The sequence below is a fragment of the Microcaecilia unicolor genome, chromosome 8, assembly GCF_901765095.1.
Source record: "Microcaecilia unicolor chromosome 8, aMicUni1.1, whole genome shotgun sequence".
Classification (NCBI taxonomy): domain Eukaryota; kingdom Metazoa; phylum Chordata; class Amphibia; order Gymnophiona; family Siphonopidae; genus Microcaecilia; species Microcaecilia unicolor.
The window spans coordinates 222,526,966-222,815,323 of record NC_044038.1 but is presented as its reverse complement, the minus strand read 5'-3'; the positions used below and the strand labels follow the sequence as shown (position 1 = coordinate 222,815,323).

General features: G+C 44.4%; 3 protein-coding genes across 4 annotated transcripts; 1 reads left to right on the top strand and 2 right to left on the bottom strand.

The window, feature by feature from the left end:
* Nucleotides 1-27,397: 27,397 nt before the first annotated feature.
* CCN5 (cellular communication network factor 5) lies at nucleotides 27,398-52,195 on the bottom strand. Its single transcript, XM_030212397.1, has 5 exons — nucleotides 51,822-52,195; nucleotides 44,198-44,405; nucleotides 33,344-33,592; nucleotides 31,505-31,704; nucleotides 27,398-27,735 (listed from the first exon to the last, which is right to left on the bottom strand). Exons 1-5 carry the CDS (start codon nucleotides 51,879-51,881, stop codon nucleotides 27,511-27,513), a joined length of 942 nt encoding a protein of 313 aa, XP_030068257.1. The 5' UTR covers nucleotides 51,882-52,195; the 3' UTR covers nucleotides 27,398-27,510.
* A 55,463-nt stretch (nucleotides 52,196-107,658) lies between these two features.
* LOC115475866 (adenosine deaminase-like) lies at nucleotides 107,659-219,940 on the top strand. The gene is made up of 11 exons (XM_030211922.1): nucleotides 107,659-107,767; nucleotides 156,005-156,066; nucleotides 165,176-165,298; nucleotides 168,007-168,150; nucleotides 170,895-171,010; nucleotides 183,141-183,265; nucleotides 187,332-187,403; nucleotides 196,285-196,386; nucleotides 211,585-211,652; nucleotides 214,062-214,191; nucleotides 216,736-219,940. The coding sequence occupies exons 1-11, from the start codon at nucleotides 107,732-107,734 to the stop codon at nucleotides 216,838-216,840; spliced, it is 1,083 nt and encodes a 360-aa protein (XP_030067782.1). The 5' UTR covers nucleotides 107,659-107,731; the 3' UTR covers nucleotides 216,841-219,940.
* A 4,360-nt stretch (nucleotides 219,941-224,300) lies between these two features.
* On the bottom strand, nucleotides 224,301-273,259 carry LOC115475821 (cAMP-dependent protein kinase inhibitor gamma-like). Of its 2 annotated transcripts, none has more exons than XM_030211830.1 (3): nucleotides 273,109-273,259; nucleotides 230,920-231,101; nucleotides 224,301-225,223 (listed from the first exon to the last, which is right to left on the bottom strand). In XM_030211830.1, exons 2-3 carry the CDS (start codon nucleotides 231,065-231,067, stop codon nucleotides 225,144-225,146), a joined length of 228 nt encoding a protein of 75 aa, XP_030067690.1. In that variant the 5' UTR covers nucleotides 231,068-231,101; nucleotides 273,109-273,259; the 3' UTR covers nucleotides 224,301-225,143. The 2 variants fall into 2 exon arrangements, with proteins under 2 accessions (XP_030067690.1, XP_030067691.1); XM_030211831.1 differs by lacking the exon at nucleotides 273,109-273,259 and adding an exon at nucleotides 250,521-250,568.
* Between the last annotated feature and the right edge of the window lie 15,099 nt (nucleotides 273,260-288,358).

Sequence of the window (288,358 nt, the reverse complement as noted above, 5' to 3'; positions counted from 1 at the left end):
GCCCAGAAGCTTGCTGCACACAACAGCCCTGCCCAGTCCTACCTTTAAAGGCATGCCACTCTGCGGAGGGGGGGGGGGGCATGTTCTTACCCATTGGCTGCTGCCCTGCCCAGCACCACCGTATTTTAAAAATGGCGGCCGAGACTCCCTGTGGAAGCCTTGCGAGACTGTTGAGACCCGTGAGACCACTGTGGAAAGTCTCAACCTCCATTTTGAAAACACGGTGGCGATGGCAGGCAGGGGAATACCGGCAGCACAACAGGCTGGAAAGAACATGCTCACTCCCCCACCCTCCACCCCCCGCAGAGACCACTAGACCACCAGGTCCCTTCAGGTAGGACCGGGGCAGCGGAAGCATTGGCTGCTGTGGTAAGGGGGCAGCAGTGTGGCAGTAGAGGGGTTCAGACAGTGGCCGAGCGGGGGCTCCAGACCACCCTCAGTGCCCAGGGGCCCAGACCACTCTCAGTCCACCCCTGGGGCTAACTGATTATTTTCAGCAGCACTAATCCGTGAAGCGTCACAGGAAACTGGTGGTTAGCCCTGAACTGGTGATTCAACTGGCCAGGAGACATTTCTGGCCAGTTAGATCCCTTTGAATATTGACCCCCTAAATGGTGGAAACACTATCACAGTCATAAATACCTGGGCTGTTCCAGTGGTCAGATACACAGCCGGAACTGTAGAATGGAACCAATTAGAATTATATCACCTAGACTGGAAAACTCAAAAGCTGATGACGATGCACAAACTGAAACCGATCGGCTACATTTAGCATGAAAAATTGGTGGTTGGGGTCTGTTCCAAGATAGACAGACTGCAGAGGAGGAAAAACAAGCACTGACTGATTACATCAAAACCAGCAATGAAAAAAGGTTAAGCAAAGTTTGCAGGGAGAACATCATCAAGGTGAAAGAGAAGAAAAACAAGTACAGAATTGAACAACTGGAAACCCGTACGGCTAAATAAGAAAACTGCATTACATGGACTATATCTTATTTATTTATTTATTTGTTACTTTTGTATCCCACATTTTCCCACCTATTTGCAGGCTCAATGTGGCTTACATAGTACCGTAAAGGCGTTCGCCATGTCCGGTAGAGAAGCAAATACATGGTGATGTTGTGGTCGATTAAGGTTGAGGCACAATGGGGATCAAAGAGAGCAGAGGTTATGTAGTGTCCATTACGAGCTTTGGTTATGCTGTGTTGCAGAGTGTGGGCTTTTATGTTGGGTCGGTAGGGTATACCTTTTTGAACAGGTTGGATTTTAGTAATTTCCTGAAGTTTAGATGGTCGTAGGTTGTTTTCACAGCTTTTGGCAGCGAGTTCCATAGTTGTGTGCTTATATAGGAGAAGCTGGATACGTAGGTTGCTTTGTATTTGAGTCCTTTGCAGTTTGGGTAGTGGAGGTTTAGGTATGTTCGTGATGATCTGGTTGTGTTTCTGGTTGGTAGATCTATGAGGTCTGTCATGTAGAAATTGTGAATAATATGGACAGCACCTGGAATTGTCGATGGCTGTGGCTGGGTACGCTCGTGAAGGAGATGGAAGGAGTAAATTTTACAGGTCAGGAACAAGCTTTACAAACTGAGGGCCCTGTTTACTAAGCTGTGCTGTAGGTGCGATAGAGTTTTTAACACATGCCAAATGTTAGCGTGCACTAGCTCACGCTAATGCTAGAAACGCTCATATATTCCTATGGGTATCTCTAGCATTGGCGCATGCTAAAAACGCTAGCGTGCCTTAGTAAACAGGGCCCTAACTGCATGAAAGCGAATGTTCAACATATTTTGACTAATAGCAGATGTAAATTATCCAATGGAAAAGATGAAACCATTGGCCATTTGCTTAGTGGATGCAGAGAAATTACCCAAACGGACTACAAACAATGTCACAACAGGGTAGCCATAATGATCCACTTGAGCTTGTGCAAGAAGGTACAACTTTAGAATTGACAAATGCTGGTATAACCACCAAGTAGGCAAAAAAATCAGATTTTATGGGACTTTCAAATTCAAACAGACCAACATTTGGAACATAACACACCTGATGTCACAGAAACAATACTGTAATTTTCATTGACATTATGGTACCAAGAGACACAAGAATTAAAGACAAAGAATTGGGAACTTTTTCAAAATATCAAGACCTGACTGTAGTAACGGCAAGACTCCGGAATAAGCCATATCAGGTCATCCCTGTTGTTGTAAGTACCTTAAGCACCATTTCACCAAGGACGGACACATTTCTACAAAACCTTGACATTTCAGATTTCACAACAGTGGACTTACAAAAAAACAGCTTCTTGGCTCAAGCTGCCTTTTGTGACGATACCTGGATAATTCCTAAGCTTCTGGATGAAGCGCAAATTCTCCAGAGAAACCAGACAAAGCTTTGTGTTATGTATCACGTATAATGATAGTCATCATCATCGTGAACTGCCCATTTCCTGCACCAATTTCTCCGAAGACTCTTGGAAAGGTCTAGACCAGGCTTGTGGGCCAAAACTCAGCCTGCCAAGACCTTTTACCTGGCCCTCAGAAGCTCAGCGCGGTTCAAGCTTGTAGACAGCTAAGTCACGTGGAGAAGCAGGAATCCCACTGAGCCTCTGCTACTGGAGCCAGGTGAGTGGAAAGAGACTGGGAGAAAATGGAGGGAGTGGGGGGAGGAGAGGCAAGAGAGAGAGAGAGAAAAAAAACTGGGTGAAGACTGGACTAAATTGATTTCTTCATTAGCACAGCTTAGCTTCTCTGACTCCATTTACTTTCATTTTTTAATAGTTTTTAAAAAATTTTTTACCACTGTCAGAGAGAAAAGCAATAGAACAGAAGCTGAGCAAAACTACATGCTGGGGAGGGGGGGAGCGCACAATAGAGGGAGACTGGGTAAAGGCTGGGGGAGGGGAAAGTACATGAGAGAGACTAGGGGTTCTCAGAGAGTACGTGAGTATGTGATTCTCAAAAAAAAGAGTGCGAGTGTGCATGTATTTTCACCCTCTGAATCTTACAAAATATCAAATTTATTTATTTTATTTATTTGTTACACTTATACCCCGCGTTTTCCTACTCATAGCAGGTTCAGTGCGGCTTACATAGTGGTAGGTTACAAACCAGCTTATAATCGAAAGAGAAAAATGCCTATATTTTGACCCAAATCGGGAGATGGGCGTTTTTCTCGCAAAGGCGCCCAAATCGGTATAATCGAAAGCCAATTTTGGGCGTTTCCAACTGCACTCCATCGCGGAAACGAATAAAGTTGACGGGGGCGTGTCGGAGGCGGGACTGGGGCGTGGTTATCAGTCGAGGAGAGATGGGCGTCTGTAGCTGATAATCAAAAAAAAAAGGCGTTTTGACCGCGATTTTGGGTCACTTTTTTTGGACCCTTTTTTTTCACGAACAAGTCCCAAAAAAGTGCCCCAACTGCCCAGATGACCACTGGAGGGAATCAGGGATGACCTCCCCGGCTCCCCCAGTGGTCACTAACCCCCTCCCACCAAAAAAACCCCCACTTTAAAAACTTTTTTCCCACCCTGTATGCCAGCCTCAAATGCCGTACCCACCTCCATGACAGCAGAATGTGTTCGATCCTGTCACAGCCTTTCCCTGGGTCAGATGTGGCTCTTGGGTGCAGTACAGGGTCACATCAGCATTGCATTGTGGTGGGTGTAGGGTATTGGGCTCCGTGATTTCATTAGCTTGTATTACAGTCTCACGATGTTGGTAGTTGGTAGGCTCTTCTCCCATGGTGCTTTTCCCCCTGCCTACTGGGTCAGAGTGTGCCCTGTTGTGTTTCCTGTTGTAGTCCATGCAGTAGTGGCCATTTTTGTAAGACAGTTTTAGTTCCCTTTCCTGTGTTAGCCACGTTAGACAACTTAGTTCTTCCCTTGAATGTGGCTGAAAGAGGGCATTGTACAGCATTCTGCCAGCTCTGACCTACTGCTAATCTCAGTACCAGGGAGACTCGTTGCCAGTGGGGCACAACCTCTGCAGTTAACTGTGAGTAAGTGTGCTTATTCCAATAAAGGACATTTTCAGAGAGATTAGTCTTCAGGTGTCAACTGGTGTGCCAATGTTATATAGCAGCAACAAGTTCTAGAGGCCTGCGTGTATGCAGGTCCCTGGAGCACTTTTAGTGGGTACCGCAGTGCACTTCAGCCAGGTGGACCCAGGCCAATCCCCCCCCCCCCCCACCTGTAACACTTGTGCTGGTAAATGGGAGGCCTCCAAAACCCACTGTACCCACATGTAGGTGCCCCCTTCACCCCTAAGAGCTATGGTAGTGTTGTACATTTGTGGGTAGTGAGTTTTGGGGGAGGGGGTTTGGGAGCTCAGCACCCGTGGTAAGGGAGCTATGCATGTGGGAGCTTTTTCTGAAGTCCACTGCACTGACCTAGGGTGCCCAGTTGGTGTCCTGGCATATCAGGGGGGCCAGTGTAGTGCCAAGTCTGGCCCCTCCCACGACCAAATGGCTCAGATTAGGACGTTTTTGAGCTGGGCGTTTTTAGTTTCCATTATCGCTAAAAAAAACCAAACGCCCAGCTCAAAAATGTCCATTTTTTCGAAAATACAGTTCGGCCTGCCCCTTCACGGACCCGTTCTCGGAGATAAACGCCCATGGAGATAGACATTTGCGTTCGATTATGCCCCTCCACGTGTAGTAGAGAGAACGAATATTATAGTGAATGTGAAATGAACAGGGGAAGGGGTAGTATTGGCAGGAGAGAGGCGGGGGATAGGGTGGAATTAACAGGGGATGGGGTATGAGGTAGATGTGGGATAGGTAGGGCGAGGATAAGGGCATTAATAGAGGATGAGGTCTAAGATAATATGGATTGTTGTCTGATCTGTTGTTGTTGTTTGTGGGAGGGCCCCTAGGCTAAGTTGGGTCATTTGGGTAAGCTTGTTTGAAAAGGTGGGTTTTTGGTAGTTTCCGGAAGGAAATGTGGCCCCCGATAGAAAACGGCTGGACAAGCCTGGTCTAGACTGTCCACAACAGTGAAACATGCACCACATCTGATAGTAAACCCAGCGTTTACTGCCTGACCTTGAGCAAACTGTTAAGATTCTTTGATCACAATTAGACTGTGAGACGTTTTACAGATCTGTATTCCTGATTACAATACGATATCGCATCAGCGGTCTACTTACAGTGTTTATAACCCAGGGGTTTTTTATTTTTCAGATTGTTTCTCTCAAAACATGAACTGTAATCAGGGCCGTGCCAACACGGTAAGCGAGGTAAGCGTGGCAGGGGGGCGCCATCCTCTGGGGGGCACCCCGTCGCGCCATGGTTGCCTCGCCCTCCCGCTCCCATGTCCCAACTGCCCGCCCTCTTCTCCCCCAACAAAATCTCTTTTAAATTTACCTCCGTCCTGCTGGCAGGGCAGCGAACGGCGCAGCGTCAGTGAAGGAGGCGGCGCTCCCGACGTCTCTACTAGTCTTCCCTTCGCTCAATGTCCCGCCTTCTTCTGACGTCAAAGAAATGACGTCAGAAGAAGGCGGGACATTGAGCAAAGGGAAAACTAGTAGAGACGTCGGGAGCGCCACCTCCTTCACTGACGCTGCGCCTTCGCTGCCCTGCCAGCTGCACGGAGGTAAATTTAAAAGAGATTTTGTTGGGGGGAGAAGAGGGCGGGCAGTTGGGACATGGGAGTGGGAGGGCAGGGGAGAGAGGACAGCAATCATCTTCACGGGGGGGGGGGGCGGCACCCGATCCCCTGCGGGGGGGGGGCGGGCGCCACCTGATCCCTTGCAGGGGGCGCCACAGACCCTTGGCACGGCCCTGACTGCAATACACATAAGTCTGTTCAAAAGGGAAAATCCCCAGTTGCCAAACCCTCTCAGGGGTCCAGAGGGGCCCAGACCACGTCATTTTTGAGGTTCCTAACCATAATACAAATAAAAAGTGAAGATATATGAAAATAAAATAAGGCACTGAAAAAGAGTGAGATATAATTTGAATATATTTTTTTAAATTTAACAAATGGTTTTCTGGTCTTTTATATGCAAATGTACTGAAATTTGAGGCTTTTTTTGAGCTTCATGCTTACGACAAGCCCCCCCCCCCCCCCCCCCCCCCACAAACACTCTGATTGGCCCAGAGGGGGGACATCAGATATGATCCAGGATGTGAATTTTCTGATTCTCCTCTAATCGTGTTCTTATTCTCACATGCCAATAACTTTTCTGGGAATCAAAAGTACTCCAGGGACCTTTGCAAAAAATGTGGTTCCTGCTGTGAGGACATGAAATGGGTCAGATTTCAAGCTTGTCATGGGTATAGTCTATAGGGATTTCATTTACTTTGAAGAACTAAGAAGCCACTGACAAAAACTGTATTTATTTTGTTTAAAAAAAAGACAGTAGAAGCCAGCCCTGGGACTTCCCTCCACCACTGCACTGTTAAATAGGTAAAAACAATCTCCCCACCCTTCCAACCACCATCTTCCCATCTTCACAGGGTAGGAGCCATCCTTAATCAATCCTTCCCCACCAACATTCAGGGCTGTCACAGGAGGTGGGCAAGTGGAGTCACAGTCCTGGACTGCCAGCCTGGGAGAGTGCCACCCTGCCCTTTTAAGTTAATAATATATGAGTCTGCAAACATGCAAGACTGAAAGAGAAGGGGTAGGCGCCAGCGGCAACCTGAATCCTGGGTACCATTTTTTTTGCATCAACTGCCTTGCCAGTGTTATGTTTCAAAATAGTGCTGGCTCACCGAAAAGCAGCAGTATATTGTTGTAGAACTGTCAGTTAATGCCCTCCGTGGTTGAACCTTCAGCTTCTGTAGATGAAACATTAAGACCAGGATCCTTAAATCTTTCAAGACAAGGGTCATATAGGATATTCATGTCATTCAGGGGGCCAGTTGAGGAGAGGTGCCCCCATCAGAATTTGCCGAGAAGAGGGGGGAGGGGGTCTTGCTGAGTTGTCAACATGGCATACTACCATCACCTTCTCAGCAGGCAGATTCTGGGAGCTCTGCCAGCTTTAATGTCTCTGCTGTTGGCAGCTATGAAAAAAAAATATATTACATTTCTCCATGGGTCAAATTCAGCTCTGAGCAGGAAAAGTATGACAGGTTAGGAATTTGAGTTCTGATGGTCATATCCAGTCCCCAGGTCATAGTTTAGGGACCCTTGCATTAAGGGGACCGTTTTCAAAGTGAATGTACCTGTGTATCTTTGTTTAAAAATTGCCTGAGGAAAACGTACCCAGAAACACCTTAACCTGTGTTTTTTTGTAGGTACTTTTTCCCAACCAAAAAAAAAGTACTTTTGAAAATTCTAAAGTACTCGTGTTGTTGCACCTTTATCCCCAGGAATGTCTTCGCTAAATCTGGGCAGAAGTATGGATATTAGGCATTTTTTACCTATATATACAATAGGCAATTTTCAAAGAAGAACCTCGAAAAAGGAGCAGGCAAAAGTAAATATGAGTCAAAAAGCAACACAAATAAGCTTTTGCATAAAATAAATGCATAAATAGGGGAAAAGGGACCTTGGAATATAGCTCCTGCTGTGTAGCTCTCACTATCAGGGATTTACTCAGTCAGCAGTTCCAGAAAATCCCAAATTTCAAAAATCAAGTGGTTTTTAGTGTTAAAAAAAATAAATAAATAAATGTAGGGGTCATTTTACTAAGGTACGCTGAAAAATAGCCTGCGGTAGTGTAGGTGATCCATTTTTCAGCATGCCTGCAAAAATTGCCTCCTTTATATTTTTGCCAAAAATGGACGTGCGGCAAAATAAAAATTGTATCGCGTCCATTTTGGGTCTGAGACCTTACCGTCAGCTATTGACCTAGGGGTAAGGTCTCATGCATTAACCGGGTGGTAATGACCTACATGCATTAAATGCCACTTGGCAGGCGTAGCGGATGCGTGCCAGAAAATAAAAATTATTTTTTCAGACGCACATATCGGACGTGCAGCAAAAATGAAATTACCGCAAGAGCCACACGGTAGCCGGGTGGTAACTCCAAATTGGCGTGTGTTGGGCACGTGTAGACGCTTACGTGACTTAGTAAAAGGGCCCCTTATTTGTGAAAAAAGTGGCAATCCACAATCTTCTCCAAGTCACCCAGTCCTTGTTACCCCAGCCCAGCAGAAGCCATGTTTTGCTCCTGATGCAGCAGTGTTCTAGTGTGAAATGAAAGCCTCCATTGGGCGGAAGAAAAAAGACATGTGATATGGACAATACAGTTTTCCAACTAAGTAATCAAACAAAATAAAACATGGAAAAGAAAATAAGATACCTTTTTTATTGGACATAACTTAATACATTTCTTGATTAGCTTTTGAAGGTTGCCCTTCTTCGTCAGATCGGAAATAAACAAATGTGGTAGCAGATAGTATATATAAGAGAAACATCAAAGCATTACTTTGACAGTCTGACAGAGTGGGAGGGTGGAGGTATGCATGGGGACATCAAAGCATTTCATTGATATTCTAACAGGATGGGTGTGGTTAGGTGAGAGGAGGGTGATAAACAGAGAAATGCAACTTTATGGTTTTTAATGGGCTAGAAAACCCAGATCCTTGTTAAGTCCTGTCTGTTGGGTGTCAAAATATTCAATCATTCTGACTTCAAAGGTCTTACGTTCCTGTATTGTTTTAAAGTTACTTTTCAGGATTGTAACTATGAAATCACTGGTGCATTGTCCTGGTCTTGTAAAATGCTGGCCCACCGGGGTGGGAACCTGACTGGCACCGGCTATCTTCATGTGATGTCTGTGCAGATTGAATCTTGTCTTAAGCATCTGGCCCATTTCTCCAATATAGCATCCTTCGTTACATTTTTTACACTAAATGATATATACCACATTGGAAGATGAGCATGTGAAAGATTCCTTTATGTTGAATATTTTTCCTTTGTGAATGACTGTGGGGTCCTGTGAAATGTTTTGGCATAGCTTGCAGCTGGATATATTACAGGGAAATGTGCCCTTCTTTCTCTTTTCAGTCTGTGTTGGGAGTTTACTTCTGATTAGCTTGTGTTTTAAGTTGGGTGGCTGTTGGAAGGGTTTTCTAGCCCATTATAAACCATAAAATTGTACTTCTCTGTTTATCACCCTCCTCTCACCTAACCACACCCATCCTGTTAGACTATCAATGAAATGCTTTGATGTCCCCAGAGACTGCCAGAGATGGAGCTTGATGTACCGGCTCAGGAAGTCTATTCCAGGCATATGGTGCAGCAAGATAAAAGGAACGGAGTCTGGAGTTAGCGGTGGAGGAGAAGGGTGCAGATAAGAGAGATTTACCCAGTGAACGGAGTTCTCAGGGAGGAATGTAGGGAGAGATGAGAGTGGAGAGGTACTGAGGAGCTGCAGAGTGAATGCACTTATAGGTCAATAAGAGGAGTTTGAACTGTATGTGGAAACGGATAGGAAGCCAGTGAAGTGACTTGAGGAGAGGGCTAATATGAGCATAACGACACTGGCGTAATATTAGTCGTGCAGCAGAATTTTGAACAGATTGAAGAGGAGAGAGATGGCTAAGTGGGAGACCTGTGAGAAGCAAGTTGCAATAGTCTAAGCGAGAGGTGATGAGAGCGTGGATGAGGGTTCTGGTAGTGTGCTCAGAAAGGAAAGGGCGAATTTTGCTGATATTATATGGTAACCATGGTAACATGGTAACCGTGTGTCTTGGTAATAAGACACATGGTTACCATTTAGCATTCAGCCCTCAAAAAGTGGATATGGAATTCAAGCAGGGTTGGTGGCACCATTATGCAAGACTAGGCAATTGCCTATGGGCGGCTGCTTCAAAAGAACCATCAGCACATACATTAACCTGCATCAAGGGGGCAGCAAAGAGCAGGCTGCAGTCAAGGCAAAACAATAGTCCTGACACCCAGGCAAAACTCACATAACAATCAGCACGTCCTTTCAGCTGCATTTTCATAAGATGCTTGTTGATGATCGTGATTGTTGAGTCTAATTATCAAAATCTTGGGGAGAGCTGAAGGTTAAGGTCCTAAAAGTTAATGGTGGGGGGAGGCTGGAGGTTTCCCTAGGGCTCCAATGACCCTTATAACAGCTGGAAGTGTTACAATTTCAATCAGAGCATTGTACGATCAGGTTAAACCTAATAACTTAGAGGCCCCGTTTACTAAAGTGTGCTAAGGAGTTAGGAGGGAATTTAGTAAATCCTGTTTAGAAGGAATGGATCCAAAGAAGGTTAGTGGTGATTAGATGACAACACCAGTAATTGGGAAGTAAAGCCAGTAGCGTGGTAACATAGTAACTTAGTAAATGTCCTCTTTTTGAGGACATGTCCAGGTGTCCGGACGGGTTTTGCCAGTCCGCCCGTTTATCCGGCGGGCGGGCGGCGGGCCTATACTAGCCTCCCCTTCCCTTACTTACTATCTACTGCTCTGGTGGTCTTGTGACCTCTTTGAGGCAGGGAAGAGCCCCCTCTTTCCTGCCCGGAGCGCTGCCTTGCCCTGCATTCTGTTGCTGTGACGGTCTCGGGATTCAAAATGGCCACCGAGAGTTGAAGCGGCCTCGCGAGACTTCAACTCTCGGCGGCCATTTTGAATCCCGAGACCGTCACAGCAACAGGATACAGGGCAAGGACAGAGGGGGCTCTTTCCTGGCCCGAAAAGGTCACTAGACCACCAGGGCAGTAGATAGTAAGTAAGGGGAGGGGAGGTGACCCGGAAGAGGGGAGGTGATGGGGGGCAGGGAAGGGGAATATGTGACCCAGGGGGAGGGGAATATGTGACAAGGGGTGGGGTGAAGATGTGAAAGGGGCAGGGCAAGGGGTGTGGGCGGGGCAGGGGCGGGATATGTGTCCTCTTTTTCAGAGGACAAAATATGGTAACCCTAGTCATCCCAATTTATGCAGGTGGTTACTTGAGTCCTGGTCTGAATGCCACCAGTACTTTGACTACTTCTGGCAGCTAGGCAAGACCTGGATATCCAGTGTTGATCCCCAGATTTGGCCTGGCATTAAATATCCAAGTCAAATACAGCTGGTGGCTTTCAGCACCTTAAAACCTGCTGAGCACCACCAGCTAAACGTCGGGCCTGTTTTATCTAGGTCATTTTCAAATGACAGTATGTCTCTATGACATTGCTGTCCATTGACAAGCTGTCCCTACTGAATATACATATATAATGGTAGAGTGTGGTTGCTTACCTAAATTTGGCGTGTGAACTGTGGAAGACGGCTGGGACAGAATACAGTTCTCCTGGCACTGGGATCTGCTGACTTCCTTATTCCTTCAATGTTTGAGTACACTGATTATTCTGTACACGCCTATACATACCCGTAGATGATTAAATGACCATTGTTTGTTTCTCACTGGACCTGGAGAATCCACCAGACATAGCACATTTCTTTTCACTGCTCCTGCCCTCTGCAACAGCTTACCATTAGTTATCTGTAGTGAATTATCGTTAAAATGTTTAAAGTCTACAAGACTACACTCCCTAGCTTTTGGTATTACAGTTGGTTGTGCTGTGCAACATTTCGTGTTAACTGTATTATGTTTTCCGTAATTGAAAGTGAATCCTCCCTTATCTAGTGTCTGTAGTTCCTGTCACCATATATGTTAGCCTGTACATCATTTTGCCCTGCTAGTCAGTTAACCCAGTATAGTAAGTCTCAAATAAATAAATAATTTGGCCACTCACTCCCTTCTAACCTCTAGGAACTTTTCAGTCATCTTGTGATTTGTGCCTTAGGGGGCCAACAGATCCCATGAGTTCAGTGGAACCTGCTTTTGTTCCAATGCAAAGCTGCTGTAGTGGATTCAGTGCTTTGATGGGAGTCAGCAGCTCCCCCACCCCACAACCCCCCCCCCCCCCACCCCAATTTAGAGGAAACATTATATTCTTATAAACAGCAAATCATGACAGGAAGGAGTGTATCAAGATACCGTTGAACTCATCTTCATGAGGGCTATAAATTTCATGCATGTATAATGAACAGAGTGATGTGGGCACTGGAAATTTCATCTGTTTTCACATTTTGGTTTTGCAATAGGCAAAGAGGGTTTGCTTGGTTGTTTGCAGACAATTTCAGAAGAAAGATAACCACACAGGAAAGGTGTAGAGTGTAACATAACTTAGCAAATGCAGTCCAACATGCCATGCAGGAAGTCACAGTTCAGAGGCAGCATAGTTTCACTAAACTCAGAGAGATGGATCGAGGGAGAGCATTTATTTATTTTTTTATTTATTTATTGCATTTGTATCCCACATTATCCCACCTATTTGCAGGCTCAATGTGACTTACATAGTTGTGTTATGACATTGTCATTCCAGAATATCAGATACAGTTAGTAGTGTGCAGAGACTGAGTAAGGGAGGAAAAAGGAAGTAATTAGGCAGGTGATTGTAGGAGTGGATTTTCATAGCTGGTTGGGTTGGTATAGTGGGTCATTGAAGCTGTTGGTTCTCTTTGTGGGCTTTGTTGAAGAAGTGTGGCTTCAGAGATTTGCGAAAGTTATTTCTATCGACGATTGATTTCAGATCTGTGAGTGTCCTGAGTATGTTCCCTAAAGTGACCGGGTTAGGAACTGGTTGAGTGGAAAGTGACAGAAGGTAGTAGTAAGTGATGCTCATTCTAAGAAAAAGGATGTTACCGAAAAGGGATGATACCAGTGGTGAGCCGCAAGGTTTGGCTCTTGGTCCGGTTCTTTTTAACATTTTTGTAAGCGATATTGCTGAAGGACTGTCTGGTAAGGTTTGCTTCTTTGTGGATGATACCAAAATCTGCAGTTGGGTAGATACCCCTGAAGGTGTGGATAACATGAGGAGGGACCTAGCAAAGCTTGAAAAATGGTCCAGAATTTGGCAGATACAACTTAATGATAAAAAATGTAGGACTGCGGAAACCCAAGGGAGTGGTACAGTTTAGGGGGTGAAGTACTTCTGTGCACAAAAGAGGAGCGAGACTTGGGGGTGATCATATGTGATGATCTTAAGGTGGTCAAACAGGTAGAAAAGGCGATGGCAAAAGCCAGAAGGATACTTGGGTAGATAAGGAAAGGTGACAGTGCCTTTGTATAAATGTCTGATGAGACCTCAGAGTACTGTGTACAATTCTTGAAACCACATCAAACAGGATAGAGTTGGTCAGAGGCCAGCTACTAAAATGGTTAGTGGTCTTCATCTTAAAGTGTATGGTGAAAGACTTAAAGATCTTAATATATATATACTTTGGAAGAAAGGTGGGAGAAGGAAGATATGATAGAGATGTTTAAATACCTCCATGGCATAAATGCAAAGGATGTGAATCTCAATTGAAAGGAAGCTCTGGAATGAGGGGACATAAGATGAAGGTGAAAGGGGAGAGACTCAGGAGTAACCTAAGGAAATACTTCTTCATTGAAAGAGTGGTGAATTCGTTGAATGGCCTCCTAGTGGAGGAGGTGGAGTTGAAAACTGTATCTGAATTCAAGAAAGCTTGGAACAAGTACATAGGACCTCTAGGGGAGAAGAAGGGATAGTAGAAGGCTTGGATGTGCAGACTGGATAGGCTATATGGTCTTTATCTACCTTCATTGTTCTATGTTGCTATGTTTCTATGAAACGAAAGTACCCCCAGATCAGGTCTGAACTGACCTTAAATAGTGTAATCATTTGCCAAAAATAAGAACATGTGGAGGGGCATAATCGAACGGGGCGCCCACGTTTTCCTGGGGCCGTCCTCGCAGGACAGCTCCATACAGGGAAACCCGTATTATCGAAACAAGGTGGGCATCCATCTTTCGTTTCAATAATACGGTCGGGGACGCCCAAATCTCAACATTTAGGTTGACCTTAGAGATGGTCGTCCTTAGATTGTCCTTAGAGATGGTCGTCCCTGGTTTTCGGCGATAATGGAAACCGAGGATGACCATCTCAGAAACGACCAAATCCAAGCCCTTTGGTCGTGGGAGGAGCCAGCATTCATAGTGCACTGGACCCCCTGACATGCCAGGACACCAACCAGGCACCCTAGGGGGCACTGCAGTGGACTTCAGAAATTGCTCCCAGGTGCATACCTCCCTTACCTTGGGTGCTGAGCCCCCCCAAACCCACTCCCCACAACTGTACAACACTACCAAAGCCCTAAGGGATGAAGGGGACACCTACATGTAAGTACAGTGGGCGTCTGGTGGGTTTTGGAGGGCTCGCTGTTTCCTCCACAAACGTAACAGGTGGGGGGGTATGGGCCTGGGTCGCCTGTCTGAAGTGCACTGCACTGCAGTACCCACTAAAACTGCTCCGGGGACCTGCATACTGCTGTCAGGAAGCTGGATATGACATTTGAGGCTGGCATAGAGGCTGGGAGGGGGTTGGTGACCACTTGGGGAGTAAGGGGAGATCATCCCTGATTCCCTCCGTTGGTCATTTGGTCAGTTTGGACACCTTTTTGAGGCTTGGTCGCAAGAAAAAATGGACCAAGTAAAGTCACCCAAGTGCTCATCAGGGACACCCTTCTTTTTTCCATTATCAGCCAAGGACACCCATCTCTTAAGCACTCCCAAGTCCCGCCTTCGCTACACTGCTGACACGTCCCCATGAACTTTGGTCATCCCCGCAACAGAAAGCAGTTGAGGATGCCCAAAATCGGCTTTCGATTATGCCAATTTGGGCAACCCTGAGAGAAGGACGCCCATCTCCCGATTTGTGTCGGAAGATGGGCACCCTTCTCTTTCGAAAATAATGAAAGTGTGCTATACTGGATCAGATCGAAGGTTCATTGAGCCAGGCATCTTGTTGCTGACAGTAGCCAAGTTAAGTCACATGTAGTGGCAGGATTGTAAAGAGGATATCCATGCCTGGTTGCTCATTTCCAGGGAAAAGCAGTAGCTTTCACAAGTCTACATGGTTAACAATTGTTTATGGACTTTTCCTCCAGGAGTTTGTCTAAACCAGTGGAATAGCCATTGGTGGGACCAGGCGGGCAGGATCTACCTACTTTGGGCTCAGGCTTACCCAGCAGCAGAGCCCCCTTGCTACAGCCAGAGGAGATCCCCAAGACCTACCAGCTGAAGACCTCCTTGAAGGTGCTCAGAACTTCCTCAGCACAGTTCGGCAGTTGTTGGCAGCTTTCTGTGGGATGGGGAATGGTGGGGAGGGCAGGCTGTGGAGAGGACATTGTGCCTTAGACCCAAAATTGGAGATCTGGCTATGCCATTGGTCTAAACCATTTTTTAAACATCCACCAGCAGCAAATTCCACAGCTGTTGTGTATTCAGTAGGAAAATTCTTTCTCTAATTTGTTTTAAATTAGATTCATGGCGTGTCTCCTAATGGACTTGGGAAAAATCCACAATTCCGGGAATAACATGTATAGAATGTTTGTACGTTTGGGAAACTTGCCAGGTGCCCTTGGCCTGGATTGGCCGCTGTCGTGGACAGGATGCTGGGCTCGATGGACCCTTGGTCTTTTCTCAGTGTGGCATTACTTATGTACTTATGTAATCCATGCCTCTTTGTCCCATCCCACATGATTTTATAAACTTTTATTTATACCCTGAGACTCTCAGTCATCTGTTCTCCAGGCTAAAGAGCCCTAACCTGTTTAGCTGTTCTTCGTAGACTAGCTGTCACTTTGGTTACCCCTCCCTGTACCTTTTGTGGTTTTGTTAATCATGTTTGAAGCATTATGATATTCTCCATTTTTATTCCCCTTTCCTTTTCGAATCATTCCTATCAACTTTATTTATCTTTTTTGACCATCACCACACAATGAACCAAGGATTTCAACATATTGTCCATAATGACTCCAAGACCTTATTCCTGAGTGGTGACTGCTAATGTGGAACCTAGCATTGAGTGGCCATAATTTGGGTTGTTCTTACAGATATACATCACTTTGCACTTGTCCACGATAAATTTCATCTGCTGTTTAAATGTCCAGTTCCTCACTGGAAAGGTTTTCATGGCAACTCTTCACATTTAGTCATGAAGAGCATCAGAACATAAGATTTGCCATACTGGGTCAGGCCAAAAGTCCATCGGGCCCAGTATCCTGTTTCTAACAATCCTCGATTCAGGTTATATGAAACTGGCAGGATCCCAAAAGGTAGATAGATTCCTTGCTGCTTAAGCCAGGGATAAGCAGCAGATTTCCCCAGTCCACCTTAATAATGGTTTATCAGCTTTTCCTCCAGGAACATACCCAAACCTTTATTGAACCCAACCATACAAACAGCTTTGACCACATCTTCCAGCAATAAATTCCAGAGGCTGAATTATGGGGCCCTTTTACTAAAAGGTGTTAAGCCCTTAACGTGTGGTTAACACGCAGAAACAGGTTAACGTGCAACCGCGTTAAGGGATTTCACAGTAGTTTGCCTGATTCCACATGTGAAATTGCACAGTATTGTATTTTTCAGAATTTTTCTCTCAGGGGCACTTCATGGGAAGAGAGTGGGCATGAAGGCATTAGCCAGCTAGTATATTATACTTACCCACTCACTAACTGGATAATGCAGAGTTAACGTGGGGCCAATTTCTGCCTCCTAAGTAGGAGGTAGTAAGTGGTCTCACATTAACTCTCAGTAGGTATCGCGTGTTAATGGGAACGTTAACTCATAAGCTGTAAGCGAAATAGTGGAAATGTACACAAAAGGTGCCACATAAATTATGCGGCTACTGTTTGGTACAATCTTATGTCGGTGGTTCCCAAACCTTGTCCTTGAAGCACCCCAGCCATCAGGTTTATCAGGATATCCACAATGAATATTCATGAGAGAGATTTGCATGCATTGCCTTCATTGTATGCAAATCTCTCTCATGAATATTCATTGTGGATATCCTGAAAACCTGGCTGGCTGGGGGGGTGCCTCTAGGACCAGGTTTGGGAACCACTGTCTTGCCTTATGCCTTGATAATTGCAAATTTTAGTGCACTTGTTTTAGTAACAGCGTCTCCATGTGTTGAGAGAAAAAAACTATTTTTTCTGAATTATTTGAAATGTTCTTCTTGTAACTTCATTGAATGTGCCGTAGCTTTTGTACTTTTTGAAAGAGCAGACAACTGCTTCGTGCTTATCTGTTCCACTTCGCTCATTTATTTTATAGACCTGTATTATAATTCCCCTCAGCTCTCTCTTCTGCAAGCTGAAAAGCTCTAATTTAAAACACAGCACAAGTTTCAAGTTTTATTGAAGGCTTTCTATCTCACCCAACAGAACAAGCCATCTAGGCGGCCTACGTTCTAATAAAATAAAGTGGGAAATAAAAGAATAGGAGAGATGTATAATAGGGAGTGGAGGAGTGACCTAGTGGTTAGAGCACCAGTCTTACAATCCAGAGGTGGCTGGTTCAGATCCCACTGCTGCTCCTTGTGATCTTGGGCAAGTCACTTAACCCTTCATTGTCTCAAGTACAAACTTAGATTGTGAGCCCTCCTGGGACAGAGAAATATCCAGAGTACCTGAATGTAACTCACCTTGAGCCAGTGGCGTACCAAGGGTGGGGCAGTGGGGGCGGTCCACCCCAGGTGCACACCGCTGGGGGGGGGGGGTGCCGCGGCACGCACCTGCTCCTCCGAGTTTGCTAAACTTTGTTTGTTCACTGCAGCTCCCTCTGCCTTGGAACAGGTTACTTCCTGTTCCAGGGCAGAGGGAGCTGCAGCGAACGAACAAAGTTTAGCGAACTCGGAGGAGCAAGCACGCGCCGCAGCACCCTCCCCCCCCCCAGCGGCATGCACCCAGGTGGGGGGTCATTTCGCCGGAGGGGGGAAGTGTCCTCTAGGGGGGGGGGGGGTGCATCGCCCCGGGTGCCATTCAGCCCAGGAACGCCACTGCCTTGAGCTACTACTGAAAAAGGTGTGAGCAAAATCTAAAGTAAATAAATAGGAAAGGGGGAAACTCCAATTCAAATATGAAAGGGGGGGGGGGAAGGTCAGAGCATTAGGGTAGGATGGCTGTTCAATAGGTATCTTGCAGCTGCTGGGAGATAAGTAGACACATCTTGGAAAGCAAAGGTCTTTAATTCTACTTTGAAGCGAGAGAGGATAGCAGAACAAGAAGAACTGGAATCCCTCCTGCCCCGAATTAAGTCCAACTGATGCCCTAAACACAGCTCAACAGTGGTGTCCCTCTGCCCTTCCATTGCTTAACTGAAAAGACATTAAGACTCAGGAAGTGCTGAGAGATGTCATTATTGCAGACCTTCCAAGACTTCCGCTTTTGTGGGTCATCTGCTGCACACCCGCTGAGTGGCCTGAGCAGCAGGAGATGATGGGGAGGCCACTTCTTTTGCTGCTGGCCACGAATCAGCTGCATTGCGGTGGGGCTATGGGTGGGACTGGATGGAGCAGTGTGCAGAGCTAGGCAGACTTGTGTGGGTGGGGCGGACCTGTGGACTGCCCCTACATCTCCTGCTCAGTGGGTCGGCCCCTTGGTAGCTCTATTATTGTATGACACAAAACATCATATATATTTACAATGATTAGAAAAACACTGACATTCATGTTGGATAATGGATGTGGAAGACAACAGTGAAAGAGTTGAGGGCATGATAGCTAGGAGGAGAAACACTGTGGTGCCCCCTCCTTCCCTTGGTGCCCAAGTACATTCTTATTTTGCTTACTGCTTAATCCAGGGCTGCTTTCAATCCCACAGATGGGGTAAGAAGTATAGGTGGATATGTGAAGGACAGTGCAGGCTTTTTGTATCTGGTGACACAGATGGACGGCAGAACTGGCGGCTTTTTGAAACAAAAATAAGCAAAAAAAAATCAATGAAATCCAGTTAATTTTTCTTTTGTTTCACTTTCAAAACAAGGGCATATCCTTAGTGGCTTTCACAGGCTATTTAATAATCAGACAGATAATGCACTGAGGTGCTATATTATTACACATCAATATACTTGTTAATACTGCATACGTATCACTAAATCTACTTTAGTGCATGTGTAAGGCTGATTATTTCTGACCTGTGAGCTATAGGTAATGGCAGGATTGAAAGCCTGAAGTACTCTGTACTGTGGATTTTAATTTTGTTATGGAGAATGGAACCAGAAGGTGAGCAGAAGAACTTAAAAGCCTAGTGGTGGAGGAGGGGTGGAGAGTAATATTCAGCCAGATGTGGTCAGCGTATGCTGCTCGGCTGGCGACTGGCTAAATTAAATCTGGATGTTCAGCATCGGCCCCTGTCTGGTTGCAAATGTTTTTAAAATTAAAATAAATAATGAAAATGTAAACAAAAGTCATGTCTGAATATGGTTTGAGTAATTTAATATAAATAAATTAAGCTCGTTAGTCATAGGTTTGAGATCCTAACCAGAAGCTTCTTGTGTACCAGTCAACATTTTTTTGGCACATTTTTGCTAATCCTGATAAATTTTACAAAGCAGAAATTGGCAAATTACCAGAGGTCTTTTCCATATGAAATGACTTACACAGCGTTAGTTTCATTACAATACACTAGTCATGTCACCAGAAGGTTTGTATCACCAAGATTGAACAGATGGTAGATATTTCAACTCCTACATATCTTTTATACAATGGTAATCTCTTGAAATCTGCCATATTCAAGAACATTCCTGTTTAATAAATATAAATACTGATCTTCAAAGGTTTTCTCCTATTTTGGGCACAATTGTACGAAGCATTTTCCATGGAAAAGGACTCATAAAATTGAGCCAGGCTATGTCCAAGTGCTAAGTCAGCATACCAAAGGTAGCGTATGATTTTAGGCAGGCTGCGTGTAGGTATTGCCAGGGGTGTCATTTAGCCTGAGCTGCATTAGAGTTGCAACATATTCACATACTTTATAAAGGGGTCCTTTTACTAACTCGCGCCTAAAAGCGGTCTGCGCTGGTGTAGGCATGTGTTTTAGATGCGTGCAGGTCCATTTGCTCAGCACACGCCTGGAAAAAGGGCATTTTTTATTGTGCCGGAAAATGGACGCGCGGCAAAATTAAAACCAGCACGTGTCCATTTTTGGGCTGAGACCTTACTGCCGCCCACTGACTTATCGGTAAGGTCTCATGCGCTAACTGGGCGGTAAGCGGCCAGTGCATGTAAACTGCTGATTACTGCTGGGTAAATATTTTCTACCGCATGTTTTGGGTGCGCATCAAAATTCTAATTACCGCCTGGGGCATGCCAATTTGACATGTATTGGACATGCGTAGGTGACTATCAGGGGCATTTTCGAAAGAGAAGGGCGCCCATCTTCCGACACAATCGGGAGATGGGCGTCCGTCTCTCAGCGTCGCCCAAATCGGCATTATCGAAAGCCGACTTTGGGCGTCCTCAACTGCAGTCCGTCGCGGGGATGACCAAAGTTCACGGGGGGGTGTCGGCGGCGTAGCGAAGGCGGGACTGGGGCGTGCTTAAGAGATGGGTGTCCTCGGTCAATAATAGAAAAAAGAAGGGCGTCCCTGAGGAGCATTTGGTCGACTTTACTTGGTCCATTTTTTTTCATGACCAAGCCTCAAAAAGGTGCCCAAACTGACCAGATGACCACAGGAGGGAATCGGGGATGACCTCCTCTTACTCCCCCAGTGGTCAGCAACCCCCTCCCGCCCTAAAAAAATTTTTTTAAAATTTTTTGCCAGCCTCTATGCCAGCCTCATATGTCATACCCAGCTCCATCACAGCAGTATGCAGGTCCCTGGAGCAGTTTTAGTGGGTACTGCAGTGCACTACAGGCAGGCGGACCCAGGCCCATCCCCCCTACCTGTTACACTTGTGCTGGTAAATGTGAGCCCTTAAAAACCCACCAGAAACCCACTGTACCCACATGTAGGTGCCCCCTTCACACCTTAGGGCTATGGTAGTGGTGTACAGTTGTTGGGAGTGGGTTTTGGGGGCTTTGGGGGGCTCAGCACCGACGGTAAGGGAGCTATGCACCTGGGAGCAATTTCTGAAGTCCACTGCAGTGCCCCCTAGGGTGCCCAGCTGGTGTCCTGGCATGTCAGGGGGACCAGTGTGTAATGGAGCAAGTCTAACAAGTGCACTAAGAATGCTGGCTCCTCCCATAACCAAATGATTTGGTCGTTTCTGAGATGGGTGTCCTCGGTTTCCATTATCACCAAAAACCAGGGACGACCATCTCTAAGGTCAACCATCTCAACATTTAGGTCGACCATCTCTAAGGTCGACCTAAATGTTAAGATTTGGGCGTCCCCGACCGTATTATCGAAACGAAAGATGGACACCCATCTTGTTTCGATAATACGGGTTTCCCCGCCCCTTCGCTGGGACGTCCTTAGAGATGGGCACCCCGTTCGATTATGCCCCTCCACGTGCCTTTGTAAAAGGGCCCCTAAATACACAGGTACATATGTAGTGTTACATGCACACATTTATCCCTTTTTTTTGTGTAAGAATTTGCATGCTACTATGGATATGTTCTATGTAGAACACAGAAGAAAAGAAGGAAGAAAATCCTCCATGGATGGATCAAACCACAAATGGAACAAGGAGTAGAGTCAACAATCACATGTGAGAACCAGATGACTTTTTATTGCATCAATTGTGTAACCCGACTCAGCTGTGTTTCGGCATAAACATAATCTTGTTCTCAGAATCCAGTAAAATCAATCAATTGCTAGTTCTGAATTCTTATTACACCCCTTAAAAGAGCAATACCAAGGTAGCACTACAAGTGAAGGCATTTAATCTACCACTCAAACAAAACGCTTCGCTCACAGGTAGCTGAAAATTTCACCAGTTTCCACATTTTATTTTTGCACTAGGTACCTGTAAGTGAGGCATTCTGTTTGAGCAGTAGATTAAGTGCCTTCACTTGTAGTGCTACCTTGATATCGCTCTTTTAAGGAGTGTAATAAGAATTCAGAACCAGCAATTGATTGAATTTACTGGAATCCCTGACAATAAGATTCTATTTTGACCCCTGATGCAGGTATATGTTTATGCTGAAACACAGCTGTGTCGGGTTATGCAATTGATGCTGGCAATAAAGAATCATCCGGTTCCCAATGTGATTGTTGACTCCACTCCTTGTCTGGGCATCAGCATTGAACATCCGAGGCCATGCTGGCATGTGCTGGCTGCCAGATCATATACGGGTCCTGGCTGATATTCAGTCAGTACCGCGAGACTGCCACTAGAGGCTGAAGCAGCCATTTTGAGGCCTGAGCCGTGAAGGCAGGAATGAATGGGCATCAATCCTGCCCTTAGGAGCCCCAAGACCACCAGGGCTAGCAAAGGTAGACCTGGAGGCCTGCGGGGGGGGGGGGGGGGGGCTGGAAGCCTGAACAGGGGCTTTTCATTTTCAGGGGCGGAGGGAGGGGGCAGCAGGAATCCTCAGAAGTTAACTGAGCACTGGCCGAAATTCAGACCGGTTCCTGGTTAGCTTGGTGATTAAAGTTAAGGACAGACTTTTTGCCATTTTGGTTAAGTGCCACTGAAAATCAGCATAGATGTAGACACAAGTGATTTAACCAGCCAGGAGGCTCTCCTGCTTGGTTAAATTACTTTGAATATAGGGCCTAATAATAATAATAATCACCACCATTTATCTGTATACCATCTTAACAATCAGCTCTAGGTGGTTTATAAAAAATAATAAGACACAACAAAAGTAATCTATAGTATCATACAAATATTTATATACAATGTTAAAATATCTAAAAACAAGGGGGGGGGGGGGTCCTTTTACTAAGGTGTGCTGAAAAATGACCTGCACTGGTGTAGACGCATGTATTGGATATGCGCAGGTCCATTTTTCAGTGCACCTACAAAAAAGGCCTCTCTTTTTTGGCTTAAAATGGACGTGCGGCAAAAGAAAAATTGGCACGTGTCCATTTTGGGCCTGAGACCTTACCACCACCCATCGACCTAATGGTAAGGTCTCACGCATTAACCAGGCGGTAATGGTCTACACGCGTACAATGCCGATTACCGCCCGGTTAGCGCTGCATGGCAGAAACTTTTCGGCACACATAGTAGATGTGCACAAAAAATGAAATCACCGCCCGGGCTATGTGGTAGCCGGGTGGTAGTTCCAAATTGGTGTACATCAGACGCATGTAGGCGCTTATGCAGCTTAGTAAAAGGGCCCCAAAATGTAATAAATAGCCCATGTCTTTAATTCTTCTTTAAACTCCAGATAATCACTTTCCAAATGCATTTCAGTTGGTAATGAATTCCATTTTCTTGGAGCCACTTCAGAAAACAATCGTTTACTAATTCTTTTTTTTTTTTTTGGTTAAACACATAAAGAAGAATGGAGTAAGGTCTTGTCTAAAATATCAAAAATGTTTGAAGACAGTAACGACTAAGGCCATAACAAGATCTCACAAGAAAAACAAGTTCATTTGAACTCAGATACTGGTAACTAATTCAACGTTTTAATAAAGGTGTAACTGTCTAATTGTTTCATTTTTTTTGAAGGTTACTCTTAGCTGCCACATTTTGAAGCAAGTGCAGCCTAGACATTAAGGGCCTGATATTCAAAAGGGTTTAACGAAGCAGCAGAGGCTCCAGCCTGGTTAAACCTCGCTGAGCAACCCAGAACCTGCTGGTCATCAGCTGTTAACTGGTTAGTGCCACTCAATATCACTGCTAACCAACCATCTCTTAACTGCTTAGGTTAGGAGTGGGCTAGGTACGGAGCATGGGTGGAGCCTTCTACTTAGCTGGTTTGCGGTGATTTTCAATCTGTTAACAGGCTAAGGGGTCCTTTTACTAAGGTGCGCTTCAAAAAGGTGGTCTTCTAGCTTTGATTTGAAGACAACCAGAGATGGAGCTTGACGTGCCAGCTCAAGAAGTCTATTCCAGGCATGAGGTGCAGCAAGATAAAAGGAACGGAGTCTAGAGTTAGCAGTGGAGGAGAAGGGTGCAGATAAGAGAGATTTACCCGACGAATGTAGTTTCCGGGGAGGAGTGTGGGGAGAGATAAGAGTGGAGCACGTGAGTAATGCCAAGTAAATAGGTGGTAGCAAGGACTCAGGCAGAAAATAGCCACATGTTACTTTTAATATTAGCGCACGGCCACTTACTGCCCCATTTTTAAAAAGCCTTTTTACCCACTGTGGTAAAAAATTGCCCAGCGCACGCCAGTTTCATGTGCCCACACCAGCGCAGTCCACTTTTTACCACAGCGTAGTAAAAGGTCCCCTATATGTGCTAAAGTTAACCGGGCACTGGTCTGAATATGGGCTGGTTCCTGGTTTACTTCTGGGTGACCGCTGATATCTGGAAAATCAATGGCGGAAGCCGCACATGCCCCGACATTGAATATCCATGGTCAGGTGAGTCTGCGGCTCTGAGTGGCTCCGACACCGCATACCGCGTGCTGAATATTGGGAGGTTACAATAATGAATACAAGACAAGATCAGAGCTTGAACTACTTGTTGAAGATTATCTAAAGAAAAGTAGTCACTTCTGGTAGAGTATTCGTAGGTTACAGAAGTGGATTTCCTTATCCGAGTAACCTTGAAGAGTCAATAATAATATCTAAACTCTGTACAGAAGATCTGAGTGGCAGTTTAATGCCTTCCGTCTCCGGGCTTTTCTCCAGTATTAGATGACATTCGTCACCAATCCTTTACTGTCTCATCAACATTAGATTGGCTCGTCTGTTACTTTTACAAAATAGGTACCTTCTTGAAGGCTTCACGTAGGCACTCTATTATGAAACCACTCCCAGAGGGGCTCATTTCATAAAGTCATATTCACACATGTATGGTCATAAAATACTGACTGACATAAAAGTACATGCATTGATATTATGGTGCATACTTTGCTGGTAGGCGTGTACAGGGATGGAGTTTGGGTAAAGCATGGGCAGAGTTCGCAAGTATGTTTTTAGTTTATAAAAAAAATGTTAATTTATGCACATACTTCAATAATCTAGAACTGGACAATTTACAATGTCTCTCAAGCTGGTATAAATGTCGATGCCTGTCCGGTAGACACAGTTTCTGCCATGTACATTATTTCAACTTGTGATCCTGGGCAAGTCATTTATAAAGAGTTACACGGGGACAGAAATTTCACCTGTCCCCGACCACCACCAATGGAATCTCCTCCATCCCCGACCACCCGCTGTGGTAAAATAACCCAACTTGTAGTAAAATAACCCAACTTAACAGTAGCCCATGTTGATAACGTCCCCTCTCAGTGCTTATGGGGATTTCAATGTTATCAACCATATCCATTAATATTTTTAGTGCTATTATAATTGCCATGGCACAAGGAAAGGGATAGGTAGGCTGGCCTGGCACTACACTTCTGTGGGATCCTCTCAGGATCTGCATCCATCCCCACAGACCTGGAGGGGATCCCTGCTAAAGTCACATGGACCTGGAGAAGATCCCCACTAACCCCATTCCCCTACAGCTGTCTAGTCATTTAACCCTCCATTGCTCCGGGTATAAAAGCTAAGATTGTGAGCCCACTAGGGACAGAGAAAATACCCGTAGATAATATGTAACTGCTCTGGATTGGCCACTGTTGGAAACATGATGCTGGGCTTGATGGACCTTTGGTCTGTCCCAGTATGGCAACACTTATGTACTTGGGATTCTGAATGGAATCTTGCTACTCTTTGGGGTTCTACATGGAATGTTGCTACACTTTGAAATTCTGCATGGAATCTTGTTAGAATTCCAGAGTTTTGCTACTCTCTGGGATTCTGAATGGAATCTTGCTACTCTTTGGGGTTCTACATGGAATGTTGCTACTATTTGGGTTTCTGCCAGGTACTTGTGACCTGGATTGGCCACTGTTGGAAACAGGATGCTAGGCTTGATGGATATTTAGTCTGTCCCAGTATGGCAACACTTATGTACTTGGGATTCTGAATGGATGTGGAGGAGTGGAGAAGTGGCCTAGTGCTTAAGGTGGTGGACTCTGGTCCTGGGTAACTGAGGAACTGAATTCAATTCCCACTTCAAGCACAGCTCCTTGTGACTCTGGGCAAGTCACTTAACCCTCCATTGCCCCAGGTACAAGTAAGAACCTGTATATGTAAGCCGCATTGAGCCTGCCATGAGTGGGAAAGCACGGGGTACAAATGTAACAAAAATAAAAAATGTTGCTATACTTTGAAATTCTGCATGGAATCTTGTTATTCTTTAGAATTCTAGAACCTTGCTACTCTTTGGGGTTCTACATAGAATGTTGCTACTATTTGGGTTTCTGCCAGGTACTTGTGACCTGGATTGGCCACTGTTGGAAACAGGATGCTGGGCTTGATGGACCTTTGGTCTTTCTCAGTATAGCAATACTTATGTACTTATAGTATATTAAGGGGCCCTTTTACAAAGCGGGCTTACCATGTGCCAATTTGGAGATACCACTGGCCCAACACGGCGCCAGCAGTAGTTCCCAGCATGCACCTGTGTAACTTTGTAAGTCCATGTGGTTTGAAAATGAGCCTCCTAATATTTTTTCACTCAACATATAGTTAAGTGGTGGAACTTGTTGGCAGATGGAATGGGGAAAAATAGTGCTCAATTTGCTCTGCGTGGCGGTTACCCAGCGATAAGCGGGCAGCGCCGTGTGCTACCCAGTTACCACCAGGTTAGCACAGGAGCGCTTACCGCCACCTGAATGGGTGGTGGTAAGGGCACCCTGTCGTAAGACCACGTGGTAAAAGTTCTCTTACCACATGGCCATTGTGTGCCTAGTAGGGTCTTTTTTTCTTGCTGCGGTAAAAAGGGCCCTGGTGTAAGGGAAAAACGTCACCAGTGCAGAGCCTTTTCCTGCATCTTGGTAAAAGGGACCCTAAGTTCATAGGGCCTCTTGGGTGTCAGGAAAACTTACAGATGCTTTTGCATTCAAGAAGTTAAGCTGAGGCCATTTTGAGAAAGAAAGAAAGAAAGAAAGAAAGAAAGAAAGAAAGAAAGAAAGAAAGAAAGAAAGAAAGAAAGAAAGAAAGAAAGAAAGAAAGAAAGAAAGACACAAATGCAGAGAGTTATTACTGTTAGATTCCCAGTTTTCCAGGTAAATCACAACCCTATCTTGGAGCTCTCCATCTCTCATTCTAATTTCATATTTTACTGGATCATATACTGTGGGCCCTGCTTACCAAGCTGCACTGTAGACGTGCTAGCATTTTTAGCACCAGTGGCGTAGCCACAGGTGGGCTTGGGTGGGCCAGGGCCCACCCATTTATGGCTCAGGCCCACCCAACAGTAGCACATGTTTAGTGGTAACTGGTGGGGATCCCAAGCTCTGCCAGCTGAAGATTTCCCCTTGATGGTAACGAACATGCTACTCTCCACAACACCGGCACCTGCGCATGCTCAGTTTTCACTGCATGCCTGCTGCCAAGGTGGAAAGAACTGTTTTCCCACCAGCTGAGATAAATTTTTTTTTGGGGGGGGGGGAGGAGAACACTGGTGCCCACCCAATTCTTGCCTAGGCCCACCCAAAATCTGTTGTCTGGCTACGCCCCTGTTTAGCACTATGGGTGTCTCAAGCATTAGCGTGCACTAAAAATGCTAGTGCACGTTAGTAAACCGGGCCCTGCATTTTTAAAAAATCATTTTATTATATATAAAAGAAGTATTTGGATTTTCTTTTCATTTTGCTCCAGAATTGTCTGTCAAAGATGTTGCAGCCGTTGAGAAGATCAAGGGCAAACACAGGACACAATGAACGCCATCTTTATCTTAAGTGACCTTCCTCTGCTGCACCTAAAGGCAACCAGTTCATCTCTGGTTTGGTAGGGGAAGCACGGCCGAGGCCCACAGAACCCACAGAATGTGGGTACATAGGTCCTGGTACTGACACAGTCTTGATGGTCAAATCGGATGAATCTTGAGGGGGTGACCGTTGGATGACAACGTGCTCCTCTCTGGAAAAAAAGAAAAAGCCCACCCTATTGCATTATGTAATCTGCAATTTTTCAATCATGTCAAGTAAATAAAGAAAAGAACATTTGCATTTTTAATGTGCAGAGTTAGATGACTTACAGTGTTGAGTTTGGAACTGAACGCTGCGTCACCAACTTAGTGTAAATAATTTTTTTGACTAGACTCAAACTTACCAATACCTATTAACTTTGGGGTCAATTTCCAGCCACTGTCATCAGTGTTTTTCTTAAACATCAGCTATGGTAGTCAAAAGCCATCCAGGGATCCTGATCCTCTATCTGGACAGCTGCAGGTGCTGAATATCTGGATAAGATGGTCAACAGCAGAACTAATCCGGATTGTTGGCAATTTTCAGTAGGGCTGTGCAGCGAGAACATTCCCAACTTGTTTCCTGTGTTCTTTCTGCGCTAGCGGCTTCCAAACTCTAATGTCGACACTTTGAATGGGCTGTGTCTGCATTGCTGCGTGGCTTAGTAAACGGGGAGGGGGGGGGGGGCTCTATCTTGATAAGTGTGCATATTAGATGCCAAGCAATTCGTTCTTCCTCTTCCATCCCCAAAATTAAACCACCAGATCCTCCGCATTTTAATTTCTGGCCCCCAAACTGGGGAATGATTTGCGCCCCCCCCCCTTAGACCAGAACATTCCCTCCTCAGATTTAAATCCCTTTTGAAAAGTCACTTCTTTTCTTTGGCTTTCAATGTCCCTTTCCAGGGGCATAGCCAGACTTCGACGGGAGGCGGGTCCAAAGCCCGAGGTGAGGGGGCACATTTTAGCCCCCTCCCCGTCTGCCGCCACCAACTTTCACCCCCCCCCCCCACGCTGCCACCGCCGCCACAGCCCTCTCGACCCCCTTTCCTGCCGCCAACTCTCTCCCGCCACGTACCTTTGCTGGTGGGGGACCCCAACCCCCGCCATCCGAGGTCCTCTTCTCATCTGCGTGGCGTTGCTGATCCCCCACACCGCCGCAACCCTCTCGACCCCCTCTTCCCACCGCCAACCCTCTCCCGCCACGTGCCTTTGCTAGCGGGGGACCCTAACCCCCGCCAGCCGAAGTCCTCTTCTCGGCTGCGCAGTGTTGCCAAATGGATCTGATCAAGTTTGAATCTGTTTCTGTGCTTGTGTCTGACGTCCTGCACATACAACGTGCAGGACGTCAAACGCACGCACAGAAACTTGATCAGATCATTCAGCAAGTAACGTCGCGCGGCCGAGGAGAGAACTTTGGCTGGCGGGGTTGGGGTCCCCCGCCAGCAAAGGTACGCGATGGTGGCGGGGGAGGGTTGGCGGTGGGAAGGGGGGGTCGAGAGGATCACGGCTGGGGGGCCAAGGCCCCATAGTAGCTACGCCCCTGCTTTAGACAGCCCCCCAGTGAATGGTTGACCTAGCAGAGACCTTAAGCTCAATCAGCTCTGGACTACTCTAGTTATTCCGCTACCTGGCCGAGTGAATGTTGTACTGTGCTATTTTTATTTGGAGTTCTTTTCTCAGTTTTCCTGATGTCAATTGCTATGTACACTGCTTTGACCTATTTAATGTAAAGGCAGTATATCAAACTGTCAATACACATAAAAACTATGGACTAGATTCTATATATTGCCCCTAAAAAATCGTTTGCTGAAAAAAATACTCCTAGGCGTACCTTATAAAACACACCTAAATTTCCATGTGGTTTATAGAATACACCAAGCGCCTGTCTGCGTGACTAAATTTAGTTGTGGGCAGTTATGCCAAATAAATACTGGGTATATTCTATAACAACATTCGTAGGTTTTAGAAAACCGCCCATTCCATGCCCATGGCCACACTCCCTTTTCAACTCATGCGACTTAGAATTTACACACATCACATTACAGAATACACTTAAGACAGTTGTCACGTAAATTCTAATTAATGCCAATTAGTGTCAATAATTGTCTGTTCATTGGCAATTATCGGCACTGATTGGCTTGTTAACTAATTGCGTGCTTAAATCCAGAATATGGCTGGATTTGCGCATGCAACTTAAGTTGCACTATATAGAATCCGGGAGTATTTACACATACATCATGGTTTGTGCATGCACTATTGGGAAAGATTGTGCACTCTTCTGAAAGAGGGTGCATGCTTTAAAATAGTGCACCCCCTTTTAATGCTTTTTCAGAATACTGCGCACTATTGGAAACACATGAAAAAATATGAAATTTCATGTTTTTCCTGCTTATGTTTGTTTGCAAAACATATGAAAGGACAAAAAAAACGTTGTTGACCTTTTTCTACGGGTATGTCATTTCAAACAAATGCACATCCGTAATATTCTGTCTGCTATACAGATAAGTCCTTTTGAATATTGACCCCTTTGGGTTCTTACAATGTCAATAAAGTATTATAACTTGATATCGCATAGCTGGATGATTAGTTTAAAACAGCAAAAGGGTAGTTTCCAAAGAAGGAATAAGATAACCAACATATTTTTGCCAGCTTGCTAAAATTTTCAACTGAGCTTACTTAATCAGCTATATTTTCAGCTGAAAATTCACTGAGATCTCACTGGGCAAATTCTACCAATTAGATTTAACCCTACCTGTTCTGTGACTGGGTTTTGCCAGGCTAAACATGAAAGCCCATTTTAAAGACTCCTGAGGCAAACATGTTATAGGCTGAAACACAGTGCCACGTCGAGTCTTGAGCACTGATATTACGTTCATTGTGTACTGTTTTATACACATTGAATTTTGAGCACTGATTTTATGTTATTTCTGTAGTAATTTTATACACACCATAGCAATACACTTTTAACTTCATTGATCCTGAGGTTTGTCTAGCCTTCCTCTGTTCCCACTTCCTGGTGTATTACTACCCTGGCTCCACCCATGCTCTGCCCTGCCATTATCCAGATAGAGCCCAGGCAGTCTGTACCCAGATAGTGCCCCTGAAAATCCTGGTTAACAGCACTTATAACAGATGCTATTATCTGGATCAAAGCTTTTGAATATTAACCCCTTCAGCTGCTAGTGCTATCTCCGTTTAGAGTTTAAAGTTGGTCCAATGACTTTCCATTTCCAGGATGCATTCAATCCATAATTCTCTCTCTTGTTCAATCACTGTTTTTCGCTGCCTTCCGGGGATCGTTCTCAGCGATAAAGTGGCCAGACTGGTCCTATGCGACTTCTATCTCCTTCTGTCTATTGGACTGCAACTTCCTTTCTTTTTCTACAATTCTGATTCATGTGACAATGATGTAAGAAAGGCTACTAATGGGTGGTACCAGGGGCGCAGCAAGATCTCGGCGGGAGGGGGGTCCAGAGCCCAAGGTGGGGGGCACATTTTAGCCCACCTCCCCCCGCAACCGCCCCTCCCCTGCCACTTCTGATGCCCCCCCTCTCCGCTGCCACCGCCGCCACCGCAAGGTACCTTTGCTGGCGGGGGTCTACAACCCCCGCCAGCTGAAGCCTTCTTCAGCGCCGGTCTCCGGTGCTCCGCGTTCGCTATTTTGTGCTGCTCTCTTGAGTCCTGACGTCCTGAGCATGCTCAGTTTCACCTAAAGGAACGTGCAGGACATCAGGACTCAAGACAGCAGCACAGAGACCAGTGCTGAAGAAGGCTTGGGCTGGTGGGGGTTGGGGGCCCCCACCAGCAAAGGTACCAGGGGCCCGAACTAAATCTGTGGGGGCCCACGCCCCCGTGGCCCCACCTAGCTACGCCCCTGGGTGGTACTTTCAAGTCTTCATAAACTTGAAAGCTTTTTAACGTTTTCCCCAAATTACTTACAACCATTGCGGTTCTCATGAGATTGCACGGCCGAATCATGCACAGACGGCTCTGGTTCTCCAGCTGGCAGTTTTGGTTCTGGTTAGAGACCCGTACCGATACCCCCATTCCACAGCTCGTGGAACAGACACTCCATTCTGTACTCCAGTCTTCACAGATATCAGCTGAGCTGTGGGATGCAGCCTCATGTAACCTAGATGCTTCAGCACAGAAATAAGAAATGTATTCCTGAGGGAACGTGGAAACATCTGGTGTCACAGAAAGAACACACACATTTCCCTTAGGAGGTAGAAGTGAAAACTATTTTTAAAGTATACAGAGGCTTAATAAAGAACACACGGGTATGTGCTCTGCAAATGTGAAATATAGGTACAGAGATAGGAATTCGAAGGCTCATTAGAGGATTCTGGAACAAATTTCATTAGAGGATTGTGGAACAAAATGTTAAGGATCTTCAGCTTAGAAAAGAAACAGCTGAGGGGTGATATGACCAAGATCTTTAAGGGCCAAATGCACTAAGGTCCTCGGAAGAGCCCTTCCCTTACCGATTCCATAGCGAATCGGTAGGGCACGGCCATGCATCAAGTAAACGGAATGCAAATGAGCTGCTCGTTGTAGCTCACTTGCATTCTCTATTCCCTCGGAAGCCAGTCAGCTGGTCGAGCATGCGCAGAGCAGCCAAGCGTTACGGTAGCATAGGCATGGGTTTTGGGCGCACGCCAATCCATTTTTAGCGCACCTGTAAAAAAGGCCTTTTTTGCTGAAAATGGACGTGCGGCAAAATCAAAATTGCTGCGCGTCCATTTTGGGTCTGAGATCTTACCGCCAGCCATTGACCTAGCGGTAAAGAATCCAGGCGGTAATGACCTACGTGTGCCAAATGCCTCTTGGCGTGCATCCATTATGCGCGTCCAAAAATAAAAAATATTTTTCAGATGCGCGTATCGGATGCATACCAAAAATGAAATTACCGCAAGAGCAATGCGGCAGTCAGGCGGCAACTCCATTTTGGCGTGCGTTGGGTGCACGTAGACACGCGGCTTAGTAAAAGGACCCCATAGTTTCTTGTGTAACTTTGTAAGTCCATGTGCTTTGAAAATGAACCTCCAAATATTTTTTCTCTCAGCATATAGTTAAATGGTGGAACTTGTTGGCAGATGGAATGGTAAAATCAGTTAGCATAGCTGGGTTTTAAAAAGGCCTTGGACAATTTCTTGGAGGCAAAGTCCACATTTCAAAATGATTTACGTATGCAGGTGTTTATTTTGTACCTGGAGCAATGAAGGTTTAAGTGACTTGTCCAGAGTCACAAGGAGCAGCAATAGGAATCAAACCTGGGTCCCCAGGTTCTCAGGCCACTGTAATTAGGCTACAGCAATCCTTTCTTGTGAAAAAGAAATCAAACATCCACACACACTATCCCCTCACTGGTGACCGTTAATTGGACCATCAGAAGATAGCTATATAGGGATTACATATAGATTCAAGATTTTCACCTTATTTCCTCAAAAGTCCATTTTTGAAATTTTTATATTTTTTATATTATTTTCAAAATACTATTCTAAAAAATTTCAAATGTCAAACTTAAGATTAATTAAAAAATATATAAAATTATGCACTTATCTTTAAAAACAATTCTTATAGCAAGTTACTGAATCTAAATGTAATCCACTTATACCCACCTTCTGGTTTGACTAATGGTAACCAGTAAGGGGGTAACTATAGATATTGTATTACCAGGCTGAACAGCCTGAAGAATCAGCTCACACATATGCATGCACACCCACAGAAAACTCATCCGGGTGCATGCAAGGAATTTACAAGTAAATACGTCATTACCTATCATTGACTCATTAGAGATCTGGTTCTCTTGTCCTTCGCATATCCAGTCCTGACAGCAGCTGCCTGGGATTTGCACTCGCTTGGGATAAGGGCAGTCCGCAGTTGGTAGCCGGACATCCTCGCTGCAGAGAGGCACACAAGTCAGACCTCCATCTGAACATTGACATTGGAACTTACAGCTGGGCTGGAAAACTTCACCTTCCTTGTAGATTTTCCCATTGAATTCGCATCCTCCATCATCCTCAACTAAGAGAAATATTAGAACGAAATAGCCTATTTACACTGTTAGGGTGACTCGTTGGATTTAGACAACAGAGAGACAAACCCTCATTGAGTAATTCTGTTCCAAAAGACTTCTGCATAAAGTTATTCTGTGAAAGAGAATAATTGAGTAACAACTGAGACAAATGACGCTATAAAGTGCAGGGTCATGCAATTGGGTTGCAAAAACCCGAGGGAACGTACAGTTTAGGGGGTGAAGAACTTTTGTGAATGAAAGAGAAGTGGGACTTGAGTGTGATCGTATGTGATCATCTTAAGGTAGCCAAACAGGTAGAAAAGGTAACAGTGATTAGCTAGAAGGATGCTTGGGTGCACAGGGAGAGGAATGGTCAGTAGGAAAAAGGAGGTGACGATGCCCCTGTTTAAGATTCTGGTGAGACCTCATTTAGAATATTGTGTACAATTCTGGAGCAGGGGCGTAGCCAGACAACAGATTTTGGGTGGGCCTAGGCAAGAAGTGGGTGGGCACCAAGTGTTCTCCCCCACCCCCCACCCCAAAAATATCTCAGCTGGTGGAAAAATGCTTCTTTCCACCTTGGCAGTCTGCAGCAGCATGCGCAGGTGCCAGTATCGTGGAGAGTAGGGTTTTCATTACCATGAGAAAGTCTTCAGCTGGCCAAGCTTGGGATCCCACCAGCTACCATTAAACGTGTGCTGCTGTTGGGTGGGCCTGAGTCCTGAATGGCTACGCCACTGTTCTGGAGACCACAACTTCAACAAATATATAAATAGGATGGAGTCCATCCAGGAGGTGGCAACTAAAATGGTCAGTGGTCTTCATCATAAAGCATATGGGGGACAGACTTAAAGATCTCAATACGTATACTTTGGAAGAAAGGCGGGAAAGGGGAGATATGATAGAGACATTTTAAATACCTATGCGGCATAAACGCACAGAAGGCGAGTCTCTTTCAAATAAAAGAAAGCTCTGGAATGAGGGGGCATAGGATAAAGGTGAAAGGGGATAGACTTAGAAGTAACCTGAGGAAATACTTCTTCTCAGAAAGGGGGGCAAATTCATGGAACTGGTGGAAGTGGTGGAGATGAAAACTATCTGAATTCAAGAGAGCTTAGGACAAGTACATAGAGAGGGACATAATCGAACGTGAACGCCCATCTCCATGGGTGCCTATGTCCGAGAACGGGTATGTGAAGGGGCGGGACAGACTGTATTTTCGAAAAAAAATGGGCGCCCATCTTTTTTTTCAATAATACGGTTTGTGCCGGGCAAATGCATCGGATTTGTGCAGATTTGAGCTGGGCGGTTTCATTTTTCAGCGATAATGGAAACCAAAGGCGCCCAGCTCAAAAACGAACAAATCCAAGGCATTTGGTAGTGGGAGGGGCCAGGATTCATAGTGCACTGGTCCCCCTCACATGCCAGGACACCAACGGGGCACCCTAGGGGGCACTTGTAACAAAAAAAAAAAAGTAAAATACCTCCCAAGTCCATAGCTCCCTTCCTTTGGGTGCTGAGCCCCTCAAATCCCCCCCCCCCAAAACCCACTGCCCACAACTCTACACCATTACCATAGCCCTTATGGCTGAAGGGGGGCATCTAGATGTGGGTACAGTGGATTTTGGGGGCAGTTTGGATGGCTCCCATTTACCACCACAAGTGTAACAGGTAGGGGGGATGGGCCTGGGCTGATGTCCACTGCACCCACTAACTGCTCCAGGGACCTGCATACTGCTGTGATGGAGCTGGGTATGACATTTGATGCTGGCATACAGGCTGGAAAAAAAGTTGTTAAAGTTGTTTTTTTTTTTGGTGGGAGGGGGTTAGTGACCACTGGGGGAGTCAGGGGTGGTCATCCCCAATTCCCTCCGGTGGTCATCTGGTCATTTAGGGCACTTTTTTGGGGACTTGTTCGTGAAAAAAAGGGTCCAAAAAAAGTGACCCAAATTCGCGCTAAACACGCCTTTCTTTTTTCGATTATCGGTCGAGGGTGCCCATCTCTCCTTGGCCGATAAACACGCCCCAGTCCTGCCTTCACCACGCCTCCGACACGCCCCCGTCAACTTTGCCCGTTTCCGCGACAGATTGCAGTTGAAGACGCCCAAAATCGGCTTTCGATTATACCGATTTGGGCGCCCACGGGAGAAAGGCGCCCATCTCCCGATTTGGGTCAAAATATGGGCGTCTTTCTCTTTCGAACATAAGGCTCTTTGGGAGTAAAAGGGAGAGTAGACGGCATGGATGGGCAGACTGGATAGGCCCATATGGTCTTTATCTGCCAACATTTTTCTCTGTTTCTTTATGAAAAAGAATCTGCTTATTAAATCAAAAGAAGGTGTGAAATAAGCATCTGTTCTGTTGATACAAGTGTCTTCTCTTGTGATTAAATGGCAGACATGGAGCACTTAAAATCGTGGACACGAGTTTCATATGGATGCTACTTTGTACCCACCATCACAATGAGTGATAATGAGGACAGGGACTACGGAGGTACAAAAAAAACAGCAGCAAAAGCAAAAAAACGTTTGTCCACCCTGGTATAAAAATCTAGTAAAATTGATCCTGGATGTGACATTTTAAAAAAGTCTTTGCTTCTAGTCACATAAACCACCTGAATAGTGCGAAAATGGCAGTTTCCCCCAGAAATTCTCCCACATCAGCCAATGGAGAACACTTATGTATTTATTTGGATTATAGCTCATGACTTTTTCAGTTCTAGGTCAAGGTGAGTTACATTCAGGTACCGTAGCAACATGTGGATTTATGGAACATTCAATGAAGCTGTTGAAATAACCAGATTGTCCCCTTTCATGCATCATTTGCACGGAGTCATGTAAGTTCTGACACCCATCAGTTCTATGGGTGCAGGTCTTTTGCTGTTTGGGAACATACTAAAATGGAAGAAACCTTAAAAAAACAAAATGCAAAAGGGAGGGAGTACCTGCAAAATACTCAGTGCAATTTTTCTAGCCAAAAAAGGTGCCGGTACTCAAATGCCAGGCCACCCTTCAAGGGTGGGGTGATCACTGAGGGACTCGCTCCACAATAGCCAGGCCCCCTGCAACCAGTCACAGAACCTATGACAAGGCAGAATTGGTGTGTAGAGCCCGAGCTCTTTCATTAAAACTTGTGGTTCATGGGTCAATTTTAGCAGACACTGAAAAAGGTGCCGGTACTCAGTACCCCCTCAAAAAAAGCCCTGCTAAAGAGTGACAAGATTCCATGCAGAATTTCAGAGTAGCAACATTCCATATAGAACCCCCCCCCCCCCCCCCCCCCAAAATAGCAAGATTCCATGAAGAATCTCAAAGAGTAGCAACATTCCATATAGAACCCCAAAGAATAGCAAGATTCTGGAATGTTAAAGAAAAGTATGTTTTTTTCTAGCGAAAAAGTTGCCGGTACTCAAATGCCAGGCCACCCTTCAGGGGTGGGGTGATCACTGAGGGACCCACCCTACAATAGCCAGGCCCCCTGCAACCAGTCACAGAATGTATGACAAAGGCAGAATTGTTGTGTTGAGCCTGAGCTCTTTCATTAAAACTTGTGGTCCATGGGTCAATTTTAGCAGACACTGGAAAAGGTGCCGGTACTCAGTACCCCCTCAAAAAAAGCCCTGCTAAAGAGTGACAAGATTCCATGCAGAATTTCAGAGTAGCAACATTCCATATAGAACACCAAAGAATAGCAAGATTCCATGAAGAATCTGAAAGAGTATCAACATTCCATATAGAACCCCAAAGAATAGCAAGATTCTGGAATGTTAAAGAAAAGTATGTTTTTTCTAGCGAAAAAGGTGCCGGTACTCAAATGCCAGGCCACCCTTCAGGGGTGGGGTGATCACTGAGGGACCCACCCTACAATAGCCAGGCCCCCTGCAACCAGTCACAGAATGTATGACAAAGGCAGAATTGTTGTGTTGAGCCTGAGCTCTTTCATTAAAACTTGTGGTCCATGGGTCAATTTTAGCAGACACTGGAAAAGGTGCCGGTACTCAGTACCCCCTCAAAAAAAGCCCTGAAAATACTTAATACTGATACTGAAATTGCCAACCAGATAACAGAACTCATTAGTCTTCCTCAACATTTATTTTTGGTTATTTGACTAATCTGGTTTTCACACACACACACACACACAGGGTGCCAGGAAGTTTACTGAGGCCATACTCAGGACACGTTACTTCGAAGAACTGCAACGGCACAGGAAGTGACCCTGGGCACCTTTGCTTCTGTAGGATGTTACAGCTCACCACATTCTACAAGGACCATATCTGCAATTACCAGCTAAATGATTCAGAACAATGAGTGCTGTGCATTCGTACAGATATTACCTTCAAGACACTTGAAAGAGAACTGAATACAGGGCTGGCCCTACCACTAGGAGAACTTGAGGTCCACCTATGGCTGCAGGCTTTGAGGGGCGGCAGTGCAAAGCTGGCACAGCTGGCAACGATCGCATCAGGGAAGCCCTTTAAATGCCACTGTCACCAGCAGGCCTTTTAGATTCCCAGCACACGCATGCGTGCTCGAGACCTGCCACATCCTGCTCCCTCCAGCAGCGTGTAGGAAGGGGTGAAACTTGGCAGACTTTGATTGTGCATATGTGTTGGAATGCTGAAAGGCCCATTACTCTAAAAGGTTTCCCTACTGCTGTTTTGGCTGGCTGTGCTAGTGCAGTGCTACCACCCCCACCCCTTTAAAATCTGCATTTTCTTCCAGCTCCCACAGTGGTAGGGTGATGGGAATAACAGCAGTGGTGCCAGAGGAAGGGAAGAAGGGACGATACTGGATATCTTAAGGAGGAAAGGGAAGGCAGTGGAGATGCTAGACATCTTGAGGGAGGAGATGCAGGCTACAAGGGTTGGGGAGGGGAGTAGGTAAAGGGAGATGCTAGAGACCTGAGAGGGGTGAGGAAGGGAAGGAGAGTTGCTGAACTATGGACTGGGTGTGGGGGATGGACTGGGCAGAGGAAAGGGACAGGGCTGATGGTTCACCTAAGAGGCAGGGAAGGAGAATTGCTGAACTATGGACTGGGTGTGGTGGGATGGACTGGGCAGAAGAAGGGGACAGGGCTGATGGTTCACCTGATACCACTGGGCCAGCCCTGACTAAATACTAGAATGTGTGCTTACATCCCCTGTGCATAGAAAACAGATGATGAATCGGGTAAAATGCTGTTGGTTCCTGGCTGTGAGTTACTAACATGATCTGAGAAAGATGCAGTCCTACTCATTTACTTGTTAGGTCTGGCTTCACAGACACCGAACAAAATGTTTGCAGTTCAAGCCTTTGCCTGATTTCTTCTTTGGCAGCATGTGCAAGAGGCTAGTGGAGGTTAAGCCTCCCCAAGAGGAAAATGGAGCCTGCAGAGATGCAGAATCCCCATAGCATTATATCCTTATCCATGCCTCCGCCTCTCCCCACCCCCAACTCCTAACCCCCCAGTATAAACGGGTGCCCTCTACCACTGTTGGAAGGAAGAAGCAGTAGCAGCTGCCAATGTGGAATTCCATTCTGCCAGCCGCCATGTGTTGAAGCCACTCGGAACCTACTGCACTACGGAAGTATTCTTCAAATAGTGCTGCTGAAATCTCACTTTTCTCTCTCATCTTTCCTTGCCTCCCCTTTTATGTATCCTGGAAGTAGCACAAGGTCATGAGCTCTGCAAACGTAGTCCCTCCCCCAAGGCTGGTGCAGAGGTATTAGGCATCCTAGCTGAACCCTCCATTAACTGTTGTGTCTCCCTACCTTAAGATTTTGGTAATTGCAGTGCGTTTTTTCTAGCGAAAAAGGTGCCGGTACTCAAATGCCTGGCCACCCTTCAGGGGTGGGGTGATCACTGAGGGACCCGCCCCACAATAGCCAGGCCCCCTGCAACCAGTCACAGAATCTATGACAAGCCAGAATTGGTGTGTAGAGCCTGAGCGCTTTCACTAAAACTTGGAGTCCTTGGGTCAATTTTAGCAGAAATTGAAAAGGTGCCGGTACTCAGTACCCCCAAGCACCCCCTCAAGAAAAGCCCTGGGTAATTGGTAGTGACGGGCAACTAGAATATTGTTGATTTGGGTCATTTTCCATGTTGTTTCCAGGAACATTCATTTTGATAGTTTTCGTTGGACATTTATCTTTTGTCTCAGAAGGAGCAAAGTAATTGAGTTTGGACTTTATTGAATGAGGGTGCATCATTTGGATCAAAGGGCACTGTCTTTGTGAAACAGTACAATTCCTTTCCTGATAGCATGTGCCTTCACAGTGTTCACGCATGTGCAAGGGTGGGCTATCAGGAAAAGAGTATGCATTATTATCAGCAAATGAAAAACACAATTTTTTTGTGGGGGGTTTTCTGCTCATTTTCAGGTTTTAACAGCATGGAACAACATGGGATGGGATACATCATTGATATTTCCTCCCTCATTAAAAACAACAGCCCATCCTTACTAATTAGGTGCCACATCTCAACACTACCCTTCCCAAAAGAATCCTGTCACAATTGGGCAACGCACATTTAAATATTAAACCTTGTTTCATACATATACACACACAGAGAGAACAACCAAAAGTTTAGGCTCCTAAGTTTGCGAATTAGGCTCTTAAATTGACCTCCATGAAAATTTACCAGAAAGAGGTGTCCCGTTCAGTGTGATATATGTTCAGAGGAAGATGCCCCTACCCCACCCCACCCCACTCCCTACATTCTCAGACAGGAACCTTCCTCTGCTTCTGCACCTACAGATGGTAAAAAGGTAAATCATTCCTACTTCACCCCTGACTTTGGCCTTTTCCATTTTATTTTGTTGTGGGTCAGAAAAAGGAGCTACCCAGTGGAGGAGTAGCCTAGTGGCTAGTGCAGTGGACTTTGATCCTGGGGAACTGAGTTCAATTCCCATTTAACCCTCCATTGCCCCTGGTACAAAAATAAGTACCTGAATATATGCAAAACTGCTTTGAATGTAGTTGCAGAAACCTCAGAAAGGCAGTATATCAAGTCCCATTTCCCTGTCCCTTTCCCATATAGAGGCGTGTGTGCGTGTCTCTGTGTGTGTGTGTGTGTGTGTCTCTGTGTATTTGTGTGTGTTTGTGTTTCTGTGTCTATCAGGCTTATTTTCGAAAGAGAAGGGCACCCATCTTCCGACACAAATCGGGAGATGGGTGTCCTTCTCTCAGGGTCGCCCAAATCGGCATAATCGAAAGCCGATTTTGGGTGTCCTCAACTGCTTTCCATTGCGGGTACGACCAAAGTTCCTGGGGGCATGTTGGAGGCGTAGCAAAAGCAGGACCCGGGCGTGCTTAACAGATAGGCGTCCTCGGCCGATAATGGAAAAAAGAAGGGTGTCCCTGATGAGCACTTGGCCGACTTTACTTGGTCCATTTGTTTTTACGACCAAGCCTCAAAAAGGTGCCTGAACTGACCAGATGACCACTGGAGGGAATCGAGGATGATCTCCGCTTACTCCCCCAGTGGTCACCAACCCCCTCCCACCCTAAAAAAAAAAACGTAAAAAAAAAATTTTTGCCGGCCTCTATGCCAGCCTCAAATGTCATACCAAGCTGCCTGACAGCAGTATGCAGGTCCATGGAGCATTCTTAGTGGGTGCAGTGCACGTCAGGCAGGTGGACCCAGGCCCATCCCCCCCTACCTGTTACACTTGTGGTGGTAAATGTGAGCCCTTCAAAACCCACCTGAAACCCACTGTACCCACATGTTGGTGCCCCCCTTCACCCCTTAGGGCTATGGTAGTGGTGTACACTTGTGGGGAGTGGGTTCTGGGGGGGTTGGGGGGGCTCAGCACACAAGGTATGGGAGCTATGCATCTGGGAGCAATTTCTGAAGTCCACTGCAGTGCCCCCTAGGGTGCCCAGTTGGTGTCCTGTCATGTCAGGGGGACCAGTGCACTACGAATGCTGGCTCCTCCCATGACCAAATGGCTTGGATTTGGTTGTTCCTGAGATGGGCGTCCTCGGTTTCCATTATCGCCGAAAACCGGGGACGACCATCTGTAAGGACGACCATCTCTAAGGTCGACCTAAATGTTGGGATTTGGGCGTCCCCGACCGTATTATCAAAATGAAAGATGGATGCCCATCTTGTTTCGATAATACGGGTTTCCCCACCCCTTCCTGAGGACGTTCTTAGAGATGGTCATCCCCATTCGATTAAGGCCCTCCACGTGTGCTTGTGTGAGTGGTTAGAGCAGCAGGCTGTGAACCAGAGAGAGACCAGGGTTTAAATCTCACTGCTGCTCCTTGATCAAGACACTTAGGGGTCCTTTTACTAAGCCATGGTCAAAAGTGGGCTGCGGTAGTGTGTGTGCATGTTTTTGGTGTGCGCCGGGCCAGTTTTTACTGCATCTGGGAAAAAGGGCTTTTTTTCAATGGGCCATGAAAAGGGCCTGTGGTAAAATTTATGGACTGAGCCCTTAATGCCACCCATTGATCTAGCGGTAAGGGCTCATGTGCTACACATGCAATGACCGGTCGGCACGTGCCAACTGCCTATTAACACTGGAAACACCACACACAGTAGGAAATAAAAAAGTAATTTGTCCCGACGGTATAGGCACACACCAAATCTGAAATTACTGCCGGGGGGGGGGGGGGGGGGGGTACGCTAGCCTGGCGGTAGTCTCATTTTGGCACACGCCATACACACACGTACAGCCTACCACACCTTTGTAAAAGGGTCCCTTAACCCTCCACTTCCAAAGGTACAAATTTAGACTGTAAACCCTCCAGGGTCAGGGAAATACCTTTTCTATCTGAATGTCATTTGCCTTAAACTACCAGTGAAAAAGTGAGAGGATGAGCTAAATGAAACTGGAACATGATGCAATGTTTCAATGTAACCAGATATTTATTGTTGATGTCTGTCATATGGTTCATTGTTTGCAAAGCAAATCTACCTTCTGACCATCATGAAGTTGATAATGCACACCCTATCTTCCACAAGGAATTGGCAAGGAATAAATCCCCCATGTCACCAAGAGAACTCTATCTTCATTTCCCTTACATTACGGTACTTCACCCTGTCAGGCTGGCACTTCTCATGATAGCAGCTTTTAAAAATTGCCCTTTTAAAAATCCCATAAAGATTGTGGCCAATAAATGAAGTGATAAATGGGGGTAATACACAAACAGACCGCAGGAGTGGAGATGACCCAGGAGTTCCACAAATAGCACCAGTTTTCTTGAAGCATTCAAATCAATAAACAGTTCCGATGACTTGACATGGCCATACATTGCCTGCATCAGGGGTCCAAGATTGTCTGAAAGGGATACAGCAACAGAGGAAGTCCACAAACATAAATACGAATCTTGATGAAGACTTGGCAGGTTCAGCCATGGATGACTGTCACACAAGAAGAAAACGAATATGTCGGGTCATTGGAACTGTTTTTTGATTTGATACTTCCATAAAACTGGAGCCATTTGTTGAATTCCCATCTCTTAAGCGTCATCCTCTGGATCATCTCCGCTCCTGGGGTCTGTCAAGGGCAAGAGTGGTTAAGTAAGGTCTGAAATAGCACAGCAGATAGAGAGTAATCAGGTAGACTGGATGAACCATGAAGTCCTTGGTACATAAGTATTGCCACACTGGGACAGACCAAAGTCTTTATGTACCAAAAGTAGTATTTGACACGTGCTATGGTGTGGACATTATAACGTATTAACTTGTCTTAAGCTCAGGAACATAGGGGTCATTTTACAAAGGCGCGCTGAAAAATGGCTTGCGGTACTATAGGCACGGGTTTTGGGCGTGCGCAGATCCATTTTTCAGGGCGTCTGCAAAAAAATGCCTCCTTTTTTTGCTGAAAATGGACATGTGCCAGAATCAAAATTGCCACGCGTGCATTTTGAGTCTGAGACCTTACTGCCAGCCATAGACCTAGTGGTAAAGGATTTGGGTGGTAATGACCTATAAGCCACTTGGTGCGCATCCGCTACGTGCGCCAGAAAATAAAAAATATTTTTCAGACAAGCGTAGTGGATGCGCGCCAAAATTGAAATTACCGCAAGGGTCATGCGGTAACCAGGCGGTAACTCCAATTTGGTACACGTTGGGCATGTGTAGGCATCTACGCAGCTTTGTAAAAGGGGCCCTAAGTATTTATATTAACACTGTATCTGTTGGCATTTTATGTTCTGATGTTTTAATGCCTTAGTTCTAATAAAAATATTGACAAAAAAAAAAAGAAAAGAAAAAGTGTGAGGGCTACACGGGAAACCAGTGACTTCCAAGATCTTCCAAAATAGTTTCACTACACAGTACAGAAGCATGCTTGTTTTAATACCAGCTTGCTATTGTGAAATGAAGACTTTTAAATTAATTAGTCTAGGCAGAAGTGATGAGGAAGCCTGACTATTTGTCTGCCATCTGAGTCATTGTAAATGCAGGAAATTAAGTCATTTGCATTGTTGAGTATATATTTCCTCATAAAAATGAGTTATCGGTCTTAGTACTAAGATGCAAAATATTCTCCAGCTCAGTTTCTCTTCTTATCTTAATAAACTAAAAAAAAAATGCCAGCAAGTTCTTTTCCAGATTCCCCACATCAATTAAACTTAACGCTCAAGTGTTTTCTTGGAAATTGGTTAAAGAAATAATGTGCTCACAGTTACAAACCCCCGAGTTTCCAGCTGAGTAATCACAGACAAGTCCCTGATCAGGGTCACACACGTACACTTGATTGCAAGGGTCTCCGAGGCGCCGCGCGCATATCCGGCAACAACCGCAGCCATCCATGACTAGCGGGACTCCGGGAGGGCATCGCAGAGGGACCCATGGGCAGTAACAGGGCGTTCGGCAGAGCTGAGCGCACAGCTAGAAATAAACAAAACCGGTTTTACTTTACTTACTGTACACCGCCTTGAGTGAATTCCTTCAAAAAGGCGGTAAATAAATCCTAATAAATAAATAAATAAATATTAATGGTCAGCAACAACAAACGAGCTTCAAGTACAGCTGTGGCATGAGCGAGCCTCCTGTGTTTCCAAAATTACATTCGGAAATGAAGCAGAAACCAAAAAAAGAGGCTGGTGGCCTTTGCTGATCCAGAGCGAGTGCTGCAGTAGATTTAAAATGAATTTCCATAGCAAAGGATAACAGCTATTTTGGGAAATAGACATTAATTTGTCACCGAAGATCATTATTTGGAAATCCTTAATTCTTTCAGCTCCCATTCCACAGTCTGCCAAGTGTCTTTTTGATTTTTTAATTACAGTGGCACTAAAAGTTACTGTAAATCATTGGAAGGATAATAGTGATGTGCTTGTTGTTCCATGGTGGCAGTGGCTCTGTTTCATTAGAAAACATGAGAAGCTGTTAGAGGAAATGGACCTACTGGTACCTAAACAAAAAATCAAGTGGGAGTTGTTGGGTCATCATATGTTGATTGAAGCTTGAGAGGTTTTATAGTTTTTTTTTATTGTGAATTGTTATTGATGTTGTGTTGTAAATTTTATTTGGTTTTGTAATTAAGGTTTTGCATTAAATAATAAAAATATTTTAAAAAAATTTAATTTCTGTGTAGAAATTCTACCAAAGGCTATTTATCAGTAACAGAGTGATGTTAAACATTCAGGGCCAGATTCAGTAAACGGTGACCAAAGTTAGGCACTGTTAAGATCTGCGCTAAATGCCAATTCTATAAAGGTCGCTTAGTGTTAAGTGACCTCCCTAGAATAGCGTTTAGAGCACATTCCTGCGCCCAGCTTTGGACAAGAGGAACTACACCTGCTGAAATCTGGTGTAAATCCTTGCGCCCAACTGATGGCAGTTGGAGGAGCAAATCCAAATGTTCTATAACATTGCACCTAATTTCTGGAAATGCCCCTAACCCGCCCATGCTCTTCCCTTGGCCACATCCTCTTTGGAGCTGCACACCATGAAATTTAAGCACGGATGCTACAGAATAGAGACTAGGGCAGTTGAATGCAGGGCCGCCGAGAGACTGGGCCGGGCCCGGGGCAAAGCCGCCCCCGGAACCCTGCCCCTGCCGCCCTGCCCCCACAAGGTTGCCACCGCTCCCCCTTCCACCCCCCCCAGGTTGCCACCGCTCCCCCCCTCCGTCCACCACCGGGCCGGGCCCCCTGCATTGAAATCGGTCTCACCTCTGTGAAAGCAGCGCTGCAGGCAGCAGAACGCCTCCCTTCGGCCCTCCTTCCCTCCTTGTGTCCCGCCCTCATCTGACGTAACTTCCGCGAGGGCAGGACACAAGGAGGGAAGGAGGGCCGAAGGGAGGTGTTCTGCTGCCTGCAGCGCTGCTTTCACGGAGGTGAGACTGCGATTTATCGTTTATCGTTTATTTATTTACTACACCGTTTCTAATTGCATTCACAAAACAGAACGGTTTACATCTTAACATAAAAATATTTTTTAAAACATATAAGAAATCCATTGATTTGATAGAAAAGCACAGCAAAAACTAAACCAAAACTAAAAACTAAAAGATACTAACACCAGTAGACAATGGACAACCATTCATAACATAGTGTATAAGCAAACATATTATTTTTACTGCGTATTCATTCTGCCTATTTGTCCCCTTTTTTTTTATCCCAGATTATTATCGAAAATATTTTGAAACAGATATGCTTTCAAAAGTTTACAAAACTGGACATAGGACTCTTCCAATCTAAAAATTTTAGGAAGACAATTCCAATGAGAGGGAGCTAGAAAGATTTCAATGCAGGGGGCAGACGGTCGACGACAGAGGGCGGGTGGGACTGCAGCGCCAGGCCCCCCTTGGAGGCCTGGGCCCGGGGAATTTTGTCCCCCCTGCCCCCCCTCTCAGTGGCTATGGTTGAATGTGCAAATCCAAATTGGTGCCAATTATCTCCAATTAACCCCAATAATTGTTAGCACCTAATTGACTAGTTTGTATGCACATCTGGGATCCTCGCCCAAATTTGTGCACCTAACTTTGGGTGACCTATCTAGAATCCGAATCAGGGTCCCAGGGCAGGAACTGATTAGCGGGGCCTCTAACCCACCACAAGGGTATACCCCCTTCAGCTTTAGACAGCCTGTGGCCTGGGGGCCCAGGACAATTTACTACAACCGAATGCCAGACCTGATCACTAATGTACCATTTCCAGATGGACGTGTTGAACAGTTATCAGCTTGGATCTTTAAAACGCAAACAAGAATTGTCAAAATGCCCCTGACACACCCATCGCTCTCCCACATTAACACCCCCTTTGCATTAGCAAGCGAGAGAAGTTAGGCGCACTGTATATAGAATAGACAGGGGACCCTACCATTAGGGCACCTAAGGTGGGGGCCCAGAAGCGTAGCTAGGTTGAAGGTTCTGGGGGAGCAGAGAGCGGACTTCCGACGGCGTCAGCGCATGTTTTAAATGTGACGGATGAAATAAAAATAGGCGCCGGTGGAAGCCTCTTCGGGGGAGCGGCTGCTCCCCTTGCATGCCCCCTAGCTATGCCATTGCAGGGGTCTCAAGCAGCAACTCTTCTGAGGTGGCATCACCTCCTGCTCTTACTTCCTCAACCTCTTTCGACCATTTTACCTTTTTTTTGCTCGTTTTTCCGATGCCCAGAGTCTGCCCTGCCGCCAGTCCCAGCCCCTTCTGTCCACTGTGGCTCGCCTCTGAGGAAACAGGAAGTTACATTAGAGAGGTGGGCCACAGTAGAGAGAAGGGGCCGAGATCGACAGCAGGGCAGCCTCTGGGAAGTGCTGCCGCTGCATTTGGAGAAGCGAGAAAGAAAAGATAAATTGGTGGAAGGGGGCTGGGGAAGGAAGGGGAAGATGGTAGACCATGGGGGGGGGGGGGCTGCAGCAACAGCAGTACCTCATCCCTCACCTCGGGAGGGGGCCATGGCGTGGCAATAGAAGCAGCTCATTCTTCACCTCAGGGGAGGTGGTGGCAGCAACTTGCTCATTCCTCTCCTCAGGTGGCAGATTGTCTTGGGCCACCCTTGAGCATAGAGGCAAAAGTCTGTTACACACACAACTGCAAATTAGCACCACTTAGTGGTTAGTACCAATTGGTTAAGTACGTTGTGTGGAGGAGTGGCCTAGTGGTTAGAGCACCGGTCTTGTAATCTGGAGGTGGCCGGTTCAAATCCTGCTGCTGCTCCTTGTGATCTTGGGCAAGTCACTTAACCCTCCATTGTCTCAGGTACAAACTTAGATTGGGAGCCCTCCTGGGACAGAGAAATATCCAGTGTGCCTGAATGTAACTCACCTTGAGCTACTCCTGAAAAAAAGGTGTGAGCAAAATTCACCTAAATTATTTGAGATTCTGTTCCTACTATCTGAGATTTTACATGGAATGTTGCTACTATTTGCGATTCTATATGGAATGTTGATATTATCTGAGATTCTACATGGAATGTTGGTCTACATGGAATGTTGCTACTATTTGAGATTCTGCATGGAATGTTGCTATAGTGGAGGAGTGACCTAGTGGTTAGAGCACCGGTCTTGTAATCCAGAGGTGGCCGCTTCAAATCCCACTGCTGCTCCTTGTGATCTTGGGCAAGTCACTTAACCCTCCATTGCCTCAGGTACAAACTTAGATTGTGAGTCCTCCTGGGACAGAGAAATATCCAGTGTACCTGAATGTAACTCACCTTGTGCTACTACTGAAAAAGGTGTGAGCAAAATCTAAATAAATAAATATATGGAATGTTGAAGATTCTACATGGAATGTTGAGGAGTGGCCTAGTGGTTAGAGCACTGGTCTTGCAATCCAGAGGTGGCCGGTTCAAATCCTGCTGCTGTGTGAGAAAAATTTAAATAAATATCTGGCCGTATCCCATAACAGCATGTCCTACCGCACACGTAGGGTTTGGCAGCCCTTATAGAATTTAAGGGTTAGTGTCTCCTGCTCAGGAGGCAGTAAATGGCACCACGCTGATTGCACATTAGCCAGTTAGGGCCAGATTCTATATATGGCGCCTGAAAATATTTCCACCTAAGCGTCATCTGTGAGCAGCACCTAGTTTTAGGTGCAGTTCATAGAATACGTCTAGCTGATATCACAGCGCTGAAAATTACCCGCTTCCATTTACACCAAGGTAAATGTGGGGTAAATGCCGGCACGTAGATTTAGGTGCACTGGGGCATATTCCGTAATAGCGCACGTAAATTTTGGAACGCCCACGAAACGCCCATTTCCCCAGCCATAGCCATGCCCCTTTTTGAACTGCATGCTTTAGAATTTAGGCGCAGTGCATTATAGAATACGTTTAGCAAGTTGCGCATGTAAATTCTAATTATTGCCAATTAGTGCTCATTATTGCTCGTTAAGACCTGTTCTCAACACTGATTAGCTTGTTAAGCCAATGCACTTGGATTTCAGCGCAGAACGCTAGGCGCGATATATAGAATGCGAGGGTTAGTGCACAATTAGATACCGTAAAAAATCTATGCTATGCACTATTCTAGGCTGAGCACCCGTTATTCAATAGCGCTTAGCATGGATTCCCGTGCCCAGCTTTGGGTGCAAGGACTCAAGTCCGTTGAAACCTGGTGTAAATCCTGATGGATAAGTTGGGCATGCATCTCCGGTATTCAGTAACACTGCACCAAAATATTTGGAATGCCCCTGACCCGCCCATGCTCTTTCCATGACTACACCCCCATTTGGGTTGCATGCAAGACAATTTTAGCACGCAGTGTTATAGAATAACGTGTAGGCAGATCTGCACATAAATCCAAATTATTGCCAATTAACATTAATAATTAATTGTTGACTCCTTGTTAACTCATTCATTTGCACGGGTATATACCCTGCATTCCCAAAGGTGGGCACCCTCTATAGAATCCAGGAATAAGCACAGTGCAACAGGGCCGCCGAGAGGGAGGGCAGGGGGGCAAAATTCCCCGGGCCCGGGCTTCCAAGGGGGGCCCGGCGCTGGGGTCAGGCCACTGGCGCTGCAGTCCCCGGTCTCACCTGCCTGCCTCCACGGCTCTGGGCCCCCTGCAGTTACAGATCACCTCCCTTCAGGCCTTCCCTCCCTGTGTTCCGCCCTCGCGGAAACCAGAAGTTACATCAGACGAGGGCAGGACACAGGGAGGGAAGGCCAGAAGAGAGGCGATCTGCGACTGCCGCTTTGAATACAGGGGGCCCGGAGCCGTGGAGGCAGGCAGGTGAGACCGGGGACTGCAGCGGCAGGGGGATCAACGGGGGATGGCAGAGGTGGGGGAGCGACAGGGGGCGGCTGGGGGAGCGATGGGGGGCAGTAGCTGCGGGGGTCGGAGGCGGGGCAGCCTTGCCCCGGGCCCGGCCTAGTCTCTCGGCGGCCCTGCAGTGCAATGGCGCAGTAACAGGGGGCCATGGGGGCCTAGGCCCCCAAATTGGTGGCCCCCCCAGTTTGGCTGGCAGAGGTCCCCAACCCCTGGCAGCTGAAGCATTCATCCGACTCTGGTGTCGCTGCATTGCCTACCTTGCTCTTCTCAGTCGCGCCATGCACACTTGTTTTAGTGAAACTGAGAATGCACGAGACTTCACGCATGCTCAGTTTCATTAAATCGAGCGTGCACGGTGTGACTGAGACTGCGAGACCAGCGTGGGACAAATGCTTCAACTGGTGGGGGTTGGGAACCCCCACCAGCCAAGGTACTTTCATGCAGTGGCGGGGAGGGGGCAGAAGCGGCGGCAGTGGAGAACAGTAGGGAGGCTGGCCAAAATGTGCCCCCCACTTTGGGCTGTGGCCCTCCCCACCCCCGTTGAGGTCTGGCTACACCCCTGGCGCAGTGTATTAATTGCTGCTGTACACTGACCATGCCCGTTCTCTGTCCATGCCTCACCTAGTTGCACCCCAATACAAAATACCCTTACTGCGCAGTTTAGCTCAAAGTAAGCTTAAAAATACAGCAAAAGCGGTTAATGCGTTTGTGGTATTAGCTGTTCCTCTTCACTAAGCCACATATTAACCCCTTAATTCTCTAAAAATCACTAAAAATTGTACGCACAAATTTGGATGTTTGCCCAATTTGCGTGAGCGATTTAATTAAAGAGTGAGCTAATTAGCACCAATAACTTGCTTTTTAACAAGCAATTATTGGCACTAATTAGATTTAATTGGAATTTATGTGCTTAAATTAGGTGAGGGATCCGCGCCTACATTTTACACACAAGTATAAAAAGGGGGCACAGAAATGGGAGGGTCATAGGTGGAACGGGGGCATTCCTAGCATTTATACGCATTGTTATAGAATCGGGGGGGGGGGGGGATATTTGCCTTATTTCGGCATGTACATTTGCACCATGTTTCAGTTGGTGCAAATGGTCACCCCTAAAGTTAGGCACGATTCCCGGGCGTAAGTTCTATTCTATAAACCACGCCTTACTTTAAGCGTGACTTATAGAATACTGCTTTTTTCAGGGCCATATATAGAATTTGCCCTTAGCATCCTAAGGCATTGCAGTAAAAAGCCCCCTCCATTCTTAAACTGTCCCTTCTACTGCAATCCATGAGCGCATATATAATTTTGCCCGTGCTTACTCTCCCCACTCTACTGCATGGCTATCTAGTCACCTATGATTTTTAGTTGTGCAAGGTCTCGATTCTCCAGCAGGTAATCTAGCCTGTGCTTGGGCAGTAATGCTATTACGCCCACCAGTAGGTAGTAGCTGACAAATCAAAACTTGTGATGGCTGAAATTCCTTTGATAACTTCCAATTCACATGCTGTGCACTGAGCATTAACATGAAATGTGGAACTCGGATTGTTTGCTTTTTCTTCTCTTGTCTTCCTGCTTTTGAAGCTGCAGGATGCCATATAAACCGCAGAGAAAAAGAAAGTTAGATAAACAAATCCTCTATTTGTTTTACTTGAGAATTGTCCTGAAATTAATACAGGACAATTTGCAGCACACTTAAGCAATCAAAAGCTTCGATTTTATGTCTGTATACACGTAGGAGCCGTCTCTGTGGGTGCTTGGGCACCCCCAATATTGAGAAAATTCCTTGTATCTATCCAGAGAGGGGTTATTTCCACTGGGCTTAGCACCCCCAATAATTTGGAAAGTTGGCTTCTATGTGTATATAGCACATCTGGTAGGAGACTGGATCCTGAAGATGAATCATAGTCTGTGTATTAGCTAACTGAATAACTCTTACATTTAAATGCATGCACATTGCACATTTTAAGTAATCTGAATCCTGAACTTTATGCCTTTCGAATCTTTTAGTAGAGTTTAAAACATGCATCCAGTGGATTTGTAAAAGAAAAAGGGCAAACTGCCTTACAAAAGATCCTAAATCCTTACCTCTGTTGGGAGGCAGAGAAGAAAGATGAAGTGCAGTTTCTTTTCCAGCTGAAATTTCATGCCTTCCTCCTCTGAATTGTTTCACTGGGTCATTCCTCTGCCAGGGTTAAGGTGGCTATGTGTTTGCTTTCTGCAGATGCTCGGGCGTAAGAGGCTGCTGGTGTTTATAGACGCAGTGCTAAGATGTCCCTCACAGACTGCAGTACAAACATGAGTAGAGCTGGACTCAGATCAAGAATTTTTCCAGGCCCACGTTCCAGCTGGCTTTTGCTCTCATCTCAAGGTGAGAAGGCAGAACCCATTGAGAAAACAAAGAGAACAGACATTCTTGGCCGCAGGAAAGGAATTATCCAAATTAAAGCCTGACGGGAGCCCAAGAAGGGAAAAAATAACAAAAATGTCCACAAATTCCATCTCTGTACCAAAGTGAAGTGTCTACTGGGATTTCCTGTCAGATAGATTTATAGTATGCAACTTCATCTGTTTGGTTATTTTATATAAATGGCTTTCTTTCTTATTATCTACCAACGATGCATCCATCGTACTGAGCCAAACAGAACCAATTGGCCAGTTAAATCATTTAACTAGAGTTGCTCAATGAGGGTAATATTCAGAGAAGCTGCATGCCAGAATTTAAGGACCTGTGTTAGGCGTCTATTTTCACTCGTACTCAAGCACCTAACTTTAAGGGCCTACATTCCAAGGCCCTAAATTCAGGTCTACTGTTCACTCTCCTAAATGTAGGGGCCCATGTTCAGGGCCTAACTACGAGCCTTTCATTGAAAATCAGTGTTGACTTAAGTACATAAGTAATGCCACACTGGGAAAAGACCAAGGGTCCATCGAGCCCAGCATCCCTACATAAAGGAATCCTACTCAGAAGGAATGGATCCTAAGGAGCTTAGACGAGATTGGGTGGCAAAGCCGGTGGCGGGAAACGGAGATGGTGCTGGGCACACTTATACGGTCTGTGCCAGAACCGGTGGTGGGAGGCGGGGCTGGTGGTTGGGAGGCGGGGATAGTGCTGGGCAGACTTATACGGTCTGTGCCCGGAAAAGGACAGGTGCAAATCAAGGAAGGGTATACACAAAAAGTAGCACATGTGAGTTTATCTTGTTGGGCAGACTGGATGGACCGTGCAGGTCTTTTTCTGCCGTCATCTACTATGTTACTATATGTTACTATCCCGTCCACGACAGCGGCCAATCAGGCCAAGGGCCAAGATCCCTGTTTGTTTTTCACAAGATCTGCCTCATTGTTTTACTGTTTTATGAAGGCAACATACCCCCCCCCCCCCAAAGAAAAAAGCTCCTGCCCAGTAACACCTACTTGAAGGCAGTATCTCTTTGTGAATGTACCTGTTGGTAAGAACTGTGCATTTGTGCAAATCCCACGCCTGGGAATGCCTACCGGCATGTCACCGAAAAGTTGCTTCCAGGTTTTCTCAGTGCCTACTTTAGTGCTCGCCCACAACCTAGTAATTTTATAAATCTTTGGAGCAAGTAAAACACTGTTCAGATCTTCAAGTTACTCATAAAGTGACCCTCAGAGGTTAATCTAGCTGCCATAACACTGCACTAAAACAGACATGAACAGAACCTGTCTGACCTCCAGTTAAACTAACGTTCTGCTCTCTCCGGCTGTCACTTAGGTTTGTCGAGGTAATATTATAAGAGTTGAGGAAAAAAAATAATGTTGGACATGGGTTTTCCACAATCTTTGAAAATGATACTAAAAAGCCAAACCAAATCAAGAAGGCAGTTGGGTTGCAGCAGAGGCGTAGCCAGACAACAGATTTTGGGTGGGCCTAGGCAAGAATTGGGTGGGCACCAAGTGTTCTCCCTCCCTCCAAAAAAAAAAAAAAATCCCAGCCGGTGAGAAAACGCTTCTTTCCACCTTGGCAGCAAGAATGCACTGAAAACTGAGCATGCGCAGGTGCCGATGTCGTGGAGAGTAGCATTTTTGTTACCATCAGGGGGAAATCTTCAGCTGGTGGAGCTTGGGAATCCCACCAGTTACCACTAAGCATGTGCTACTGTTGGGTGGGCCTGAGCCGTAAATGGGTGGGCCCTGGCCCACCCAAGCCCACCTGTGGCTACGCCACTGGGTTGCAGAAACTGATCTGAAACACTTTTTATTCACTGATGAGGCAAAAGTGACTATCACTGGGTCCCTTAGGGGAAAGAAATGTGTCAGGAATATTTTTTTCCCTGCCTCCCTTTCTCTCTATGTATTTCATGTGAACTTTGGCAGAACGAAATCTGACAAGCAGGTTCTTCATATTTTATTATGTTCCTGTCCGGCAGAATCTCTGTCAGGCAAAAACCTAACTTCATTCCCCTCCCTTGGCCCCTTCCATGGCCATACCTACTTTCTAGGCACCTAAATTTAAACGCCTAGATAGAAAATTTCTCCTATTTACTAGATCTAGCCTCTTCACTCCTTAACTGAAGTACCTAGGTCTTTTAGGTATTGGCTTGACGGTGATTATCGTGTTAGTCCAGATAACACAAAGGATATCAACATAGCCCCACACTAGATCCTTGGTCTTCTTTCCCAGTCCTCAAAGATTGCTAATGGGTCAGCTTTTCAGGATTCCCCTAATTAATATACATGAGAGAGATTTGCATACCAACCACCTCCACTGTATGCAAATCTTTGTCATGAATAATCATTAGGAATATCCTGAAAGCCTGGCCCATTGGTGGACCTTGAGGATGGGAATGAAGATCAAGAGCTTAGGATAGTGATTCCCAAACTTTCCTGGAGGCAACCCAGCCTGTCAGGTTTTCAGGATATGCACACTGAGTTTCCACGAGAGAGATAAGCATGCACTGCCTCCAATGTATGCAAATCTCTCTCATGAATATTCATTGTGGATATCCTGAAAACCTGACTGACTGGAGTGCCTCCAGGACCAGGTTTCAGAACCACTGGCTTAGAAAATTGTTCGATGGGCCAATAGTAAATCTGATTCTAACTACGTTCTTAGGGCAGGCTTATCCAAGTTCAGTCCTTGGGGACTACAAACAGGCCAGGTTTTCAGGATATCTCTAATGAATATGCACGAGGAAGATTTTCATGTCCCCTCCCTAGCATCTGCCATGGGCCCCATCATGTGTAGCACTGGCCCTGGCTATGGCTTGTATTCAGGACTTCTTCATTCATAGACCAGTGAATCTCACACATAGTAAAATCACAGCATTTTTTTCTCTGCTGCAGATCAGAGTATTTAATTTGAATGGTACCGCCCTTTCATGTACTGTACTATGTGGAGGGGCATAATCGAACGGAGCACCCAAGTTTTCTTGGGGCCATCCTCGCAGGACGGCTCCGTGAAGGGGCGGGGAAACCCGTATTATAAGTCACTTCACTGGCTTCCGATCAGGTACCGCATACAGTTTAAGCTTCTCCTTTTAACCTACAAATGCACTCGATCTACAGCCCCTCCCTACCCTCATCTCCCCTTACATTCCTACCCGTCACCTCCGTTCTCAAGACAAATCCCTCCTGTCAGTACCCTTCTCCACCACCGCCAACTCCAGGCTCCGCCCTTTCTGCCTCGCCTCACCCCATGCCTGGAATAAACTCCCTGAGCCCATACGCCAGGCCCCCTCCCTGCCCATCTTCAAAGCCTTGCTCAAAGCCCACCTCTTCAATGTCGCCTTCGGCACCTAACCATCATACCTCTATTCAGGAAACCTGGACCGCCCCTACTTAACATTTCGCCTTTTAGATTGTAAGCTCCTTGGAGCAGGGACTGTCCTTTATGTTCAATTTATGTTAATCTGTACAGCGCTGCGTAACCCTAGTAGCGCTGTAGAAATGTTAAGTAGTAGTAGTAGTAGTAGTAATTATCGAAACAAGATGGGCATCCATCTTTCATTTTGATAATACGGTCGGGGACGCCCAAATCTCAACATTTAGGTCGACCTTAGAGATGGTCGTCCTTAGGTCATCCTTAGAGATGGTTGTCCTTAGGTCATCCTTAGAGATGGTCGTCCCCGGTTTTCGGCGATAATGGAAACCAAGGACATCCATCTCAGAAACGACCAAATCCAAGCCATGTGGTCATGGGAGGAGCCAGCATTCGTAGTGCACAGGGCCCCCTCACATGCCAGGACACCAACCGAGCACCCTAGGAGGCACTGAAATGGACTTCATGAATTGCTCCCAGGTGCATAGCCCCCTTACCTTGGGTGCTGAGCCCCCCAGACCCCCGAAAAACCCATTCCCCACAACTGTACACCACTACCATAGCCCTAAGGGGTGAAGGGGGGCACCTACATGTGGGTACAGTGGGTTTCTGGTGGGTTTTGAAGGGCTCACATTTACCACCACAAGTGTAACAGGTAGGGGGGGAATGGGCCTGGGTCCGCCTGGCTGAAGTGCACTGCACCCACTAAAACTGCTCCAGGGACCTGCATACTGCTGTCATGGAGCTGGGTATGACATTTGAGGCTGGCATAGAGGCTGGCAAAAAACATTTTTACAGGTTTTTTTTTAGGGTGGGAGGGTTTGGTGACCACTAGGGGAGAAAGGGGAGGTTATCCCCAATTCCCTCTGGTGGTCATCTGGTCAGTTTGGGCACCTTTTGAGGCTTGGTCGCAAGAAAAAATGGACCAAGTAAAGTCGGCCAAGTGCTCGTCAGGGACGCCCTTCTTTTTTCCATAATCGGCCGAGGACACCCATCTCTTGCACACTCCCCAGTCCCGCCTTCGCCACGCTGCCAACATGCCCCCGTGAACTTTGGTCGTCCCTGCGACGGAAACAGTTGAGGGTGCCCAAAATCAACTTTCGATTATGCCGATTTGGGCGAACCTGAGAGAAGGACGCCCATCTCCCGATTTGTGTCGGAAGATGGGCGCCCTTCTCTTTCAAAAATAAGCCTGATAGTGTGTCAACTCCGTTGAATAAAAGCCGAAATATGAAAACAAACCTCTGGGTCTGTCTTCTCTGCTTTTAGGAGGTCTTTTACAAAGGCACGGTAGTGTTCCTAGTGCACGCTAAATGATAGGAATATATGGATGTCTCTAGTGTTTTAGCATGCATTAAAAACGCTAGTGCGCCTTTGTAAAAGGACCCCTTAGTACATTGTAAATGTACAGTCCTGTTAATGTCAACTCTGCTTAATGTCACATGATTTGAACAGTCCCTTGAACGTGATATGAAGCAGGTTTGACTGCATATTGAATGTCACATCTTCTGCTCTAGAATTTATGGTGCTCACAGGCCAATGAGTAATCTGTATGCATGGGCTGTCAAGCTAATTTTAAAGGGGAACTCCCCAAGGGCTGGTGGGGGGAAAGAAGGTACTTTTGTATCTGTATCCTTTGCACCTGCTTTGAAGATTCTCGGAAATTACATCTGTTTCAAAGAAACTTGGCACAGTTCACTGTTCAGTATTACCGGTATAATTTTAACATAGTAACAACTGGATATAATGTAAGCAAATATACCCAGTGTGTTTTAGTTTTTCATATGAAACAACCAAATGAAACCCATGTTTCTTGATCAGTTAGAGGTAATTCTCTAAAGAGTTTCAGTGGAAGGAATGTGGGTAAAAGGTGCAATTCTAGTCATTCTTGCAATAAATGGCCATTTGCACATGTAAATGGCTTCTTACAGAATATCAACTAATGGAAAAGTAGACCCCAGGTTTTGATGGTAGATACTTTGTCAATGAGTTTGCGCATTGGTGGAGTTTGGGAATAGCATGCCAAAATATGCGCATAAAGGATAGTATTCTATGATTTACAAGCCTTCTGGGTTTTTTTTTTTTTTGTTACATTTGTACCCCACACTTTCCCACTCATGGCAGGCTCAATGTGGCTTACATGGTGCAATGGAGGGTTAAGTGACTTGCCCAGAGTCCCAAGGAGCTGCCTGTGCCTGAAGTGGGAATTGAACTCAGTTCCTCAGGACCAAAGTCCACCACCCTAACCACTAGGCCACTCCTCCACTGTTGCTACTGTTTGAGATTCTACATGGAATGTTGCTATTCCAACATTCCATGTAGAAGTCGGCCCTTGCAGATCCCACTAGCAACATTCCATGTAGAAGTCAGCCCTTGCAGATCACCAATGTGGCCGCGTCAGTTTGACATAAAGGAGCGTCAGCGTGCACAGGAAGAGCAGGGCAGCGGGGCTGGAGACCGGCGCTGAAGAATGCTTCAGCTGGCGGGGGTTGGGGACCCCCACCAGCCAAACCAGGGGCCCAGATGAAATTTGCAGCGGCCCAGGCCCCCGTGGCCCCCCCCCGTAGCTATGCCCCTGTTTACACATGTATGTGGCCATTTATGTACACGAATGCCACCTTTTACACACATTCCTACCACTGAAACTTTTAAGTGGGCTCCGCCATATTCAAAGTAGCACTGGAAGAGGAGGGAGTGTACTACCTTCTCCAACAAAGGTATGAGGGGGCAGGGAGGAGGGCCGCTAGACCACCAGGTTGGGGATGCTTGATTTGTGCCGCACTGGGCCACCAGGACTTTTTGAGGGGGGATGCAAGGGGGGCTTAGGGGCTGGAGATCCAGTGGATCTCCAGCCCCCCCCCCCCCCCGTGAACTTGTGTCAGGGGGGTCAGAGGAACTGGAAGTCTGCTGGACCTCCACCCCCATGTTGCTGGCTTGGGGTGGGTGTTTGGGGGGGCACTAGGCCACTAAGCCCTCTTGCAAAAAAAAGGACATATTACAATTTTAGATATCCATATCCTGACTTTATAAAATTGGGACTTGGACATTTGTGCAATATGGATGTCTTAATGCCGGTTTTCAGAGAGCCAAGTCACAAATAGAGCTTCTAAATTACTTGTGAGATCCATGAGGCTTGATACATTAATCAAAGATCAAGAAAGCTCAGGACCTTCCAAATAACCCACATCAATCAAACCATAATATTTTTCTTGTTTTTTGTTTGTTTGATTGCATTTGTAGTTATAGTGATCTGTAATGTTTATAACAGCTGTAGAAAGAGGAATTTTGTTTATGAGACCATGCCATGCCTGAGCACAGAGAGGACGTCTGTTGATTCTCACAGAGAATAGGGGTGTGTGAGGGAGGCTGTACTAAAAAAACAAACAAAAAAAGGAGTCCCCTTCAACTTATAAAGGACTGAGTATTAAGCTTACTGGATTTTTGGAGTTTTCCTTTCCAGGTCAGAGTAAAACTCAACACAAAGGCAGTGCTGCATACCTGTGGATTCAAGTAGAGTCAGTAGGCCAGCAAGAACAAACCCTGGAGTTCATTCCTTTGACCTATGTCAATGAAACCTATAGGGAGTTGCATGAATGATTTAGCCCCTCCCCCGGCAGTGCACTCCCATAGGCTGTTTTTGAACCCTGGAGACTTCTGATGTAATAGGCAAGCGTTTCAGTTGGCTGCTGAGAGGGAACCAAGGAGAATACTCAAAAGGAGTGGGGTTGCAGAGGCACACAGGATTCAATCTCTGAGCCCAGGGGTTCCAGCAGTCAGAGCTGAGCTACCACCAGTGGCGTAGCCAAGGGTGGGCTTGGATGGGCCCAGGCCCACCCACTTTGTGTTCAGGCCCACCCAGTAGCAGCATACCTATGATGTGGCTGGCAGGGATCCCCAAGCCCCACCAACCGAAAACTCCCAACAAGTGTCCCTCCTGCATACCTTGTAAGTAGCAGAGCTTTGCCTGCAGTGAGCAGTGACATACATACTGCTCGCACCGGCTCCACAGCCTTCCCTCTGGTATTTCTGCCTAGGCGGAAACAGGAAGTTGCATCAGAGGGAAGGGTGTGGGGCCAACATGAGCAGTGTGTATTAGTTGCTGCTTGCTGCTGGTGAAAATCTGCTATTTAAAAGGTATACGGGAGAGGGGGGATGTTTGAGAGACCATATAGCATGTAGGCGAAAGAAGGAGAGACCAAATCACCTGTGGGACGGGGCAAGGTTCTTCTGCCCACCCATCTTGGGCCCATGCCCACCCAAAATTGGGTGTCTGGCTACGCCCCTGGCTACCACAGAGCTCCAACCAAAGAAAAAGATATTTGCCTGCAATTGCAAAAAGGTCCCTCTGAAATCAGATTGAAGCCCATTTCCCAGCCTGAAGCCAGAAGAAAATCGCAGAGGAACCTCATCAGTAACAAAAGGTAAACAGTGTAAATCTCCCCAGAGCTGAAAAGAACTGCATTTGGAGACATTCAACCCAGGAAGGGACCACTGTCCAATGCAGTGCTCTGAAAAGGCTGTTTCAGCGTATGCGACACAACGACTACAAATACAATGGCCAAAAAGGTCTCATCTCAAGTAAACCATTTATTAATCTTAGAGTCCTCAAGGAACTGCCTAGAAAAAACTAACATCTCCACCAAATTATATCTGGCCCCATCTGAACTGTGTGTTTTACTCTTGTTTAAGCATTGTTTCATTTAGCCCCTTTATGGTTCCCAGCTCTTTGCAGTTCGGTCTACTGTTGCAAGATAAGTATAACGTTGTAATATCCTTTCCCCTTGTGACTACTTAGGCCCCAGTGCAGCATAAGGTATAAGGAGTTTGGGTTTTAGGAATGAGCTCTCCTGTACCTGGAATCAGGATTCTGTGACCAGTTAATATGTATATAATTGGTATCAAAAGAGACACCAGCTTCCTGAGTTCTGTGAATTATTCCTTTCTACCCCAGAATTTATGAGAGAACAGACTGTATTCAACAACAAACACTCCTGCCCATGCTGGCTCCATCATTAATGGTAGCACTGGTCTCTAGCAGTGGTCTCTCAGTCGTGACCCCTAGCGGTAATACCATGAGACTACCACTAGAGGTCTCAGCTGCCATTTTAAGGCCAGATACAGCATACAACAGAGACAGGACAGATTGGGGTTTGCTGCTGCCCCAATGACCACCCCCAAGACCATTAGGGAGCTTCAAGTAGGCATTGGAGGGCGGGCTACAGGTGAGTGGGTGGGTGAGGGAGGATTTCAGGAGGAGGGGCTTCTCTTGGGGAGGTCCAGGAGATGTCTGTTCTGGGAGGAGAAGTGTTGGAGTGGAGGTTTAGCTCTTGGGGTGTTGGGGAGGAGGAGAAGCTCTGACCCTAGCCCCATATTCAGCCCATTGTACAGTTAACAGTTGAATATCATGCCTGCCTGAAGACAATCAGGCCACAGATAAAGGCTGGTGCAGAGTCTGCATTGTTGCCAGCACTTAATACTGAGGCCTAATTCACCTCACAGTGGTCAGCGTTTAAAAAAGAGCTGACTACTACTACTTAACATTTCTAAAGCGCTACTAGGGTTACGCAGCGCTGTACAAATTAACAAAGAAGGACGGTCCCTGCTCAAAGGAGCTTACAATCTAAAGAACGAAATGTCAAGTTGGGGCAGTCTGGATTTCCCGAGTAGAGGTGTAGTGGTTAGGTGCCGAAGGCGACATTGAAGAGGTGGGCTTTAAGCAGTGATTTGAAGATGGGCAGGGAGGGGGCCTGGCGTATGGGCTCGGGGAGTTTGTTCCATGCATGGGGTGAGGCGAGGCAGAAAGGGCGGAGCCTGGAGTTGGCGGTGGTGGAGAAGGGTACTGAAAGGAGGGATTTGTCTTGAGAGCGGAGGTTACGGGGAGATGAGGGTAGAGAAGTAAGGAGGGGCTGCAGATCGAGTGCATTTGTAGGTTAGTAGCAGAAGCTTGAACTGAATGTGGTACCTGATCGGAAGCCAATGAAGTGACTTGAGGAGAGGGGTGATATGAGTGTATCGGTTCAGGCGGAAGATAAGACATGCAGCAGAGTTCTGAACGGACTGAAGGGGGGATAGGTGGCTAAGTGGGAGGCCGGTGAAGAGTAGGTTGCAGTAGTCAAGGCGAGAGGTAATGAGAGAGTGGATGAGAATTCGGGTGGTGTGCTTGGAGAGGAAGGGGCGAATTTTGCTGATGTTATAGAGGAAGAAGCGACAGGTCTTGGCTATCTGCTGGATATGCGCAGAGAAGGAGAGGGAGGAGTCGAAGATGACACCGAGGTTGCGGGCAGATGAGACAGGGACAATGAGGGTGTTATCAACCGAGATAGAGAGTGGAGGTAGAGGAGAAGTGGGTTTGGGTGGGAAGACAAGAAGTTCGGTCTTGGTCATGTTCAGTTTCAGGTGGCGGTTGGACATCCAGGCAGCAATGTCGGATAAGCAGGCCGCCTGGGTTTCCGCAGTGATGTCTGGTGTGGAGAGATAAAGCTGGGTGTCGTCAGCATAAAGATGATAGTGGAAGCCATGAGACGAGATCAGGGAGCCCAGGGACCAGTAAGTTTCAGCTGAAACGTCACCTAAGTTAAAGATCTTAAAAGCTGTGCTACCTAATTTAGGCCGACCATTCATTTTCTTAGATTTAAGAGGCTCATTTAGGTGCCCAGTGCTGAAAATCAGTTCTAAGTTCCTAACTGTAATTCCTACCCCTGTTGGATCCTAAATTTAGGAGTTTAATCAAATTTTGAGCAAAATTTAAGGCATTCAACCCTAGTAAATTTTCAAAGCGGCAGGTTGAAGAGTCTGCCTCTCAAAGTTATGAACCTAAATCCTTTGAAAATTGAATCCTAAGTGATTATATTTGAAAGGGGGGGGGGGGGAATGGGACTTATATACTGCCTTTCTGTGGTTTTTCCAACTACATTCAAAGTGGTTTACATTGTATATAACAGGGGCGTAGCTACATGGGGCCTGGGCCCCCATAGATTTGGCCCTGGACCCCCCTGCTGATGACCCTCTTGACCCCCCCTCCCGCCACCAACCCACCGTCAACCCGCCATCTACCTTTGCTGGCGGAGGACCCCAACCCCCGCCAGCCGAGGTCCTCTTCTTCCCGCGAAACGGCTTCGTCAGACTCACAGAAACAGTTCTGTTTCTGTGAGTCTGACGTCCTGCATGTACACTGCATGTACAACGTGCAGGACATCACTCAGAAACTGAACGAAGCCGTTTCGCGGGAAGAAGAGGACCTCGGGGGTTGGGGTCCCCTGCCAGCAAAGGTAGGTGACGGCGGCAGGTTGGTCGAGAGGGACAGGGGCAGGGGAGGTCAGCAATGGTGGTGGTGGGGCTAAAATGTGCCCCCTTACTTCAGGCCCTGGACCCCCCTCCCACTAAAGTCTGGCTACACCCCTGGTATATACAGGTACTTATTTGTACCTGGGGCAATGGAGGGTTAAGTGACTTGCCCAGAGTCACAAGGAGCTGCAGTGGGAATTTAACCCAGTTCCCTAGGATCACAGTCCACTGCACTAACCACTAGGCTACTCCTCCACTCCATGATGTGTAGCATGATTTCAGTGATCGTGGCTTGAGTTTTTTCCCTCCAAAGACAACATGTTGAATTACCTCAAAGAACTATAGATTTAGCAGGTGTGAGTCCTTCTATATCCTCAGAAATAAAAATATTAATCCCCCTGTTTACAAAGATGTGCTAGCGGCTGCCGGTGCGCTAATGCTGACACAGCCCATTCACTAGCGCAGCTTTGTAAACAGGGGGGTTAGGAAGAAAAATTGATGTTAAACAATCCAGAGAATCTCAAGTTAATATGATGTTACAGAAGGTATTTTATCATTTTAAGTTAATCAATTTTTAGAGCCTAAATATTTGAAATTGATTAAGCAGGCTTTAATTCTATGTCATTTGGATTATGTAAATATTGTACTGATGGGTTTACCTGATAGGCAGATCCATACGTTGCAAATTTTGTAAAATGTGGCAGTGAAATTGATATGGAGCGAGCGTTACTCTGTATCTAATTAAAACCCATTGGTTACCTGCAAAAGCTACAACAGAATATAAAGTTTTAATATTTGTTTTTAAATTTTTATATGGAATAGCACCAGGATTTATGTATCACTTTGTAAGTGTTTATGTTCCAGGGTGAAGGTCGAGATCAGAGTCTGAAATTTGGCAAGATTTGCCAAGACTTTTCACAATCCATTTACAAACTACAAGATGTAAAAACCAATTTAAGGTAATTAACCTATTTTGTGGAATTCTTTACCGAATCAGCTTAGGATGATTTCTTTTTATTGGGTGTCTAGAAAACAACTGAAAGCTTGTTTTATTTTTTTAAAGATTTTTTAGCTGTGTGATTTAATTTTATATTGTGTAAATGAAGTGAAATGTTTTTATGCCTATTATTGTAATCAGCCTTGAGCTGAAAGGTAAAGCAGAATATAAATGCTCATGTTAAATTAAATTAAATGTGTGCCCATATGAACACAGAAACACTGAAGCACACGCATGCTTTCAACTCACTTGGCAAATGGCATTGCCATTTTATGCTGGGTGTGGAAGCAGGGGCGTAGCCAGACAATAGATTTTGGGTGGGCCTAGGCAAGAAGTGGGTGGGCACCAAGTGATCTCCCCCCCACCCCCAACCACCACCCAAAAATATCTCAGCTGATGGAAAAATGCTTCTTTCCACCTTGGCAGTCTGCAACAGCATGCGCAGGTGCCAGTATCGAGGAGAGTAGCGTTTTCATTACCATGAGAAAGTCTTCAGCTGGCCGAGCTTGGGATCCCACCAGCTACCATTAAGGGTGTGCTACTGTTGGGTGGGCCTGAGCCCTGAATGGGTGGGCCCCGGCCCACCCAGGCCCACCTGTGGCTACGCCACTGTGTGGAAGGAGACTAAAACCCATGCTATATCAAAAGGGAATTTAGGGGGTCTTTTACAAAGGTGCACTAGCGTTTTTAGGTAACACTAAGTTGCCCATGGGTGTCTCAGCATTTAGCACCAGCTGATTTTTAGCACAAGCTTTCCTGTTATGACTCCTGTTATTTTCATTTCTGGTTCAACGTATATGTTTTATTATTTTAACAGTACTAACCTCCTTTCTACACACTGTGATATTTCCAGTACAATTGTTTCACATTAAAGGAAATTGATTATTTCCAATTTTCCAATTATAAAAATACATTTGTTCCTAATTTTCTATGTGAGAACCATATTTATTCTTCCTCACTTAGGGGGCATTTTAATTCAGGACTTTGCCGTGCGCTAAGCCCAGATCGTTCGTTTGGTTTACAAGGGGCTACGGCTTGGAACAACGTTCCTGTTGAAATACGAACAGTTACACCTAATCTTTCTTTCCATAAAGTACTTAACACACCTTCTCAAGCTAATAACAGTGGCGTTCCTAGGAGGGCTGACACCTGGGGCGGATCGCTGATGCACCCCGCCCCCCCCCCCCCCGGATGCAGCGCCCCCCCCCCCCCCCCCACGAAAGAAACCCCCCCAGATGCACGCCGCTTGTTATTTCCTGTTCCGGGGCAGAGGGAGCATGGAACAAACGAAGCACAGGCGCGCGGCACCCCCCCAGCGGACCGCACCCACCGCCCCCCCCCCCCCCCCCCAGGAACGCCACTGGCTAATAATCAAGGAAGTTACATGGAAATACTTTTAAAACCAACAGGTCAATGAATAGTTAAGCTCTGGAACTCTTTGACAGATGATGTGGTAACAGTGGTTAGCGCATCTGGGTTTAAAAAAGGTTTGGACAAGCTCCTGGAGGAAAAGTCCATAGTCTGCTTTTGATATAGACATGGGGAAGCAACTGCTTGCCTTGGGATTTGTTGCATGGAGTGTTGCCATGATTTGGGTTTCTGCCAGGTACTTGTGACCTGGCTTGGCCAGTGTTGGAAACAGGATACTGGGCTAGATGGACCATTGGTCTGACCCAGTACGGCTACTCTTAAGGTCTTATGCTCTTGAACTAATATAAGACATAAAGATCTGATATAGGGGTCCTTTTACTAAGCTGCAGTAAGAAGTGGCCTGCAGTAATGCGGGCGCTTGGATTTGCTGTGCACCCAGGCCACTTTTTACTATGGCCATAAAAATTCCTTTTTTAAATGGAGGTAGTAAATGGCCATATGCTAATAAAAAAAAGTCTGTGTGTGGCCATATACTGCCTGGGCTCTTGTTTTTATTTATTTAATTTAGAATTTGGTCACACCTTTTATCAGTAGTAGCTCAAGGTGAATTACATTCAGGTACACTGGATATTTTTCTGTCCCAGGAGGACTCACAATCTAAGTTTGTACCTGAGGCAATGGAGGGTTAAGTGACTTGCCCAAGATCACAAGGAGCAGCAGTGGAATTTGAACTGAGACCAGTGCTCTAACCACTAGGCCACTCCTCCAGTGGCATTCCTGGGGGGGGGGGGTGGTAGGTGCGGTCCACCCCCGGTGCACGCCGCTGGGGGGGGTGCCGCGCGCGCCTGTCCTCCGTTGTTCCATGCTTCTTCTCTGCCCCGGAACAGGTTACTTCCTGTTCCGGGGCAGAGAAGAAGAATGGAACAATGGAGAACAGGCACGTGCGGCACCCCCCCCCCAGCGGCGTGCACCCGGGGGGGTCCTTAACGGGGGGTGTCCTTTCCCCGGGGGGTTCACGCTGCACCCGGGGGGCGGGGCACCTCGGCGATCCGCCCCGGGTGTCAGCCCCCCTAGGATCACCACTGCACTCCTCCACTCCTTACCACCAGGTTACCACATGAGCCCTTACCATCTCCTGCTTAGCAGACGGTAAGGGCTCATGTGCTAACCTGGTGGTAATCGGGCAGCCTGCGCCACTGCTTGACTACTGCTGGGCGCATCTACACTGTGGACCTGTGCTAGAAAATACAAAAATATTTTCTGGCATGAGAAATGTTGCGCGGCAAAATGAGAACTACCACCGGGTGCCTGGGCATGCCCAGCAGTAATTCTGATTTCCCGTGTGGTAAAAGGGTCCCTTAATGTAATTTATTTGTTTCAAAAAGAAGAAAACTATATTGTTAGGTAACATTTCAGTAGTGTGATATGTTTTAATGGGATTGAATACTGAATTGATCATTATACAACAGCAGCACCTACTGGCTACATTTAGGAAGTACAGTTACCATGCTTTAAAAAAGGACTCGTTACTAGTTACTTCAGCGATGACTCGTTTCACTCTAGCATTCTGCCCATGACTCGCCTTGCTCCTCAATTTTAAACTTTATTCTTATGTTCATAATACTTATATATACTTTGTGCAACTCTGCAAGTACTTAATGCTAGTATAAAAATGACTTCAACTTAGTAGCATAGTAGTAACACAGTAAATGACATCAGATAAAGATCTGTACAGTCCATCCAGTCTACCCAACAAGATAAACTCATTTTACATGGTATGTGATACTTCATATGTATACCCTAGTTTGATTTATCCTTGCCATTCTCAGGGCACAGACCGTAGAAGTCTGCCCAGCACTGTTCTTGTACTAAGTTCTGAAGCTAACATCGAAGCCCCTTAAATTTCCACTGCAGCCCATCCCCATCCCTATCTATTCAGTCACAATCAGGGCGTAGACCGTAGAAGTCTGCCCAGCTCCCATTTTGTTTCCAATTACCGGTGTCGACACCCAATCTCCGCTAAGATTCCGCGGAACCATTCCTTCTAAACAGGATTCCCTTGTGTTTATCACACACATGATTGAATTCCATTACCATTTTCATGTCCACCGTCCATTATTCAAATCTACTGCCTACATGGGCCAAGCAGTAAGCCCCAGCTGCTTCAGGGTATGGCCCTAAAATATTTTTTTAAACCCTACAAATTAAAACTGACAGCATACTTACTATCCTACTACCCCCCCCCCCCCCCCACACACACACACACAATTACAAATATACCTGACCACCAACTGCACTCCTCTCATGTTTCTTAAAAGTGGCAGCCCCTACCCAGCCACTGATAGGCTGGCCAAAGGACCAATGATAGAACTGCTTCAAATTAAGGAAGTCCAATCTAATTCAACATTTAAACCCTTGGGGCTGATCATATCTAAGAAACTTATCCACCTTTGTTCCTTATAATTAAGCAAAGACACAGGTGGGCTCATTTTCAAAAGAGAAGGACGCCCATCTTTTGACAAGATGGATGTCCTTCTCCCAGGGTCATCCAAATCGGTATAATCGACAGCCGATTTTAGACATCCCCAACTGCTTTCCGTCGAAGAGACGGCCAAAGTTCAAGGGGGCGTATCAGAGGCATAGTGAAGGCGGGACTTGGGCGTGCCTAACACATGGACATCCTTGACCCATAATCAAAAGAAACAAGGACAGCCCTGACGAACACTTGGACAACTTTACCTGGTCATGTTTTTCTTATGACCAAGGCACAAAATGTTGCCCGAAATGACCAGAAGACCACCGGAGAGAATTGGGGATGACCTCCCCTTACTCCCCCAGTGGTTACTAACCCCCTCCCACCCTCAAAAAACATCTGTGAAAATATTGATTGCCAGCCTCAGATGTCATACTCAGGTCCACCATAGCAGTATGCAGGTCCCTGGAGCAGTTTTAGTGGGTGCAGTGCACTTCAGGCAGGCGGACCCAGGCCCATCCCCCCTACCTGTTACGTTTGTGGAGGAAACAGCGAGACCTCCAAAACCCACTGTACCCACATCTAGGTGCCCCCCTTCACTCGTAAGGGCTGTGGTGGTGGTGTACAGTTGTAGGTAGTGGGTTTTAGGGGGTTTGGGGGACTCAGCACACAAGGTAAGGGAGCTATGTACCTGGGAGCAATTTATGAATTCCACTGCAGTGCCCCCTAGGGTGCCCGGTTGGTGTCCTGGCATGTCAGGGGGACCAGTGCAGTACAAATGCTGGCTCCTCCCATGACCTTGGTTTCCATTATCTCTGAAAATCAGAAACGTCCAAGTCTAGGGACGATCATCTCTAAGGACAACCAAATTTCAGGATTTGGGCATCCCTGACCATATTATCGAAATGAAAGATGGACGTCCATCTTGTTCAGAAAAAGGAGGCATGGAAATGGGAGGGGCCTGGGTGGAATGGGGCATTCCTAGCATTTACGTACACGGTTATAGAATAAGGGGTGGATACGCCCATAATTTAGGTGCATACATTTGCACCATATTTCAGTTGATGCAAATAGCCATGCCTAAAGTTAGGCGCGACTCCCTGGCGTAAGCACTATTCTATAAACCGTGCCTAACTTTAAGCGTAGCTTATGGATTATCGCTTTTTTTCAGCACCAATGATTTTGGTGCCATATATAGAATCTAATCTTTAGTGCACATCATTAAGTGTTGCCATACTGGGACAGACCGAAGATCCATCAAGCCCAGTATCCTGTTTCCAACAGTAGCCAATCCAGGTCACAAGTACCTGGCAAGATCCCAAAACAGTCCAATACATTTTATGCTAGAAATAAGCAGTGGACTTTCCCCAAGTCCATTTTAATAATGGCTTATGGACTTTTCTTTTAGGAAGCTATCCAACCCTTTTTTAAACCCCGCTAAGCTAAGTCCTTTTACCACATTCTCTGGCAATGAATTCCAGAGTTTAATTACATACACGCTGAGTGAAGATTTATTCAGGAGCACTTTTAGCTCATCAGCACAGCTGAGGAATGAATATCCCTGCAAAGAAAACCTGATAAGTTTAGCAGTGAATCTGTATGACCAGAGGGAGTTTGTATGACATTGCAGAACATTTTGTATATTTCCTATGTAGACTTATGTAAGATATTTGTATGTTTATTAAACTATTTATGCCTGACTATATTGTTTTGCATTTATTTGGAGGTATTTGAAAAAGAAAACAGCAGTGAGAGATAATTGTTTCTCCTTATCGAGTTGTGATTCTGTTTCTTTTAAATGCTCATTAGCACTCAGACCGATCTAGAGTTTTATTCCCAGCTCATTTGGAACCTGCGATTAAAAATAGGGAATTCTATGCTTAATCAGTTCAATCTGACAATATGATGTACGTGCATGTACCCAGATAGAACACTTTCAAAAAAATATTCAACACATTGTCTGCAAGTAAGAATTTCCATGAGTATGGCCAAGACTCACAGAGCTGGTAGGGAAGCATTTGGCATGTCCTGTCCTCAACATTCCTTGTATAAAAACATCCAGTACCCCAGTGTCCTGTTTTCTCATGCAACGCCAGACTGACATGTTTTCAAAAAGACTGGATCTTATTTTAAGAAAACAAATTGCATTCATTACTAACAGACTATCACTGTTCAGATCAAAACATCCAACAGCGAGTACTCTGGCCGCTAGGCAGCCCCCACTAGATCCCAAAAGCTAGCCCATTGCTCGCACATCATTCCCAGCAATGAGCGGTAACTTTCCCACATCCACTTGGCTAATAATTGTTTATGAACTTTTTCCTCTAGGAACTGGCCCAAAGCCCTTTTAGTCCAGCAGTGCCAAAAGGCTTGACCACATCCTCTGGCAACACATTCTTTGATGTTATTTAATTATGACATCCACGATTTTCGCAATTTGCCCTCCCCCCCACCTTTTTTATCGGCCAGAAGAAAAATTCCTTCTACACCTTGTAATGTCGATTTATGGTATCCATGTTGGTCCTGGAGAAACCTGAAATCAAATCTGAGGTTAAAAAAAAATTCTTATGTATAAAATACAATTCTTCAGTCAATTAACCAAAGAGAAGAACAGCCAAGTGGTTGAAGAAGCAAAAAGAACCATAGAATCAGAGTACAAATCCCATTCTCCCCACAAGAGACCTCGGGAAAGTCACTTCATCTTCCATCGCCTCAGCAGGTATAAACTTAAAAGCAGAGAATGACATGGGGAAAACGTTTGTCCCCCATCACCACAGATTCTGTCTCCATCCCCGCAGGTTCTGTCCCCATCCCTGCCCCCTCCCCGTGGGCTCTGTCCTCATCTGCAGAAGCCTCAAACACTTATGATTTTATATTTAAATATTTTTATTAAAGTATAAAAAGGGACAATATGCTGTGCGACTGTTTATAAATCACAAAACGAAAACAATAATAACAATGAGCAACTATAATGATCCCCCCACACACACACACCACCCTCTACCCTTCCAACCCCAACAATACCTGACTTCTACTACCCCAAGGAATCCTAATCCACCCTGTTAAAATGTCCAGGGGTACAAAATACAACCTGTTCTGTATGCCCAAGCGGGGAAGGAATATGCCCTTTGAAGTACTTCTCAGTATACATTCATGAGCCATGTCCAGAGATACAATTAAAGTTGAGGGAGTAGCTTGATTTTCTATACATGTCTCCTAAAATGTTGTCAAGCCCACATTAACATCTACCATTGGATCCAAGGTTTCTACTGAGACTCCAGAAGCTGCTGCTTTAGGTTTAAGAGGTAGATAATAGGCTTTAACCACAAATGGCAAAGCAGTCTCTGAAATCTTCAAAACGTCTACCAAATATTTCTCTTCACGATATATTTGGTACTTTAGGAAAATTTGTCAGCTGAAGATTTTTATATCATAAAAGATTTTCCATGCTTTCCATTTTATTATGAAGAATCAAGTTATCTTTCATTAAGGCAAATTTCTGTTGAAAACCAGAAACTTTCTACCTTTTGGCCAAGGTTAGGTATAGAGTTTAACTCTTGCTGTTTCACCTTAAGTTTTTCAAGGAAATCCTGATTATCAGGCTTATTTTCGAAAGAGAAGGGCGCCCATCTTCCGACACAAATCGGGAGATGGGCGTCCTTCTCTCAGTATCGCCCAAATCGGCATAATCGAAAGCCGATTTTGGGCGCCCTCAACTGCTTTCCATTGCGGGGATGACCAAAGTTCACAGGGGCGTGTCGGCAGCGTAGCGAAGGTGGGGCTGGGGCGTGCTTAACAGATGGGCATCCTCGGCCGATAATGGAAAAAAGAAGGGCGTCCCTGACGAGCGTTTGGCCGACTTTACTTGGTCTATTTTTTCTTGCAACCAAGCCTCAAAAAGGTGCCCGAACTGACCAGATGACTACTGGAGGGAATCGGGGATGACCTCCCCTTACTCCCCCAGTGGTCACCAACCCCCTCCCACCCTAAAAAAAAAAAAACTTTAAACATTTTTTTGCCAGCCTCAAATGTCATACCCAGCTCCATGACAGCAGTATGCAGGTCCCTGGAGCAGTTTTAGTGGGTGCAGTGCACTTCAGGCAGGCGGACCCAGGCCCATCCGCCCCCTACCTGTTACACTTGTGATGGTAAATGTGAGCCCTTCAAAACCCATCAGAAACCCACTGTTCCCACATGTAGGTGCCCCCCTTCACCCCTTAGGGCTATGGTAGTGGTGTACAGTTGTGGAGAGTGGGGTTTTTTGGGGGGGAGGTTGGGGGGCTCAGCACACAAGGTAAGGGAGCTGTGTTCCTGGGAGCAATTTATGAAGTCCACTGCAGTGCCTCCTAGGGTGCTCGGTTGGTGTCCTAGCATGTGAGGGGGCCCTGTGCACTACAAATGCCCCTCTATGTATACCTTGAGTTGAAAATTGGGCTCATAAGTGTTTTTCCAAGCTCTCTAATAACCATCTAAATTGAAGCTAGGGACATTTCGGAAGGATGCTATAGTTGAAAGGTAACCACAGGATAATGTCCCTCCAGTCTTCCTCCTGCAGTCAATGCCTCAGGTACACCCTGCAGTCCTTCCAAGAAAGTTGTTCTCCCCAACTCTGGGTTCTCTGCTGCTTCGTTGCTGGAAGCTGCATCTTTAGCAAATGCTGAGGAAACCTGTCCACCAGAGCTCTTTCATCAGGAATATTCGGGGGTGGCTCTCAAGAGCCAAAGGAGACGCCATTGCAGGCTCCATTGATGCTCTCAGCGACAAAGTACTGGGCTGATTAGCTGAATCAAGGTGCAGAAGGTGCCAATTCATTAGTCCAGAAAGAGGTGTAGTTGGGAGAACCTCTTTGGGCACTTGGCAACTACCCTTTCCTTTCTTCTCCATGACAATGAAAATAGATAAGAAAGAAAATGTCCTCAGAAAGTGCTGTTGGCCATCTTGCTCCCCCTCCCCCTATAGCAAACTTTCATGTGAAAATCAGTTATGGGCAACTGGCAAAAACATAATTACCCCTCCAAATGATAAAGAGAATGGAAGGAGTCCCGTGAGGAAAGACTAAAGAAGTTAGAGCTCCTCAGCGTCGGAAAGAGACAGCTGATAGAGATTATTATTATTATTATTATTTGTTACATTTATATCCCACATTTTCCTACCTTTTTGCAGGCTCAATGTGGCTTACATATAACCGTTAACGGCGTTAGCCGATTCCAGTCTGAACAAGTACATAGTATGAATGAATACAAAGTGATATTGTGGTAGAATGAGGTACCTGTAAGGTAGGTACTTAGATATTTTTAATTGACTTTGCAGTGTATCAAATAAAATTGAAATAATATGATCTATGAAATAATATAAGACATGGAGAAATCTTGAGTGGAGTGGAATAAGTAAATGTGAATTGGTTGTTTACTCTTTCAAAAAGTACAAAGATTAGAGAATACTTCAAGGAGTTACATAGCTGCACATTTAAAACTAATTAGAGAAAATAGTTTTTTCAATCAACACATAGCTATGCTCTGGAAGTTGTTCCTGGAAAATGTGGTAAAAGCATTCATCATAGCTGGGTTTAAAAAGGGTTTAACAAGCTTCTGGAGGAAAAGTCCATTAACTGGTATTAATGTAGACCTGGGGAAAGACACTGCTTATCCCTGGCAATAAGTAATGTGGAATCTTGCTATTTTGGGGGATCCTGAACAGTACCTGATTTAGCTACTTTTGGAAAAAGGATACTGGGCTTGATGGACCTTTGGTCTGACCCAGTATGGCAATTCTTATGATCAACTACTCAGCTATCACTTGTTTTTTTTTTTGCAGAAACCATGAAATTATTCACCATTCCAGGTAAGTCAATGACTCTTCATGACCTGTTTAAGGTTTTACTGCAGAATTTCATCTGACCAGAAGGAATAACGAATATCGTCCTCATAGAGGGGCATAATTGAACGAAAACGTCTATCTCCATGGGCGTTTATCTCCGAGAACAGGTCCGTGAAGGGGCGGACCGAACCGTATTTTCGAAAAAATTAGACGTCCATGTTTTATTCAACAATTTGTGAGCTGGGCGTTTTTGTTTTTCAGCGATAATGGAAAATGAAAGCGCCCAGCTCAAAAATGAATAAATCCAAGGCATTTGTTCGTGGGAGGGGCCAGGATTCGTAGTGCACTGTCCCCCCTCACATGCCAGGACACCAACCGGGCACCCTAGGGGGCACTTTTACAAAAACAAAAAAAAAGGTAAAAGAGCTCCCAGGTGCATAGCACCCTTCCCTTGTGTGTTGAACCCCCCAAATCCCCCTCAAAACCCACTGCTCACAAGTCTACACCATTACTATAGCCCTAAGTGGTGAAGGGGGGCACCTACATGTGGGTACAGTGGGTTTGGGGGGTTGGACGACTAATAAGCATTAAGCAGCACAATTGTAACAGGTAGGGGAGGGATGGGCCTGGGTCCACCTGCCTGAAGTCCACTGCACCCCCTAATAACTGCTCCAGTGACCTGCATACTGCTGCCAGGGAGGTGGGTATGACATTTGAGGGTGAAAATAAACAGTTGTGAAACGGCATATTTTGTGGTGGGAGGGGGTTTGTGACCACTGGGGGAGTCAGGGGAGGTCATCCCCGATTCCCTCTAGTGGTCATCTGGTCATTTAGGGCACTTTTTGGGGCCTTATTCGTGGAAAAACAGGGTCCAGGAAAAGTGCCCTAAATTCTCACTAAAAACGCATATTTTTTTTCCATTATCGGCGAAAGGCGCCCATCTCTGATCGGCCGATAACCACGCCCCAGTTCCGCCTTCACCACGCCTTTGACACGCCCCCATCAACTTTGTCCTCATCCGCGACGGAGTGCAGTTGAAAACGTCCAAATTCGGCTTTCGATTATACAGCTTTATTCGCTTTTGTGAGATAAACGTCTATCTCCCGATTTGGGTCACAATATAGGCGTTTTTCTATTTTGATTATAAGCAGGATAGTCATCTCCAAATTTTGAAGGCAATTTTCCTGGGTAAATCAGAAACCATTGACCCATCTCTTGTCTTCTGAAAACTATGGGGTCCTTTTACTAAGCTGTGGGGGAAAAGGGCCTCATAATGACCTATGTGTTATACAAGGAGTCTTAAATTTGCTCCTGTAAGGCACAGGAAACCAATGATATTTTAGGTACAATGCAGTCACATGATCAGCGGATAGCCCTGCAGAGGTGATGTAACTGACCAGGAGTCTCTCCTGCCCAGTTAAATCACTTGGAATATTATCCCTAGTATGTACTATCATTCATACTCACCTGTTGAAGTGCTGGTGCTCAATGTTAATGAATGTACCCTGAAATGAAAATTAAAATAAACTAAAAACTGAAGAAAAGAGAAAAAAGAAATACATTTTAGGCTCAAAGCTGCTTGCAGGGACCAACTTCTCTAGCTACAGATTAATAAGCAAATGCTATGCCAAGAACTTCAAAAGAAACAGAGGATAGCTATAATTTCAGCAAATCATGGGTGATTTATTAATATAACCAAAGACTGGAACACTTGATTAACATTCTTAATTTAACAGCAGGAATTTAGGAAATACAGTTAATAGAGTTCATGTTTTGCAGCTGTTGGTCTTAAATTTGCAAAACCTCTGAAACTTGTCTAAGCCTAGACCGATGAGTACATAGAGAGCAAATCTTTTGCTCATGCTTGTTCAGTAAACACCGAGGGGCCCTTTTTCTAAGCAGCGGTAAGCCCATGGCAATCTGGACCTACCGCCGGTGCTAGTCCCACCCCCAGCACGCATCATTTCCACCGCTGGCTGGTTACCACCAAGTTAGCGCGGGAGCCCTTAACACCACCTCAATGGAAGGGGATAAGTTCTCCCCCTGCATGGCCCTACAGTAAGTGCAACCTTACCGCATGGCCGTTTCTGCCTTTTTAACCGCTAGCGCAGGGACCCTTTTACCGCTGTTTAGTAAAAGGGCCCCCCTGAGGTTTTGAAGTGCAGGTGTTCCATCCGTGCTCTGAGCCATCAGTCACCCTGTTAGTGGTTGTTCATTTTGGGCTGAGGATCTCATGACTTTGCTGAGTCAACCTCCCTTCAGGGTCCCAGTACTCACCACATTCTTTAGCTCTTCCTGTCTCGTGACTCTTTCTTGGCCAATAAATTTGAAACATAGAAACATGACTGCAGATAAGGGCCAAATGGCCCATCCAGTCTGCCCTTCCTCAGTAACCACTAACTCTTCCTTTTCCGAAGAGATCTCACGTGCCTGTCCCACGCTTTCTTAAATTCTGACACAGTCTTTGTCTCCACGACCTCCACCAGGAGGCCATTCCATGCATCCACCACCCTTTCCATGAAAGAGTATTTTCTTAGATTCCTCCGAAGCCTATTTCCTCTTAACTTCATCCTATGCCCTCTCATTCCAGAAATTTCCAAGATTTTGGTAATTGCAGTGCGTGTTTTCTAGCAAAAAAGGTGCCGGTACTCAAATGCTAGGTCACCCTTCAGGGGTGGGGTGATCACTGAAGGGCCCACTCCACAATAGCCAGGCCTTCTACAACCAGTTACAGAATCTATGGCAAGGCAGAACTGGCGTGTAGGGCCCTGAGCTCTTTCATTAAAACTTGGGGTCCATGGCAGACAATGGAAAAGGTGCCGGTACTCAGTACCCCCGAGTACCCCCTCAAAAAAAGCCCTAGTAATAATGCTCTGGCATTGTAATACTTTTACCATTATGTTATGCAAACAATGGAACAGACCTGTACGAGCTGCCATTTGGAGTAAGCCCACCCTTGAAGCCAGGTTCATAATGGAAGCATCAAAGGCTGAGAAAGTCAAATGAAAGCCATAGAAAGGCAAATTGCCAGACTAACATTTGTTTTGATGTTTCCTTTTATGCAAGAAGTCTTCCAGTGTAAAAGAAAATGTTTGACCTGCTATTTTGAGATTCATTGAATAAATCTTTACAGGTTGTTGCAATAAAGTAACAGCTGTGGGGGGGGGGGGGGGGGGGGGGGAGGGGGAATGTGTGTCTGTGTGTGTGTGTATGTATTGTGTGTTCAGAGCTATAAATAAAATTAAGGAAGTCATTCCTTCCCTGAGTATTTTCTTTTGCTTTGGAGAGTAGCTTCAATCTGCAATGTCAACAAAGTCGAAGGAAATAAATCTGAAAGGGAACAAGATGATTTCTCCAAAAGAAACAAGCAAGCCTTTAGCTCAGTATGTGAGCATTCGAAGTGGAGGAACAGGGTAGAGAAAAAACAAATCTGCTTTGAGGCTGTTCTCTTCTGAAGCAAAGTTTATAGTCATAAGAACATAACAACTGCCACACTGGGTCCATCTACCCCAGCATCCTATTTCCAACAGCGACCAATACAGGTCACAAACCCATGTACCCACCAAGAACCCAAAAAGTAACAAGATTCCATTGGATAAGCTGTGTTTCCCCAGCTCTACCTTTAATAATGGGACTGTTCTGGGATCTTGTCAGGTACTTGTAACCTGGATTGGCCACTGTTGGAAACAGGATGCTGGGCTGGATGGAGTTTCGGTCTGTCCCAGTATGGCAACAGTTATGTACTTATGTGCTTGGGATTCTGAATGGAATCTTGCTACTCTTTGGGGTTCTAAATGGAATGTTGCTACACTTTGAAATTCTGCATGTAATCTTTTTATTCTTTAGAATTCTAGAATCTTGTTACTCTTTGGGGTTCTACATGGAATGTTGGTACTCTTTGGGTTTCTGCCAGGTACTTGTGACCTGGATTGGCCACTGTTGGAAACTGGATGCTGGACTTGATGAACCTATGCTAGTCACTGCCAGTGACCTCTATATCTGCTGTGGTAAAACTCGGGAGCTGATGCTCAAAGCTTCCGTGAGCGTAAATGTGTGGTTAATGCTGATTGTGCATGCATGTTATTGTGCTCTGAGGGGTCCTTTTATGAAGCTACAGCAAAAGGGGACCTGTGCTGGTGTCGGCACGTGTTTTTGACACACGCCAAGGCCCCCTTTTACCGCAGCGGGTAAAGGACAGGTTTCCCTTTTTCACTTGCCGCATGGCCATTTCATGGGGGAGCATTTACCGCCACCCACTGAGGTGGCAGTATGGGCTCCCATACTAACCTGGTGGTAACTGGGCAGCTTGCAGCACTGCCCGATTACCGCCGGGTACACACCAGCGCTACAAAAATTGAAATATTTTTGCAGCACCAGAAATGGCAAGTGCTGAGGGAAGAAACTACCAGTAGCCCGGCGGTACTTCCCTTTTAGCAAGTGGTAAGCCCGCATTGGGCTTACCGCCACTTCGTAAAAGAGCCCCTGAATGCTGAAAGAGCTTGTGTGAGTATTAATATGCCTGGTACTGATGACCGCAAATTATATTGAAATGCATTAAAATGGATGTTAATGAAGCCAGTATGTATTCTTTCACAACATGTTATGATTGGGGTCTGAACCCCTCTCAAACTTACCTCTTTCCTGGGGGTCAGCTTCTTAGCTGGCTTCTGTTTCTTTTCTCTGTGCTGGCAGCTTCCAGCAGCATGGCTCTAATTGTTTCACTACACTGCACCTGTGGGTATGTTGCCTGAGTTGCTCTACCTCTCTTTGGGTGTACTGGCTTCAAGTGTTTCACGGTTTTGCATTGGTGTGGGTTGGGCCTCTCTGGGTCAGTGTGCTTTTGCCTAGGTCTAGGGAGTGTGACATCATCAGGGAGGGCCTTGATAAGGAAGTGGGTTCTTTCCTTCAGGGCCTTTGCAACAGTGGTGTTTGCTGTAGGTAGGGTGGTGCAGTGTGCACTTCTGACATTGTGTCTAGTTTCCCTGCTTGCTTTTGCTAAGGGCCAGGTTAGTGTTAGTGCAGTGTGCACTGGTGTCTGTGTGTTTAGCTTTCCTGCTTTTCCCTTTTGGTTCCCTTCTGGTTTTGGTAGCATTACTGTGTGTAGGGCTTTGGAAGCTCTGTTGTTGATAGAAGTACTTCAGGGTTTGGTGTTGTTAGGAACACTGCAGAGTTTGCTGTTAGAAGTACTTCTGGTGTTTGTGCTATTAGGAGCATTGCAGTCTTTGCTGTTGGTGTTTGGTGCTTTAGAAGCACTTTTGGCTTATGTGTTAGCTTCCCTCCTTGTGGCTCCCCTGTCTTCCCTTTTAGTGCTAGGAGCTCTTCTGGTTGCTTGCCAGAGTAGTGCTTAGGAAGCACCTTGTTAGTTGTATCTAGCTTGCTAGAGCAGTGCTTAGGTAGCTGGTTTAGTTTGGTGTTTAGCTTATTAGTGTAAAGCTCTGCTTGTAGCTTGGTGCTTAGTAGCACCTGTGTTAGCTTTGTATTTAGTACCCTGCTCTGTTAGTTTAGGGCTTAGGAAGTCCCTTTCTTGAGCAGGGCTTAGGAGCTCCTGTTTAGTATAGGGCTTAGGAAGTCCTTTTGTCAGTTTCTGTTAGGAACACTCCTGCTGGTTTAGGGCTTGGGAGCAAGTAGATCAGTTTAGGTTTAGGAGCACTTCTGTTTCCAGTCCTGGTCCCTATGTCATCCGGTATCCAGTAAGTCCTGTCGGCTACTCGAACCCAGGAGCTCAACTTCTGGGGGGCTTAGTAGCTAAGTGCAGGTGAAGCTGTGTGGACCAGTCCAGTGTGCTCCAGTCCCATGTTCCAGTCCTGTGTCCTCCAGTCCGGGGGACCAGTCCAGTGTGTTCCGGTCCGGTGTGTTCCAGTCTGGTGTGCTCCAGTCCCGTGTTCCAGTCCTGTGTCCTCCAGTCCGGGGGACCAGTCCAGGGTGTTCCAGTCTAGTGTGCTCCAGTCCAGTGTGTTCCGGTCCGGTGTGTGTTCCAGTCCTGTGTCCTCCAGTCCGGGGGATTCCAGTCCATGTGTTCTGGTTCACTGGGCAGTGCCTGCAGTCCCTGCCGGTGTGCTTACCCAGTGTTGGTTGGTCGGTTTTGCCTGCTGCTGTCGCTCCTCGTCAGCAGCCCAAGGGCTCACGTTTGCACCAGAGCCCGGCCCCGCGGGCTCTGAACCTGAGAACCTGACACAACAGGGGCGTAGCCAGAATTTGGCGGGAGGGGGGGTCCAGAGTCCGAGGTGAGGGGGCACATTTTAGCCTGAAATGACGAGATGACCACTGGAGGGAATCAGGGATGACCTCCCGTTACTCTCTCAGTGGTCACTAGCCCCCTCATACCCTCAAAAAATATGATTAAAAATATTATTTGCCAGCCTCAGATGTCATACTCAGGTCCATGACAGCACATGCAGGTCCCTGGAGTAGTTTAGTAGTAGGTGCAGTGCACTTCAGACCGGTGGACCCAGGCCCACCTCCCCCCCCCCCCCCCCCCACACCTGTTACATTTCTGGAGGAAACAGCAAGCCCTCCAAAACCCACCAGAAACCCTCTGTACCCACATATAGGTGCCCCCTTCACCCGTAAGGGCTATGGCAGTGGTGTACAGTTGAGGGTAGTGGGTTTTGGGAGGCTCAACAGACAAGGTAAGGGAGCTGTGTACCTGGGAGCATTTTATGAAGTCCACTGCAGTGCCCTCTAGGGTGCCCGGTTGGTGTCCTGGCATATCAGGTGGACCAGTGTACTAAGAATGCTGGCTCCTCCTACATCCAAATGGCTTGAATGTGGACGTTTTAGACGTGGACGTCTTTGGTTTCAAAAATGGCTGAAAATCAAAGATTTCCAAATCCAATCACGTCCAAGGTATTTGGACGTCCATCTTTTTTCGAAAATGACCTTTTCCCCACCTCTGAATTTGGACATTCTACAAAGACGTCCAAATTCCAACTTAGATGTTTCTTTCAAAAATGCCCCTCCACGTCTACTCTGTGGGACCTTTGTGTTTTTTCCACTGTTTGGGGGGGGGGGTTAACATACAACTTTAGCCAGACGGAGCAGGTTTGTTCCTGGAAGCAGAGTTGGAGTGAGGCTTACATTTATACAAAAACCTTTGAAAATATGCAGAAATTTTCTGCATGATAACGGGCAGGTAATGGTGCAAATGTAAGTGTATGAATTTCCTGACATTATTGCAAAACATAAGGAACTGCTATAGCCTCTACAGGGAAAGGTGTAATGTCTGTTGTTTTGCGTGTACACAGTTTTAAAAATGGCCTCTTTAGAGGGCAATTTCTAGCCTTCTCTCTAAAGTAGGATGCACACTCATGTTGATCAAAAGCAAAATGCACCTGGGAATTATTTGCCCTTCCTTTATCATTAGGGAGATAAAGAGTTAGAACTGCTAGGTTTGAGCCAGTCTGACCTGTCTCCTGGTTGTCGCTTGGATTCCCTTGTGATCTAGAAGGTTGTGCTGGAAGGCTTGTATGGAATTTGCACATTTTTTTAAAAATATATATATATTTATTTATTTATTGGAATTCACTCAAGGTGATGTACAGCAAGAATAAGTCAAACATAAGCAATAGACAATTGCAGCAGTAAAAATACATTAGTACATAAGTAATGCCACACTGGGAAAAGACCAAGGGTCCATCGAGCCCAGCATCCTGTCCACAACAGCGGCCAATCAAGGCCAAGGGCACCTGGTGAGCTTCCCAAACATGCAAACATGCTATACATGTTATTCCTGGAATGGTGGATTTTTCCCAAGTCCATTTAGTAGTGGTTTATGGACTTGTCCTTTAGGAAACCGTCTAGCCCCTTTTTAAACTCTGCTAAGCTAACCGCCTTCACCACGTTCTCCGGTGTTACGTCTGTGCTTTCCTCGCCCTCTGGTGGCCAGAATGGGTGGCTGCTATGGACCATCACCCGTTCCAGATTTTAGCTTAGTCCGGTCCGGATCTTCCAGGCTGCCAGGGTTGCTTGTGTTGTTTGAGCCTGCACAGCACCCGTAGCTGCCTGGTGATTGCAGCAGCTGTCTCAACTGCTTCTGGGCTTATTAGCCATCTTGAAACATTTCTGCTTGCCTTTGCATCATCTAAGGCCCTGGTATGTTGGGGAGCTGGTGCACTTCTGCTGAGTCCAGTTCTAGTTTGGTTTCCAGCCTTGATTCTTGTCTGTTCTTGCTAGTCTGTGGATAGTTAGATTAGATTGCTATTTGTTTGCTTGTCTTGTCTCTGGGTTATAGTTTTGTGTGTAGTCCTTGTCTGTTTGTATCGTAGTGGCTGCTCTGCAGCTTTTAGTTTTGTGTCTTGTTAGTCAGTGTTTTGCTCCCTGTTTTAGTGGCTGTTTACAGCTTTCAGTCTGTCTTTTATTTTACCCTTTCCTTGCCCTGCTGTCCCTGTATGTTCCTTTCCCCTCTGACCCTCAGTCCCTGTTCAGTCTAGTTGGGATCCTGTTCCTGCCCTGTCCTACAAGTCCTGCCGGCCACCTGAAGTCAAGGGCTCAACCCTTGGTGAAAAGTGGCCAGGTGCAGGTGAAGCCTAACTGTTCATTAAGCTCTGCCTTGTCTCCGGTGTGGGGGTGGTTTTGCCTGCTAATGCCGATCCTCGGCAGTGGCCCAAGGGCTCACAAACCAGTTTCCAGCTTTGAAAACGTGACATCCGGCAACGAATTCCAGAGTTTAATTATGCGTTGGGTGAAGAAAATTTTTCTCCGATTTGTTTTAAATTTACTACACTGTAGTTTCATCGCATGCCCCCTAGTCCTAGTATTTTTGGAAAGCGTGAACAGATGCTTCACATCCACCTGTTCCACTCCACTCAATATTTTATATACCTCTATCATGTCTCCCCTCAGCCGTCTCTTCTCCAAGCTGAAAAGCCCTAGCCTCCTTAGTCTTTCTTAGTAGGGAAGTAGTCCCAACCCCGCTATCATTTTTGTCACCCTTCGCTGCACCTTTTCCAATTCTACTATATCTTTCTTGAGATGCAGCGACCAGAATTGAACACAGTACTCAAGGTGCGGTCGCACCATGGAGCGATACAACGACATTATAACATCCTCACACCTGTTTTCCATACCTTTCCTAATGATACCCAACATTCTATTCGCTTTCCTAGCCGCAGCAGCACACTGAGCAGAAGGTTTCAGTGTATTATCGACGACGACACCCAGATCCCTTTCTTGGTCCGTAACTCCTAACGTGGAACGTTGCATGACATAGCTATAATTCGGGTTCTTTTTTCCCACGTGCATTACCTTGCACTTGCTCACATTAAACGTCATCTGCCATTTAGCCACCCAGTCTCTCAGTCTCGTAAGATCCTTCTGTAATTTTTCACAATCCTGTCGCGAGTTAACGACTTTGAATAACTTTGTGTCATCAGCAAAGCATACTACTTATAATGTCAACTCAATATGTAATAGAACATTTTAATAGACAGAGTAGGGTATAAGCAAAGATGGAACATATAGATAGATAAGAAAGAGTAACAGGAGTAAGAAAATATGGGGACTAATTTAAGGAAAGTTGTACATGAGGTTAGATAGGTGCTTGAATATTATTTTCGCTAGGGTAGTAGTGGATAAACATGTTAGTATGTTGACTAGCAAGTTAGTTACTTCTTCCATTAAAGTCCTGGTTGAAATGTCAAGCTTTCACCTGCATCCTGAAATAGAGATGTTAAGCAAAGCCTTTCAGGGGTGCATTCCAGAGTGTGGGAGCTACTCCGGAGAAGGCTCGCTTGCAGGTATCACATCATGCAATGTCCTTTGGAGAGGGTATGGCAGTGGTGTACCAAGGGCGGGGCGGTACGCCCCAGGTGCATGCTACTGGAGGGTGCAGAGAGCAGCCGCGTGCCTGTCGGCTCCGCTGGTTCCCTGCTCCCTCTGCCCCGGAACAGGTTACTTCATGTTCTGGGGCAGAGGGAGCAGGGAGCCAGTGGAGCCGACAGGCGCGCGGCTGCTCTCTGCACCCTCCAGCAGCCAAGAATGCACTGGGGGGGGGCTTGATGTGCCAGGGAGGAGGGTGTCATTGCGCCCATGGGGGGGCTTAATGCGCCAGGGAGCGGGTGTCATTGTGCTGGGGGGGGGGTGCCGTGCTGCACCCTGGGGGGACGGACGCAGCGGCGATCCGCCCCAGGTGGCAACTAACCTAGGATCACCACTGGGGTATGGTTAGAGATACTCCTTGGGAGGACCTTAGTGACCTTGCAGGAGTATCGAGGGAGATCCTGTTCTTCAAGTACTCTGGGCCATTTCCTTTAATGGCCTTGAAGATCAAACATAAAGTTTTAAATGTGGCCCTGTGTTGTACTGGTAGCCAGTGAAGTTTGTGCAAAAATGGTGTGGTGTGGTTGTGTCATTTACAACCTTCTATTAGTCTTGCTGCAGCATTCTGAATCAATTGGAACTGATGCAGATCCTTTGTAGACAGACCAATGTAGAGTGTATGACAGTAATCTAGTCTTGATGTTATCATGACATCCACAACTGAGATGATGTCATTTACTGTGTTACTATGTTGCTCTGGGGTTCTACATGGAATGTTGCTACTAATTGGGATTCCAGAATCTTGTAACTCTTTAGGATTCCAGAATCTTCAGAACTTTTAGTACAAGAACAGTGCTGGGCAGACTTCTACGGTCTGTGCCCTGATAATGACAAGGAAAAATCAAACTCGGGTATACATATAAAGTATCACATACCATGTAAAATGAGTTTATTTTGTTGGGCAGACTAGATGGACTGTACAGGTCTTTATCTGCCATCATTTACTATGTTACTATATTACTATGTAAGAGTGTGCACTATGTACATATAGGGCTTGATTCTATATATAGTGCCAAAAGAATCTCTCCCTTATGGTATAGAGCATGTTAAACTAGAACATCCTGCTATTCAATTACCTGTTCCCACAGTCCTGCACACCACCACCTCGTTGAAGCTACTATATTGAAGAAATGGGTGCCTGAATCTACTGAAACTCAGGGCACTCAAATTTTCAGACAGACCTAGTATATGCAAATTTGTCTAATGCATATTCATTCTGGGTATGCTGAAAACCCTACTGGCACTGAGATCACTAGAATGGGTTTAGGAAGCCCTGACCTTGATTAGATTCAAACACCCATTGCTTCAGCTCTGATGGTGCTGCTGTAGGTGCTAAATCTAGTACACACTTGATCTTTTTGAAGCAAGGGCGCCATCATGTGGCTGTCATCAGGTAACACATTTGCAGTGCTCTTTCATGTATAAATTGTTCTAATGTATCTTTTTTTTCCTGTCGCTTAATTTAATTGAAGACTATTTCTACCTTGGTGTAATTGCTCCTAGATTCTCTTGCAGGGGAGGGGGCTGAACTGTGGTAAAATGAAAATAAGAGTGTGGAGAATTTCTTTGTACTAAGTAAAACAGTCTGATGCTGGGCTGTTCAAAGGCTGTTCGACACAGTAGTCAACTGGAAAGTTCAGGAATAGCTGTGAGCACTATTGGAAGCATCCTTGTGGGTGTATTGTAGGTTAGCAGCAGGGCAGGAATGACCCTTTGGCAGGCTCTAGGCAAAGAAGCACATTGGAACCTCCTTTGAAATGTCCCACCTTCCCCCTGTGATGCTGACTAGGGAGGAAAACCAGGAAAGGAGGAAGCAGTAGGGAAGAAGCACTGCTTGCAAACGCCTCCTGCCAACTGGAGGATAATGAACAGTGGTAAATGAGAATATGTAGACTGTGAAAGCAGTGGTTGATCTTGTCTCTCCCCACCCCCACCCCCACCCCTTTCTGCCATCAGCCAACTTACCAAGGCAAAAATGTTCCTTCAACTTTGGGCCCTAGGCACATGCCTAGCTTGCCTATGTCTTAATCCTGCCCTGGTCAGAAGAGAAGAGCAGTGTGTGTACATGAGATTTCCAAGAGATATGTGTGCTGTTTTGCTCCCTCTTGGCCACCCACCCAAAAAAGAGATTGGCGATATACATGGCCTTTTAACATGTTCTGTGCATGTGCTTATTTTCAAAGAGAAACAGTGCAGGTCATTTCTTTTAGAGAACAATTACAGTATAATCCAGGAAACAATTAGATATGTGCTTTTGAAATTTAGCAACGAAAGGGTCAATATTCAGCTGGCGTTAGTGAGAGTGTTGCTGACCGCCATCGGCGTTATTGAGATATTCAGTGCCAGGCCATGTCCAGGCTTCGGCATTGAATTTTGGATTTATGCAGCGCTGGCTAACACAAGGATGGTTAAGTCATGGGTTGCCGCATAAAGGTAGGACTGTGTTTTATGTGGTTACCTTGGCCACTTAAGTGCTAAAAATTAGCACTTAGGAGGCAAGTTGATGACTCCACTCCTGGAATGCCCCCAAAATAGCCAGTTTTCATCTAGGCATTAATTGCAAATTTTCAGCAGATATAGTCAGTTAAGTGCTGAAAATGAGCAGATAATCCCAGACAAGCAATTTAACCAGTCAGGGGCTGTTTCTGGTGGTTACATCATTTTGAATATCAACCATGGGCCCTGTTCGCTAAGGTGCAGGGGCATAGCTACGTGGGGACACGGGGGCTGCACAGATTACACCCTGGTCCCCTCTACATTTGACCCCCCCACCCGCCGTCACTGCCCGCCCCCCGCCCCGCCGCTGCCACATCAGGTACCTTGTTTGCTGGTGAGGGTCCCCAAACCCCACCAGCTGAAGACTTTTCTTCAGCGCCGGTCGATTCTGGCGCCTTCGTTGTGGGATCATCTGTTTCTGACGCCTTATGTCCTGCACCATGCATGTAGCCCCATGTGGGACGCAAGGTGTCAGAAAAAGATGATCCCACAATGAAGGTGCCGGAGTCGACCGGCGCTGAAGAAGACTCTTCAGCTGGCGGGGATTGGGGACCCCCGCCAGCAAACAAGGTACCTGATACGGTGATGGGGCAGGGGGCGGGCGGGGGTTTTGCAGTTGCAGTGGCGGTCCAAAGTGGCGGCTGGGGGGGTTGGGTTTGCGGTTGTGGGGGGGTCCAAAGTGGCGGGGGGGGGTCAGTGGCGGAGGGAGGCAGCTAAACAGTGCCCTCCCACCTCGGGCTCTGAGTCTGGCCCCCCATCCCACCGAGGTCTGGCTACGCCCCTGCTAAGGTGTGGTAGTGTTTTTAGTGCATGCGAAAAATTAGCATGCAGTAACTGTGTAGACACCCATAGGAGTATTATGAGCATCTTCACGGTTAGCATGCGCTAAAAACGCTAGCGCAGCTTAGTGAACTGGGCCCCGAGTAATTTACAAAATTGAACTAAATCTCTTTTTTTTTTTTGCTTCAGTTTGTTTCCAGACTCCCCACCCATCCACCAATGAAACATGCTGTCCAATTTTGAAAAAGCCTTTGGCATGCTCCTACCCCCAGGGGAATCTGGGGGAGAATCTTTTAAACTTTGCACAGGGCACAAGTTTTTGGCTCTATTGTGTGCTGTTGGTAAATGCCAAGCACTAACACCAGATCAAATCTAAATGACCTAGAGATGGGAATAACTAGTGAGGTAATTAAATTCGCCGATGACACAAAATTATTCAGGGTCGTCAAGTCGCAGGAGGAATGTGAACGATTACAGGAGGACCTTGCGAGACTGGGAGAATGGGCGTGCAAGTGGCAGATGAAGTTCAATGTTGACAAGTGCAAAGTGATGCATGTGGGTAAGAGGAACCCGAATTATAGCTACGTCTTGCAAGGTTCCGCGTTAGGAGTTACGGATCAAGAAAGGGATCTGGGTGTCGTCGTCGATGATACGCTGAAACCTTCTGCTCAGTGTGCTGCTGCGGCTAGGAAAGCGAATAGAATGTTGGGTGTTATTAAGAAGGGTATGGAGTCCAGGTGTGCGGATGTTATAATGCCGTTGTATCGCTCCATGGTGCGACCGCACCTGGAGTATTGTGTTCAGTACTGGTCTCCGTATCTCAAAAAAGATATAGTAGAATTGGAAAAGGTACAGCGAAGGGCGACGAAAATGATAGTGGGGATGGGACGACTTTCCTATGAAGAGAGGCTGAGAAGGCTAGGGCTTTTCAGCTTGGAGAAGAGACGGCTGAGGGGAGATATGATAGAAGTGTATAAAATAATGAGTGGAATGGATCGGGTGGATGTGAAGCGACTGTTCACGCTATCCAAAAATACTAGGACTAGAGGGCATGAGTTGAAGCTACAGTGTGGTAAATTTAAAACGAATCGGAGAAAATTTTTCTTCACCCAACGTGTAATTAGACTCTGGAATTCATTGCCGGAGAACGTGGTACGGGCGGTTAGCTTGACGGAGTTTAAAAAGGGGTTAGATAGATTCCTAAAGGACAAGTCCATAGACCGCTATTAAATGGACTGGAAAAATTCCTCATTTTTAGGTATAACTTGTCTGGAATGTTTTTACGTTTGGGGAGCGTGCCAGGTGCCCTTGACCTGGATTGGCCACTGTCGGTGACAGGATGCTGGGCTAGATGGACCTTTGGTCTTTCCCAGTATGGCACTACTTATGTACTTATGTACTTATGAGATGGTAACCCCACCCCGTGAAAGAAAATGGAACCAAACCAACCCCAAATCTAGAAACCTCAACACTCCTGAAATGAGAATAGCTCATGTACGTGGGCTAGAGATATGCCACTGCATACTCACACTCCTAATTTTGATTTGCATTTCTAGCTTTAGCCAATAAAATAAAATATATATATAGTTTGTATTCTATTATTCTTTATAGCTGGAATTTCAACAGCCAGCATAAAACACAGTTATATCTTAGGCGCACTGCCTTGTAAAATAACATGCAGCCAGAAGTATTTGCATATCCTACCTGGCACCAATTAACATCAATAATTGATTGTTAGCAGCAAATTATTGATATCACTGAGGGGTCCTTTTATTAAGGTGTGCTGAAAAATGGCCTGCAGTAGCGTAGGCACGTATTTTGGGCACGTGCAAAATCATTCTTCAGCGCACCTGCAAGAAATGCCTCTTTTAATATTTTTGCCGAAAGTGGACGTGCAGCAAAATGAAAACTGCCAGGCGTCCAATTTTGGGTCTGAGACCTTACCACCAACCATTGACCTAGTGGTAAAAGTCTCACGTGGTAACTAGGCGGTAATGACCTATGAGCATCAAATGTCACTTGGCACCTGTCCGAAAATAAAAATTATTTTTCAGATGTGCATATTGGACATGTGCCAAAAATGAAATTACCGCAACAGCCACGTGGTAGCCGGGCAAGAATTCCATTTTCACACGCGTTGGGCGCGCATAGACACCTACGAGGCTTAGTAAAAGGGCCCCCAGTTCTTTAAGCAACTACTTTGCACAAGCATCTCTGGATCACGTCCAAATTTGGATGTGAAAAAAATGTGGTGACCTCTACTAAATCCAGGGGTATAAGTGTGCACTTTTCAGCTTGTTGTTTTTTTTTAATTTCTAGAGTGCAACTGTGCAGTGTAGGAGTAGCCTAGTGGTTAGTGCAGCGGACTTTGATCCTGGGGAACTGGGTTCAATTCCCACTGCATCTCCTTGTGACTGTGGGCAAGTCACTTAACCCTCCATTGTCCCTGGTACAAAATAAGTACCTGAATATATGTAAACCGCTTTGAATGTAGTTGGAAAAACCTCAGAAAGGCAGTATATCAAGTCCCATTTCCCTTTCCTCCTTTCCCCCTTTCCCTTATGACATCACAATATCAGAAGTGAGCCAAGTATTGGGCAATCAAGCCATTGTGACATCACTGATGAGGTTGGCTCTTATTGGTGGAATGAGTGGAGGAGTAGCCTAGTGGTTAGTGCAGTGGACTTTGATCCTGGGGAACTGAGTTGGATTCCCACTGCATCTCCTTGTGACTGTGGGCAAGTCACTTAACCCTCCATTGCCCCTGGTACAAAATAAGTACCTGAATATATGTAAACCGCTTTGAATGTAGTTGGAAAAACCTCAGAAAGGCAGTATATCAAGTCTTATTTCCCTTTCCCCCTTTCCCTTATGACATCACAATATCAGAAGTGAGCCAAGTATTGGGCAATCAAGCCATTGTGACATCACTGATGAGGTTGGCTCTTATTGGTGGAATGAGTGGAGGAGTAGCCTAGTGGTTAGTACAGTGGACTTTGATCCTGGGGAACTGAGTTCAATTCCCATTGCAGCTCCTTGTGACTCTGGGCAAGTCACTTAACCCTCCTTTGCCCCAGGTACAAAATAAGTACCTGTATATATGTAAACCGCTTTGAATGTAGGTTACAAAAACCACAGAAAGGCAGCATGTCAAGTCCCAGTTCCCTTTCCCTATTTGAGATTCTACATGGAATGTTGCTAGTGGAGGAGTAGCCTAGTGGTTAGTGCAGTGGAACATGGAATGTCGCTACCATTGGAGATTCTGTTGCTACTATTTGACATTCTACATGGAATGTTGCTATTCCACTAGGAACATTCCATGTAGAAGCCTGCCCTTGCAGATCAGCAATGCGGCTGCGCAGGCTTCTGTTTCTGTGAATCTGACGTCCTGCACGTACATGGAATGTTGTTAGTGGAGGAGCAGCCTAGTGGTTAGTGCAGTGGACTCTGATTCTGGGGAACTGGGTTCAATTCCCACTGCAGCTCCTTGTGACTCTGGGCAAGTCACTTAACCCTCCTTTGCCCCAGGTACAAAATAAGTACCTGAATATATATAAACTGCTTTGAATGTAATTGCAAAAACCTCAGAAAGGCAGTATATTAAGTCCCATTTCCCTTTCCCTTTTGTCCTGACACAGCCAGATGCAGTTTGCCCATTATTTTCCAGGTTATAGTTATAGTGTATTCAGACTTACTAGATCATTTTAGCTGCCGAGGCAGAGCAGAGCAGTTTACAAAACTACAATCATAAGAAAAAGGAAAGGAACACCATAATTTGACAGTAAAAATATACATTCGTACAAAGAGCAGGGGTAGTAAAATTTAAAAGGTGCTACAGGCTATAGTTTAATGCTGGGAAATCCGTCACCCTGGGTTACCGAAAGCCTGCTTAAAAAGGAGAGCTTTCAGGTTTGCTTTAAAAGATTTCAAAGAGAGTTCACTGCGGAGTGAAAGTGGGAGAAAATTTGGGGCTAGGAAGGACACAGCAATGATCATTAATGGAGCGGAGGACCCTTGTAGGAGAATAGCCGCCTTATTTTCGAAAGAGAAAGATGCCCATATTTCAACCCAAATCGGGAGATGGGCATCTTTCTCTCGTGGGCGCCCAAATCGGTATAATCGAAAGCCGATTTTGGGCGTCTTAAACTGCAATCTGTCGCGGAAAACAGCCAAAGTTGACGGGGTCGTGTCGGAGGCGTGGTGAAGGCGAGACTGGGGCGTGTTTATTGGCCCTCGGCCGATAATCGAAAAAATTAAGGCATTTTACCGCGAATTTCGGTCACTTTTTTTGGACCTTTTTTTTCACGAACAAGTCCCAAAAAAGTGCCCTAAATGACCAGATGACCACCGGAGGGAATCAGGGATGACCACCCCTGACTTCCCCAGTGGTCACTAACCCCCTCCCACCAAAAAAAAACTTTAACAACTTTTTTTGCCAGCCTGTATGCCAGCCTCAAATGCCATCACAGCAGTATGCAGGTCCCTGGAGCAGTTGTTAGTGGGTGCAGTGGACTTCAGGCAGGTGGACCCAGCCCCCCCCCCCCACCTGTTACACTTGTGGTGATAAATGGGAGCCCTCCAAACCGCCCCCAAAACCCACTATACCCACATCTAAGTGCCCCCCTTCAGCCATAAGTGCTATGGTAATAGTGTAGAGTTGTGGGGAGTGGGTTTTGGGGGGGGGGATTTGGGGGGCTCGGCACCCAAGGGAAGGGAGCTATGGAATTCAGAGGTATTTTACTTTTTTTTTAATTGTTACAAGTGCCCCCTAGGGTGCCCGGTTGGTGTCCTGGCATGTGAGGGGGACCAGTGCACTACGAATCCTGGCCCCTCCCATGTCCCAGTGCCTTGGATTTGTTTGTTTTTTGAGCTGGGCGCCTTCGGTTTTCATTATCGCTGAAAAATGATACCGCCCAGCTCAAATCCGCACAAATCTGATGCATTTGCCCAGCAGAAACCGTATTATTGGAAAAAAGATGGACGTCCATTTTTTTTCGAAAATACGGTTTGTCCCACTCCTTCACGTACCCGTTCTCAGAGATAGACGCCCATGGAGATGGGCGTTCCCGTTCAATTATGCCCCTCTAGGTGGTTTAGGATAAGTATACCTTAACCATGAAAATGCATTCGGAATATGCAATTTATCAACACGTTTGTACAGGAGGTTTTTTTAAGAGAAGAAGCTTCTTCCTATCAACAAACTTTTGAAGTCTCTTCACTCTTCTTTGGTGAATTTTTCCCTTTCAATGAGAAAGGAGAAATTGTAGTGACGAGTTTGGGCATTTTTCTTGGGCTTCCAGTAAACTGACTAACTGTAGGATGATCTCATGAGTGGACAGTAATTTAATCGGACCTTGTCATTAAGACAGTTAAAGTAGATTGCTGCCCTCAGAAACGAGGAGTCAGCTCACCCACTGTAGAACTTCATTATTTCTGATTAAAGTTCAAGTCAGGCTGTGGAAGTAACCAGGAACTTGTGTTCATTCTGAGAAGTTTGCTGAAGGAGGCAACTTCTGAGAATTTCAGTCTAATAGTCCATTATCGAACCCTGAAATCAACAAGGTCTAAGACACATTTCACTCACTTTTATTGCAAATAGTGGGAGATGAGTATTGCTGTGTCAGTTCTTAACCTACAGAGTAATGACTGAAATTCCAGTACAGAACAGCAAAGTTCATAATCATTCCATCTGTCAGGAACCCTTATTTAATAAACTCATTGCAAGGTTCAGTCTATGTGCAGTAAGCTAAAGAGTGCACTGCATGGAATGTCCTTTACAGAATAACAGTTTTGTGTGCATTTTCCCCTGGATTCTATATATGATGACTAAATTTGCATGTGCAAATCAGCGTGCGTAGCCAACTTGTGCATGTAATTTAATTGCTTGGGGCCCCTTTTACCAAGCTGCAGAAAAAGGGGGCCTGCACTGGTGTCAGTGCGTGTTTTTTGATGCACGCTGAGGCCCCCTATTACCGCAGTGGGTAAAAGGTAGGTCTTTTTTTTTTTTAAGAAATGGCTGTGTGGCAATTGAAGCACTTGCCACGTGGCCATTTGGGGGGGAGCCCTTACCGCCACTCATTGAGGTGGTGGTAAAGGCTCCCACGCTATCCCAGAGGTTACCAGGCAGCCCGTGGCATTGCTCGATTACCGCTAGGTATTTTTGAAGTGGCAGATTTGATGGTGCACTGGTGGTGGGATGTACCGCCGGGCTGCTGCAGTAACCCGGTGGTACTTCTGTTTAGTGAGCAGTAAGCCTGTGTTGGGCTTACCGCCGCTTTGTAAAAGGGGCCATTAATAATCTAATCAGCACAGATCATTGGCCACTAACAAGCAATTAATCAGCACTAATTCACACTAATTAGAATTTATGCATGCAACTTTCTAAGCACATTCTGTAAAGTGGTGCATGTAAATTCTAATGTGCGGAACACAAAAGGGGGCATGGCCATGGGAGGGGCATGGGCATTCCTAAAAATGGCACGCACGGTTCTAGAATATGCCTGATCTGTGCCTAAATTAGGTGTGGGCATTTATACCAGGTTTTTAGTTGGCGTAAATGGCCGTGCCTAAATTTTAATCATGGGGGTCAAGTGCTATGCATATTCTATAAACCACACCTAACTTTAGGCAAGGTTTATAGAATAGTGCTAAGTGTGGTTTTTTGATGTTGATTTTTTTAGGTGCCATTTCTACCTCATTTTGGTGCATCTAGCCTGCCAAAGGCTAACGTAAATGCTTATGCCCAACTGATGGCAGGTGTGCAAATGCAGATATTCTATAACATCACGCCTAATTTCTGGGAACGCTATTCATGCCCCTCCTGTGGCCTGCACCCTCTTTGCAGTTGTGCACTATGAAATTTAGGCATGCATGTGATCAGTGATGTAGCGAGGGCGGCTGCCACCCGGGGCGGTTCACCGCTGCGCAACCCCCCCCCCCCCCCCGGGTGCAGCATGACACCCCTCTCGGCGCATCAACCCCCCTCCCTTTGGCACATCACAAAAAAACCCTCGGCGCATCACCCCCCCTCAGCGCATCAAACCCCCCTCGGCACAACACCCAAGCCCCCCCCCCCCCCCAGTGCATTCTTGCCTGCCATGTGCACACGGCTGTTCCGGGGCAGAGGGAGCAGAGAACCAGCAGAGCCGACACCCCCCCCCCCCAGCGGCGTGCACCAGGGCGGACCTCCCCCACCGCCCCGCCCTTGCTACGCCACTGCATGTGATACAATAGGGTGTAGGGCAGAGTCACACATAATGCCTAATTACTGACAATTAAGTGCTTGTTAACACCAATAATTGATTTGATTTATCGCCTAATTAGCTAATTAGTTTGCGGCGGATCTGTGATCCGTGCCTAAAATTGCATGCCCAACTTTGGGCGACCTATACAGAACCCAGTGGTTTGCCTGGTTTCTAGGTGCTCATTTCATCTTTTGACCAGGGGTCCTTGATAGTTCTGCTAGATCATACCTAAACCTACACTACCCAAATTGCAAAGGTTTGAAATACAAAACAACCTACGCATCCGGCTTCTCCTACGTAAGTGCACAACTATGGAATGGCCTCCCAAAAGCTGTGAAAACAATCCATGACCACCTTAGCTTCCGAAAATCACTAAAGACCATCCTGTTCGAAAAGGCCCTGCTGACCCAACTTAAGTGCCTGAATCCAGCAACACAACGAAACCAACGGCCATAACGAACACTATATAACTCTTCTTCTCTACGATTCTCCTAATGTGTCTGTAACACATGAACCTCTTTGATAATAACCAGTGGCGTTCTGAGGGGTGCTGACACCTGGGGCGGATCGCCGATGCGCCCCGCCCCCCGGGGTGCAGCGCAAACCCCCCCCCCCCCCCCCCCCCCGGTGAAGAGACACCCCCCACCCCGGCAAAAGAACCGCCCGGGTGCATGCGCTGGGGGGGGGGGTGCCGCGCGCCGGTCAGCGTCGTTGGTTTCCATGCTCCCTCTGCCCCGGAACAGGTTACTTCCTGTTCCGGGGCAGAGGGAGCATGGAAACCAATGACGCGGACCAGCGCGCAGCACCCCCCCCCCAGCGGCGAGCACCCGGGGCGGACTGCCCCCACCGCCCCTCCCCTTGGTACGCCACTGATAATAACATCACTTTGTATCTGTTTTATCATTGAAGGCGACTAACGCCTCACGGTACTATGTAAGCCACATTGAGCCTGCAAATAGATGGGAAAATGTGGGGTTACAAATGTAACAAAAAAATGGTCACAGAGTGTTCTGTGAGTTTTCTTCTAGGGCAGGGGTTCTCAACCCAGTCCTCAGGACATACCTAGTCAGGCGGGATTTCAGGATACCCACAATGAATATCCATGAGATAGACCTTCATACAATGGAGGCAGTGCATGCAAATTTATCTCATGCATATTTATTGTGGATATTCTGAAAACCTGACTGTGTTCCAAGGACTGGGTTAATAACCCTGTTATAGGGACTATTTACTGCAGTTGGTTTCTGGCACTGCAAATGCATCCTGTATTACCATATTCCTTTCTGCTTTTCAATGTCACAATTTCTGTTTTATCTGTGGTCATAACAGCTGGCCCATAAAGATGACTGGACCAGAGAGAATTGTATTGAACTGGGTTCTATTATACATAATCCAAAGTGCTTTAGTTCATTTTAGTAGAAGTGAGGTCTTGTATTAATGTAGGTAGAACAGAATTGGGGTGACAACTCCCCCCGCCCCTCCTTTCTCCTTCATTTCCTGTGAACTCTTCCTCAGTGGCATTCCTAGCCTGGATGGCACCCGGGGCGGATCGCCGATGCGCCCCCCCCCTGGGTGCAGCGTGCCCCCCCCCCCCGCAAAATGACACCCTCCCCCCCCCAGCAAAATGACACCCCCCTGGGTGCACGCCCCTGGAGGGGGTGCCGCAGCGTGCGCCTGTTGGCTCCGGGTTCGCTAACTTCACTCGTTCGCTGCAGCTCCCTCTGCCCCGGAACAGGAAGTAACCTGTTCCGGGGCAGAGGGAGCTGCAGCGAACGAGCAAAGTTAGCGAACTCGGAGCTGACAGGCGCGCGCCGCGGCACCCCCCAGCGGCGTGCACCCAGGCCGGACCGCCCCCACCGCCCCCCCCCCCCCTTGGTACGCCACTGCTCTTCCTCATATTGCTCACCCAGCAATGAAATTCTTCTGTTGTGATCTGGGCCAAATCACAAATGAGTGCAGGATTTTTGTTTATTTCTCTTTCTAGTGCAGACCCTTCTTGACATGTTAAGCAATCGGAGGTTTTGAGGTACCCCAGTGTTAATAAAATATTTGGGGTCAGGGTGAGGGGAACTTGACTGTTTCACATCGGTACAATCAATAATATATTAGGACCAAATTCAGACACTGGCATGTTCTTGTCAGATGCGGAGCCAGGTTGACGGCGCGGGGGAGCGAGAGCGGACTTCCGCCAGCGCAATTTTCAATGGAACACATTGAAAAAAATAGGTGCTGGCAGAACTCCATTTGGGGGAGCAGCCGCTCCCCTGGCGCCCCACCTAGCTACGCCACTGGTTCTTGTCCATCATCTCATTTTGCATCAATGTAGGCCAACCAGAGTGATTGGGTCCAAACATTTGTGGAGGAGTGGTCTAGTGGTTAGGGTGGTGGACTCTGGTCCTGAGGAACTGAGTTTGATTCCCACTTCAGGCACAGGCAGCTCCTTTTGACTCTGGGCAAGTCACAACCCTCCATTGCCCCATGTAAGCCGCATTGAGCCTGCCATGAGTGGGGAAAGGGCGGGGTACAAATGTAACAAAAATAAAATAGATACTATTGGAGATTCTACATGGAATGTTGCTATTCCACTAGCAACATTCCATGTAGAAGCCTGCGCGGCCACATTGTTGATCTGCAAGGGCCGACTTCTACATGGAATGTTGCTAGTGGAATAGCAACATTCCATGTAGAATCTCAAATAGTAGCAACAGTGGAGGAGTGGCCTAGTGGTTAGGGGGTGGTGGACTTTGGTCCTGGGGAACTGAGTTGGATTCCCACTTCAGGCACAGGCAGCTCCTTGTGACTCTGGGCAAGTCACTTAACCCTCCATTGCCCCGTGTAAGCCGCATTGAGCCTGCCATGAGTGGGAAAGCGCAGGGTACAAATGTAACAAAAATAAATAGATACTTTTGGAGATTCTACATGGAATGTTGCTACTATTGGAGATTCTACAAGGAATGTTGCTATTCCACTAGGCTGCGCAGGCTTCTGTTTCTGTGAGTCTGACGTCCTGCACGTACGTGCAGGACGTCAGACTTACAGAAGCAGAAGCCTGCGTGGCCACATTGTTGATCTGCAAGGGCCGACTTCTACATGGAATGTTGCTAGCGGAATAGCAACATTCCATGTAGAATCTCAAATAGTAGCAACAGTGGAGGAGTGGCCTAGTGGTTAGGGGGTGGTGGACTTTGGTCCTGGGGAACTGAGTTGGATTCCCACTTCAGGCACAGGCAGCTCCTTGTGACTCTGGGCAAGTCACTTAACCCTCCATTGCCTCAGGTACAAATAAGTACCTGTATATGTAAGCCGAATAGAGCCTGCCATGAGTGGGAAAGCGCGGGGTACAAATGTAACTAAAATAAAATATACCCTAGAGCAATGGGTCTCAAGCCTGGCCCTGGAGGCCCAGGCCCCCAAACTAGTCAGGTTTTCAGGATATCCACAATAAATATGCATGAGATAAATTTGCATGCGGTGGAGGTAGTGTATGCAAATCTTTCTCATGAGTATTCCTTGTGGATATCTTGAAAACCTGACTGGCTGGGGGGGGGGGGGCCTCCAGGACCAGGTTTGGGAAACACTGCCCTAGAGGAAAGGAGGGATAGGGGTTTGTTTGTGAGTGATTACTTCTGGTTACTCACACCTTGATACAGCACTTCTCTACCGAAACTATGGCCAGAGTCGGCATGCTGAACCAATGATTCACACATTTCCCTGCACTCGCACTTGAAAGCTAAGTTTGGATTTCATTCTTTCATGTTTTATTTGGATCCCTCATATACTCTGTGGACATAGCATTTATGTATATCAAAGGGTTTTTTGCCTATGACGAAAAATATACCAATGTTTACATACATAAAAACTCCACCCTTGTTATTAACCTATAGCTATTGGGTTGGCGGTTGGGCTTGAATCAGAGGCTTTTTCCCATACCTTTTCAAACAATACAAATGCACCTCACAGAGTTATAGTTGTTGTGTTCCTTTGACTACTACTACTACTACTTAACATTTCTAAAGTGCTACTAGGGTTACGCAGCGCTGTACAATTTAACATAGAGGGACGGTCCCTGCTCAAAGAGCTTACAATCTAAGAGACAAGTGAACGGTCAGTCCGATAGGGGCGGTCAAATTGGGGCAGTCTGGATTTACTGAACGGTAAGAGTTAGGTGCCGAATGCAGCATTGAAGAGGTGGGTTTTAAGCAAAGACTTGAAGATGGGCAGGGAGGGGGCTTGGCGTAAGGGCTCAGGAAGGTTGTTCCAAGCATAGGGTGAGGCGAGGCAGAATGAGCAGAGCCTGGAGTTGGCGGTGGTGGAGAAGGGTACAGAGAGGAGGGAGTTTTATTTATTGAGAGTTTTATTTTGCCGATTACCTTGAGAGTTATATTTATATGACTGGATTTGGTACTCTAGTGTCTTCCCTTTTACTGGTGATATAGAGCACCAGTCTTGACATCCGGAGGTGGCCGGTTCAAATCCCACTGCTGCTCCTAGTGATCTTGGCCTCAGGTACAAAATTAGATTGTGAGCCTTCCAGGGACAGTGAAATGTCCAGTGTACCTGAATGTAACTCACCTTGAGCTACTACTGAAAAAAAGGTGTGAGTAAAATCCAAATAAATTATTTGAGATTCTATATGGAATGTTGATATTATCTGAGGCTCTACATGGAATGTTGCTACTATTTGAAATTCTGTTGCTACTATTTGAGATTCTACATGGAATGTTGAAGATTCTATATGGAATGTTGGTCTACATGGAATGTTGCTATAGTGAAGGAGTGGCCTAGTGGTTAGCGCACTGGTCTTGCAATCCAGAGGTGGCCAGTTCAAATCCCACTGCTGCTCCTAGTGATCTTGGCCTCAGGTACAAAATTAGATTGTGAGCCTTCCAGGGACAGTGAAATGTCCAGTGTACCTGAATGTAACTCACCTTGAGCTACTACTGACAAAAAGGTGTGAGTAAAATCCAAATAAATAGCATCTAAGGGTCCTAAAACGTTGATATATATTATTTTCTACTTATAATAAGATACAATAAGAGGGGGAGGAGTGTGAAATGTAAACAAGACTAGAGTGAAGAGCTGTGTCATGTAACTATAAAGTATAGGCATTAAAAAGTTCAAGTCAACTATTCAAAGCAGGAAATGCTTGAGTGAAATAATAAGCCTTAAGAACATTAATAACATTCGTAGGCAAATGTATGTGAAAACGGATTGGTGACAGGAGGCGTATCCCACTCACACCACCCTTCCCTCCCCAACCTTCTTATCTCAAGCCAGCAGCTCCACCACTGATCCAAGAGCATGGGCAGACTCTGTTATCTCTTTCACACTGTGGTTAGTTCTCCTTTACACCATTAGGAAGGGGCCCTCCATTACAAATTAACTCCTCCAGAACAGGTGCTTGAGTCTGGTGAGAGTAAGCACTGTGCAAGGTTAAGCACTGCAGTCTCACCAGAGAGAGTTGCCAACCTGCTGATTTCCAAACGAGGGCAATGGTCAAAGACAAGATGATGTGTTAGCCTTTTTATTGAATAAGCTTTATTTCTGAGGGCCATGAAGAAACAATATGAGGGTAAAAACAAGCTGGTTTCCATTCGAAATCAAAGGTTGGAACCAGGGACGTAGCCAGACTTCAGCGGGAGGGGAGTCCAGAGCCCAGGTGAGGGGGCACATTTTAGCCATTGATGGCCAACCCCCCCCCCCCCCCCCCCCCCCCCCCCGCCGCCGCCGCCACCGCCACCACCAACTTTGCCCCCCCCCCTGCCAATGACCCTCTTGACCCCCCTCCCACCGCAAACCCTCACCTACCTTTGCTGGCGAGGGACCCCAATCCCTGCCAGCCGAGGTCCTCTTGCTTCCTGCGCAAGGCTTCGTTCTGTTTCTGACGTCCGCGGGAAGCAAGAGGACCTAGGCTGGCGGGGGCTGGGGTCCTCCGCTACCAAAGGTAGCCCACTGCGATGGCAGGGGAGGATTGGCGGCAGGAAGGAGGGTCGGCAGGGGGGTCCAGGACCAAATCTATGGGCCCACGTAGTTACGCCCCTGGTTGGAACCCTTTTACTGAAACATGTTAAGCAGTTAATATGCAAACTGAGGGGCCTTTTTGTTAGGTGCTAACAGGCCGTGTCTAATGCACTTAAAATGGCCTTTCAAGTAAAACGCAGAAGAACCGAACTCCACAGTCCAACACCAAGACAAACAACACAGTGGAGATGACCAAAGTATCTTCATGCGACTCGACACGGCCGTGTTTCGGCGACAGGACCTGCCTCGGGAGTCTAAAAAAATTTAATGCGTCACAGCAAAACCCGTGCTATGTTGTAAGGTGCATTGAAACCAATACAAGGGTGGCTAGAAAGACACTGCGTAGTAATCAATGTGTCTTAGGCAAAAAGTCTCTTTGAGAGAAACAGTAATGCACCTGTTTTGGCGGGACGGTCTTTACGACAGGTGGGTACATTATCATATCTACCAAAGAGACTTTTTGCCTGATGCATTGATTAAAGTGCGGTGCCTTTCTAGCCATGCTTGTATTGGTTTCAGCGCAGTGACACCTTACAAAATAGTAAGGGGTTTGCTGTGGCGAATTTTAGACTCCTGAAGCACGCCCTGTCACCGAAACATAGCCATGTCAAGTGGTATGAAGATTTACAATAAAAACGTATGCAGCCACTTTTGGTCGTCTACACTGTGTATTTGTCTTGTTTAAAATGGCGTACCACAGGATGCATTCAGGCATCCTGCGGTACCTGCCAAATGTGCACATGCTAAGCATGGGATAAAGAATAGGTGTCAGTAAGTTCTCATGTGTTAATAATGTTAATTGCCATGCACAGCACCCTCACTCATAATATATGATAATATGATAAACAATGTGCAGACTCGATCTTCGCAGAAGTCTGTCTGACTCTGCCATTAGTTAACCAAAACCTAAGGGCCCCTTTTACCAAGCTGTGGTTTTGAAACTGAGCATGAGCAACATGAACAGCGTGGAGGAGAGGAGTGGCCTAGTGGGTTAGAGCATCAGTCTTGAAATCCATAGGTGGCCAGTTCAAATCCCACTGCTGCTCCTTGTGATCTTGGGCAAGTCACTTAATCCTTCATTGCCCAAAGTACCTGAATATAACTCACCTTGAGCTACTACTGAAAAAGGTGTGAGCAAAATCCAAATAAATTATTTGAGATTCAGTTGCTACTATCTGAAATTACATGGAATGTTGCTACTATTTGAGATTCTATATGGAATGTTGATATCTGAGATTCTACATGGAATGTTGCTATAGTGAAGGAGTGGCCTAGTGGTTAGAACACTAGTCTTGCAATCCAGAGGTGGCTAGTTCAAATCCCACTGCTGCTCCTTGTGATCTTAGGCAAGTCACTTAATCCTCCATTGCCTCAGGTACAAACTTAGATTGTGAGCCCTCCTGGGAAAAAGAAATATCCAGAGTACCTGAATGTAACTCACCTTGAGCTACTACTGAAGAAGGTGTGAGCAAAATCTAAAGAAATAAAATGATGAGAAAAAGCAGCTGGCAGGGTAGGCAATGTGGCCCAAATGAACAGCAGTGCTGGAGAAAGATTTTTTCTGCTGGTGGAGTCTTGGGATCCCCACCAGCCAAGGCATTTGGAGTTGCGGGGGGAGGGGTGGTAGCGGAGACAATCCTGTGGGGGCAGTGACCCTGCCCTAGGCCTGGCAGTGGCAGCCCTGCCCTGAGCCCAGCTCAGTCTCTCCATGGCCCCGTTTAAAGCTTTTGTGAAACAGCATTGCTGCGACTCACTGCCATTTGTGCGTTCATATTGTTTAATATATAGTGCTGTATTATTTATTTATTTATTTATTTCAGTACATTTATACCCTGCCTTTTGCCACAGTGATGCAGCTCCAAAGCGGCTTACAATGAACCAATTAAAATAAATACATTACAGTTACATGAGTAAAGCCAGGGTCGCTTTACTCATACTACCCCTCTCCTCAAGTCGCTTCACTGGCTCCCTATCCGTTTTCGCATCCTGTTCAAACTTCTTCTACTAACCTATAAATGTACTCACTCTGCTGCTCCCCAGTATCTCTCCACACTCGTCCTTCCTTACACCCCTTCCCGTGCACTCCGCTCCATGGATAAATCCTTCTTATCTGTTCCCTTCTCCACTACTGCCAACTCCAGACTTCGCGCCTTCTGTCTCGCTGCACCCTACGCCTGGAATAAACTTCCTGAGCCCCTACGTCTTGCCCCATCCTTGGCCACCTTTAAATCTAGACTGAAAGCCCACCTCTTTAACATTGCTTTTGACTCGTAACCACTTGTAACCACTCACCTCCACCTACCCTCCTCTCCTCCTTCGTGTACACATTAATTGATTTGATTTGCTTACTTTATTTTTTATCTATTAGATTGTAAGCTCTTTGAGCAGGGACTGTCTTTCTTCTATGTTTGTGCAGCGCTGCGTATGCCTTGTAGCGCTATAGAAATGCTAAATAGTAGTAGTAGTAGTAATTTTAGTAATTAGAGTGGGAAAACAGAAAAAGAAGGGAAAAAGGAACTGAGGCAAAGGGAGACAGAGATGAATGGCGAAAATCCTGGTGGGCCAAGGGGAAAGATGAAAATCCAGGCTGACACAGACAGGACCAGCAAGATGATCCCCATTCGGGACTGCAACAGGGCCCAGGTGGAACAAATGAAGCTGAAGACAGGCATCCACAGCGACAAAGTCAGCAGAGCAGGAAACAAGATGGCGGACCAACAGTCATCCTCCGCAGCCTCAACCGTCGGGGCGCTCCAGCCAGGGACCTCCACCACTGCAACTCCAACAGTCCGGCCGAAGAGGAAGAGCTAGGAAACTAGCTATTACATCATTTATTATCATATTTATACATCTACAGGCTCCTGAAGCAGGCGGATATGCCAAAACACGGCTCCATGCCGAGTCTTTCTGATGTATTTATGACAATAAACACTGTGTGCGAAAAAAACTATCGACTCCCTGGTTTGTGTTGAAAAAGCCATCTTCACACCCCTTCTCCACTAGACCTGGTTCTTCAGGTTTGTAGCTGTTCCTGTTCCTCCACCTCAGTGGGGGTTTTTTTTACCTACTGAGTAACATGGCTTTCCAATAGAGGATTCAATAGAAAATACTGCTTTTGATCCATAAACTTCTTGTTTCTGGCTGTCCTCTGTTTCGCAGTTCTGTTCTTATTCCCTACCTGCCACAAAGACTACTTCGCTCCTCTGTCGCCAATAAATTGATAGTTCCTTTAAGGAAAGTAGATTTTGCCTTTTCTCGGGGAATCTGCTTTGAGTAGCCCCTATTCTCTGCAAGTTGCTCCCTTCTGATATTTGCAGTGAATCATCACTGCCTAAATTTAAAGTTCGAAAACCTGGTTACTCAGGCGATCCTTTTCAGAACATGTTATTTGAAAATGTAATCTTTCTTTTTTTCTTATCTTTGTTTTTTTTTTTTAATTCCTTTTGTTTCACTGTTTGCTGTCCTTTGGATAAATATTGCTATGCTATTTGCATTCCCTTCCTCCTGTGTCTTGTGTGTTCTTTTGATTACTGCTCATTGTAATGTTGTTTATTATCTCTGCTATTTTAGATGTTTGTTTTTATTTTGTTCGTCCTGGTTCAGTTGATTCTTTTATTTTACTCCACTCTGATGGCTTACAAAGGGCGGTATCAAAATTCTCACAGCTAGTTGCATAATGCCCAAAGTAAACATGAAGCTGGTGTGTGAGGCTTCAAGCAACGGTAACAGAATTCAAACATGCGTGGGATAAGCATAAAGGAATCCTGTGCAGAAAGAATGGATCATCAGGAGCTTAGTCGAGATCGGGTGGCAGAGCCGGTGGTGGGAGGCGGGGCTGGTGATTGGGAGGCGGGGATAGTGCTGGGCAGACTTATACGGTCTGTGCCAGACCAGGTGGTGGGAGACGGGACTGGTGGTTGGGAGGCGGGGATAGTGCTGGGCAGACTTATACGGTCTGTGCCAGAGCCGGTGGCGGGAGGCGGGGCTGCTGGTTGGGAGGCGGGGATAGTGCTGGGCAGACTTATACAGTCTGTGCCCTGAAGAGCACAGGTACAAATCAAAGTAGGGTATACACAAAAAGTAGCACATATGAGTTATCTTGTTGGGCAGACTGGATGGACCGTGCAGGTCTTTTTCTGCCGTCATCTACTATGTATTAAGCCATTAAAATAAACCATTTTCAGCAGATATTCCAGAGTGTTCATAGGAGTAGCCATACTGGGTCAGACCAATGGTCCATCTAGCTCAGAAGCCTGTTTCCAAAAGTGGCCAATCCAGGTCACAAGTACCTGGCAGAAACCCAATTTGTAGCAACATTCCATGAAACCAATCCCAGGGAAAACAGAGTTAATAGCAGACTATGGACTTTTCCTCCAGGAACTTTTCCAAACCTTTTTAAAACCCAGATACACTAACCACTGTTACCACATCCTCCAGCAAAGAGTTGCAGAGCTTAACTATTTGATGAATGTAAAATATTTCTTTCTATTTGTTTTCACTGTTCTTAATAATCTCTGAGTCCTTGTCAATTACTGAGCAAAAAAACCCAAAACAAAACGCCAGCCCATCAGGTTGGTAGGCAGGGCAAATGACTTGCTGAGCTTTAAAAGAGAAGATGTCCTGCAGGGCAGATTGTGCATTTCTTCCATGTGCATTGTTTTCCTGTAAATGCAGTGATCCAGCCTCATGAGCCAAGCTGGGGAACAGTAGGTGTAACCTGGTCTCCTATTTGTTTTACAAGTATTTCCATAGGACTTCATTGAGAATCGCCTAGTCTTTGTACTTTTTGAAAAGAGTAATCAATAGAAATCAAACAAAATAAAACATGGAAAAGAAATAAGATGATACCTTTTTATTGGACGTAACTTAATACATTTCTTGATTAGCTTTCGAAGGTTGCCCTTCTTCGTCAGATCGGAAATAAGCAAATGTGCTAGCTGACAGTGTATATAAGTGAAAACATTCAAGCATTACTATGACAGTCTGACAGGGTGGGAGGATGGGGGTGGGTCGGAGGTATGCATGGGGACATCAAAGCATATCATTGATATTCTAACAGGATAGGTGTGGATAGGTGAGGAGAGGGTGTACCAGTGACTTCACTGTGAGAATCCTGAAAGGTAACTTTAAAACCATACAAGAACGTAAGACCTTTGAAGTCAGAATGATTGAATATTTTAACACCCAACAGAAAGGACTTAACAAGGATCTGGGGTTCCTAGCCCATTATAAACCATAAAGCTGTATGTCTCTGTTGATCACCCCACCCCTCACCTATCCACACCCATCCTGTTAGAATATCAATGATATGCTTTGATGTCCCCATGCATACCTCCTACCCACCCCCATCCTCCCACCCTGTCAGACTGTCATAGCAATGCTTGAATGTTTTCACTTATATACACTGTCAGCTAGCACATTTGCTTATTTCCGATCTGACGAAGAAGGGCAACCTTCGAAAGCTAATCAAGAAATGTATTAAGTTATGTCCAATAAAAAGGTATTATCTTATTTTCTTTTCCATGTTTTATTTTGTTTGATTTCTATTGATAACCTTAAGAGTGGACTAACACAGCTACCACACTCCTCTACTGAAAAGAGTAAAAAATCGATTCACTTCTACTTGTTCTGCACCACTCATGGATTTTGTAGACCTTTTCCAAGCTGAAGAGCCTTAACCTCTTTAGCCTTTCCTCATACGAGAGGAGTTCCATTCCCTTTATCATTTTGGTCGCTCTTCTTTGAATGAAGAGCACCTGACCCAACTCCAAAGCAGTGGTTAGATTCTCCTCTAAGACGAAGCATACATAGAAGAAAATGTTTTTCCAGACACTGAAGTGGTTGAAAATGACACTTCAAAATGAAGTGCTATGCTAAGATGGTAAGATGTAGAATGCCATTCCATCAAGTGCTCTTAGAGAACCTGGGATTCAAGCACATATGTGTAAATGGGGGGGGGGGGGGGGGGGGGGGGGGGGAAACAGGACTGACCAAACGGTCCTTAACCCATTAGTGCCCAATGTTCCCATAATAAGCAATATGGGAACAAATTGATTTGTTCCCATATGGGAACAGTGGGCACTAATGGGTTAATCGTCCTAGAGAAAATAGTGTGGGTGCTGTATTAGTCCATTTGAATGTATACAGAAATGAAAGCTAATAAATAAAAACAGGAAATTATGGGGTCCTTTTACAACATTGCGGCAAAAGGGGACCTGTGCGCTGGGGTCACTGCATGTTTTTGACGCATGCCGAGGCCCCCTTTTACCGCAGTGGGTAAAATCATAAAATCATTTACGGAGACGCCCCAACCTCGTAGATCTGCCTCCCAGAAATGCTAAAAGATCTTCACGCACCTTTCTTAATCTACACTTCCCCAGCTGCAAAGGATTAAAATACAAACTAACACACGCGACCAGCTTCTCCTACATGAGTACGCAGCTGTGGAATGCACTTCCAACTCACCTGAAAACAATCAACGAATGAACTATCTTCCGCAAATCTCTGAAAACTTATCTCTTTAACAAGACCTACCACGAGAACCCATAACTAACTATATCACAACACCTTTCCACATTACTCAGAATGTATCTTTCTTTAACTGCTTGACCAAATCCTCTTGCTTTCCTTGACTTCTCTGTAACCCAATTGTATTCTTACCCTGATATGGCGACGCCATAACAGGTCTCTGTAAGCCACATTGAGCCTGCAAATAGGTGGGAAAATGTGGGATACAAGTGCAATAAATAAATAATAAATAAAAGGCAAGTCTTAATTTTTTTTTTAAAAGAAATGGTCGTGCGGCAAGTGAAGCATTTCAGGGGGGGTGGAGCACTTACTGCCAGCCATTGAGGGGGCGGTAAGGGTTCCTGCGCTACTGCTGCTTTGTAAAAGGACCCCTATATAAGGTAATACCTTTTCCTTAGACTAACAGATATATATTTTCACTAGCTTTCACAGCATTGCCAAGTTACCCAGTTCCAAGTGGGAGATTTGAGGTCGGTCCTGGTTTTCTGACATCTATCCTGATGCATTATGGGACCTGCCTCATAGATTTTGATGGACAGAATCAGGGACTATAAATCCCACACTGCTTTGGGGTGTAAGTTCAAAATTGGTGAAAAAGTCTCCTTTTTGGAACTGGATAACTAGGCAGCTCTGCTTCCAGGGGTAAACGCTCCTTTCCTCCAGTCAGCAGTAGACGGGATAGAGTTGGAGGCCAGTCCTGGATTTCTGATATTCCATCCTGTTGCATTATGGAATCTGCAGTATTGATTTCAGTGGGTGGAATCAGGGACTCGAAATACCACACTGCTTTGTGATGTATTTCCAAACCAGGACTGGTAAAAAAACAAAACAAAACAAACCCTCTTCTTCCTCTTTGCAGGAAAAAAAATGAACCCACTACTACAAAATGCAAGTGAATCACAAAAGGTATTCCGATGATAGTCTGAAGAGGAAAGCGGAGGAGATAGATGGGCAATCATACCGTGCACCTAAGTTTCATTTGGGCAAATAAGTAAGGAGAAAAAAAAATACAATTCTGATTTAATTTAAGCATTTGCCATTTCACCCAGGGAAATTCATACAGGCTGGCCTCAGTCCTGGTTTTGCCTTCTGGCATGCACAGTCCCACTTTTCTTAAGGAACTACAATTCCCTGCATGCAACGGGGCAAAACCAGGCAGGGGTAGCTGTAACGTGAATGCTGGTGATGTGATTTCTCTGCCCTGCTCGTATACTACAGAGCCAGTGTGGCATGGCTCATGGCTGTGCTTGCCTTCGCTTGCTAGTGACGTCAAGTGGCTCCTCCTCTTTAAGGGCGGGGCTGAGGAGCAGGGCAGGGTAAAGGCTAGCGGAAGAGTGGATTATTGTTTTAAACTATCCCACTGCAGGAGAGACCAGAAACCGCAATATGGAAGACAAGCTACCCACTTTTGAAAAGCCTAAGGTATGGCAATCCTTGCATGTAGTGCTCAGTTATAGAACCACGCAAAAGAAGTGGAGAAATGCTGAGAGTGAGAGTATCCTCTCAATGCTGATTATGCTATATGGAAAGTGCTTTCTCCCCTGATTAGGAAAAGGGGAACTGTGTCATATGAATTAAACTAGTAAAGGGGGGGGGGGGGGGGGGGGGAGAGAAATGTGGCTGTGGCTGTGACCTGGAACCTTAGGGTCTCCTCCTGAGCTGAAGGTATGTGTCTGTGCGGTAGCTTCTCCTGAACTGAAGGCATCCCTCTGTGCCGTGGGTTCTCATCTGTTCCTCAGCTGAACGAGTTCATGAGAAAACGAGAAGGGTTGCTTGGACTGTGGGCAGCAATCGGGATGAAACTGAGTCTAGCCAGACACCCAGAACTTTAATTTGGTAAACTGCACGTTTTCCACTGGTAGTAACTTTACTTACCTTACTAGACCCTGCCATGACAAATTCTAGTGGGATAAAGCTGCACAGGGTAGGAAGCTGCCCCCTCGCCCAATTACAGAGAACTGTAATTCGGACACAACTCAGTTACTCTAGTTCCAATGAGCACACCACGCCTTTTTTTTGTAATCTGTGTGTTTATACAGAGATTAATCTAAAGCGATCTGCAAATATCAAACAGGGTATGTTTTTTTTAAAAAAAAATATGAATTATTGTATAGTGGCAGTTTTCTGATGATAGATAATATAATCTGTGCTGGAGTCCATCCAAAACCATATCTTTGTTTCTGTAAAAGGTGCTTGTGAATCTGTAATAATAGGAGTTTGGTTTAATGTTGCCTGCTTTTCCTCCTCCCTCCCATTTTACATAGTGCTATAGGCACCTAATATCATTGTAAAACAAATGCCCCCAAAAAAGGATGCCCCCTACTGACTGGCTAAATCAGGTGGCATTTTTGAATACGGCTACATAAGTGAAAAATACACATGAATGGCAAATTCTATAAACTGGCCTCGTTTATTGAATACAAGTGCTTAAGAATATTATTAGTGCCAAAGGTCAATAATTTGCTGTTGTGTGCATAAGTGCCAGGCTTTATTTTATGTTTGAGTGGAGGCGTAGCTTAATGGTTAGTGCAGTGGCCTGAGAAACCAGGGGCACTGGGTTTGTACAAAAGTATTGCCATACTGGGACAGACCGAAGGTCCATCAAGCCCAGCATCCTGTTTCCAACAGTGGCCAATCCAGGTCACATGTACCTGGCAAGATCCCAAAAAAGTACAATACCTTTTATGCTGCTTAGCCTAGAAATAAGCAGTGGATTTTCCCCAAGTTCATTTTAATAATGGTCTATATGACCTTTTCTTTTAGGAAGCCATCCAAACCCTTTTTTAAAACCCCGCTAAGCTAACTGCCTTTACCACATTCTCTAGCAATGAATTCCAGAGTTTACACGTTGAGCGAGGAAAAATGTTCTCCGATTCATTTTAAAGTTACTGCTTTGTAGCTTCATTGTATGCCCCCCCTAGTCCTAGTATTTTTGAATCCCCCTGTAGCTCTTTCTGACTCCAGGTAAGTCCCTTAACCCTCCATTGCCCAGGGTGCAAAATAAATACCTGTATATAATATGTAAACCGCTTTGACTGTAACCACTGGTGGCACATCAAATTCCATCCCATTTCCCTTTCCTTTTCCTATAAACATTGGGACTAAATTGCTTAGCACATAGCTGGCAGGAGAGGTAGGTGTGGGTGAAATATGTGCTGCATGGTGACGTGCCCACATGACTTAAACAATGCTATCAATTCTGCTCATTGGCTGGTTCTCATAGACACACCCACTTCCACCAGCCATGCATGCCAATGCAGCTATCTGGCTTATTTTTCGACACAAATCGGGAGATGGGCGTCCTTCTCGCAAGGTCGTCCAAATCGGCATAATCGAAAGCCGATTTTTTGGACACCCTCGACTGCTTTCCCTCACGGGGATGACCAAAGTTCACGGGGGCGTGTCGACAGGGTAGCAAAGGCGGGACTGGGGCTTGATTAGGAGATGGTCGTCATCGGCTGATAATGGGGAAAAAAGAAGGGCGTCCCTGATGAGTACTTGGACTACTTTACTTGGTCCATTTTGTTTCACGACCAAGCCTCAAAAAGGTGCCCAAACAGACTAGATGACCACTGGAAGCAATCGGGGATCACCTCCCCTTACTCCCCCAGTGGTCACTAACCCCCTCCCACCATAAAAAAAAGGTTTAAAATACTTTTTTGCCAGCCTCAAATGCCATGCTCGGGTCCATCGCAGCAGTATACAGGTCCCTGGAGCAGTTGTAGTGGGTGCAGTGTATTGCAGGCAGGCCCAGGCCCACCCCCCCCCCCACCTGTTACACTTGTGGTGGTAAATGTGAGCCCTACAAAACCCACCATAAACCTACTGTACCCACATTTAGGTGCCCCCTTCACTCCTTAGGTAGTGGTGTACAGCTGTGGGTTTTGGGGAAGTTTAGGGGGCTCAGCACACAAGGAAAGGGAGCTATGCACCTGGGAGTAATTTGTGAAGTTCACTGCAGTGCCCCCTAGGGTGCCTGGTTGATCTCCTGGCATGTCAAGGGGACCAGTGCACTATGAATGGTGGCTCCTCCCATGACCAAATGGCTTGGATTTGGACGTTTTTGAGATAGACGTCTTTGGTTTCCATTATCGCCGAAAACCAAGGACGACCATCTCTAAGGTCGACCTAAATTTCATGATTTGGGCATCCCTGACCGTATTATTGAAACGAAAGATGGACGTCCATCTTGTTACGATAATACGTGTTGCCCTGCCCCTTTATGGGGCCGTCCTGCGAGGACACCCTCATGAAAACTTGGGCGCCCAGTTCAATTATGCCCCTCTTTGTGTTAATATTCTCTAACAGCTTATGCATGTCTTTTGTAGCTATAGAACTGGCGATAAACATTCCCCTTTATGGCACCTAAAGTGAGGTGCCAATTTATAGGCTTGCCACCATCGCATTTTAGTCCAGAAAGCTCCATGCCGCTCACTCTGTGCCTTTAGGTTTTTTTGTTTTTTTTTTATTTCTAAAGATCTGTTTAGTACCAATTTGACCTCTGTCATTTTATTCCTCTTGCAGATCCAAAATTCAGTTCATTAACCCTGAATTGAGAGAAAACATTCTATTAAAAATCAACTTAGCCACGGCACATGTTTCTTCCACCGTCTCTTTAAAAATAGCCTCGGGACACCCAGGGATCCTTTACTAAGGTGCACTAACAGATTTAGTGCATGCTAAATAAGATAGAGAAAGCAAAGAGTGGGAACAGAGTCAGGCTCTTCAAAACAGACCAGAGATGGTGGAAAGGGCGATAAACTTAATAAATTTATTTATTTTATTGCATTTGTATCCCACATTTTGCAACCAGTTTGCAGGCTCAATGTGGCTTACAGAGTTTGGTTATGACATAATCATTCCATGATATCAGACACAATTAGTGATGTACAAAGATTAGGTGAGGGAAGAGAGAAGGAAGGTGTTAGGCAGGATATAAGGTGGACCGTAATAATTGGGTGAGTTGGTGAGGTAGTTTTGTAAGGCTGTGGGTTCTCTTTGTAGGCTTTGTTGAGTAGAAGCCTCTTCAGAGATTTGCAGAAGTTTGTTATTTCATTAATAGCTTTCAGGGCTGTAGGTAATGCATTCCACAGCTGCGTGCTCGTGTAAGAGAAGGTGGTAGCATGTATCAGCTTATATTTTAATCCTTTAGAGCTGGGGAAGTGCAGACTGAGAAATTTGCGGGATGATCTTATGGCGTTTCTGGGAGGCAAGTCCACAAGGTTCAGCACGTAGATTGGGGCATCTGCGTGAATGATTTTGTGTACAATCGTGCAGATCTTGAACGCAACTCGTTCCTTGAGTGGGAGCCAGTGAAGTTTCTCTCTTAGGGTTTTCGCACTTTCATATTTGGTTTTTCCAAATATGAGTCTGGCGGCTGTATTCTGGGCTGTTTGGAGTTTTTTGATAGTCTGTTCTTTGCAGCCAGCGTCTAGTGCATTACAGTAGTCCAGATGACTTATTACCATTGACTGTACCAAGGTACCATATTTCGGTACACGGGGTTCCCACTCCTTGCTTTCTCTGTGTTATTCCTTGTGGGATATCGGTGTTTTTTCCACTCCTGTGGTTTTTATTCTGCTAAACAAAATACCCATTCTTATCATTTAGCGCACCCTAAATCCGTTGGTGCATCTTAGTAAAAGGACCCCATTATTTGAGATGCGACATTATGTAAACACTGTCTCTCCCCCCTCCCCCCCCCCCTGATATTCAGCACTATTTAACCGACCAGGAATGGCTCTTAACTGGCTATCTGCGAATATTCAGCAGGAGATAGCCAGTTATCGCTTGCTAAATATACTCCCTGTCAGCGCATAGTGGCTAACCAGTTATCCGCTAATAAGTGCATCAACAGCTAAGTTTGGTTTCCAAATCAGGCAGCCGCTGAAATAGGTTTATCTTTGGCCAGTTGAAACCAGGGGCGTATCTGCGTGGGGCCACAGGGGCCTGGGCCCCCGCAGATTTCGCCCTGGACCCCCCTACCGCCATCAACCCTCCCCCGCTGCCGTTGCTTACCTTTGCTGACGGGGGACCCCAACCCCCACCAGCCGAGGTCCGCTTCCACCTGCCGCTGCCTTTAAAAATATTTCTTCAGCTGGCGGGGGACCCTCCCTCTAGCTCTGGCCCCCCCTACCGCCGGAGTCCAGATACGCCCCTGGTTGAAACGTAACCAGCCAGCGCCGAATGTTGGTTTGGCTGATGTAAATTTAAACCGGCCAAAAATATACCGGATTTTTCAATGTTTGTCATCAGAAATGGCTCGGCATTGAATATCCAGTCTCGCCACCAACTGCGGGAGTTACCCAGGCTTCCTCCTGCAGTCTGAATACTGGCCTCTAAATATTTAGTGCTTCTGATTTATGATTAGGGTATCAATATAAAACACCTTGTGCAATAAATGTTTATTGGCGAAGCACCAGAAAAATATCACTTCCCCAGGTACTGTCTCACCCCCTCCCCTAGCTTTATCTTGTATTATCCCCCCCCCCCCCCCCCCACCACCCACTTTTTTTCTGCACCAACAACTTCTTAGCAGTGGCCATAGCCAGAAAGCTGTTTTGCATGCCCACCCAACCTACTATTCACCCATACATCTCCTATCCCTACCTCCTGTCCTTTTGTAAACTTTAGATACCTTAGCTGGTGAGGATTCTGCAGACTCAGCAGCCCACCGAGTCCCTTCAGAAAACGATGGTGGTCAGCTGCAGTACTCCACCCCCCCTCCCCCCAATGCAGGCACCCCATTCTTGCTCATTTCTCACATATGAACTCAGCTAACTTTCTCACTGTTGATGGCTGCATTATTTTAAGGGTAGGGGGGGGATCAGCAGGCTGTTGAGCCTTCTTCAGCTGGTAGGGGTTGGGGATCCCTGCCAGCTACCCAAATGGTGGGCCTGAGCTGAAAGTGGATGGCCTCGGTGGCACTTAAAAATGAAAAGTTGTAGTAGTAGGCCTATCTGTAGCTATGTTCTTGCTTCTGAGTGACACAAAGAGGGGCATTTTCGAACAGGGGGCACCCATTGCTAAGGATGGCACCGCGAAGGGGCGGGGGCAACCCATATTATTGAAACAAGATGGGTGTCCATCTTTCATTTTGATAATACGGTCCAGGATGCCCAAATCTCAACATTTAGGTTGACCTAAGAGATGGTCAACCTAAATGTTGAGATCGTCGACCTTAGAGATGGGCGACCTCGGTTTTCTGCGATAATGGAAACTGAGGACGTCCATCTCAAAAACGACCAAATCCAAGGCATTTGGTCATGGGAGGAGCCAGCATTCGTAGTGCATTGGTCCCCTTGACATGCCAGGACACCAACCGGGCACCCTAGGGGGCACAGCAGTGGACTTCACAAATTGCTCCCAGGTGCGTAGCTCCTTTACCTTGTGTGCTGAGCCCTCCCAAAACCCACTCTCCATAACTGTACACCACTAAAGTAGCCCTTAGGGATGAAAGGGGGCACCTACATGTGGGTACAGTGGGTTTGTGGTGGGTTTTGAAGGGCTCGCATTTACCATCACAAGTGTAACAGGTAGGGGGGGATGGACCTGGGTCCGCCTGCCTGAAGTGCACTGCACCCACTAAAAACTGCTCCAGGGACCTGCATACTACTGTGATGGAGCTGGGTATGACATTTGAGGCTGGCATAGAGGCTGGAAAAATTAAAAAATATATTTTTTTTTTTGGGGGGGGGGGAGGGGGTTGGTGACCACTGGGGGAGTAAGGGGAGGTCATCCCCAATTCCCTCCGGCGGTCATCTGGTCAGTTCGGGCACCTTTTTGAGGCTTGTTCGTGAAAAAAAATTGGACCAAGTAAAGTCGGCCAAATGCTCGTCAGGTATGCCCTTCTTTTTTCCATTATCGGCCGAGGACTGCCTTCTCTTAAGCACGCCCCCGTCCCACCTTCGGTACGCTGCCGACATGCCCCCGGGAGCTTTGGTCGTCCCCACGACGGAAAGCAGTTGAGGATGGCCAAAATCAGCTTTTGATTATGCCGCTTTGGGCGCCCCTGAGAGAAGGACGCCCATCTCCCGATTTGTGTCGAAAGATGGGCGCCCTTCTCTTTCGATTATGCCCATAATAGCTACATAGTTGATTCCACCAGAAGAGGTATCCAGCAATAGTACATATGGCAGGAAAGTACCGATAAAACACAGATTTTGTACTCGTAGAAAGAATCCCTAATTTAGCTGGAAAATGTACATCTGAAGCTACAATTTCTAAATACTTAAGAAGAGAAAGCCTAACTATATTATTGCATGACTGCATCCCAGAGGTCCACGTTTTAAGGCTAATGCTGTATATTTAAATCATACCAGTTAAACGTATATAACCAGCTTGAATCAAGTGGCGTGTTAGTCCGTTTTTAAAGGTAATAAATAGAACGAAAACTCTTCTTAAATAGGAAGTCTACATTCTCTATTTCTGCACCAACCTTGTGGAATGCACTCCCAGGGGTTTTACGCTTGTGTACATCAAGATTGAGCTTCGGATAAGAGCTAAAGATATTTTATTTGCACAGGCTTTTCGTGTAGTGAGTTAGTAGATGGGCGGCACTTTGGAAAGAAGGGCTGTTGAGAACTGCATATTGTATTGAAAGTTAGCTGGTGTGACATTTGTATGATAGCTTTTTTTTTTTTTTATTTTAATCTGTATAGATTTTTGCAGAAAAGAAATTTTTTAAAATTTTAGAAATAAAATAAGATACTTTTTCTATTGGGCTAACTTAATACAGTTTTTGATTAGCTTTCGAAGGCACTTGTAGAGAATCCAGATTTACTTTTTTAGCAGTCCAAGGTGCCTAATCATTTTTACTTCTCATGCCTGATGTTCTTGGGTCATTCTGAATTTACTACTACTACTACTACTTAACATTTCTAAAGCGCTACTAGGGTTACGCAGCGCTGTACAATTTAACATAGAGGGGACGGTCCCTGCTCAGGAGCTTACAATCTGTATCCTAAACAAAAGGTCATTGGTCTGAAAAATGTTTTCTATGCAGATGCTGCTTTCTCTCTCTCTCTCTCTCTCTCTTCTCCCCCCCCCCCCCCCCCCCCCCCCCGCCTTTTTTTCTTTTCTCATAAGTAATATCTCTCTCAATCTCTCTCCTTTTACATTTTTTCCACTGTCTAATGAAGTGTCTTCACCTCCAACTCCTCCTTCACTTTCCCCACAGACTCTGGCTGAGGACTAACTTGGATTCTCAACCAGGTCACCTCCACCTCTCCTTCCCTTAGTCCATTCTCTCAACCCTCCGCCCCTGCCTCCTTTTCTTCCTTTTCTGAAATCACTGAAGCGGAAACGACACATCTTCTTTCCTCCTCGAAACTAACCACCTGTTCCTCTGATCCTATTCCCACCCATCTACTTAAACAGGATGACAGTAGGAGAGATAGTGTTATCTGTCATATCCTCAATCTTTCACTTTCCACTCCTTAAAAAACCTTTATTGGACCCTACATTTCCTTCCAACTATCGCCCCATCTCCCTCCTCCCTTTCCTATCCAAGATACTTGAACATGCTGTTCACCGCCATTGCCTTGACTTTCTTTCTTCTAGAGCTATTCTTGATCCGCTTCAATATGGCTTTCGCCCCCTTCATTCAACTGAAACAGCGCTTGCTAAAGTCTCCAATGAGCAGACTGGATGGACCGTGCAGGTCTTTTTCTGCCGTCATCTACTATGTTACTATGTTATCTGTTCCTGGCCAGATCCAAAGGTCTCTCTTCTATCCTCATCCTTCTCGATCTATCTGCTGCTTTTGACACTGTTGATCACAGCCTACTCCTTGATACGCTGTCCTCACTTGGATTTCAGGGCTCTGTTCTTTCCTGGTTTTCTTATCTCTCCCAGCATACCTTTAGTGTAGTGGAGCTTCCTCTACTTCTATCCCACTGTCAGTTGGTGTACCTCAGGGATCTGTCCTGGGACCTCTTCTTTTCTCCATCTATACTTCTTCCCTTGGTACTTTGATCTCATCCCATGGTTTTCAGTATCATCTTTACTCTGATGACTCCCAGATCTACCTCTCCACACCAGAAATCTCAGCCAAAATCCAGGCCAAAGTATCAGCCTGCCTGTCTGACGTTGCTGCCTGGATGTCTCAGCGCCATCTGAAACGAAACATGACCGAGACTGAGCTTCTCATCTTTCCTCCTAAACCAACCTCTCCTCCTCCCCCATTCTCTAGTTCTGTGGATAACACTCTCATCCTTCCTGTCTCATCAGCTCGTAACCTTGGGGTCATCTTCGACTCCTCCCTCTCCTTCTCTGCATATATTCAACAGACTGCTAAAACCTGTCCTTTCTTTCTCTATAATATCAGTATAATTCGCCCTTTCCTTTCTGAGCACACTACCAGAACCCTCATCTACACTCTTATCACCTCTCACTTAGACTATTGCAATTTGCTTCTCACAGGTCTCCCACTTAGCCATCTCTCTCCTCTTCAATCTGTTCAAAATTCTGCTGCACGACTAATATTCCGCCAGTGTCGTTATGCTCATATTAGCCCTCTCCTCAAGTCACTTCACTGGCTTCCTATCCGTTTCCGCATACAGTTCAAACTCCTCTTATTGACCTATAAGTGCATTCACTCTGCAGCTCCTCAGTACCTCTCCACTCTCATCTCTCCCTACATTCCTCCCCAGGAACTCTGTTCACTGGGTAAATCTCTCTTATCTGCACCCTTCTCCTCCACTGCTAACTCCAGACTCCGTTCCTTTTATCGTGCTGCACCTTGTGCCTGGAATAGACTTCCTGAGCCGGTACATCAAGCTCCATCTCTGGCCGTCTTCAAATCTAAGCTAAAAGCCCACCTTTTGATGCTGCTTTTAACTCCTAACCCTTATTCACTTTGTTCAGAATCCTTATTTTACCATCCTCACTTTAATATTCCCTTTATCTCTTGTTTGTCCTGTTTGTCCTAATTAGATTGTAAGCTCTGTCGAGCAGGGACTGTCTCTTCATGTTCAGGTGTACAGCGCTGCATACGTCTAGTAGCACTATAGAAATGATGAGTAGTAGTCTAATGTACACTTTTAGAGGAGGAGCCCAAGAAAGGAACTTTGATGCCAGCCGTGCTGCGTGAATTCATAGGTACTTTCTCTGCCTTGGTGCCATCTTCCAAAATAAGGGCAAGGGCTAGGTAGCAAGCATGAATTCTTCTCATCCCACTGTGGGGTGGAGTGTAGTGGGAGGTAAAAATTACAATTCAAAAGGAGTAATGGCTGACCATCCTGAAATGGCAGAGGCTGATGTTGTAGGCATGGTTAGAAGTGTCTTGAGCTGAGAACAATGTGAGGAAGGGGGTAAGACTGGTTTTTAATACAGAGATAGCAGCAGAAAGTACCCTCCCTCTTTGCCCCAGAAAGTTGGTGAGGGCAATAAATAGAAGAGAGGATGGTAGATGTACTTTATCATGTGTTCTCACCAGCAGTAGAAGAGGTTAGATCATGATCAAATTGCTCAGGTGCCATTCTGTAAAAGGGTGCCAGAGTTGGGTTTTCGTGGGGGTCTGGGAATGAGTCAAGTGCCTAGGCATGGTTTACAAAGATCCGGTATTTTGATGAGGGTGGCGAGATCTGGGGAAGTCTCTGGAAAAGTGAGATGGGGGGGGGGGGGGGAACAGTGTGAGTAATGAGTACAGAGTTGTCATTTACTCAACATGACTGACTCTCTTAACACTCTAAAATTTAAAGCCCTGTGACTCTACAGTGGTTAAATCACCCAGCCCTTTCTAGCCTGTTAAGATTGTATCTTTAAAAGGAATCGGTACACTGTTAACTCGGTTCTTATTGACCACTCACTTATCTTTCACAGCTCACGTTTCCAGGTTCATTTGGAAAATAAGATTGTTGAAACTGTACTTTTAAGAAGCGTCATTAATGCTTTCTAAATCACGTAGTTTATTCTTAACCATCTTGATTACTGTAATTCGTTACTTGCAGCTCTTCTTTTTTTCTTGGACATCCACATCTTCAGCTTGTAAAGGAGTCGACCTGTGTTTTATACAATGCCAGGCATTTGACTGTTCTCTCTTTTGCACAATACTGCGTACCAGTCGATGGTAGGTCGCAGTTTAAACTTCTGCTCGCACACAAAACCTCTCTGTGTCAGCCAGTTAACTTGTTTTCATTACACGCCTACTTGATGATGCAATTGGCCATTACTAATCTTCTAGTTATTTTCCAACCTCGGTGATTTCCTTTTGACTCCTCTTGCTCCATGGTTCACTGTGTTGAACCCTCTCTGGAACCTGGTACCCATCAATCTTTTACACGCCTACTTGATGTTGCAATTGTCCATTACTAATCTTCTAGTTATTTTCCAACCTCGGTGATTTCCTTTTGACTCCTCTTGATCCATGGTTCACTGTGTTGAACCCTCTATCAGCTTTGTTCTCTGTTATTTATCCTCTTTGCCATTTTCTTGGCTATATTGCATGTTCCTTTTGTGTCTCAGATAGTAGTCTTTTTTTTTTTTTTTTTATTGTGCTATTCAACCCTCCCTTCTGTTTCAAGTCCTTGCAACTTCTTTGTGTCTCGGATGTAATTTTGAGTTTCGGTATTCTGTTTCTGCTGTATGATCTTGGTACAGTGATGACTCCAAATGGCAGTATATCAAATACTAAATAAATGTCACTGAGCATAGCACATCTAGGTCCAGGTAGCAGCGTCACTCCTCCATTAATGACATTTGATATCAAATTTATTTTGTGGCTTGTTTCCTTCCTTGTAGCTGATGAGTTTGGTAATTATTCTGACTTTTGAGTTTGTTTAGCAAATAAAAGCCATAGCCCTCGATGTTCACAAATCTTAGTGGGCAACATGTTGTCATTTGTGGCATAGGAGAGTCACAGCAGGCTCTGAAGGGGAGAGATGGCTGATATGCCCAGGTTATGCTTCTGTTTTAATGTCCTTTGGCAAGAATTTTGAAAGGGGATCCTGTTTGGCTTCATATTCTTGGCTCAGGTTCCTCCTGCCATGTGGCTCAGCTCAGGACCCGTAATGGGGGGGAGGAGAGAAACAGTTGGAACAGATCAGCTGACGATACAGATATTGTATGGAGAAGAACACAAGACAGCTTCTATCAACCATGCAGTCTGTGGAAAAGCCCCCTCCCATGCGAATCGGACATGGATAAATGAGCATTTTTTCTTTCATCTTGTTTCTAGGGGGTAAACAGCTTTGACATGTTCCTTTCTGTACATAAAATAATGAAAAGTTTCCTATGTAAATTCTTTGCTTTTTTTTTTTTTCTTCTTGCTTCACCCATTGTATAAAGGAATGAGCTTGTGTGCAGAGCAGCTTAATCGCACACCTGCAGTCGGCATGACTTTCATGTCCATTATGCAGTCCTCCCTTCCCTCAGTTTGGTTTGAAATAGTCAGTTTTTCTTTAAAGGGTTAATGTTGCCTACTGATTCACAGCAATGTAGAGGAGGGAAACAGATGCCTCAGACAGCTGTTACCAGGTTGCTTTTCTGTGGCTGCAATTGGGAAGATTTAACTCCATTTCTTTTCAAAAGATGGGAGCAGTGGTAAAAAAGGACACAATTTGTGAGGGAAAGGAATAAGATTAATGGATCAGGGTCCAACTCGGACAGAAGGCTGATCACAGCATATTAGAAATGGTAGGGGAGGGGGCGTGAGGTTGATTTTTTACCCCTTGTGGGTTTTGCCTTCAGGAGGCAAATACAGTAATACCTCGGTTTTTGTTGACTTCGGTTATCGTCGGTTTCAGTTTTTGTTGATTTGTCTTGGGTTTCGTCGGCGTGCCCATGTGACCTCACTGCTAAGTTTGCGAAAACAAAGGGCGACCCATGCGTTCTCCTGCTTAGTGTGGCATTGTTTCTCGTTGCTTACCAGTGTGTTTGTGCTTGTTTTTATTGATTGCGAACTTGCTAATTCTAATTGCCTTGGTTTTCAAACATGCGTGGGATAAGCATAAAGGAATCCTGTGCAGAAAGAATGGATCCTCAGGAGCTTAGTCAAGATCGGGAGGCGGGGCTGGTGGTTGGGAGGTGGGGATAGTGCTGGGCAGACTTGTACGGTCTGTGCCACAGCCGGTGGTGGGAGGCGGGGCTGGTGGTTGGGAGGTGGGGATAGTGCTGGGCAGACTTATATGGTCTGTGCCACAGCCGGTGGTGGGAGGTGGGGCTGGTGGTTGGGAGGCGGGGATAGTGCTGGGCAGACTTATACGGTCTATGCCCTGAAGAACACAGGTACAAATCAAAGTAGGGTATACACACAATTAGCACATATGAGTTATCTTGTTGGGCAGACTGGATGGACCGTGCAGGTCTTTTTCTGCCGTCATCTACTATGTTACTATGTTTTCGTCGCTTTCGGATTTCGCCGATTGTTTTCAGACGGATTATCGATGAAAACCGAGGTATTACTGTAGTGAAGTATTGTATCTTCCAAATACCTAAAAGGAGCTCATTGGTTGCTATTTGGTTTGTGCCAAAACACAGATCTTGGGCAAGGAACTTTTAAGGTAAATTTAGACATTTAAAAAGGATTTGAAGACTTATTTCTCTTCTTTGGCCTTGTCAGCTTTCTATGCATTCCTTGGTTTCTTTATGTTCATTGGTAGTCTGTAATTGTAATATTCTTATGTGTTTTTGAACCTTATCATTGTAAACCATTTCGATTGGCTTGTTCAGAGAGACGGCATATTAAATGCAATGAATAAGGATATTTGCACGGTCAGGAGATGGTGCAGCCTCCACTGTAGCCCCCAAATATCTCTTGTATTTTTTTAGGGTGGATTTACCCCTCCCAATATGGTGGTTCACCCACCAATACCTAGGAAGAAATAAATCACCCAAGGCTGCATCAGTTAGGAGTTTAATTAGATACCTTAGTTCTTATCAAGTATTTGTACAATTAGCAGATCAGTGATATCTCACTGGGAGTACAGAACATGTACTGCTTTATTTGAGACTCCAAAGAATATATAAGCAAATACTTTTATTATTTTCCAAGTATATGTACAATCAGTTGCTTACAGTACCACAGCTATACATAAGTGTTCTTCTGGGTCTGAGTCTCTAATGTATTATTTTAGAGACTTTTTTTTAGTCCTCACCCCAAATTACCAGCTAAAACCAATTTGCAGATATAAAAGACTCAAGACTACTTATGAGAAAGCTATAGGATTACTTGCCAATTGATTGGTTTCTCATGGGAGAGCAGCCCTGCTTGCACAAAGGTACTGGCTGTGACTGTCTCTCTCCATTGAAGTAGGAAGTACACTCATTTTTATATGGCCATTCAGGATACAGATATGACAATGAACACACCTTATTGGATCTATGCTAATGTCATAGTTAACACTGATTGGTTATGGTAATGAGTTGATTAGTATTTACTGGAAAAGCTAATAGACCAGCTCTTACTGGAAGACTAAGAGGGGCATAATCAAACGCGAACGCCCATCTCCATGGGTGTCTATCTCCGAGAACGGGTACATGAAGGAGCGGGACAAACCGTATTTTCGAAAAAAATGGCCGCCCATCTTTTTTTCCGATAATACGTTTTGTGCCAGCCAAATGCATCGGATTTGTGCAAATTTGAGCTTGGCGGTTTCGTTTTTCAGCGATAATGGAAAACAAAGGCGCCCAGCTCAAAAACGAACAACTCCAAGGGATTGGGTCGTGGGAGGGGCCAGGATTTGTAGTGTACTGGTCCCCCTCACTTACCAGGGCACCCTAGGGGGCACTTTTACAAATTAACAAAAAACAATAAAAGAGCTCCCAGGTGCATAGCACCCTTCTCTTGTGTGCTGAGCCCCCCAAATCCCCCCAAAACCCACTGCCACAAGTCTACACCATTACCATAGCCCTAAGGGGTGAAGGGGGGGCACCTACATGTGGGTACAGTGGGTTTTGGTTTTTTTTTGGAGGGCTCAGCATTAACCAGCACAAGTGTAACAGGTAGGGGGGGATGGGCCTGGGTCCGCCTGCCTGAAGTCCACTGCACCCACTAACAACTGCTCCAGGGACCTGCATACTGCTGTGATGGAGCTGGGTATGACATTTGAGGCTGGCATACAGGCTGGGAAAAAAAGGTTTTTAAAGTTGTGGGGGTTTTTTTGGTGGGAGGGGGCTAGTGACCACTAGGGGAGTCAAGGGAGGTCATCCCCGATTCCCTCCGGTGGTCATCTGGTCATTTAGGGCACTTGTTTGGGACTTGTTCGTGAAAAAAAAGGGACCTAAATTCTTTAAAAACGGCTATTTTTTTTCCATTATCGGCGAAAGCCGCCCATTTCTGTTCGGCCGATAACCACGCCCTAGTCCCGCCTTCACCACGCCTCCGACACGCCCCCGTCAACTTTGGCCGTTTCCTCGACGGAGTGCAGTTGAAGTCGCCCAAAATCGGCTTTCGATTATACCAATATGGGGCGTCTTTCTCTTTCGAAAATAAGCTGGTAAGTCATCTTCCTGAGGAGTTTCCTTGGTCTGTTATTCACTAAAACATCTGTGACCACCATGTTGCTAAACGATGTTACTCTGTTTTTCCACTTATGCCCATTCCTCATTCTGCTGCATCAGAATGTCACAACAGCTCAGGAGTTTTGCAGTCACACTGAAGTTCAGGTTAGAGTCATGGGCCTGTAAGGTTTTCTTTCATTTTAGATCCTGAACCAAAGTCTCAGGCCTTGAATCAAAGCTCTTAGCTATAATGATGATAATCACTCTTCACTCATCTGGATATTTGGCTTCTATTTTCCCCTCCCAATGATTTACTCCAGCTCTGAGCAGGAGCAAGTCCAACTGGCCTCTTTGCTATTATTTCCTCTGGGATGAAAAATACTTCTCATGGAAAGTCATGGGAGCCGGTCCATGTAACATTTGTTTCTACTCGGATTCCTTTGGAATAGAATCGCAAAAAAACAGTAGGGTTGGAGCTGTTTTCTAAAGAGAATGTTCCCTCCATATCTGCAGAACATTGAGACTCTCTTTATCTGTTGAAAACCAGCTTTTCCTAGAACTTACAGACATCAACACATTATAGATGTAATTTTAGTGTATATGTTTACACACTGATTAGATACATAGAATTGTTTAGAATACAATACAGGCATATGTGTGCATATATACTGTGAAAATCCATCTAAGCACTGTTCTATATTTATTAGCATATTTTACATACTCCACCGCACTCTGTTTAGATCTCCCGAAGTTAGGTGTGCAGTTCTGGGAGCTGATTGCAAATAGGCACATAAACTAGATGGCCAATTCAGCGATAACAATCAATTAATGGCATTTTAAGTGCTGACTGGTAGTTACTCATGGATCTGCCCTATGCCACTATTCTTTAACCTGCATGTCTACATCTTGTGCACAAAACCGAAGGGGGTGTGGCCAGGGGAGGGACATGGGCAGGACAGGGGTATTAGCAGGACTTAGGTGCATAGTTATAGAATGCTTGAATTTACACACCTTATTGACAATAGTTGCGTGTTAGCATTTATACCAGCCTTTATCTGATGTAGATGTTCAGACCCAAAGTTGCGTGTTAGCATTTATACCAGCCTTTATCTGACGTAGATGTTCAGACCCAAAGTTTAGTGAGCAACTTCATGCCTAAGTATGAAGTCTATAGAGACTGTTCTGCATGGAACTGCCTTTATAGAATTCACACTTTCCTCGCATTGTCCCGGCAGCTAACGTTTTGTGTGACACTTGCTGAATTCCCCCCCCCCCCCCCCCCCCCCCCCCCATGTATATTTGATAGGTAGGTGTAGACATAAGCAGAGTCTGGGCACTGCATGGGCAGGACTTCACGTAACACATGTAACCTTATAGAATATTATAAGCTATGCGATTCCCGCGCGGGAAATGAGGAAGCCCATAGGAATTGGATGGGCTTCCTCTCATTTGCCGCACCAAGAATCGGTAGCGCGGCCTTGTAAGAGAAACCCTCAACCCTCCGTTGTCCCAGGCAGGGGCGTAGCTATGTGGGGCCACAGGGGCATGGGCTCCTACAGATTAAGCCATGGCCCCCTCTACAATTGACCGTCCCTGCCGACCGCCCCACCGCCGCATCAGGTACCTTGTTTGCTGGCGGGGGTCCCCAACCCCAGCCAGCCAAAGAGTCTTCTTCAGCGCCGGTCGACTCTAGTGCCTTTGTTTTGTGATAATCTGTTTCTGACGCCTTACGTCCTGCACGGGGCTACATGCAGGACGTCAGGAGTTCGAAACAGATCATCACACAGCGAAGGCACCAGAGTCGACTGGCACTGAAGAAGACTCTTTTTGGCGGGGGTTGGGGACCCCCCCGCCAGCAAACAAGGTACCTGGCGACGATGGGGGAGCATCTTTGTGGTGGGGGGGAGGTGGCTAAACAGTGCCCCCCACCTCGGGCTCTGGCCCCCCCTCCTTCTGAGGTCTGGCTACGCCCCTGACAGGTATAAAATAAGTACTTGTATATAGTATAAACCACTTTTATTGTAACCACAGAAAGGCGGTATCATGTCCCATTCCCTTTCCCTAGAACCAAGAGATAACAAAACTAAGTTGAGCCAATAGTAATATATTGACTTGAAGCAGATAAAGAGCAGTTGGTCCGTCCTGTTGATTTTGCCTCTTTGTTTGGTTTTGGACTGAAGCCTTTGAGTCAGTGCAGGTGTCTCTTCACCAAGAAATCGTTTGCTTTTTGGTCTTGCTAATGTTTGACAGCTGTATCTAAATGGATTTTGCATCCCCCCTTTTCTCATGTGACTTTTAAATGGATGCCAAACTTGAAAACAGTAGAGGAAAGGAACCTGTCGCAGATGGTGTCCAAAAGGAGTCTTTATTTAAAATTCTTCTAAAACAGTAAGGGAGACCCAACACAACTCGTGTTTTGGCCTAACCGGCCTGCATCAGGGGTCTAGGAAATTGCCATGCAATACGTATTCCTAGATTAGTCGTCAAACAGCAAAATCTCCTGGTTCGGTGCTCCATGCTGCTACCTTCTCGATGAGCTCGAGCTTTTTTTTTTTTTCCCTCCTGGCATCTATGAAGTCTTCTTTAATTCTTTCTTTCCTTAGAGGAATTGCATTCTTGAACTGCAGTGCCATTTTTGTGACTCTGGGCAAGTCACTTAACCCTCCATTGCCCCATGTAAGCCGCATTGAGCCTGCCATGAATGGGAAAGCGCAGGGTACAAATGTAACAAAAATAAAATAGATACTATTGGAGATTCTACATGGAATGTTGCTATTCCACTAGCAATATTCCATGTAGAAGGCTGCGCAGGCTTCTGTTTCTGCGAGTCTGACGTCCTGCAGGACGTCAGACTCACAGAAGCAGAAGCCTGTGCGGCCACATTGGTGATCTCCAAGGGCCGACTTCTACATGGAATATTGCTAGTGGAATAGCAACATTCCATGTAGAATCTCAAATAGCAGCAACAGTGGAGGAGTGGCCTAGTGGTTAGGGTGGTGGATCTTGGTCCTGAGGAACTGAGTTTGATTCCCACTTCAGGCACAGGCAGCTCCTTGTGACTCTGGGCAAGTCACTTAACCCTCCATTGCCCCATGTAAGCCGCATTGAGCCTGCCATGAATGGGAAAGCACAGGGTACTAATGTAACAAAAATAAAATTATCACTTTCTTGTGACATTAGTAAAGGATAGCTGTTTACTTCCATCCTCTCTGCCAGGATTGGCTTCATGTTTTAAGATCCTGACACTGACCGTGTATGCCTGAGTTTAGTGAAATCAACATACTTGGCATGACCATTGATTCAAGATGCTCTTGGTCCCCAGCAGATGCTGCTGGCAATACCTATCTGTCAATAGTGAAAATTTCTGGCACCAGACCATGGGGTATCATGGTGGAGCTACGGATTGAAACATTTTGTTCTAGTGAACAGTTTTTTGGAAATACATAATCTGTTATTGCTATGGACAGGGGACCTGTTAATGACTAAACTTGTAGAGATTGGGTACGCAACTACTATCCAATGTGCAGCTTTTATTGATAACATGCCATTCACATGCAATGCCCAAAGAGAATCCATGTACGTGGAGAACTCAAAAGGTCCCATGGAGAAGCTCAAAATGAGAGGAAAGTGGGAATAAGAATTACTACTACTACTTATCATTTCTATAGCGCTACTAGACTTACGCAGCGCTGTACACTTGAACATGAAGAGAGAGTCCCTGCTCGACAGAGCTTACAATCTAATTAGGACAGACAAGCAAGAGATAAGGGAATATTAAAGTGAGGGTGATAAAATAAGGGTTCTGAACAAGTGAATAAGGGTTAGGAGTTAAAAGCAGCATCAAAAAGGTGGGCTTTTAGCTTAGATTTGAAGACGGCCAGAGATGGAGCTTGACATACCGGCTCAGGAAGTCTATTCCAGGCATATGGTGCAGCAAGATAAAAGGAACGGAGTCTGGAATTAGCAGTGGAGGAGAAGGGTGCAGAGAAGAGAGATTTACCCAGTGAGCAGAGTTCCCAGGGAGGAATGTAGGGAGAGATGAGAGTGGAGAGGTACTGAGGAGCTGCAGAGTGAATGCACTTATAGGTCAATAAGAGGAGTTTGAACTGTATGCAGAAACGGATAGGAAGCCAGTGAAGTGACTTGAGGAGAGGGCTAATATGAGCATAACGACACTGGCGGAATATTAGTCGTGCAGCAGAATTTTGAACAGATTGAAGAGGAGAGAGATGGCTAAGTGGGAGACCTGTGAGAAGCAAGTTGCGAGTGTGGATGAGGGTTCTGGTAGTGTGCTCAGAAAGGAAAGGGTGAATTTTGGTGATTTTATAGAGAAAGAAATGACAGGTTTTAGCAGTCTGCTGAACAGTGGCGTTCCTGGGGGGGCTGACACCTGGGGCGGATCGTCGATGCGCCCCACCCCCCGGGTGCACGTCGCTGGGGGGGGGGGGGGGGGGTGCCGAGCGCCAGTCAGCTTCGTTCATTTCCATGCTCCCTCTGCCCCGGAACTGGGTACTTCCGGTTCCGGGGCAGAGGGAGCATGGAAACGAACAAAGCTGACCGGTGCGTGGTGCCCCCACTGCCCCCCCTTGGTACGCCACTGCTGCTGAATATGTGCAGAGAAGGAGAGGGAGGAGTCGAAGATGACCCCAAGGTTACGAGCTGATGAGACAGGAAGGATGAGAGTGTTATCCACAGAAATAGAGAATGGGGGCGGGGGAAAGATGAGAAGCTCAGTCTTGGTCATATTTAGTTTCAGATGGCGCAGAGACATCCAGGCAGCAATGTCAGATAGGCAGGCTGATACTTTTGCCTGGATTCCTGCTGAGATTTCTGGTATGGAGAGGTAGATCTGGGAGTCATCAGCGTAAAGATGATAGTGAAAACCATGGGATGAGATCAGAGTACCAAGGGAAGAAGTATAGATGGAGAAAAGAACACAGTTAAATTGTAAGTGCCTTACTCGCGATCCTGCAAACATTTTTAATTAACCGTCTTTTTTTAAAGACTACTACAATTTATCGTTGCTACTTCTGGACGTTCATTTATCAAATATACAGACTCCTGATGTAGGCCTTTCGGCCGACACACAACGTTGTTTCGAGTCATTTCGTGTTCCAATAAATGTTCATTCACTGAATTACTACTGTGGTCCTGTCTTTGGATATCCTGGTTCTTATTCCCACTTTCCTCTCATTTTTATTCACGTGCAATGACCATTATAATACCTTTTCATCCCACTTTGATTTTGGGAGATGGCAGATCTGACCCACTGTCATCTCGGTCTGAAACAAGCAAATAATTCCTTTCATACTTTCGCAGCTCAGTGCAGCTGGACTATGCAGGCTATCCTGCTGGTTCCTTGGAAAACGTCTTGCGAATCAGTTTGCATAGCAAACACTGAGAAATTTAGCTGTGTTCTCCAGTGGATGCATAACTCTGACATTAATTTGGAAAGAATTCAAGCACATTTTTGACTATTTAAAAAAACAAACAAACTTGCTTTTAACCATAAGTGTTGCCATACTGGGAAAGACCAAAGGTCCATCAAGCCGAGCATCCTGGCAAGATTTCCAAAAAAGTACAAGCCGAGCAACCTGGCAAGATTCCCAAAAAAGTACAAAACAGTTTATACTGCTTACCCCAGAAATAGTGGATATTCCCCAAGTCCATTTAATAAAGGTCTATGGACTTTTCCTTTAGTACGCCGTCCAAACCTTTTTTAAACTCCGCTAAGCTAACTGCCTTTACCACATTTTCTGGCAACGAATTCCAGAGTTTAATTACACATTGAGTGAAGAAAACATTTCTCCAATTTGTTTTAAATTTACTACATTGTAGCTTCATCACATGCCCCCTAGTCCTAGTATTTTTGGAAAGCGTAAACAGATGCTTCACATCTACCCATTCAACTCCACTCATTATTTTATAGACCTCTATCATATCTCCTCTCAGCCGCCTTTTCTCCAAGCTGAAAAGCCCTAGCCGCTTTAGCCTTTCCTCATAGGGAAGTCGTCCTATCCCCTTTATCATTTTCGTCGTCCTTCTCTGCACCTTTTCTAATTCCACTATATCTTTTTTGAGATGCGGTGACCAGAATTGAACACATTCACCATGGAGCGATACAAAGGCATTATAACATTCTCATTTTTGTTTTCCATTCCTTTCCTAATAATACCTAACATTCTATTTGCTTTCTTAGCCACAGCAGCACACTGAGCAGACGACGACACCTAGATCCCTTTCTTGGTCCGTGACTCCTAATGTGGAACCTTGTATGATGTAGATATAATTCGGGTTCCTCTTTCCCACATGCATCACTTTGCACTTGCTCACATTAAACATCATCTGCCATTTAGATGCCCGGTCTCCCAGTCTGGTAAGGTCCTCTTGTAATTTTTCACAATCCTCCCGCGATTTAATGACTTTGAATAACTTTGTGTCATCAGCAGATTTAATTACCTCACTAGTTACTCCCATCTCTAGGTCATTTATGTTAAAAAGCAGCGGTCTGAGCACAGACCCCTGGGGAACCCCACTAACTACCCTTCTCCATTGAGAATACTGACCATTTAACCCTACTCTCTGTTTTCTTTTAACCAGTTTTTAATCCACAATAGAACACTACCTCCTACCCCATGACTCTCCAATTTCCTCTGAAGTCTTTCATGAAGTACTTTGTCAAACGCCTTCTGAGAATCCAGATACACAATCCGCCTCATAATCGAAAGTGAAGGACGCCCATATTTCGACCCAAATCGGAAGATGGACGTCCGTTTCCCATGGGCGCCCAAATCGGTATAATCGAAACCCGATTTTTTGGCATCCTCAACTGCAGTCCGTCACGGAGACGAACAAAGATCATGGGGGTGTGTCAGAGGCGTGGCGAAGGCGGGACTGGGGCGTGATTATCGGTCGAGGAGAGATGAGCGTCTTTAGCTGATGAGAATTTGGTCCGCTTTATTTGGATCCTTTTTTTTCAGGTCCAAGTCCCAAAAAAGTGCCCCAACTGACCAGGTAACCACCAGAGGGAATTGGGGATCACTTCCCCTGACTCCCCCAGTGGTCCCTAACCCCCTCCCACCAACCCCCCCCCTTTTTTCCCCAGTCTGTATGCCAGCCTCAAATGCCGTACCCACCTCCATGACAGCAGATTGTGTTCTATCCTCTGACAGCCTTTCCCTGGTTCTGATGTGGGTCTCGGGTGAGTGTGACACCTTTTCTGTTAAGGGCACTGCAGAGTCACATCAGCAATGCATTGTGGCGGGTGTAGGGTATTGGGCTCCGTGATTCCACTAGCTTGTGTTACATGCTCACGATGTTGGTAGTTGGTAGGCTGTACTCCCATGGTGCTTTTCCCTCTGCTTACTGGGTCAGAGTGTGCCCTGTTTTGTTTCCGGTAGTCCATGAGGTAGTGGCCATTTGTGTAAGACAGTTTTAGATCCCTTTCATGTGTTAGCCACGTTACAGCACTTAGTTCTTTCTTTGAATGGTGCTGAAAGAGGGCATTGTGCACCATTCTGCCAGCTCGGACCTACTGCTAATCTCAGTACCAGTGAGACTCGTTGCCAGGGGGGGCACAACCTCTGATCTGCAGTTAACTGTGAGTAAATGTGCTTATTCAAATAAAGGATGTTTTCAGCAAGATTAGTCTTCAGGTGTGAACTGCTGTGCTAAGGTTATACAGCAGCAACAAGTCCTGTCCCTGGAGCACTTTTAGTGGGTACTGCAGTGCACTTCAGGCAGGCAGACCCAGGCCCATCCCCCCACCCTTAACACTTGTGGTGGTAAATGGGAGGCCTCTAAAACCCACTGTACCCACATGTAGTTGCCCCCTTCACCCCTAAGAGCTATGGTAGTGTTGTACATTTGTCCCTCCCACGACCAAATGACTTGGATTGGGACGTTTCTGAGCTGGGCGTTTTTAGTTTCCATTATCGCAAAAAAAAACCCCGCCCATCTCAGGACCAAATCCATGGCATTTGGTCCGTCCAAACCGTATTTTCGAAATGAAAGATGGACGCCCATCTTTTTCGAAAATACGGTCTGTCTCGCCTCTTCATGTACCCATTTTCAGACTTAGATGCCCATGGAGATGGGCGTTAGATTATGCCCCTCAATATCAACCAGCTCCCCTTTATTCACTTGTTTGTTCACCCCTTCAAAGAAATGTAGTAGATTGGTGAGGCAAGATTTCCCTTCACTAAATCCATGTTGACTTTGTCTCAATAATCCATGCTTTTGAATATGCTCTGTAATTTTGTTCTTAATAATAGTCTGTACCATTTTGCCCGGCACCAACGTCAGACTCACCGGTCTATAATTTCCCGGATCTCCTCTGGATCCTTTTTAAAAATCGGCGTTACATTGGCCACCCACCAATCTTCCGGTACCATGCTCGATTTTAAGGATAAATTACATATTTCTAACAGTAGCTCTGCAAGCTCATTTTTCAGTTTTATCAGTACTCTGGGATGAATACCATCCGGTCCAGGAGATTTGCTACTCTTCAGTTTGTAGAACTGCCCCATTAAATCCTCCAGGTTTGCAGAGAATTCATTAAGTTTCTCCAACTCATCAGCTTCGAATACCATTTCCAGCACCGGTATCCCACCCAAATCTTCCTCGGTGAAGACCGAAGCAAATGATTCATTTAATCTCTACGCTACGGCTTTGTCTTCCCTGATCGCCCCTTTTACTCCTCAGTCATCTAGCAGTCCAACCGATTCTTTTGCCAGCTTCCTGCTTTTAATATACCGAAAAATTTTTTACTATGTGTGTTTGCCTCCAACGCAGTCTTTTTTTTTTTTTTTCGAAGTCCCTCTTAGCCTTCCTTATCAGCTTTTAAAGGCTCCCTCCTCTCTGTACAGTGTTAATCATTAGTGGTGGTTAGAACATCGTATGTCTGCGTGTCATGAATGTTGGTTCTAGACTTGCTGCCTTTTCAACAAACCCATTCAAACATAACACAAAAGTCAACTATATGACCAAATGGGCCAAAGCTTTATTTAACCACTTGAATAAACAAAACACAAATTCAATGGTAATAATAGCACACACTCGCCACCCAGCCCAGGATATTAACTGATCGGTAAACACTGCCTGTCAGAGTCCCATTTACTTTTAATATTTAGCTGTTAAGGCAGGTCCACTGCCAAACTTGGCACCCAATCAGTCCATGTCAATCTGATTTCAAATTGAGCAGTAGGAATGGTGAGATGAAGTGGCCTCCCCCCCCCCCCCCCCCTACAACCTCTGGTGTCAATGTCATAAGTATCAGCATCCATCCTCCAAGGAAAACTGAGTCGTAGAACTACATTGGTATTGCTTGGAGTCCTGATTTTCTCCCAAATCCAGGCTGGGATGATCTTGGAATCCTATAGCTGTGATGACATAATCCCACCTCTGTCCTTTAAAAGCACTAAACCACCATACTCCTTATTCGGGAGGGAGGGGTGGAGAGCCAACTACAGTCAGCTGCTCCAAGACTCAGATGGGCAACTTATTAACAAACCCAGCAGCCCACGCGATCTTGGTCTGTTTTTACTGGCTGGGGCATGCAGCTCAAGATCCCCCCTCTTCTGCTAGTCTTCATTTCTCCCACTGGTGGAAAACCCAATACAATGGGACCTCTAATCAGAGCGCTAAAAACGTCAGTTTATTCTGTAGCCAATGATGTATCTGCTTAGGTCAATCCAAAAGTATATTTTCCATGGATTAATGAGATATTTGGCTAAACAGAAATGTTCAAGCCGAAAGCTGACCATGATCGTTTTTGTAATAGTTTCACAACATAAAGAGAAACTGTTATGTAGAAAAAGAGAAAATGGTTGACGGCACTACTGGCTCAAGGGGGTTGTGCTGCCTCCTACCCCTCCCAGTGACCCAGCATCAGCTGTAGCCGCTGTTTTTCAGTGGCAAGTCTATGTTGCTTTGCTTTCACCCTGTGCTGTCCTCTGCTTGGCCACTGGTACCACCCTAGGTTTAAATGCAAGAACAGGAAGTACCTATTCTCCTGTTTAAACACTACAGCGGTGCTGGTGGCCATGCAGAGAAGAGCACAAAGGTAACAGCAAAACATGCTCTCGCCACTAAAGCTTGAGCCAGTGAGGTATGTTTTTGGTGCCCTGAGCCAGCGCTTGAGCTGGCCCTAGGTGACGGGACAATTATAAGCCCCCTTTTGGTGTTTCTCATTCCCTTCCCTTCCTGATGCACTGATGTAGACCACTATCTCCTGGCTTTCCTCTTACTTCAGAACTAGAGATCCCTCTGTGCTTTTATCTAGTTTCTTGGAATTTTATTAGGACCCTACTTTTAATCTCTGGCAGCTGTTGGAGCAGTGGTGTAGCCATGGGTGGGCACCCACTTTGGACCCAAGTCCACCCAAAATTCTAGTGCCCTTGTTATTGCTGGTGGGGATGCCCACCAGCTGCAGAGGTCCTCCAGAGGCAAGAAAAGCTCCCTTTCCTACTTTCTCCAACCGGTGGCACTGTGTATGCGTTGCTGTCGCACTGGCCTCCCCCTGCTACACAACGCTCATTTTTGCGCAGCTGGAGCAAGAATTAAAGGGAGCTGTTCTTGCCTCTGGAGGACCCTCTGCTGCTGGTGGAGCTTGTGGACCCCAACCATCTTTAAGTATTAATGTTTTTTGTTGGCACTGAGGAGGATGTGGAGACTACATGTGCCCACCCAGTTTGCCCAGTGGCCCATCCAAAATTTGAGGTTTGGCTACGCCTCTGTTGGAGGGGACATTGCGGTGCATTAATTACTAGCTGATGTTTTCATAATATAGTTAAGTTTATGCATCCAGTGGGCTGAAGAGAACTTTTTTTTATCATTAGGCCTACTGTGTCAGTGGAGAGGTGAGTGAAGTTTGTCCAGGTTTGATCCGCTGGTGTTTCTCCTGGAGATGGGTCAAGTTCATTTAAGAAGGCGTCTAGTTTGGTGGTCTCGTGGGCAAGATTTGAGGCATTAAACTTAAATATCTATTGTCTTATAAATTGACCAATGAACAAAAAATGTGCAGTCAACAAACCATAACAGGTAACTGAAATATGGATCAATTATAACACTAAACTGGCTGGGAGCTGCACCTTACAGTTAACCTCTCCGTTAATCTGGTAGATAACATGGTGACCTGAACAGTAGTAAAGTGCATTGAAGATAACACAGTGCAGTTGAACACGTGTTCAAATGTTTCGCTGCATTAACTGCCGAGTAATCACCTTCAGTTAACATGAATAACACAGTAAGGGAAACAATTACTACTGTAATGAATAGGGTCCTTAATAGTTTTGTTTCACCACCTTCCTTAGGAGGCCGTTCTGTGCATTATTCACCACCCTTTTGTTGTTGTTTTTTTTTACATCCATATAAAGCTGTTAAAACTCTCCCCTGTCCTTTACACTGAAGTAGGATGATAGAGAATTAACACTTGCAAATGAATGAGCCATTAACAATCAATTGGTGTTAATTTGGCACTAATTAGTACTTGCACATCTGCTTTATGCGGTATTCTAGAACACTGTGTGCCCAAAGTTCTAAGCAACCTAAAACAGGGTGTGGCCATGGGAGGGGCATAGGCAGGTCAACGACATTCCAAAACTTTAGAATACCAGGGTTGAATGCCCAACTTCAGCGCCAGGATTTATACCAGGTTTCAGCAGCAAAGTTGACTGTGGGAATCTATTATTAAAAAAGAAAAAAAAGTCAAGCCTGTAGCACCCTGTATAGAATAGTGATAGGCACGGGGAAAAATCCACACCAGTCTTTGAATGCCTTTTACTGAATTTTTGCCCGTTATGGATTACAGTAAACTTCATAGGCGGGAGAAAGTAGAGGCCGGCCAAAAGACAAACCACCACAGAAGATGTTGCTTAATCACACTTTATTCAGAGCGCCAGTAAAAGGACCAGACACCGGCCGTGTATACAGTGCATTTTTCTTCTATCAAAAAAGGTGCTGGTACTCAAATGCTAGGCCACTCTTCAGGGGTGGGGTGATCACTGAGGGACCCACCCCACAATAGCCAGGCCCCCTGCAACCAGTCACAGAATCTATGACAAGACAGAATTGGTGTGTAGGGCCTGAACTTTCATTAAAACTTGGGGGTCCATGGGTCAATTTTAGCAGACAATGGAAAAGGTGCAGGTACTCTGTATCCCCAAGTACCCCCTCAAAAAAAGCCCTGAGTGTATAATTGCTGGTGCAGAAATACTTGTACATCGCAAGGAAAGCAAGTGGAATCACAGTAGCTTTCCTTGCAATGTACAAGTATTTCTGCACAGCAATTATGCACCTCTCTGTCCTGATAGGTACGGGCGGAGAGAGGGATCTTGGGGTGATAGTATCTGAGGATTTGAAGGCGACGAAACAGTGTGACAAGGCGGGTGGCAGTAGCTAGAAGGTTGTTAGGCTGTATAAAGAGAGGTGTGACCAGCAGAAGAAAGGGGGTGTTGATGCCCCTGTATAAGTCGTTGGTGAGGCCCCACCTGGAGTATTGTGTTCAGTTTTAGAGGCCGTATCTTGTTAAGGATGTAAAAAGAATTGAAGCGGTGCAAAGAAAAGCTACGAGAATGGTATGGGATTTGCGTTACAAGACGTATGAGGAGAGACTTGCTGAACTAAACATGTATACTCTGGAGGAAAGGAGAAACAGGGGTGATATGATACAGACGTTCAAATATTTCAAAGGTATTAATCCGCAAACGAATCTTTTCCGGAGATGGGAAGGTGGTAGAACGAGAGGACATGAAATGAGATTGAAGGGAGGCAGACTCAAGAAAAATGTCAGGAAGTATTTTTTCATGGAGAGAGTAGTGGATGCTTGGAATGCCCTCCCGCGGGAGGTGGTGGAAATGAAAATGGTAACAGAATTCAAACATGCATGGGATAAGCATAAAGGAATCCTGTGCCGAAGGAATGGATCCTCAGGAGCTTTGTCAAGATCGGGAGGCGGGGCTGGAGGTTGGGAGGCGGGGATAGTGCTGGGCAGACTTATACGGTCTGTGCCAGAGCCTGTGGTGGGCAGCGGGACTGGTGGTTGGGAGGCGAGGATAGTGCTGGGCAGACTTATAAAGTCTGTGCCAGAGCCGATGGTTGGGAGGAGGGGCTGGTGGTTGGGAGGCGGGGATAGTGCTGGGCAGACTTATACGGTCTGTGCCCTGAAGAGCACAGGTACAAATCAAAGTAGGGTATACACAAAAAGCAGCAAATATGAGTTATCTTGTTGGGCAGACTGGATGGACCGTGCAGGTCTTTTTCTGCCGTCATCTACTATGTTACTATGTAATAAAGAGTATAGTTGCGACCACTGAGGCAGGTGGGTTTCCTTGCCGAAACACGGCCAGTGTCGGGGTCTTTCTACTGGTGCTCTGAATGAAGTGTGATTAAGCAACAACTCCCGTGGTGGTTCGTCTTTTGGCCAGCCTCTTTCTCCTGTCTGTGCTGCCTTCTCGTAGGAAGTTCCTTCCTGTTTGCTGTGCCTGCGTTTGGATTACAGTATGCTTCACTTTTAATCTGACCATTCTTCTAACCCCTAGACGCACCTGTAAGGCTCATCCTTTCTTTGAGGAAATGCTTGGTAAAATTACCTCACATTGATATTGTTTCTCTAACTATTCTAAAGGCAGATTATGGAGACGAGATACTAAGAGGGTAACCGTACGGCTAGTCGCCAAACGCTGTTGTGTTCAGACCTTGCAACTTCCAAAAATGTCCAGCTGCCCTAGATCTGACAAACTACAAAGGATTCTCTGGATCAGCCTTTGGAGGGTTGTACTTCAGAAGAATGTTTTGAAAAATGAAAAAGACATTCAATATAGTTAGTTTCATGTACTGCTGCTTCTTATGATAGAGCTTTGTGCTAGAATTAAAGGAGGTCTTTTACGTAGGCGCGCTGGCGTTTCTAGCGCACGTTAAAAATAGGTGCATGCTAAAGACGCCCATAGGAATATATTCCAATTGAAAACCCACTATCAATAAAATATGTGGGACTAAAGTAGAAGTATGATTTTACATAGAGCATAATCGAACGTGGACGCCCATCTCCATGGGCGACTATCTCTGAGGATGGGTCTGCGAAGGGGCGGGGCAGACCGTATTTTCTAAAAAGATGGGTGTCCCTCTTTTGTTTCGATAATACGGTTGGTGCCGGGCAAATGCTTCGGATTTGGGCAGATTTGAGCTGGGTGGTATTGGTTTTCAGCGATAATGGAAACCGAAGGCGCCCAGCTCAGAAATGAACAACTCCAAGGCATTTGGTCATGGGAGGGGCCAGGATTCATAGTGCATTGGTCTCCCTCACATGCCAGGACACCAACCGGGCACCCTAGGGGGCACTTGTAAAAAGTTTTTTTTTTTAATTAAAATACCTCCCAGGTGCATAGCTCCCTTACCTTGGGTGCTGAGCCCCCCAAAACCCACTCCCCACAACTCTACACCATTACCATAGCACTTATGGGTGAAGGGGGGCACCTAGATGTGGGTTTTGGGTGCGGTTTGGAGGGCTCCCATTTACCAGCACAAGTGTAACAGGTGGGGGGGGGGGGGGTGGGCCTGGGTCCACCTGGCTGAAGTCCACTGCACCCACTAACAACTGCTCCAGGGACCTGCATACTGCTGTGATGGAGCTGGGTATACCATTTGAGGCTGGCATATAGGCTGGGAAAAAAAGGTTTTTAAAGTTTTTTTTTTTTGGTGGGAGGGGGGTTTGTGACCACTGGGGGAATCAGGGGAGGTCATCCCAAATTCCCTCCAGTGGTCATGTGGGCAGTTGAGGCACTTTTGGGGGACTTGTTCATGAAAAAAAAAAGTCTAAAAAAAGCGGCCCAAATTCTCGCTTCTGCCACCCTTTTTTCCATTATCGGCCGAGCGCGCCGATCTCTCCTCGGCCGATAAACACGCCCCAGTCCCGCCTTCACCATGCCTCCGACACGCCCCCCCATCAACTTTGTTCGTTCCCACGACAGACTGCAGTTGGAGGCGCCCAAAATCGGCTTTCGATTATACCAATTTGGGAGCCCATGACAGAAAGGCGCCCATCTCCCGATTTGGGTCGAAATATGGGCGTCTTTCTCTTTCGAAAATAAGCTGGATAGTGTCCCAAACATTCAAAACTCAAACATAACTTTCTTTCAAACTGCAATCGGAAGTATAATTTTTAGTTTTTCATGGGGGATCATCAGATATAACTGCAGCTCACACCATATGAACAATAATGTTCTTTCTACATGCAAGAAAATGGTTGTGGTGCAGATCGTCATAGGATCACCCTTATTTTCTTTTTCCTTATTTTCTTATTTTACATCTTTCGGTATAACTTTTTTTTTTTGTTACATTTGTACCCTGCGCTTTCCCACTCATGGCAGGCTCAATGCGGCTTACGTGGGGCAATGCAGGGTTAAGTGACTTGCCCAGAGTCACAAGGAGCTGCCTGTGCCGGGAATCGAACTCAGTTCCCCAGGACCAAAGTTCACCACCCTAACCACTAGGCCACTCCTCCACTCCTACCCCTAACATAGCTGTCTTGTGTAACAGCCTTGTATATATCAAAAATGTGCATTTTAGCACACACTTATCTTTGTAAGGCGGCAGCAGCAGCCTTTATCAGCAGGAGAACCTCCACCAACGTGGCCAGGTTTCGCAATAAGCTTCCTCAAGGAAGAGGCTCTCTATAAAATAAAAGCAGTAGTCTTAGTAGTGAATAGTTTATGATGTAAAATAAATTAATAGTAACAAATCCCATCGCAGTACCTCACCATAACATTACTGCAACTCACTATACGCAGGTTGCAAAGAACAAACACTGAGAAAACTTCAAACAGCCCAGAATACGGCAGCCAGACTCATCTTTGGAAAGCCAAAATATGAGAGTGCAAAACCATTACGAGAGAAACTACACTGGCTTCCACTAAAGGAACGCATCACTTTCAAAGTATGCACATTTAGTCCACAAAATCATTCACGGCGAAGCCCCAGCCTACATGTCTGAGTTAATAGACCTACCACCCAGAAACGCCAAAAGATCATCCCGAACCTTCTTAAACCTCCACTTCCCCAATTGCAAAGGCGTGAAATACAAAACGCTACATGCATCAACCTTTTCTCGCATGAGCACGCAGTATTGGAATACACTGCCACGCAACTTAAGAACAATCAACGAGCAAGCTTCCTTCTGCAGATCACTGAAGACCCATCTTTTCGAAAAGATTTACGGAAAGAACCAAAACACATAAAGTCCACACCTACTATTCACGAATGCATCACACATTCACCTCGGAACTCTCATTCCCGTAATATCACATCATTCATAACTTCAATCACAGAAAGATATATATCATATGTCTTTATTCCTTCTTATCGCCCTCTAAGCTCACATTGTTTCCTCCCAATGTTTCAATGTTTGTGCTCCATTGTTACACTCCCAAGGACACTCCAATTGTTTCGCATAATTATGCAAAATGTAATCCATAACCAATCTGTAACAAATTGTATTTCCAATATTTAACTCGTATTGTAAGCCACACTGAACCCGCAAAAGGTGGGAAAATGTGGGATACAAATGCAATAAATAAAATTCGTACACTCCCGCATATAGAGAAAATGGCCGCGGAGGCTATCATTAAATAGGCTACAGTTGATAGGAAAACAGACATGATTGGATTACAAGGCTAAATGCATTCAACCAGTCGTGTTAGAGCAAGGACCACCAATCGATCTCCGAATTGAGTCCTGCAGGATGAAGAGTATCAAGCTGAAAGATCCATCGTTCTTTAAAATTTGATAACTGATAAATGTATATAATCGATAATCCTGTACTAATGGCGCTGAAATCACTTGATTTTTTTTTTTTTTTTTTATTCTTGATTTGTGCTCATTTAAACATGTTTTTATTGGTCTACTCGATCTGCCCACATAAACTTTTTGACAGGGGCAGATAACATATACCACATTATTACAAAGACAACTGGTGAATGATCTAGCATTAGTGTATGCTAAAATGCACATTTGTTGATATATACAAGGCTGTTGTTATACAAGACAGCTACGTTATACTGAAAGATGTAAAATAAGGAAAAAGAAATTAAGAAAATAAGGGTGATCCTATGACGATTTGCACCACAACCATTTTCTTGCATGTAGAAAGAACATTATTGTTCATATGGTGTGAGCTGCAGTTATATCTGATGATCCCCCATGAAAAACTAAAAATTATACTTCCGATTGCAGTTTGAAATAAATTTATGTTTGAGCATAGGAATATATTGGCATCTTTTAGTGTTTAGTGCGCGCCAATTTTTAATGCACGCTAAAAACGCCAGTGCCCTAATTAAAAGACCCCCCCAAAGATACTATGTGGAAATAGTATTATGGATTTCTATCTGTAAAATGAGAGGTGCTGAGCACTTTCTGGTATAGATCCAACTTATTTATTCAAATCATACTTATTATATACTCTGTATAATAACGGCTGGGATTTTTGGAAGACTGGATGTGAGCAGTTCGCCAAAATACATGTTTGCTATATTCCACATGTTCAGCCACAATCTGCACTAAATCACTGAGCCCTTGGCCCACTGAGCTGTCGGTGACATCAGCTCTGGATAATGGAAATCTTTGAGGCCTCAGAGGGTATTGTGTATTCAGAATGTGTTAAAGCTGCTGAAAAATAGCTCAGATACAAATATGAACACTTAATGATGCCTCATGTCTTTGGTGCAGAAATTTGCATATGTTGGTTATGTGTAATGGTATCATTATGCACTTTGGGTGCTTAAGGAAAATGATTTATAAAACGTAGAAGGTTCTTCCCTATAGAAATCCACTGGGGACCACAGACACTAACCCAGTGGTTCCCAAACTTGATCTTGGAGGCACCCTAGCCAATCACGCTTTCAGGATATCCACGATGACTGACGATGGACGGTCCCAGGAGGGCCTGAATAGCGGGAGTCCCCGAGACAGGTGGAGACCCACTTGATGCCTCATTACTCCCAGTGTCTTGGGGTCTCAAAGCAGCCATTCATTCCTACCATGACTCCCGATGCTGGTGTAACAGTCGAAGCCAACGCCTCCAACCTCAATGCCGACATCGAAGAACTGGATCGGGCTCCAAAACTTTTCTTGCGTTGAGCCTCCCTGGAAACCTGGATCATTTTCTTCATACGAAGACAGTTGGGCAGGGCTATGGTCTGGCCCAAGGCACTGAAGACACCACGAATGGGTGTCCTTTGCCGAGATGGTCCAGTTGCACTGGGTACAACACTTGAAGTCACTGGGAGTCTTCGTGTACATGGAAGGAAAATTCGCTTTGGCCAAATTAAAAGTCGCGATGGTGCCTAACAATAAGGGGAAAGGCACAATAGAGACCCGACCGAGCAGACCTAAAATGAAAGTTAGACATGAGGCAAAGCTAAGAAACTAAGGTCTTTCTTTTTTTTTTTTTTTAATTTTTTTTTTTTTTTTTTTAGAGGAAACAAAATTAAACAAAAGAAGGGAAGCGGGTAGGAAAAAAATGCTGAAAAGCACTCAATCGCTGTATTTGGGCATGTGAGGAGCAGGCAGAAATGCCAGCCGCTTCTCAATCAGAAAAAAACGAAACTGAGCCAGCGAGTTGGCACTGCGGGCAGGAAGGCACTCACGCATGCACGCTGGAGCACGAGAAGCTCTCTCTTTTTTTCTATGGCATATTTGCCAAACCGGGCGATGTGGGATGGCGTCTACCTACTTGTGAGAAGAAGCAAGCCTGCTTGTCCTCGGAGAATGAGAATTTCTGGAGCCACTGCACTTCATCTGTGCTGAGTAATGGGGGATGGGTAGTAGTGTCCATCAAAGTGGGTGTTCCAATTTTGTTTTGAGTTGTAAGATTTTTGAGGGTCTCTTGGTGAATGAAACCCAGAGGCTGGAGGTTCAGCGCTGGGAGCTGCCTTTTCATGGCTGGTTAAGCCTTGACCACTTCCCCTTCTGATCAAAAAATGGTATATCGACCAGGTTGGGTCTGGAGAAGTTTGGATGTCCTGCTGTGTTTTCAACATCTTTCTTTCAGCGAGTAGTCTGGGAGACCCAAGCCCAGCTTTGCTGTAAAAGTGAATGCTTTAATATTCTTGAGGACTGTCTTAACACCCTCACTTATCACCCCTACCACTGCAATTTCCCCACCCCTAGCTGTCTGTTCGTCTGTCCAATTTAGATTGTAAGCTCTGTTGAGCAGGGACTGTCTTTTCATGTTAATTTGTACAGCACTGCGTAAGTCTAGTAGCGCTATAGAAATGTTTAATAGTAGTAGATTGTGGTGGAGCGGGAATGTGCATTGAAATACCTTGAAGTTCATTTCGCTTACAGAACAGTGTAAATTCCATGCATTCCTGCTGCATTTAGGCTCTATGGCCTGTGTAAGTATGGACCTCTGAAAGTTAAGCCTGTATCCTATAACAAAACCCAGATGCCTCGGTTCCAATACAGAATAACCCTCCTACCGCATTGGCTTCAGGTACTTAAATGGGAGCGTTCCATTACAGAATTACCCCCATGGAGTCTGAGCAGTCTTCTCTTCTTAATATCCACCATGCTCCGATATACTTGGGATAGAATTATCAAACCGTGGGTGGCCTCTGTGCTGTATCAGTGATGGAAAGAGACTTTGATTCAGCTTCTTCACACCTTTTCTAGTAGTACTTAACATATTATATACAGATCCTTTCTCTTTTCCTAAATGCTGGTGCTAAGTTATACATGTAAATGTGCGTCACACTCATGCTCTACCCAGAGTCTCTCCTGTAACACGATTGCTATTTAAGATATACGTGTAGTTATAGAATAACACATAGGTACGCCTATGAAGGAGGAGTAGCCTAGTGGTTAGTGCAGCGGACTTTGATCCTGGGGAACTGAGTTCGATTCCCACTGCAGCTCCTTGTGACTCTGGGCAAATCACTTAACCCTCCATTGCCCCAGGTACAAAATAAGGACCTGAATATATGTAAATCGCTTTGAACATAGTTGCAAAAACCTCAGAAAGGCGGTATATCAAGTCCCCGTCCCCTTTCCCTTTCCCTATATGTACATACATCCACATGTGTATATGTGCTAGTGGAAGAGTAGTCTAATGAAAGGATTCTCAACCTTGAGCTCAGGGCACTTTTTTTCAGGATATCCACAATGAATATGCATGAGATTAATTTGCATTCCCTGTCTCCATCGTATGTAAATCTCTCTTGTGCATGTTCATTGTGGGTATCCTGAAAACCTGACTGGGTGTGTCCCGAGGACACGGATGAGAACCCTTGGCCTAATAGTTGGAATAGTAGGCTGAGAATCGGGAAAGCTTGGTTAAAAGCTCACTGCTGCTCCTTGTGACCTTGGGCAAGGAGCTTAATTAACTCTTTCACCTCAGGTACAAATTTAGATGGTGAGCCCTCCAGGGATAGGGAGATGCATTCAGGTACACTAGGTAACTTGACTTAGAGATACAACTGAAAAAGATGCAAGTAAATTCAAGCACACGACTAGCATGTAAATATTGGCACCTACTTCAGAATTACCCTCTGTTGCCTTTCTGCTTTTAGCACGTGGTAAAACTTACCATGCACTAAATGGATTTAATGCATGTTTAAAAAAACTGTCATTAAACAAAATGTCCCCCCCCCCCCCCCATTAAAAAAAATATGAAACCAACTTTGCTGTGCCATGGAGTGAACTATTTATATATTAATATTGATGTAGCAGTAAAATGCTTATGCCAGCTCCTCCTCCCAGTGCTTCCACTAAAAACAATAGACAAAGGGTCGGATTTGCTAAATGTTTCCCCACAGCCACAGAAAGAGGAAAAACTACCTTTAGTAAACCAGTCCAGGCCCAAAATGGTTATGTAGCAAATTCCACAGCACACGTCATAAAACCTATTGAACCAAAAATACTAATTAAGGGAAGAACAGCTCTGCCAAATCCTCTGACACGAGTAGAATCAGGCTGAGGATTTTCTTTCAGGCTGACAAAATACATCAACAGTGTCTATTTGTCTTACTGTTACATACTGGCTTTGTATACTATACACATTGCACATCACGGGGATAAGTATTCAGCCGGCAGTGGTCGGTGTTTCTAAACACTAATTTTAGCCCCAGGTATTCTGTGTCCAGGCCATGGCTGCTGGAGCTTATACGGGCCCTGGCTCAATATCGGCTGGTGTCTGCCCCTCATGGGCACCCTCCCTCCCCCACCACCAGCTTGTGATATTACCAAATCCCTATTGGTGGCCCAGCAGGGGTGATGGGGGCAGGAGCAAGGCCCACTTGTGTAGTGCCATGAGACTGACAGAGGTCGTGTCGTAGGGTTACCATATGGCTCCAGAAAAAGGAGGACGGATTGAGCCAATGGTAACCCTATCGTGTCGGCCATTTTGATGTAGCTGCTGCTTGGAGGTAGGAGCAAGTGGGCTTCCGAATGCATTGAACCCACAGGCCTGTAAGCAAATTTTTCAAAGGAAAAACCCTGGCAGGGTTTCTTTTTGGAAATCTGACTGGCTGTACACAGTGATAACAGTACATGTAGGGCAAATGCACAGGGGTACTCCACGGTCTTCCCCCCACCCCCCTTTTCTTTTTCTGTGGCTGAAAGGACTTGCTCTGAGAGTACAGGTATGTTTTACCTACAGTGAAGAAAGGGCAGATGGAAGATAAAGTGCTTTCGTCCTCGGGTACATAGGAGCCAACATTTCAAAATTATTGGGGGTGCTAAGCCCAATGGAAATGATCCCTCCCTGGACACATACAAGGAATTTTTCCAATATTGGGGGTGCTCAAGCACCCACAGAGTCAGCTCCAATGCTCGGGTAATTTGTTCAAAGTTCTTTCCATATGTAGATATGAAAAGAAAAAAGAATTATTTAATCTACAATTACTATCCCCATTTTTTTTCTATATTTTCACACTGTGGCAGTGGAACATTCCATTATGGACAATGATCATTCAGGAGTGTGTAGGTACTATGACATACTAGTAAAAAAGGCCTGTTTCTCACACAAATGAAACTGGTGCTAGCAAGGTTATCATGTAATGGCGATTATGTTTTTAAGGGAATGTGATGCTGGGCAAGTCACTTAACCGTCCATTGCCCCTGGTACAAAATAAGTCCCTGAATATATGTAAACCACTTTGAATGTAGTTGCAAAAACTTCAGAAAGGCGGTATATCAAGTCCCATTTCCCTTTCCCTTTAAACACGCGCAAGTGGGGGAGGAGCGGAGAGGAGGACTGTCGATCAGGGAGCTGAGGGTGGGAGGGAGCGGAGGGACCGTCTGAGAGCTGCCTGGCTGCTACGTTGCTGCGCCAGGCAGCCCTGCGTTTGGAAGGGGGCAGCAGCCAGGGGAAGGTCACGGTTGGGCTGGGGAGGCCTGGCCTCCCCAAGCCTCTTATACGGGGCGCCTATGACTGTCCACCCATCTCATCCATGTCCATCAATTCTCCTCTTCACTTCCCTCCCCTCAATGTCCCGCGATTCTCTCCTCCTGACATCATCTCACCTCCAGCGTTCCCTTCCCCCTCATTGTTTTGACGCGAGGGCGGGTCAATGAGTGGGAATGGATGTTACGAACCCAGGCATCCAGATGTAGAACGTTGGAGGTGAAAATGATTATATAGGATTTTTTTTTTTTTTTTTTGAAAGATGGTTATGTTGGACCACATGATCACCGTCCAGTCTCATGTGTTCGTGCTGCCTTCCTCCATATGCAGAAAGTTCTGATCTGCCAGTTATCATGGGAAGTTGTGTAATAATATATCAAAAAAATGTGTGTTCATACATCCAGCTGGTTGGGGTATATTCTAAAGTGATGGATGTGCACAGCAGCAGGGCCGCCAAGAGGGGGGGACAGGGGAGACAAAATTCCCAGGGCCCGGGCCTCCAGGGGGGCCTGGCGCCGCAGTCCCACCCGCCACCGGGCCCCTTCTACCCGAACCCCCGCCAGCAGAAGTGCTGTCTTCTGTTCTGACTCCGGCGTGCGCGGCCCACACAGACGCGCTCCTCTCAGCTGATCTTCGCTGTACTGTGCAGGGCTTCTATGGTAGAGGCAGTGGGGGCAGGGTCCAGGGGGCGGGGCCCAGGGGCAGCCTTGTCCCGGGCCCGGCCCAGTCTCTCGGCGGCCCTGCACAGCAGCAGTGGAGCAATGCTTAAGTTTTAAAACCTCTCTCCCTTCAAACCATTTAAAACAACACAGATTTGTGCTTAACTCCCAAATTCTGTAATTTTCTCAAATTGGTCCCTATTCTGCAGTGACTGAATGAAACTAGGTGATAGACAGACAGATGGAAGAACACAGCCTTCCTATTAGGTGTTCATGTATTAACCTAATTCCTAAAAAAAAACATTTTTACATCCTTGCTCATTCCACAAAAGAGAGAGGAATAGACGGAACACAACTTCTGAATGCAAGTGACATCAGTTATCTGAAAGTTTAGTTATGGGCAGCTCTGTTTTACTGTCAGATTTGCCTACCACCATCTTCAGATTTATATTAGACCACCTGGTTGTCCCCGGAGATTCTTCTCTAATGCTGTAGGCTGCAGTGCTACATCCTTTCTTGACCCTACAAGGCTGGAATTATTTTTGTAAAGACTAAAGTGAAGCTTTTTATTTGTACAGCATCTGTGCAGCTGCATCTTCTAATAAGATTTCCAGGAATGATACTGTTTGGGTTTTTTTTTTTGTTTACCCTAATTCACAGGAAAAACTGTTTTTGTTGAAATACCGTTAATTTCATTTTGTAGTTTGAGATCTTAAGAACAACTGGGTATTTTATTTGCCTTGTGCATACAAAAAAAAAAACCAAACCACTCCAACAATATCCAACAGACAAACAGGAAAACAATTGGGTATGACCACAGTCATATGATCCATATGGTTGTATGTGTCTAATGGTTACAAAATAATTTATATGTGGGTATAAGAGTGACAAGAAAATTGTATTTGCCTTGACAGGTCTTCCCCCACCCCCTTCGTATTTCCAGCTCTGCCAGAACTGGGCTGGAGTTCACGGTCATGAGCATTCACTTGAAATGATCTTGTTTACCTTTTTATTCCTCTCATATAAACCTTCCTGCGCAATCCCATGTAGACCCGTTTTCCTTGCCCAAGGGTTAAGGGACTGTAGTTGCAGTCCCTGAATCTGGCCATTAGGTGTCACTGTTGAAGATGACCGTTGCTGTGGAGAGAAGATCCTGGCTTTTAAATTGAAGCCGCCCCTTTTGTGCACAGCCACCGGAGTAGCCCCTGAACTGAATGTTGTTAAGAATCAACATAGTCTCATCAGGTTTTTATGTATACCTATTTGGGTCAATATTGAGCCCAGAGCAATCGGCATTTTAAAAAAATTTATTAATTTATTAGGATTTATTTATCTCCATTTTGAAGGAATTCACTTGAGGCAGTGTACAGTAAGAATAGATCAATGCCAGTTGCCTTGGGCTTTATACCTTAGATATCCATGTATAATGTGGCCACCAGGGCTATGGAATCGGTACACCAAACCTTTGACTCGGACTCCCTCTATTTTTCCACTATCTGACTCCTTGTTGGATTATTTGTAGTAAATAATTAGCAGATCTTAGTACACACAGCTTCAGCTTTAGAAATGTTAATTTCTTTCTTCATCTCTCTCTCATTCACCCCTGAATAATTCACTGCTGAGTCACTTTAAAGTTGAAGTAACAAAACATCTGTTTACTCACAGTTTGTAGTTAGATTATAATCAGACAGGCTTATATATACATATTTCTATACATTTGTATTATCAGCTCCTTCCATGTGCTTAGATGGTAATGGATGCTCACACCACCATAGATCCTCTCAGGTTAGGAGAGATCATGAGCTCCATGTGCTCCATGTGCTGCATGTGCTGCATCTAACCCCCAACAGGAAGTTGCATAGCTATGTGACCTCTCTAAGTAATTCACATCAGAGGTCACAGAGTAATCACAGAGAAATAATAGGTGACGGGCAATGCATGTAAAATACAATTACATTCCAACAAACCCCTTCTCATGCATAACTGTCATGCAATTATTTATTCATACAAAGTCCAAGCTTTATACGCAAATTCACAAAATGTTCTCTGGGTAACGGTTTGGTCATGATGTCAGCTGTCATCTCACTTGTGTGACAATAGTGTAGACTGATGACCCCTTCTTTCGCCAACTCTCGCACGTTGTGGTATTTCGTTGCGATGTGCTTGGTGCGTGACTGAACCTTGTCATTCTGTGACAGTCGGATGCAGCTCTGATTATCTTCCATTATCTGGATTGGTCTCTTTTCAGCTATTCCGAAATCCAGCAAAAGTTTTTCAATCCACATCAGTTCTCTGCACGCTTCCGATACAGCCACATATTCAGCTTCTGTAGAAGACAAACTCACAATACTTTGTTTATGACTGGCCCATGAAATGTGTACATTTCCATACATAAACACATATCCACTTGTGGATTTATAATCAGAATGATCCCCTGCCCAATCTGAATCACAGTAACATATTAGTTTTGGATTACTATTGGCTGAAATCTTTAATTTACAATCAATGGTACCCTTTAAATACCTTACCATCCTTTTAACTGCAGTCCAATCTGATTTGGTAGGTGAGCTGACCCTTCTGCTCAAAATTCCTACTGCATTTGCTATATCAGCCCTGTATGTGGTAGCTAGATATAAAAGCTTACCTATGGCTGATCTATATTGGATGTTATCTGGTAAAGGTTCTCTTACTGTTTCATCCTTCAGAAAATCAGTGATCATGGGAGTGCTTACAACTTGGGCATCTTGCATACCTAAACTTTCAATAAGCTCATTTATTTTCTGCTTCTGGCTTAGAAGATAAGAACCATCATTTTGTTTCTCAATTTCTATACCAAGATAGTATGACACATTACCAAGTTCTTTTATCTCAACATTCTGGTTTAAACACTTTACAATGTCCTTGTACTCTTGCTCACTTTCGCTTGCAATGAGCAGATCATCAACAAAAGCTAAAATGTATGCATATTGTCCATTTGTGCACCTAGTGTACAAGCATTTATCTGCTTCACCTTGCTTAAATCCTAAATTTGTCAATATTTCATGCAATTTATCATTCCAACATTTTGCACTTTGCTTTAATCCATAAAGACCTTTGTTTAATTTACACACCAGCTGTCTTTGTTTTGTATTTATGAAACCTGTTGGTTGTTCCATGTACAAGTCCTCAGTTATATCTCCGTGAAGAAACGCTGTTTTCACATCAACGTGGTTGACTTGCATGCCTTTTGAGACTGCAATGCTCAGAAGTGTTCTGATTGTCGTGTGTTTCACTACAGGTGCAAACACTTCATCAAAATCTTCTCCATATTTTTGAAGATATCCCTTTGCCATTAATCTGGCTTTATACCTTTCCACTTTTCCTTGTGCATTCCTTTTTAACTTGAATACCCATTTGCATCCTATAGCTTTCTTGCCAGGAGGTAATTTTGTAAGAATCCAAGTATTATTTTTATCCAATGCATCAATTTCTTCTTGTGCAGCTTTATGCCATTCAGCAGCTTCTTCTGCTGGCATTTTCTCAATCTCATCCCATGTTAAGGGCTCTTGAGCTTCTGCTGACTTTGTTAGGTAAGACAGTCTTGGGGGTGGAACACCTTTGTTTTCCCTGGATGAGCGTCTGACAACAGGTTGGTCTGACCTTTCCGCATCCTCTAAATCTGAGAGTCCTTCTCCAATTGATTCCCCTTCTCCAACTGTACTGTCTTCTTCAATGATCCTTTCTGTGTCTGCTTCCTCTGCCTGTTCCTCGTTAGATACAGGTGAGTTGCTTTCAGACATCTGCCTTGGTATGGCATTTATATACACTGGCATGTCTATTATGGTTCTAGTTTCATATTCTGGATGATAAGGCTCATCTGGGATAATCCAGCCTTTATCAACCCTTTTGTTTTCATCAAAATATGTAACATGTCTTATGCCAACAATGCCAGTTTTCAGATTCAAAATTCTATATCCTTTGTGTCCTGGAGCATAGCCAACTAAAATGCCCCTTTCTGTTGTGGAATCCAGCTTATGCCTTCTTTGCTTTGGTACATGAGCATATGCTGTACTTCCAAATGTTCTTATGTGTGACAGGTTTGGCTTCCTACCATGCCATGTCTCATGTGGTGTGCGCTCAGCGCCTTTAGTTGGCATTCTGTTTTGTAGGTACACTGCTGTGAGAATGGCTTCTCCCCATAGTCTTTTAGGGAGATTGCTATCTGACAGCATACATGCATGCTTTGTGAAGTGAACTCACCACCATTGTCGGTCTGAAGAACCTTTGGTTTTCTTTCAAATTTGTTGCTCACCATGGCTACGTATTTCTTCAGCATGTCTGTGACTTGACTTTTTTCTTTCAGCAAATAGGCCACACAATATCTAGAGAAATCATCCAAGAATATTAGCACAAATCTGTTATTTCCCAATGATGGGATATTAAACGGTCCACATAAGTCACTGTGTATTAAGTCCAGCACTTTATTACTCCTATTTCCTGTGTATGCAGGAAATGAGGGTCTCACACCTTTTTGAGTAACACAGTCTATGCATTTCTCCATTTTACCAGCATCTGCACTTATCTGAATGCCGGTGGCCAGTTGCTTACTGTAAAGATCCTGGATCACCTTAGAATCACGATGTCCCAGGCGGCGGTGCCAGATTTCCAGACTACATTTTCCATCATTCTTCCTTACTTGCGCCATATGTGAGGCTTCACCTGAAATGTTCAGCTTATAAACATCATTATGCATAAAAGCTTCAGCATACACTTCATCATTTTTAGAGATTGTGCACTTACTGTTTTCAAAATGAATCACAAATCCCTTCTTATCTAATGTAGATACACTAAGCATATTGCAAACTGCTTGGGGAATATACAAGACATCACTTACAGGAATTTCTTTAACTTCATTAGACACTTTGCATTTTAAGAATCCAATACCTTTTGCTTGGATCTTAGCAGTCCCTGCGTTTGCAGTTTTAAGAATACCTTCCTCTGGACACATTTCCTGAAAGAAATTCTTACAATTGGTTAAATGGCATGTGCTCCCTGAATCCAAAATCCAAGTACTTTCATTTGAATTATTATTTACCATAGTCAAAGATTTTTCTGCCATTAGAAAGCCCTTGTGTTTATCTTTGTCCTTCATACATTTCCTGGTTTGAAAATTCTTTAGTTCCATTGGCTTAGGTGAGCTAGAGGGAGTGTTTTGTGTTTCCTTACACCATTTAGATACATGTCCCTCCTTTCCACATGAGTAGCAAATCAGCTTGCCCTTGGGTGGAGTTTTCCCATAGCTCCGCCTTCCTCTGTTCTTTGCCAAGAAATTTGTTTCATTTCTCTCTGACTTGCTTTGAGAACACATCTCCTCAGAATCATTTATTATGCATTCCTGCCTTAGTTTTGATGTTGCCTGTTCAAAAGATTGCCCTTCAATGGCCTCATTTACAGACCTAAAAACATCAAACTTCTTTGATAGTGAGGTAAAAAGAAATGCTCTTTTCAATGCATCACACATGGGAATTCCAGAAAGTTCTAACTTTTGAAATGAAGACATAAGATGCATAATGTGATCATTACATTTACTTTTATCCCTTAATTTGGTTTCATTCAACTCTGCCAGCCAAATTGGTTGCTGCTTTGCATATGTAGTTGCATACATAGTTCTCAGTTTATATAAAATGTCCTTTGGTGTATCTTTTCCCTCCACTAATATGGCTTGTTTCTCTGAGAGAGCTTCCAAAAGCATGCACTTCACATAATAGTTTGCATTGTCCCATTCAGCCATATTTTCAGCTGTTCTGTCTTGGTCTAAGCATATATTTAATCCTTTTGCTCGAAGGAGACATATGAATCTTAGTTCCCACTGCTGATAATTAAACTCAGTTAATCTAGGCACCTTGAGAGAATAGAAAAATGGTGAATTTCCTCCCTCAGCCATTTTCTTAGCCTTCTGTCTGCTGTGTGGGGGGAGAGAGAGACAGACTGAATCTTTCCTTTAAAACTTAAGAGAAAAATGTGGCCTTTTTTTCTGCCTGGTAATATTTCTCTTCTTTTTCAATTCCTGGCCCTGGGCCCATAACCCTTTTGTTGGATTATTTGTAGTAAATAATTAGCAGATCTTAGTACACACAGCTTCAGCTTTAGAAATGTTAATTTCTTTCTTCATCTCTCTCTCATTCACCCCTGAATAATTCACTGCTGAGTCACTTTAAAGTTGAAGTAACAAAACATCTGTTTACTCACAGTTTGTAGTTAGATTATAATCAGACAGGCTTATATATACATATTACTATACATTTGTATTATCAGCTCCTTCCATGTGCTTAGATGGTAATGGATGCTCACACCACCATAGATCCTCTCAGGTTAGGAGAGATCATGAGCTCCATGTGCTCCATGTGCTGCATGTGCTGCATCTAACCCCCAACAGGAAGTTGCATAGCTATGTGACCTCTCTAAGTAATTCACATCAGAGGTCACAGAGTAATCACAGAGAAATAATAGGTGACAGGCAATGCATGTAAAATACAATTACATTCCAACAATGTGGCCACCAGGGCTATGGAATCGGTACACCAAACCTTTGACTCGGACTCCCTCTATTTTTCCACTATCTGACTCCGACTCTAGTTCGTAAATATAACTTTAGAACCAGAACAAAGATATGCAAGTATAAAATGATAAATTGACCATACGTTATAATGTTTTTTTTATTTTGAAGCTGGAGACGGTCAGTTTGTTCTTACTGACTCCTAACTCCACAGCCCAAGTGGCTACTGAGGGCTTAATTGGTGATCCCATTCAAAGAACGTATTGCGTTCAAAATTTGCACCCTGGTTCATAAAATTATTCACGGCGAAGCCCCGGTCTACATGTCAGACCTCACAGATCTACCAACCAGAAACACAAAAAGGGCAGCACGCACATTCCTGAATCTCCACTACTCCAGTTGCAAAGGACTAAAATATAAATCAACATATGCACCTACAGTGGGGGAAATAAGTATTTGATCCCTTGCTGATTTTGTAAGTTTGCCCACTGACAAAGACATGAGCAGCCCATAATTGAAGGGTAGGTTATTGGTAACAGTGAGAGATAGCACATCACAAATTAAATCCGGAAAATCACATTGTGGAAAGTATATGAATTTATTTGCATTCTGCAGAGGGAAATAAGTATTTAATCCCTCTGGCAAACAAGACCTAATACTTGGTGGCAAAACCCTTGTTGGCAAGCACAGCGGTCAGACGTCTTCTGTAGTTGATGATGAGGTTTGCACACATGTCAGGAGGAATTTTGGTCCACTCCTCTTTGCAGATCATCTCTAAATCATTAAGAGTTCTGGGCTGTCGCTTGGCAACTCGCAGCTTCAGCTCCCTCCATAAGTTTTCAATGGGATTAAGGTCTGGTGACTGGCTAGGCCACTCCATGACCCTAATGTGCTTCTTCCTGAGCCACTCCTTTGTTGCCTTGGCTGTATGTTTTGGGTCATTGTCGTGCTGGAAGACCCAGCCACGACCCATTTTTAAGGCCCTGGCGGAGGGAAGGAGGTTGTCACTCAGAATTGTACGGTACATGGCCCCATCCATTCTCCCATTGATGCGGTGAAGTAGTCCTGTGCCCTTAGCAGAGAAACACCCCCAAAACATAACATTTCCACCTCCATGCTTGACAGTGGGGACGGTGTTCTTTGGGTCATAGGCAGCATTTCTCTTCCTCCAAACACGGCGAGTTGAGTTCATGCCAAAGAGCTCAATTTTTGTCTCATCTGACCACAGCACCTTCTCCCAATCACTCTCGGCATCATCCAGGTGTTCACTGGCAAACTTCAGACGGGCCGTCACATGTGCCTTCCGGAGCAGGGGGACCTTGCGGGCACTGCAGGATTGCAATCCGTTATGTCGTAATGTGTTACCAATGGTTTTCGTGGTGACAGTGGTCCCAGCTGCCTTGAGATCATTGACAAGTTCCCCCCTTGTAGTTGTAGGCTGATTTCTAACCTTCCTCATGATCAAGGATACCCCACGAGGTGAGATTTTGCGTGGAGCCCCAGATCTTTGTCGATTGACAGTCATTTTGTACTTCTTCCATTTTCTTACTATGGCACCAACAGTTGTCTCCTTCTCGCCCAGCGTCTTACTGATGGTTTTGTAGCCCATTCCAGCCTTGTGCAGGTGTATGATCTTGTCCCTGACATCCTTAGACAGCTCCTTGCTCTTGGCCATTTTGTAGAGGTTAGAGTCTGACTGATTCACTGAGTCTGTGGACAGGTGTCTTTCATACAGGTGACCATTGCCGACAGCTGTCTGTCATGCAGGTAACGAGTTGATTTGGAGCATCTACCTGGTCTGTAGGGGCCAGATCTCTTACTGGTTGGTGGGGGATCAAATACTTATTTCCCTCTGCAGAATGCAAATAAATTCATATACTTTCCACAATGTGATTTTCCGGATTTAATTTGTGATGTGCTATCTCTCACTGTTACCAATAACCTACCCTTCAATTATGGGCTGCTCATGTCTTTGTCAGTGGGCAAACTTACAAAATCAGCAAGGGATCAAATACTTATTTCCCCCACTGTATCTTCTCCTACATAAGCACGCAACTATGGAACGCACTACCAAACGTCATAAAAACAATGCACGACCTAACAAACTTCCGAAAATCGCTAAAAACCAACCTGTTCAAAAAGGCATACCACAATGATCCATCCTAAATACCAGACAACGAAACTTATACCAGAACTGGACAAAACCGAACCCTCTGTACTTGATTGCCTAATCTACTCTGTCACTAATGAACTTTTAACGCAATACCACTTTATTTCTCATTCCGGAAATGAACTCTCTCTACCTGACTGCTTAAAATGCTCTGTCACTTATGAACTTCAATACAATACCACTCTGTATTTCTTATTCCGGTAATGGCGATCGCCATTAATTGAGCCTGCAAATAGGTGGCAAAATGTGGGATACAAATGCAACAAATAAATATTCAGACTGATACTCAGTTAGCCTCAATATTCAGTAACTCCAGGCACTGCCCCCAGACTGCCCGGATAGTACTGAGGTTAAAGTAATAAAGTAATAAAGTCGTCGATAATACACTGAAACCTTCTGCTCAGTGTGCTGCTGCGGCTAGGAAAGCGAATAGAATGTTAGGTATTATTAGGAAAGGTATGGAAAACAGGTGTGAGGATGTTATAATGCCGTTGTATCGCTCCATGGTGCGACCGCACCTTGAGTATTGTGTTCAATTCTGGTCGCCGCATCTCAAGAAAGATATAGTAGAACTGGAAAAGGTGCAGCGAAGGGCAACTAAAATGATAGCGGGGATGGGACGACTTCCCTATGAAGAAAGACTAAGGAGGCTAGGGCTATTCAGCTTGGAGAAGAGACGGCTGAGGGGAGACATGATAGAGATATATAAAATAATGAGTGGAGTGGAACAGGTGGATGTGAAGCGTCTGTTCACGCTTTCCAAAAATACTAGGACTAGGGGGCATGCGATTAAACTACAGTGCAGTAAATTTAAAACAAATCGGAGAAAATCTTTCTTCACCCAACGTGTAATTAAACTCTGGAATTCATTGCCGGAAAATGTGGTGAAGGCGGTTAGCTTAGCAGAGTTTAAAAAGGGGTTGGACGGTTTCCTAAAGGACAAGTCCATAAACCGCTACTAAACGGACTTGGAAAAATCCAAAATCCCAGGAATAACATGTATAGAATGTTTGTACGTTTGGGAAGCTCGCCAGGTGCCCTTGGCCTGGATTGGCCGCTGTCGTGGACAAGATGCTGGGCTCGATGGACCCTTGGTCTTTTCCCAGTATGGCATTACTTATGTACTTATGGATGGTTATATAAAAGTTTTTGTCTTGTGAACAGTGCAAAATGCTTGGTGTGTCCAATAAAGCATTCAATAGCTCTTAATTTGCATTGCCAGAAACTTTGCTTGTTGCAAGTATAGCTGTTTTGGGCTGGAGCCAGCAATAGCAGTCAGTGCCCGGAAGAAGAGTTGACAGTCCTGTATTTGCATCCTTTGAACAGAAAGTTTGTGTTTACCCAGTAAGCACTTTCAGGGGGAAAGCCAAGGGTTTGGAAGTTTCCTTTAAGGTCATGGCTTTTACCATTTATGTTAACTTAAATCTTTTGAGTTAAACTTAATTTCTTTGTCTTGCAGGTAGAGCTTCACGTCCACCTAGATGGGAGCATTAAGCCAGAAACCATCCTGTACTTTGCTAAGTGAGTCACTGGAAAAAATAATGTGTGTTGTGGTATATTTTTTTTATGAGGTATCTGCAGAAAGTGTCCATTAAATGCCAACCGCACCCTGACTTTAAAAGCCATCAGATACAGAGGTACCAGACACATGTATGACCTCAACGTTTTATGACTGCGTCTAATGGACGTTTGCCTCTTGGGCTGATTTTGACCTTTTAATCCTTTGCATTTGAAAAGCTTAATTGATTTTAGATTGAAATGAGGATCTGCTTGATACGGAGTTCAGGTCCATTAAAATCTAATGAGAAAACTACAAGACAGTAGTGGAAAAATAAAAGTGAAAGTAGAAGTAAAAGTTGACGACTTCTTCCCAGTATAAGATAAAAGCAGCGAATTCATAAAATATTGGAATAACTACTGAAAAAGTGGCCTGGCTGGAATGGCTGCTTTCAGAGACAGGATGCTGGATTTGATGAACTACCAGTCCTATCCAGCATGGCACTTCTGTTCAGTGGCGTTCCTAGGGGGGGCTGACACCCGGGACGGATCGCCGGTGCACACTGCTGGGGGGGGGGGGGGGGGGGGGGGGGCGCGCGCCTGTCCTCCGTTGTTCCATGCTTCTTCTCTGCCCTGGAACAGGTTACTTCCTGTTCCGGGGCAGAGGGAGCTGCAGCGAATGAACAAAGTTTAGTGAACTCGGAAGAGCAGGCGCACACCGCGGCACCCCCCCCCCCAGTGGCGTGCACCCGGGGGGGGGGAGGTGTCATCTAGCAGAGGGGGGGGGGCGCTGCACCCAGAGGGGGGCGCATTGGTGCTCCGCTCCAGGTGCCATCCAGGCCAGGAACGCCACTGCTCCAGGTATTAGCATAAGAAAACAGCTAAATGTATTTATTGCCTGTTAAGGAGTTATGAAGAAGCTGGAATCTTAGGAGCTGTGTGTCTTTGTGAAAGGAACTCTAGGACAATGGAGTAGATGAGCTTTGCTAATGTTGCACTTGAGTTTCCCTGACCTTGCTGAATATATTTACAAAATGTATAATATCAAATCTAACTATTACAGATTCTTGTGCTTTTATCCAGTGGCGTTCCGAGGGGCGCTGACACCCGGGGCGGATTGCCGATGCGCCCCGCCCCCCTGGGTGCACGCCGCTGGGGGGGGGGTGCCGCGCACCGGTCAGCGTCGTTGGTTTCCATGCTCCCTCTGCCCCGAAACCAACGACGCTGCACGGCGCGCAGCACCCCCCCCAGCGGCGTGCACCCGGGGTGGTCCACCCCCACCGCCCCCCCTTGGTACGCCACTGCTTTTATCAGTATGACTGAAAAGCTTTTTTTGTTGTTCGTTATTGCAGCAGAATAAGGGCCCTTTTAGTAAGCTCCGCAAGCGTCTGTGTGCGCCCAGCACCCGCCAAAATAGAGTTACCGCCCGGCTACTGCGTGGCTCTTGCGATAATTTCATTTTTGGTGCATGTCTGAAAAATTATTTTTATTTTTGGACGCGCATATTTGACCCACGCCAAGTGGCATTTGATGCTCGTAGGTCATTACCGCCCAGTTACTGCGTGAGTCTTTACCGCTAGGTCAATAGCCGGTGGTAAGGTTACAGACCCAAAATGGACGCATGGCAATTTTGGTTTTGCCGCATGTCCATTTTTGGCAAAAATTTTAAAAAGGTTTTTTTTTTTTTACAGGTACGCTGAAAAATGGATCGGCGTGCACCCAAAACCCATGCCTACACTACCGCAAGCCATTTTTCGGTGCACCTTAGTAAAAGGATCCCTAAGTATGTTCTAGTTACATAGTAACATAGTAAATGACGGCAGATAAAGACCTGTATGGTCCATCCAGTCTGCCCAACAAGATAAACTCATTTACATGGTACGGTAGTTATCAAAATGCTTAACCTCTCCCAACTAAATCAAGGTGCTGCTGCATATTTTGTCGTCAAAAAAAAAAAAAAAAATCTGTACCCAGACTTTGAGTACAACACTGAGGGGGAGGAAACTTTAAAACCCAAGACAGCCTTTAATTATGGCTAAAAAAAAGTTTCTGTTTCTTACTTCCTTCCCCAAAACAGTAGAAATTATATACTTTGGTAACTAAAGACAGTGAAACAAGAGAGACCCAGTGGAAAAGGAATAGGGTCTAGACAGAGGCGAGTTGATAATTTCAAGGAAAATATGGTACAGTATTTGATACTGTTGCTTTAATCTTTCCGGTTTGGGTTAGAATACATTGTGCATCGTCTGTGCTTCTGAAGCATCCAGTGTCTTAATATCTGCTGTTGTGTGTTTTTGGACCACAGTGTGTGCTTTTGAAAACATCATGTTCTTTATGTAACCAGATTGTATAATAGCGCTCAGATAGAAGCCTTGGGTCAAAAGTCTAGAGAAGACTTGGACCCTTTGTCTGGGCAGCGAAACAACTTTTCAATTTGGGGCCGAGTGCAAGTTTTTAACATTCCCTGGAATGTCACATATTTTGTACACTGATCATTTTGATAAGCAGGCACTCAGCAAATTTTTTGGCATTTATTTATTTATTTTTTTATACTAGGCAGGGGCGTATCTGAAAGTCAGCGGTAGCGGGGGCCGAAGCCAGAGTGAGGGGGCACATTATAGCCGCCGCCATTTCCGACCCCCCCCCCTGCCGCCGTGGGTACCTTTGCTGGCGGGGGACCCCAACCCCCACCAGCCGAGGTCCGCTTCCTCCTGCCGCTGCGAGGTTTTTTAAGTTCTTCATCGGGATTCGTCCTCCGTCACTCTGTGCTGCTGTTCAAAGAAGCTGCTAGCTGAATGCAGTTTCGGACTGAGTCTGACGTCGCTGCTGCACGTTGTACATGAGTCTGACGTCCTGCACAGCGGCAGGAGGAAGCGGACCTTGGCTGGTGGGGGTTGGGGTCCCCCGCCAGCAAAGGTACCCACGGCGGCAGTAGCGGGGTCTGGGGCGAAATCTGCGGGGGCCCAGGCCCCTGTGGCCCCACACAGATATGCCCCTGATACTAGGAATGTTTCTGCTAGATTGTAAGCTCTTTGAGCAGGGACCGTCCCTCTATGTTAAATTGTACAGCCCTGCGTAACCCTAGTAGCGCTTTAGAAATGTTTAGTAGTAGTAGTAGTAGTAGTATTATACAACTATGAATAGTGCATTGGTGGTATAAATTAGTAAACCAAGGTTTAATAGCTTTACGCTCTGTCAAGGGAATGATCAGAAGCAAATGCCAGCGCTAGAGGCTGTTAGCGCCATACTAGCGCCGGCGTTTGCTAACACCCCATGATCAGAGCCCTCCCCGGATACACTGGGCAGTGCTGGGTGCCGCCATTTTGCGGTGTCGCAGGAAGAGGAGGGAGACAGGCTACCCTCCCTCTTCCAACACACAAGGTAGGGGGGACTAGGGGGGGGGGCTAGAGACCCACAGGATCTCTAGCCCTCCCTGAACCTGGGGGGGATCGTTGGGGGGGACCGGAGGTTGCTAGGAGGGGGGGTTGGTTGGTTGCCACTAGGCCACCAGGGACCTCTTGCTGGGGGAGTTAGGGGGGGGGGCTGGAGACCCACTCGATCTCCAGCCCTCCCTGAACCTGGGGGGGACCAGAGGTCCAGCAGACCTCCAGCCCCCCCCTGTCGCTGGTGGGAGGGGGGTTGCTTGGTCGCCACTAGGCCACCAGGGACCTTTTGCTGGGGGAATTAGGGGTGGGCTGGAGACCCACCGGATCTCCAGCCCTCCCTGAACTTGGTGGGGTGATCGTCGGGGGGACCCGGAGGTCTGCCGGACCTTCAGCCCCCGTTGTTCGGGGCAGGGGGTAGTTGGGCCCTGGTGGCCCCGTGGACCTCCAGCCCCTGTGTTTGATAGTTGGCTTTTGACAGCCCAGACCTGTCAAACAAATGCGGGAGGATTGTGCTGAGCGCATGCTGAGGCACAATTCTCCCGCACTTCTACCCCATGATCAGAGATAATTGCGTGCTTAAATTTGCATGCAATTATCTCTGATCAGCGGTGCGGTAAAGCCCCACGCTGTTCCAGCGCTATTTTAGAGTGCTGTTTGGAACAGCGCGGGGCTTTTGTTCATCTGCTTGTGTATGTTTAGCTAACCCTCTCAGCACTATTTCAAGCTAGAAAACATACATTATTCCATCATAAACCAACATTATATCCGTAACCCTCAGCTACAAAAAATTGACTTATTTCTGATTATAGTCTCCTAATTTACAGTGGAAGAAGCCAGTTATGCAATCTCCAGAAACAGTTGGTGAGCACCTTCTCCCAAAACCACACATATATATTTTAACTTTTCACTGGGCAGAAACTTTGAAGTCGTATTTACATCTTGCTTCTCAGTTGCCCCTCCCCCACCCACAAGCATTCTGTAATTGAACCTGTTACCTCTACTGCTACGTTTGAGGGACCCCAGGATTGATCAGTCTTCAAGGTACTGCAGGCTAAAACACTTAAGGGCCCTTTTTAATTAATTTATTGATTTTGGGATTTATTAACTGCCGTTATAAAGAGATTCACCCAAGGAGGTTTCCAGCAGGTACAGTTTTAACACCAGATTTAGTTGACAGCATAACAGGTTTATACCTTATACCTCATACGATCACTATATAACCTTGTATCTGTTATCAACCGACTAGGCAAGCGCCTCAGGTAAGCCACATTGAGCCTGCAAATAGGTGGGAAAATGTGGGGTACAAATACAACAAATACCCAATAGTAAAATGTACACGTATAAACATAAATACAATGAAAGAGGAAACTTGCAAATTGAAACCTAATGACTACTTTGAAATAGGATAAAATATATACACATTTAACAGCACTGATATTCAATATTTTATTTAGATTTTGCTCACATCTTTTCAGTAGTAGCTTAAGGTGAGTTACATTCAGGTACACTGCACTGGGTATTTCCCTGTCCCTGGAGGGCTCACAATCTAAGTTTTGTACCTGAGGTAATGGAGGGTTAAAGGGTCCTTTTTACTAAGGTGCGCTGAAAAATGACCTACGGTAGTGAAGATGCGTGTTTTGGGCGTGCGCAGAATCATTTTTCAGCGCACCTGCAAAAAAAAAAATGCCTTTTTAAAAAAAGTTTTGCCGAAAATGGACATGCGGCAAAATGAAATCGCCGCGTGTCCGTTTTGGGTCTGACACCTTACCACCAGCTGTTGACCTAGCAGTAAAGTCTCGCGCAGTAACTGGGCGGTAATGTCCGGCACGCGTCAAATGCCACTTGGTGCATGCCCAATGTGCATGTCCAGAAAATAAAAAAACTATTTTTTGGACGCACGTATCGGACACGCACCAAAAATGAAATGACTGCAAGAGCCACGTGGTAACCAGGCGGTAACTCCATTTTGGCGTGCGTTGGGCACGCGTAGATGCTCGTGCGGCTTTGTAAAAGGGCCCCTAAGTGACTTGCCCAAGATCGCAAGGAGCAGCAGTGGGATTTGAACCCGCTCTGGATGTCAAGACAGGTACTCTAACCACTAGCCCTCTCTTCCACAAGCATTGTAGTGATGGAATATCTAATAAGCACACAATTAGAACATTCAATTAACGTTGCTATGATACTAATGCTTTTCTACAATACAGCTTACCATATAGCTGAGGGGCCAAATGCAGATATATAGATGGGGGACAAGATGCATTATACTTTAATAAAGCTTAGTGAACGTTAATGGACAGTAGCATGTGCCCATAGTTCCATAGGTATGAAAGGATGTGTAGCATTTAGTGTGCGCTAATGTAACCTTGGCTTTGAGAGGAGATCCTCTGATAGAGTGAGCCCTAGGTAGAGAGTCATGGGGGGGAGGGAGTGACTAGGAGAACATGGGAAGGGTTTTAAAAGTAAAATAAATAGAGGCGAAGCCTTGAGAGGAAAGGCTGTCCTTGATTGCCTGAAGTTAGTTACCTACAGGCCCTCACCAAGCGGCACACAGAGAAGAAGGGGGTACCTGCAGAGCTAATCCTAGTAGACTGGATTTAAGGGGTCCGTTGCTGTCAAGTGCTCCATAGCCATTAACGAGAGCCAGAACTTCAGATTGGATTGGGGAGTTCAGCCAATAACTGGGGTTCAGGGGTAGGAGATGGTCTGCCTGGGTTTTGCTTCCAGTGGAAGTAAAACCCAGACTGGCTCAATCTGGCCTCCTTTTTCTGGAGCTATATGGTAACCCTACCCATAGCTGATTACTACCTTCAGAGTGATACCCAAAAGGACTAAAATACAAGCTTATACATGCGGCATCCTTCTCTTACATGAGTACACAGTTGTAGAACACACTACTAGCTGACCTGAAAACAATTGACGAGTTACCTAACTTTCGCAAATCCCTGAAGACAAATCTCTTCAACAAGGCCTACAAAGAGGGCCCCTAGCTTAACTACTCCACCTTTACTAATCCTCCCCAGTCTGAATGTGATCTTTCATTATCTATCTTCCTAGAACTTCTTTCCCATCCTCAATCTCTTTGCATCACCAATTGTATCTGATACCCTGGAATGGCAATGCCATAACCGATCTATGTAAGCCACATTGAGCCTGCAAATAGGTGGGAAAATGTGGGATACAAATGGAATAAATAAATAAAATAAAAATAAGGACAGTAATAAAGGATCCAGATCTTGTCAGAAAAAGGAAAATCCTTCCTGGGGGCCCATCAGGCTACAGGACAGGCATAAGTGGATTGTGCACCTGTGTGTAATCCTGAGAAAGAAATGCTTTTTGTGATGACCTTTGAGAAGCATAGGCAGAGTTAAGGTCACTTATCAAGCTGAAGATTATCACAGTAAGAATGTTTATTGTTACTAACATTACAGTAAAGTTAAGTTTATTCCTGATCCTCCTGGCGTATTGTGTGGTTTCTAGACTGGAAGCTGAAGGGAACCTGGACCCAGATACATGTCTCTTCAACCCCAGTTCAGAGTCCGGATTCATATCTATTCCCAGCTGTCTGAGAGGAGACTGGAAGAGTGAGTTCGAGTGGCTTGAGAGTGATTCAAGCTGTGGAGTTGGGGAAGTGAGAAGGAAAGCGCACTCTGCTAGCTGTAGGTTTAATTTAAAACATTGGCGAAAACGCACAGCGGGAGAGACACGAAAAGATGATGCAGAATAAAAACATCCGATGGACTGAATCAGTTCACATCAGAGACTTTATTCACAGTAAAATGGACTCAACATGAATCATGTTTCGGCCTCCAGGCCTGCCTCAGAAATCCCCGTGAGTTGTAAAATTATGTCTGCATGCACAAACATTCTGGAAGTAAATCAGCAAAACCAGGAGAAGAATTGGGGGGGGGGGGGGGCTGGAGTTCCTAAGCAGCCCTGGTGTTTGTTTTGTCTCTGTGGGGTGGGGAGTAGGAGCTGAAACGCGTGGCAGGCATCAGTAGACTCTACTGCCCACCCCGCAGAGACAAAACAAACATCAGGGCTGCTTAGGAACTCCAGCCCCCCCCCCCCCCCCCAATTCTTCTCCAGGTTTTGTCGATTTACTTCCAGAGCGTTTGTGCAAACGTAATTTTACAACTCACAGGGACTCCTGAGACAGGCCTGGTGGCCGAAACACGATTCATGTCGAGTCCATTTTACTGTGAGTAAAGTCTCTGATGTGAACTCAGTCCATTGGACATTTTTATTCTGCATCATCTTTTCGTGTCTCCTCCGCTGTGTGTGTTTTCCTGTGATATTGCTGCGGAGGAACTTTGTTGTTGTGTGCTTGTCGATCTCTTTAAAATATTTACCTGATATATGCTTTTTTGCTTGTTTTTGTTTTCCAGTCAAACTGCATAATATCTTCTAACACGTTCTGTAACTATGTAACCGTACGTTCAAGTTCTGAATGGTCTTGGGAGTTTACCCTTGTCATTCAGATGTGTTGGACCATGAGTGAGAGGCCTCAAGGTGTGACCAAACCTCTGTGTTGCAGCCCAGTTTTATTAAATAGAGACTCGGCATAGTGGCAGTCAAGACCAAAATTGTGGTTCCAGACTGGTGTGACGTTTATTGAAAGGAAGTTACTTAAAGCCCCATTTCATCACTTTGAATATACAGAATACTCAGATAAGTGTGCTGAACACTGGAGATATGGGGCTCACAAATGCCAGCGAGATCCCTGCAAGATATGCTTCACACTTACACAAATTTTCTCATGGGAAAACAGGGGCGTAGCCAGACTTCGGTGGGAGGGGGGGGGGGGTCCAGAGCCCAGGTGAGGGGGCACATTTTAGCCCTCCTGCCGCCAACCCTCCCTCGCCGCCGCCTACCTTTGCTGGCAAGTGACCCCAATCCCCGCCAGCCGAGGTCCTCTTGCTTCCCGTGCAAGGCTTCGTTCTGTTTATGACGTCCTGCAGATCAAGGCTTCGTTCTGTTTCAGTGAGTCTGACGTCCTGCACGTACAACATGCAGGACGTCAGAAACAGAACGAAGCCTTGCACGGGAAGCAAGAGGACATCGGCTGGCGGGGGTTGGGGTCCCCTGCCAGCAAAGGTAGCCCATGGCGATGGTGGGGGAAGGTTGGCGGCAGGAGGGGGTCGAGAGGGCCATCGGCAGAGGGGTCCAGGACCAAATCTACGGGGGCCCAGGCCCCCATGGCCCCATGTAGCTACGCCCCTGTGGGAAAGTACTGGGACTTGACTGCATCCTGTTCCGTCTTGACTTCTCTTGAGACTTACCTCTTTCCTGTTTCAGGGTTTTTCATCTCCTGGGTGAATTGTACATTAGGATCCCGTTTTGATTAGGGGGTGTATTAAGTGCATCCTTCTTATCACTCGCTGTTCATTTTACTCTTCACACCAAACATCTAGAGATTATCTGCCTTCCAGGAATGTCAGTCTGTCTTCAGTCATGTCTCCAACAAACTCTCTTTCAGTGGAGCTGCGCTCTCATGCTGGCGCTGCTTCTCGCATTTAAAACCAGGTCCAGTGTGAGACATGCTCTCTCTAAATCATGCTCATGTCGCATTTCTGTGGGACACTATCACTGGGATTCAAAATAAAGGATTCACACCTCGCCAAAACTTGGCCGTGTGACAACAGCTCTATAGATATACATAAGACTTAAAAAATTAGACCCAGGCAAAAATGTGCACCTCTGCCAGATATTTTCAAACTAGAGTTCCAATCCTGTGTTTCTGTTTTCAGGAAAAGGGGAATTAAAGTACCTGCGGACACTGTTGAAGGTCTCTTGCAGCACGTTGCCTACAAAGAACCAATCAGTTTCACCGAGTTCCTGGCAAAGTTTAAGCATTATATGCCTGCCATTGCGTAAGTATTACCCTGTCTTGTCTCTGCTGGTTGAGAAGTACTCCAGGGCTCTTAAGGGATTATAAGTACCGTAGCAATTATAGGATATCTGGTCAAAAAAGCCCCTAGACAAAATAACCCCAGGAAGAAAAAACTAACAAAAAAAATCTCCTGATGTAATAGCCCCCGACATAATAATCTCTGAAAAAACGTCCTGCCCACATAATGGCCCCCGACAAAATGTCCTGTGTACCTATTTTTAATTTGTTGTTTCTGTTGCACTTCCTTGAGAGGTGTGTGTAGTTTGCGAGCAGTGCTGCTGCCCCCTCCCCCGACGGATCTGGCCTGTTGGGCTCTTCTTTCCTTTGCCTCCTGTGCTTGGCATCTTTTGCCCGTGCTTCCCGTCTCCTGCACGGGCCTTTTACGGTTTCGCTCTATACAGACAGCGTCGGTCTCGAACGTGGGTCAGCTCTTACTTCGCCACGAGGGGAGTCTGTGAGTGAGCAGAAGGAAGAGCGAGTTTGTCCCGGGGAGGAAAGGGAAGGTCGAGAGGAGATTTTGCAAGGGAGGAGGCCATTTGGAGATGGGAGCTAGAAAGGTAAGGAGGAAATTTTCCTGATGTTAGGGGGTGGGAAGAAACTTTAGTTAGGGAAGGGTTGGGGGGGTGGGGGAAGCCCCAACAGAGCTTTTCTCAAGACAGACATTTTGTTTCCTGACTTAACTGTTTTGTTTTCTTTTTTGTTTGTTTGCTTGTTTTGGGTTAACTCAGTGGATGCCCTTTTATGCTGTCAGAAGTTTCCTAAAGTTTTACTGTTGTGATAGGCTATTTTTTATCAAGGGTGCCATTTTGTCCGGGCTATTTTGTCCAGGGGATGTTGTCGGTTGTAAAAATAGAAAAGGATGAGTGCAGCGGCATACCTGCATTAGTTGCCACCCAGGATGGAGCACCCTCCTCTGAGCAAGAGGGTGCGCAGAGCAGGCGCGCGGCTTCGGCTGTGCTGGTCCCCCCTGCCCCAGAACAGGAAGTTGACATCGGAGGGGGCAGGAGATCGGTAGAGCCAACAGCTGCATGCCTGGTCAGATCACCCCCCCCTTATTGTCTGCCCCCCAGGGGTGACTATCCCCACGGCCCTGCCCTTGGTACGCTAGAGGATGAGTGACATCACTAATGGGCCTTGCTTACATTCACTCACCTTATGCTTGAATCGGTCAGGGCTAGTCATTGTATAACTGGGCACCTCTGTTCAACACTCCTATGTAGCAAATCACATCAGGCATCCAGGGTCCATTATATAATACTAGCATAAAATGGCATGCAAACGTTTTACACCAGGTCAATGGCAGGTGCAAATGAATGCACTTAAGTGCAGCATGCAAAGTGTGGAAATCAGCATTCTGTAAACTCTGCTTGTAACTGATAACCCTGCTTGTGCCCTTCCCATGCTCCACCCACCCCTTGCAGTTACACGCTATAGCAGTTCTGTTCACCTTTTATCGAGCAGAATAGTGCTTAATGCTCTTACTATGCACTTATTCATGCTAGGTGTGCCATAGGTGTGTCCTCCCCTTGTCCCTTCCTTCCTTCTCACCCATTACTTCCCTGACCCGTAACTGTCTTGTCTGTCTGTCTATTATTTAGATTGTAAGCTCTTTTGAGCAGGGACTGTCTCTTTGTATCAGGTGTTCAGCGCTGCGTGCACCTGGTAGCGCTATATACAAATGCTAATAATGATAACTGCTAGTGCTCAGTTGTAGAATTGACTCTCTTGAAAGGAAATCTCAAGACGTGTGAAATATCCTTTTGGGGAACCAGTGGCGTAGCCACAGGTGGGCCTGGGCCCACCCAATTAGGGCTCAGGCCCACCCAATAGCACACGTTTAGCGGTAGCTGGTGGGGATCCCAAGCAACGCCAGCTGAAGACTTCCCCCGATAGTAATGAAAACGCTATTCTCCACGATACTGGTACCGGCGCATTCTCAGTTTTCAGCGCATGCCTGCTGCAGACTGCCAGGGTGGAAAGATGCGTTTTCCCACCAGCTGAGATTTTTTTTGGGGGTGGTAGATGAAGGGGAGAACACTTGGGGCCCACCCACTTCTTGCCTAGGCCCACCTAAAATCTGTTTGGCCACGCCCTTGTGGGGAACAAAAGATTCAGTTTGAGCGCATTACTCCATTGTTAGTCACGGTTCCTTGGCGCCTTGTCAAAGCCTATGTAAATGTGTTTTCTGTTTTTTAAAATGTTATATGGATTGATCTAATGCCGTATCCTCCCATATCTAGGCTAAAAACTACTCCGTAATATTTTTTTCTTTTAAAGCCGTAAGATAGAAAAGATGTTAGTGTCGTCATTTTCCTATAAAGAAGATGAAACATCTCTTGCTACAAGATAATAACCTTATTATGCTTTTCAGAAAGTCTTAAAACTGAATTATTTAAAACATTTTTTTTACTTTTTAAAAGGTTAAATGTTCTTAAATTCTATTGTGTAACTTTGTTGTTCTTAGTTTGTAAACCGCTTTGGATCCTTATGGGGAGAAGGCGGTATAGAAAAGCTAGATGGAATATGAACTCTAGGCAGGGAGAAGAGGCTTAGAGAAGCGCCTTTTAAAAATGAAAGAAAAATAAGGTAGATTTTTAGATGGTAAAAGTGCAAAAAAAATATAGCAAGAATCATGTTATCTCACTTCAGGGAAACAAATCTGTCATTTCTGTTCTTTCTGCTTTCCAGGGGTGATCGAGAGGCGGTAAAACGAATAGCCTATGAGTTTGTAGAAATGAAAGCCAAAGAAGGGGTCCTTTATATCGAGGTCCGATACAGTCCTCATTTATTAGCAAACTCCAAAGTGGATCCCGTTCCCTGGGAACAAGAAGAGTGAGTAATGCAGGGAAATGTGCTCAAAATAACAGAATGCGTAAGATTCAAATGCCAGGAAGGAGTATTAATTAAAAACACCTGACAATTGCCTGAGGAAAGGAGGTTAATAGTCTGGCATGTTGCATCATTGACGGCTCCTTCACCTAATAAGGACATTTCAGTGCAACTGCTTTGCAGGTTCTTTTATCTAACCATACTGGTAATGTACTATTACAATTTTAAGTAAATAATTTGTGTTGAGTACCAAGAATCCACATATTAAACACAATTCTTTAATATGTTTCTTGGAATATATAGTACAATAGGAGTAGCAAATTCTGCTAATGCTGAAATTCACGAAGCCACGTGTGGTTAATTCAGGTATATAAAGTGAGATAGTAGCTTAGGATAATGAAAGGTTCAGCATTTAAGCATGCATAAGAATCCTGTGCCGAAGGAATGGATCCTCAGGAGCTTAGTCAAGATCGGGAGGCGGGGCTGGTGGTTGGGAGGCGGGGATAGGGCTGGGCAGACTTATACGGTTTGTGCCAGAGCCGGTGCTGGTAAGCGGGACTGGTGGTTAGGAGGCAGGGATAGTGGTGGACAGACTTGTACGGTCTGTGCCAGAGCCGGGGTTGGGAGGCAGGGCTGGGGAGGTGAGGATAGTGCTGGGCAGACTTATACGGTCTGTGCCTGTGCCAGAGCCGGTGGTTGAGAGGTGGGGCTGGTGGTTGGGAGGCAGGGATAGTGCGGGGCAGACTTATACGGTCTGTGCCCTGAAGAGCACAGGTACAAATCAAAGTAGGGTATACACAAAAAGCAGCAAATATGAGTTATCATGTTGGGCAGACTGGATGGACCGTGCAGGTCTTTTTCTGCAGTCATCTACTATGTAATATACATTTACATAAGTACATAAGTATCGCCATGCTGGGACAGACCAAGGGTCCATCGAGCCCAGCACCCTGTCACCAAAAGAACAAGCAATTTGTCCCACCCATCCTAGAAATACTGTATTCCCTCGTCCATTCAATAACACTCTATGGCTTGAGAAGGCAACTTTCAAAGGGAAGGGAAATGGGACTTGATATACCGCATTTCTGAGGTTTTTGCAACTACATTCAAAGCGGTTTACATATATTCAGGTACTTATTTTGTACCAGGGGCAATAGAGGGTTAAGTGACTTGCCAAGAGTAACAAGGAGCTGCAGTGGGAATCAAAGTCCACTGCACTAACCACTAGGCTACTTCTCCACTAGCAATGTTCCATGTACAATCTCAAATAGTAGCAATGGAATTTTAACATTCCATGTAGAATCTCAAATAGTAGCAACATTCCATCTAGAATCTCAAATAGGGAAAGGGAAATGAGACTTGATATAGTGGTTTATATCGTATATTCAGGTACTTATTTTGTACCAGGGGCAATGGAGGGTTAAGTGACTTGCCCAGAGTCACAAGGAGCTGCAGTGGGAATCGAACTCAGTTCCCCAGGATCAAAGTCCACTGCACTAACCACTAGGCTACCCCTCCACTCCATTTATCAAGGGGAACATTTTGGTGCCATGACATGTGGATGTGATTTGAAAATTCCATTCTCCACTCCTTTTACTATAACAGAAGAACCACCAGGCTACTGCAGCAGCCCGGTGGTACTTCCCACCCCTACCGTGCTGCCATTTCCGTCGCTACAAAAATGTATTTTTGTAGTGCCGGACTGTACCCAGTGGTAATCAGGCAGTGCCGCGTAGTGCCCAGTTACTGTTGGGTTAGCGCGGGAGCCCTTACCGCCACCTCGATGGGTGGCAGTAAGGGCTGCCCCAACATGGCCGCTTGGCAAGTGCTTTTACTTGCCACCCGGCCATTTCCTGCAGGAAAGCAAGACCTTCCCTTTTACCAGCTATGGTAAAATGGGGCCTCGGCGAGCGCGTAAAACACGTGCCAGCACCGGCCCCCTTTTTGCCACAGCTTGGTGAAAGGGACTCTCTTGTGCATACAGTTTCTGTCTTTTGCCAGCACAGCAAAGAGCTGTAAAGCATACAGGGATTTAGGTACCCATGGCAGCAACAAAAAAATTTTTCCCCAAAAAACACACCACTTTCTTTTGAAAATTGCCTAGGAGGTCTGCAGTTACAAAATGACCCCCGGACTTTTCCATCTAGGCGGGCTACTAATAATTGGCCATCTTTTCAACCAGCACCTCAGTAAGATTTACTTTGTAGCTGGGTTACGCTTGTGTGGAGCACGATATTGATCTATTAAATGAGTTTTATTCTCAGTCTTTGACACCATGTGGCTAGAGCCTTATTTTAAAAATACTGATTTCTTCCCAAATGTATGCATCTTACTTTTGTGTTCCAGGGTTTGAGTTTTGGGATTGTTTGTTGGTATATTGTGGGGGGGGGGGGGGGGGGGTTACTTTTTGCCCGGTAGGTTACAAGAACCCAGACCCACAGGTGACATGGGTGTTATCTTCTGTTGTATGGGAGGGGGCAGGGGTTGTTCAGGGTATCTATGGTGGGGGGGGGGGGGGGGGGGGATTGTGTCTTTAGAATTGTTTTATTTTGTCATTTACGCTGCTGGTTTCTCTTGAGTTCCTGTTCTGTTCTGTTATGTTGTGTTCTTTGTGAAAATAAAAAATGTTTGAATTTAAAATGAGTTTTATTCTCTTCAGACTAGTTTAAAGGTTCAGTTAGCATTGCACAGGATATGGCCTAATTTTATTATTTTTTGTTGGTTTCTTTTTCTATTTTCTCCCTCAGAGGTGATCTCACTCCCGATGACGTCGTTGACCTTGTTAACCAGGGATTACGAGAAGGAGAGAGAGATTTTAACATCAAAGCCAGATCTATCCTTTGTTGCATGCGTCACATGCCAAGTAATGTAACACAGCGTCATGTGCTATTGGGGTTGGGTTCACCATTAGGCAAACCAGATAGTCACCTAGGGCAGCAGGTATCGTCAATTCTAATACAGCCCACCTGTCTGCATAAATCGGCCATTTACTAGGGTAAAGACACATCATAATACGTCATACCATAGAGACTATTAATTGGAACTGTAATTCACCATCATTTACTTAACGATAGGATTACTCTCTCCCTATACCGTATTGTTTAATTTTAATATGCAATCCATGTTCAATATGTGAAACCATTTGTATATTTTCCCTTTTTTTTGTCCGACTGTTCATTTAGCATTCATGTTCTATATATATTACCAATTGTATATGTATTCTGAAATGACATAAGTCATGACGGAAAATTGTAAGCCTCATTGAGCCTGCAAATAGGTGGGAAAATGTGGGATACAAATGTAATAAATAAATAAATATGGCATTTGGAAGTTTGGTATAGATACATAATGGCAAAGCACATAAAGATAAGTGAACGTTTTAAGTCAAAACGATTAGTCTGCTTTATTTGCCTCCAGCTATATATATTTAGCAACAGCCAACTAAAACAGAGAAAGAGACTGAGAGTAATCAGGTTTTTTTTGCCAGTGAAGATGACTGGCTCAGCGAATGTGTAAAAATAAAAACATTCAGACCGCTGATGCTCAGAGGCATTTTTCCCGTGAAAAAATCTCATTCTCTTGACAATCCCATCCTAAGTAATAACTGCACAAGAAAGTAGTGGCAATGTATAATGTAAATTTGATATGTGATGTCACACAGCGTCATTAGTACCACTTCGGATTAATATAAATATGAGCCATATTTGGCAACTAGTGTAATTTCATGTAAAAAATTTTAAACTGATTCATATTTTGACAGACCATAGATTAATCTCACAGCTGTGTTCTGTATTAACTGTAAATGACTGATTTACAACAGCAAATCAACACACAGTTACCATAATCAAATCGGGACAACACAAAGATTGAACCAAGATCCTAAATGTATCCTAGTTAGTTCTAATGGATCTAAATTTCCTAAGACCCCGTTTTACTAAGATGCACTCATGTTTTTAGCGCGCGCTAAATGTTAGAAACGCCAATGCATTCCTATGGGCGTCTCTAACATTTAGCGCGCACCATAAACATGAGCACGCCTTAGTAAAAGACCCCTTAAGAGTATAAAAAGGTTTTTTCATCATAGACGATACATGATGTTGCACAGATAACAAGTTATCTAGCTCCATTCTTAAAAAGTTTTGAATTTAAAGCCAATGAGAATGGGTGGACTTGGAGGCGGAGCTTTAAAGTCAATGAGAATGGGTGGACTTGGAGGCAGAGTTGGAGCTTATGTGGCTAAGTTCAAATTCTATATAATAATTCTCACCTCCAACGTTCTGACTTGCTGCCTGGGACCGTGGCTCATTCCAAGTTGGTCTGCTAGGCTCCGTAGATCAGGCTGACATCACTGTAGCCATTATGTTGTCAACTTCAGAACCCAGGGGGGGAAAAAACCATGCCTCACAGCTGATCCATGTCCAGAGGAGGGTTGCTGGAGGGGGGCAGGGGAGAGAGAGGAGGGTCGCTGGACATGGGTGGCTGCAGGGGGTCGCTGGACATGGGTGGCTGGAGGGGGGCAGGGGAGAGAGGAGGGTCATTGACATGGGTGGCAGGAGGGGGGGGCAGGGGAGAGAGGAGGTTCGCTGGACATTGGTGGCTGCAGTGGGTGCAGGGGGAGAGGAGGGTCGCTGGACATGGGTGGTTGCAGGGGGAGAGGAGGGTCGCTGGACATGGGTGGCTACAGGAGAGCCGAGGAAAACCTTGCTAGCGCCTGCTTCATTTGTGTCAGAAACGGGCCTTTTTTACTAGTACCTTATGTAGGTAACTACATAAATAGGACCATATAAAACACAGACCTGGCTTTGTGGTTCACCTTATGTAGTTAAGTGCTGAATATTGCACTTAACAGCATAAGTGTTAGCTGGCCGTAGCTGCCCAGATATTTAGTGCCAGTGCCCAATCTTGGCTGAGCTTTGAATATCTAGAGATGATGTCACTGGTGGCCAAAAACCATTGACCTCTGCTGGCTGAATATTTATCCCGCTTCTGTATAGAACTGCCCGCCACATGCCTAAATTTTCATCAGAAGTGTTAATTTAAACTTGGGTGCAAAGAACTAGAGTCCTAAATTTTAGGCCTATAATTTGTCTAGGTGTAGGCACTTCAGTGCGGTGATTTTCAAAATTGGACACAACGTTTTCCTGCTCCCTAAGTCTGTCCCCATCGTTAGCCACTTTTTAGACTCCTAACTCTAAACTTTAGTAGATTCCTACGTTTAAGGATGTGAGCTTAGTCTGTTTTTAAAGGAGCAAATTTAGGAGCCTAGTTCTCAATTGGTACTTAAAAATGCTTTGAAAATTGACCCCCAGGCATTCAGAGCCTCAGCCTAGTTTCTTTTATAACTTTTGACCAAAAGGAATGCCTCCAGTTTACTAGTGGTTCTCTGGTCCTTATTCAGGGTTGACCAGAAGGCCAGGCCTTTTATAGGAAAGGAAGGAAGACTTTATCGGTCATGACACTTAGGCTTCATGTACTACTACTACTTATCATTTCTGCAGCGCTTTACACAGCCTATCCCTCTCTCCATCCCCCCAATGCAAAGTGCCAGCCTGTCCATCTATCTGCCTTCTCTTGCCCAATGTACATTGCCACCTCTTTCTGCTCCCTAGTCACACACATTCAACCAGCCTGTCCCTCTTGTCCCCCTCCCAATTCACACACCAAACCCATCCTCCTCGTGCACTACTATTTCTGTCCCATGCACTCACACACTTACGGCTAGAATGTCCCTTTCTGTCCCCCTCATACATGCACAGTAAGCCCCTCTAACCCCCCCCCCCCCCCCAAATGCACATGACCAGCCTCTCCATCTATTTGTCCCCTCTCACCCAATGCACACTACCACACACTTTCTTCCCTCACCCCACACTCCCATCTCTACAGGCAACATGTTCCCCTCTGTCTCCACCCCCTCACACACATATATAGTCAGACTGTCCCTAGGTATCCTCCCCCCCCCCCCCCCCCCCATTTATGTAAAGTAAAATTGTGCTTGAAGCTTTCACAGAGGCAGAAGTGGTAGAGCTAGATAGAGGACATGAATTGATGTTATAGGGGAGTAATGTCAGGAAGTACTTTTTTTCATGGAGAAGGGTGGTGGATGCTTGGAATGCCCTCCCAGGAGAGAGTGGCAGAGACAGTGATGTAATTCAAAAATGCACGAGATAGACAAAGGATCCCTATGTAGAAAGAGGATGGAATTTGAAACAAGCTCAGCAGTGCTTAAATAGCAACTCCAGTGGTTGGGAAGTTAGGTGAGTGCTGGACAGATCAAGAACAAGTATTCATATTTTATATTACATTTTGGGTTTTTTTTTTAGTATTTAGCTCAGAAATTTTCCAGTGGTAGTTCAAGGTGGGTTATATTCAGGCACTTATGAGTATTTTCTTTTCCCAGATGACCTGCAGTTGGTTTGTACTCGAGGCAATTTTGCCCAAGGCCACATGGAGCGTCACTGGGATTTGAACCCTGCTCCATTTTGGCTCACAGTTTGCCGCTTTGTCGACTATGCTGCTCCTCCACTCCATATTCATATCCTATGCTGAGTATATGTCGGAGAAGGAGAGGAAGACGCCTTAAGGCTGATAGCGAGTAAAATGTCAGTTCGTAACTCTGTTGGCTTGCGGGTTTAATCAAGTATCGAATATAACAGCCTATTTGCGTTGTCAGTATTTGATCATGACGGGGCATAACCTGCATGGAGTGGTAGGTGCAGCTCTGGCCACTTTGTTGGGCAGACTGGATGGACCATGAGGGTCTTTATCTTCCGTCATTTACTATAATCTGTAAATCTCTCATGCATATTCTTTAGGAATATCCTGAAAATGTGACCCTTAGTAGCCCTTGGACAAGCCTGGGGTAGAGCATTACATGCCAATGTGGTTCAAAACCCAGTCCTTGGGACATACTTAGCCGTTCAAGTTTTCAGGATATCTACAATGAATATGTAATGAGATATTTGCATGCAAATCTATCTCATGCATATTCATTCAGGATATTATGAAACCCTGAGAATCCCCGATCCAGACAATAAGCACTACACCTTCATCATCCCTTACTTTTTTTTTTTTCTTACATTTGTACCCCGCGCTTTCCCACTCATAGCAGGCTCAGTGCGGCTTACATATTATATACAGGTACTTATTTGTACCTGGGGCAATGGAGGGTTAACTGACTTGCCCAGAGTCACAAGGAGCTGCCTCTGCCTGCAGTGGGAATCGAACCCAGTTCCCCAGGACCAAAGTCCACCACACTAACCACTAGGCGACTCCTCCACTAGCCACATCCCATGTAGAAGCCTGCCCTTGCAGCCGCGCAGGCTTCTGTTTCTGTGAGTCTGACGTCCTGCACGTACGTGCAGGACGTCAGACTCACAGAAACAGAAGCCTGCGCGGCTGCAAGGGCAGGCTTCTACATGGAATGTTGCTAGTGGAATAGCAACATTAACATTCCGTGTAGAATCTCAAATAGTAGCAACAGAATCTCAATAGTAGCAACATTCCATGTAGAATCTGAAATAGGGAAAGGGAACTGGGACTTGATATGCTGCCTTTCTGTGGGGTTTACATAGTATATACAGGTACTTATTTGTACCTGGGGCAATGGAGGGTTAAGTGACTTGCCCAGAGTCGCAAGGAGCTGCCTGTGCCCGCAGTGGGAATCGAACCCAGTTCCCCAGGACCAAAGTCCACCACTCTAACCACTAGGCCACTCCTCCGGTTTCAGTACATCCTCCATCTTGCCTCCCATCCACTGCCTGTTAATCGTCTGGCATTAGTGATCTGACCTCAGATCCTTCTGTCTTTTTAGTGACCGGTTTTATATTTTGCTAATTGAGGAAACATGATACTGCAGAAATAAGTCTATACCTATCTAGCACAGAGCTGATTGCTGCTGTTGGGCAATCCTTTTATTAATAGTACAAACTCTTGTTAGTCATGTGCAGAAATCGGGGTGTGGAGGAGGAGCGGCCATACAATAATTGACCTTCATGTCTTCTTTCAGAGTTGCCCTGGGCTGTGTGGCTGGGTGTTGCTCAAGTCCTTTCATGATTTCCAAATATTAGTATTAACACAATAGGAAACGTTTGAGCACTCGGTGCAGAAAAGCTGGGTTGTAAACTGTGTGGGGTTTTTTTTTTTCTAGCAAAAAAGGTGCCAGTACTCAAATGCTAGGCCACCCTTCAGGGTTGGGACTGATCACTGAGTGACCCTGCAACCAGTCGCAGAATCTATAACAAGGCAGAACTGGTGTGTAGAGCCTGTGCTCTTTCATTAAAACTTGGGGTCCATGAGTCCATTTTAGTAAAAAAATGGAAAAGGTGTCGGTATGCGATACCCCCTTAAAAAAAAAAACCCTGGTTATATATGTAAAACAAACAAGGCATCGGTCTAGATGAGTTTGGCCTTCTATCACCACTATGCCCATGACATAATATAATAAGTACATAAGTATTGCCATACTGGGAAAGACCAAAGGTACATCGAGCCCAGTATCCTGTTTCCAGCAGTGGCCAATCCGGGCCACAAATACCCGGCAAGATCCCCAAAATGTACAAAACATTTTATACTGCTTATCCCAGAAATAGTGGATTGTCCCAAAGTCCATTTAATAACGGTCTAAGGACTTTTCCTTTAGGAAGTCGTCCAAACCTTTTTTTTAAACTCCGCTAAGCTAACCGCCTTTACCACATTCTCTGGCAACGAATTCCAGAGTTTAATTACACGTTACGTGAAGAAAAAAAAGTTTCTCCGATTCGTTTTAAATTTACTACATTGTAGTTTCATCGCATGCCCCCTAGTCCTAGTATTTTTGGAAAGCGTGAACAGACGCTTCACATAAGACAGGCGTGAAATGAATAATTATCCGGCCTTCTGTTCACTTTCAGTACAGGAATGCCTGTGAGTGTTGGCAACTGCAGGCACTTTATGCAGCTATAACTATTGTAAATGAGCTATCAAAATAATGGACTTATTGTTCCCAAGTTAAAAAAAAAAACAAACTGTCGGTGTCTTACTATGGCCTCTGGTGCCAGCTGTATACCACGAGAGCTGTTGCCACACAAATAAAGCAGAGAGTCTGGAATAAATACAATTAAGCGCTGGGTTGTTCTGTAATTTTTTGATCCAAGAAACAATAAGGAAAATGATCCGCAAACTCCAACATGGAAATAAACAAAGCAGATTGGTAAGCGGTCCAGAATGTTCTTTTATTGCAGAATCTCAATCATATAAAATACCCGACACATGTCGTGTTTCGCTAAAAAAAGGGGCTTCGTCAGGGGCCCTATGTAAAACTTCAGTTTTGTTGCAAAGATCAGGCATTTATGTTGGATCGGTAGGGTATGCCTTTTTAAACAGGCTAGTTTTTAGTATTTTCCGGAAGTTTAGGTGGTCGTTCGTAGTTTTCAAGGCTTTTGGTAAAGCTTTGGTAGTTCTTATGTAGGAAAAACTGGACACGTAAGTTGATTTTATATTTGAGTCCTTTGCAGCTTGGGTAGTGCAGATTTAAGTACGTTCATGTTGTTTCGGATGTGTTTCTAGTTGGTAGGTCTATCAAGTCTGTCATGTATCCCAGAGCTTCACCGTAGATAATTTTGTGAACTAGAGTGCAGATTTTGAAAGAAATGCGTTCTTTGATTGGGAGGCAGTGTAGTTTTTCACGAAGGGGTTTTGCACTTTCAAATCGCATTTTTCTGAAGATAAGCCTAGCTGCCGGGTTTTGAGCGGTCTGAAGCTTCTTTAAGGTTTGTTCTTTGCATCCCGCATAAATTCCATTGCAGTAGTCTACATGGCTTAGTACCATTGATTGTATCAGGTTGCAAAATGTTCCCCTCGGGAAGAATTGTTTCACGCGTTTTGAGTTTCCACATTGAGTGGAACATTTTCTTTGTTGTGGATGTCACTTGGCTCTCTAGTGTTAAGTTGCGGTCCATTGTAACGCCGAGGATTTTCAGGCTGTCTGAGATAGGGAGGGTGTAATCTAGGGTGTTGATAATAATGGGGTTTTCCGTGCTGTGTAGGGATGAGAGGATGAGACACTGTGTTTTTCTTTGTTTAGTTTTAGTTGAAATGCATTTGCCCAAGAGTCCATGATGATCAAGCTGATCTTGATTTCGTTGGCGATTTCTGTCAGTTCAGATTTGTAAGGAATTAATATTGTGACATCGTCTGCATAGATTTTATTTATTTATTTATTTATTGCATTTGTATCCCACATTTTCCCACCTCTTTGCGGGCTCAGTGTGGCTTACAATAAGATATGAATAATGGAAATACATTTGTTACAACTTGGTTATAGGTTACATTGTACAAGTTTTGTGAAACCATCGAAGTATCATTAAGAATATGACAATGGGGTTAAGGCCTTGGTTGGATAAGGACTTGACTAGTGGGGGTCATCATTAGGTTGAAGCGGATCGGTGATAGTGGTGATCCATGTGATACTCCACAGTCTGCTTTCCACGGCGATGATATGTTTGAGTTTGATTTTACTTGATATGTTCTTGTGGTTAGGAAACCCTTGATCCAGCTAAGTGTTTCCACCGATCCCGAACTTATCTAGTAATCTTATTATGGCTTACCATGTTGAATGCACTAGACATGTCGAATTGGAGGAGAAGGAGGATGTTTTTGCTTGTTGCTATTTCCTGCTTGAATTTGGCTAGAACAGTGAGTAGTACTGTTTCTGTGCTGTGGAGAGGGCGAAAGCCTGACTGTGATTCATGTAATATTGAGAATTTGTTTATATACTCTGTAAGTTGTTTGGCTACCATGCTTTCCATCAGCTTGACTGACAACGGAATGGATGCTACTAGACGGTAGTTAGTGATTTCATTTGGGGTTTTTTCTTGATGTCTTTTGGTATTGGCGTGAGTAGGATATTGCCATTTTCCTTAGGAAAGAGACCTTGCTGAAGCATGTAGTTTAGGTGGGATGTGAGGTCTGCTATGAAGCGGTCAGGGGCGGATTTCATTAGGTAGTTGGGACAGGTATCCTGCTGATCAGCTGTGCAACTGCATCAACGGTAAGAAGGTCAAATTTTAACCAGGTTTGGTCAGCCGGGTATTCTCCCGTGGTTGGGTCCAACTCATCAAGGAAGATATCGATGTCAGTGTTGTCCTGAGGTAGTGTTGCGTAGGTTTGCAGTTTTTTCATTGAAATACTTAGCAAGATTGTCTGCAGATGGGATGTCTGTATTCGATATAGTGACCAAGTTTGTGTCTAGGAAGCCGTCCAAACCTTTTTTAAATTCCGCTAAGCTAACCGCATTTACCACATTCTCTGGCAACAAATTCCAGAGTTTAATCACACGTTGAGTGAAGAAAAATTTTCTCTGATTCATTTAAAATTTACTCCATTGTAGCTTCAACGCATGCCCCCCCCCCCCCCCAAGTCCTTATATTTTTGGAAAGTGTAAACAGACGCTTCACATCTACCTGTTCAACTCCACTCATTATTTTCTAGACCTCTATCATATCTCCCCTCAGCCGCCTTTTCTCCAAGCTGAAGAGCCCTAGCCGCTTTAGCCTTTCCTCATAGGGAAGTCGTCCCATCCCCTTTATCATTTTCATCGCCCTTCTCTGCATCTTTTCTAATTCCACTATATCTTTTTTGAGATGCGGCGACCAGAATTGAACACAATAGTCGAGGTGCAGTCACACCATGAAGCGATACAAAGGCATTTTAACAACCTCATTTTTGTTTTCCATTCCTTTCCTAATACCTAACATTCTATTTGCTTTCTTAGCCGCAGCAGCACACTGAGTAGAAGGTTTCAACGTATCATCAATGACGACACCTAGGTCCCTTTCTTGGTCTGTGATTCCTAACGTGGAACCTTGCATGACGTAGCTATAATTCGGGTTCCTCTTTCCCACATGCATCACTTTGCAGTTGCTCACATTAAACGTCATCTGCCATTTAGACGCCCAGTCTCGTAAGGTCCTCTTGTAATTTTTCACAATCCTCCCGAAATTTAATGACTTTGAATAACTTTGTGTCATCAGTAGACTTAATTACCTCACTAGTTGCTCCCATCTCTAGGACATTTATAAATATGTTAAAAAGCAGCAGTCCGAGCACAGACCCCTCGGGAACCCCACTAACTACCCTTCTCCATTGAGAATACTGACTATTTAAACTTACTCTCGGTTTTCTATCTTTTAACCAGTTTTTAATCCACAATTGAATACTACCTCCTATCCTATGACTCTCCAATTTCCTCTGGAGTCTTTCATGAGGTACTTCGTCAAACTCCTTCTGAAAATCCAGATGCACAATATCAACCGGCTCACCTTTAGCCTCATGTTTATTCACCCCTTCAAAGAAATATAGTAGATTGGTGAGGCAAGATTTCCCTTCACTAAATCCATGTTGACTTTGTCTCATTAATCCATGCTTTTGAATATGCTCTGTAATTTTGTTCTTAATAATAGTCTCTACCATTTTTCCCGGCACCGATGTCAGACTCACCGGTCTATAATTTCCTAGATCTCCTCTGGAACCTTTTTTAAAAATCGGCGTTACATTGGCCACCCTCCAATCTTCCAGTACCACGCTCAATTTTAAGGATAAATTACATATTACTAACAATTGCTCCGCAAGCTCGTTTTTCAGTTCTATCAGTACTCTGGGATGAATACCATCTGGTCCAGGAGATTTGCTACTCTTCAGTTTGTAGAACTGCCCCATTACATCCTCCAGGTTTACAGAGAATTCATTAAGTTTCTCCGACTAGTCAGCTTCAAATATCATTTCTGGCACCGGTATCCTGCCCAAATCTTCCTCGGTGAAGACCGAAGCAAAGAATTAATTTAATCTATCCGCTACGGCTTTGTCTTCCCTGATCGCTCCTTTTACTCCTCGGTTATCTAGCAGTCTAACTGATTCTTTTGCCGGCTTCCTGATTTTAATATACCTAAAAAATGTTTACTATGTATTTTTGCCTCCAACGCAATCTCTTTTTCGAAGTTCCTCTTAGCCTTCCTTATCAGCGCTTTGCATTTGACTTGACATTCCGTATGCTGCTCCTTATTATTTTCAGTTGGTTCCTTCAATTTTCTGAATGATTTTCTTTTAGTTCTAATAGCTTCCTTCGCCTCACTTTTTAACTATGCCGGCTGTCGTTTGGTATTCCGTCGCACCATGGAATGATACAACGGCATTATAACATCCTCACACCTGTTTTCTATACCTTTCCTAATAATACCCAACATTCTATTCACTTTCCTAGCCGCAGCAGCACACTGAGCAGAAGGTTTCAGTGTATTATCAACGATAACACCCAGATCCCTTTCTTGGTCCGTAACTCCTAATGTGGAACCTTGCAAGACATAGCTATAATTCGGGTTCTTTTTTCCCACATGCTATCACCTTACACTTGCTCACATTAAACGTCATCTGCCATTTAGCCGCCCAGTCTCCCAGTCTTGTAAGGTCTTTCTGTACTTTTTCACAATCCTCTCGTGAATTAACGACTTTGAATAACTTTGTGTCATCAGCAAATTTAATTACCTTGCTAGTTACTCCCATCTCTAAATCATTTATAAATATATTAAAGATCAGCGGTCCTAGCACTGACCCCTGAGGAACCCCACTAACTACCCTTCTCCACTGTGAATATAATTTGTACCCCAGTATGACAGTGTCCCACTGGTTATCCTCCTTCCACTAGGTCTCAGAGATGCTTATTATATCTAATTTTTCATTTAGTGCAATATATTCTAACTCTCCCATCTTATTTCTTAGGCTCCTGTCATTCGCATATAGACATTTCAAACTATGTTTGTTGTTCCTATTTACATCATGCTTAGTACTTGACAGTATTAATTTGCAATTTGTTGTCTGATTTTTTTTATTTAAGGACACCTGATCTACTACGGTCTCTTTTGCAACCTCACTATCAGGATCCTCTATCTTCCCTGTTTTGGTGATTTCTTTTGAAAGAGACCTTATCCCGAACCATGCACTTTTGAGCGACTGTCCCCCCCCCCCCCCCCCATTTCTAGTTTAAAAGCTGCTCTGTCTCCTTTTTAAATGCCGACGCCAGTAGCCTGGTCCCACCCTGGTTAAGGTGCGGTATATAAAATATGCTTACTTGATATCCTAGATCCTAAAACTACACGCCTTCATTTACACTAATAAAAATGTGGCGTAAATCCTGGTGCATAGATTTAGTCACAGAGGGCCATATTCTATAACAGTGCGCATAAATGTTTGGAACACCCATGAAACGCCCATTTCACTGCCCATAACCACGCCCCTTTTTGCCTGCACACATTAAAATTTAGGTGCAGTGCGTTACAGAATACGCTTAGGGAGTTGTGCACGTAAATTCTAATTATTGCCAATTAGTGCTCTTTATTGTTTGTGCTGTTAACAATGCTGGTTGGCATGTTATGTGCGCCATTATAGAATACACCTGGATTTTGGCACGGAATGCTATGCATGCGATATAGAATCTTGGGGTTCATGCCTAACTTTTTGGGCACCAGCATTTATGCTGAAGTAAATGTTGGTGCCCAACTGATGGCGGTTAGGTGTGCAAAAGCAGCTATTATACAACACTGCACCTAAATTCTGGGAATGCCCCTGACCTGCCCATCCCCCTCCCATGGCCACATCCCCTTTGGAGTTGCACGCATCTTATAGAATAAGGCAGATCTGCATGTAACTCCTAAATACTGTCAATTAAGTGCTTGTTAAACTCCAATAATTAGCACCTAATTAGCTTATGTGTAGACTTGTGATCCGCACTCAGATTTGCACACCCAACTTTGCATGGATCTGGCAGCTAGTGTGTGTATTTTACATTCCATTTTCAGAGGGAAGCTCCCAGCTTTTCTTATTAAGGGTCCTGTTTACTAAGGTGTGCTAGCGTTTTAGCGCACACTAAAAATTAGCGCACGCTGCAACTCTAGAGACACCCATAGGAATTTTTTGTTTAAAAATAGACCTATTGAACATTTGTAATGTATACCTGTCATTCACAGATTGGTCTCCTGAAGTAGTAGAGCTGTGCAAGAAGTACCGAAATGACACAGTGGTGGCCATTGACCTTGCAGGAGATGAATTGGTCAGCTGTGAAGAAGTCTCGGGACACAGGGAGGCTTATGAGGTTTGTTAAATATGTGCATATCTATGCAGGGGTGGCCCAAGACAATCTGCCGCCTGAGGCGAGAGCTGCCGCTGCTGCCACCGCCCCTCGCCATGGTCTGCCATCTCCCCTCTTCCTTCTCCAGCCTCCTTTCACCAATTTACCTTTTTTTTTTTCCCGTTTTTTCCAAAGGAGGCATTCCCAGAGGCTGCCCTGCCGCCAGTCCCAGCCCCTTCTCTCTTCTGTGGCCAGCCTCTCTAACATAACTTCCTGTTTCCTCGGAGGCGGGCTGCAGTAGACAGGGCCGGGACCGTCGGCAGGGCAGCCTCTGGGGATTGCTGTTGCTGCCTTTGGAAAAATGAGACTGAGAAAGTAAATTGCTAGCAAGGGGTTGGGGAAGTAAGAGCAGGAGGCAATGCTGCCTCATTATCAGTAATGAAAGCAACTAACCATGACATTTTGATGAATTTGCTGTCCTTTATCTACCTTAATGCAGTCCTCCTGGAATAAGGTAGGGCTTTAGTATCGTAAAAGATTGCACAAATCCTTGGAAGTCAATTGGCTGATAAGGAGCTGATGCATAAAGGCAAGACCAGGATACAGTCTTAAAGCGTAAGACAGTATTTAAAAAGGTTATTACATGCAGAATCCATGTCTGTATAATCAATGCTTCCTGGACAGGGAAATCTGACTTACCTTCCACAAGCCACAGTGCACGCTTGCAACATTTGAAAAGGAGAGATTTTGAACTTCTACTGACTCAGCCACTGTTAGCTGTGAATGGATAGTCGTCCAGACTAGCAAATAGATGAGGTGACCTAAATTCGCTCTTCTACCGCACAATGACCATGGTGAACTGGCTAAATTGAGGCTATTGCCACAAGAGAATCGACAATTGGTTTTGATTTAACACAAGAGTACTTCATGAACTTAAGATCAAGCCCAACTTAGGAAGGCCATGTAAAGTTACCTAATGCAGTGGTTCCCAAACCTGGTCCTGGAGGCACCCTAGCCAGTCAGGGTTTCAGGATATCCACAATGAATATTCATTTATAGAGATTTAGATCACGTTTTCATTGGCCTAAATGGATGCTTGTAGTTTTAAGCACTAGGATTTCTTCCTAAGCATAGTCAGTCTCTCTCTCTCTCTCTCTCTCCACCCTCTCTCTCTCTCTCTCTCCTCCACCCTCTCTCTCTCTCTCTCCTCTCTCCCACCCTCCTCCTCTCTCTCAATCTATCTCTCTCTCCCTCTCATCCTCACAACCCGCCTCTCTCTCCCCCCCCCCTTCCCCCCCCTCTCACTCTCTTCTCCAACCCTCACCTCTCTCTCTCTCTCTCTCTCCTCCACCCTCGCGTCATCGTCTCCCCTCCTCTCTTCTCTACTCTACCCTCGTCCAACTCTCTCTCTCTCTCTCCCGGCACTGCTTATAGATTACGCTTAGGTGGATATCTTTACCATATGGATTTTTTAGGCGCCATATATAGAATCTGGCCCCCTATGTTTAACAAGCAGAAAAGGCATTTCTATGAACTGTGCTGTGGGCTTTCAGATCAAACTTTGTGGATAATAAACAAAAAGAGACAATAGTGATACCTTTACTGGACCAACTGGTTTTTTTTGTTTTTTTTTTTAGCCAAAGATTAGCTCATGTTATCTACAGCAGAGCCCCTAGGAATAAAACGGTCTTGTGGCAGATATGTACTAATCCTTTTTAGTAAAAGGCTCCCTGTAAATTGCTTTTGGATAATCTTTCAAAAACGGAACCATTTTCAGGTCAAGTATGAGCAAAAGATGACAATCAAAACATGTATAATTTAATCTCACCTGCCTCTTTGGGCTAATCCTGGCTGTGCATTTACTTCTACTTGTAAACTACATAAAATCCTATAGCCAGCCATTTGCACACATGAAACAGGCCCATCATCCTTTAGAGCAAGGAAATCTTTGCACTTCAGATCATTAGTTAGATTTATTAAGGTGTAATAATACCAGTGGAGGAGTGGCCTAGTGGTTAGAGCACAGGTCTTGCAATACAGAGGTGGCTGGTTCAAATCCCGCTGCTGCTCCTTGTGATCTTGGGCAAGTCACTTAACCCTCCATTGCCTCAGCTACAAACTTAGAGTGTGAGCCCTCCTGGGCCAGAGAAATATCCAGTGTACCTGAATGTAACTCACCTTGAGCTACTACTGAATAAGGTGTGAGCAAAATCCAAATAAATTATTTGAGATTCTGTTGCCATTATCTGAGATTTTACATGGAATGTTGCTACTATTTGAGATTCTATATGGAATGTTGATATTATCTGAGAGTCTACATGGAATGTTGCTACTATTTGAAATTATGTTGCTACTATTTGAGATTCTACATGGAATGTTGCTATAGTGGAGGAGTGGCCTAGTGGTTAGAGCACCGGTCTTGCAATCCAGAAGTGGCCGGTTCAAATCCCACTGCTGCTCCTTGTGATCTTGGCCAAGTCACTTAACCCTCCATTGCCTCAAGAGCAAACTTAGATTGTGAGCCCTCCTGGGACAGAGAAATATCCAGAGTACCTGAATGTAACTCACCTTGAGCTACTACTGAAAAAGGTGTGAGCAAAATCCAAATAAATTATTTGAGATTTGGTTGCTACTATTTGAGATTCTACATGGAATGTTGCCATAGTGGAGGAGTGGCTTATTGGTTAGAGCACTGGTCTTGTAATCCAGAGGTGGCTGGTTCAAATCCCACTGCTACTCCTTGTGATCTTGGGCAACTCACTTAACCCTCCATTGCCTCAGGTACAAACTTAGATTGTGAGCCCTCCTGGGACAGAGAAATATCCAGAGTACCTGAATGTAACTCACCTTGAGCTACTACTGAAAAAGGTGTGAGCAAAATGGAAATAAAAAAAAATAGCTGTGTTTTTATTGGTGATTAGGGTGCCTGTTTTCAAAGCACAAGGACTTACAAAGTTATGTGGAGGTGCTCTGAAAATGAGCCTCACGTGCTGCATTACTTAAAATGGGACAGGCAGGAAAATGACACATTAGTAAATCTAGCTGTATGTCAGAAGTAAAACAACCATGCAAGGACAGCTTTGAAGAGATCGTTGAAGTTTAAGCCTTGTCCTGAGAATTTCCACACTTGCAAAGAAAAGTATTGTTTTTATTGATTGGTGTTGAAGATATTATTTTATTAACTTGTACAAACAACTGTATCTGCGCTGATACAGCGAATTTCATGTTATCTCGCTAATTGGGTAGGCTGGGGTTGTTTAGAACATGCAATGTCACCTCGCCTCTCTCATAAGGTGACAGGGAAATACCCAGTGTACCTGAATGTGACTCATCTTGAGCTACTACTGAAAAAGGTGTGCAAAATCCTGGCCTTTTAGAGGGGGACATTTTTGCACAGAAGGGGTTTTGTTACTCTAATTTACCCTGGAAATCTTTTCACAGACTTATAAGCTGTAAAATTCTGATTATGGGGCTTGAATGAAAAAGGGAACCAGCTTATATTTCTTATCCTGCCCTGGTATAACGAAAATAGTTCTGTTACTTCCTACTGTAGCTTCTGTCATGCAAATATAGTTTTGCATTCTGAACCATGTGGAGCTCCTCAGTCTTGTGTAACCTTCCATACTGTAAGACTGAAGTGGCACCACACAGCGGAAGAGGGTTGAGGCTCATAAAAATATGAAAGAGTGATTGGAGAGTGGTGGGGAATGTTGTATACCAGGCCTAAAATTTTCCATCAGCAGCCCTGGGTTGTCATCGTGCTATAACCTTCACTATCCCAGCCTTGGTCAGCCTGAGGAGCAGAAGCCAAGTCTGGGAATGGTGTCCCCGCATAGTAACATGAAGCAGTGTCCCTCTTTTATTGACACAGCCTGAAACATGCTAACACAGCATAAATTAACTGCTTCCCCTGACCCCAGTGCAATATGGTGCAAGTTCCTTGGGCAATGTTTTTCACTGTAGATTTTTGACTGTCTCAGGCCATCATTCTCTATCAAGAAGGTTCTCTGAACCTGGATGTGTCCTGTAGAAGAGTACTAATTTAATGTTGACGTGCTCCAATTGATCTGCGTCGCTCTCACTTTTCCAGGAAGCTCTGAGGAGTGGCATCCACAGAACTGTTCATGCTGGTGAAATTGGACCGCCTTCAGTAGTCAGGGAGGTAAGAAATGCAATGTCAGGTGCTGAATTAAAGCCAAAGGATTAAGAGAATATAAGACTCTTGTAAAATTTGGCTTTTATTCAGGTGTTTTGCTATCACTATAGGCGGCTTCTTGTATCTGTCAAGTAATGCAACCGTTCATCTGTTTATCCTAGGCCAAACTGGATCATGTTTTTACATGCTGCACATAGACGCCCCTTTGTGAAATGCTGGTGACCCAGAAAGCTGAACTGTCTTATAATGGTCCGTTTGGAACTGTCAAGTGTACAGACTTCATTATTTTGGAGTGTCAATCTTTTTAGAAAAGGTCTTTAAAGCATGTCTGTATGATTCGGTCTCAAACTAAGATACATTTTCAAAGGAGTTAGTTGTGATTTGTGGGATCAATATTCAAAGATTCTTATCTGGGTGGAAGTGGATCCTACCTGGATTAAGTGCTGGTGAGAGGGATTCGGTGGCATGAACCGGATCGTGCTGCTGAATGTCTTCTGACCACCATGGCACTATCCAGATAACCTCAAGCACTGTCTGGTTAGCAGCAGTATTCAGCATTCCTTCCCAGATAACTTAGGACAGCAAAAAGGGCTGTCTGGATAAGCCTTCTAGAGAGGAGTGGCCTAGTGGTTAGGGTGGTGGACTTTGGTCCTGGGGAACTGAGTTGGATTCCCACTTCAGGCACAGGCAGATCCTTGTGACTCTGGGCAAGTCACTTAACCCTCCATTGCCCCATGTAAGCCGCATTGAGCCTGCCATGAGTGAGAAAGCGCAGGGTACAAATGTAACAAAAATAAAATAGATACTATTGGAGATTCTACATGGAATGTTGCTACTGTTGGAGATTCTACATGGAATATTGCTATTCCACTCACAACATTCCATGTAGAAGGCTGCGCAGGCTTCTGTTTCTGTGAGTCTGACGTCCTGCACGTACGTGCAGGAGGTCAGACTCACAGAAGCAGAAGCCTGCGCGGCCACATTGGTGATCCGCAAGGGCCGACCTCTACATGGAATGTTGCTAGTGGAATAGCAACATTCCATGTAGAATCTCAAATAGTAGCAACAGTGGAGGAGGAGTGGCCTAGTGGTTAGGGTGGTGGACTTTGGTCCTGAGGAACTGAGTTGGATTCCCACTTCAGGCACAGGCAGCTCCTTATGACTCTGGGCAAAGTCACTTAACCCTCCATTGCCCCATGTAAGCCGCATTGAGCCTGCCATGAGTGGGAAAGCGCAGGGTACAAATGTAACAAAAATAAAATAGATACTATTGGAGATTCTACATGGAATGTTGCTATTCCACATGTAGAAGCCTGCGCAGGCTTCTGTTTCTGTGAGTCTGACGTCCTGCACGTACGTGCAGGACGTCAGACTCACAGAAGCAGAAGCCTGTGCGGCCACATTGGTGATCTGCAAGGGCCGACTTCTACATGGAATGTTGCTAGTGGAATAGCAACATTCCATGTAGAATCTCAAATAGTAGCAACAGTGGAGGAGTGGCCTAGTGGTTAGGGTGGTGGACCTTGGTCCTGGGGAACTGAGGAACTGAGTTTGATTTCCACTTCAGGCACAGGCAGCTCCTTGTGACTCTGGGCAAGTCACTTAACCCTCCATTGCCCCATGTAAGCCGCATTGAGCCTACCATGAGTGGGAAAGCGCAGGGTACAAATGTAACAAAAATAAAATAGATACTACTGGAGATTCTACATGGAATGTTGCTACTATTGGAGATTCTACATGGAATGTTGCTATTCCACTAGCAACATTCCATGTAGAAGGCTGCGCAGGCTTCTGTTTCTGTGAGTCTGACGTCCTGCACGTATGTGCAGGACGTCAGACTCACAGAAGCAGAAGTCTGCGCGGCCACATTGGTGATCTGCAAGGGCCGACTTCTACATGGAATGTTGCTAGTGGAATAGCAACAATTCATGTAGAATCTCAAATAGTAGCAGTAGTGGAGGAGGAGTGGCCTAGTGGTTAGGGTGGTGGACTTTGGTCCTGAGGAACTGAGTTCAATTCCCGGCACAGGCAGCTCCTTGTGACTCTGGGCAAGTCACTTAACCCTCCATTGCCCCATGTAAGCCGCATTGAGCCTGCCATGAGTGGGAAAGTGCGGGGTACAAATGTAACAAAAATTAAAAAAATAAAAATAATAGCTATCGCTGCTGACTGGATGGTGCCACCAGCTTAACTCTCTATCCTGATTATTCAGAAGTGGCCGCTATAGAATACTGCCCGAGAACATCCAGACTTTTTTTGCCTGTGGCAGCCAGCATTTAAAAAAAAAAAAAAAAAAAAAAAAAAAAACCTGTTCACCACCATGGGCTCAATATGGGGAGGGGACTATTTACATAGAATAGGAAATGATGTGGATAGGATGGCTGAATCCAGTAGTGGAAGGTTTGGTCTTCTGAAAGCATGGACATTTTTTTTCATAATGCATATCCTTGTAGACACCTAAAAAAAAATGATGGTATTCTTGGGGAGGGGTGGATTATTGGGTGTGGCTTCAAAAAAGTGCACAGTTTGTTTCATTGTGTGGTTTTCATTTAAAATGACACAAATATGAAGAAAATGTCGCCATTTATGTGACGCTAGCTCAGGCCGTTTTAGAGCAGGCCCCACTTGCAAACTGAAATGAAAAGAGGACCCAATTAAGACTCGAACAAAATGACTTGATTGACTGTTTTTCCACCCACACCCCTAGTTGCTAATGCACTGGCCTCTTGTCGTCATTCAACATCATGTAAAGGTGCCCACAACAGGAGCGTATCTGCGTGGGGCCACAGGGGCCTGGGCTCCCGCAGATTTTGGCCTGGACCCCCCTACCACCGCCAACCCATCGCCGATCTTTGCTGGCGGGGGACCCCAACCCACGCCAGCCGAGGGGGAGGGTTGGTGGCGGGGGGGTCTGGCAATGGGGGGGGGGGGGGGTTGGTGGTGGCGGCGGGGGGGGGGGGGGTGCTAAAATGTGCCTCCTCCCTCTGGCCCCCCCTACCGCCAGAGTCCAGATACGCCTCTGGCCCACAATAAGCCAATCTTCAAAAGCCCTCTATTTGGACTTTGGGTTTCTGTGGGCTGAAGAGCCGATGACACAAAATTATTCAGGGTCGTCAAGTCGCAGGAGGAATGTGAACGATTACAGGAGGACCTTGCGAGACTGGGAGAATGGGCGTGCAAGTGGCAGATGAAGTTCAATGTTGACAAGTGCAAAGTGATGCATGTGGGTAAGAGGAACCCGAATTATAGCTACGTCTTGCAAGGTTCCGCGTTAGGAGTTACGGATCAAGAAAGGGATCTGGGTGTCGTCGTCGATGATACGCTGAAACCTTCTGCTCAGTGTGCTGCTGCGGCTAGGAAAGCGAATAGAATGTTGGGTGTTATTAGGAAGGGTATGGAGTCCAGGTGTGCGGATGTTATAATGCCGTTGTATCGCTCCATGGTGCGACCGCACCTGGAGTATTGTGTTCAGTACTGGTCTCCGTATCTCAAAAAAGATATAGTAGAATTGGAAAAGGTACAGCGAAGGGCGACGAAAATGATAGTGGGGATGGGACGACTTTCCTATGAAGAGAGGCTGAGAAGGCTAGGGCTTTTCAGCTTGGAGAAGAGACGGCTGAGGGGAGATATGATAGAAGTGTATAAAATAATGAGTGGAATGGATCGGGTGGATGTGAAGCGACTGTTCACGCTATCCAAAAATACTAGGACTAGAGGGCATGAGTTGAAGCTACAGTGTGGTAAATTTAAAACGAATCGGAGAAAATTTTTCTTCACCCAACGTGTAATTAGACTCTGGAATTCATTGCCGGAGAACGTGGTACGGGCGGTTAGCTTGACGGAGTTTAAAAAGGGGTTAGATAGATTCCTAAAGGACAAGTCCATAGACCGCTATTAAATGGACTTGGAAAAATTCCGCATTTTTAGGTATAACTTGTCTGGAATGTTTTTACGTTTGGGGAGCGTGCCAGGTGCCCTTGACCTGGATTGGCCACTGTCGGTGACAGGATGCTGGGCTAGATGGACCTTTGGTCTTTCCCAGTATGGCACTACTTATGTACTTATGTAGGGTAGTGTGGCAGTTAAGATAGGTTGCCCGAGAGCTTGCCAAATGTGTGTGGTTTTCATGCTGGAAGAGCTGGAAATGACGAGTAATCATTTTTTATCTTTTGTGAAGCAGATCACAAGATCACTTCCTCTGCCCGACTCCGTACTAGAGAATGACACGGGGATAAAGTGTTGTCCCCGTCTCCATTCCCTTGGCTCTCTCCTCATCTGCAGAAGCCTCGAACACTTATGATTTTACATTTAAATCCTTTTTATTAAAGTATAAAAAGGAACAATATTCTGTGCAACTGTTGTTCATAAATCACAAATGGGAAAACAATAATAAAAACTAGCGACTATAATATCACCCCACCACCACCGTTTACCCTTCCAGCCCCAACAATAGCTAACCCCAAGAAACCCTAATCCACCCAGTTAAAAAGTCCAGGGGTATATAATATAATCTGTTCTGTATGCCCTATAGGGGTGAAATGCTCTACAAAGCACTGTTGTTATGATGTAATCTGTGGATGAATAAGAAGTCATCAACAATCTCCTGTCTTCCACGGTCCTTCCTGCAACAGAAGATGTACTGGTAGCAGGAACGCACAAGATCCCCTGTGCAAATGTTGCCACTTGTGGCCAGCACTTTTGCTTGTTTTCCAAAAACTCAAAACATCATTGTCTGCATCACTCATTCATAAATAACTGACCAATTCATTAACGGCCTTCAAATGACATGGGGGAAAAAGTTTGTCCCTGTGTCATTTTCTACTCCATACATTAACAATATCCCCATTCAGGGGCTGATGCACTAAGCTTAATCATGGTTGCAACATTTGCATTAGACCAGTTGTAGCTGGTCTAAAGCAAACATGATGTAGCGTCTAATGCACAAAGAGGTTTTGTGTGGCTTTAACCATGCGCGGTGTAGCAGATACAGAGAATCCTATGCAAATGTATTACAACAAGCTCATTAGTATTATAATGAGTATTTTGTGCGATGCACAGAAAGCAGCACCTACCTTTTAACATGCTAGATTTTATGGCAGGTCAGGAGCTGTCGGAGAGGAGCCCTCTTCATCCATGATGGCAATTTTAGGGTTGATCCCCTTTCCATTTACCTTCTGATCATCCCCTGGCCTGGTGCAGGGAGCCCTCTGCTCCTTCCCACGCTCTGCTAAACTTTACCTTCTCAGGGAATGAATCCAGCAGTCCTTGTAGTGCTCTCAAATTTGTATTCGAATGACAGTCTGGGTAAGCTTCATGATACAACAGATTCATCCGGCTGTTGCCTGTAAAACCTGTCAGCGTAACTCACATTTCATGAGTGCAGGTGCTCTCTCCTGGCCCCCCCCCCCCCCCCCCATGTCTTGGAAACAACTGTTTTCTGCATGTGCTAGGTTCTTCCAGGGGCCGATGAACAAAGGTCACTGTTAAATTTCTGTGCATCTCATTTGCATGTCATCCCTTTTGTACATCGGTTGCTGTTTCCGCGTTGGTAAGTTCACAAGCGGTATTTAATGGTGACCTTTGTGCATCAGCCCCCCTCAGTAAGTTTCTGGCAGTTCAAACTGATAAATGTTTGGCCTTCAAACCTCGGACTTTCCCCTGTACAATGGTTTACCAGTTACCTCCCTTAAGAATGCAAATTCAAAATGTGGCATTCAATAATTTTGAAATTCATTATTCATTTACACATGGAAATGTTGAGTTCACTTACTGTCTTCATATTTATTTTGATATTTTAATTTTTTACTATACATGTTTTTATAGTATATATTTTCCAAAGTTGATACATGTTTGTTTTTCGATAGACTCCCGATGCTGGCCAGATAGGCTGAAACACAGCTGTGTTGAGTCTTGCTCACTGACTTTTTTTTAATTGTTTATTTATTCTCTTACTAGCCGTTAAGCCCGTTAAAAACGGGCGCGTATTGGAATGTTTTTTTTTTCCCAAGGCCCCTCTCCCGTTGCAGCTGCAAGGCCCCCTCTGTCCCTCCCTCCCAGCTCCAAGGCTCCAGTCCTCCCCCCTTCCCAGCTGCAAGGCCCCCTTCCCTCCCTCCCAGTTCCAAGGCCCCCTGCTCTCCCTCACAACTGTAAGGGGCCCCATTCCCTCCCTCCCAGTTCCAAGGCCCCTTGCCCCCCCCCCCATGCCTTCTTCCCAGCCAGCTGGAAGGCCCCCCCTCCTTCTGAGACCTCCCATGTCCCCTCCCCCCCCCAAGGTAGCCGCTACTGCCCCCCCCCACCCCGGAGTCGCCCCCTCCCCCCGGCCCGGGCCCGGGCCCTCTCTTCGTTATTCAACTTACAGCAGCGCCGAAACTGCAGCAAGCAGCTCAGCTTCAGCTCCCGTTGGCCTTCCTTCACTGCCTGTGCCTCGCCCTCGTGTGACGTCACGTCGGCGAGGGCGGGGCACAGGCAGGGAAGGAAGGCCGACGGGAGCTGAAGCTGAGCTGCTTGCTGCTGTTTCGGCGCTGCTGTAAGTTGAATAACGAAGAGAGGGCCCGGGCCGGGTGAAGGGGGGGTGGTGGCGACTCCGGGGGGGGGGGGGCGGTAGCGGCTACCTTGGGGGGGAGCGGTAGCGACGTCAGCGGTTCCCTCCCTCCCCTTCCGCGCAGTTTCCCTCTCTGTCCCGCCCCCCTTGCCCCGTCATCACGTCTTGACGCGGGGGCGGGACAGAGAGGGAAGTCTCTACTGCGCATTTGCAAGTGAGTACGGTCACTTGCCTTTTATATGTTTGATTGCTTATTAAATTGTTTTATTGGATTCTCAACTGAAGCGTCTTTCATTTTGATATTTTTGGTCATCTTCGCTGTTCCTTGTCTCCTGTCTCGCATTCAAGTTGTGGCCAGCACTTTTGCTTCTTTTCCAAAAACTCAAAACATCGTCGTCTGCATCACTCGTACATAAATAACTAACCAATTCATTAACAGCCTTCAAAGTGGAGAATGACATGGGGAAAGTTTGTCCCTGTGTCATTTTCTACTCTATACATAAAAATATGACTGTATTATCCCACTACTGAATCGGGTTGGGTACCCAGAAAAATTTTATTTTTGGTTTGCTTTTGGTTCAATATGAATATCATTGGGAGCGTACACTCTTTGAACACAGTGCACACTATGGGCTGGATTCTGTAAATAGCATCCAAATATGTGTGCCAAAAAAAAAAAACAAATCAGTGCCCAGCTAGGTGCTGAATTTCATGCCCAAAGACTTCTACCAACTGAAGCCAGGTACAAATCCTGGCACTCAAGTTGGGTGCGCGTCCATGGCATTCTGTAATACTGCTTGCAATGTTCAAGAATGCCCCGATCGCTCTCCTTGCAGTTGTGCATGGATACACTTAAGAGCTACCCTAGAACTGGGCATGTAAGAGTATTTCTGCGCCAATCTGCCATTTTGTCACCTTCAATCCGTTGGAACACATTTCTGTGCCGAAAGTTGAGCATGGAATTGGCTTCTAACTTTTGTCGCTGTTTATAGAATGCCATAGTACGTGCAAATGTGCACACTCTCTTGCCAGGAATCGACATTAGTTTGAAATAGTTGCACAGTCCTACATCTCATAATTATCTGGAAGCCAGTGTAAATCTGAACAAAATATAATTTTAAAATCCTTATTGTATGGATCCTGGGCATTCCCGGTTTGCTAACTGCACTGAACTTTACGAGGTATGTGCAGGATATGAGTGTCCAATGTATTGCAATCCTGTTGGCGTACTGTACTCCCTCAAACTAACGAGCCTTCAAGCTGTCTCAGGTCCATCTTGTGCTCCTAAAATTTTGTTTGTGTCACACAAAACACTGAATTTCCATTGGCACTTTGGAACACTGTGCCACTTGACAGTGGCGTACCAAGGGGGGGGGGGCGGTGGGGGCGGTCCGCCCCGGGTGCACGCCGCTGGGGGGTGCCACGGCACGCGCCTGCTCCGAGTTCGCTAACTTCGCTCGTTCGCTGCAACTCCCTCTGCCCCGGACCAGGTTACTTCCTGTTCCGGGGCAGAGGGAGCTGCAGCGAACAAGCGAAGTTTGCGAACTCGGAGCCGACAGGCGCTCGCCGCGGCACCCGTGGGGGGGGGGGGTGTCATTTTGCCGGAGGGGGGAGGTGTCATTTAGCAGGGGGGGGCGTGCTGCACCCGGGGGGGGGGGGGTGCATCGGTGATTCGCCCCGGGTGCTATCCAGGCTAGGAACGCCACTGCCACTTGATCTTAAATCTAAACTAGATTCTATTAAGTGGAGGAGTGGCCTAGTGGTTAGGGTGGTGGACTTTGGTCCTGGGGAACTGAGTTTGATTCCCGGCACAGGCAGCTCCTTGTGACTCTGGGCAAGTCACTTAACCCTCCATTGCCCGCCGCATTGAGCCTGCCATGAGTGGGAAAGCGCGGGGTACAAATGTAACCAAAAAAAATTAAATAAATAAATGAAAAACCTGGTTTTTCCAGAAAAATGATGATTTGGCTGGGTCATTTTGACTCAGGGTGGGCTCTTTTTACAAAACAAATTGAGAGAGAAATAGCAAACTGCCTTACTGTGTCACTGATCTTGAAAGGTAGCATGGCAAGGGCTTGGAATAGAACAGAACAGAATTTCCAATTACAAGACATTAGCAAGATATAACATGACTTCCTAGGGCTCTTATATAGTCCACATTCTGGGTATGAACTTAATGCTTTCACAGTACAGAAGATTTGTTTTTTTCCATGTACTTTCACTGCCTAAGCAAATTAAGATGCAAATAACGTGTGTTCCTTCTGCAGACAGTTAAAATAGCTTTATAAATGAGCCACCATGCATTCTACCAAATCCCTTTATTCCTTTTTATGTGTTTATTTCTAGGCAGTTGAGATCCTCAAGGCAGAGAGAATAGGACACGGGTACCACACGATTGAAGATCCTGTCCTGTATAAGTCGCTGCTGGAAAAGAACCTGCATTTTGAGGTATATTGGACATTACTGTGGGTACTGAATGGGGAACCAGGGCACGTGTTACAAATACCTCTCTCAAAAATGTATTTTGAATTTTGCATTTAACGCTTTCAGCACACCTTTCAGTACTGGGTTAAAGCAAGTTCCATTGTGGATATTCCTTGAGCTAAGGGGCCTTTTTTTTTTTTTTTTTACTAAAGCTTAGTGTGTGCTGCGTGTCCTGACTTAGTAAAAGTGCCCCTAAATTTGTACCTGAGACAAAGGAGGGTTAAGTGACTTGCCCAAAATCCCAAGGAGTAGCAGCAGCAGGATTGGAACCTGGGCTTCCCTGGTTGTCAGCCCACTGCCTTGACCATTAGGCTAGTCCTCCACTCTTAGATACAGCAGAACTACAAAGGGTTCAGTGGGTGATAAAGGAGATTGAAGAGTTCCCTAACAGATTAGGGCTCTTCAGATTGGGACAAAATGACTTGAAAGGAAGTATAAATCCTGACTGCTATGGAAAAGTTTTTAATATAGAGGTTTGACACTCCTTAAAACTAACTGGTTGCAGATTTGAAATTTTAAAAAGGAAGAGGAGGGGTGTCGGCACACAATTAAGCTGTGACATTTGTTCCGAAAAATGAGGTCAAGAAAAGTAGGTTTAAAAAAGAAGTTTTCAGGAAGACAGACTTGGGAAAGCCACCTCTTAATTCTGGGGATGGATGCTGTTAAGATCTGAGGATTTGCGTATGACATGGATTAGGAACTGAGACAGGATGCTGGCTTTGATGGACCATAAGGCTGATCCGGCGAGAAGTCGGTAAAAATGTACCGACTCTGACTCCAGCTTCAAAATAAAAAATTAAAATTTACCATATTATAATGTTGTATCATTTTATACTTGGATATATCTCTATCTTTTTCCTGAAGCTAAAATACTGGTAAATATAAAATATAAGTTATATTTACCAGTACTTTAGATCCAGAACAAAAAATTTAAAGCCTGTCAGTCAGAGTTAAAGGATTCATATACTAACTCCACAACCCTGGTATTTACATTGCAACCTTACCCAGGAAATGCACATTTTATTTGCTTTAAAAAAAAAAAAAAATTCTCCCTTGTACTTTTTGCTAGTAAATCTTTCTGCAATTGCTTTGGGTTTGTTGCTGGAAGCCAGCATCTATCGTGTGAAAATCTGGACAGCTCGTGTTCTGGCTGTATGGGGTGCCACTTAGCTGTTGTGTGTCTGGTAAGTGAGTTTTGCAAGACAACAGTAAATGTTTTAACTTTACAGGTACAAAGATGCCCCAATGTTTATCGGTGCCAAAAGAGCTTATTATGGAATATTGAAATCTTAATAGCCATTATTTGTAACTGTATGTTAAGACATGTGCTGTTACCTCGCAAACTCACTCAGTCAGGGGTAGGCCAACAGTCTGAGAACTGTACAGGAAGTGCTTGTGTAGCTCAGTTCCAGCATGCACCTGTGATCTGAAACTACCAAACACCCAGGTCACGACTGAGAGACTGAAAACATCTTACTGTAACTGCATTTTAGTTTGATTTCCATGTGTGATTAAATGTAGCTGTGTGCAGTGAGAATGAGCCCAGTGCTGGCTCGATCACAGTATCGGGGTGAGAGATGGCCTCTTGGTTACATTGTGGCAGCGCAAGTCTACTACTACTACTACTACTACTACTTAGCATTTCTATAGCGCTGCCATGGTTACGCAGCGCTGTACAAGTTTAAACACGGGGAGGGACAGTCCCTGCTCAAGAGAGCTTACAATCTAACGGTAACAGACTACGTAGTCAGTGTAGGTAACAGGAATGGGGAAGGTGGTTAGGCGCCAAAAGCAAGGGAGAAGAGATGGGCCTTGAGTAAGGACTTGAAAATGGGCAGGGAGGGCGCATGGCGTATGGGCTCAGGAAGTCTGTTCCAGGCAGAAGGGGCAGAAGGGGCGGAGTCTGGAGTTAGCGGTGGAGGAGAAGGGTACAGATAGGAGTGATTTGTCCTGAGAGCGGAGGTTACGGGTGGGAACATACGGGGAGAGGAGGGTAGAGAGGTAATGGGGGGCAGCAGATTGAGTGCACTTGAAGGTCAATAGGAGAAGCTTGAACTGTATACGGTAGTGGATTGGGAGCCAGTGAAGCGACTTGAGGAGAGGGGTGATATGAGAGTATCAGTTCATGCGGTAGATAAGACGTGCGGCGGAATTTTGGACAGATTGAAGGGGGGATAGGTGGCTAAGTGGGAGGCCAGCGAGGAGAAGGTTGCAAGAGTCAAGACGAGAGGTAACGAGCGAGTGGACGAGGGTTTGGTCTGTTCAGAGAGGAATGGGCGAATTTTGCTAATATTATACAGGAAGAAGCGACAGGTCTTAGCTGTCTGCTGGATATGGGCAGAGAAGGAGAGGGAGGAATCGAAGATGACTCCGAGATTGCGTGCTGAAGAGACGGGGAGGATGAGGGTGTTGTCAACAGAGACGGAAAGTGGGGGAAGAGGAGAAGAGGGTTTGGGTGGAAAGATAAGGAGCTCAGTCTTTGCCATGTTCAATTTCAGATGCCGGTTGGACATCCAGGCAGCGATGTCGGAAAGGCAGGCTGAAACTTTGGCCTGGGTTTCGACTGTGATGTCGAGAATGGAGAGGTAAAGCTGGGTGTCATCGGCATAGAGATGGTACTGGAAACCATGTGATGAGATCAACGAGCCTAGGGAAGAGGTGTATATCGAGAAGAGAAGCGGTCCAAGGACAGATCCTTGAGGAACCCCAACAGAGAGCGGGACAGGGGTGGAAGAGGAGCCATTAGAAGATACTCTGAAGGTGCGTTGGGAAAGATACGAGGAGAACCAGGAGAGGACGGAGCCCTGGAACCCAAATGAGGACAGTGTGTCAAGAAGTAAATTATGATTGACGGTATCAAAGGCGGCGGATAGGTCAAGGAGGATGAGGATGGAATAATGGCCTTTGGATTTGGCGAGGAACAGGTCATTGCAGACTTTAGAGAGTGCTGTTTCTGTCGAGTGTAGTGGGCGAAAGCCAGATTGAAGCGGGTCGAGGACGGCCTGAGAGGAGAGGAAGTCAAGGCAACGGCTGTGGACAGCATGTTCAAGTAATTTGGAGAGGAAGGGTAGAAGAGAGATGGGGCGGTAGTTGGAGGGACAGGTGGGGTCAAGTGATGGTTTTTTGAGAAGTGGTGTGACTACAGCGTGCTTGAAGGTGTCAGGGACAGTAGCAGTGGAGAGAGAGAGGTTGAGGATGTGACAGATTGAGGGGTTAACTGTAGGAGAGATGTTGGTAAGCAGATTGGTGGGAATGGGATCCGAGGAACAGGTGGTGCACTTAGAGGAAGAAAGAAGGCGAGCAGTTTCCTCTTCGGTGATCTCAGGGAAGGAGGAAAAGGAGGCCGGGTTAGGTTGGTTGAGGGAGTGGGTTAAGAAGTCACAGGGAGGAGAAGGCTTGGAAGTGAATTCAAGATTAATCTTCTGCACTTTATCGCGGAAGTGGTCAGCTAGTGTTTGAGGAGAGAGTGAGGGGGGGGGGAGCGGAGGGTACTTTAAGTAGGGAGTTGAGGGTGGCAAAGAGGCGACGAGGGTTGGAGCCAAGAGAATTGGTTAATTGAGAATAATATTCCTGTTTGGCAAGGAATAGGGAGGACTGGAAGGAGGATAGCATGAATTTGTAATGGGTGAAGTCTGATAGGGTGCGAGATTTCCTCCAGAGTCGTTCAGCAGATCGGGTGCAGGAGCGAAGGTAATGGATGCAAGGGGTTAACCAGGGCTGAGGATTAGTGCGCTTAGTGGGGCGAGAGACAGATGGTGCTAGGGTATCCAGAGCAGTGGAGAGAGTTTCATTGTAGGTAGAGACAGCCGTGTCGACAGATTCAGAAGACGAGATGGAAGGGAAGAGATTGGAGATGTGAAAGGATAGGGTAGGGGTGTCGACAGCTTGGAGATTCCTGAAGGCCGTGGTTATAGTTGGGCGAGGTTGAGGGGGAGGGTGATGAAGTGTGAGGGTGATTAGGTGATGATCTGAGATAGGAAGGACTGAGGTGCAGAAGTTGGAAGGTGAGCAGGAAGAGAAGAGAACGAGGTCGAGACAATGGCCATCACTGTGAGTAGGGGTGGTAGAGCATAGTCGGAGGTTAAAGGAGGATATCAGAGTGAGGAATTTAGAAGCGTAGGAGTTGGATGGGTTGTCAACATGAATGTTAAAATCACCAAGAATGAGGGATGGAGATGCGGGATCAAGAAAGACGGTGAGCCAAGCGTCGAATTTCTCCAACCAGTGGAGCACTTCTGCTGGTCTTCTCTTGAGAGAGATACTGTTGCACTTTCGCTTAATCTGTGTTTTCTCTTAAGGCAGTGGTTCCCAAACCTGGTCCTTGAGGCACCTTTGACCAGTCAGGTTTTCAGGATCCCCACAATGAATATTCATATGAGAGATTTTGCACGCAGTGCAGGTATTTCATGCAAATCTCTCTCATGAATATTCATTGTGGGGATCCTGAAAACCTGCCTGGCTGGAAATGCCTCCAGGACCAGGTTTGGGAACCACTACCTTAATGTTTTTTATTTTGATTGGAGTTAATAGTCCAGTGCTAGAGGGTCCTACCTGAATTAACTAGTGTTGGCCAGGTCCCTACAGGATATTTAGCACATAAAAAAAACAGATAGATGGGATATTCAAGGGCACTAACTGCAACACTTTTTTGTGTGTGTGGGGGGGGGGGGGGGGCAGCACCACCACCACCACGATCTTTAGCTGCAGTACTTGGATATCTGCCCATTTAACAGAGGACTGCAAGAAGGCTGTCACCAGCCAGGTAACTCCCAGCAGGGGCCAGGGACTGGCACTGAATATCTGATTTTAATTCAGCTAACAGCTGTTGGCCTTTAAAGACATACTGAATGCCTCCAGCTCAGTACCACTCCAGTTGTTTCCATCTCGCTACCATTTCTGCTCATGTGAGCTGGCTCTATCCAGGAACAGGTTGTGACCAAATGAGTCTTCATTTGAAACTGTCTAGAACTTTTCCTATGTTGTACCTACTCCGTCCATCTAGCCCACACACTACAGCAGCAGACTTCACTCTGGATCCATACACAGTGGCTCCATGTGGAACCTAGCATGTATACAGCCTAAGCAGGGCCATGCCTAGGGTCTCTGGCGCCCCCCTGCAGACTATAAGTTGGTGCCCCCCCCCCCCCGTGTGGCATCTCCTTTCTCTCTTCTCCCACCCTGCCCCCTTTTTCAGCCTATTACCATAAAAGGTGAATGACAAGTGCTTTAGAATTTAGGCGCAGTTCATTACAGAATACGCTTATTGAGTTATGCATGTAAATTCTAATTTATTGCCAATTAGTGCTCATTATTGCTTAAGTGATGGTAACAACACTGACTGGTTTGTTAAGCCAATTAAGTTACGTCCATTGTTATGGAATTCGCTTAGATTTCAGCATAGAATGCTAAGTAGAATCTGGGGGTGAGTGGAGAGTGCTGTAACATAGTAGATGACAGCAGAAAAAGACCCGCACGGTCCATCCAGTCTGCCCAACAAGATGAACTCATGTGTATACCTTACCTTGATTTGTACCTGTCTTTTTCAGGGCACACACCGTATAAGTCTGCCCCGCCTCCCACCACCGGCTCTGGCACAGACCGTATAAGTCTGCCCAGCACTATTCCCCGCCTCCCACCACCGGATCTGGCACAGACTGTATAAGTCTGCCCACCACTATCTTTGCATCCCAACCACCAACCCCTCTTCCCCCCCCCCCCACCGGCTCCGCCACCCAATTTCGGCTAAGCTTCTGAGGATCCATTCCTTCTGCACAGGATTTCTTTATGTATATCCCATGCATGTTTGAATGTCTACACCGACATCTGGCAGCACTCACCGATTTAAGTGCTGCTGAATAGCAGTGACGGGGATGGGCAGAGCAATTTAACTGGGCAGGAATCTTACCTCTTGGTTAAATGTCTGTGAATATTGGCCGATGTCTTTCCGAGGGCTACAAAATGACAGATTTTACTATTGTCACAAAATCTAGCTCTCCTGTCTTCCACAGGCCTTCCTGGAATAGAAGTTGTCTTCTTAGAAGATGTGCTGGTAGCAGGATGTACAGGATCCCCCATGCAAATTTTGTTAGTTGTGGCCAGTATGTTTGCTTGTTTTTCCAAAAAAATCAAAATATCTTTGTAGGCATCACTTAAACATAAATAACAGTCCAGTTCATTAATAGGCTTTAAAGTAGAAAATGACACGGGGACAAAGTTTGTCCCCTGTCACCATCCCCACGTCATTCTCTATTCCATGCATCAAATTACTTTCTCTCTTGGCTCCACATTTAGTGGACTGCGACTCTTTAAACAGCAGTTTTCAAACCATTTCATTAATGAAGCAACTACATAATTACAGTCCCTGGTTTCCTGACTCTGCAGATATAAAAATTCACCTGGAAATAGTCTACTGCAGCATGCTGTATACACTGCTGCAGAGAGAATACTTCCATGTTAATATGTTCATGTAAAAATGCTGCATTTTTACATTAATAAAAATGTGACATGAAAAGCAAGTAAACATTTATCAAAAACATACATTTTCAATACTTCAAGCGGTTTTTGCCGATTGTGGATTTGATTTGAGATAGAAGACAAGTTAACTATTTTTTGAAGTTAAAAATGTAATAAAAATTAATGAAACGAAAAGAAAATGCTAAACTTTGTCCTGAATGAAGAAACATAAGCACATTTCAGTCCCTCGAAGTGTTCTTCGTGTGTTCAAAAAGCCAATGGACTGCATTAGGGGCTTATAGCCCATTTAGTTATGTTTAAACAAAAAAGATCTGCATGAAACAAATTATTTATTTTTATTTTGACTTATAAACCACTTGCCCCTGAAACATGTACAAAACAGAATAATCCATTTGTGTATCTAAAAGGTAAACTAGTACAAAACAGATGAAGATATGATTCCATGTGCCCCAATGGAAGGAGAGTTTAATTTTACTTTTATTTACTTTCAATATATTTCCATCTTTATAACACCAGGCTTCCCAACAACAGTAAAGATGAACCCATCAGGAAATAGGATATTCTCACTGAAACTGCAATCTGTATTGTATAGAGAACAGTGTATAAAAATGAGCACACAATACAGAGTTTATAACTACTTCTGCTACCGGCTACAATAATTTTTTAAGCAGTTTTGGAGATATTAAATTTTTATTTAATGATATTTATATCTAGATAAGGGAAACTTTCAAATAAATACAAAAGCTGTCCAATACGTTTTTTTAAAAATCCACCTTTTAAGACAGTTGTTACAGATGGAGTGCGTATAGGCAGTCCCTTCTTTTTAATGACCTTTTGCTGCTGTTTTGGGTGTACTACACAACCGCGGCAAGCTCTGCCTTCTGGCTTCAGCTCTTCCAGTGGACTAGATAGGCTCACTTCGTCTTCTCCAGTTTTATCCAACCACCTGGTCTCAATCTCATCTAACCTCCTCCTTGGGCCCGCTCACCTCTGACGCAGCTTCCTGTTTCCGGCAAGACGGGATGTCTCAGACTGAGAGGGAGGACGGACCTTGCAGAGGGAGAGGAGGCGACTCGCAATGTGCTCCGCAGCAGCGCATGCACATAGGCGCTGACGCGCCAATGCGGTAAAGTTTATTTTATTTTTATTTTTTAATACAACTGGATGGCAGTGCTGCGGCCGGTGCGGCGCCCTTGAAGGCAGGCGCCCCCCTGCGGTGCTTACCCCGCTTACCGGGTTGGCACGGCCCTGACCCTAAGGCCACTGGTCACTTGGTATTGCCTTTGTGTGATGTCTGTCATGGGGGTGCTGTGAACACTATCTGCACTGCATGCAGTGTACAGAATCCAGGCTCAGGAACTTACCCAGAATTCTGTGCAATAGTGCCATCCTTAGCCAGTGCAGGGGGGGGGGGGGGGGGGCAGAAGCCAGCCTCAGGAACTTACCCAGAATTTTATGCTACAGTTGCCATCCTCAGCCAGCCTCAGGAACTTATCTACAATGCTATGCAGCAGTGCACAGGTGGAGCCACTAAGCCTGTTAATGTGGCCATTAAAAAGCAATGTATAATCTATGTTCTGGGGCAATGGATTTTGCTAGGGATGTACACGGAAAACCTTTGTTTTCGGAAAATATAGGGATACCCCCCCCCCCCCCCCCCCTCCCAATTTTGGAAATCATTTTTTCACAGTTGTTTCATTTTTTAAAAAAATTGTGGATTTAATGCATAGATTTAGCACACATTAAATCAATTAGCCCAATAACATACCAAATGAGTACTACTGAATGCACATCCCTAACCCTCGCCGAGCAGGTTTGATTTCTAGAATATTCTCAAAGAATATCTGCACAGAATGGAGCTCTGTCACAGTAGCGTTCAGTGTGGCAAGGTTAGATGCTTGCTATTTTTATTTAAATCAGCACTGCAAACAAAGACTCTGTTCTTGAAATACTTGAAAGAAATGTTAAAATCAAAACCCTGTGAGAAGTGGTCATAGATCTCATTGTCCCCCACATCCTCCTATTCACAGTATCATAAAATATATGCAGTGAGCTAGAGGCTGTGTTTCTACAAATGTGCAGTGTCCCTTCCAGCAGCACTATTTCCCTGGTGACGGCTCCTGGATAATTTCGAACACGGCTGGGCTCCATCACAGCTACACCTGGAAGATTCCCCCTGCATGCCAAGAGTGCCAGGTTAAAAACACAAAAACTGCAGCATGCTGACTGCAGAAAATTAGGTATAAATCTTTCAGTAAATTCTAGTTCCCTGCTTTATATCTAGAGCACTGCTTGTCCACACCTGAATTTTCAAAATGAAAGCAAATGCACTTTCCCTTGAAATTTGCAGAAATGAGGCAGTAACGCTGCACGATGAGAGCCTGTTCAGAATAGTATATGGATGCTCAGATTCCATTCTAGAATACTGGCACAACCTAATATCGGCACATCTTCTATTCAGGCATGCTACAAAATTATTTTTCTTTATAGCACCAGTGTTTACTTGGTGGTAATTGGGCAGAGCGCTGCCAGGTTACCACGGGAGCCCTACCACCACCTCAATGGGTGGCATTAAGTGCTTCCTCCCAGCCGAAAAAAGACGGCCTTTTACCCGCTGCAGTAAAAGGGAACCTCTGTGCGTCGAAACTCGCTTTTTACCGCAGCTTGGTAAAAGGACCCCTGTATTCTGTAACTACTGCTAGAATGCTTCGCAGGGCTAGATGTTTGGATCCTGTTGCTCCTCTTCTCATTAGACTTCATTGGTTGCCGTTATCTTTACCGCATACAGTTCAAAATCCTTCTCGTAGCTCAAAGTTCTTTATGCAGGAGAATCATCTTCCTGTCTAATATTGTCATCCCATCTACTCCCATCTTCGATCTCTAGACTCCAATCGTCTTACCCTGCTGTCACCTAGTTTGGAGTCTACTAGATCTGCTTTTTTTTTTTCCTCTTTGTCTCTGACAATGGAATAATCTCCCTCCAGAGATTTGGAATGAATTGTCTAATTTTAAAGTTAAACTGAAAACCTCAAAGTCCTAAATGCAGTAGTGTGTTTTGTGATGGGCCTAGAGGGCTTGTAGCTGTACTTTTAATTTATTTTAACTTAAATTTAATTTACTTTGTATAGTACTTTAAATTTAATTAGCTTTATATAATTCATATACTTTGAGAATGAGTGTAGTTTTCTTTCCTGTTTTTATGGTGTTCTTTTAATTTTTATTTTTAACATTAGCTGAAATTGGGTGGCGGAGCAGGTGGGGGGAAGAGGGGTTGGTGATTGGGAGGCTAGGATAGGGGAGGGCAGACTTATACGGTCTGTACCAGAGCTGATGATGGGAGGCGGGACTGGTGGTTGGGAGGCGGGAAATACTGCTGGGCAGACTTATACGGTCTGTGCCCTGAAAAGGACAGGTACAAATTCAAGGTAAGGTATACACACATGAGTTTGTCTTGGGCAGACTGGATGGACCATGCAGGTCTTTTTCTGCCGTCATCTACTATGTTACTATGTTTTGATGTTGCCCAAAGTAATAGTGGTATATCACGTCTGAATAAATATAAATATAATTGCATGTGTAAGCGGTAGCCCTTACCATGCTGTGCCTGTGTGGCAGCCCCCTTTACACACTGTCATGTCAGGATGTGCATTAAGAAATTTGCTGCCACTTACTCCTGGATTCTATATATGGCTCCCAAAATTGGGCACCAATATTTGGGCATCAACCCAAGATGCGTGCCCAATTAAACTGGCAAAGAATTCAATTGGTGCCGATAATTGGGTGCTAATTGGCTCCATTTGGAAGTTGGTGCACATTTTGCTGCTTGCTATTCTATAACAATGTACATGCAAATCTGTGTGCCATCCAAAAGGGGGGGGGGATAGGCATGGGAGGTATATAGGCAGGTCAGGGATGTGCCCAAGACTTGTATGCAATGTTATGGAATACTGGGGCTGTGCACCTAAACTGGGCACTAGGAATTACATCACCTTTTAGTGAGCTCAAGTCCTGGCGTCCAAATTGGCATTCAGTGCTACTCTATAATAGGCACTTGTGTACCCATTACAGACTAGCATTGGTTGCCGAATTTTGAGCACCGTAGCCCTTAACTTGTGTAAACGCTGATCTTCTGTACACATGCACAGGCAAATGGTGTGTAGTGCCCTGGTATGGAAGTGTGCCCTTAGGTTGTGTAGTGCCCTTACGGTGAATGGTAAAAACCATCTGCTTTTTTTGTATAGGCAGTGGAGGGGAGAAATTAGCATACATAACTCCTGAAAATGTTGGACTAGTGGTATATTCCTCTGATTGAAAGGTGCCCCCCCCCCCCCCCCCCCAATAAAAAGAACTTTTTATATTAGTTTAATCTCTTCATTGAGTTTTGAAATCACCATACCAAAACCAGTAACGGAGCCACAAGAATAAACAACCAGCAGACATAAGTATTGCCATACTGGGAAAGACCAAAGGTTCATCAAGCCCAGCATCCTGTTTCCAACAGTGGCCAATCCAGGTCACAAATACCTGGCAAGATCCCAAAAAAGTAGAAAACATTCTATACTGCTTATCCCAGAAATAGTGGATTTTCCCCAAGTCCATTTAATAATGGTCTATGGACTTTTCCTTTAGGAAGCCGTCCAAACCTTTTTTTAAAACTCTGCTAAGCTAACCGCCTTTACCACATTCTCTGGCAACGAATTCCAGCGTTTAATTACGCGTTGAGTGAAGAAACTTTTTCTCTGATTTGTTTTAAATTTACTACATTGTAGCTTCATCTCATGCCCCCCTAGTCCTAGTATTTTTGGAAAGCGTAAACAGACGCTTCACATCTACCCGTTCAACTCCACTCATTATTTTACAGACCTCTATCATATCTCCCCTCAGCCGCCTTTTCTCCAAGCTGAAGAGCCCAAGCCGCTTTAGCCTTTCCTCATAGGGAAGTCGTCCCATCCCCTTTATCATTTTCGTCGCCCTTCTCTGCACAATATTTGAGGTGCGGTCGCACCATGGAACGATACAAAGGCATTATAACATCCTCATTTTTGTTTTCCATTCCTTTCCTAATAATACCTAACATTCTATTTGCTTTCTTAGCCGCAGCAGCACACCAAGCAGAAGGTTTCAACGTATCATCAACTACGACACCTAGATCCCTTTCTTGGTCTGTGACTCCTAACGTGGAACCTTGCATGACACAGCTTTAATTCGGGTTTCTTTCCCACATGCATCACTTTGCACTTGCTCACATTAAACGTCATCTGCCATTTAGACGTCATCTCCCAGTCTTGTAAGGTCCTCTTGTAATTTTTCACAATCCTCCCGCGATTTAACGACTTTGAATAACTTTGTGTCATCAGCAAATTTAATTACCTCACTAGTTACTCCTATCTCTAGGTCATTTATAAATATGTTAAAAGCAGCAGGCCCAGCACAGACCCCTGGGGAACCCCACTAACTACCCTTCTCCATTGAGAATACTGACCATTTAACCCTACTCTCTGTTTTCTATCTTTTTAACCAGTTTTTAATCCACAATAGAACACTACCTCTTATCCTATGACTCTCCAATTTCCTCTGGAGTCTTTCATGAGGTACTTTGTCAAACGCCTTCTGAAAATCCAGATGCACAATATCAACCGGCTCACCTTTAGCCACATGTTTGTTCACCCCTTCAAAGAAATGCAGTAGATTGGTGAGTCAAGATTTCCCTTCACTAAATCCATGTTGACTTTCTCATTAATCCATGCTTTTGAATATGCTCTGTAATTTTGTTCTTAATAATAGTCTCTACCATTTTGCCCGGCACAGACGTCAGACACACCGGTCTATAATTTCCCAGATCTCCTCTGGAACCTTTTTTAAAAATCGGCGTTACATTGGCCACCCTCCAATCTTCCGGTACCATGCTCGATTTTAAGGATAAATTTAGCTCCGCAAGCTCATTTTTCAGTTCTATCAGTAGTCTGGGATGAATACCATCCGGTCCAGGAGATTTGCTACTCTTCAGTTTGTAGAACTGCCCCATTACATCCTCCAGGTTTACAGAGAGTTCATTAAGTTTCTCCAACTCGTCCGCTTCGAATACCATTTCCGGCACCGGTATCCCACCCAAATCTTCCTCGGTGAAGACCGAAGCAAAGAATTCATTTAATCTCTCCGCTACGGCTTTGTCTTCCCCGATCGCCCCTTTTACTCCTTGGTCATCTAGTGGTCCAACCGATTCTTTTGCCAGCTTCCTGCTTTTAATGTACCTAAAAAAAACTTTTTTTTTACTATGTTTTTGCCTCCAACGCAATCTTTTTTTCGAAGTCCCTCTTAGCCTTCCTTATCAGCGCTTTTGCATTTGACTTGACATTTCTTATGCTGTTTCTTATTATTTTCAGTCGGTTCCTTCTTCAATTTTCTGAAGGATTTTCTTTTAGCTCTAATAGCTTCCTTCACCTCACTTTTTAACCATGCCAGCTGCCTTCCATCCTCCTTTTTTAATATGTGGAATATATTTGGCCTGGGCGTCCAGGATGGTGTTTTTGAACAGCATCCATGCCTGATGTAAATTTTTGATCCTCAGTCTCTCCTCTTAAGTTTTTTTTGTTTGTTTTTTTTTTCATCGTTCTCATTTTATCGTAGTCTCCTTTTTTTAAAGTTAAACGCTAACGTATTTAATTTCCTATGTATACTTCAAATCTAATATCAAATCCGATTATATTATGATCACTGTTATCAAGCGGCCCCAGCACCATTACCTCCCGCACCAGAGCATGCGTTCCACTAAGGATTAGGTCCAGAATCTTTCCTTCTCTCGGCTCCTGTACCAACTGCTCCATAAAGCTGTCCTTGATTTCATCAAAGAATCTTACCTCCGTAGTGTGCCCCGATGTTACATTTACCCAGTCAATATCGGGGTAATTGAAATCACCCATTATTATTGTGTTGCCCAGTTTGTTTGCGTCCCTGATTTTAACATTTCTGCATCCGTCTGTTCATCCTGGCCAGTCGGACGGTAGTACAATCCTATCGCTATCCTTTTCCCCTTTACACATGGAATTTCAATCCACAGTGATTCCAAGAAGTGTTTTGTTTCCAGCAAAATTTTCAATCTATTTGATTCAAGGCTCTAGTTAATATACAATGCTACCCCTCCACCAATTCGATCCACCCTATCACTACGATATAATTTGTACCCCAGTATTACAGTGTCCCACTGGTTATCCTCTTTCCACCAAGTCTCAGAGATGCTTATTATATCTAATTTTTCATTTAGTGCAATATATTCTAACTCTCCCATCTTATTTCTTAGGCTCCTGGCATTCGCATATAGACATTTCAAACTATATGTTTGTTTGTTCCTATTTACATCATGCTTAGTACTTGACAGTATTAATTTGTAATCTTTTGTCTGATTTTTATTTAAGGACATCTGATCTACTATGGTCTCTTTTGCAACTTGGTGATATCTTTGAAAGGTACCTTATCCCAAACCATGCGCTTTTGAGTGATTGTCAGCCTTCTCCCCCCCCCCCCCCCCCCCCCCCCCCCCCCCCCCCCCCCCCCCCCCCCCCCCCCCCCCCCCCGTTTCTAGTTTAAAAGCTGCTCTAGCTCCTTTTTTTTAATGCCGATGCCAGCAGCCTGGTCCCACCCTGGTTAAGGTGGAGCCCATCCTTTCGGACTGTCTGAAAGAAATCGTTCCACAGGTTAGACTGGAACATTCCTTTTTAATGTGGGTAAATGAAAATGCTCTGAAAAGCAATTTCCACTCAGTCTAATTTTAGTTGTGGAAACTGCTTTTGAAAATTGCAGGTGTAATTTTTTAAAGCACTTCTGTGATGTGGATTGGCCACTGTTGGAAACAGGATACTGGGCTTGATGGACCTTTGGTCTGTCCCAGTGTGGCAATACTTATGTACTTATCTATGTACTTATGTGAGTAAGTGTTCTACCCATGGAAATTAAGTGTTCAAAATGTCTCACCCTGTTGTATTAATGATTGCACAACTCACATACTCTTTATCTACACCACTAACATTAACCTTACCTCAATCCTTCCCCCACATTTCTCCATTTTATCATTTTCTACTCAACTTGTTATCTCTGTAACACTTTTGTAACTATACATTATGTTCTCCTTGTAATACTTTGTACTCATTCATTGTTTAGCCACACTGAACCTGCTACCGAGCGGGGTATAAATGCCATAAATAAATATATTTATCAGATTTATGGGGCCAAGGATTGCAAAAATTTGCGTGCTTTCCTATTTTCATCAGGACACGTGCTATGATCAGAAAAAGTACCCACAATGTATTTAGGGATAGGTACCTGTGGGTGGTTTTTTTTCGGGTTTTTTTTCTTGGGGGGGGCTTTACTTTTTAAAACGGATATGTAGTTTGTGGATAAAAAGTAATCATTGACTTTGAAGTTATATTGGCCATTTGACAATTGCTCCTTTTAGTGAAAGGCAGCAGTCTAACCATCATTTTACAGGATCTAATTTGGTTTTATATTATATGCTGTTCTAATTCTAATTTTTATAGAAAACTTAATGTAGGTGTTGCTTTGCTATTTTGAGGGCAAGTACACCAGTTTATACGAAATCTGTTGTTTATGTATTTGCTTTTGGTATTAATGGAGTAATCATGAAATGGCAGTTTTATTGCACGTCACATATCTGTTTTCTGCTCTCTAATTCAGTTGTGTCCCTGGTCTAGCTACCTCACCAGTGCATGCTGTTCAGACTTTAGAAAGCATCCTGCAATACAGTAAGTATGACAGAAACCACACAGTATTTATCTAAACATGCACATAAACCATTGCAGTAATCACACTACCTAGGGAAGTTGTAGCTTCACTGTTACTTTGTACCTGTTGGCCTGCAAGCATAATTTCAAAGGGAAATGCTCCGAGAAGTTTGCCTTTTGAAGAAGTGGGGCTAGCTGGCATGACAGGTACTTCAGTACTTACACAGCCTCTTGACGCAGAGGCCGGTGGGGGGGTGGGGCAAGATTCCCACGGGCCCGACCTCTTAAGGGGAGGGCTCGGTGCTGGCACTAGAAAAGCCGCTTTCTTCAGGCTTCTGGTGGTAGGCATTGCCATAAGGCTGGCTTGGTCTCCTGCTCCTGTGTGCTGGGTTATCACATTAACTTTGCTCTTCTGGCCATGTCCCGCCACCTATGTGAAGTACTTCCTATTTCCACAAAGGCGGGAGCGGTTGCGTCAAAAGAAGGACCCGTGGCTGGCAGAGCAGAGTTAACATGATAAACCCAGCACATACCAGCAGGAGATACTGATCAACCAGTACTGCCAGGTAGAGAGCCCGGAGGGGGGTTACACAAGATTTTTTGCCCTGGGCTCAGCTTGGTCTCTCTGCGGCCCTGCTCTGACTCCCATAAATCATGAATAGAGCTTTCATTATTTAAAACCAGTGCTTTCATAGTAAGAATCCTGAAAGGTAACTTTAAAACAATACAGGAACGTAAGACCTTTGAAGTCAGAATGATTAAATATTTGGACACCCACCACACAGGACTTAAAGATCTGGGTTTTCTAGCCTATTATAAACCATAAAAATGTACTGCTTTGTTTGTCACCCTCCTGTCTCCATGCATATCTCCCTGTCTCTCACCTATCCAACCCCATCCTGTTAGACTGTCACTGAAATGCTTTGATGTTTCATTTATATATACTGTCATCTACCAACATTTGCTTATTTCCGATCTGACAAAGAAGGGCAACCTTCGAAAGCTAATCAAGAAATGCATTAAGTTATGTCCAATAAAAAAAGTATCATCTTATTTTCTTTTCTGTGTTTTATTTTGTTTTTCTATTGATTACCTTTAAAAGTGGAATAACACGGCTACTCTACCTCTCTACTCGAGCTGTAATTAAAATTCAGAATAACTCAGCCAGTCTGCTTGGTTGTGTCAGCTTTTTCTGTATAGTGAGGTGATGGTGTATGGAAAATCTATACATTGTGCTAGCTTTTGTTTAAACAAAAGCCACAGACTGCAGCAGTGTCATCCTAGTCCCACACCTCCATTTTATCCACATCGTTCTGGACCCTCTCTCAAGTAGGGACTCCAAAAATCACCTTTCCAAACTGCAGTTGTGATGGAGCTGCACTGGAAGCTCACAGCTCTCAGGTACTCGCTGTCTAACAGCCTAGGCCAGTAAACATTGCTTAGCTTATCTTACTACAGGAGGAAGTAACTTTTATTCTAGCAGCTCTCCTTACGTGATATCTTGACTGACATTTTAAGCTGCTTTTAATTACCAATGTCTTTCAACTGGCTGAACCAAACAGAAGATAAAGCCTTTGCATACACAGTATATAAATACAAACAGCAAAGGTGACAAAACCTGTGCAAAAAGTTTGTTTTAGTCAATGATACATTGAAGGTATAGATGACTCAACACGCGCTGTGTTTCGGCCGCAAGGCCTGCCTTAGGAGTCTCCAAATAAAGAAAATTCTTTACATACCCAAAGTATATAGTCACTCGTACTCCAATAAAAAATTTTTACACCATTTTTCAATTCAGGACGTTTGTAGCTAGGAGGGATTCTGCTCCCATCCTCATTCCCATAGGGCCCTCCCCTAAGGACCTAACATATGCACTACTGAAGAGGTTGGAGAAACTTGATTGGTCCATTGATACTCATATTGGTAGGTGTTCAGTTTGGTTCAAGCTAAAACAGCCCCAGGAGGAAGTTAAAATTTTGTCATCTCCCCTGTTTTATTCCAGGTAGATAAGCATATAGATTTCTATGTAGAAACCAACACCCACCCCTCTCTACGGCTCATACCACAGCCTTTGGATCAGCTAGAAGCATGGCCATCGTCTACAGTAATACTTCTCAACCAAGCCAACTGAAAACCATGGCTGGGTGTGCCCCGTGTTGAGAAGCATTGACTTATAGTACCCTTCTCTGCCTTTTGAAGTCTGGCTCCAAAACTGTATTAGAAATATACAATGAGAGTTCATGTTTTGCTGAAAAAGAGATGATGTCTGTTCCATTTAATTCACAGGCAAAGATTCTTTCTGTGACATTTGCTCAACTGTCTGGCATGTCTGTTCATCAAAGGTAGATGCAGCAGAGAATGTGTTATATAATGTATTACAGTATTCTGTCATTCAATCATGCAAATAGAATCTATATCTCCTTTTCTCAGATTCAAGAACGATAAAGCAAATTACTCCTTGAGCACAGATGATCCATTGATTTTTGGTTCTACCTTAAACAAGGATTATAAAGTAGCCAAGAAATATATGGGCTTCACAGAAGAGGATTTCATGCAAGCGGTAATAGGCTTTTAAAATAATGGATGCTTATGTGTGATCATGAAAATGGAAAGAGAAAAAAGGGCATTTGTTTTAGTAAGGAACATGGTTGGGTAGCATCCGACACTGTGACCATGTGCTACAGAAATACACGACCAGGTTCTATGCAAATAGAGCAATGATAAGACACAAAATAAAGGCTAAAGGAGTACTCCCCCCCCCCCCCCACCCCAGATTTTTGGGGTCTGTCTTGGTTCATTTCAAACATTTCTTTTGATATTTTTTTTTGATGTACACTAAGGTGCTCATTTTTAAAGCGGATGGATCTCTCAAAATTACAAAAAATGTCGAAATTGTGATTATTATTTTTTTTTTTTTTGAAAAGACAATTTGGACAGTTTCTACTGACTTCCACCAAATAGCAATGGGACATGGTTTGGGTGCGCCCAAAGCTTAGGATGTCTCAGCAATATACAGAATGGGAAGAAGTGCTGGCAACACAGATCAGACCAGCCACCGACATGGTCTGTGTTTCCAGATCTTCCTCAGGGAGTTGGTCCATTTAAATCTCCATTTCATTATTTTGCATACTGAAAATAAAGTTTGGAGAGTTAAATGGACTAACTCCCTGAGGAAGATCTGGAAACATAGACCGTCAGTGGCTGGTTAGAGCACTAAAAGCTAAGTACTTTATTTTAACCCTATGAAGATGTCTACCTATAATTGTGAAGATTTAATATGGCGAAAGATTTTTTTTTTTTGCACATGAAATGTATGTGAAAAAGCCCAAAGCAGATATGAGTGGTGGTGAGGAAGAAATATCTCACCTGAAAGTTACCATTTCAAACAGCATCACTATAATTTTAGTGAAGTATGTAATTTTTAATTCAGTTTAAGCAAACATATGAGAGTGAACTATTTGGTTGAGTAACTTAATGGTGATTGAGTGAGTTTATCACCTTTTGAATAGAGCTGATGCAAAAGTATTTCTAAAAAACTTACTTTTGCCAGAGTTGCTGGGTAATTTGCCATCAGTCCTAATACAGCAGCAAGCAAGTGGACTCTGACCAATGGGACCCAGGTGTAACTCCCCAATTAACACTTATTTTTCTGTACAAATATGTGAGCCCTCCTGAAACATATAAACACCTCTTGCACCTGAATTTATAAGACCCCTGGAAATGTGATGGCCATTGTAGAGATGTACCTTTATGTATAGTAGTAGGTTATCTGCTCCTAGTGGGCTTATGATAAGGAATTAAGGTGGTGTGATTCGTACCTGGGTCTCATTGTTTTTAAAGTCTGCCCCTCTGCTTTGGAGGAATGTCTGTGTGGCCATTTTTGTACAGATGATGTGTTTGAGCCTTCTATTTTGGTGTTTAATATTCTGGAGGATTTCAGTGCAAGAATTCAAACAGGAAATCCTCACATTTTTCCTGTTCAAAAACAGCTGCGATGTAATGAGCAAAACATCTCAATTCTCTTCTTTCAACAATGCCCCTCTATATCAACTTAGTATATGTTAATTTGTAGGTCTTACTGTAGTGAGACAACTTAAAAAAAAGATTTTACTAAATAAGGCAGTCAGCACTGGCTGTGTGTATTTGGTTTTTAAGTTCATCTGTATTCATATGCTGTAGCCTGCTGTACAGAAGTGGAGCTTGGGAAAGTGAGTTGACTTGATCATGCTCTCGCTGCTAGAACCTTAATGTTCACAAGAGGGATGGGGATATCATAGAAAGGAGATCAAAAAAGTCCACACTGGAGGCAGCCATGCCAGGGCTGGGATTTTGACAGCAAGGGGGCAGTTGCAACTTTTCTAGTAAGCCTGTACACAAATCTAGGCCAGTGTGGGAGTACATTTCAGTATTAGTAAACCTTCATGCTGGAATTATTACTACACTCACTCTTCAGGCAAAATAATACTTTGTAAAGCTGGATACATATAGTCACACATATATTCGTATGTAATATTCAATACCCAACACTCTTCAATCTGGCGATATTCACAAACATCAACCTCTTCATTGGTTCATTTTAAATATTCTTAACTTGTCCATTCTATTTATTGAAGCCCATAATTTAAACTTATCTTCTTTGTTTAGTTTTATCAGACCCAGCTGCCCGACATGCACGTTTCACTCCGAAATGAGCTGTCTCAAGGACATCCCCCTATGATCTTATTAGCGTCAGCTCAGCAAAAGTTAGTCTAAAGCCCCTGGGTCTGATAAAACTAAAAGAAAGAAGATAAATTTAAATTATGGGCTTGAATAAATAGAATGAACAAGTTAAGAATATTTAAAATGAACCAATGAAGAGGTTGATGTTTGTGACTATCGCCAGATTGAAAAATCGCTGGTGATTGAACATCACTGAGGTTCATGGGAACTATATGTTAATGTTGTTATATTGAAGATCTGAAGAGTGTTGGGTATTGAATATTACATACGAATTGATTCTGGACTGGATAGTAAGAGCCTATATATGTGCAATTATTACTCCAGCATGTCATGAAGAAGCAATTACATCTCTCCAATCTTTGTTTTATGATTTTTTTTTTTGCAGAATATCAATGCAGCTCGCTCTTGCTTCTTACCTGAGAAAGAAAAGAGAGAACTTCTAAACCAACTCTATGAAGCTTATGAAATGATCCTCAGTACGGAATTCTAACCGTGACTCCAGCACCACTTTCTTCATGTTAAATCTAATCAACTCTCTCTCTTATTTCTACTGCTGTCCTATTAAAATTGAACTGGGCAACAGGTTCTGGAAGTCATTGCATTGCTACCCTTATCAATCTCTTGCATATAAAGACACTTTTTATACAGGCAAGTATGTGAACTTTGCTTCATTTATAAACAGCAAGCACTTTTGTAAAGCTTCCAGATAAGGTGTTGCATATACATCTGATCTGTGTCCTCAAATTCTCTCTACCTCACTAACAAACTTATCAGTATTACTCTCGCCCAGTCTTTTATGCTTTGAGAATGTTCACTTCTAACTAAATATCTCATGATAGTCAATATGAAAAAGTTTTTCAATTCCCCGTGTTAACTTTCTAGTTACTGTGAAAGCCAAGCCATCTCACAAACCCTTGCACTGAAGACGGCGGTGATACTTAACTGGGCAGATACTTTAAAAAGTGTAAATGATTGTATCTACTAAATGTAATCGCTGAATTAGATGGATGAGTAACAGATGCAATGGAGAATAGCCGCTCTACTTATCCATTCTGTTCTTAATGAGAAGGACAGGATGTTTTAGTTACATAATAACTGAAAACTTGATATGTATGTAGTTATATACATAACCGAATTACATCATGTGGTGCTCAGGATAGAAATGTAGCACCTTGAACAGAACACTTAACTATTTTTATAATCGGACCTACTTACAAAAAACAAAACGCAGTTGCTGTTGCTTGACCCATGAGAAACTAATTTTCCATTTCAGCTGTGCTCATGTATTTGCATGTGGGGTTTGTCAACATGCTCTAGTGAGTTTGCCTATTTCCCGTTTCCCCCTTCATGCAGCAGTAATGCAGAACTTGCTTGAGCTGCAGTCATTTCCTTCTCTCCCCCCCCCCCCCCCCTCTCTGAATTTAGGTAATTTTGTTTTGCTCCCACCACTTCTACTGGGAGGTACTGGATAATGTCTCCTTGTTTAATCATTGGCACCTTTAAGCAAGAGGCATTCTTTAATGCGGGGATCCATCTGATTCCCTTGCGTGGGTCCTCTTACTCCCCCTCCCCACCCAATGCCATACGCGAGTCCTCCCATCCTTTTTACCCAGCCTGTAGAAATCAAGGCAAAACATGGGGCTTATGAGCAGCTGCTACCATCAAAAAGTGGCACCATAGGTAAAAGCACTGAAAATGATGCAAACAAAACTAGACTTCCCTTCCTGGTGTTGCACCTAAAGATGTGCATTCAAAAATTGTGCAAATCAAGCTTGGAGATGGTTGCACACATTGCTTGCTTGTATTAAATATAGGGCAGCTGCAAACTTGGTCCATACACAGCCTAACAGAGGCCTCTGCTTGAGACCAGGGAAAAAACTGAGCGTTCAATTTTGAGACTACCCCCACCTACACAGCCTATGTTGGGAAGGTGGCAAGAAGGAAGCCACTACCTTAAATGCATTTTTGAGCTGCATGTTTTTTTCTCAGTCGACTGACCAAACTATAAAGGGTATAAAGACCCTTTATCCCCTTCTTTTTCCTTACAAGGCACTGTAGCTTTCTCAGATACCTAGTTTTGCATCAAAACTGCTCTAGAAAGAGAATGTTGGCAAAACTTAACTTAGGTGCTTATGAGTTGGACTTTAAAAATTTACAAGGGCCAAGTTCCTAAATTCACCTGTTTAGCTATGTGGGCCCAGCGCCGATTATGGACCAAGACCTGCATAATTATTGTTGAGTTTAAAATCCCTCCTAGCCACAAATGTAGCCCCCCCCCCCCCCCTTTAGCCTACCTGTCTACCTGGTAGTCCTAGTGGGTCACTGGGCCAAGAGCAAAGCGCTGTTGCTCCTGCCCCTTACAGCTGCACTTCAAAATGGCTGCCATGACCTCTCACAGTACTACACAAAGACCAGGAAAGGGATCAGGCTCGCTGCCTAAATTTCAGCTGGAATCCACATAAGCATTGGTAGCCAGGCAGTGCCCCAGAGATTCAGTGCCAGGGGCTAGAGATTGCCTGGCACTTTAAAATCAGGAATAATCAAGCTAGTGCCAGCGTTAGAAAAAAGAAAAAAAAAAAACCAAGTGCTTACTACTGCTGGCTACATATCGGCTGGTGTATCTCAACATGGGCCTGCATCTTACAATGAAGACAACAGATACTGACAACTGGTAAAATCAAATTTCATCCTTGATTAAAAAGTAATAGAAATAGTAGACAACGTCAAACTTGATTGAATCAATAACGAAGCCAGCAGTCAAATCCAACACTGTTGCTGTATGGCTATGAAGGACCAAGACAAGCTCTTCACGTTCCGAGCCATATCTTTGCAGCGAATAATGTCCATGCCATGGTATTTTCAATAGTTACATGGATGTGAAAGTTGGATAGTGAAGAAGCGACAGGAAGAAAATTATGGTGCCAAACAAATATGCTGCATATGCCATAGACAGGCTGAAGAAATCAGTATCAGAAGATGAAACATAAGCTTTCCTTTTGAGGCTTAAATGATAAGACTTTGACTTTCATAGTGCGGACACATCATGCAAAGAGATCATTCGAAAGAGATGTTATGCTTGACTAGGTTGAAGACCAGTAATACAATGAATGACATAACAGTACCTCTTAATTACCTGCCTGACTGAAAATCAAACCCAGTTCAGGACAACTATCACAAGTCACTGAGTTGACAATGACTCGCTGGCACTTAGCAACAGAGACAAATTTTAGGATAGGAGCAATAGACAACTTGAACACTAATTTCAGCACTAGGCACCTGAATTAGGCTTTTAAAATGTAGACAAAGGGCAGGCTCACATTAAGGAGCATAATCGACATTCCCAAATTTAGATTAGTTTTCAGCAGAAAATTTAGGCTCCTATGTTTGACTGAAAATAGGGGACAAATTTTAAGCACCTAGCAATAGTCTTCTCTCTTCCCAACCCCCCCCCCCCACCCCCCCACCAATGCTCTGAAACAATTGGTTTGGTTGCCTACCATGATATAAATGCCTATAGTTTGGGTAGGTGATAATTCTCAATGAAATAAATGTCTGTTAGCAGAATAGATTCTGTTGCCACTTTCTGCAGCATAGATATGAGCTCAATGACAACTTGGTGAGTCTTCCAGCACAGCACAACTGATGAAAAAAGCTGCAGTACATACTGGAGTGGAGCTAGAGCAGAGGTCTTGACTTCCAGAGCTGCCCAGTTCAAATCCCACTGTTGCTCCTTGTGATCTTGGGCAAGTCACTTAACACTCCAGTGCCTCAGGTACAAACTGTAGATTGTGAGCCCTCCTGGGACAGAGAAATATCCAGAGTACCTGAATGTAACTCACCTTGAGCTACTACTGAAAAAGGTGTGAGCAAAATTCAAACAAATAAAATAAATATTAAGAACAAAATTTGGCTTGTGACTACTTCCAAGGAAAAGAAATCCAAAAAGATAACCGGCTACACAGGAAAAACCATTACATCTAGGAGGATAAATTTTCTATTTTGGTACACCATTCGTTTGCCCCATGCTGTAAGCCCTCTTACTATGTTTAATGCCAAAATTAACATACAGTAAATACAAAGCCTTTGTGGTCAACACAGGGGGTATGTCCTGATGTTACAGCATAGGTACTGCACTGCTTGGCACAGCACTATTACCTTTCAGGGCAGACTGCCACCAAGCGCTGAGGCCCCTCCTACCACCGCCTACTGTGCAGCTGAGTGGGTCCAGGTAGAAGCAATCTCCCTGTACTGCCTCCCAGGTTAGGGCTCTTCAGCTTGGAAAAGAGACTTTGTACTTTGTTCCAAAAGTACAAAGACTATGGGACACTCAAGGAACTTACGTGGAAATACTTAAATAGGAGGAAATATTTTTTCACTCAACGAATAAGTAAGTTCTAGAACTCTTTGCCGGAGGATGTAGTAACAGTGGTTTGCGTATATGGATTGAATAAAGATTTGGACAAGTTCCTGGAGGAAAAGTCCATAGTCTGCTATTGAGACAGACATGGGAAAGCTACTGCTTGCCCTGACATTGATAGTATGGAATGTTGCTACTATCTGAGTGTCTGCCAGGTACTTGTGACCTAACTTGGCCACTGTTAGAAACAGAATAATGAGCTAGATGGACCAGTGGTCTGACCCAGGATGGCTATTATCATCTTCAATAAGCTACATGCCATGCACAGGAAGTGCAAAGGCATACTATGCACTAGTAAAACAGGCCTCTCAATGTATAAGGATTAACAGTAAATAATATACCTGAAGGAATATAACTCCTAGGTGCAGTGGGAGAGTATATGAGAATATTTAGCCTGCTGTCCTCGGAGAACACCTGCTAGAGGTAAGTAACTTTGCTTTTTCCAAGGACAAGTAGGCCATCGGTATTCTCACATCTGGGAATCTCTACCTCTCAGGCTCATTGAAAACAATGGTAGGACAACAGGGACTTGAAACGTCGAGGCTTTGAAGTCAAATCAGCCTTAAAAATTATATATAGTCTAGTTGTGAAGGTGCAGCCTGTAACATAACAAAACTAGGAGTCTGATTCTAGACATCAAACAAAGTCTGCAGGACTGTCAGACCAAACTGGTTATCATGTCTATTCATGTCGAGTAACCTGCTCAAGGAAGTAATGAGATGTGAATGTGTGGACTAAAGACCATGTTGCTGTCTTGCAAATCTTCTTGATGGAGCCTTTTTTAGGTGGACTACCTCAAGGTGGCTCCAAAATCTTGCTTGCCGCCAGAAAAGATGCCACTAAGAGGTGTTATTCTTTCAAAGGGAAAGGGGTGGGGAAATGGGACTTGATATACCGCATTTCTGAGGTTTTTGCAACTACATTCAAAGTGATTTACATATATTCATGTACTTATTTTGTACCAGGGGCAATGGAGGGTTAATTGACTTGCCCAGAACCACAAGGAGCTGCAGTGGGAATCGAACTCAGTTCCCCAGGATCAAAGCCCACTGCATTAACCACTAGGCTACTCCTCCACTTAAAGGGAGAAGGTTTGCCACCTGGTGTGAGGGCAAGGCCCTATATTCTCTCTCTTGCCATACACAAAAACTGCTTGAAAACTTCCTGCACCTCTTTCAGTCTGGTTTGAAAAACAACTCTGTAAAGGTACATTTCAGTGCAATCAGTGTTTACCGTTGTGTAAGGGGTAAACCCATCTCTGTACAGACTCTAGCTGTTCGATTCATGAGAGGTTTGCTGTTGACAAAGCCCCAGGTCAAACCTGCTGTCATGAGATCTCACCATCAGACGCTCGACTTCTGTAATCTGTAGTATCCACCTGGAAAAGTTGTGTTTTGGTGACATCACTTCAGCTCATAGAGTCAGTGAGCTTCAGGCCCTAATAGCTGATCCATCACAATAGAGTAGTTCTTCAAACATGCCCCAAGTTCCTTCCTAAGGTAGTGTTGGAGTTCCATCTTAACCAGTCAATTGTTCTGCCAACACTTTTCCAAAACTGCATGCTCATCTTGGTGAAAATGTAATGCATACTTTAAACTTCCATCTGGAGTGGTCTACAGCCCACAGACTGTCCACCCAGCTTTTTGTTTCTTTTGACCCAAACAGAAAGGGGATAGTCTTCGACAAACACATACTTCCCAATTTGCTAGCAGATTGCACCTTTTGGCCTACAATTGGCACCCGATGTTGAATGAGGTGGAGACCTCCTCCATGCCACTGCACTCCCAATGACGTAATGACAGAGGGCAGAACAGTGAGAGGGAAGGGAACGCTGGAGGCGAGCTGACGTCAGGATGTTACCAACGGAAGGGAAGCCAGTCAGAAAACGATGAGGTACAAAGGAAGAGAGAATCGTGGCACATTGCTCATTATTGGGGGGGGGGGGGGGGGTTACTCTGCCCCAGCTGACTCCTGTGGTCCCAGCTGCTGCCTTATTTGACTTTGAGTGTTGAGTATTGATATTGTTTACAAGGTCAAGCCTCCCAGAATTCCAGTAGAATGCTTTTTAAATTTTGTTCTTTAGATAGATTTCTGAGGTCCTGCTCCCACCATAGGAGCCAACTCTGTGAGTGCTTCAGTACAACCAATATTAAACAAACTCCTTGACTGTGTTCAGGGAGAGCTAAGTTTCACTGGGGTTAGCACCCTCAATAATTTTGAAAACTTGGCTCCTATGGCTCCCACCTTTTGTGCCATGTAAGAAACAGCTCATTTCACCAAACTTCCATTTCCCTATCAAGTAAAGCCTCGATTTGGCACAACTATCAAAGTTTCAAACTTCAGCCCTCTTTTTGGGGGTGTTCCTATGTGTTTAATATGTATGTGTGCATAATTTTTTGCCACAACAGAGCATGTCACTTTCTCTGAGGACAAGCAGGCCATTTGTACTTTCTCACGTCTGGGTGACATCATCCAACAGAGACTGGAGTGGACACTGTCCAGCATATACTCTATTAGAAAATTCTAGCAGTATCCCATCGTGCATGCTTAGTCACTTTCCCTCCTGATGTCCGTGCGCAGGTTCCTTAGTCTGTTTTGTTCCGTGGATCTGAGAGGTCACATTTTCATGGTTTCTCTTTAGCACTTTTCAGCAGATAATTTCTGGCTTCTTCCTGTGTGGGTTTTCCTCCATTTATCTCATTTTCTTCAAGCTTTGTCTTTTTTGCGCAGCTCGTTAAGGCCCCCTTTTAGACCTGAGCACCAACCTCAATTTGAGCTTTGCCCCTTTTTTGATGATCAAGATTAAGGAAATACAGCCACAATTCTTTTCTTGGTGTCCAAGATGACGGAAGGGAAGCCAGTCAGAAAACGCTGAGGTACAAAGGAAGAGAGAATCGTGGCACATCGAGGGCAGGGCAGAGCACAATCGATGGATGGGATGGGAGGACAGGAGAGAAGAGAATCGCGGGACACGCACGGGAGGGCAGGGAAGAGGAGAATCGCTGGACCTGGAGGGGAGGGCAGGGGAGCGACAAAAAAAAATCGCTTACAAGAGAGCCTTTCTAGGGCCCGTTTCACTGTTGAGGAAACAGGCTGGGTTCTACTAGTTGAACTATCAACTGGTCAGTATGAGGATGGTGTCATACTGTGATCTTATGGGTAACCTATCTACTTAGTGGTCAACAGCAACGCAATTAATGGGTAAAATAACTTATTTGAATAAAGGAAGGAAGGATTTGTATTTTCATTGCCTTATTGCTGGTACCCACTAGATTGCTAGGGGTAGCAGCAGTTTAGGATGTAGTAACCTTTGTCTCAACGATGATGACCACAAAGGCTCAAATGAAGCATAAAAGAGCAAAACCTCAAAGCCTCAAATGAAACAGAAGTACAAAATTTTAAAAAAAACCTGAAAAATCTACTGTTTTGATGACCAATATTCATTCGATTCCTAAACCTTACCTATATATAAAGAGATTGAGTATTCACAGTGATTTTCCACAAACACACAAAATGAACAAAAAAATTGTAATTTTTTTCTTTTATACTGTAAAATCAAATTCATAGTTCAAAATGACTAATTCAAATCTTATGTATTAATATGAACCCTTCCATAATAAATACTTCTAGAATTTGGAAGAATCAAGCATGTGTTTCACTGATAAACTGAACAACATACAGTAACACATAGGAGCACATTACTTTTAAATAATCCAGCTTTTAAAAAGAAATTAAAGTTCTTGTATTTGGCAGTACACAGTATTTATACAAAGGTAACACCAAATCTTCCCCCCCCCCCCCCAAGCTTTGGGTGTTGCATCTGATGCTGAGTTTTGGTCCACTCTGATCTTGTAAGGCAGTGCTGAACCCATGAGTACAATTACAATGGAGAACCTTCTCCTTCTGCTTTATCACTGCTGTCTCAGCAGTCTCTTAAAACACTAAAGGAGAAATCTCCTTTTCATGCAAAACGGCTCTATTGTACTTTAACCTAGGGGATGCAGAACAAATAATATTTTACATGTACAATACAAAAAGAAATTGTACCTGTGAGGTGCAGTGTGATATACAAATTCTCTTACCAAAATTGCATATTGTTCTGGAGCACAGCATTGTGGTCCAGGTGAGTTTTTGAGCAGTCCAATTTCTTGCAATGTGATGCATTGTGGCTATGGACTGACTGCTAGTGGTCTCGGTCTCTTCCTTTATGATGTTGTACAGTTCTTTTGAGGTCTGAATGACTGTACATCTCCGCAGAGTAAAAGTCCAGACTGGCTGTCTTTGAGAAGTGGGGACTCCTCATTGCTTTGTTTGTAAGTATCGGATATCATTACTTTAAAGTCTAATCCTGTTAGCGTTCAAAGGGGTAGCAGAACTCATGATGCAGAGTGATCACCTTGTCCATCTGGCCTCTCCCCAGCCTTGTCGTCCGATGCAGCTGTGTCTGATGGGCTCTCTAGAAACAAACCAAATGGTTTAGTGGATGGGTATAAAACATGTGAGCATCTTCTAATGTCCATTGACCAACACTATTTCTTTTTACATGAGCATATGTCAGTGCTCACAAGTTTATCAACATCATTCTGAATGATGTAGAGGGGGGCATCTCTGAGCAATGAGCAAATCATAAAAGATACTATATAACTTGTCTTTCACTATAGTCTGCTATAATTTCTCCATTTTGCTAAGTTAGCTAGTATCTTGCCAATTTGGATAAGGAGAATTTGGAGCTTGAGCACGGCTCTCTCTTATCTGGTCCTGTAGAAAGCTGCTCAGTCACTTTCATGCACATGCTAATAGAAACACAAAAAATGACAGCAGATAAAAAACCATGTGGCCTATCAAAGTCTTCCCATCCATATCATCTACTATCCCTTCCTCTTGCTTAGAGATCCTATGCATTTGTCCCAAGCTTTCAAGTTGGCTATGGATGCAAGGAATGGTCTCACGGGTAGAGGTGAAGTATTTCCTTAGATTACTCTGGAGTCTATCCCCTTTCACCTCATTCCAGATCTTCTTTTCAACTGAAAGAGACTCACCTCCTGTGTATTTACACCATGGAGGTATTTAAACATCTCTATCACATCTCCCCCCTTCTACCTTTCTTCTAAAGTATGCATATTAAGATCTTTAAGTTTGTCCCCTATATGCTTTATTTTATTTTTTGTTACATTTGTACCCCGTGCTTTCCCACTCATGGCAGGCTCAATGCGGCTTACATATTGTATACAGGTACTTAGTTGTACCTGGGGCAATGGAGGGTTAAGTGACTTGCCCAGAGTCACAAGGAGCTGCCTACTGACCATTTTCGTAGTCACTCTTTTGACTAACTCGATCCTGTTTATATCATTCTGCAGTTAAAGTCTCTAGAACTGTGCACAGTACTCTACATGAGGTCTCACCAAAGACTTATATAGAGAGGCACTATCACCTCCTCCTTCCTGCTGGCCATTACTCTTCTTATGCACCCAAGCATCCTTCTTGTATTCTTAAGGGTGTGTATTTTTTAATAGTTTGTTAATCAGTGTTCATAAGGTAAAGATGTGGTCAATGGTTCAACCCAGAATGAAGATGTTCAGGTCATGCTTGTATGCAACCTTGAGAACAGTATCAGGGTAGAAGTTACATTTTAACGTGGTTATTCTATTAAATCAAGTGATGACAGCAATAGGTACTTAATGTGATTTAAAAAGAAAAAAAAAAGATGTAGTTAGGATCATAATTTCAGGATGAACCCTACTTAGGGATCATTGAGAAACCTTTTTGCATTATTTATGTTAGTATATATGATACGGGCTCATTTTCAAAGCACTTAGCCTCCCAAAGTTCCATAGAAACCTATGGAACTTAGCCTCCCAAAGTGCTTTGAAAATATGCCTCCGTAAGAGTTAAAAAGTAGTAATAGCAAATCTATGCTCTTTAATTTCTTGTTCTTTAGGACAGATTGATCATGCTTCCAAAAAAGATGAATGTTAAAAGATAAAGGAATCTTAAGTTATGCATTCCTAACACTGCATTAAGGAGGTCACTGTTCATGTATCTAGGGAATATAAATGGGAGCAGTTACATATTGCATATATGTGCAGATTGTGATTTAGGAAAGCTGTTATTCGCACATATAGAACCCCTGGGGTGCAGATATTTTAAGGGGGCATGACTTGAAGTTGTGTAAGGAATAGATGTGGACTTCCCATTTTACAAGGGAAGCCATATATAAAATAAAGTGTTCTACATCTGAATTTTACACCTGTCCCAAAGCATGTATAAAGTGCCAGCCTGAAGGAACGGGTTTCAGGCTGATGGAACAAGTGTCCCTTCCTCCGATCATAGCCTAACATCCTTTAGACCGAACCCCACCAACACCCCAATACCACTCATACCTCTTACCAGGGTCTCCCTGCTCTCTAATAGGGCCATAAGTGAAACCAAGTTGCTCCTTCCCCACTGGCACTTGGGTTCAAAATGACACCAGTCAATCTCTAGCACTAGTTTCTCAGTACTACCACTAGAGGGTCAAGCTGCCAAGTAAAGGCAAAAGTGTACCTTATTCAACACTGCTAAGTGTCAACTGATGGCATAGTGAACTCAGACAACAGCAGAGCAGGAGCAGTTGAATTTTGCTTCTGTCCACTAGAGAGCAGGAAAATTCTGGTAAAAGGCAAGGGTGGGATTAGGGTGTTAAGAATCTGAAGCATGTTGGGATCAGAGATTTTTAAAAAAGCTGCACACACAGAAATTTGGGGAATGTAGGATGATCTTTTTCCCCTCCATATGACCTTTGAAAGTCTTTGTTTCCACTGGATGTCTACATCTTTCTACGTATTTTACAAAAGGCTTTGTGCTTGTCAGAGCCTTTTGTAAAATATCAGGTATATTGTGTATATCTGGGCCTGGCCATTTCAATTCACTATGCAAAATGGGCCTTCACATTATTTTGGTAATGCTACCTGAAGCTGATGAAATCACAGCATCATGACCCGAAGTTATGGTATGTTCATGTGAACTTTGAATTACAAACCACCAAAGATACCTCTTAACAGACAGAACCAAGATCAGTGCTTTAAGTTACAGCACAGTGACTGGCACCAGCATGCTCTGACATCCTGGGGAAAAAATGGACCAATTTCTTATGCTGTCCAGTTTCTAAACAATCCCAAATCAAGCAGCAGCCTTTTAAAAAATATCCTTAAAAGCAGAGACCAGTGCATATAAGGGATTTACACTCAATCTTCATTAATCTTAGAAAAACAGACCTATAAGTACATAGAGGGGGGGGGGGGGGTGGAAATCAAAAGGATTGGCTCAACTTGTCAAGTAAAAAAATTAAAACACAAATATATAGATGACAGCCAGCAACCCTAAGCTCTTTTTGGTATCTGATTAGGTCACCAACTGGCTCCATGTCATCCACACAATTACAAAACCAAAAGTACATCACCCAAAGGTGGAGGTGCGCTAGTTCCCTACGTAAGAAGAATGCAGAAGCAAAAAGTAGGGAGAGTTGGTTCTTCTCAAACACCGGAGCAGACGTAATAATGGAAACAGTCTTTATTGCAAGAAAAACAGAATGACTCGTTCTGTTTTTCTTGCAATAAAGACTCTGTTTCCATTATTACGTCTGCTCCGCTGTTTGAGAAGAGCCAACTCTCCCTACGTTTTGCATCTACATCCACACAACTACACCAGTCTTCATGTCACCCCACTATCTCCACAAACTTAGAGACACTGCAGATTTACAGATGCTACAACTACGGCTTCTGTTTTCAGGTTGTAACAGAAACAGGTAACCCACCACCAAGGCCAACAACAAAAAACAGAGAACAAGGCAAGAAACACCAGAAGACACCACTTCCTCTAGCCCTGTGCTTATCAATCTTCCTGTAGCTATCTCTCTATATAAAAGGCAACACCAACGTTCTATGAAGCCTCCAGCCGGAAGTGTGAAGGGGGCGAGATATCCGGTTTCCCTATGAGTGTCTGCCCCGCCCTCTCTGTAACACAGTCAGTGAAGGAAAACAGCAGAGCTCTGTAACAGTGAAGGACTCAGAGGGGGGAGGGGAGAGAGGCTAGAGGGCAGGGACACACACACTCCCACATGCACACAGAAGAAAACATTGCTAGCCCCCGTTTCATTTGCATCAGAAACGGGGCTTTTTTTTTTACTAGTGACTCCATAATGATGGCCAAATAAACTTGTGCAACTCCACAGATGTGCAGAATAATGATAGACAGCCAACCCATGTCATGGTCCCAAATATAGGTTTTGGGGTCCCGATTCACAGTATGAGAAGCTCTAGTCTAACACTCTTACCACCCCTATCTTTGCCTGTCTTAGGTCCACTCTGCTTTTGCAGGCTGCTGATGCTCGATTTTATACAGCTGATGAGTCTCCTTTCTCTTCCCACTGTTTCCAGTGATGAGGATCAAAGCTGGTAGTAAGGCAAAAGGATGAGCAAGGTTGGGAGTAAGAGTGCCAGGGACAGGGGTGGCATGTATTTATGGTTGGAGCTGGGGGAAATGTGAGTATTGGTTTGCTATGACAATCCATTGATTGGATTCAACTGGAAAAAATACCCAACAATATGCCATAAAATACTAACTTTTGTGTACCTTCAAAAAGAACCCTTAATTAGCTGGCAAGTAAAAACTAAATTTAAAATTGTTTGTTACATTTGTATCCCACATTTTCCCACCTATTTGCAGGCTCAATGTGGCTTACATAGTATCGTAAAGGCGTTCGCCAATTCCAGTATGAACAAAGGAGAAATTAGACCTTACCTGCTAATTTGCTTTCCTTTAGTCCCTCCGGACCGGACCAGGCGAGCACAACCCAAGAGTCCAATCCTGGTCCGGAGGGACGCTAAGGAATACAGTAATGTTGTGGTAGAATAAGGTTTGTGTGTACAGATACATTAGGGAATCGTAGAGAGGTAGAGTTATTATATGTCTATTTTGAGCTTTGGTTTCGTTGTGTTGCAGGGTACAGGCATTTAGGATGGGTCGGTAGGGTATGCCTTTTTGAACAGGCTAGTTTTTAATGATTTCCGGAAGTTTAGGTGATCATAAGTTGTTTTCACAGCTTTTGGTAATGCGCAACCCCCCCCCCCCCCCCCCCCCCCCCCCCCCCGAAAAAGAATTGAAGCCCTAGGTATAACGAAGACCAACTCAAGCAGAACAGTACATATGACAGGAATTGGCGAGTGCTTCCTACCAGCTTGCTTTTCTAAAGTAAGCTGTGAAAACTGAAAGGATGTTTATAGCTAGTCTGCATGTTGTTTTAGGTACTTTAATTTGTAATTTTTCACTTTTGTATTTCTTATTTTTTCATTACTTTGTATTCTTTAATTTCTTAGGGCACTATTTTGATTAAAATTTGGAATTGTGATCAAAGGTACAGTATGTTATTGTTTCCTACTGCAGCGCCTTGTGACTTTGGGCAATGAAGGGGTGTAGGAGAGGGACAACTTACCATTAATCATGATTACAAATTTAATCGAAATACAGCCCTACTACCTAGAGGTATTATCTTACAAAACACAAAAGAACAGGTACAGAATAACAGTCAGATGGAATTATAACCAACACTATAAATATTCTACATAAGGTCCAACTCCATGAAGAACATGCATACGGCTTGCTAAATTTTAACCCACCCACCCAATGGATTGGAATTGGCTATATAATTATTAGATTAATAGGTCCTGAAATGATTTATTTAAAAATTCTTGTATCTCACACTCTCTCCAATTCTAGGCAGTCCACAACAAAATAGATATAATAATAACAGACTGTAAAAGCATAATGTCAAATAAATTAACACTACTAATAATCATTTCTGTAGGACTACTAGATCTACGCAGCACTGTACTCATTATATGCAGGTACTTTCTCTGTCCCTAGAAGGCTCACAATCAAGTTTTTATACCTGGGGAAATGGAGGGTTAAGTGACGTGCCCAAGGTCACAAGGAATTGCAGTGGAAACTGAACTCAAGTCACCAGGATCAAGGCCCACTGCACTAACCATTAGGCTACTCCTCCACTCTTAACAATGATGTTAAGCAAAAATACTCTCCAGGAAACCAAGAGACACTGTGCATGACTATTTCAGGAGAATGCTTGCTGATAATAAAAGTGACATTTGAGCTACTAACCTGAGCCTTGGATAGAAAGGTCACCCATTTCACCTGCCAGCTCTCGCACACTACTGGAATTTGAATCTCCTTTGATGTCTGGAACGGCATTCCTTCGACCAGTTCGATCGCATGTGATGAAATCAGAGTACGCAGACTCGACCTCCATTACTTTGATTTCATATCAGAAATCATAAGAACTCCTGAGAAGGAATAGATATATTCAGTAAAGCATTTCCATACATTGTACCAAACACACCTTGGCATTTACTACTACTACTTAACATTTCTAGAGCGCTATACGGCCATATCTATCGGAAAATTTAGAGGAGCACTGAAAAACAACAGTCCTGCCAACATCTTCAAATTAAGGGGCCCTTTTACAAGCATTGGTAAGTGCAAAATAGGCTTACCGCACGCTAAATCGGAACTACTACGGGCTGAATGTGGCTGCTGGCGGTAGTTCCGGCTCAAGCGTGCGCCATTTCTGACACGCTGGAATTTTTTTTCTAGCGCAGCACTAACCCATGGTAATCGGTGCACAGGTACCACAGGAATCCTTATCTCCACCTCAATGGGTGAATGTAAGTGCTCCCCACCATATGGCCACGCGGTTAACAGTTCTTGCTGCATGGCCATTTATTCGGGGGGGGGGGGGGGCTTTTCATCTTGGGTTTAACAAGCAATACTATGTGCATGTAAGGTCTGGTTAAATGAAATAAAACAAAGATTAAAGCAAATGCCCATAATATGTAATACTTGGTAGCAATAATGAAACAGTGATGGAACACTCACATACCAGGCAGCCAACAGATTTATTTTCCACTGAAAATAATTAAATTTGTATGAATTTGGTGGCTAACAATGTGCTGCTGGCTACTGCATTTTGGTGGTGGATTGTTTGCCTTCATAATAAAATCACACGTATATAAAAATCACACAGCCGGGAGCCAAAGATTTTTTTTTTTAATGCCTTTTACAACCACACAGGCTTGAAGAAGAAATAAACATATACAACAGAATTGGCTAATGTTAGCACATTTAGACCGACTCTGGGCAGAACTTCTGCATGAAAGAAGCTATTCCCTCATTATTCAATGCTTGTCTTTGAAACAGTAGTAATAAAAAATTTAAGTGCATTCTTATAACATACCATTGCATTCCACAAAACAAAAAGGAGCAAGTTCCCATACAACATCTTTTTCTTCTGATGTATGCACAGGAAAAAGAAATGTTTAATGCTCCCAGGTGTCAACCTAATTAAGGTTTAAAAAAAAAAGCCTTTGTACTTATAAATAGAAACTCTGAATGTTGAGCCCTTTACTAGGTGAAAACATCTATGCATGAATACAATGCCTGCAAGGAAGTCCCTATAACCAGCCCCTCCAAATGACACACTGACTATGATTTAGAACAAATCAATACTCTAACTGATAAAACCAATACTTCCTTTTCATACATCCATATGTTGCACAACCTGGCATGTTTGAAAATGTAAGTCAGATCAAATAATGTTACCAACAATAAAGGACGACAACGTGGATGCAGCAGCTGATAGGTTTGCTTTGTTTTGGGTGTACAGGGATGACGGTTGTGCAGACAGTGTTGCCAATTACCCGTCCCCAAAACCCGCCCAAAAAGTTCACACCCCGCCTCCGCCGTCATCAACCCCGCCTCCGCCGTCATCAACCCCGCCCAAAACGTCATTGGTCCCGCCCTCGCAGAAACAGGAAGTTGCATCAAAGGAGCTGCAGTAAGGCTCTCCTGGCCAGCGGAGGAAGCCTGCTTGCAGTGCAGATGCTGCCTGCAGCCCAGGCAACTTTAGAGAAAATAGCCAGAGGGGGAGGAGAGAAGGGAGATGCCAAATCGCTGGGAAAGGGTGGGGAGGAGGTACAGCATGAGATGCTTACCAGGTTGTGCCAGCGTTGGTATGATTAATCCATACATCTACTTTATATGCTTGATAGAAACACACACACACTTGACCTCCTTGTGGAAACTATTTTGAAAATCTGCCTCAGAATATCTATTATATTGCACACTTTTTCAGCCTATTCCACTACAGTAAAATAAAAGGACCATTTTCTCACAGGACCTCTTAAAACTGCATTTTGAATAAGCAGAAATTAAAATGTCAAGTAGTATCGCATGTAAAGAGAGAATTTACTAATACTCCCACGACATTCTCTAGTCTTCTTTTAAGCCAACTGCATTTTTATTCAGTTCCTGATAAGGAGTGAAATATTGTAAGCGATATGGAAAAGATGAGAGAGACCACTCAAAACACAGCTTTACATAAGAATTACAAAACAATTTTTGCAGGATGTCTTTGTTTACTTTTCTCAAACAAGCAAAGAGGAGTAGAAAGTGGGAACGCTAAGACAATGGGTTCAAGAAAAATAGGGCTCCTTTTACAAAGCTGTGCTACCATTAGCAGGATGCTGAATGCGAAAAAGACTATGGGGATAGATTGGGCTTTTTTTTACATTTAGCACATCACTAAATTGGTAGTGCAGATTTGTAAAAGGTGCCTATAGTTAAGTATTATTAATTCCCACATAATAAGCACTGAAAAAATGCACAAGGGGCCAGTGTATGGCTTGCTGTCATCGTGGTGGTAATTTACATTACTGCAATTGACAACATGCAGTTGTGCTCATAGACTGAGACTCTACCATTTCAACAAAACAACTTCAGTGTGATAGCCAGGACCATCAGTGTACAAAGCTCTGGGCATAAGGATTCCCCCACCAATATCACAGCTAACTTGAGACCTCCCCTTACAGGGCTGGCCCGGGTAAATGGCTTTTGGAAATTGCCCTCATTAGGTGCATACTAAATAAAAGTATAGTATTTAAAATGTATGATTTCCAGTTATTCAGTTTAACATGATTATTCTGGGAGGTGTGGCATTGAGGTGATCATGATCATTCAGGTTATAAAAAAAAATCTCAGAAGGGTGCCTAGTGGCCTTGAAGATAATTGTGGAGGCCACAATGGCTGAAGATTCACATGGAGTGTCTAAATACTCTCGATGCAACTTATATAACTGCTCCCCCGCTCTCCCTTCTTTTTTTTTTCTTACATTTGTACTCCGCGCTTTCCCACTCATGGCAGGCTCAATGCGGCTTACATATTATATACAGGTACTTATTTGTACCTGGGGCAATGGAGGGTTAAGTGACTTGCCCAGAGTCACAAGGAGCTGCCTGTGCCTGCAGTGGGAATCGAACCCAGTTCCCCACGACCAAAGTCCACCACTCTAACCACTGGGCCACTCCTCATGTCTTTCTCCATCCCGCTTCCTCTCTCCTCCTCACCACAAAAAAAAAAACTTCCCCGTTTCATTTCCCCAACTTATTCCCTCCAAATGCTCCCACCTTATTTATCCCCCATCCCTGCACCCTCACTTGCCTTACCCATCAGTTAACCTCTACCATCCTGTCCTTACTCCAAACCCCTTCAAGTTGGCTTTCGATAATCAATTTACCTTCAGCTGCTTCAGAGGCTTTGCTGTTGCTGACAACTGGTCTGTTTTCTTCTAGCATCACATAGCTCTCGGCAAGTTTAAGCCACGCAATTCCCACAGTCCCATGCTGTTTTGATGGTATCAAGAGACATAACGACACAACAAAGTCGACAGTCACATGGTATAGGTAGAAAACAGAACAGCATCAGCAACAAGCCTCTGGAAAAGGTGGGGGAGAGTGTATATTAGGAAAATAATCAGGGAGCCTTACTTAGGCATAATATCAACATCCACTGGCTCCTGGACCTTCTACTGAAGAACATAGACTACTATTTTTTTTTTTGTTACATTTGTACCCCGTGCTTTCCCACTCATGGCAGGCTCAATGCGGCAGGCAATGGAGGGTGAAGTGACTTGCCCAGAGTCACAAGGAGCTGCCTGTGCCAGGAATCAAACTCAGTTCCCCAGGACCAAAGTCCACCACCCTAACCATTAGGCCACTCCTCCACTGTTGCTACTATTTGAGATTCTACATGGAATGTTGCTATTCCACTAGCAACATTCCATGTAAAAGTCGGCCCTTGCAGATCACCAATGTGGCCGCGCAGGCTTCTGCTTCTGTGAGTCTAACGTCCTGCAGGACGTGACTCACAGAAACAGAAGCCTGCGCAGCCTTCTACATGGAATGTTGCTACTGGAATAGCAACATTCCATGTAGAATCTCCAATAGTATCTATTTTATTTTTGTTACATTTGTACCCCGCGCTTTCCCACTCATGGCAGGCTCAATGCGGCAGGCAATGGAGGGTGAAGTGACTTGCCCAGAGTCACAAGGAGCTGCCTGTGCCAGGAATCGAACTCAGTTCCCCAGGACCAAGGTCCACCACCCTAACCACTAGGCCACTCCTCCACTCCACTACGACCTTCTAGACTAGAAATTCCTGGAAGATGCCTGCATAGATCTGAAAATTTGCAGAAATCCACATTGGAAAGGCTTTCAGAGTACTGGAAAGCAACGGTGTACATCCAGAGCTCACTTATTTTCATAATGTCTTCTCCCTACCAAAGCAGAAAGTCTGCAATCTCACTATACCTATTACCTGTCTGGCACATTTTCTGAAGCAAAATTAGGTGTTCCTGCCAGTTCGGCGACCTAGGTATTGTTTTATGTGGTAAGGAAGGGCCACATCTCCAGCAGATGGCAGTGCAGAATTATTGACAAGAGTTTCTGAGAGCAGCAGAGCAAGTAGCAAACTGATGAATAAAGGATAACCTACAAAGAAGAGTCCATAAAGGAAATCAGCAATGCAGAACATTGTAGAAATGGGAAAATGTATGAAGCTATTATCCAACACATTGTCCATTCCTGTTTGGGTGTTAACTGAACATATTCAAATTCATCTTTATTTAAACGTTAGTGCACAGCATATGCTTTGTTTCAATCCAATATGAATCTCTCCATCATACTATTTTAACCGTGGCTTTTAACAAACTATATTAGAAGTGCTAAATCACTGAGCTCCACTTGCCAAGATTTTTTTTTTTTTTTGGGGGGGGGGGGTGTTCATTTGTTTTGTTTTTATTTTTCATGCAATTAATTTAATATAAAGTCTTACAGCCCATAACTTTCAACCAAAAGTCATACAGTGCAGGTATAATCAATGGAATATAACAATTACCTCACGTTCATCCTCATCCCTTCCCACCAATCCTTACCCCCCAACCTAACCTATCTTTCCCCCACTCACTGTGCAAAATACTGAACAAAAATCCATGTTATTAACTACTTTCTAAAAATCTAGTCAGGAGCTACCTTTAATTCCTCTGCCAATTTACTCCATAAACCTGGGGCAGCTCCAGAACAAGACACATGTGTCTGGATGAAACAAAAATGCCTTCATATTGGTAAATGCTAAATAACCTGAGCTGCAGAAACATAACCGATGACCTGATTTCTACAGTTCTAAATACCAGAGACCCATACCTCAAAGAAGCTCGTCTGAAACTGAACTCAAATTTGCAGCAATCATCAATGTAACGCAGAGAGAAGTTGGTGCAACCTTGTCCCAAAGTTTACTATATGTCACCATACGAGCAGCTACATTTTGGACCTGCTGCAATCACTGCAAAACATACTGCAGTAGTCCCAGATAAATTATATTGCAGTAATTCAACCATGTCAACACAACTGCCCGCACAATAGCACAAATGTCTTGTGGGAGTAAGTACGAAGCTATGGATTATGTGAGGAATTTAAAATTGATTCAAAACATGCCCCCTAGTTATAGAAAAGGTCGCTAAAAATTACATGCGCAAATTTGGGTACATGCGTAATTTATGTAATAATGACCTAATTAGTGCCAATAATGGAATTTTAACAATTATTGGCACTAATTAGATTTAATTGGAACTTACGCGCCTAAATTTTACACACGAGTTTAAATAAAAGGGGGCATGGAAATGGGAGTGTCAGGGGTGGAACGGAGGCATTCCTAGTATTTATGGGCGTTGCTATAGAATACAGGGATATGCGTCTAATTTAGGCGTGTACATTTTTCAGTGCAAATGGCTGCGCCTAAAGTTAGGAGCGGCTCCCAGGTGTAAACGCTATTCTGTAAACCACGCCTAACTTTTAAGCGCAGCTAATAGAATAGCGCTTTTCGGCACCATATATAGAATGTAGCCCATGATGTATTTTAGATAAAAACACTATTTAACTCTATCAAGCAGTTCATTAACAAACAAGATATGCTGATATAAAGCAACTGATCATTCTGCACTTTCAACACAATTTTATAAAGCCAGTTTTGTGTTATGTGGCCGTATATAATGCATAAATGACCTCTTACAAAATGCCAACCAGTGTAAAAATGTGCTGCTTGACATGATGGTATATAAAGTGGGGGGGGGGGGGGGGGTGAGATTTGGTGCAGCACATGCAGATTATAGAAGGCACTAATTTGCATGCATACTTAAATATCTAGACCTGCAAGATAGGCCCGATTTCTGCTGCTTTTGCTCAAATTTTATAAACACACATAAGTTGCCCGAGTAGGTACCTACCTGCCCCTTTAAACCAAGCACCCTGTTATAAAAACTACCCTTGCGGTGAGTAATTCTATAACAAAGGGGTTCTCAATCCAGTCTTTGGGACACACCCAGCCAGTCAGGTTTATCTCATACATATTCATTGTTGATATCCTGAAGACCCCGACTGGCTGGGTATGTCTCAATGACTGGATTGAGAACCCCTGTTATAAAGAATGTATATGAATCATTAGAATAAAAGCATATGTGTGTGTATGTGTGCAGGTTTATGTACATAAACCTGCCAAGTGCTATTCTGTATATACATGTAAATCTTACATAGCATATATTTTACTAGTAGGCAGTGTCCGAGTAGGACTCGCACATGCATAACAATACCATAATCAGTGGTTCTCAAATCGGTCCTGGGGGACCACCAGGCAGTTGGGTTTTCAGGATATCCCTAATGAACATGCATGAGCCAGATTTGCAGGTGTCACCTCCATTATATGCAAATCTTTCTTATGCATTGCGATGTACATTGGGCCTCAACTCAATACAGACTTGGAGGTCCATGTCTTCAGGGTTAAGCCTGGCTGATATGGTGCTTAAGGAATTGTGGGTTTCAATGCTTTGGCTACGACTCCTAGCTGTTAAATGGCAAGTAGTCAAGTGTTGCTACTGAATAAATAGTGCTATCTGTTCTTTATTAGCTCGGGTTCTATAGGTCACCAATAAACAGTCACGGCCTGTTTTATACCAAACACAGGTTGTTGGTCTTTATTATCATTGTATTGGCGTTACAGAGAACTGCATGTTATAACTATATCTGAGGAAAAAGTGGATGATCGGCCTCATATCCCTCCATTAAGGAGGGAGGTTTTAGGGTCTTGAGGTGGAAGAATCACAGGATAACATTCTAGATTGGTTAAGTGATTTGATTCGGTTGACAAAGATGATGGCAGAAGATAAAGGGACATGATCAGTCTTTGTGATAATATATCATCTAAGGTTTCCAATTCAACAAATCCTCAACCAATTGTTCTTTTCACCCAACTGCACTCACAAAGCACAGTGGAAAAACTTTGTACTTTACCAATTATCCATCTGCTAACAATACACTTGTAATGTACTATTTGTCACTGAGGAGGACATGGCAATGAGTACTCCTCTCCCCTGCTAGGATGCCTGTTGGCACAGCTGCATGCTGTGACTCACTTTCCTACCCCAGATCCTCTTAAACAATAGGGCTGAGCAGCTTACACAGCCCCCCCAGAGAGCAATCATTTAAAAAGAGAAGTGCACCTGCTGCTTACTGTACAGTATTTCTGAAGGTACAGCTCAGCTCCTAGCAATTAAAATATGGCCACGAGTCCAACTCTAAAATCAGTTCCCATGAGCCTGTCACAAAATGAGCTCTAGTGGAAATGAACAGGACTGGATCACACCATAAGTGTGACATCGTGTGATGTCAAAACCTATTTAGAGCCAGATTTATATTCCGAACACACACACAAAAAAAAAAAAAAACATGCAAAAAGCCCACAAGTAGTTTTCTTAATCCATTTTCAAACACATTGTTTTGCTCAAGGATTTAAATTTCTAGCAGCTTCCGGAAGGGAAACAAAATTCGCAGAACAAAATAAGCAAAAAAGTTGTAAAAGGACTAGCCTGATGATTTAGATCACATCACTCTATACAGGTGACACACTTGAACCTGCGGAGGGAGGCAGAACGGTCGTCACTACCAGTGGTGTAGGGAGTGCATCTCTGTCACAGGTGACACTCTTTCCAATTCTATAGTCTTAAAAAAAAAAAAAAAGATTAAAAAATGTTCACTAGAATCTTTCCAAACTGATAACTAATAACTTCAGGCAAAAGCTCAAAAAAAAAAAAAAAAAAAAAAAAAAGAATTCCACCCTTTTCTTCTTGGCATAATCAGAAAAAAATCAGGCCACTGGCAGGACGATCTATGTCCATTCTAAAAATGTCAAGGATATAGCTTTTTATTAAGTTATTCTCCTTTTGGGGCAGGATGAGGAAAGGAACTGCTAAAGTTTCAGTAGTAGCTGAAGGTGAGATGCCTACTGTATCCAAATGTATAACGCTGTCCCTATAGGGTACAGAATCTAAGTATGAACCTGAAGCAATAGAGGGTTAAACCCCTAATTGTATAAACTTGTGTACACAATGTGATGCTTAGCGTGCAAAGTTGTGTGTGCAAGTTATAGCGTGGTGCCAGTTACGCACATAACCTAATTGTTAAGTTAGCTATCAATAGAAATCAAACAAAATAAAACATGGAAAAGAAAATAAGATGATACCTTTTTTATTGGACATAACTTAATACATTTCTTGATTAGCTTTCGAAGGTTGCCCTTCTTGGTCAGATCGGAAATAAGCAAATGTGCTAGCTGACAGTGTATATAAGTGAAAACATTCAAGCATTACTATGGGATGGGAGTGGGTAGGAGGTATGCATGGGGACATCAAAGCATATCATTGATATTCTAACAGGGTGGGTGTGGATAGGTGAGGGGAGGGTGATCAACAGAGACATACAGCTTTATGGTTTATAATGGGCTAGGAACCCCAGATCCTTGTTAAGTCCTTTCTGTTGGGTGTTAAAATATTCAATCATTCTGAATATTGATCACCCTCCCCTCACCTATCCACACCCACCCTGTTAGAATATCAATGATATGCTTTGATGTCCCCATGCATACTTCCTACCCACCCCCCTCCTCCCACCCTGTCAGACTGTCATAGTAATGCTTGAATGTTTTCATTTATATACACTGTCAGCTAGCACATTTGCTTATTTCCCATCTGACGAAGAAGGGCAACCTTCGAAAGCTAATCAAGAAATGTATTAAGTTATGTCCAATAAAAAAGGTATCATCTTATTTTCTTTTCCATGTTTTATTTTGTTTGATTTCTATTGATAACCTTAAGAGTGGACTAACACGGCTACCACACTCCTCTACTTAAGTTAGCTACAAACTGGAACAAATTTGCAGTTAAGCACGTAACTGCCCTTAGCCAGTATTCTAAGGGCAGTTATGCGTATTCTATAACATGCAGGCATAAGTGCTATCAGTTACGTGCCTGACAGCAGTTTGGTGAAAATGCTAGCATCTGCCTAAGTTAGTGCAAGTGCTTCCGTCTAAAAAAGTTAGGTGCATAACTGAAGACTTATGTTAGTATTCTATAAAGGCAATTACATGCATAAGTGCCACTAAAGAATTCGTGCTCTGCACACATCATCCTAGCACCTAACTTTAGGTGATCCAGAGAATTACCCTCAATCACAAGGAGTGGTAGTACTAGGATTTGAACCCTGTTTCGAAGCCTGCTGCTCTAAACTTCAGCCTACTTCATTCCCGCAGTATCCACTTCTGCATTACAAAACCAACACCAGAACGAGGAAGTGAAAACCATGCAGATGTGTACTATTTTCCACACTACCCTACTGACAATGGCTCAGCCCCCATCAGGTTATGGTTGTTTTCAATGGCATAACCAAGCCAAGCATGCCTCCTCCCCCACCCCCACCAGGACACTTTAGTGGAAGCTAGCGTGCCTCCTGAGAAATAGACATCAATTTAATTCCCACAACAGAGCTTTTGCACCCTGTACTGAACAGCCCATACAAAAGAGAAAAATAAATAAATAAATAACTGTATGAGACACATAGGCGCCAACTTTTTAAAATTATTGGGGGTGCTAAGCCCAGTGGAAATAACCCCTCCCTGGACACATACAAGGAATTTTCTCAAGTTTGGGGGTTCTCAAGCACCCACAGAGTCGGCTCCTATGAATTGAGACATACCTGAAAACTGTTGGCTTTTTAGATAATTGACCTTAATTTAATTGGCATTAAACCGATTTTGACTGTCCAATTCCTAGACATACTGTAGTTATTTTTTAGATCCGTGTTCCTCAAGTATTAAGTTTACATAGGTGCTGATTAATTATCTGGGATTGACTGCTTTTGTCTTTACAAAATCCTAGCACCAAAGGAAAGCTCAACACAGAGGTGCTTTGTTGAATATCTAATCTTGCAGCACAGAAACTATAATTAGAACTTCCCTATTGGGGCAATGTCCAAAGCAAGAGGGAGTATACCACAGCAGTGCTGATCTCAGCTTCTAAACTATTTATAATGGGTCTCTGCTAAGCCTAGTTTGCTTTTAAGGAGGTCTCAAACATGCAGCAGAGTTTTAAAATAAAACAAAAACCCACACATTAATACGTTTTCTTATCTAATTCAGCTCCATTGTGTGTTTGCTGACATGTGTCCAATAAATGTGTATATGTTTTTCTTCTTTATTATACAACACAAGCGAGCTTTATCCTGGAAATGATGTGTCACGTTCTAAGAAATGCTGCATTTATAAACTAAGCCAGGCTCATCAATAGGCAACAGCATACAAGATGAAGCGACCAAGTAGAGCAACGTGCCAAGAGCCAGGGTTCAAATCCTGCTTCTGCCACAAACACTACTTGGACCCTGGGAAAGTCACATCTCCCATTGCCTCTGTTACCCACTTAAACTGTAAGCTCTTTGGGGAAGGGACATATTGTATCTAAATATTTATCACCATTGTACAGCACTGTGTACATCCAGTGGTACTATAAAAATGATAATTATTAGAAGTGGTCCAGTTCTTTGTGTCAGTGGCCTGAACACGTTATTCCAGGGGCGTAGCCAGACACCCAATTTTGGGTGGGCCTGGGCCCAAGATGGGTGGGCAGAACTCCACCCTGTCCCACGAGTGATTTAGTCCCTCCCTCTCTCACATGCATGCGATATGGTCCCTCAAACATCCCTCCTTCCCTGCATACCTTTTAAATAGCAGATTTTCACTGGCAGCGAACAGCAACTAATACACACTGCTCATGTTGGCTCCACAGCCTTCTCTGTGATGCAACTTCCTGTTTCCACATAGGCAGGAATACATCAAAGGGGAGGCTGTGGGGCTGGTGTGAACAGTATGTGTCAGTCGCTGCTCGCTCCAGGCAAAGATCTTCTATTTACAAGGTATTCAGGAGGGACAGTTGTTGGGAGTTTTTGGCTGGTGGGGCTTGGGGATCCCTGCCAGCCACATCATAGGTGTGCTGCCACTGGGTGGGCCTGGGCCTACCTGGGCCCACCCTTGGCTACGCCACTGCGTTATTCTCATGCTGGTGTCAGTCAAGAATCTGTAGAGCCTGCATTTCAGGTAGGATGCTCCCCCTCACTACTCTCCATATCAATTATCTGAAGAGGCAACTTGATTTACCTAGAGGAATATCTAAGCAATTGTCGGTGGCACCATATTCCATCCAGAAGCTAGGTACAGGAATCAGCTCTGTGGGTGCAAAGCACCCACAACATTGAATGAGTTCCTTCACTGTGTCCAGGGAGGGATAATTTGTATTGTGTTTGGCACCCATAATCATTCTGAAATTTTGGCACCTATGAAACTATGTAGACAGTGTGCCGAGAGTTCAACTACAAGCACTGGGATTGTGATGTTCAAGGTCAGTTTTGCATCATTTACTCTTACTGCTTACAGAAACTAAAAAGCTCGTTAAGTTGGACCTTTCCCAGTAATTAGTATCACCAAGTATACGGTGCTACAATACAGAGCATTGAAAAATTTAAACATGCATGAAAGTACAGAGGCTAATATTCAGCATGGTTTAATAGGCAAAAGATGCATTGCCCCTTTTCCCCTCCCCTTAAAACTAAAACACGTTAGGAAATGAGCTTAATATGTTTTAATGCAGGACCTTCGCAAGCACTAAGTTACCTGTTATTGTTTGCCAATTGCACATCTTTTGGTTCATTGTTTAATTTTTAAAGACAATAAACATTCCTTTTCAGTTTATTGCCTCTGCATGTCTGGACTGATAAAGAATCCTGGTGGTTTGTGTGTTGGGTCTCTGAGTGCTTTCTGGGAACTATGAGACCACTGGGACTGTGGCCCCAGTAACCTAGAAATCACTGGGGATAATTCCAGAGCAGGAGACTCGCCCAGAGTCGGTTGTGACCCAGTCGGTGGGAGGAGGGTGCTGGTGTACAGCACAAGCAGCAGGTACAGGCAGACCTCAGCTGTGCTAGGGATAGACCCTCTGAGTGGCTGCGGGGTAACTTCAGGCGGGTGGGCTAGGCGTTTCGTGACAATCAGTACAGTAAGACACCGATGCCATGATCTTGTATTAAGGTAGCAAAATGAGCTCAAGAAAATGTTGAAAAGTAGTGAAGCTAAAGACTGGGGGACACCACAGAACAGTGAATAGGAGGAGAAAGCAAAATGGGTTGCTGAGGAAGAGAGAACCAAAGAAGACCTACCACCATGGAGGAAGGAATATAACTAATGGTAAAAAGACCACTGAACAAATCAAACATTACCCTAAACCAGTGGTTCTCAAACCCGTCCTGGCGAGTCAGATTTTTAGGATATCCCAACGAATACGCATTGAGAGAGATCTGTATATAATGGAGATGACAAGCATGTAAATCTGCCTTATGCATATAGGAATATTCAGAAAAACCCAACTGGCTGGTGATCTCTACTACTACTACTACTACTACTACTACTATTTAGCATTTCTATAGCGCTACAAGGCATACGCAGCACTGCACAAACATAGAAGAAAGACAGTCCCTGCTCAAAGAGCTTACAATCTAATACCCAGGACAAATTTGAGAACCAGTGCCCTAAATCAGTGTTTCCCAAGTCTGGTCCTGGAGTACCCCTTGCCATTCAGGTTTTCAGGATATCCACAATGAATATGCATGAAAGATTTGCATATAATGGAGGCAGTATATGCAAATCAAGTTCATGCATATTCATTGTGGATATCCTGAAAACCTGACTGGCAAGGGGGTACTCCAGGACTGGACTTGGGAAACACAACACTAAATGACATGGAAAACAACATGAAAATAAATTGTTCTGGCTGCTCTCCCTGTCTCTTCTTCAGAACTCCTGTAAGAGGTAACATATGGATTTATTCTTTTTTGTCTGTAATCAATATTTATTGCAATAATTATATCTGTAACACTCTCCAAGCTTCCTGTACCTGCAAACCACTTTGATTGTCCCACAGAAAAACATATCAAATCTATGACTCTTTACCTTTATACATCCCCATATTGTATAACAAACATTTTAATAACTTAAATCAACCAAACTTGGAATTTATTCTAAATTGCAACTCTCCATCAGTCTAGGTGAACAACTAGATTTGCCCTAAGGGTCTGATCTACTAAGCTTTTTCCCAATAGACATAGAATGGGACCAAAGCCATAGCGAATCAGGTCCCAATTATTTTACAGCATCTAACAGACTCTGACAAAGCTGGAAAGAGAAATGTTTACTTTCTGCCAAGGCAAGCTCCTATGCCTGCCAGCATATGTTTATGGTACAAGCCTAGAAACTGCAAACATTATTACTAAACACTGGGGTGACCATATTTTCTGGTCAGGAAACTAAGCTGTTGAGTTCTTGGAGGGAATGTGGAATCTGATTTAAAATATATTTATAAACTACCTTCATCATTTTCTCCTGCTCATCATTTAAATTTGAGGTAAAAAAAAAAAAAAAAGACAGGGAATTCTGTAAGTGACAGACTTGGTTTATTAAAATGAGCATAACAGACCATGGCAGACTAACATTTCCATCCAAGAATTACCGTATTTTTCGGACTATAAGACGCACTTTTTTCCCCCAAAATTTGGGAGGAAAATGGGGGGTGCGTCTTATAGTCCGAAGGTAGCGAGTTTTGGATCGCCCTCCCCTACTTACGTGACGCAATGTTCCCTGGTGGTCTAGTGACGTCGGGGCAGGAAAGAGCCCCCTCCTTCCTGCCCAGCGCGCTGCTCTCCGTGCTCCTGACTGCTTCCTGACGGTCTCGGCGAGATTCAAAATCTCGGCAGCCATTTTGAATCTCGCCGAGACCGTCAGGAAGCAGTCAGGAGCACGGAGAGCAGCGCGCTGGGCAGGAAAGAGGGGGCTCTTTCCTGCCCCGACGTCACTAGACCACCAGGGAACATCGTGTCACGTAAGTAGGGGAGGGCGATCCAAAACTCGGACAAGACGCACCGGAGCACCTAGGTTTTAGAGGAGGGAAAAAGGAAAATTTTTTTTTCCTATTTCCCTCCTCTAAAACCTAGGTGCGTCTTATGGTCCGGTGCGTCTTATAGTCCGAAAAATACGGTATTTGGTTTTCATCTACCAAATTTTACATTAACATTAAATACTTGCCTTTCCAATTCAAGCTCATGACTCAGATCTATTCCGGAATGAGAGGGTAGAAAGAAAGGGATGAGGGGATGGCATGCAAAGTAAAAAAAAACAAAAACTAAACCCACAGAACTGCAGGGTTTGTGGAAGTAAGGAATAACATCTCTCTCTTGGCATCCAGGCCAGCTCCTCAGTATTTACGTAGACAAGCAGTAAAGAGAAAATCAGAAAACACACAACAACCTTAACCAACTCGCTAATCTAACACTAACCAGATGAGCAAACATATGCGGACCTCTCTCATTTCTGGACATCTTGCAGTAGTGCTATAGAAATGATTTGTAGTAGTAGTAGAACAAGAGATATGCAGGAAGCATCATGCAAGGTGACAGTCATTACTTGATCCACTACTTCGCACTGACTAAACATCTCAGAAACCTCGGGCAGGCCTCTGTAATAGTGGGATAAATGGAAAGAAAATGATCAGGTAAGACCTAAATTTCTCTTTCCATTATGTAGCTTCGCACTATTCCAGAACCTGTGGGATGTTCAAAAGCAATCCTTAGAATGGGTAGGACCTTGGCTGCTGCCCTGAGGACAAAACTGGCTCCCGAGCGAGCCACAACGTCCACCTTGAGGTGCTTGGCAAAAGTATGAAGTGTCGACCACGTTGCTGCCTTGCAAATACCTGCCAGAGACAGTAAGATAGTCTCCGCCTAGGATGTCGCTGTACACCTCATAGAATGAGCCAGCAAAGCCTGAGGAGCCCCCTTCCTCGCAATCAAACAAGCTGACACGATAGTCTCCTTCAGCCATCTTGCAATTTCCTACTTTACATAACAAAATTCTGTGTTACCTATTACTATGTAAGCCGCATTGAGCCTGCTTTTAGTGGGAAAGTGTGGGATACAAATATAATAAATAAATAAATTGTGGGCTTGGAAGCCATAAGGCCAGGCCTCTGTTTACCAAAAAGCACAGTCTGTCCAAGTTGCAAAACTCATTTGTGACTTCAGATATCTAATGAAGACTCTATGCTCATTGAGAAACTTCAAGGAAGAATACTGAGCTTCTCTGGCCTCTCTGTGAAAGGCCAGAAGCTCCACAGTTTGGTTGAGATGAAGTGCTATGTGGGTACCATTTACGGAACAAAGGAAGGAACTGTGCACAGGAAGACCCCCAGCCTCCAAAAAGCAAACAAAAGGGATCCTGTCTGAAGCTCCGAAACCATACATGCTGAAGCAACAGACAAGAATGCTGTCTTTAGCACAAGATCTTTCAAGGAGGCCTAAGTGCCTCAAAAGGAGGCTTTTGAAGAGCCCAAAGGCCTAATGTTCCACTCTAGACACAGTGTAGGAAAAGGAGGCTGCAGTGACCCGCTCGCTACAAGAGACATCTTCTGTAGTCGGCCCCTGAAACAGGCCAAAGCTGCAACCTGAACTTTTTAGAGAACCCAATGCCAGTCCTTTCTGAAGACCTGCCTGGAGAAATGCTAGGATGTTTGTGATCTGAGCAGAGAAGGGAGAAAGTCCGTGTTCAGACCAGCCCTCACATGTACCATGGATGTAGAATGTTTCTAAGCCTGAAGAAAGGCAGCAATGACCCAATCAGAATAACCTTTTTGTCTCACTTGAGCCTTTTCAATGTCCAAGCCATAAGATCATAGGGGCATGGATCCTCCAAGAGCACTGGACTTTGCTTCAGTAGGCCATGTACCTGTGGAAGATGGAGAGGACTCCCCCCATCCAGCAGTCAAATCAGGTCTGCATACCACGGCACCAGTGGCCAATCTAGGGCTACAAGAATTATTGACCCCAGTACATTGCGATCATGGGCCAAGGCGAGATGTGTCTCTGGTCAGGGCTGCAGTAGGGCATCGATTCCCATCGAGTCCAGTTCTTTCTAACAGCTAAGGAACTTGGGCACTTTGGCATTTGTTTTCATAGTCATCAAGGCCAGAAGCGGAGAACTGTACCTGTCCACTATCAGCAGAAAACCCTGACTGGATAGTTCCCATTCTCTCAGGTCCATGGAGTGACTGCTGAGAAAGTCCACCTCCACATTTCAAGGACCCAGTGATGTGAGCTACCGACAGGCAAAGAAGATTTTTCTCTGCCCAACTCATGAGGGAGGCCGCCATCACCATCAGATGGCTGTGGGTCCCGCCTCACTGCAACGCCCCAATGCTGGCCGGTGGGCTCCACAGCAGAAACACCTTTTAACTGGCTCCGCAGGAGTCACCATTCACCCTGTCACTAGCACAGCATAACATGTCCCAAGCAGAGAGTCACAATCCCTGCACCAAGTAGAACTTGCAGCCCTCCAAGCAGTTCCAAGTCAAACTTTAATTGGACTTACCACTGCTGTCTGCTCCCCCCCAAGCTCACATCCTCCACAAGTCTTACCACAAAACAGAAAGAAACTCTGTCCCATACTCTCCAGCAAACCTCTTTCCTTCTCCTTTCTGGGTGTTTTTGTTTGTTGGTTTGGTTGGTTGTTATAAAGGTAGTTGTGCTGGAAAAGAGGAGAGCTGAAGGGAGGGAAGATGCAAATTCACGGGGCACCACAGACAGGGATCTGAAAACCTCCAGATATGACTCTGCAGACTCAAGCCACCTGTAAAGCTCAACTGGGGGCCAGCTGACCAACTGGACCAGAAGCAAATCAATTAGAACCAGAGGCTGAAAAACATGTCCTTCCACTTGCTGAAGATAAGAGAACTGAAAACAGTTGAGATATATCTCTCCAGCATTCAGTCCAGCTCCTCAGTATTTTCTATCTCCACCTGCTGGTTGATAGACAAAGCTATCCCACAGGTTCTGGAATAGTGGAAAGTATGGAATGGAAGATGAGGTTTCCTGTAGAGATTGACCAAATTTCGGTTTCAATTTTGGCATCGAAACTGGTCCACAATTCTAATTCAGCCAGGTTTTAGTTTCAGTCGACAATAGTGGTGCATTTTCAACTAAAACAAACTCCCTCCACTCTCCGACCAAAACCGCTGCCCACTCTCTGCCCCCCTTCGACCAAAAGCAACACTGCCTTCCCAATACCCCTGGGCCCTCCTTGGGCCTACCTTAGGAGCTCGCTGGTCTAGTGTCTCAACTGGGGCAGAAGTGACCCCCAGTTGTTCCTGCCCCTGCCTTCTCCACTGTCAAAATGGCTGCCAAGACCTTCAGCAACAGCCATATTGAGATTGGAGCCAGCAAACGCAGAAGCGATTCATAATCAACATTATTATTGGTAAGCTGGCATTACATGATGTATTTGCATTTTTTGATTGGCTTTTTAAGAATGTATAGGCTCAGCATTTTTCATCAATTATACTAATATGGCAGAATGAAGAATGACCAGTTACCATGTCTGACCAAAATTTTCTTTTTTTTTCTGATGTGTTTTTTTTTTTTATTTGATTTGAGCACTAATTTGATTGTTGCATTTATTGCAGGGATTTGACCATGGTCACATGCATGATTTGTGTAATATTATAGTGGAGTGCATTATGCGATCTTTTTACTAAGCTGTGGTAATACTGTGCCCCTTTTCAACTTTCTGAAAGCCATTGCCAGCACCTTGCAAAAATAAAATGTACTGCCAAGTAAGAAACGGTTCCCAACATATTATCATAATATAATTGAAATGTGTTAAATACCTGCTTGAATGAAAATCGATATAGAAATGCAAACAATACTAATTATAGCTTCTAACAGTAGTCCATAATTACATTACCTGGCTGTAGATTCAGAATCTAATTAAAAAAAAACCTGTAAAACCACAGAGTAAGAAAAAACATTTTGATAACAAGTAGGGGTCTCAGTACAATACAGAGATGTGAAAATGCTGAGCAGAACAAATTATAGGATTTGTCTACACAAAATCTCTCACACATAGGTTTGAAAATGGTTTCCCGCTGTTCAAGACTGAACCTTGGGTTGAGAAACAAGTTCTAGACATGGGCTGTACAATGAGGATATGCTAACCTCTTAAAGGGTTTATCTCGCTTTCAAAAACTGTCCTCGAAGAGCCTCTGAGAAGTTATGAATTAAAAAAAAAATTACCACTGAAAATATTATACACAAACATTAAGTAAGCTTTCCCCTTCAGGAACACATTGTTCCTTCAATAGAAAGGCAATAATTCACCCTTGGAAGGCAGCAGTGAATTTTAAAGTTTAGAAATCACAGAGGAAGTCTGAAATCATGGCTATGGCAGGGATCAAAGGTCTACCCCCAGTTGCTCATCAGTACCCTTCTCCTGTATCAACAGCTCCCGCTAAGTGCTTTTCATCTGGTAACTGGAACAGGCTTACCCGATTCTTGTGCTCCCTTTCTCAACATAAATCCCATTTTTGTGAATGTTTTTATAAAGTCTTTAACCCTAGCTCTTCCTCATCATAGCCTTATCGATTTTAACCATGCTTTCTACCAAAAAATAGCTTCCTATTTTGTGGTGTTTATGTGTTTTAGGGGCACACCATCTCTTATGTGCCTCTGTACAGCATTGTGGGGTCTCGCAGCGCTATAGAAATTATAAGTATTAACAGGCTTCATCTGACTTTGTTCAGTCTCATGTGAAGATGTTGTCCAGGGCTTCATCTGACTTTGTTCAGTCTCATGTAAAGATGTTGTCCTCTACTTGTGATCAGTCAATCACATCTCTGGCAAAACACCACAGTACTAGGAGTGGAAAAATATTATATTAAGGGCGGGGGCAGGGCAAAAATAAAACCAGTAGGGCCAGAGGCATTCTGATATACAAAAAGCATCTTCCAAGTGGTATATCTTTTGGAATAGTTGTTCACCAATATTGCTCTCCAAAATTGATACTCTGCAGAATGTTCCTTTTTGTTTGCATCGATTCAACCTTATTTCATTTTGTATGTGATTTACACTGCATTGTCAGATCAGGGATGAGCGTCTCAAAAGTCCTGTCAATCTTTCAACCACCAATCAATCACCCACGGAGAGACTCCTTATAGGGCCATACAACCCAAAGCTGGAAAAAAACAAAGAACAGAAGACCTACAACCACTAACATAGAAGTCAACTTTTCAAAATGACTGGGAGTGCTAAATCAGAACAAACTGTCCCTCGTTGGTCACTGTGAAAGAATTTGTTCAATATTGGGGGTGCTCAAGCTCCCGCCGAGCTGGTTTCTATGACCACTACTTTAGGAGCATAAAATAATGGGACTTCTGACAATCACCGAATATGAAACAAAAATTAACATAAAGCAGGCTTCTAGCAGAATTCCTTGTAATACACCAAGCTGCAAATTGTGCCAGTACATATCACAGGACCTCACAGTTATCCACATGGGGAAAACATGGTAGAAGCCATTATACAGAACAAAATTACCGAGTATATATATAGGCATGGATTAATAGGACAAAGCCAATATGGATTTAGCCAAGGGAACTCTTGCCTCACCAATCTGCTACATTTCTGTGAAGGGGTGAGCAACCATGTAGATAAAGGCGAGCTGGTTGCTATTGTGTATCTGGACTTCCAAAAGGCATTTGACCAAAGTACCTCATGAAAGATTCCTGAGGAAAATTAGAAAAAGTGATGGGATAGGAGGCAATATCCTATTCTGGATTAAGAACTGGTTAAAACGAGAGACTAGAGTTAAATGGTCAGTATTCTCAATGGAGAAGGGTAGATAGTGGGATTCCCCAGGGGTCTGTGTTGGGACTGTTTTTTTTTTAACATATTTATAAATGATCTAGAGATAGGAATAAACGATGTTGATTACACAGAGTTATTTAGAGTTGTTAAACCACAAGAATATTGTGAAAAATTGCAAGAGGACCTTACAAGACTGGTCATTCAAATGGCAGATGACAATTAATGTGAGAAAGTGCAAACTGATACATATAGGAAAGAGGAACCCAAACTACAGCTAAATGATACAAGGTTCCACATTAGGAGTCACCGCCCAGGAAAAGAAGCACTGCATCATAGTTGATGATACATTGAAACCCTCTACTCAGTTTGCACTGGCAACTAAGAAGCAAATAGAAAATTATGAATTATTAGGAAAGGAATGGAGAACAACACTGTGATTATTATAAAGCCTTTGTATCGCTGCGTAGTGCGACCATGCTTCAAATATTGTGTGCAATTCTGGTCACAGAAGGCAAAAGTAGAGACTAATAGACGATTCACCACTGGAGACGTGAGTCCAACAGTCTTTATTATATCAAAGATAACGACCCGACACAGGCCGTGTTTCGACGCTAAAAAATCATTTTGCTCTGATAGTTTGTATCCAGCATATTCTGTTTGGTGCTACGTGATCAGTGAGCTGACAACACACATACAAGTAGGACTCTTCGCTTTGCATTCACTACTTGGTGTATTTATTGACCCCTGATGCAGACGCTTTTTAGCGTCGAAACACGGCCTGTGTCGGGTCGTTATCTTTGATATAATAAAGACTGTTGGACTCACGTCTCCAGTGGTGAATCGTCTATTAGTCTCTACTTTTGCCTTCTGTGATTCGTCATCGTAGAGAACTTTTCCTGTTCTATACTTTCAATTCTGGTCACAGCATCTCAAAAAAAGATATAGTGGAATTAGAAAATGGTACAAAGAAGGGTGACTAAAATGATAAAGGGGATGGAATGACTTTTTATTTATTTGTAGCATTTGTATCCCACATTTTCCCATCAATTTGCAGGCTCAATGTGGCTTACGTTTGCCATAGTGGCAATTGCCATTTCCGGTTAGCAGAGTTACAATGGTATTGCATTAAGGTGCATACAAACATGGTAAAGAAGAATACGTTATGTTATTGCCTATAGGTTCCTGAGTAATAGATTGGATTGTATCATATGTTAGATCATCAATTATAGAGAAATCATTTCCGTCATAGGATTAAAGTGGCGGTGCTTGTTCGTTAATATCAGTGAGGTAGGTCAGTCAAGTGATAAAAGTTCGGTTTTGTCTAGTTCATGATCAGTTTCATTATTTAGTAATTAGGATGGTTGTTTGTGGTATGCTTTTTTGAACAGGTCAGTTTTCCCTATAAGGAAAGGCTAAAGAGGCTAGGGCTCTTCAGTTTTGAGAAGAGATGGCTGAGGAGAGACATGATAGACATTTATAAAATACAGAGTGGAGTAGAACGGGTAGACCGTGAATTGCTCATTTACTCTTGCCAAAAATACAAGGACTAGGGGACATGCAATGAAGGCACTAAGTGGTAAATTGAAAACAAATCACAGAAAATATTTCTCCTCAACATGTAATTAAAATTTGGAATTCATTGCCAGAGAATGTGGTAAAGGCAGTTAGCTTAGCAGGATTTAAAAGGGGTTTGGATAATTTCCTTAAAAAAAAAGTCCATAAGCCATTATTAAGATGGACTTGGGAAAATCCACTGCTTATTTCTAGGACAAGCAGCATAAAATCTTGTTTTGTTTTTCTTTTGGGATCTTGCCAGGTATTTGTGACCTGGATAGGCCACTGTTGGAAACAGCATACTGGGCTTGATGGATCTTGGATTTGTCAAGCCCTGAAGTACAGCATGAGTGAGATCCCCCTACATATTGAATGTTAAGAACATAAGCACTGACAAAAAAAGCCCCACTGGGCCTTCAAGAAAGAGATAATAGCCGTCCTTTATTGTGAAGAAGACTGCAAGAACATAAGCACTGCCATAATGGGGCAGACTGAAGGTCAAATCAAGCCCACAAATTGCCATGACACCTAGAAATTGCACACTGGCATCCAGGATTTAATGCCCCTCCAAATTTTGTGTTTTTCTTTTTTAACACTAGCCGGCATCCATTATGCTTCTAGAGAAGTTAGGAATATCATCAGGATATACTTTTGCACGGAGATATGATGGATGCCTGGAATACCCTCCAGGTGGAGGATTCAAAAACTGTTGTATAAACAAAGAGAATGTATCAAAACAAAAACCTTAGAAGATCTAATGGATGTTTATGTGTTATAATGGGCAGTTGCACAGAAGGCAACTCCAATAGTTGGAAAGTAAGGCCAGTGATGGGCAGACTTCTACGGTCTGTTTCCCAAAAATGGCCAAGGCAAATCAGGTTGGGCTGCAGTAGGCTTCAACTGCAACTCCAGTGGTTATTTATTTATTTATTTATTGCATTTGTATCCCACATTTTCCCACCTTTTTGCGGGTTCAGTGTGGCTTACAATATGTTGTGAAAAATGGAAATACAGTTTGTTACAACTCGGTTATGGATTACATTGTGGGGAGTTATGCGAGACAAAGTCAGTATCATTAAGGAATATAACAATGAAAAAGAGCATTGAAACATTGGAAAGGAAACAAGGGGAAACTAAAAGGGGCAATATATAATGACAAGAAAGCATTTGGTATACATTTTCTGTGAGTAAAGGTATGAGTGTGGTGAGATTACGGGGGATGAGAAATTCAGAGTGGCTGTAATGATGCATTATTGAACAGTGAGTGTGGGCTTTATGTGTTTTGGTTCTTTCCGTAAATTTTCTCAAAAAGATGGGTCTTCAGTAGTTTGCGGAAGGTGGTTTGCTCGTAAATCGTTTTCAGGTTGCGCGGCATTGAATTCCAGAATTGCGTGCTCATGTAAGAAAAGGTTGACGCGTGCAGTATTTCAAGCCCTTGCAATTAGGGAAGTGGAGGTTGAGGAAGGTTCGGGATGATCTTTTAGCGTTTCTGGGTGGTAAGTCTATTAAATCAGACGTAGGCTGGGGCTTCACCGTGAATGATTTTGTGGACTAATGTGCATACTTTAAAAGTAATGCGTTCCTTGAGTGGGAGCCAGTGTAGCTTCTCTCGTAATGGTTTTGCACTTTCATATTTTGGTTTTCCGAAGATGAGTCTGGCTGCTGTATTCTGGGCTGTTTGGAGTTTTCTCAGTATTTGCTCTTTGCAGTCTGCGTATAGTGAGTTGCAGTAATCCAGATGGTTGGAAAGTAAGGCCAGTGATGGGCAGACTTCTACGGTCTGTTTCCCAAAAATGGCCAAGGCAAATCAGGTTGGGCTGCAGTAGGCTTCAACTGCAACTCCAGTGGTTGGGAAATAAGGCCAGTGCCAGGGAGACTTCTACAATCTGTGTCCTGAAAATGGCAAACATATCAAAATCAAGTATGTGGGGGGGGGGGGGGGGGGGTTAATTTTTAGTTCTTTAAGCTTATTTTAACACAGCCAGAATAAAAAGTATAAACATCCAAAACACGAAGGATTCAAACCTCCCTCCCTTTCCTCTCTACCAGCATTCTCCACCCCCAACCCTACCCATCCCTTCCTCCTTCCCCCACTCCTTTCCAATAATTTTCTAAATTGGACCATTCTTCAGCATCGTTGCAAAATAGCGTCTAATATCTGACAGTTTCTCCATCCTTGGGAAAATATCTATAAAGGTCCTCTATATAGAGGGTATCTCATTCCCTCCAAATTGAAAGAGCTTTTCCCCAGATGCTTCGAACCTTCTCTGGAATCTATGTAGTCAAAAGGGAACTTTCTGGCACATATACAGTGGTGGAAATAAGTATTTGATCCCTTGCTGATTTTGTAAGTGTGCCCACTGACAAAGACATGAGCAGCCCATAATTGAAGGGTAGGTTATTGGTAACAGTGAGAGATAGCACATCACAAATTAAATCCGGAAAATCACATTGTGGAAAGTATATGAATTTATTTGCATTCTGCAGAGGGAAATAAGTATTTAATCCCTCTGGCAAACAAGACCTAATACTTGGTGGCAAAACCCTTGTTGGCAAGCACAGCGGTCAGACGTCTTCTGTAGTTGATGATGAGGTTTGCACACATGTCAGGAGGAATTTTGGTCCACTCCTCTTTGCAGATCATCTCTAAATCATTAAGAGTTCTGGGCTGTCGCTTGGCAACTCGCAGCTTCAGCTCCCTCCATAAGTTTTCAATGGGATTAAGGTCTGGTGACTGGCTAGGCCACTCCATGACCCTAATGTGCTTCTTCCTGAGCCACTCCTTTGTTGCCTTGGCTGTATGTTTTGGGTCATTGTCGTGCTGGAAGACCCAGCCACGACCCATTTTTAAGGCCCTGGCGGAGGGAAGGAGGTTGTCACTCAGAATTGTACGGTACATGGCCCCATCCATTCTCCCATTGATGCGGTGAAGTAGTCCTGTGCCCTTAGCAGAGAAACACCCCCAAAACATAACATTTCCACCTCCATGCTTGACAGTGGGGACGGTGTTCTTTGGGTCATAGGCAGCATTTCTCTTCCTCCAAACACGGCGAGTTGAGTTCATGCCAAAGAGCTCAATTTTTGTCTCATCTGACCACAGCACCTTCTCCCAATCACTCTCGGCATCATCCAGGTGTTCACTGGCAAACTTCAGACGGGCCGTCACATGTGCCTTCCGGAGCAGGGGGACCTTGCGGGCACTGCAGGATTGCAATCCGTTATGTCGTAATGTGTTACCAATGGTTTTCGTGGTGACAGTGGTCCCAGCTGCCTTGAGATCATTGACAAGTTCCCCCCTTGTAGTTGTAGGCTGATTTCTAACCTTCCTCATGATCAAGGATACCCCACGAGGTGAGATTTTGCGTGGAGCCCCAGATCTTTGTCGATTGACAGTCATTTTGTACTTCTTCCATTTTCTTACTATGGCACCAACAGTTGTCTCCTTCTCGCCCAGCGTCTTACTGATGGTTTTGTAGCCCATTCCAGCCTTGTGCAGGTGTATGATCTTGTCCCTGACATCCTTAGACAGCTCCTTGCTCTTGGCCATTTTGTAGAGGTTAGAGTCTGACTGATTCACTGAGTCTGTGGACAGGTGTCTTTCATACAGGTGACCATTGCCGACAGCTGTCTGTCATGCAGGTAACGAGTTGATTTGGAGCATCTACCTGGTCTGTAGGGGCCAGATCTCTTACTGGTTGGTGGGGGATCAAATACTTATTTCCCTCTGCAGAATGCAAATAAATTCATATACTTTCCACAATGTGATTTTCCGGATTTAATTTGTGATGTGCTATCTCTCACTGTTACCAATAACCTACCCTTCAATTATGGGCTGCTCATGTCTTTGTCAGTGGGCAAACTTACAAAATCAGCAAGGGATCAAATATTTATTTCCACCACTGTAGTGGAAGTGTGAGAAGGTGGTGGTGGAATTTTAGAAAGTGGGAAGGGAGATGCATAAAGGAATAGGACAGCTCTTGAGGGTCAAATGATGTCTTTTAGGGCTGCTGCCACAAATTTACTAAGGGTGGGGGGGAAGACTGATTAAATGGAGTATTATGGCAACAAGAAGTGCCATAGTGTGTGCCTGAAAACAAGTGGAAGTCCAGACGATACCAAAAGAATGAATATTTTATATTGCATTCATAGTAACATAGTAGATGACGGCAGAAAAAGACCTGCACGGTCCATCCAGTCTGCCCAAGAAGATAAATTCATATGTGCTACTTTTTTATTTGTACTGTCTTCTTCAGTGCACAGACCGTACAAGTCTGGCCAGCCCCATCCCCGCCTCCCAACAACCAACCCCGCCTCCCAACCACCAGTTCTGGCACAGACCGTATAAGTCTGCCCAGGACTATCCCTGCCTCCCAACCACCAGCTCTGGCACAGACCATATAACTCTGCCCAGCACTATCCCCGCCATCCAACCACCAGCCCCGGCACAGGCCGTATAAGTCTGCCCAGCACTAGTCCCGCCTCCCACCCACCAGCCCCAGCACAGACCGTATAAGTCTGCCCAGCACTAGCCCCGCCTCCCAACCACCAGCTCTGCCACCCATTCTAGGCTAAGCTCCTGAGGATCCCTTCCTTCTGCACATAAATTCATGAACATTAGCTGGTCAATACTCAAAGCGATTTAAGTGGGCAGGAGTGTCTCCTGCCTGTTTAAATTGTGGTCTGCAGGCTGGGTGTTGACATTCAGTGGCATTTAACCGGGCAGTGCCATTGAACATCAGCTCTGCCTAGCCCTTTCATATCATATGCCTTGAGTGCAGGTGCTGTGCATCTAGGTGGAAGAGGGGAAGACATCAAAAGATTGAAACTAGCAAATAAAATGTTAGCCAAATTGTTGTATTGTTGGTTTAATCATGTATTGATAAAGGAAGTGAATATATTTGTTCAAGAAAAGTGGTATATCATACAGAACCATAATCATGCTGCAGCCATGATAAAAAAAACACTCTTTGGACTAATGGCATGGTGTTGTAGTACCGTGTTCTAAGATTGTATGATATATGACCAACTATATGAGGTTGGCATAGTGGTGAATTTCCAGCTGCTCTATTTGTGATGCCGCTGTTTTCACATGAAAAAGTGTCATCTGCACAGCGTGGCAGATGCAGCTCTGGCTGCTTTGTTGGACAGGACCAGAGGTGGTTCTGATATACAAAGGGCTCTAGTAAAACAAACAGCACCTTCCAGGTGGTAATTATTTTTGGAACCGTGGCTCAGTGACATTGCTCTCAGAAAACTGATACTCTGCAGGAATATCTCTGATCTGATTTGCTCCTGAGTGGGTTAATCTGCAAAGAGGGAATGGAACATCTATTTACACCGGTGCGATATAAAAACTTCCCTCACAAGCGCAAGAATAGAGAGCGATGAGGACTTTCACAATATTGCTATGAAAGGGGAAGTGTTATTGTTGATTTTATTATGTATTGAAAATGAACATGAATATGCTACAGCTAAAAGTGTTTCAAATTTATTTGAACTTGTAACTGCACATAGCCGGTACACATATGTATTATAGAAAAGAATCTATATTGGCAGACCCTTTTCTAAAGATACTAGTGGAAACCGACATCTCAGTTCTGACTTATACATTCTTTCTAAGATTACAACTTGGGGGTGATGGTGGGCATTTCACTGTCTTTTAGCCATTATATTACACAAACTGTGAAGAGTTGCTTTTTCAAAATTGAGAAAGCTGTACTGTCCGCCGCCTATTTACAGACTTGGCCCTCAGGGTACTTGTGCATGCCCTGAAACTCTCTACATTAGACTATTGTAAGGCTCTCCTATGCAGCGCTACTAAACAACAGATGCAGCATTTGCATTTGGTGCAAAACGTGGCTGTGTATCTACTGTGTATCTGAGCATATATCACTCCTTTCCTATGGGTTGAGCACTGGCTTCCAGTTTCCTACAGAGTGAATAAAAGTTGTTGCTATTGGTATTTAAGGCTCTCCCTCTCATGGAACTCCAATTTCTTTGACCAGTTTGCCCTACACTCCAACACGGATGCCTCACTCGTCTGAAAGTTGGCTGCTTCAGATACCCTCACTGTCCGTCACTCTTTCTTCCACTATTAGAAAGAAGTTGTTAGTATTCAGGGACCCACTTTATGAACTTCCTCCCCTTGGATTTGCATTTGATACAATCTCTTGATGAATTTAAGGTTAAACTTAAAACCTAATCTATATCGTCAAGCATTTGGAACCTAGGTGTTGGGTTGCTGCCTGATTTTTGGGTGGGGGGGGGGAATGGTCTGATGTGCGACAGCGCCGATTTCTAATCTTCTTTCCTCTTTATTATTCTAATTTCTTTCCTTTAGTATCTGAAATTGTAAATCGCTCTGAATTACCTACTTATGTTATGAATTCTAAAAAAATAGGGATGAGATTCTTTTAACACTGACACATTTGTTTCATAAAGCTTTTAGTGAGTACTTTGCAGATTAGGTGTTGAGAGTTGCCTGTAAAAAGTCAAGGACAGGTCATTTAAAATTTCTACTTTATTTTCTTTTTGAGATAGAGAGTGCACACTCTTACTAAGCTGCGCTGGCAATTCCTGGCACGGCAAATGAGAGGAAGCTATGGGCTTCCTCTCATTTGCCGCACAGAAATCACTAGTATGGCTTAGTAAAAGAAACCTAAAATTGGCATTCTTTTCAATTTTATTATGTTTTACACTGTACATTGCATAGTCCTGTATGTCAGTCCAGGCAATTTAGAAAGTCTGAATAAACGATATACAATATTTGCTCAAAGTAAGAACTTGAAAATAGGCAATTTGATGCCTAGACTTTTCCAAGGCATCTGCAATGTATCAAATACAGATAAGCACAGCTGACCTAGCAGACCCTTCTAAAAGGTGAACTACTTAAAATTAAGTATTCTTAACAATGTACTATTAAAAATCTTACTCCAAGGGGAATACTTAGTTCTCGTATATTATGTTATTTCTCACACTAGCTTGTTCACTGATCTTGAGCATCTACTGGTAGAATTCTCTGTTCTTATTTTGAGTCTATTCTTGGATATCATAAAAATAGCTATATTGAAACTGAAGAAAGTCAAGCACAGAGAATCCATCATGGTGGAAAAATGAAGGTGAAGTTGGAGGCTGAGCTGCACATACAGACGACAGTCTTAGAATCCCCTATTCATGATTTGGGCATGCATAAACCAACTTTTAAACATCTGTAATACATATATGTCTAAATTCATTGATCAAAGAACAAGGGGACCAACTTTGTACCTAATGCGCCGAGTGATTACCTCTTAATGTGCATGGGAGGAAGTTTTGCTGCTGCACATAGAATCTAGTCCATGTTAAAACACAGTTGACCCCTGACGCAGGCACTGTGCGCCGAAGCATGGTTCAAGTTGGGTCATCAATGGAAGATTGATTTTCAAGTCAAATAATTAAAGGAACTGTGTCCCAATTGTGAAGGCTCTTGGGGCTTCCTTTTGTTTCTTGGACTTTGTTCTGTACTTGGATCCTCCCTGTGCTGTTTTGTAAATGCTGATTTTAGAAATCTGGGATATATATTTCTGAAATCATGAAGATGTGTGTATTGCATGTCCCCGTTATTTGTAAGACAGCTGTTGTCTAGCTATCTTAAAGAAATTCAGTGTGGATCCTTCATTCCCGCTTAACTACAGACCCATTTCTCATATGTGTTTTCGTCAAAATTAGTAGATGAGATAGTGTTCACAACTTTCTACCTCTGTGGGAAATAGGTGGATTCTCCACGCTAGACAATCAGGTTTCTGGTCTGAGTTTAGCGCAGAGACTGTTTAATCATTCCTCAATGAAGTCCATAGCATTGACGACACTGGCATGTAGTTGTTGTTATTTTCCTTGACCTCTCTGTGGCATTCGACCTGGTGGATCATTAGCTTCTTCTATCCCATTTGAATGTGATCAGTCTTCAAGGACAGGACTTGAAATGGTTTAGCTGTTTTCTCCAGACCATTGAAGTATCTACGCCCTCCACCACCTCAGCTCCTCGGGCACTTCAAAATGGAGTACCTCTGGGCTCAATCTTTTCTCCCTTGTTTGCTGAATATCTTCCTAAGCCTTCTACCAACTCTATTGCAAGATCTTGGAGTTAGTGCATATTATGATGCTGATGACATTTTACTAGTCTACCACACTACTTCAAAACCCAGATTTCAATCTATTATACCATTGCCTTAATGCCATAACCTCATTGTCATTCTGATTGTCCCTCAATATCCCCTACCCTATTCAGCTACCAAGTATAGATTGTAGACTCTTAAATATTTTGGAGCTATTATCAATTATCAACTGTCATTTTACTTTACAGATTTCACTGGTAGTCAAGAAGGTGGGGTTTTTTTTGTCCTGCATCAACTATGCTCCATTCATAGATATTTTGACAATTCACCCAAGTACATTTTTCTTCACGCTCTTCCGATTTTGGTGTCTTTGACTACAGTAATGTTGTTTATGCAGGTATTGCTCAGTTCGATTTCTCTGCTGTGCCAGAAGATTTGACCACATGACCACTTTTGAAGTGAAGGCATTAGCTTTTGATCTTATCTTATTCAGTCTGAAATTTTGATCCTCACTTTTAGAGCTATTTGTGATGGCTGTCCACCTTATCTTGCCTCCTTAACTATTCCATGTTCACTTAATCACCGCCTGGTTTTTTTGTGCCCCATCCAAGGTCTGTTTGGAATTGACCAGATAGGAGACTTTTTTTTGCCTTGCCTTTTGGAACTCACTTTATTTTAGCTTGCAAACTGAGCTAGTCAAACATGCTTTAGAGGTTCTTTGAAAAAAAATTATTTCAACAGGCTTTTAGGGTGCCTTGCTCCAAGTGCATATAGCTACCCGTTTAAGGTACGTTTGATTCTCTATGAGTGACTGTACTCTTTCCTATATATAATGAAATTCCTTTTATTTTAAATTTAACTTTAGTACTTTGTAAATCACTTTGACCTACTTTGAAGTATAGCAAATTCTAAATAAAACAAAAAACACACATCAATGGCAGTAATGGCTCAGTATAAGAGAACAGAGTAGCTGATGCAGTAACCTCGTCTCGAGCTATGTTCTATAGCTCACTGCAGGGTTTCCTAATGCAAACGTAATCCAAAAATAGAATACAAATAGACAGAGTGCAAAAACGTGTGCTAGCATGGTGGACCACGCTGGATGCGTGCATACATGGGTCTGCACTAGTGACAACTATATTTGGCTCACAAAAAAATTACATCAGCGCTTGTTAACAAATCTGACATTTAGGTATCATAGTTGATTCAGCGCTTAACATGAAAATCAGTTTTTCATACACTCCAATTACTCTGTTACTACTTGAATAAAACTGACATCTGCACTTGAATTATAGAGGTCATTTTGTATATTATGGGAATATTTAATATTGTGGCTTACCTCAGGTTAGCCTGTGGCTATTACAAATGAGACACATTCCATTGCAAACATAATAATGGTGTGTATGCTCTACAGGAAAAGCATTAGCTCCCAGTTATATTCTGGTATCATTTTAAGTTAGTGACGTTAGCTTTTAAAGCACTGCAATGGTTTTGCCCCTAGTTCCTCCTGTGCAGAGTTATGCAAACACTCTCCACTATGAAGTGTGAGATCAGCACAGCAATTATTACAGACCTGTCTGCTGAATGAAGATTAAGGAGTGCAGAGACTAAAACATCTTTATATGTGGTGCCCAGAAATTGGAAATCACATGTCCAGGAGATGAGGATGATGAAAGATTGCTATGTTTAGAAAGGATCTGAAAACCCAGCTATTTCTACAAGCTTTTGTTGCTTAGGATTGACAAGTGGAAAGCAGGACTGTAAGCCAAATACTGGAAGGGCAGGTTACTGGGAAATGTTATGGTTCATTGCCTATTGCTGAAACGTTTTGCTCAGTATACATATTATGGTATATGCATTATTCATTTCTTCATTTGTAAGTAATTTGTGGTCTTATTAAGCATTAAAAAGAGACATTATGGAGGCAATTCTCTACAGAACCCGAATTATAGCTACGTCATGCAAGGTTCCACGTTAGGAGTTACGGACCAAGAAAGGGATCTGGGTGTCGTCGTCGATAACACACTGAAACCTTCTGCTCAGTGTGCTGCTGCGGCTAGGAAAGCGAATAGAATGTTGGGTATTATTAGGAAAGGTATGGAAAACAGGTGTGAGGATGTTATAATGCCGTTGTATCGCTCCATGGTGCGACCGCACCTTGAGTATTGTGTTCAATTCTGGTCGGCGCATCTCAAGAAAGATATAGTAGAATTGGAAAAGGTGCAGCGAAGGGCGACTAAAATGATAGCGGGGATGGGACGACTTCCCTATGAAGAAAGACTAAGGAGGCTAGGGCTATTCAGCTTGGAGAAGAGACGGCTGAGGGGAGACATGATAGAGGTATATAAAATAATGAGTGGAGTGGAACAGGTGGATGTGAAGCGTCTGTTCACGCTTTCCAAAAATACTAGGACTAGGGGGCATGCGATTAAACTACAGTGTAGTAAATTTAAAACAAATCGGAGAAAATTTTTCTTCACCCAACGTGTAATTAAACTCTGGAATTCATTGCCGGAAAATGTGGTGAAGGCGGTTAGCTTAGCAGAGTTTAAAAAGGGGTTGGACGGTTTCCTAAAGGACAAGTCCATAAACCGCTACTACACGGACTTGGAAAAATCCCAAATCCCAGGAATAACATGTATAGAATGTTTGTACATTTGGGAAGCTTGCCAGGTGCCCTTGGCCTGGATTGGCCGCTGTCGTGGACAAGATGCTGGGCTCGATGGCATTACTTATGTACTTATGTAAAATTAAATACCTCAAGTGTGTGCGCTAAATGCAAAATTTGTACTGGTAACTATACGCATAATTGCCATTACAGAACATATTTATGCATGTAACATTAGGTGTTCAGAATGTAGCTAGCTCTGTGGCAGGTATAAATGCTCACACCTAAATTTAGCAATTTTGCATGTACCGGACAGTATTCTAAAACCTCAGCACACAAGTGTTTGGCATGTCCCTTCCTCGCCCATGTCCCTTTTGCAGTTTCATGCTGTAGAATTTAAGTGCCTCAAATATATAACTGCTACTGTCCTATAACCTGTGAGCACAATGTGTGCCTGGGGCATAAATTTACCCAGGAGATATAAGGAAAATGGGGATGAGATTTTATATGCTGCCTTTCTGTGGTTGCAATCAAAGCAGTTTACATATTATATACAGGTACTTATTTTTCACCTGAAGCAATGGAGGGTTAAGTGACTTGGCCAGAGTCACAAGGTGCTGCAGTGGGAATCGAACCCGGTTCCCAGATTGTCAGGCCACTGCATTACTACTAGGCTAAGGAGGATTACAACTGCATGAGTGGAAAAAAAAAAGGATTTTAGGAGGACTTGGTCAGTTTTTCAAAGAATACACAGATTTCCACTTAGAAAATTATTGCAAGGAAGCTCTGCACATATTTATATAGTGGGGGAAATAAGTATTTGATCCCTTGCTGATTTTGTAAGTTTGCCCACTGACAAAGACATGAGCAGCCCATAATTGAAGGGTAGGTTATTGGTAACAGTGAGAGATAGCACATCACAAATTAAATCCGGAAAATCACATTGTGGAAAGTATATGAATTTATTTGCATTCTGCAGAGGGAAATAAGTATTTGATCCCCCACCAACCAGTAAGAGATCTGGCCCCTACAGACCAGGTAGATGCTCCAAATCAACTCGTTACCTGCATGACAGACAGCTGTCGGCAATGGTCACCTGTATGAAAGACACCTGTCCACAGACTCAGTGAATCAGTCAGACTCTAACCTCTACAAAATGGCCAAGAGCAAGGAGCTGTCTAAGGATGTCAGGGACAAGATCATACACCTGCACAAGGCTGGAATGGGCTACAAAACCATCAGTAAGACGCTGGGCGAGAAGGAGACAACTGTTGGTGCCATAGTAAGAAAATGGAAGAAGTACAAAATGACTGTCAATCGACAAAGATCTGGGGCTCCACGCAAAATCTCACCTCGTGGGGTATCCTTGATCATGAGGAAGGTTAGAAATCAGCCTACAACTACAAGGGGGGAACTTGTCAATGATCTCAAGGCAGCTGGGACCACTGTCACCACGAAAACCATTGGTAACACATTACGACATAACGGATTGCAATCCTGCAGTGCCCGCAAGGTCCCCCTGCTCCGGAAGGCACATGTGACGGCCCGTCTGAAGTTTGCCAGTGAACACCTGGATGATGCCGAGAGTGATTGGGAGAAGGTGCTGTGGTCAGATGAGACAAAAATTGAGCTCTTTGGCATGAACTCAACTCGCCGTGTTTGGAGGAAGAGAAATGCTGCCTATGACCCAAAGAACACCGTCCCCACTGTCAAGCATGGAGGTGGAAATGTTATGTTTTGGGGGTGTTTCTCTGCTAAGGGCACAGGACTACTTCACCGCATCAATGGGAGAATGGATGGGGCCATGTACCGTACAATTCTGAGTGACAACCTCCTTCCCTCCGCCAGGGCCTTAAAAATGGGTCGTGGCTGGGTCTTCCAGCACGACAATGACCCAAAACATACAGCCAAGGCAACAAAGGAGTGGCTCAGGAAGAAGCACATTAGGGTCATGGAGTGGCCTAGCCAGTCACCAGACCTTAATCCCATTGAAAACTTATGGAGGGAGCTGAAGCTGCGAGTTGCCAAGCGACAGCCCAGAACTCTTAATGAATTAGAGATGATCTGCAAAGAGGAGTGGACCAAAATTCCTCCTGACATGTGTGCAAACCTCATCATCAACTACAGAAGACGTCTGACCGCTGTGCTTGCCAACAAGGGTTTTGCCACCAAGTATTAGGTCTTGTTTGCCAGAGGGATTAAATACTTATTTCCCTCTGCAGAATGCAAATAAATTCATATACTTTCCACAATGTGATTTTCCGGATTTAATTTGTGATGTGCTATCTCTCACTGTTACCAATAACCTACCCTTCAATTATGGGCTGCTCATGTCTTTGTCAGTGGGCAAACTTACAAAATCAGCAAGGGATCAAATACTTATTTCCCCCACTGTACCTGCTCTTTGATATGCAAAATTTTTCAAGGTTAATTCATGTACATACGTTTGAATTTTCAAAACTATGGACAAATATGCAAATCCTCCCCAACATGACACCAGGAATGCCTCCACTTAGGCAGAGCAGTCTTACATGTGTACAAACTCTACGCATGTAAATTTGAATAAGTCTTTATATACATAAAATGTTTTATGTGCTAAAGCAGGCATCTATAAAATTGCCCAAGGGAAGAGGTTGGGTGAAGTTGAGGCAGAAGTGTAAGACACTTTTACATGTAGATCATACGTGTATATGCCTGCAACTAAGATGGACCATTAGCACCTGTACATATCTGTGCCTATTATCTGATGGGAAATTTTTATAAGAGACACGTAAGCTCCAGCTCTTAATTTGTAGATAGGGCTGTACTGAATATTTGTATTCAGCCAAATAGTTATTTAAATTCAGATATAAATAATTCAGGGCACTACTGTGCTAAATCCTACTGAAATAAACACTTGATCTCTGATTTCACATTGCTTTTTATTTATTTACTTATTGCCATACTGGGACAGACCAAAGGTCCATCAAGCCCAGCATCCTGTTTCCAACAGTGGCCAATCCAGGTCACAAATACCTGGCAAGATCCCAAAACAGTACAATACATTTTATGCTGCTTATCCTAGAAATAAGCAGTGGATTTTCTGTAAGTCCATTTAATAATGGCTTATGGACTTTTCTTTTAGGAAGCTAGCCAAACCTTTTTTAAACCCCGCTAAACTAACTGCTTTTACTACAGTCTCTGACAAACAATTCCAGAGTTTAATTACATGTTCAGTGAAGAAATATTTTCTCTGATTCATTTTAAATGTACTACTTTGAAGCTTTGTTGTGTGCCCCCAAGTCCTAGTATTTTTGGAAAGAGTAAACAAGTGATTCACATCTACCTGTTCCACTTCACTCATTATTTTATAGACCTCCATCATATCTCCCCACAGCCGTTTTTTCTCCAAGTTGAACAGCCCTACCCGCTTTAGCCTTTCCTCATAGGGAAGTCACCCATCCCCTTTATCATTTTCGTCACCCTTCTCTGTACCTTTTCTAATTCCAATATATCTTTTTTGAGATGTGGTGACCAGAATTACACACAATATTCGAGGTGCGGTTGCACCATACAGTGATACAAAAGCATCATAATGTTTATAATGTCCTCATTTTTGTTTTCCATTCCTTTCCTAATAATACCCAACATTCTGTTTATTTAGATTTTGCTCACACCTTTTTCAGTAGTAGCTCAAGGTGAGTTACATTCAGGTACACTTGGTATTTCTCTGTCCCTGGAGGGCTCACAATCTAAATTTGTACCTGAGGCAATGGACAGTTAAGTGACTTGCCCAAGATCACAAGGAACAGCAGTGGAATGTGAATTTTTTTGTTTGTTTTGTTACATTTGTACCCCGCGCTTTCCCACTCATGGCAGGCTCAATGCGGTAGGCAGTGGAGGGTTAAGTGACTTGCCCAGAGTCACAAGGAGCTGCCTGTGCCTGAAGTGGGAGCCCTTGCAGATCACCAATGTAGCCGCGCAGGCTTCTGCTTCTGTGAGTCTGACGTCCTGCACATATGTGCAGGACGTCAGACTCACAGAAACAGAAGCCTGCGCAGCCTTCTACATGGAATGTTGCTAGTGGAATAGCAACATTCCATGTAGAATCACCAATAGTAGCATCATTCCATGTAGAATCTCCAATAGTATCTATTTTAATTTTGTTACATTTGTACCCTGCGCTTTCCCACTCATGGCAGGCTCAATGCGGTAGGCAGTGGAGGGTTAAGTGACTTGCCCAGAGTCACAAGGAGCTGCCTGTGCCGGGAATCAAACTCAGTTCCTCAGTTCCCCTGGACCAAAGTCTACCACCCTAACCACTAGGCCACTCCTCCACCTCTGGATGTCATTTGTCATGGTAAAGCTCAATGCTCATTATTAGTATTTGGTACTCATATTCAGCCAAATAATATTTTTCATTATTTGTATTTGATCGAATAGTAAAATATGCTATTTGATGCAGCTCCATTTGTAGACAAAAAAAGTGAAACAGTGAAGCCAGAGCAGCAGATGAGAGGCTGGATTAGGGAGTACAGCCACCGTTGCCTGCTCTGCTCCAGGCTCTTTCGCTCCCTTTGAGGCTGCCTGGCAGGGAGGGGCTGGAGCAGAACTTCCCCTGCTGCTCTGGAGTCTGAAAAGAATGAACTGGATTCCAGGCCACTCCCTAGGAAACCAAGCCCTGTGTAGGCCAATAAAACAGGCCCAACATATGGGCCTTCCTATAAATCTTACCCTCTCGATGATGTAATGTCATTTGTAATGAGAACTATGGTTTTATACTGTCCACTGCATCAGCTGTTAATCAAGAATATGTGGTTTATCATAATGAATAAATAATAATAATAATATATTCAATCACCTGTAGCTATTTAGATTTATATTGGCTAGAAGATGATCTTAGAAGTGATGGTATTCCTTTAAGTGAGAAATGCTAATTGTGCTCGGACTACATTACATTCAAAGTTGCTTTATACTGTATTGGTTCTAAGTGCTTCGCAATCTCAGCAAATTACTGTTCTAAAGATAGAGTTTGAAGGCAGGAAGAACATTTCTCTCTCATAGGATTGTGCTACTTCTTCACTGCACTATAATGAATGTACAATGATTTTATAATAAATTACAATTTTGCTTGTCTTATACCCAAGATGGTATTCAATAGTGTATTTGTTGGAGTGCATTTGGTTCATTTAACGCATGTCAAAAACATTTATGAAAATGAACGGATAAACAACAAAAACATTTTTTTTAATCTGCGGGCTAGGAAAAACCAAGTGAAAACGTGGCTGAATATCAGCTGGGACCCCCCTCCCAAAGTATTGGGCCCTTTCCACTCCCACAACAAGGTTGTACAACCCCCACACACACTCCAGTACATCCCCCTAGACCTACCTTAATATTCCCACTGGTCTAGGGCAGTGGTTTTCAACACAGTCCTCAGGGACCACATGGCCAGTCGAGTTTTCAGGATACCCACAATGAATACGCATGAGAGATTTTTGCATGCAATGGAAAACGTACATGCTACTACATATCATGTATAATCATTTTGGATATCCTAAAAATCCAACTGGTCAGGTGGTCCCTGAGGACTGGGTTGAAAACCACTGGTGTAGAGAGTAGTCCAGGCAGAAGCAAAATTGATTAGCTCATACCACTGCCTGCTCCTGGTGAAAAATGCCTCTAGCACGGTGGTTCCCAGTATGCACTGCCTCCACTGTATGCAAATCTCTCTCATAAATATTCACTGTGGATATCCTGAAAACCTGACTTGCTGGGGTGCCTCCAGGACCAGCCTTTGGAACCACTGCTCTAGCAGTAATCTCATGAGAGAGCTGGGAGGGGAGAAGACAGGAATCTACAGGCCACTACCCAGAAGTTATGTAGGTACAGGCCCCTATTCAGTGCCGGTAACTGCATAGCAAAGTGACCGAAGTTAGGACTGCCTTTTGTGTGATCCTATCTGGTCACAGCTATGCGGGCTTTGGTACTGGATATCACCGGCACCCATATAACTCCCGGTTCCTCCCTGAATCCATCTGCAGAACAACCCTCCACTGCCACTTTTGATATGGCCAATTAGTACCAATAGCACTACCCATTTAAGTACCCCTCAATACTGGTAGCTGGCCTGTTCAGCATGGTTTAACCGGGCAAGAGCCTCTCTTGCCTGGTTAAACCCTTTTGAGTATCAAGCCCTTAGAATCTTCTGCTGCTAAGTGCTGTTCATTATGAATTGGACATAAAGAAGAAGAAACAGCCTCCGCAGACACAACAGTGAATAAAGAAAGCAGACGGGCAAAGGATGAACAATTTTCTTAAAAGATGGTGCTGCCCATCTTTGTATAACTCAGAACATTCTCCTGTAGTTTAATACCATGAACTGCTAATGTTCCAAATTGCCTGGAGCTCCAGAAGATTGATGTGAAAATCTGTCTCCATGGCTGACCATGGGCCTTGAGTGTGAAGTGTGTCTAAATGAGCTCCCCATCCCAGGTTGGATGCATCCATTGTTAGCATCTTCTGAGGTAGAGGTATTTGGAATGGTAGTCCCAGGGTCAAATTGGACCGAATTGTCCACCAGAGGAGAGACTGAGTCAGCTCTGGGGGCAATTCAGATGACATCCGCAAGCTTCCCTGTGGCCTGAGACCACTGAAAAGCTAGGGTCCACTGGGCAGATCTCAGACGGAGATGTGCCATGTGAATGACATGTACAGTGGAGGCCATATGGCCTAACATCAACATATGCTGAGCCATGGCCTGCAGGCTGCTGCGAGTGCAACGGCAATGGCAACAAAAGTGCCTTCCTCTGCCGAAGGGAGAAAGGCTTAAGCTTGAACCAAATCTAGCAGGTTCCTATGAACTCCAATTGCTGAACAGGTAGTAGATGGGACTTGAGGTAGTTGATGATGAACCCTAGTAGCTCCAACACCCAAATAGTTACCCACATGGACTCCTGAGCACCCTCCTTTGACATACTCTTAGCCAACCAAACCAATCGTCCAGGTAGGGAAACACAAACTCCCAATCTATACTTGATTAACACCCAGGGCGCTGACACAAGGCTAAATGGCAGAACTCGGTACTGGAAGTGGTGTTTCCCCACATGGAATCTGAGATACATCCTGATACTTCCAGTCACAGGATAGAAATATAGGCATTCTTTAAGTCCAGAGAAAACATAGCCAGTCCTGTTCCTGAATCATAGGGAAAAAGGGAGCCCAGGGAAACCATCCTGAACTTTTCTTTGACCAGGTATTTGTTCAGGGTCCTTAGGTCTAGGATGGGACACATCCCTCCTGTCTTCTCTGGAACAAGAAAATACCTGGAATAAAATCCCTTCCCCTGGTGGAACTTCTTCATAATACTTGAGAAGAGCAGAAGGTTCCTCTACAAGTACCTCCCTGTGTGGACAGCTGAGGTAAGACATTCTCAATGGACAATTTGGTGGTTTCTTTCCCCAATGCAGAGCGTAATTGAGATGGACTATTTGAAGAACTGTCGGTCAGAGGGTACAAGGGACCACCTTTCTTGGAAAAACCTCAGCCTTCCCCCTACCAGAAGGTCATCAAGGATAGTCACTTTGATGGTGGCTATGCTCTCCTGAAGCCAGTCAAAAGCTTGTCCCTTGCTTCAACTGGGGAGCCAGTTGGGCCTTTTGCACATGCTGTTGATGAGAACGAGCACAATGGTTGAGCAGGGCGAGAAGGAATGTGCCTACGCCTTTGAGAGTAGTAGGCAACTCGCTTCGACTTGCCAGAAAATCTCCTGAAGGAGGATGGCACAAGAGGTGGCCAGTATAGGGTATTGATGGTATCAAGTGTTTTTCTCGATACAATAAGTGACCTCTTCCACCTTCTCCCTGAAAAGGTTGTCTCTAAGGCAAGTAGCATCCACCAACCTCTGCTGAACTGCGGGGTCCAAGTTAGAGACATGCAGCCATGAGAGTCTGCACATCACTATATTCTGGCAGAGATCCTGGACACACACTGTCACAATGTCAAAAGCGACCCTGGCCCGAAATTTACAACATGCCTTCTGCTTTTGGCCAACTTGGCTTGGCTACTCTGGGGGAAGAATGTCCACCAAGTTAGACAGACTGTGCACCAAGAACCACAAGTAAAGGCACGTGTAGAGCTAGTATGATTGTATACAGGAAATAAGTGTTGAGGCCCGGCACATCTTGAGGGAGCCGAGCCAAAATCCCCGCAACTCCTGGCTCACTTGAGAATAGATTCAACCACCAAAGAATTATGAAGCAAATGCAGCCTATCAAATCCCAGTGTGCTTTGAATCTGATACAATCACATGAACATGTAGGATCCTGTGTAGAGGGGCAGTCACAGCTTCTCTAGGTGGACAGTCATAGTGCTGAACCTAGAACCTTCCAGCCCTCAGCTCATCCTTCGCTTCCAACTTAATAGGGAGGGCAGCCACCATCTCCTTAACAAAAACAGGGAAGGAGAAGGCCTCTGAGGTGGAGACCTATGCCTCTTCTCAGGAGGGGAGAAGTTTGATGGAGTTTCGTAAGACTCCTCCTCCTCAGAGAAGTACCATGGATCATCAGACTCACATGAAAAGTCCGAATCAGAGTCAGCAAAACACTCCACATGGGAGGGCCGAGTCCATGCATGCCTTGGACGTGAGGAATCATGTCCATGCCTGGTATGGCACTGAGATGCAGATTCACCTCTAGACTCTGGCAAAGCATCCTCCACAGAGGCTCTCCCCTAATTCTACAGCAGTGGTGTACAACTCCAGTGTCTGAAACCAACAGATAGGTCAGGCTGCAACCAAATTAAATTATATACAAGTGAACCAGGTTGTTAAAACAAATACATGCAGATATAACTCATAAAATTCTCTTTGTGGATATCCTGAAAATCAGACAGAACTGGGGCCCTTGAGGATGAGGGTTGTGGAGCCCTGCTCTGCAGTGCTGTGTTCCTTGACTATGCACAAATTTAGAATACAAGCAGATAACCTGTAGTGCTTTCTTTTGTGCAATCACCCTAGCTAGGACATCAAATATACATTAAGTTACATATTTGTCTTTTGCTGTTAGCAGCAACTAGTTTAGCATATAATGCACAGACTAAATATTTTTTCTTAATACATCATGCCCCTAGAAAGGTCTCAGTTGCCAGGTCTGTTCATATTTTTCCAAAACAAGTTCACAAATCGGCCAGCTTCTGAAGTAAAGGAACACCACATTCTTAGATGAGCAGCTGTGGAGCTTGACTTCTAAAAAATTAATTGACTCTTTGTATGTGTGCTATCCGAACCACATATCCACTTACATTTCTTTCACAAGTTCCAATCAGAAAGTACATGTTGCACTAAAACTTAAATAAGATTTATAAGAAAGCAAAATAGTTTTAACAGAATGGTGAATTCTACCTGCGTTTATCCCACATTTAAGCCTGGATTCAGATACATTCAGAAGTCCTATCATTTATGGTAGTTAAATAGCTGCTTCCATTCTAGGAAACAAAAGACTTGCTAATGTGCACATAAGACTCGCTTCTTCAACAGGGAACATGAGAGACAGTATCCGAGAATACTGGAGTGTTTCCACTCTGCGATGCATAAATCGACGTTTAAAAATGTACTTACGGATGGTGCCTCTAACTGCCTGTTGTGCTTGAAAAGCAAGAAATCAGTTTTAATCGAACAATAAGGCAAAGATCCACTCAGCCGCATGCCAACTTTATTATAATCTCGGTTTCTGGCTTACAGTATTTGCTTCAACTATACACCGAGGAACTTGGAGGCTCTGGTGGGAGTTTCACAGTGCTTTCCTAGCCAGTCCCTGTTGGTTGTAATCCAATGCTCTGCCTGATGTCATACAGTTACTCACTCATCGCCTCCCACCCTCTAGACTAAACCAGAGATCCATTTCCTTTTCGGGTGGACTTTGTTTAAATTTTGCATTGTAACCTCATCCCCTGGTAGTGACCTGCACTATACCAAACATCCTTCCTTTAGGATTTTTGACAATGATTGGTTTCCTACACCAGGGGTTTCCTACCCACCAGTCTGTTACTCAAGCCAGGGCTCGTATTAGGGAATGGTGGAGTGCATACAGGACAACTGCCCTGGGCCCTCAAGCCATGCTTTTTTTTTTTTTTTTAACTGAAGGCACAGCCAGTGCCTGTGAGCTTTGGGACACCCTCCCAAATTTCTGCCCTGTGCCCCAGCATGAACAACGCTGACCTTAGCTTAAGGAAGAGACAGTTAACATGTTCTCCGTCACTTGCTGTAGAATCACAGCACTTCACCTGTGAAGGAGCAAAGTAAGAGGGATTCCACACAAACAAAAGTTAGAATGGAGGAGCTGGTGCAGTGGGCTGAGAACCTGGGGAACCGGGTTAGATAACCACTGCAGCTCCTTGTGACCCTGGGGAAGTCACTTAACCCTCTGTTGCTCCAGGTAGAAAAAAAAAATACCCTACCCCCTTTTTACAAAGCCACACAGCAATGCCAACACAGCCCATTCACTTTGAATGGGCTGTGTTGGCATTACTTCACCGACAGCCGCTACAGCGGCTTTGTAAAAAGGGGGGGGGGGGGGGGTTACATTGTAAACCCACTAGGGACAGAGAAAGTACCTGCATATAAAACTGCTTTGGCTGTACAACAAAAGGGTGATATATCAAATCCACGACACTTTAAAATTATGTTGGGGCCAACCAGGGCCACATAACAATGCAAAATAAATGTTATTTGAATGTCTTAACAGGTGCTCATTAGGTGTTTCATCGACATTATGATGACTTCATATTATATTTACTGTAAAATACTATAATAGACAGCATGGAAGAAAATTCAAGTATCATTTGTATTGTACAGACATTTTTCATATTTCTGTTGTATGATTGTTTTACAGTGCTGTTAAATGTGTATATTTCTGACACAGTTTCACATTGGTCCTATTACCAGGTTTCAATTTGGCATTTCCAAGTTTACCTTATTGACTGAATTTATTCTTATATTTGGGCACTTTACTATTGTTATGCTGTTAACAAAATTGTAACTTTTATGTTAAACTGCTGTACACCACCTTGAGTGAATTCCTTCATAAAGTGGGGGGGGGGGGGGGGGGGGGTGTCAAAAAATCCTAATAAACGGCACAGAAAAGGAAACTGGGTATGTCCTTATTTTCATGTCTCTCTCAGATTTAGTATATAAATATTGGGAAATGAATGTGTAGGGGTGGAGAGAAAGAGAAGGTGGAAGTCTACTTTGCAAATCAAGAAAGTCTTAGAACTGAAGCTCCATTTTCTTCTTTGCCATTAATCCTCTTTGCACCACCTTTGGCTGTTCATTTAACAGATGTGGTATGTATATAGACAACAAAATTCAATAAAGATCAGCTCTTGGAACAATCCTTTCACAACCGTAAGCATCAGGGGCTCGTTTTTACCCACAAACTTTAGGAGAATTAATACCCTCCCCATGAAAAAAAATGTTGATTTTAAATGAATGTGCTTTATGATTATTCGTCTTAAGCCCCTCCCCCCAAAATACTTTTCCTTCCAATCTACTTCCCCTGCTCTCTTATATAGCATTCTCCACACCCGCTCCTCTGTGTCACTCTTCACACCCGCCATTTTACTTATGGGGGCCACCATGACTTCTTTAAACATTGGTCCAAAGCCGAATAGAACGCAGTTGGGGGTGGGGGCAGAGGATGTACAGGTAGAAGAGGCCCAACATTGGAATCATGGGAGTGCTTCTTCTACTGGGTTTGGAAAGGATTGGGAGAGAAGATCAGAGCAGGGTTTGTATCTACTGTAACCAGGGACTAGCTGAAGTCACTTCACCAATGTAGCAACTGCACACTATCCAGCCTCTTCACGTCTTCCCGGATGAGCTATGGAAAAAGATTGAGAGGTAAGATCCAAATGAGGCTTCTTGTGGAATGGGCAGTAAATAGAACAGACCATTCCCTTCCCACCTCTAGCTCCACAGGACTCAGAAGCCATGCATACATTTGATTTATGCACCTCTGCCTCCAGGGGGCCTGTTTACTAAAGTGTAGTAATGTATTGTACTTACCACACTTTAACTGCAAAAATTAATGCAAAGTGCAAAGGCTGTGTGCTAACTGTTGGGGGCACACCCAGCATAACCCCTGAAGTTACTGCACAGAGAAGTTCTTCAGTGCATATTAAGCTTTTTCACAATTAGCGAGGAAGAACTAACACCGTCTCTTCAGGAAAGCATTAAATGCACCTACAAGAACTGCACTTGTAAGTGATAATATGTGGTAAGTGCTGTGTGTAAACTTCAATGTGCAATCCATGCCCAACCCAGTTCCCATCTCCAAAACACAGCATGGAATTAATGCATGGATTATCAAGCACCATCATGCCAGCACAGTACAGCGCATGCTAACATGTATTAACTTAGTGCACTTCGTAACAGATGGACAGATAAAAAAGCAAACACAATAGCTAGCCAGTAGAAATCTTATGAAAATGATATTCAAAGCCTACAGTGAAACATCATAGGTAGTCCGTTAAAGTGCTCCACTCCATCCTCAGACCCGTTTATAAGCATGCATTCATTTAACTCTCTCTTCCCTGCCTGTTCCTCAGCTATTACAACTGGGTAATAACTGTATGTTTAACTTATTAACATTTCAGAACTGCTAAGAATGAAGAATGACTAAAAAGGTCCTTAAAGTTCAACTATATCCACTGCCTAACTTAGCCCAGTCATTGGATCCACAGTTCTCAGACAGGGAGCAGAAATAATGGCTACCTCATGTGGACTATAACTATGGCCATAAGGTGGCATCAGTGAGCAATAGCTAGGACTTGCTCATCCTAGGGCAGTGATGGCGAACCTTTCCGAGTGCCCAAACAGCAACCCAAAATCTAATTATTTATTGCAAAGTGCCAACAGGGCAATTTAACCTGAATAACAGGTGCCGGTATTCATTATGGGCGGGGTCACCACATATGACTCCACCCCTATGATAGCCACACCCCTTACACCAGCCATGGCGCATATAAACAGACATCATTGAAAATATTATACTAGTATAGGAGAAAAAAATAACATGATTTTTTTTCATTATAAATCATTTCTGTAAGCTGTTACAGCTCCAGTATACCCAGTGCAAAATAAGACAGCAGATGTAAATTCTCAAATTGGACATATTCCAAACACTAAAATGAAAATAAAATGATTTTTTCTACCTTTGTTGTCTGGTGAATTTGTTTTTCTATCCATATTGGTCCTAGTCTCTGATTCTGCTGCTCTCTATCTGTTCTCTTAACTCCGTTTCCAGGGCTTCCTTTCCATTTATTTCTTTACTTTCCTCCTTTCTTCTTCATTTCTTGCCCTCCATCCATGTCCAGCAACCCTCCTCTCCCCTCCAGCCACCCATGTCCAGCCACCCTCCTCTCCCCCCTGCCCTCCCCTCCAGCCACCCTCCTCTCCCCCTGCCCTCCCCTCCAGCCACCCATGTCCAGCCACCCTCCTCTCCCCCCCTGCCCTCCCGCCCTCCCTCTCAGCACCAGGCAGGCCTCCCTCCCAGCGGCAGGCCTCCCTCCCACCCAGCATCCAGCACCCAGCATCAGGCCTCCCTCCCTCCCACCCAGCACCCAGCCGCCCTCCCTCCCTCCCACCCAGCACCAGGCCACCCTCCCTCCCTCCGAGCACCAGGGCCCCCGCTCCTCCGAAATGTAAAAGGCGTACCTGGTCGGGGTTAAGGCGGCATCGGCAGCGAAAAGTATGTTTGCTCGGCACGCCTTCAGCCTTCCCTTCTGTCTCTCAAGCTCTGGTCCCCGCCCTTGCGGAAACAGGAAATGAGGGCGGGACCAGAGCTTGAGAGACAGAAGGGAAGGCCGACGGCGCGCCAAGCAAACAACACACTTTTTGCTGCTGCTGCCACCTTAACCCCGACCAGGTACTCCTTTTAAATTTTGGAGAAGGGGGGGCCCTGGTGCTTGGAGGGAGGGCGGGCGGGAGGCCGGACCAACGAACCAGCGGACCAGCGACGGCGCGAGTGCCAACAGAGAGGGCTCTGCGTGCCCTCTCTGGCACGCGTGCCATAAGTTTGCCATCACTGTCCTAGGGGCTGTGCTATGAACAAAATTAACCTGTTTTGAGACATTACCCCAGAAGATCTGGCTTTCTCTGTGGAAATCAAAGGAAGATAAGAAGACATAGATGCCAGCTCTGTGGGTGGTTAAGCAAATGCCTTCACTTCGGTCCAAGAAGGGGTACCTTTTGATGGGGTTAGAACGCCAATTTCAAAAACACTGGCTCCTACGAGAGGAGATACGGCATGCCTCCGTGTATTTCTGGATTGTTTTAACTATAAAGCACTGTAGGAGAAACGTGTGGCATGTCTATTTTTACTATTTTAATAAATAATGTTATTAAAAGCAATGCTGAGGGAAAACAAAGTAGAATAAAAGGCAGCCACACTGTGATTCCAAAAGTAAGGGAGTTAGGCTTTGTTTGCCACTAAAAAAAAAAAAATTCATTTCATGTAGATCAAAACCCTTTTGTTTGACTCATACCTATGAATTTGACAGATGTCTTTTTTATTATTATTATTATTATTATTATTCCACCTTCTATAAATCTTGTGACATGTTGCCAAGTATCCCGCAGTAATCTCAAATATAAAAATAGGAGAACATGTAGAGACTTCAGAAGGTGGGCGTTCTTTTAAGCCTCCTTGGTGGTGGTGGGGGGGGGGGGAGGTGGGAGAAAGCAAAATCTGAGAACAGGGCATCGATTCCAAAAAATCCAGAGCCATGAAACTGGTTCAATATCTGGCCATATTTGACCTAAAGTGCCTCAGTGGAATGTAGACATGTTTCCCCAAAGCTTGTACCAAGCCTAATGCACCACCATAAATACATGCTCTATCAAAGACTGCAGGTGGAGTATTGTGTTCAGTTTTGGAGGCCGTATCTTGTTAAGGATGTAAAAAGAATTGAAGCGGTGCAAAGAAAAGCTATGAGAATGGTATGGGATTTGCGTTACAAGACGTATGAGGAGAGACTTGCTGAACTAAACATGTATACTCTGGAGGAAAGGAGAAATATTTGAAAGGTATTAATCCGCAAACGAACCTTTTCCGGAGATGGGAAGGTGGTAGAACGAGAGGACATGAAATGAGATTGAAGGGGGGCAGACTCAAGAAAAATGTCAGGAAGTATTTTTTCACGGAGAAAAGTAGGTGGATGCTTGGAATGCCCTCCTGCAGGAGGTGGTGGAAATGAAACGGTAACAGAATTCAAACATGCGTGGGATAAGCATAAGGAATCCTGTGCCGAAGGAATGGATCCTCAGGAGCTTAGTCAAGATCGGGAGGCGGGGCTGGTGGTTGGGAGGCAGGGATAGGGCTGGGCAGACTTGTACGGTCTGTGCCAGAGCCGGTGGTGGGAAGCAGGACTGGTGGTTGGGAGGCGGGGATAGTGCTGGACAGACTTGTACGGTCTATGCCAGAGCCGGTGGTTGGGAGGCAGGGCTGGTGGTTGGGAGGTGAGGATAGTGCTGGGCAGACTTATATGGTCTGTGCCAGAGCTGGTGGTTGGGAGGCGGGGATAGTGCTGGGCAGACTTATACGGTCTGTGCCCTGAAGAGCACAGGTACAAATCAAAGTAGGGTATACACAAAAAGCAGCAAATATGAGTTATCTTGTTGGGCAGACTGGATGGACCGTGCAGGTCTTTTTCTGCCGTCATCTACTATGTTACTATGCTACTATGTAATATGGTTTTTTCAAAAAAATTTAAAAATTAGTATGTTGTGTTATCCGGGTCTTATATTCCATTATATCCCCTTTCGAGCTCAGAGCAGATGACCATTTAAGAGCCCCTTTTACAAAGCTGTGGTAAAAGCAGCCCTGCAGTAGCGTCGGTGCCTGGATTTGCCAAGCTCCGTGGCCCCCTTTTACCACAGCTAAATAAATAAATGGAAGTGACCGTGCGATAAGTGACCTGCTTCCTGTGTGGCCATTTCCTGGGGAGCCCTTACCACCGCCTATTTAGGAGGCAATAAGGGCTTCCATGCTAACCCGATGGCAACCGGTAGCCCAGTGGTAGTGCCGGACTGGTGCGCAGCAAAGCGGAGGTATGGGTACCACTGTTTTGTAAGGGGCCCTAAGAAATCACTCATATCTAGGATCAAACATCTAAAATAAAATTATAATAAGACTATGCAGCTTTCAATCTATTCCTAGTTATTTCATAAAAAGACAAGTTTTTAGAAACTATCATAATTTTATAGTGATCTCAATGCTGCTGGTAGGTGATTTCATTCTACTGCAAACTAGACAATTGAAAGAGCCTTTGAGAGTTCTCAAACGTATCTCCTGATTTGAAGAATAATAAAAGGCCAAATTACCCAAAGAGTGCAGCATTGTATTATGAGAAGTTAAGAAAACCACATATGCAGTCCGATGCAAAAAGCCATTCAATATCTTAAAAATACAAAAATAAAAAAAGCAAGTAGATCACGCTTTCACCAGGACCCCAAAGTCATCCACAAAGGAAAGATATTCAACATAAAGGGATCTTTCACTTGCTCATCTTCCAATGTGGTATATATCATTCAGTGTAAAAAATGTAATGAAGGATGCTATATTGGAGAAACAGGCTAGATGCTTAAGACAAGATTCAATTTACATAGACATCACATGAACAATACTGGTGCCAGAAGGGTTCCCATGCCTGTTGGTCAACATTTTACATGACCAGGACACTGTACCAGTGACTTCACAGTGAGAATCCTGAAAGGTAACTTTAAAACCATACAAGAACGTAAGACCTTAGAAGTCAGAATGATTGAATATTTTAACACCCAACAGAAAGGACTTAACAAGGATCTGGGGTTCCTAGCCCATTATAAACCATAAAGCTGTATTTCTCTGTTGATCACCCTCCCCTCACCTATCCTGTTAGAATATCAATGATATGCTTTGATGTCCCCATGCATACCTCCTACCCACCCCCATCCTCCCACCCTGTCAGACTGTCATAGTAATGCTTGAATGTTTTCACTTATATACACTGTCAGCTAGCACATTTGCTTATTTCCGATCTGACGAAGAAGGGCAACCTTCGAAAGCTAATCAAGAAATGTATTAAGTTATGTCCAGTAAAAAAGGTATCATCTTATTTTCTTTTCCATGTTTTATTTTGTTTGATTTCTATTGATAACCAGGAGCCAATGTAATGGCCACAAAATCAGAGAAGTTCTATCATGTTTCTTAGGCTTAACAATTAATTTTGCTGTGTTATTTTGTACGAACTGCGATTTACTCATTAACAAGGCATTTATTCCCATTGCAGTAAACGATGTATGTCAAGATTAAACTTTGAACCAGTGGCCTGAAATCTTACTCATGAAAATAAGAATGGAGACTTAAGCAATTAAAGATGATAAAAAGTGACTGTCTAATTAACTTATTAACTCACTGGTCCATGGCTAAAGCTGAATCTAGTATCCCCAGAGTTTTTAAATGAAGATTCTAATAGACAGAATCAGATATTGATAAGTTAGAGATCTGTTCTGGCACCAATGGATTACTCAGCCAAAGAAAATTTTCTGCCAAGCCCCTTCGAGAAAAATTACATTGGCTTCCCATCAAGGAACGTATTGCCTTTAAAATTTGCACCTTGATTCATAGGATCATTTATGGTGAAGTTCCTGGATACATGTTAAATCTTATAGATTTACCACCCAGAAATAGTTCCAGTCTTTCCCAATCCTATTTAATTTTACATTATCCAGATTACAATGGCCTCAAATACAAATCTACCTACGCATCAAGCTTCTCCTTCATAGGAACTCAGCTATGGAATGCATTGCCTAAACTCTTAAAATCAACCCAGAATCATCTAAACTTCAGGAAATTATTGAAGACCACCCTGTTCAAGAAGGCGTACCATCCAGACGTTACTTAGTTTCTTTCTTTTCTGTTCAGCAAACTTTATGGACCCTAATGTTTTTCCATTATCTTTTATTATCTTTGTTGTCTTAGACGATACGTTTACAATTAATTTTTTACTATGACATTGTTTAATCATATTATACTGAACTGTAGCCTACCCATGTTACTGTGTAAGCCACATTGAGTGGGGAAAATGTGGGGTATAAATGTGTTAAAAAAAATAAAAAAAAAATAAGATTAAATAATCAGATGGAGGGGAGATGCTGACTTCAGCGTTTATATTTATACCATTCAACGCCAGACTGTACCTGGGTATAAGGCAAATCAGCAAAAGTTATCCAGTTATTGCCCAATATTAAAGAGCTGGTATCCAGACAACTATTGGGACAAGTCAGGACAACTATTCTGCTATCCCAACTTGCCCAGATAATTTCTAACTCTGTCCCTGGATGGCCCTGGCACCATCCTGATAGTAACGCAACACCAGCGGGGGGTAGTCAATGGAGTAGGGAGCCACCAAAAGTATCATGCATCCAATTTTATTGAAAAGAGACCAGACTTGGCCAAGTTTCAGCTACAGCCTGCATCAGGGATCTAAAAACATATACAAAAATTATCAAAAATTATATACAGATTCATATATAATAATTGATTTAAAAAAAGAAAAGAAATTTACACACCCTGTTTAATAGACACAGCCCACTCACTTTAAATGGGCTGTGTTGGCATTGCTACGCAGCTTAGTAAACGGGGAGGGGGTTAGTTTACCATCAGGCTTATTGTCAAAAGAGATCGCCGGCGATCCCCTGAAACCGGCCAAATCGGTATAATCGAAAGCCGATTTTGGCCGGCTTCAACTGCTTTCCGTCGCAAAGCCGGCAAAAGTTGAAAGGGGGCGTGTCGGCATGGTAGTGAAGGCGGGACGTGGACGTGCGTTGAGATGGCCAGCTTCGCCTGATAATGGAAAAAAGAAAGCCGGCCGTCAGGAGAATTTGGTCCGTTTTATTTGGACCCTTTTTTTTTTTTTTAGGTCCAAGTCCCAAAAAAGTGCCCCAACTGACCAGATGACCACCGGAGGGAAGCGGGGATCACCTCCCCTTACTCCTCCAGTGGTCACCATCCCCCTCCCACACACACAAAAAAAAAATCAGACACTTTTTGCCAGCCTATATGCCAGCCTCAAATGTCGTACCCAGCTCCCTGACAGCAACATGCAGGTCCCTGGAGCAGTTTGTAGTGGGTGCAGTGCACTTGAGGCAGGTGGACCCAAGCCCATCCTCCCCCCTACCTGTTACACTTGTGCTGGTAAATGGGAGCCCCCCAAAACCAACATGCAGGTGCCCCCCTTCACCCCTTAGGGCTATGGTAATAGTGTAGAGTTGTGGGCATGGGTTTGGGGGGGGGGGGATTTGGGGGGCTCAGCACACAAGGGAAGGGTGCTATGCACCTGGAAGCTAATTTTGTTTTTTCTTATTAATTTTTTTAAGTGCCCCCTAGGGTGCCTGGTTGGTGTCCTGGCATGTCAGGAGAGCCAGTGCACTAGAAATGCTGGCTCCTCCCATGCCCAAATGCCATACATTTCGCCGGATTTGAGATGGCCGGCTCCAGTTTCCATTATGGCTGAAAATCGGAGTCGGCCATCTCATCTAACCCCGGCGAGCGATTTGGCCGGCGCCAAGCGTATTTCGAAAATACACTTGGCTCCGCCCCTTCACGGAGCCAGCCCCAAAGATGGCCGCCCATCGATTTGGCCGGCGCGGTTCAATTATGTCCCTCCATATCTCAAAGAATCAAAGAAAACAGCAGTCATGCAATAATAGTAGAGCACTCCTATAAGCAAATGTATGAATGGTCAGCAAATGTGTGAGTTATTATTCAATATTAAACTATGTATTGTTTTGACTCACAAATTTGTACTCATTATGCAGTATGTGTTTGGCCTTTTAGATTAAACAATACACAAATTTGTGGGGACATCAAAGCATTTCATTGATATTCTAACAGGATGGGTGTTGGTAGGTGAGAGGAGGGTAACAAACAGAGAAATAAACAGAAAAATACAACTTTATGGTTTATAATGGGTTAGAAAACCCAGATTCTTATTAAGTCCTGTCTGTTGGGTGTTAAAATATTCAATCAATCATTCTTATTCAAAGGTCTTACGTTCCTGTATTGTTTTAAAATTACCTTTCAGTATTCTTACTGTGAAATCACTGGTGCAGTGTTCTGGTCTTGTAAAGTGTTGGCCCACAGGGGTGGGGGCTTGACTGGCATCGGCTATTTTCATGTGATGTCTGTGCAGATTGAATCTTGTCTTAAGCATCTGGCCTGTTTCTCCAATATAGCATCCTTCGTTACATTCTTTACACTGAATGATATATACCACATTGGAAGATGAGCATGTAAAATAGTCCTTTATGTTGAATATTTTTCCCTTGTGAATAACTGTGGAGTCTTTTCCATGTTTTATTTTGTTTGATTTCTATTGATAGCGCATGCTAAAAATTAGCATGTGCTGCTAGACATACCCATATATTCCTATGTGTATCTTTAGCGTTAGCACGTGTTAATTTTTAGCATGCATGCACTAAAAACACTAGCACATTTTTAGCGTGACTTAGTAAACAGGGCCCATAGAGTTTTACATCTTATGTACTGCAATGGTCTCAGATTCTGCATCAAAAACATACCCGACTCATAAATTAATAAGCGATCCTTCACCAGTGTGTAATCCAAGTGAACCTCTAAAAAAATCTCCCAGATTGCCTCTTTAATACAGCGAACAGTAACCCCGGGATTCTATATATCGCACCAAATGTTCTGTGTGGAAATCGAAGAATATGCTATAACAACGCATATAACCTAATTGGTTAACAAACCAACCAACGCTAATAATTGCCACTTAACAAGCAACTGACACTTATTAGAATTTGCACTACCAGATTAACACTGCAGTACAGGGAAACAAGAGACAATCCCACTGCTGCTTCTTGTGATCTTGGGCGAGCCACTTTGCCCCTCCACTGCCTCAGGCACAAACTTAGGGGTCCTTTTACTAAGGCAAGGACTGTTGGGTGCTAAATGCAGCACATGCATTCAATCCGTTAGCATGCCTTAGTAAAAAGGACCCCTTAGATTGTAAGTCCCTGGGGACAGGAAAATACCTAGTGTACCTTGAGCTATTACTTAAAAGGCATGAGCTAAATCCAAAATAATAAAAAACACACAAGAAAACCAAGTAAGAGGCTCTGACTTAGAATGACAAGGCTATGAGTAGAGAGAACTAAAAGACGGGGGGGGGGGGGGGGGGGGTTAATTGAGAAAGAACTTGCTTCTTTTCTTGCCTTACTTACCAAGGAAAGGCTTCTGCAGAGTTCTAGCCTTAGGGAAGGCTTTGATTGTGGAGCTACAATTTTGGCTCCTTGAATAGAAGAAAATTGGTTATTTAAGTTAATTAAGGAAAATAGACTACCTGAGTAAATGAGAGCACCACAGTCCCCAAGCCAATACACAGAAAACAGAGGATGAGGTTAGTGGAAAATAATGATAAAATGTACATTTCACCCCATTTAAAAATCACTAACTGAGAAATATGACTCTGCTCTCTTGAACTATGAATATGAAAACACAGACACGGAGGTGGATAGGAGGCAGGAAAATAAGTAGGTCATATTTGGTTTTCAAAAAGAGAGAACATACGCATTGCAATACTGGGACAGACCGAAGGTCCATCATGCACAAAATCCTGTTTCCAGTTTAAAGTTGCTTGTTTGATTTTAAGATTTTAACGAGACAAAGATCAGCGATGTTAGCAACAAGGCTTCATATATATTAGCCAAATTGAGCATTGAGATCAGCAACTTGGAAATGACTAGATATCCCATCCCATTATGCGAAACGTTCTGATGAGCACAGAAATAAGATTTTTTATATTGCAGGTCCAGCTTATGGAATAAGTTGTCATTGCAATTAAAAGAATACTATGGATGTCAAGGAATTCAAAAAAGAGCTTAAGACATTGTTGTTTATGCAGGCGTACAGGTGGGGTGATGAATGATGATTTAACATCGGTATTAGGATTTTGACTCCTGAGTTAATTTGTGCATTTGTTTGCATGTTCAGTTTTGTTTTTTAAAAGTATGCATGTGCTTATGTAATCTGTTGAGAACTATGGATCAAGTGGAATAAAAGTTTTTTTTAATAAGTAAATAGATAAATAGTGGCCAATCCAGGTTCCCGCTGCTGCCCAATGGTCGTCAGTGGGTTGAGATCCTAAGGAACCGGGTTCAATTCTCTCTGCCGCTCTGTGTGCAGCATACTGCTTAGATTGTGAGCCAGATAGGGATAGTACTAGTATCTGTATAGAAAATTTACTTGTTAACCTCTGTATGCCTATGCGAAGGCCTCAGCAGTACATCAAATGTGCTAAATAAATAAAACAGACTTTATGCTTCTTATCCTAGAAATAAAAGCAATGGATTTTCCGAAATCCATCTTAATAATGGCTTATGGACTTTTCTTTTAGGAAATTAGCCAAACCCTTTTTAAACCCTGCTAAGCTAACTGCTTTTACCACATTCTCTGGCAACGAATTCCAGAGTTAATTACACATTGAGTGAAGAAATATTTCCTCTGGTTTGTTTTAAATGTACTACTTAGTTGCTTCATTGGGTGCCCCCTAATTCTAGTATTTTTGGAAAAAGGGTAAACAAGCAATTCATGTCTACCTGTTCTACTCCACTCAGTATTATATAGACCTCTATCTCCCCCCAGACGTTCCATCTCCAAGCTGAAGAGCCCTAGCCTCTTTAGCCTTTCCTTAAAGGGGATGGGACAACTTCTCTATATCATTTTTGTCACACTTCTCTGTACCTTTTCCAATTCCACCATATATATTTTGAGATGCGGTGACCACAATTATATACCGTATTCAAGATGTGATCGCACCGTGGAGCAATACACTGGCATTATAACATTCTCACTTTTGTTTTCCATTCCTTTCTAATAATCCCTAGCATTCTCTTTCTTAGCCACTAATGTACACTGAGCAGAGGGTTTTAATGTGTAACCTACTACTACTACTACTACTATTTAGCATTTCTATAGCGCTACAAAGCGTACGCAGCGCTTCACAACATAGAAGAAAGACAGTCCCTGCTCAAAGAGCTTACAATCTAATAGACAAAAATAAAGCAAGCAAATCCTTTTCCTGAGCTGTGACCTTGCATCACGTAGCTATAGTTTGGGTTCCTCTTTCCCATATGCATCACTTTCACTTGCTCACATCAAACGTCATCTGCCATCTCTACATCATTTATAAATGCGTTAAAAAGCAAGCAGTGCTACCACAGATCCCTAGGGAAACCCCACTATCTACCCTAATCCATTGAGAATACTGACCATTAACCCTACTCTCTCCTTTACCTATCTTTTAACCTGTTTTTAATTCACAGTAGGACATTATCTCCTATCCCATGACTTTCTGATTGCCTCGGGAGTCTTTCATGAGGTACTTTGTCAAATGCCTTTTGAAAATCCAGATACACAATCAACCTCGATTAAATCCATGTTGGTATGAGCTCTTTAATCCATGCTTCTATATGCTCTGTAATTTTGTTCTTCATAATGGTAGAGACTTTTTTCCCCCAGCACCGACATCAGGCTCATCAGTCCGGAACCATTTGAAAAAATAGGGATTTCATTGGACCCTCCAATCTTCCAGTACCATGCTCGATGTTAAAGATAAATTACATATTACTAACAGTAGCTCTGCAATTCTATCAGTGCTCTGGGATGTATACCAGCTGGTACAGGCAATTTGCTACTCTTCAGTTTGTCAAATTGCTCCATTACATCTTCCAGGTTTACAGAGATTTGTTGCAGTTTCTCCGACTCATCAGCATTGAATACCATCTCTAGCACCAGTATCTCCCCCCCCCCCCCCCCATCTTCCTTGGTGAAAACCAAAGCAGAGAATTTCATCTCTCCACTATGACCTGGTCTTCCCTGAATGCCCCTTATACCTAAAAAAGGTTTTTACTATTTGTTTTTGCCTCCAACACAGTCTTCTTTTCAAAGTCTCTCTTTGCCTTACTTTTCAGCGCTTTGCATTTGAATTGCCATTCCTTATGCTGTTTCCTATTATTTTCAGTCAGATCCTTCTTCCATTCTCCGAAGGAATTTCTTTTAGCTTTAATAATAGCTTCCTTCACCTCACTTTTTAACCATGTGGACTGCCATTTGGCCTTCCTCCCTCCTTTAATACGTGGAATATATCTGGCCTGGGGTTCAAGGACGGTATTTTTGAACAGTAAAATTTTGACCTTTGCTGCTCCAGTAAGGCTCTTTTAGACTATTCTCATTTTATCATAGTCTCCTTTTTGAAAGTTAAATGTTAACACATTGGATTTCCTGTGTGTACTTACTCCAGAGATTATATCAACCGTGATCGTAACATGATCAGATTTATCAAGTGGCCTCAGCACCACTACCTACTGCACCAGATCATGCGCTCCACTAAGGACTAAGTCTAGAATTGTTCCCCCTCTTGTTGGTTCCTGAACCAGTTGCTACACCAAGCAATCCTTGATTTCATCAAGGAACCTTACCTCCCTAGCATGCCCTGATTTACATTTACCCAGTCAATATTGGAGTAATTGAAATCACTCATTTTTACTGTGCTCCCCAGTTTGTTAGCCTCCCTAATTTCTGATATATATCTGGCCAGGTGGATGGTAGTATACTCCTATCACTATCCCTTTCCCCTTTACACATGGAATTTCTCTCCATAGGTATTCCAAGATATGTTTTGTATCCTGCAGAATTTTTAGTCTACTCTATTCAAGACCCTCTTTAATATATAACGCCACCCCTCCACCCTATCACTGTGATATAATTTGTACCCTGGTATGACAGTGTCCCATTGGTTATCTTCTCTTC

Excerpts from the sequence above, each read along its gene's own strand:
- LOC115475866 (XM_030211922.1), top strand. The coding sequence starts at position 107,732 with ATGGAAGACAAGCTACCCACTTTTGAAAAGCCTAAG. Across the intron at positions 187,404-196,284 it reads CGCCTTCAGTAGTCAGGGAG|GCAGTTGAGATCCTCAAGGC; the intron begins GTAAGAAATGCA and ends GTTTATTTCTAG. Across the intron at positions 214,192-216,735 it reads AAGAGGATTTCATGCAAGCG|AATATCAATGCAGCTCGCTC; the intron begins GTAATAGGCTTT and ends TTTTTTTTGCAG.
- LOC115475821 (XM_030211830.1), bottom strand. The coding sequence starts at position 231,067 with ATGGAGGTCGAGTCTGCGTACTCTGATTTCATCACATGCGATCGAACT. Across the intron at positions 225,224-230,919 it reads CCTTTCTATCCAAGGCTCAG|AGAGCCCATCAGACACAGCT; the intron begins GTTAGTAGCTCA and ends GTTTGTTTCTAG.
- CCN5 (XM_030212397.1), bottom strand. The coding sequence starts at position 51,881 with ATGAAATTTCAGCTGGAAAAGAAACTGCACTTCATCTTTCTTCTCTGC. Across the intron at positions 31,705-33,343 it reads CTCTAATGAGTCAATGATAG|CATCTAGGTTACATGAGGCT; the intron begins GTAATGACGTAT and ends TCTGTGCTGAAG. Across the intron at positions 27,736-31,504 it reads TCATGAGAACCGCAATGGTT|AGAGGAGCACGTTGTCATCC; the intron begins GTAAGTAATTTG and ends CTTTTTTTCCAG.